At 44.4% G+C, this 288,358-nt stretch overlaps 10 protein-coding genes and 4 pseudogenes across 19 annotated transcripts; 8 read left to right on the top strand and 6 right to left on the bottom strand.

Moving 5' to 3' along the window:
* Positions 1 to 9,915: 9,915 nt before the first annotated feature.
* On the top strand, positions 9,916 to 10,679 carry LOC138093136 (synaptobrevin homolog YKT6-like; annotated as a pseudogene).
* Positions 10,680 to 19,374: 8,695 nt separating this feature from the next.
* On the top strand, positions 19,375 to 22,514 carry LOC138092134 (olfactory receptor 56B4-like; annotated as a pseudogene).
* A 16,939-nt stretch (positions 22,515 to 39,453) lies between these two features.
* Positions 39,454 to 40,419, top strand: OR56B4 (olfactory receptor family 56 subfamily B member 4). The gene has a single exon (XM_068989094.1). It carries the CDS (start codon positions 39,454 to 39,456, stop codon positions 40,417 to 40,419), a length of 966 nt encoding a protein of 321 aa, XP_068845195.1.
* Positions 40,420 to 52,870: 12,451 nt separating this feature from the next.
* LOC138092132 (olfactory receptor 52B2-like) lies at positions 52,871 to 53,979 on the bottom strand (annotated as a pseudogene).
* An 8,631-nt stretch (positions 53,980 to 62,610) lies between these two features.
* On the bottom strand, positions 62,611 to 63,579 carry OR52B2 (olfactory receptor family 52 subfamily B member 2). Its single transcript, XM_068989100.1, has one exon. The coding sequence runs from the start codon at positions 63,577 to 63,579 to the stop codon at positions 62,611 to 62,613; it is 969 nt and encodes a 322-aa protein (XP_068845201.1).
* Positions 63,580 to 81,588: 18,009 nt separating this feature from the next.
* OR52W1 (olfactory receptor family 52 subfamily W member 1) lies at positions 81,589 to 82,551 on the top strand. Its single transcript, XM_068987945.1, has one exon. The coding sequence runs from the start codon at positions 81,589 to 81,591 to the stop codon at positions 82,549 to 82,551; it is 963 nt and encodes a 320-aa protein (XP_068844046.1).
* A 5,157-nt stretch (positions 82,552 to 87,708) lies between these two features.
* C16H11orf42 (chromosome 16 C11orf42 homolog) lies at positions 87,709 to 91,511 on the top strand. Its single transcript, XM_068988148.1, has 3 exons — positions 87,709 to 87,780; positions 90,317 to 91,115; positions 91,381 to 91,511. The coding sequence occupies exons 1-3, from the start codon at positions 87,709 to 87,711 to the stop codon at positions 91,509 to 91,511; spliced, it is 1,002 nt and encodes a 333-aa protein (XP_068844249.1).
* A 357-nt stretch (positions 91,512 to 91,868) lies between these two features.
* FHIP1B (FHF complex subunit HOOK interacting protein 1B) lies at positions 91,869 to 117,711 on the bottom strand. 3 transcript variants are annotated; one of them, XM_068988487.1, is made up of 12 exons: positions 117,662 to 117,711; positions 105,392 to 105,720; positions 104,624 to 105,262; positions 104,111 to 104,269; positions 103,822 to 103,908; positions 103,448 to 103,615; positions 99,595 to 99,674; positions 99,182 to 99,387; positions 98,009 to 98,788; positions 95,361 to 95,539; positions 95,039 to 95,201; positions 91,869 to 92,353 (listed from the first exon to the last, which is right to left on the bottom strand). In XM_068988487.1, exons 2-12 carry the CDS (start codon positions 105,527 to 105,529, stop codon positions 91,989 to 91,991), a joined length of 2,964 nt encoding a protein of 987 aa, XP_068844588.1. In that variant the 5' UTR covers positions 105,530 to 105,720; positions 117,662 to 117,711; the 3' UTR covers positions 91,869 to 91,988. The 3 variants fall into 3 exon arrangements, with proteins under 3 accessions (XP_068844588.1, XP_068844589.1, XP_068844590.1); XM_068988488.1 differs by having other exon boundaries at positions 99,224 to 99,387; XM_068988489.1 differs by lacking the exon at positions 91,869 to 92,353 and having other exon boundaries at positions 95,071 to 95,201; positions 95,338 to 95,539.
* Positions 117,712 to 122,128: 4,417 nt separating this feature from the next.
* Positions 122,129 to 126,966, top strand: CNGA4 (cyclic nucleotide gated channel subunit alpha 4). Its single transcript, XM_068989353.1, has 6 exons — positions 122,129 to 122,190; positions 122,322 to 122,423; positions 122,622 to 122,728; positions 123,028 to 123,673; positions 124,449 to 124,798; positions 126,506 to 126,966. Exons 1-6 carry the CDS (start codon positions 122,129 to 122,131, stop codon positions 126,964 to 126,966), a joined length of 1,728 nt encoding a protein of 575 aa, XP_068845454.1.
* A 15,944-nt stretch (positions 126,967 to 142,910) lies between these two features.
* CCKBR (cholecystokinin B receptor) lies at positions 142,911 to 153,085 on the top strand. Of its 3 annotated transcripts, none has more exons than XM_068989248.1 (5): positions 142,911 to 143,061; positions 151,331 to 151,582; positions 151,734 to 151,983; positions 152,266 to 152,423; positions 152,547 to 153,085. In XM_068989248.1, exons 1-5 carry the CDS (start codon positions 142,911 to 142,913, stop codon positions 153,083 to 153,085), a joined length of 1,350 nt encoding a protein of 449 aa, XP_068845349.1. The 3 variants fall into 3 exon arrangements, with proteins under 3 accessions (XP_068845349.1, XP_068845347.1, XP_068845350.1); XM_068989246.1 differs by having other exon boundaries at positions 152,266 to 152,438; XM_068989249.1 differs by lacking the exon at positions 151,331 to 151,582.
* A 10,357-nt stretch (positions 153,086 to 163,442) lies between these two features.
* LOC138092131 (TBC1 domain family member 12-like) lies at positions 163,443 to 200,291 on the bottom strand (annotated as a pseudogene).
* A 2,402-nt stretch (positions 200,292 to 202,693) lies between these two features.
* On the bottom strand, positions 202,694 to 204,533 carry CAVIN3 (caveolae associated protein 3). Its single transcript, XM_068989013.1, has 2 exons — positions 203,933 to 204,533; positions 202,694 to 203,355 (listed from the first exon to the last, which is right to left on the bottom strand). Exons 1-2 carry the CDS (start codon positions 204,314 to 204,316, stop codon positions 202,963 to 202,965), a joined length of 777 nt encoding a protein of 258 aa, XP_068845114.1. The 5' UTR covers positions 204,317 to 204,533; the 3' UTR covers positions 202,694 to 202,962.
* Positions 204,534 to 260,113: 55,580 nt separating this feature from the next.
* Positions 260,114 to 264,561, top strand: SMPD1 (sphingomyelin phosphodiesterase 1). Of its 3 annotated transcripts, none has more exons than XM_068988532.1 (6): positions 260,114 to 260,534; positions 261,450 to 262,222; positions 262,756 to 262,927; positions 263,234 to 263,310; positions 263,518 to 263,663; positions 263,816 to 264,561. In XM_068988532.1, exons 1-6 carry the CDS (start codon positions 260,235 to 260,237, stop codon positions 264,223 to 264,225), a joined length of 1,878 nt encoding a protein of 625 aa, XP_068844633.1. In that variant the 5' UTR covers positions 260,114 to 260,234; the 3' UTR covers positions 264,226 to 264,561. The 3 variants fall into 3 exon arrangements, with proteins under 3 accessions (XP_068844633.1, XP_068844635.1, XP_068844634.1); XM_068988534.1 differs by having other exon boundaries at positions 263,796 to 263,975; XM_068988533.1 differs by lacking the exon at positions 262,756 to 262,927 and having other exon boundaries at positions 261,450 to 262,262.
* A 320-nt stretch (positions 264,562 to 264,881) lies between these two features.
* On the bottom strand, positions 264,882 to 287,464 carry APBB1 (amyloid beta precursor protein binding family B member 1). Of its 4 annotated transcripts, XM_068988276.1 has the most exons (15): positions 287,408 to 287,464; positions 279,559 to 280,290; positions 273,444 to 273,619; positions 273,289 to 273,345; positions 273,120 to 273,205; positions 272,961 to 273,024; positions 272,389 to 272,538; positions 271,902 to 272,029; positions 271,792 to 271,797; positions 271,399 to 271,513; positions 271,171 to 271,255; positions 270,689 to 270,772; positions 265,692 to 265,807; positions 265,371 to 265,547; positions 264,882 to 265,288 (listed from the first exon to the last, which is right to left on the bottom strand). In XM_068988276.1, the coding sequence occupies exons 2-15, from the start codon at positions 280,274 to 280,276 to the stop codon at positions 265,121 to 265,123; spliced, it is 2,130 nt and encodes a 709-aa protein (XP_068844377.1). In that variant the 5' UTR covers positions 280,277 to 280,290; positions 287,408 to 287,464; the 3' UTR covers positions 264,882 to 265,120. The 4 variants fall into 4 exon arrangements, with proteins under 4 accessions (XP_068844377.1, XP_068844374.1, XP_068844376.1 ...); XM_068988273.1 differs by lacking the exon at positions 271,792 to 271,797; XM_068988275.1 differs by lacking the exons at positions 271,792 to 271,797; positions 287,408 to 287,464 and adding an exon at positions 287,040 to 287,128.
* Between the last annotated feature and the right edge of the window lie 894 nt (positions 287,465 to 288,358).

The raw sequence follows: 288,358 nt of genomic DNA, 5'->3' as shown, positions 1-288,358 counted from the left end.
ACAAGGACATGCAGGGACCTGGGCCCAGGGTCTGAGAGGGTTTTGGAGCATAAGAGTGATTCACATTCCAAGCAGAGACATTGCAGCTGGGTTCCTCTCATACTTTCAGTGGCAGCAGAAGGAGTCTCTTAACATGACGGAAAGGAGCAGAAGTTAGCCCAGGAGCATAGTTCAGAAAAGAAGGAACATTTATGCATTAACATACAATATTTGTTTTTCTCTTTCTGATTTACTCAATTCTGTATAACAGACTCAAGGTCTATCCACATCTCTACAGTTGACCCAATTTCATTCCTTTTTATGCCTGAGTAATATTACATTGTATACATATCACTGATTCACTTCATCATAAAGCAGAAACTAACACTACATTGTAAAGCAATTATACTACAATTTTTAAAAGGAAATTAAAATAAGAAGGAACAGTGCAGCTTTAAAATGACCAAGAACATTTTGCTTTTCTCTCCAAGAGAAATTACATGACTGTTGCCGATACCTTCAACCATAGCTGCTAAGGAGACTATGTGATAACAGCAGAAGGCATAAGGGCTTGGAAGATACGGAGATTTGAGTGGACCTGTAGTCACTCAAATTCCTGTAGTTTGGAAGAAACACTGGACCAGAAGTCAAGATCCTGGTTCAAGGTACTATTTCTGCCATATGTCTGCTGTGTGACTTAAGCAAAACATCTAACCATTTTCAAGGCTTAGTGTCCTCACATGTGAAATGAACATACTAAAACCTATCTCACAAGATCATTATGAGAATCCAATGACATACAATATGTGAAAATTCCTTATCAAATGCTAAAAACAAGTCATTTTATTGTCACTGAATTACAAGAAGTAAATGATGCATTAGGAGTTATCTGATTAAGAGCAACAGAAACTTTGGCAATACAGAGGCAATGCATTTGATTTGACAAAAGATGATAGGTTCCAAAAAAAAAAAAGGTACTTTCATCTCATATGTGGATGTTGTTTAGTAGTAACCCAGAGCCCAGTCAAAAATACTATATCCTCCCAGATAATGCTCCCTTTCTCCCTCCCAACACACATTGTTTCCCTCAGCATCCCGAGAATATGGTGCTGTGAGGGAAGGAGTGTTGGAAGGTGTCAAGAAATGTGGCTTTGATCACCTGAGCACCTGCTTCAGATTATCCAAAAAGTTGCCCAACCTTAAGCCTCAACCCACTTTGTGGAATGAAACAGTGTCTTCAGGACTGTGTAGGAAATAATTAAATCTAATGGCCCAACTATCCCCTCAGGACCCAGCAAATGTCCCTCATTATAAACCTTATGCCTCAAGGGAACGTCTAACTCAGTAAGCTCGACTCTTTTATTTCCATCAGGGAAATAGTAAAGATTAAGAATCCTAGAGCTAGAGGATTCCTGGAGGCAGATGTAGGGGCCTCCATAAATGTTTCCGTAAGGTTCGCCTTGCAGGCTTCAAGGAGGAGCCAACCTATAAATAACTTACTATTGAGCCAGAACCAGCAGGATGTTTGCCTGCTTTGGAGGAAGTAATTCTCACACACCCAATTCCCCCCGCTTGTATATGACACAATGTGAAAGTGTTAGTCAATCAGTCCTGCCCAACTCTTTGTGACCCCATGGACTATAACCTTCCAGGTTCCTCTGTCCATGAGATTTTCCAAGAAAGAATACTGGAGTGGTAGCCATTCCCTTTTCCAAAGGATCTTCCTAACCCAGAGATCAAACCTGGGTCTCTCACATTGCTGGCAGATTCTTTACCACATAAGGCACCAGAGAAGCCCATATACAACACAAAAGGTCTAGATAGATCTATGATGATGTACACATCATCAATATTGGTGATATTTCCCCCTTTTCCCTACTGTTATCAATACAATGCATTTTTACCCCCAGACAGCCTATCAGATTATTCAGATCTGGGAAGCTTCGGGAAAAAATTAAGTTGTAGATGTAGCCTATTCGAATCTCTCTTCCTTGGGCCTACCCTTAAATATTACTCACCAAAGAGGTGCACTGACCTACAAGGAATGAGAAGTTAAGCTACCAGTCAGGTCCCAAGAACAGAGTATTTAATGGGTACCTTTTCAGGCACTGCCTATAGGGTTCCAAAGTGAAACTCCCACCACCCAGATACCAATTAGTACTCTGCTCCCTCTTCAAACAAAGGTCTAACAAGGTCTCTTCTTATTACTGAGTCCTCAAGGAACAGCCCCAATGGGGAATATTTTGAACATCATACTCCAGGGTGCCATGTCAAGAAAGGGCTAAGGGCCTGCAACCAGAAGCAAGGAGAGACATCCTGTGATGGGAAATGGGACCACCTAATTTGATCACCAAGCAACCTGATTTAGGGAAGGTAAGAGGAGGGCAGGGAGATGGGGAGGGACAACACCAGGACCAGCTACAATATTACCTATATAACCCCATGACATAGGTGTAACTATGAGAGGAAGAATGGATTAATAGGTGACAGTGTTTATAAAATGAGAGAATCTGGCCATGGAATAAGGCTGGAGAAAATGCCAAATGCCTCCTGTACTAGATTTCAAAATGGTAGACACAAGGGCAGGCCAAGTCCTGTAGGTATTGCCATCCATATCTTATCTCACCTTAGTGAGATTACCTTCAGTACTGTCTCTTCTTAACCAATTTCTCTACACTTGACTCAACTCAGTCACTAAAATCCCTCCTTAAAGTGGTGCCAGATTAATCTATGAGAGAATATTCAAGAGAATAGAGGATCTGGACATTGCATTGGATTGAGAAGGATTGGAAAAACTGAGTGTGTACATAAAAGGATATGTGTGGTGGTATGCATGAGTCTTCATGGATTCTTCAAATCCAGTAAGAAAAAAAGTATTTGTATTTTGAAGAAAAGAAGTTTTTTTGTTTTTTTGTTTTTTTGTTTTTTTTTTTATGAAGCCAAAGGAAAAATAAGAACAAATACATGAAAATTTGTAGTTTGGGACTTGGCCAGATTTGTATGTCTTCAGAAGGATAATCCTTAATTAGAAAGATAAAAGTTAACACAAGTTATATTAAAAGAGAATAGCACAATTTGACTGGAAATGGTCATTGCCCAGAATCAGTTCCTCCATTTAGGAAAGCCATGTTCTAAGGGTACTAACCCAGTTCCAGAGGGAAGAAGACACGGTAGGTGTCATTTTAGGTAGAGCCAAGATTATGAACACTAACGTGAAGCACTCAACTTTCTGACATTGAAGCCAAGCTTGGTAACAATGAGCTTAGGACAGATCATTGTATCTTAGAGGATGCTAGGATATCTCTGAAACTTCAGGATATTGGTTTTATAAGGTAGAAAATATCAGGTCACAACCTCAACGGAGGAGGAATGAGTAGGCAGGAGCAATACAAAGGTCAATCGAGTGGAAATGAAGGAGAGGATGAGTAACTGAAACAAGAACTTAAGACTCAGAAAATAGAGAAGTTGGGGGTTCCGTGGCAGGCCAGTGGTAGGGATTTCACGCTTTCACTGCTAAGGGTACAGGTTCAACCCCTGGTCAGGGAACTAAAAGCCTCCAAGCCATGTGCCCTTTGGCCCCCAAAAAAGAAAACTATTAAAACTAAAACTGTACTAATCTAAAACATTAGATTAATATAAACATGGGCCATCTAACTGAAATCCTCAAACCCTCATCTAAATTCAGAAATTGGGTAAAATATCAAGAGATCAGGACAAGACCAAATCTCCAAGAGCATTCAAGAGGATTTGGATCAATAATCTGGATCAATAAAAGTATTTCTTGAGCTCCTCTTATGGGTTGCGAAAGAAAGAAAGAAATATGGAGTTTTAGAGTCAGGTGAAAGATACACATTAAGCTAAAGCAAAGCATCACCAAAGGCAAGCAGAAGTACAAGCAAAGATTTCTGTGGCCACACCTTGGAGAGATGGAAATACCTTGGGGAGACAGAATCTAATTATGCCTGTGGGAATCAAGGAAGGATATACTAATGAAACAATATTAAGAGGAAAGTTGAAAAGTGAGAATAGAATATTTCAGGATCAGACATTAACATTAAAGACACCAAAATCACTAAAGTATGGAATTCTTGATGAATAGCCAAAAACTGAAAATTGAAGGATTAGTGGAGAGGAATGAGATTTAAGAGGGAGGTTGGATCCAGGAGACAACAGGTCTTAAGTGCTCTTCCGAATAACACTACATGTTAAATATGAGCTCAAGGAAGACAACGAACAAGGGAGTTGTTTAAGCAGAACAGTGATGATAATAAATTAATGACTTAGCAGATTTCTTACATATATTCTGGGCATGAGAAGAAAGACATGATATCTGAATGAGTAAGAATTAGTGAAATCCAAGAAGAAATCCGTGGCAATGAAATAAAAAGGAGGAAATTGGATCAAGTCTTTACTGATAAATATTGTCAATTAACAAATAGACAATAATCCTGTGCAAATTTTTAGAAAATAGGGAAGGAGGGAACACGTTCCTACTCATTTTATGAGGTCAGTATTAACTGATAACAAATTAGAGACTTACAAAACAGGAAAATCCAGGCCAATAACCCTCATGAACAGAGATATAAAAATCCTTTACAAATGGTTAGCAAATCAAACTCAACAATATATAAAAATGATGATGAGTAGATGGGGCTTGATGATTCTGTGAAAGTGCTGCACTCAATATGCCAGCAAATTTGGAAAACTCAGCAGTGGCCACAGGACTGGAAAAGGTCAGTTTTCATTCCAATCCCAAAGAAAAGTAATGCCAAAGAATGTTCAAACTACTGCACAAATGCTAGTAAAGTAATGCTCAAAATTCTCCAAGCCAGGCTTCAACAGTATGTGAACCGTGAACTTCCAGATGTTCAAGCTGGATTTAGACAAGGCAGAAGAACCAGAAATCAAGTTGCCAACATCCACTGGATCATCGAAAAAGCACGAAAGTTCCAGAAAACCATCTATTTCTGCTTCATTGACTATGCCAAAGCCTTTGTCTGTGTGGATCACAACAAACTGTGGACAATTCTGAAAGAGATGGGAATACCAGACCATCTGACCTGCCTCTTGAGAAACATGTATGCAGGCTAAGGAGCAACAGTTAGAACTGGACATAGAACAACAGACTGGTTCCAAATAGGGAAAGGAGTACATCAAGGCTATATATTGTTACCATGCGTATTTAACTTATATGCAGAGTCGAAAGTGAAAGTGAAGTCGCTCAGTCGTGTCCGACTCTTTGTGACCCCATGGACTGTAGCCTATCAGGCTCCTCGATCCATGGGATTTTCCAGGCAAGAGTGCTGGAGTGGATTGCCATTTCCTTCTCCAGGGGATCTTCCCAACCCAGGAATTGAACCCGGGTCTCCCGCATTGCAATCAGACACTTTACCATCTGAGCCACCAGGGAAGCCAGAGTACATCATGAGAAACGCTGGACTGGATGAAACACAAGCTGGAATCAAGATTGCCTGGAGAAATATCAATAACCTCAGATATGCAGATGACACCACCCTTACGGCAGAAAACGAAGAAGAACTTAAGAGCCTCTTGATGAAAGTGAAAGAGGAGAATGAAAAAGTTGGCTTAAAGCTCAACATTCAGAATACTAAGATCATGGCATCTGATCCCATCACTTCATAGAAAATAGGTGGGAAAACAGTGGAAACAGTGAGAGATTTTATTTGGGGAGGCTCTAAAATCATTGCTCTAAAATGACTGCAGCCATGAAATTAAAAGACACTTGCTCCTTGAAAGAAAAGTTATGGCCAATCTAGACAGCATATTAAAAAGCAGAGATATTACTTTGCTGACAAAGGTCCATCTAGTCAAAGCTGTGGTTTTTCCAGTAGTCATGTATGGATGTGAGAGTTGGACTATAAAGAAAGCTGAGCACCGAAGAATTTATGCTTTTGAACTGTGGTGTTGGAGAAGACTCTTGAGAGTCCTTTGAACTGCAAGGAGATCCAACCAATCCATCCTAAAGGAAATCAGTCCTGAATATTCATTGGAAGGACTGATGTTGAAGCTGAAACTCCAATATTTTGGCCACCTGCTGTGAAGAACTGACTCACTGGAAAAGACTCTGATGCTGGGAAAGATTGAAAGCAGGAGAAGGGGAGGACAGAGGATGAGATGGTTGGATGGCATCACTGACTCAATGGACGTGAGTTTGAGTAAACTCTGGGTGTTGGTGACCGGACAGGGAGGCCTAGTGTGCTGCAGTCCATGGGGTTGCAAAGATTCAAGACAAGACTGAGCGACTGAAATGAACTGAACTGAACTGAAATGAGGCTTACCCAAGAATGAAAGATAGTTTAACATTCAAAAAAGTTGATTTAATTCATCAAATTAACAAAATAAATGATGAAAAACACATACAAAATAAAATAAAATCTTAGCATTTCTGGGGAAAAAAGTAAAATGATTATGACTTGAATACAACATGACTGTAAGTAGAAAAACCTACGATCTGTACTATTAAGTAAATCTAGCAAGGTCATTTGATAAAGTCAATACAAAATTGATTTTCTGCACTTGTACACAGTATTAATAACTATGAAAAACTGGAAAATTAGATTCATAAAATCATTAAGTATGATGACATCAAAATACATAATATACTCAGGATTTAATTTGATAGACTATATCTGAGTCTTTGCACTGAAAATTAGAAAACATAGCTGGGAGAAATTATAGATTTAAGTTAATGAAGAGAAATGCTATGTTCATGCATTGGAGAACTCAATATGACTAAGGTGTCTAGTCTCCCAAATTGATCTATAAATGTGATGCAATTTCAATGAAAATCCCAGAAGGTTTTTTGTTTGTAAAAATTGGACAACTTGGTCTCAAACTTATCTGAAATGCAAAGACCCAACAGAATAAAAATAATTTCGAAAACAATTCAGAAGTTATCAAAGTTGGAGGACTTATTTCAAGACATTTTAAATCTACAATATCAAGACAGTGTAATATTAACATAAGGGATAGTTTAATAGCTCAATGGAACAAAAAAGAGAGTTCAGAATACACACACACACATATATATAAATAATCAGATGATTTTTTTTTTTAACTAACGTGCAAGGTACTTGATGGGAAAGGGATAAACTTTTCAATAAGGAGTATTGAAACAACTGGATATTCATATACAAAATATAAACTTCCTCCATGGAGACCAAGTAGAAATGGAAGACACAGACCACCCAGATAAATGGCAAGGATAATAAGCAGGGGGATTTACTTGGGAGGCTTGTCTTGGGCACCCACAAGATGAGTCAATCTCCACACCACCAGTCAGAATCTTAGGAGGCTTTTTTTGTTTTGTTTTGTTTTGTTTAATTTTAAAATCTTTAATTCTTACATGCGTTCCCAAACATGATCCCCCCTCCCACCTCCCTCCCCATAACATCTCTCTGGGTCATCCGCATGCACCAGCCCCAAGCATGCTGTATCCTGCGTCAGACATAGACTGGTGATTCGATTCTTACATGATAGTATACATGTTAGAATGCCATTCTCCCAAACCATCCCACCCTCTCCCTCTCCCTCTGAGTCCAAAAGTCCATTATACACATCTGTGTCTTTTTTCCTGTCTTGCATACAGGGTCGTCATTGCCATCTTTCTAAATTCCATATATATGTGTTAGTATACTGTACTGGTGTTTTTCTTTCTGGCTTACTTCACTCTGTATAATCGGCTCCAGTTTCATCCATCTCATCAGAACTGATTCAAATGAATTCTTTTTAATGGCTGAGTAATACTCCATTGTGTATATGTACCAAAGCTTTCTTATCCATTCATCTGCTGATGGACATCTAGGTTGTTTCCATGTCCTGGCTATTATAAACAGTGCTGCGATGAACATTGGGGTACATGTGTCTCTTTCAATTCTGGTTTCCTCAGTGTGTATGCCCAGCAGTGGGATTGTTGGGTCATAAGGTAGTTCTATTTGCAATTTTTTAAGGAATCTCCACACTGTTCTCCATAGTGGCTGTACTAGTTTGCATTCCCACCAACAGTGTAGGAGGGTTCCCTTTTCTCCACACCCTCTCCAGCATTTACTGCTTGCAGATTTTTGGATTGCAGCCATTCTGACTGGTGTGAAGTGGTACCTCATTGTGGTTTTGATTTGCATTTCTCTAATAATGAGTGATGTTGAGCATCTTTTCATGTGTTTGTTAGCCATCCATATGTCTTCTTTGGAGAAATGTCTATTCAGTTCTTTGGCCCATTTTTTGATTGGGTCGTTTATTTTTCTGGAATTGAGCTGCATAAGTTGCTTGTATATTTTTGAGATGAGTTGTTTGTCAGTTGCTTCATTTTCTATTATTTTCTCCCATTCAGAAGGCTGTCTTTTCACCTTGCATATATTTTCCTTTGTTGTGCAGAAGCTTTTAATTTTAATGAGATCCCATTTGTTTATTTTTGCTTTTATTTCCAGAATTCTGGGAGGTGGATCATAGAGGATCCTGCTGTGATTTATGTCAGAGAGTGTTTTGCCTATGTTCTCCTCTAGGAGTTTTATAGTTTCTGGACTTACATTTAGATCTTTAATCCATTTTGAGCTTATTTTTGTGTGCGGTGTTAGAAAGTGATCTAGTTTCATTCTTTTACAAGTGGTTGACCAGTTTTCCCAGCACCACTTGTTAAAGAGATTGTCTTTACTCCATTGTATATTCTTGCCTCGTTTGTCAAAGATAAGGTGTCCATATGTGTGTGGATTTATCTCTGGGCTTTCTATTTTGTTCCATTGATCTATATGTCTGTCTTTGTGCCAGTACCATACTGTTTTGATGACTGTGGCTTTGTAGTAGAGCCTGAAGTCAGGCAAGTTTATTCCTCCAGTTCCATTCTTATTTCTCAAGATTGCTTTGGCAATTCGAGGTTTTTTGTATTTCCATACAAATCTTGAGATTATTTGTTCTAGTTCTGTGAAAAATATGGCTGGTAGCTTGATAGGGATTGCATTGAATTTGTAAATTGCTTTGGGTAGTATACTCATTTTCACTATATTGATTCTTCCGATCCATGAACATGGTATATTTCTCCATCTATTAGTGTCCTCTTTGATTTCTTTCATCAGTGTTTTATAGTTTATAGAGAGATCTTAAATTGATTCACTCAGATGGTCTCAACAACACATGACTCTCTCTTCAGCTGCATCCTTGATAATGGGTCTGGCTATGGGAATGGTGGGTGGTACACCCATTTCAAGCACAGGAAGGGAGTGAGGATCCTGATTGCCCAGGTCTAGCTCAGGAATCAATCAGCAGCCACATCCTCTGAATGAGGTAATCCAAAAATCTTAAGACAATGTAAAAGTTAAAATTATGAATTTTCTAGGAAAAAAAATAGGATATAATTTTTGCAACTTTATGTTAAGCAAAAATTTCTTCAATAGGACACAAAATGTATTTTATTTTAAACTATAGTTTACTAGTTTTATTTTATAATTTTATAGTTTTATTTTAAGCTGTAAAATAAAAATTGATTCCCTGGTGGCTCAGACAGTAAAGAAACCACCTACAATGTGGGAGACCTGGGTTCAGTTCCAGGTTTTGGAAGATCCCCTGGAGGAGGGCATGACAACCCACTCCAGTATTCTTGCCTGGAGAATCCCATGGACAGAGGAGCCTAGTGGGTTGCAGTCCATGGGGTTGCAAAGAGTCAGACATGACTGAGTGACTAATCACAGCACAGCATAGTTCATTAGTTTTATTTTATAATTTTATTTCAAACTATAAAATAAAAATTGATATATTAGAATTTACCAAAATTTTTAAATTTTCTCATTAGAAGATACCACTTAGAAATAAAAGACAGAAGGAACCAGGTGGCTGACCCATCGGCCCCTTGAGGGGCGGCACCATGCTGCTCCCTGTGAGCCCAGGCCGCCGCCAGGTGGGTGGCCAGCCCCAGGGCAAGGTGCCATGAAGCTGTATAGCCTAAGTGTCTGTACAAAGGTGAGTCCAAGGCAGTGCTGCTCAAAGCCACATATGATGTGTCCTCTTTCAGCTTCTTCCAGAGGTCCAGGGTTTAGGAATTCACCACCTTCACAAGCCAACTGATTGTGGTGGTGGTGGTGGTGGTGGTGGTGGTGGTGGTGGTGGTTTAGTTGCTAAGTCATGTCTGACTCTTGCAACCCCATGGACTGTAGCCTGTCAGGCTCTTCTGTCCATGGGATTCTCCAGGCAAGAACACTGGACTGGGTTGTCATTTCCTTCTCCAGAGGATCCTGATTGTGGAGTGCTCTGCAGAAGGTAGCCAAGCTTCTGTGGAACAAGAATATCTGTGCCATGTCTTCGTCAGAAATGACAGTCTTGCAGAAGTGGTCATTGCTGACAGTGAACATCCATCCTGGGGGTCTTTTACCTTGCTAGAGAAGGTACTAGACGAATTCTCCAAGCAGGTCCACAGGACAGACTGGCCAGTTGGATCCCGTGATATTATCCAGTACACAGGCCTGGACGGTCACCTCAGTAGACACCAGAACCCCGGAGAAGCTGACTCCATGACTACAGTGCAGGCTGAACTGGATGAGACCAAGATCATCCTGCACAACACCATGGAGTCTTTATTAGCACGAGGCGGGAAGCTCGATGACCTGGTGTCCAAATCCAAAGTGCTGGGAATACAGTCAAAAGTCTTCTATAAAATGGCCAGGAAATAAAACTCGTCCTGTGCAACCATGTGATGACCGCCGTCAGAGCCTCTGCGCTGGCACATCACCGTCATTCACATCAGAACCGCACCCCCATCCCCCACCCCAGGAAGCAGAGCCACTTCGCAACGACCCTAGTGGGACAGACTCAACTTCCACTTTGGAGCTCCTGGGAGGAACCGAAGGGTGGAAGGCACCTAGGGGTGGAGAACGTTCAAATTCACATGCCTAGTTATTTTTGAAAAGATAACTTGAGGCTGGTAAAAGTGTGTTTTGGGGCCAAATGGAACCATAAAGCTCAGTGACTCTGCAAAATAAATAAAAATAAAAGGTAAGTTGCAGACTTGGTGAATATATTTGCACTGCATGGGTCTGAGAAAGGATTTGAATCCAGATTATGTAAAGAAATTATACAGAGAAGTAATAAGACAGCTCAAAAACAATAAAAATATTTGAACACTTTTCAAAGGAAGATTTATGGATAGCCAACAAGTTCAGAAGCATATTAAAAGATGTTCAATATCATTAGTCATTGAAGAAATGCAAATTAAAACCATAATAACTTACAATGATAGCCATATTAGGATGGCTAAAATTAACACTGACCATACCAAGTGCTGGAGAAGGAAATGGCAACACACTCCAGTACTCCTGCCTGGAAAATTCCATGGGTGCAGGAGCCTGGTAGGCTACAGTCCATAGGGTCGCAAAGAGTCTGACATGACTGAGTAACTTCACTTTCTTTCTTTCTATAGTTTCTTTTGGAGAAGGAAATGACAACCCACTCCAGTGTTCTTGCCTGGAGAATCCCATGGACAGAGGGGCCTGATGCACTACAGTCTATGGGGTTGCAAAGAGTCAGACACAACTAAGCAACTAACACACACACACATACCAAGTGCTGATGAGGATGCAAAGCAACTGGAACTCTCAAATTGCTGGTAACAATGTAGAATGGTAGAACCACTTTGGAAAACAATTTGGTAGATGCATTTTAATAAAATTAAACATATGCTTATCACATAACCTGGCAACTCCATGCCTGAATTTATTAAAATTTTTATTGGGGTATAATTGAGCTTGGGCAAACTCCAGGAGATGGTGAGGGACAGGGAAGCCTGGAGTGGGGTCCATGGGTTCCATGGGGTCACAAAGAGTTGGCCATAACTTGGTGACCAAACAACATAAGTGATTTCCAACTTGTCTTAATTTCAGGTGTACAGCAGAGTGAATATGTTATATATACATATATATCCACTTATTTTTATATCCTAATGTTCCATATAGGACATTACAGAGTATTGCATAAAGTTCCCTGTGCTATACCATAGGTCCTTATTAGTTATTCATTTATATACAGTAGTTTGCTTGTGTCAATCCCAATCTTTCAATTTATCCCTCCCAACCCCTCCCAGGTAACTGTAAGTTTATTTTTTACATTTGTAACTCTATTTCTGTTTTGTAGATAAGTTCACTTGTAGCCTTTTTTAGAGTCCACACTTAAGTGATTCATATGACATTTGTCTTTCTCTGACTTACTTCACTCAGTATGACAATTTCTAAGTCCATCCAAGTCACTGCAAATGGCATTATTTTGTTCTCTTTATGGCTAAGTAATATCCCATTGTATATATGCACCACATCTTCTTTATCCATTCATCTGTCAAAGGATATTTAAGTTGCTTCCATGTCTTGGCTTTTGTAAATAGTATTGCAATGAACACTGGAGTGTCCATGCCTAAATATTTACTAAACAGAAATGAAAAATTTTAGGTAAAAAAAAATCCAGTTTTATTAATCATTTCCTTTACATTTAGTCCTTTTTTATGAGCTATTTAAGAAATTTTTATTTACCCCAAGGTTATGAATATATTCTTATATGCTATCATTTAGAGCTTTTACTGTTTTTAACCTTTCACATTTATTCTCAAAATGACTTTTATGTGGCTAGGGATCAAGGTTCACTTTTGCCTGTGGACAGCCTATAGACCTTCTACCTTTTAGAAAAAAGACTGCCCTTTGCCACACTGCTTTGTGTTCATATACATGTAGGTTTATCTTTCAGCTCTCTCTTCTTTTTAATAATCTTTTTTTTTCTTTTTCCTGTACTACACTGTGTTAATTATTATAGCCTTATAATATATACTGCTTATAAAGCTTAAGTTCATCAATCTGATTCTTCCTCTTTAGGTATTTTTATAACAAATATGTGGGAAAGTATCAATTTGTAAGATTAGGTTGAGTGCCATATCAAAATACCCATGATATCCATGGAAATTCTTGTCTCTGGCTTTCCAGTGTCATATATATGCGCTGGTTTGTCAACAGCCTCTCATATCCTTGTGTCATGTGGAGAAAGATGTTACTCTATCCCCTCTAGAGCTCTGAGTCAGTTGACTGAGGCCCTCTCACACCTGCATCACAATCTACTTCTCCGTTTACCCAATCTTTCCTTCTCCCTGCTTTTCCATGGGTTCTGATCCCCAATAAACTTCTGGTACCCTTGATTGTTTCGTTGTCTACTTCCCACGAATCAAATCTGAGTCCCTTTGCAGTCCACCTGAAACTATCACAAGTTAATTGGCTACACACCAATGCAAAATAAAAAGTTTTTAAAATCTGATACATTTTGGTTTAGTAGGAAGATTGGAGAATATAAATCTCACGTAGATTTAAAAGAAAATGAGAGGTAAGGAACTGGGAGCTACACATTGAGAGAAGTGCTTTAGGAATTTGTGGAAGAAAGAAAAGAGAGGGAGCAGATTTAGGACAAGAGTGCCGGGTGGGAGAAAGTTGAGATCAGGAGGTATATTAGTCAAAGTCCTAACAGGAAACAGATGATACATGCAAAAGGAAAGATTGAAGAGAGTATAATGAAGAGAACAGTCAAAATACATGGGAAGAGTTAAAAATAATAATAATAATAAAGCAGGGGTGGCAAAATACACCAGGGCTGGTAACATCAAAGACATTACCCTCCCTAGGCTGGACAGCAATGGAGAGCTCACTATTGGAAGAGTCATCAAGGGAATCACCTCATGGGAGCAGTGGCCTTAGGAGAGGCCCCAGGCACTACAGAACAGTGAGTGGACTTGTAAGGGGTCCCCCAACTTATCCTTCTTGCTGCCTCTGATCAACTGCCAGTGCTTCCTATTAGCCAAACCTAACAACATCCAGAGACAACAGACTTTACCCTCTCTGGGTACAGAGCAAGGTGTAAAGTGGGTCTGGGGGTGGGGGAATCAGGTAGAATGTATTTAGAAGAGGAAGTATAAATATGCTCTTATATGGGACAGATAACCCATGAGAAAAGACATAGTAAAACATAAAACAGAGAGAATACATCTGCTGGAAAATGGTCCCTATGGAGGGTGAAGAAAATTGTGTCTTGTGGGAGGGGCAGGCCTTGATGGAGTCACACAGATGGAAAAACACTCTCTAAACCTTCATCAGCAGAGATGAGTACTAATAGTGCTTCCCAAGGGACTGAGGCCTGAGTACTTCTCTTCCCTGAGATGAATTTGATATGCTCCTAAGACTGTTGAAGGCCTTTCCAGGCTGCAGTGAGAAAACATCAAGTTTTGATGCACACAGGAAAAAAGATTAGAGAGAGCTTCTTGGAGGACCAAGGGAGTAACATAAAGGGTCCAGGGCACCTCCAAGTTCCAATCTATGCAACAACCCAGATGCCAGGGGAGAGGAAAGGATGTACTCTTTACAGCAAAAGTAAGAGTGTAGCCAAGAGAATAGAAACCATAAAGAAGGCTGAACTGCGAAGAACTGCTTCTTTCGAACTGAGGTGCTGGAGAAGACTCTTGAGAGTTCCTTGAACAGCAAGGAGATCAAACCAGTCAATCCTAAAGGAAATCAACCCTGAATATTCATCAGAAGAACTGATGCTGAAGCTGAAGTTCCAGTACTTTGGCCACCTGATTCGAAGAGCTGACTCACTGGGATGGTTGGATGGCATCACTGACTCAATGGACATGAGTTTGAGCAATCTCCGAGAGATAGTAAAGGACAGGGAAGCCTGGAGTGCTGCAGTCCATGGGGTCACAAAGGGTCGAACATGATGAGCAACTGAAAAACAGCAACAGAAGGCGGTTCCATATGCAGAGAATCTCTCCAAGACCTCCTAGCAGGGAGTGACCGGGAGACCGAGGTGAGAGGAGGAGGCTCATTTCCTGCCCTGTGTGCCCTGTGTGTTCTGGTTGCCCAGCCTCTTTCTTCCTTCCCTGTCAGTGTTCTCACTTTGTTTCCTTACTGTGATCACTGCAATTCTGGCCCTCTTTTCTGTCAAAAACAAGTGAGAAAAGTGTACATATTAGAAAGAACAGAAACCCCTACCGGAGGAAAGAGTCCCAGAACCGCTGCCTCTTGGAGCCTGACACAGAGGAGCCATGTAGTAAATGCTGAAAGGATGGTGAATGCAGGACAACATTCTGTTTAAATTACAGATCCAAGAGCCTGAACAGAGATAGTGACTTAATTCACTCATTTCTGATTTTAAAAAACCAAATCAAGAATTAGAAATAGACATAAAATCACCAAACCAGTTAAGACTGTTTATCTGAAAAGCATTCAAATATCAATAACCTCAGATATGCAGATGATACCACTCTTATGTCAGAAAGTGAAGAACTAAAGAGCCTCTTGATGAAAGTGAAAGAGGAGGGTGAAAAAGTTGGCTTAAAACTCACCATTCAGAAAACTAAAATCATGGCACCTGCTCTCATCAATTCAAGTGAAATAGATGGGGAAACAATGGAAACAGGGACAAATTTTATTTTCTTGGGCTGCAAAATCACTGCAGATGGTGACTGCAGCCATGAAATTAAAAGACACTTGCTCCCTGGGAGAAAAGTTATGACCAACCTAGACAGCATATTAAAAAGCAGAGACATTACTTTGCCAACAAAGGTCCATTTAGTCAAAGCTAAGGTTTTTCCAGTAATCATGTATGAATGTAAGATTTGGACCATAAAGAAAGCTGAGTGCCAAAGAACTGATGCTTTTGAACTGTGGTGTTGGAGAAGACTCTTGAGAGTCCCTTGGACTGCAAGGAGATCCAACCAGTCAATCCTGAAGGAAATCAGTCCTGAATATTCATTGGAAGGACTGATGCTGAAGCTGAAACTCCAATACTTTGGCCACCTGATGCAAAGAACTGACTCATTGGAGAAGACCCTGATGCTGGGAAAGATTGAAGATGGGAGGAGGAAGGGATGACATAGGATGAGATGATGGATGGCATCACTGACTCAATGGTCATGAGTTTGAGCAAGCTCGAACTTGCTTGTTGGTGATGGACAGGGAAGCCTGGCGTGCTGCAGTCCATGGGGTCACAAAGGGTTGGACGTGACTGAGTGACTGAACTGAACTGAATGGATTCACCAGCACCACACTGAGGAGAGCTCCAGGAACATACTATTTAAAGTTCAGACCTAGACAAGGATGTTCACCATCAGTGTTTCTTTATATTGTTTAGAAAATTATAAAGATTTTTAAAAGATGCCAAATATAAATAAGAGCTTATATTAGTTAAAGTTATCCCAGTGAAATTTTAGCAATGCATCTTCCTGCCAAAAAAAAAAAAAATGATAAATACCGAGGAGAATCTCCTAAATAATTAGCTTTGAAAAGCAGTAGTGTAAAATAGTTATGTTTTGTGAAATGTTTTAGAAAGCAATAATGATCCAAAGGTTTTTAAGATAATAATAGCTAATTTGGAAAGATAAACAGATAAAAGAGAAATATAAGGTAAAAAATTCTAAAACTATTTATGACATTTATGATAGAAATTTCCATTAAATTTCTGAATGGAAAGAATCATTGAGATAAAGATAATCAGTTCTTCCATATTACTCTGTATGTTTCAATTTAATACAATCAGTCTTTTTTTAATTGAAAAAATTATCCAAAATTATTAGTAAAACCCTACTCTAAAGTGAAAGTGAAGTCGTTCAGTCATGCCTGACTCTTTGCGACCCCACGGAGAGTAGCCTGTACCAAGCTCCTCCGTCCATGGGATTTTCCAGGCAAGAGTACTGGAGTGGGTTGCCATTTATCATTTGGTAAATATACTAATTCAATTAGTATTGGCATTAAAAACAGAAAACTGACTGGTCATGCAATGATCCTTGAATATATGTTTGAATTTATTATTTGACCCAAAAAAACACATTGCAATAAATGGGAATGTTTATTTACTGAACAGTGCTGCAACAATGAGTTAGCTATCTGTTGTTCAGTCACTGTCATGTCTGACTCTTTGTGACCCCATGGACTGCAACATTCCAAGCTTCCCTGTCTTTCACCATCTCCCAGAGCTTGCTCAAACTCATGTCCGTTGAGTCAGTAATGCCATCTGACTAACTCATCCTCTGTTGTCCCCTTCTCCTCCCTCCTTCAATCTTTCCTTGTGTCAGGGTCTTTTCTAATGAGTCAGCTCTTCGCATCAGGTGGCCAAAGTATTAGAGCTTCAGCTTCAACCTCAGTCCTTCCAATGAATATTCAGGACTGATTTGCTTTATGGTCCAAAAGGACATTTTGGAAACTCAGCTTTCTTTATGGCCTAAATCTTACATTCATACATGACTACTGGAAAAACCATAGCTTTGACTAGATGGACCTTTGTCGACAAAGTAATGTCTCTGCTTTTTAATATGCTGTCTAGGTTGGTCATAACTTTTCTCCTAAGGAGCAAGCATCTTTTAATTTCATGGCTGCAGTTACCATCTGCAGTAATTTTGTAACCCCCAAAAATAAAGTCTGTCACTGTTTCTACTGTTTCCCCATCTATTTGCCGTGAAGTGATGGGACCAGATGCCATGATTTTAGTTTTCTGAATGTTGAGTTTTAAGCCAACTTTTTCACTCTCTTCTTTCACTTTCATCAAGAGGCTCTTTAGTTCTTCTTTGCTTTCTGCCATAAGGGTGGTGTCATCTGCATATCTGAGGTTATTGATATTTCTCCTGGCAATCTTGATTCCAGCTTATGTTTCATCCAGCCCAGCGTTTCTCATGATGTACCCTGCATCATGATGCAGATGGGTTGTACATAAAGCCATATACATAAAGGATGGGCTGTACATAAAGCCAAAATAGAAAATTACCTAAAGTAAGTAAATGGGGGGAAAAGATCTTTTAAAATGTTAAAGTTAAAAAACAGGCAAAGTTCACAAAACAGTGATGAAAAAGGTAAACCAAAATTATAATATCTATTTTTACTTATTCTAATAATAAAGATTTTTTAATTGAAAATTTTAATTATGGCATGGATGTGGTGATATAGACACTCATAAGCAAATTCTGGATGTGTAAAGTACTATTGTATATCTATGAAGCAACATTTCAGTGTCTGTCAAAAATAAAAAGCCGATATTGTCATAAAGGGGTAAAAAAACCTCTTTGAAAGACAGTTTAGCAATTATTTTTTTTGGTCCATTTCACCCAGTAATGTGGAAATTATGGATAAACTTACATATATGCTTAAATATATATGAACAGTAATTTTATTGGATCATGTTTTACCATAGGAAATACTGGGAAAAAATTGAATGTCTTTCAAAAGTTCTTATTAAGATATCGGACATTTACGTGGTACAAAATCATGCAACTTAGCAATGGGGCATATCTATAACATGATATGGAGTGGTCTCTGAGACACTTTAAAAAAAAAAAAGAACATGAAACAAAAAGAAGAGGATGATTAGTATGCTAACATTTGTTCTTCTCTTTTATGGGAAAATATATATAAAAACTAAAGGTGCAAAAACTATCTCTAGAAAGATTCCCCAAGAACTGGTATTACTGGCTGCCTCTGGTGAAAGAGAAGGGATTTGGGAGGCCCAAACACAGGAGTCTTACTTTCCATTGTTTTACTTTTTAATGTTATTTGATTTTTTTTTTTACTATCTGAATGTGTAACACTAAGAATATAAAAATACTATTAAAAGTAAAATTTTAAGATGTCTATGCCCTTTCCCAGGTAACTCAGTAGTAAAGAATCTGCCTGCCAATGCAGGAACCACAGAAGACTAGGGTTCCATCCCCGGGTTGGGAAGATCTCCTGGAGGAGGAAATGGCAACCCACTCCAGCATTCTTGACTGGAAAAACCTATGGACAGAGGCTGCAGCCCATGGGGTTGCAAAGAGTCAGACACAACTGAGTCACTGAGCACACACACATGATATGCTCTTTGTACATATCACCTTTGTATCATTTCTTAAATTCTACTCAAAGGAAATAATCTGAAAAGTAAAATACTGCTGAGTAATATATGAAAGAGCCAAATATAGAAATACAGAAATTGAGATTTCACATGGCTTTTAATACTTAAATTCATGGTTCATTCATTCATCCATGCAATAAATTTTTACTGCCTATTTTATGTCTTAGAGCATACTACTAAGAGACAAAGGCAAGATACAAAATTATTTTATAAGATATAAATTTCTTAAATATAAAGCAAAAAATGGGGGTAAAACAAATATTAATATTTGTTATCTGTTAGATAACAGATAACTGGTTATTGTTGATATATTTGGCCATGTAGACATACAAGTAGTGATGACAAATAGGTATTCAAATATTTCTGTTTAGAATCAACTTGGGCTTTCTTTATTGCTCTTCTGTGGAATATTTCCCAGAGCCAAAAAAAAAGTTGAAGGTCATGCATGAATAAAAGAAACTGTGTCATTGATGGCAGTCCCTGATCAGGACTCGAATGGGTGAATTTAACTCAGATGACCATTACATCTACTACTGCGGGCAGGTATCCCTCAGAAGAAATGGAGTAGCCATCATGGTGAACAAAAGAGTCCAAAATGCAGTACTTGGATGCAATCTCAAAAACGACAGAATGATCTCTGTTCCTCTCCAAGGCAAACCATTCAATATCACAGTTATCCAAGTCTATGCCCCAACCAGTAACGCTGAAGAAGCTGAAGTTGAACGGTTTTATGAAGACCTACAGGACATACCAAGGGAACATTTCATGCAAAGATAGGCTCGATAAAGGACAGAAATGGTCTGGACCTAACAGAAGCAGAAGATATTAAGAAGAGGTGGCAAGAATACACGGAAGAACTGTACAAAAAAGATCTTCATGACCAAGATAATCACGATGATGTGATCACTAATCTAGAGCCAGATATCTTGGAATGTGAAGTCAAGTGGGCCTTAGAAAGCATCACTATGAACAAAGCTAGTGGAGGTGATGAAATTCCAGTTGAGCTGTTTCAAATCCTAAAAGATGATGGTGTGAAAGTGCTGCACTCAATATGCCAGCAAATTTGGAAAACTCAGCAGTGGCCACAGGACTGGAAAAGGGCAGTTTTCATTCCAATCCCAAAGAAAGGCAATGCCAAAGAATGCTCAAACTACCACACAATTGCACTCATCTCAGACGCTAGTAAAGTAATGCTCAAAATTCTCCAAGCCAGGCTTCAGCAATACGTGAACCATGAAATCCCTGATGTTCAAGCTGGTTTTAGAAAAGGCAGAAGAACCAGAGATCAAATTGCCAACATCCACTGGATCATGGAAAAAGCAAGAGAGTTCCAGAAAAACATCTATTTCTGCTTTATTGACTATGCCAAAGCCTTTGACTGTGTGGATCACAATAAACTGTGGACGATTCTGAAAGAGATGGGAATACCAGACCACCTGACCTGCCTCTTGAGAAATCTGTATGCAGATCAAGAAGCAACAGTTAGAACTGGACATGGAACAACAGACTGGTTCCAAATAGGAAAAGGAGTACGTCAAGGCTGTATATTGTCACCCTGCTTATTTAACTTCTATGCAGAGTACATCATGAGAAACGCTGGACTGGAAGAAACACAAGCTGGAATCAAGATTGCCGGGAGAAATATCAATAACCTCAGATATGCAGATGACACCACCCTGATGGCAGAAAGTGAAGAGGAACTAAAAAGCCTCTTGATGAAAGTGAAAGAGGAAAGCGAAAAAGTTGGCTTAAAGCTCAACATTCAGAAAATGAAGATCATGGCATCTTGTCCCATCACTTCATGGGAAATAGATGGGGAAACAGTGGAAACAGTGTCAGACTTTGTGTTTTGGGGCTCCAAAATCACTACAGATGGTGACTGCAGCCATGAAATTAAAAGACACTTACTCCTTGGAAGAAAAGTTATGACCAACCTAGATAGTATATTCAAAAGTAGAGACATTACTTTGCTGACTAAGGTCCGTCTAGTCAAGGCTATGTTTTTTCCTGCGGTCATGTATGGATGTGAGAGTTGGACTGTGAAGAAGGCTGAGCGCCAAAGAATTGATGCTTTTGAACTGTGGTGTTGGAGAAGACTCTTGATAGTCCCTTGGACTGCAAGGAGATCCAACCAGGCCATTCTGAAGGAGATCAGCCCTGGGATTTCTTTGGAGAGAATGATGCTGAAGCTGAAACTCCAATACTTTGGCCACCTCATGCAAAGAGTTGACTCATTGGAAAAGAGTCTGATGCTGGGAGGGATTGGGGGCAGGAGGAGAAGGGGACGACAGAGGATGAGATGGCTGGATGGCATCACGGACTCGATGGACATGAGTCTGAGTGAATTCCGGGAGATGGTGATGGACAGGGAGGCCTGGCGTGCTGCGATTCATGGGGTCGCAAAGAGTCAGACACGACTGAGCGACTGAACTGAACTGAACTGATCAGGACCCTCTGCTGAACTTTCAAATGCAACCTCTTTCTTATTTCAGTTTATGGAGAGCCACCAAGAATAGCATCACTGACTCATTGGACCTGAGTTTGAGCAAGCTCCAGGAGATGGTGAAGGACAGGGAAACTGGCATACTGCACAGTTCATGGGTTTGCAAAGAGTCAGATACGACTGAGTGACTGAACAACAGCCAAGAATAGGGCACCTATCCCATAGATATTTCTACCAGTGTTACCAACAGTTTCAGCCTCCAGATTTCCCAGTTCATCTTGATGGGGCCCCCAAGCACTCGTGATTGGCAGCACTGGCTCTCCCTGCCCCTTGCTATGCTCTACTTTTTAGTCCTTGGTACCAATCTCCTCATCACGATCACCATCCAACATGAGCTCTCACTGCATGAGTCCATGTAACTTTTTCTCTGCATATTGACAGCTGTGGACATTAACCTGGATACCAGCATCATGCCTAAGATTTTGGCTATCTTCTGGTTTGATGCCAAGGCCATTCACCTCCCTAAGTGTTTTGCTCAGATCTGTGCCATCAAATAATTTCTGCTTCATTTGCATGGAATCTACTATCTTCCTCTGCATGGCAATGGACAGATATGCACCATCTCTCACCCCCTTCAATACCTCTCCATAGTCACTAAAAAGTTTTTGGTCAAAGCCACAGGGTTCATGGCGTTCAGGAAGAGCCTGTTGACCATTTCAGTGCCTATACTGGCTGTCCAGAGACGTTAATATTCCAGGAATGAAACTGACCACTGCCTATGCCTAACTTGGGGGTTGCCAACCCGGCTTGTGATGACATCATTGTGAAAAAATTTTACCGACTGATCTTAGCATGGACCCTGACAGGGAGTGACATAGCTCTGGTTTTTTCTTCCCGTACTTTAATCCTTGATTCTGTGCTGAGACTGATATCACCAGAAGTAATGTCAAAAGCTCTGAGCACCTGTAGCGCCCACATCATCCTCATCCTCTTCTTCTACACAGGTGTCATTGTGCTATCTGACATACACCTTGCAGATAAAAAAGCTTCCTATTTTCCCTGTACTCCTCAGTGTGCTACACAACATCGTCCCTCTGCACTCAACCCCGTGATCTATGCACTTAGGATGCATGAGCTCAGACTGAGCATCCAGAGGCTGCTTGGGCTGCATGAAAACGAGTCGACCATTTAACTCCAGTTTACTTCATTTTATTTTTTTAATTTCATTTTTGTCACACCAGGTCTTTGTTGCTTCACACAGGCTTTCTCTAGTTGCTGTGAGAGGAGGCTATTCTTCATTGCCCTGCACAGGCTTCTCATTGCCATGGCTTCTGTTGCTGTGGAGCACCAGCTCTAGGTGTACGGTCCTCAGTAGTTGTGGCACATGGGCTCATTAGCTGTGGCGTGTGGGCCCTTGAGCTTGAGCCTAGAAGTTGTAGCATGGGGGCTTAGTTGTTGCACTACCAAGGAAGTCCAACTCCAGTTTTAGAATGCTATTAAGGTGTTAGGTAAGGACAGAAATTTTAGCTCTCAATACACCTGGGTTGTAATCTGCCTTTATCTCTTACTAGGAACAAAATGGGCAGTAAAATCATGAACACTTGTCAGTCTCACTAATCAAAATACACATAGGAAAGTTATGATAAAATTTCCTATTAATGTAAAATAAGAATAGAAAAAATGTAATGTCCCTGACAGCTGATGCCACCCTGAGATTGATACTCTTTTTAATTTATTTTTAATTGGAAGATAATTGCTTTACAACATGAATCAGCCAGAAGTATACATATGTCCCTTTGCTCTTGAGCCTCCCTCCCTCCTCCCACCCCATCCCACCCTTGTAAGTTGTCACAGAGCACCTGGTTGAGCCCCCTATGTTATACAACAACTCCCCACTAGCTATCTATTTTACCCGTGGTAATACATATGTTTCAGTGCTACTCTCTCAATTCTTCCCTCGCCTCCTTCCCCCGCTATGTCCACATGCTGTCCTCTACGTCTGTGTGAGACTGATCCTCCTATACAGTGAGTAAACTGTAGACTGATAAAAATATACCAAAAACAAATTTGACAAAATCTATCAAATGTTCATGAATGTTCAAATTTGTTTATTCATAACTCTATTTTTATAAAAAAATATCCAGAGGAAATAGTTTAAATGTAAGCAAAAATTTATTCATGAGAAGTTTGTTGTAACATTACTGTTCATAGAAAATGGAGTCTTTAAAAATGTTTATATAAATTTACTTGAACTGTTAGATATTTGTGTTTTTCCTATGTAATTTTCATAACAAGAAAAATTTTAAGTATATGTTTATTAAGAAGGGACAGAGAAAAGTTTTGTACCAGAAAACCTCAATAGCATCAATAATAAGAATTATTCTTAATTAATGGATAATAAGTGTTAAGTACTTCTTATAGGCCAGAAAACTGAGACATACATGTTAGATATTACATTTATGTATACATATATATCATTTGATTTAATACAATGACCCTATGAGGCTGGTACAATATTATTCTCAATTTACAGCTAAGGGAACTGGGGCACTGGGAGTAGGGATATAAAACTTGCCTCTGCCAGTAGTTTTCAAGTGTGAGAGCTGGGATTCAAGATATTGGAAGTTTGATTGCATAACCTTCACACTGTTCTCCCTCTTAGTCTTGCTGTGTTCCAGAATTTCTGCGTGATTTTGAGCAACTTATGAAACCTTACAATGCTTCAGTTCTTTAACTTAAAAGTCATAATAATCAGAAGTTTTAGTTCTCAATAGACCTCGGTTGTAATCTGCCTTTGTCTCTTACCAGGAAAAAAATGCTAGAAATCACAGCATGCTGTGACAATCAGACAATCAAGGGATAATAAAGAAAATGCTTTGAGATATGATACACACATGGAGAAAAAATGGTTGAATTGTGTAGCAAAATTTTCTTCCTAGGAAAGGAAGACAATGGCCCCAGAAATGCCTTAGAAAAGTAGCTCCAAATAACCAATTATTTAAATCTAATTTTATTTTTTGAACATCTAACAAAAATGCACACTTTCACATTCAAGAACTCTGATCCTTGATCATTCTGTATGCTCTCTGTGTTTAGTACAGAACTCCGTACAAGTGTGTGTGTGTACTCACTCAGTTGTGTCCAATTCTTTGTGACCCCATGGACCATAGCCCACCAGGCTCCTCTGTCCATGAGATTTTCCCAGAAAGAATACTAGAATGGGTTGCCATTTCCTCTGCTAGATTCTTAATAAAGACTTTATCCATGATGCAGTGATTCAGAGAAGCATAACACAGTCTGCTGAATCATTTGTATCAAAGAAAATCCCTAGACCACAGTCTGGAAAAAGACCTCAGGAAGTATGCATATGAGTCCACCTCGGAAAACAGCCTCTTGGAAGACAGCACTGGGCTTGAAACAACGTCAGAAACCGTGAGCTCAGCCCACCAGGGAACTAGCTGCTGGGCAGCACAGCAGACCTGCAGGCAGTCAGCCCACCATCTGAGACAGGCCATCCTAAGAGTTACGCCTAGAAACCTACCCAAGAACAAAGGCTACGAACTTCCTCCAAAAGGAATTCCTGCTTCACTATTGTTGGACAGTGGCCACTGATTCAGATCGAAAGCAATTCTACACAATGTGAGTCTATGTGTAGCAGCCCAGATTGCAGACCATTGCCAACAACTGCTGTGGTGATGTGTCTCTCAACTCTTTTAAAAATACATGAACATCCAATATGCAACCTAGAGTCTGGGCAAAATTTCTGACACAACAGAAAGATCAGAGCAGTTAATTATGCTCTCTGCACTCTGCACCATGAATATAAAAAGGTGTGCCTTCTGTTTAATCTTCATAAACTGTGTCTGAAGTTCAGGCATGTAATAAACATTCCTCTGTCATGTTTATTACATTTACTCATTTGTTTTGCTTTATATAAATATAATACTGTCACACTACTTTATTTTTAATTGCTTATTTATCTTTTCTCATGCATTTATTTTCATATCCAGTTGATATTTTAATTTGGGCCTGTCTTTTCAAAACAGCATTAGCTGCATCTTTATTATTTAACCTATTCTGAGAGACTTACCATTTAAGTAGGGAGATTCAACCTAGCCACATTTATCATAATTCCATATTTGTGGTTGCCTTTGTCATCATTTATTTTCATTACGTTTTCTCTTTTTTTTTTTTTTTACTTCTGACTTTTGCTGAATTGATCCATTTCATGAGTGAAAATCACTCAGTCATGTCCAAATCTGGCAACCCCATGGACTCTACAATCCATGGAATTCTCCAGGTCAGAATACTGGAGAAGGTAGCCTTTCCCTTCTCCAGGGGATCTTCCCAACCCAGGGATCGAACACAGACCTTCCGCATTGCAGGGGGATTCTTTACCATCTGAGCCGCAAGGGAAGCCCAAGAATACTGGAGTGGGTAGCCTATCCCTTCTCCAGCGGATCTTCCCGACCCAGGAATCAAACCATGGTCTCCTACATGGCAGGCAGATTCTATACCAACTGAGCTATCAGGGAGGATCTCCCTATATATCTATTTATTTGACTTAGAAGTTTTATCAAATACATCTGTTTGACTGGCTACTATACTCATAACTTTAGGGACACTTTCAACTTTCTATTTTTGTATTATTCCAAATTATATGGTAGTGATTCAGTATTTTTCTTTCTAATACTAAGCTCAAGATAAGAATGTAAAGCATTTTTCTGTCTCTTTTATTCCCTATCAAGCTTCTCACTGGGTATGACATGCAAAGATGACTGCAAAGTCTCCATCCCTCAGACTTTTTTGGAATGTAACCAGGAAATTCCCCACTGAGAAGTTGAATCTAATTACTGCCCACCACCTTGAGCTGGCCTTAGTGAATCACTTACAGCTAATAGACTGTGACAGAAGTCCTGGCCAGGAAAACACATCCAGCATCCACCTGTGCCTCTTGTAATGTTTGGTCCCTAGATGATGCTCCCACTAAAAATCCTGCGATCATGCAAAAAGAAGTCTAAACCACATGACAAGGCCATGGGTAGCTGTTCCAGTCAGCAACCTCAGCTGAGCCCAGCTTTGAAACTGTGTCAGTCCAGGAGCCAAGCCTGTCGAGTGATTCCAACCCTGGGAATTTGATCACCCCCAGCTATTTGAGGCCCCTGAGCTGAGGTTTCAGAAACATGGGGTAGAAAGAAAACCTCTCCACTACACTGTTCTTGAATTCTTGACCCACAGAATCTGAGAGTGATAAAATGGGTATTGTTTTATACTCTGTGCTTGTACAAAGCATAAATAACTGGAACACTGAATTTGCTGAAATCATTTGGAATTTTAGTCTCAAGTCATTGTTAATGATTAATGTAAAACATATCTCTTCTATATAAAAAGTATTTTAGAGCTTTTAGTATAGCTCACAATTACATTAAGAAAATTTATTTTTGTTTCACTGTGAAGCTTTACCAAATTCACTGTTTATAATTTTTTGTATACATTTCCCCAATATATCATTCTCTGTCCAATAAAGAGAGGGAAGCCATATAACCTGAACAGGAAATATTAAATAAAAAGAATTATCAACTATAACAAGGAACTGGAAAATCAAGGGATTGCCTAGAAAGCAGAGAGAACTCTAAAGATTATATAAATAGCAGATATAGGAGCAGCCACTGCCACTAGAGGTGAAATGGATTCTCCAAAGGAAGAGCTCCACTGGGCTGAGATCCAGTCCTTGTTGGAGAGGGTACAGGATGGCACACTGAATGGGAAAGTTGCTGTGACGTTGTGCCAGCAGAACTTGCTAGAAATCCAACTTGCAGGGTGCCAGAGAAAACTGTTCACAAGGAGGTATATTACCAGAGGCATTCTGCTACAAAACCATAACAGGGAGCTTCTAGGAGGGGCTGCTGGCTACCACGTGCTGCATAAGCTGTAGTGGAGTAGTTAATTAGGCTCAGCAAAGCCTGTGGGCACTTAATCACACAAAGATGACTGAATCTCAGTAGGAGAGCTCTGCGGCATTTTAACTAACCTAGGCTCCATCTCTCCTTCTGTGACTCGGTGACATTCCTGAAAAGAGCAGCCTGGGCTCATAGTCCTGGAAGGAGTAGAGCAGACCTTGTTGTCAAAGAATTGTTGTCATTTTTTAACCCAGCTGGTGGCTCCCTGAAAGACAAAAACAATGTGTCTTTGTTTCAGGTAACTCAGAACTCTCCCCAAATAAAGTAGAGGTTATAAAGATATAGTAGAGGTTACTTGAGGGCATTTGGCAAAAATATTTAAACACAAGTGTGTTAGCCTCTGTGATCTGGAAAGGAATGACAGTCAAAGCAAACCATGGACACACCAAATGCTTGGGAAGAAAGGCTGAGGAGTGAGATGTCTTGGCAAATAACAGCTTTGAAAAGCTCCCACATATTCCTGGGGACCTAGAAGACCATAAGCATTCCCAGGGCTAGGGGCATAATAGAAAGACCAAGATAAAAAGAGAAAAGACTCAAATTACAAAATTAAGTATGAACATGGGAACATGACTACCAAGCTCACAAAAAGGAAAAGGATTAAAAGAGAATAAAAAATTGCATGCCAGCAAATTTGATAACCTACATTAAAGGGAAAAATTTCTAGAAACATACAAACTACCAAAACTGGCTTAACAAGATATCTAAAATATAAACAGACTTATAACAAGTAAAAAGGTTGACTCAGTAATCAAAAAGCTTCCAACAAGAAAAGCCCAATGCCAGACAGCTTCACTGATGAACTCTCTCAAATGTTTAAAGATTTAACACAGAGCCTTCCTAAATTATTCCAAAAAATAAAGGATAATAGAATACTTTGTGGGCTCCCCAGGCAGCACTAGTGGTCAAGAACTCACCTGCCAATGCAGGAGATGTAAGAGACTAAGTTTCAATCCCTGGGTTGAGAAGATCCCCCAGAGGAAGTCATGGCAGCCCACACCAGTATTCTTCCCTGGAGAATCCCATGGACAGAAGAGCCTGGTGGGCTACAGTCCATGGGGTCTCAAAGAGTCAGACACCACTGAAGTGACTTAGCATAGCACAGCACACACAGAATACTTCTAAACTCATTCTATGAGACCAGAATTACCATCATCATACTTTTAAATTCCTTAAGACTTCTCCCATATGCCTCTTCTCAATATTTATTCACACATTTGACAAACATTTATCAAACATCTACTAAGTGTTGGGAACTAATCTAAGTGCTGGATTGAGAGCAGTGAACAAAAACAGCAAAAAGCATTCTCTCGGGGAGCTTACAGTTTACTACAAGAAAAAGAAAAGAAAAACAAACAAATGACTTACAATATGCATGTCATGAGATGCTATGTGGCATGGAGATAAATTTAAAGCAGAGAATTATATAGAGTTGGAGTTGCTAATTTAGATAGAATGATCAGAGAATACATTTCTCATTTAAAGAGCACTTTATCTGAATACAAACTCAGCATCACTCTTTTATTCCAATCCATAAAAGTACAAGATAGTGCTGTAGAAGGATGTTCACTCATCTTCTGCAAGAATTCCAAAATTACAACTTGCTGCTGAACAACCATCACCATCACCACCATAAAAAGATACCCCACATCCAAGGGCAAAGGAGAAGCCCCAGTAAGATGGTAGGAAGGGCAAAATTGCATTTAGAATCAAACCCCATACCTGCCAGATATGCTTGGAGGGCTCAAACAAAACCTTGTGTGCACCCGGAGAACCCATTGAGACTATCAGTCCTGCCTTTGAATGTCTGAGTGTCTCCTGCGGAGGTATGGGTCAGCAGTGGCCTACCACAGGGGCAAGGGCTCTGGATGCAGCAGACCTGGGAATGGCATAAGCTCTCTTGGAGGAGGTTGCCATTAACCCCACCATAGAACCACCAGAAATTACACAGGGCTGGGGAAACAGACTCTTGGAGGGCACAAACAAAACCTTCTGGGCACCATGACCCAGGAGAAAGGAGTGGTGACCCCACAAGAGACTGACCCAGACCTGCCTGTGAGTGTACAAGAGTCTCTGGTGGAGGCATGGGTCGGTGGTGGCCTGCTGCAGGGTTGGGGGCACTGAGTGTGGCAGGGCATGCACAGGACCTTTTGAAGGAGGTCACCATTATCTTCATTACCTCCACCATAATTTGGTCTCAGGTGAAACAACAGGGAGGGAACCCAGCCCCACCCATCAACAGAAAATTGGATTAAAATTTAATTCCATTCTGATGGGCCACATGACCCCACCCATCAGAACAAGATCCAGTTTCCTGTTCAGTCAGTCTCTACCATAAGAAAGCTTCCATAAGCCTCCTATCCTTATCCATCAGAGGGCAGACAAAATGAAAATCACAACCACAGAAAACTAACCAAACGGATCACATGGACCACAACCTTGTCTAACTCAGTGAAACTATGAGTCATGCCATGTTCAGTTCAGTTCAGTTGCTCAGTCGTGTCTGACTCTTTGTGACCCCATGAATCGCAGCATGCCAGGCCTCCCTGTCCATCACCAATTCCCAGAGTTCACTCAAACTCACATCCATCGAGTCAGTGATGCCATCCAGCCATATCATCCTCTGTCGTCCCCTTCTCCTCCTGTCCCCAATCCCTCCCAGCATCTGAGTCTTTTCCAATGAGTCAATTCTTCGCATGAGGTGGCCAAAGTACTGGAGTTTCAGCTTTAGCATCATTCCTTCCAAAGAAATCCCAGGGCTGATCTCCTTCAGAATGGATTGGTTGGATCTCCTTGCAGTCCAAGAGACTCTCAAGAGTCTTCTCCAACACCACAGTTCAAAAGCATCAATTCTTTGGCACTCAGGTTTCTTCACAGTCCAACTCTCACACCAATACATGACCACAGGAAAAACCATAGCCTTGACTAGACGGACCTTATTAGGCAAAGTAATGTCTCTGCTTTTGAATATGCTATCTAGGTTGGTCGTAACTTTCCTTCCAAGGAGTAAGCGTCTTTTAATTTCATGGCTGCAGTCACCATCTGCAGTGATTTTTGAGCCCCCCAAAATAAAGTCTGACACTGTTTCCACTGTTTCCCCATCTATTTGCCATGAAGTGATGGGACCAGATGCCATGATCTTCGTTTTTTGAATGTTGAGCTTTAAGCCATGTAGGCCCACCCAAGACGGACAGGTCATGGTGGAGAGTTCTAACAAAACGTGGTCCACTGGAAAAGGAAATGGCAAGCCACTTCAGTATTCTTGTCTTGGGAACAGCATGAACAGTATGAAAAGGCAAAAAGATAGGACACTGAAAGATGAACTCCCAGGTGCCCAATATACTACTGGAGAACAGTGGAGAAATAACTCCATAAAGAATGAAGAGACAGAGCCAAAGCAAAAACAGCACCCAGCTGTGGATGTGACTGGTTTTGGAAGTTAAGTCTGATGCTGTAAAGAATAATATTGTATAAGAACTTGGAACGTTAGGTCCACAAATTAAGGCAAATTGGATTTGGACATTTTAGGAATCAGTGAACTAAAATGGAATGGGTGAATTTAACTCAAATGACCATTATAGCTACTACTGTGGACAAAATTCCCTTAGAAGAAATGGAGTAGCCCTCATAGTCAACAAGAGTCTGAAATGCAGTACTTGGATGCAGTCTCAAAAACAACAGAATGATCTCTGTTTGTTTCCAAGGCAAACCATTCAATATCACGGTGATCCAAGTCTATGCCCCAACCAGTAATGCTGAAGAAGCTGAACTTAAATGGTTCTATGAACTCCTATAAGACCTTCTAGAACTAACACCCAACAAAGATGTCCTTTTCATTAGAGGTGACTGGAATGCAAAAGTAGGAAGTCAAGAGATACCTGGAGTAACAGGCAAATTTGGCCTTGGAGTACAAAATGAAGCAGGGCAAAGGCTAATAGAGTTTTGCCAAGAGAACACACTGGTCATAGCAAACACCCTCTTCCAACAACACAAAAGAAGACTCAACACATGGACATCACCAGACGGTCAATACCAAAATCAGATTGATTACATTCTTTGCAGCCGAAGATGGAGAAGTTTCATACAGTCAGCAAAAACAATACCAGGAGCTGACTGTGGCACAGATCATGAACTTATTGCCAAATTTAGACTTAAATTGAAGAGAGTAGGGAAAACTACTAGACCGTTCAGGTATGAGGTATATCATATCCCTTACAATTATACAGTGGAAGTGACAAATTGATTCAAGGGATTAGATCTGATAGAGTGTCTGAAGAACTATGGACAGAGGTTCATTACATTGTACAGGAGGCAGTGATCAAGACCATCCACAAGAAAAAGAAATGCAAAAAGGCAAAATGGTTGCCTGAGGAGGGCTTACAAATAGCTGAGAAAAGAAAGAAGCTAAAGGCAAAGGAGAAAAGGAAAGATATACCCATTTGAATACAGAATTCCAAAGAATAGCAAGGAGAGATAACAAAGCCTTCCTCGGTGATCAATGCAAAGGAATAGAGAAAAACAATAGAATGGGAAAGACAAGAGACATCTTCAAGAAAATTAGAGGTACCAAGGGAATACTTCATGTAAAGATGGGCATATTAAAGGACAGAAATCATATGGACCTAACAGAAGCAGAAGATATTAAGAAGAGGTGGCAAGAATACACAGAAAAACTTTACAAAAAAGATCTTCATGATCCAGATAACCACAGTGGTGTGATCACTCACCTAGAGCCAGACATCTTGAAATGCGAAATCAACTGGGCCTTGCGAAGCATCACTATGAACAAAGCTGGTGGAGGGGATGGAATTCCAGCTGAGCTATTTCAAATCTTAAAAGATGATGCTGTGAAAGTGATTTACTCAATATGCCAGAAAATTTGGAAAACTCAACAGTGGCCATAAGACTAGAAAAGGTCAGTTTTCATTCCAATCTCAAAGAAAGGCAATGCCAAAGTATGATCAAACTACCACACAACTGCACTCTTCTCACACAGTGCAAAGTAATGCTCAAAATTCTCCAAGCCAGGCTTCAACAGTATATGAATCGTGAACTTCCAGATGTTCAAGCTGGATTTAGAAAAGGCAGAGGAACCAGAGATCAAATTTCCAAGTCTGTTGAATTATCCAAAAAGCAAGAGAATTCCAGAAAAACATCTACTTCTGCTTTATTGACTATGCCAAAGCCTTTGACTGTGTGGATCACAATAAACTGTGAAAAATTCTCCAAGAGATGGGAATTCCAGACCACCTTACCTGCCTCCTAATAAGCTGTATGCAGGACAAGAGACAACAGTTAGAACTGGACACGGAATAACAGACTGGTTCCAAATCAGGAAAGGAGTGTGTCAAGGCTGTATATTGTCACCCTGCTTATTTAACTTATATGCAGAATACATCACGCAAAATGCCAGGCTGGATAATGCACAAGCTGGAATAAAGATTGCCAGAAGAAACGTCAATAACCTCAGATACACAGATGACACGATGCTTATGGCAGAAAGTGAAGAAGAGCTGAAGAGCCTCTTGATGAAAGTGAAAGAGAAGAGTGAAAAATTTGGCTTAAAACTCAACATTCAGAAAACTAAGATCATGGCTCTAGTCCCATCACATCATGGCAAACAATGGAAAACAGGGAGAGACTTTATTTTGGGGGGGCTCCAAAATCACTGCAGATGATGACTGCAGTCATGAAATTAAAAGATGCTTGCTCCTTGGAAGAGAAGCTATAACAAACCTAGATAGCATATTTAAAAGCAGAGACATTACTTTGCCAACAAGGGTCCATCTAGTCAAAGGTATGGTTTTTCCAATAGTCATGTATGGATGTGAGAGTTGGACCAAAAAGAAAGCTAAGCACTGAAGAATTGATGCTTTTGAACTGTGGTGTGGAGAAGACTCTTGAGAGTCCCTTGGATTGCAAAGAGATCAAACCAGTCCATCCTAAAGGAAATCAGCCCTGAATATTATTGGAAGGACTGATGCTGTAGCTGAAACTCTGATACTTTGGCCACCTGATGCGAAGAACTGACTCATTTGAAAAGATCTGGATGCTAGGAAAGACTGAAGATGGGAGGAAAAGGGGATGACAGAGGATGAGATGGTTGGATGGCATCACCCACTCGATGGAGAGGAGTTTGAGTAAATTCCAGGAGTTGGTGGCAGACAGGGAAGCCTGGCATCGCATGGTGTAGTCCATGGGGTTGCAAAGAGTCTGACATGGCTGAGAGACTGAACTGAACTGAGTTGAAATGTACAATGTTCTGAAGGACAATAAAGGCAAGTGGACCCAATGGGAGGAACTTATCAATTCAGAAGAATAAAGAAGTTTCAGGTAAAATTCAGGTCTAAAAATTATGCCAAATTTTTGGCAATTGAGGTCATTAATAAGAGAAATTTCTATGTGATATTGAAAAATTAAATTGCGGTAAGGTGAGATGCATATAGGATGTGAGAATAGGGCAGTGACACAAAGGGGTTACTCATGTTTATGAAACAGGAAATGGGGAGGGATCTGTGGAAAGGGTATGGAGTAAAGATACATTTTGATATGGGGAGACTTCAAAACTTTCTCTAATGAAGAGCACTATTCATCACAAAAGGGTGAAGTAATCCCTCAGGATTCTGAGCTGAAAAGTTGTCCATCTGGTGGACTGCCCTGGGACTAGAGTTGAAACTACTCCCAGACATTAAGTGGCTGACCTCTAAGAGCCCTTGGGTTCTATTCCTACCACAATGTAAAACAAAAGATCCTGAAGTGCCAGCGGATCCAGGGAAACTCGAAGCGTGGACGGTGTAGGTGAGGAAAACTTATTTGTTTATTAATATAAGATTAGATTAGGGAGAAATAGTGTAGTAGGAAAATTAAGTGGAGAAAGAAGGCTGAATAATTTGGCTTACGGGGAAGGCCAATAAATTTCCAGACAAAGAGCTTGCACCATCTACATTGGGCCACCGGTGCCCACTTGAATATCGAAGGGTGCCCCGCCTCAGGCTCCCTTTAGCGCGGGTCTTAAAAGCCAGGGCAAGTAAGTAGACATGGTGAGCTGCCCCGCTCCAGATGGGAATTCAGCCTGAAATTAGAGTAAAGAGGAGAGGGAGAAAAAGAGAGAGAGAGAGACACGAGGGGAGCCAGATTCCCAAGAAACTAGGCCGAGAGACTAGTCCGAGAAACTGGTCCATCCTTTATTGTTCAGAAGGCTTTTTATACTTTTGATAATACACAGAGATCAATGGGTAACACAAAGTTATGCAGCGTTAGCAGCCCAGATTCTTATCAAAACCAGGCTTTTCTCTCTGCATACCTAGTTGTATACACAAGTCTTAGGTGATTTACATTATCTTCTAGCCAAAAAGGGCCAATTAACATTTTACAGCCTTTTTTCTGATAAGGGTTTGTTAACTAGAAGACTTATTTGTGTTGATCTTCCCAAAGTCTGGTGCCACTCTCAGAAAGCACTAAATAAAGTTACATTCTTACATAGCAAAGATACAGTGACTTATAACAAGTAAAAGGAGTACAGTGATTTATAACAAAAGAAAAGTAATTAACTCAAAAGTCTAGTGTTGCTAACATCAAAACTACTATATATCTTTTTCTACATCCCAATTACATTGATTAACATCTTCCCAAGTGCCTAAAAGATAAATAACATGGAGGCCTGGCAGCAATCATTGAGTCAACAGTGAAAACCTGTCACCAATATGATTTTTAGCTCTTTAGAAAAGGCTCTGTATCTTTCAGATGCTTTTAAGCTTTGCACCTCTCACGGTTGGGGGGCTGTAAGCAATTCACAAGCTGTAAGAGGTCCAGGGGAACCTGTTAGGCAAGCTAGAGAGCTATCAGAGGGGTTTAACTGAAACATCCCTTTCAAATGCAGAAGACTAAAGCCCTGATCTGAATTTTTCCGAGAATATCAGAAGAGCAAAGTACAAAAGCTGGCAGATTTTTGGTTTTGGGGGGTACATGCTCAGGAAATTCCAAGGGGACACCCTGAAGCCTGATCACGTCCTTGCGTTTTGTCAGGCTTCCTTCCTCATGACCTTGTCATGGGCGGGATTCCTCACGCTGGCTTCTGGCACTGAAGGATGCTTGAAATACAGTAGGGAGAGCCTAGAAAGCAGCACACCAGGATTAGACATCTCAGGGATCAAATTTATTCAAAAACTCCAAACTCTGGGCATGGCCAGTGAGGACAGGAATCTGTTCTGAATAACAAAAGGCCAAACACAAGCAACTGAAGCAAGGAGAGCAGGAGCATCTACAGAAGGCATTGCAGCCTGAGAAGCTCTCCAGAGCTCCTTCTGAAACTGAGCAAACCAATGAATGTATGACCTGCATTCTGGGTAAGGGGACGGATGAATCCTGCGTTCTCATAATTCTGTCCTGGTCTCTGACTTTGATTATATAATTTATCTATGGCCTCCATAGTTAGTTCTTCTTGTTCGATTTTTCACGTTTAGTTCCTTCCTTTTCCCAGGCTCTCCACATTTTTAGGGACGATGGTCCATAATTTAGGAAACAGGAGAGAAATGACACTGAGTTCTAAAATTGCCAGTGAATAAATAATAAACAGAGGGGTCTAAAATAAAACTTCTATATTCAAGATTCTCAGAACAAAAAGGAACTTCAAAGAAAAGACTATTTTATTACATCCAAAAAAAAGAAAGACATATAACTTTTAAAGTCACATTCAAGCTGAATTCCTATTAAAATCTGACCCAAAAAACTGAAGTTTTCCATCATACTTATTTCACATTAATAATGAATTTCCAACCATTTCTTTGAGATATGAAGCAAAAATTAAGATGAATTAATATCCATAAAAAGAGAAAATAACAAGGTATGTAATCAACTTTTTGCTTTATCTAGAACATCAGAAAAAGAATATCGCTGTTAAGAATTGACAACAGTTTAGAAAGATGGCTAATACACAAGATAAAAATAAAACAAATATAACTTCAACATATAATAAATCCAAAATATACTTTATCTGCAATCATTAATTGGTGGATGTCATACAGACACTCATAAAATGTTTTAAAGATGGCACAACTTTAGCACAATGGATGAATGAAAAAGGAAATTAAAGAGAACAATATAATTACACTGAAAATAATAAAGTCAATGAATTTCCATCAGTCATAAATAAACATTGGAATACATAATACAAAAAAAGTCATATTCATTTAAAACATCCCAAAATACTATGTCATAATAAGAATGGTACAGAAGAACAAAAAAAAAAAAAAACTTTTTGGACTGGGTCTGAGATAGGTTCATCTTTTATTCAGTTCTTCTTTGTGGGCACTTGTGAAAGAGTAAAGGACCGGTGACTCATTGACAAGGACGCCAGACAAGATATCTAAGGCCATCAGGCCATTATCCTTCCTCTGATCACCTTAATATAGTATATCTTTCACATCGTTGTTTCTCAAAGTGTACATCAGTGGGTTCAGCATGGGTGTTACTGTCCCATACAACACTGCAATGATATTTTCCTCATCTTGGGAAGATTGAGAGTGTAGGCACATATACATTAAGATTTGACAAATGCAGACAAAAATAATACTTACGAATGAGAAAACTTGATAGCATAAGGATGTGAACTTTTTGTCAAAATTAATCTACAAATTTAACATAATTCCAACTAAAACTACTATTTTAGAACTCAACATGGGAATTCTAAGGTTAATCTGGAAAATAAACACATGAAAAAGATTTTGAAATTAAAGAGAATAAGTAATAAGAGAATATAATTCTATTGTATATTAAATATATTATAAAACTAAAACTTTTAATTCCGTTTCATATTGGCACAAAATTAACCATAAAAAATAGAAATAGTTGATTGCCCAGGTAAAATTTATGCATATAAAAGTTTATTATGTGACAAAGAAGGCATAATAGTCACTTGAAGAGAAATATAGAAGACATTTCTAATAATTATTAGAAATTGACTTATTTAAATACTTCTCATTAACAGTAAAATTAACTCCATGTACATAAGTTAAGACACAGAACCAGAAAGTCAACCATTAAAAGATGGAAAGTCATAAGAGGTGATTTGGTCAAAATTTTGAGTAAAGAATAATTTCTTGTAATTGTTTCCTGTTTGTAAAATGGAATGCTTTGAGAATTTTATGAAAGCTACATGGCCCCTTCCCCCAGAATAATGCAAACATAGACAAAAATTTTTTCATATGAATTTAGGAAATTTACAGTTTCTGATAGATACCTTCCAAAAATTTTTGGTGAAAGAGTTCTAATTAAGCTGAAACACACATAGAAAAAAAAAAAAAGAAAATAATATAAGTATCAAAATAGAATACATACATATACACGTAAAGCCAAACAAAAGCTAGTGAAAATGTTATAAAAAATATGAAAACTTTTAGTGGCCATTGATAATTTATAAAATTTTATAAATTTTTTAAGACTTAAAATGCTTTTAAAGCGTTCTCCAATTAGGAAATTTATCTGTACTATATTAAGAAAAAGCACAGAATAAAGGATTCTACTTATGTGAAACTTCATCTGTATAAAAAGATTGCAAAGAAAAATGCTGAAAATTAAATGTTGTTAACTGTTAAACATCGTTACCTTCGTTGAGATTTTGATTTATAGTTACTTGCATTTAAAGTTATTTTTTAGCTTCTTTGTTTTCTAAAAGTGAAACTGCATTGTTTTTCTTCATCAATTTCATGGGAAATATACATTTATTATAATCTCTAAATGGCATGGTCATTCATTCCTCACATAGATGGTGAAGGATAGAGCCTTGATCTTTCTCTTAATGCCATCAAATGAATCAAAGACAGAGATGTGGAAAGGAAATATTGACACCTAAATATTTGACAAGGTAAGGTAGTATTCACAGATAAAGCTAGCAAAAAGAATCTAAGATATTAATGGATTCCAAAAGCTTAATGTCCATGTACAATTTTTGGTGCAAACACTTGAGTATATTATACAACAATTCAAGAATGAACAAAATCAAGAATGTCAGAACAAGGAAGATCAAGTATTAAAGGACCAATAACAAGACATGAAATTACTTAAACAAAAAAGTCTAAATATGTGCAGTAAATGCCTTCCATATTTCCTACCAATACCACACAAAAATCTGGAAGTAGGTGGAAGTTTTTTGGTAATTTTCTCTCTTTATATATTTTATTAATAAAATTGATGATTTAAAAATATTCCTTTAACAGACTCACAGATATAAAAAACAGACTAGGGGTTACCAGTGGTGGAGTGGGGGGCCAATGTAGGGATTTTGGGAAGTGAGAGGTATAAACCACTGTGTGTAAAATAGGCTCAAGGATGTATTGTACAATATGGGGAATACAGCCAATATTTTGTAATAACTGTAAGTAGAAAGTAACCTTTTTAAATTGTATTAAAAATAAAATTTTAAATTAATAAATTTTTTAAATAAAAATATTGCTTTAAGTATATTTTTAACATTACTTTCATAATCAAAACAGGAACAAATGGTATTCCTAAAGGGTATTGAACTTTCGGATATGATTTGATGAAAAGGGTGGTGAAATTAAATGCAAAAGGTTAAAATTTTGCTGAAGCTTATTAGTGTTTTCAATATATGATTCTTATCTAGACTGATCATTTAAGTGCTGTATTCTCTATGCATGTGTGAATAGCAACAGCTATTTGATGAAGATTAAACGAGATGGGTTTTGTCAGAAATAATTTGTCAGCTTCAGGTGCTGTTTAGAGAAAAGCAAGGTTCTCATTGTGGCTTATTCTCTTTCTTAAGATCTCCAAGAATAGGAAAACACTTCTGCCCTTAAACTTTACCTCCTGAAAGTTTGGATTCTTTACATATGCATATGTGTTCTGCTGTGTGTTCGTAACCCCCACATATTAAAAATAACTATTCAAAATTTCAAGAAAACAAAGCCATAAATCTTCACTTTTATTCTGCTAAAAGCTTTATCTTAGAATCTGTTTTGGCTCTTTCATTGTTCTTATCTGAACTTTTTCCAAGGGTCTCAAGCAAGTTGAGACATGTTATGCTAAAAAGAACTGAGTCATTGGTGAATCTTATATCCCTCTACATGAATTTTGACCCTCAACTGGGCTAACTGCAGCCTATTCTTGTTTTCCCTTAATTCACAGATAAATGTTGAGAAGAAGACATCCCATGACATGGATACTACCCTAAGTATAACCAATGGCTCAAGGTTTCAAGTGACTGAATTTGTCCTGATGGGGTTTCCAGGCATTCACAGCTGGCAACACTGGCTCTCCCTGCCCCTGGCTCTACTCTACCTCTTAGCTCTTGGTGCCAATCTCCTCATCTTGATCACCATCCATCATGAGTCTACCTTACACCAGCCCATGTATTACCTCCTTGGTATCTTGGCTGTGGTGGACATTGGCCTGGCTACTACCATCATGCCCAAAATCCTGGCCATTTTCTGGTTTAATGCCAAGACCATCAGTCTCTCTGAGTGCTTTGCTCAGATGTATGCCATCAACTTTTTCATGGGCATGGAGTCAGGCATCTTCCTCTGCATGGCTGTGGATAGGTATGTAGCCATTTGCTATCCCCTTCAGTACTCTTCCATAGTCACTGAGACTTTTGTGATCAAAGTCACACTGTCCATGATGCTCAGGAATGGCCTACTGATCATCCCAGTGCCTGTGCTTGCTGCCCAGAGACACTACTGCTCCAGGAATGAGATTGACCACTGCCTATGCTCTAACTTGGGGGTCACCAGTCTGGCCTGTGATGACATCACTATTAATAGATTTTACCATTTGGCCTTGGCCTGGTTTATGGTTGGGAGTGACATGGGTCTGGTCTTTGCTTCCTACATGTTGATTATTCGCTCAGTGCTGAGGTTGAACTCTGCTGAAGCAACATCTAAGGCCCTGAGTACCTGCAGCTCTCATCTCATCCTCATTCTCTTTTTCTACACCGCTATTATTGTAGTATCTGTCACCCATCTGGCAGGAAGAAAGTTTCCCATCATCCCTGTTCTTCTCAACGTGCTGCATAGTGTCATCCCCCCAGCCCTTAACCCTATGGTGTATGCCCTTAGGACCCAGGAGCTGAGAGTGGGCTTCCAAAGGTTGTTTGGTCTGGGTGAGAATATGTCTAGGAAGTGAGCCAGCTTTAAATAGCAGAAAGTTATCATTGGTATTGAAAATGCACAGGCTTTGGAGCCCAGTCTTTCTGGGACAAAATTTTAATATCGCAATTAGTAGGATCATCAATTCAAATTAATTCACCTGTTTTGCATAGTACATACTATGTGCAAGGCACTGTTCTAGACATTTCACAAATATTAACTCATTTAATTCCCAGAACAACCCTGTGAAGCAAGACCCATTGTTATTTACACATTTTGCAGATGAGGCAAGAAAGTTGAGAAACTTTCCTAAGGTCAAATAGGAAGGAAGTTGTAGAGTGAGGTTGGAACCCAAGCAAAACTTAGGCTATGAATATTCAAAGAATTGAATCATCTTACTTTGACAGAGTGAGTTAAACAGAAAGGCTTTATTGTATCTATGGACAAGGCTTATCTATGAACCATCTGCTTTCACCTGTTTTTTCACAGTGATCCCATACACCCCGAGCAGAAGTATTGCAGCTGATAAAAAGTAGTGTACAAATGCATGGGTCAAACTGCCTGTTTTTCTTTCCATATGGTGCTTGGACTAAGTCCCTGAGATCCTTTAACATTTCAGGGAGGGAAAAATAAATCCCAAAAGGACTACTGGAATTTCTTCTAATCTTACCATCCAAGAGATTGGATTTGCATTCTACCAACAGGCTGATAAGGATAACTCAGACAAATCCTCCCAGGTAGAATAAGGGTAGAGAGAGAATGGAAAACTAACAAATTAGTAAAGACTACGGGGCTAAGATCCGAGTGTCAAAGAAAACTCAGACAGATTTCTTTTCTGTTCCAACATATAAAAAGAACTTAAGTTGCCACTCCCATCCTTATATTAAGATGAACCTGAACAAACTAAAAATCAACTGTTTTTCTGGACCCATCAGAGAACTGAAGTCACAGAACCAACCAACAACCTGGAGTCAGAGAAATATACCCCACTCCAGGTAGGATATGTCTCTAGTAAAGTCTTTTCCCCTGGAGAGGAGGCCTCTAACATGGAGCATGCTCTGGGCTTATTTCACAATCCATTCTTGGATCTTCACTATACGAATCTGCTAGAATTGCTGGATTTAAAGTGCGGAGCCTCCCTAAGACTACAGCTTCAAGTGTTTCTCATTTTCATGCTAGTCCACACACATCCTCCAGGATTTGTCTAAATTACCTTTGAAGTTTCCTACCGGTTGATGGCTCCAGTAGCTTCTGCTCCTATTAGCCAGGTTCTCTGTATTCTCTATCTTTACCTGTCCCCCTAAATTTGGGGGTAGAAGTTACCCTGCAATGTCAGTTCTCTGATGAGTCCAAGAAAAGTTACTGAATTTCCTTTTTTTCAGCTTTTTGTTGTTGTTGTTGTTGTAAGGATAGGAGTGATGATAAAAAGCTCTTTACAGGTCAGAAGTTCTAGTATTGGATTATAACTAAAGTACAAAATAAATATCCATGACTCCATTCTGATATAAATAAATGATCCAATAAACAAATATGTAAGGGAGAATAGACAAACCTCTTAAGCAGAAAAATTCTAAATAATATATGTAGATACACTCAGAAGGCAATGGCAACCCACTCCAGTACTCTTCCCTGGAAAATCCCATGGAGGGAGGAGCCTGGTAGGCTGCAGTCCATGGAGTCACGAAGAGTTGGACATGACTGAGCGAATTCACTTTCACTTTTCACTTTCATGCATTGGAGAAGGAAATGGCAACCCACTCCAGTGTTCTTGCCTGGAGAATCCCAGGGATGGCGGAGCCTGGTGGGCTGCCATCTATGGGGTCGCACAGAGTTGGACACGACTGAAGCAATTTAGCAGCAGTAGCAGTAGATACACCACCTTCAAGTAGGTGAAGTATAATTCCTTATTTCTTAAGTGCATAGTGATATCTTCCCGGAAGTCTGCCTTGGCTGCAAGTAGAAAAAGGAAAATACAACAAAAACATGTATTTGAATGCCTAAATTTCATAGATTTGTATACCCTCTTCTTCAATATGCTGTCAGTTAGCTGAATGTTAGCAATTTCTTGAATTAAACTGACCTTCCCCAACTGCAGATTCCCTGCAGATATAGGACCTTTAAAAATGGGGTTACCACATGGTTGAGAGCCATAGAAACACATGGTTTAGAGACTAGGAGACAGAAAAGGACTGAGCTCTATTCAACATTTTTTTTCATTAACTGCTCAGATTAAGACACTTAAGAGTGTCCTCCAACTCTGGAGAGTGAGTGAAGAGTAAACAGAAGTGTTATGGCAAAGGACTGGCCAGCACATGGCACAGAACATCAAGGAGAGAGATGTGCCTCCTTAACTTTAGGTAACAAACTATTAGGATTGTGTTTGGCTGTATATGAGACAATAGATAATAGTGGCCAACCAAACTGGAGCTTATTTTTCTCATCACACACATATACACACCACAGTCAGGCAGTTCAGAATTATTAAAGCAGCACTGTTGTACCATGCTGGGAAATGTTGAAGGCAAAAAGAGAAGGGGACGGCAGAGGAAGAAATAGTTAGATAGCATCACCAACTCAATGAACATGATTTTGAGCAAATTCCAAGAGATAGTGAGAGACAGATAAGCTTGGAGTGCTGCAGTCCATGAAGTTGCAAAGTGTCAGATATGACTTAGCGGCTAAACAACAGCAACAATTTTGACATGAAGGAATCAGGCTCTTGCAACTTTCTGCTCCGTCATTCTAAATTATAGATACCTTACTCCACATTCATCCCCACATTCCAGACAAAAAGGAAGTTATTTTAAAGGGAGTCTTGACAGAATTTTACTCTTACCTGGTTGGCCAGAAATGAGTCTGTTGTTCAGATATGATTGCAAGAAAGACTCAAAAGTTAAGCCTTTTACATTCCCAGCCTCTGTGATGATGGAATGCTATAGAAAGTTGGGTTTGAATACGTTCTGAATGTACTAACTTCTGAAAACAGAAAATATACATCACATTCTTTCCATGCAATATTTTCAGAAATGTGTAACATAATTTGCCATGAAGAAGGTCTCAAAGATTCCAGAGTAAATAAGTTCCAAAGATTTCTGAATCTACATGACAAATTCAGCATTCACAGCAGCCTCCTCCTTCCACTCTAAAACTTAGTAATACTGACAAGATAGTCAATAGTAAGTCGATCTATAACATGATACAAAACAAATGCAGAGCCATTTTAAAAAGAGAAAATGTAAAGAAACTCCAAAAGAAGAAAGACATCTATAAAAGAATTATCGGAAAGAATGGAAACCCAAAAGGCGCATGGAAAAGGACTGCTACAAACATAATACTGATTGTCAGATTCAGAAATATCTAATTCTAAAAGAGTGGGGAGGGGGGCAGCATGAGAAAATCAACTTGCTGATTAATGGGTAGCAGAGTAGGAGCAGGTAGGCAGGACAGCCTTTTGCACATACACTGTTAGACCAAGAAGTGAGCCAAAAGTCAGGCAAGAGGGGTAAGTGTTCCAGAATAGTGGTGACTGGGTCAGAAAATAGGACAGTGACCCAAATGGATGCAAATATTCATGCCCCATGAGACATGGAAAAGAAGCTTAACCGTAAATCTACCCCTGGCACACCCCATATCTCCCCAACAACAGGTTGCATTAAACAAATAGCACAGCATTCTGAGATTGCCAACTAGAAAGAAAAGCAATTAGCCAAATGACCAAGATGGCTTGGTCTAAACTTTAGACAGATTTCTTCCCTGTTAGCGTCTAGCCTCCCTATTCTTAGGACATTTGCTTGAGAAAACTTGTAAATTCTTTCTCTACCCTTTTGCCATATAAATAAACCTTCTGTCAATCTTTTCTCAGTTTTACAACCTAAAAATAAATGTCTTTCTCAAGACCTGGGAACTTTCTCCTAAAATATAAACATCAAAGGAGATAGCACCCTATCTCTCATCCTCTATGGAACCTGACTTCCAAGAGCAGCAATTAGCGAGCACAGATGGCCTAATCACAGACAAAAGCCTTTGCAATCTCAGGAATAACTCCATATGCTTGACAAACCCTACTAATCAACCTCTCCCTAAGGTCCTCTAGTACTTTCCCGCTAGCACAGCCCAGGGCTGAAATCCATTTCTCCTGACACCTACCCCAGCCCAACTCCACCTTCTGTTTTAGTAGAACTGAGTATCTAGACGTGGTCTGTGTTTTCTCCCCCACTGCTGGCAATAGTATCAAATAAAATCAACTTCCATTTGCTCATCCTGTTCAGTGCAATTTTTCTTTACTACCAAATACAAAATTTTTGAGGAAAATCAACATGAAAGAGTGACATAAATGTTTACAAACATAACTCAAACCAGAAAAGATAAAATAAATTCAACAACATCAACCCAAAAAAGAACCTCCTCTAAAGGTAACCTTCTCTATGCCAGCTCTCTACTTCAGCAATCCAGTCACTCAACCCTTCACAGCTAGAGGTGGTGACATGTGCTGTTACTTACGAGCCCTAGATAACTGCATTTAGGATCACTTAGGATCTTGTACTGACCACATCCTTCTAAATAGTCCCTTTGTAAGCAATTTGAGAAATAGTACAAAATTTTTGAGCCTCCCTGATAGCTCAGTTAGTAAAGAATCCACCTGTGGTGTAGGAGACCCTGGTTAGATTCCTGGATCAGGAAGATCCCTGCAGAGGGGGTAGGTTACCCACTCCAGTATTCTTGGGCTTCCCTGTGGCTCAGCTGGTAAAGAATCCTCCTGCAATGCGGGAGACCTGGGTTCCATTTCTGCATTGGGATGATCCTCTGGAGAAGGGAAAGGCTACCCACGCCAGTATCCTAGCCTGGAGAATTCCATGGACTATATAGTCCATGGGGTCTCAAAGAGTCAGACACGACTGCGTGACTTTCACTTGTAAGTAATTTGAGAAATAGTTAAGTTTTGCCAAGAATGTGGAGAAAAGGGGATACCTGTATACTGTTGGCGGAAATGAAAGTTTGTCCAGCCATTATGGAAAACAGTATGGGTTTCCTCAAAAAATTAAAAATAGAACAAATGTATCATCCAACAAGTCCACTCTTAGTATTTATCCAAAGAAGAATAAAAATACTAATTTGAAAAGAAACCTGTACCCCCATGTGCACTGCAGCTTAGAAGATAATAGGCAGATCCTGAGGATAGAGAAATGAGACTGGAAAGTCCCACGGAAAGACCTAGGGATAAATATGTGGAACAGAGTTGTTTTAAGTTGACAGTCATTTACTGAGGTGCATGATATGGGAGAGAGGAAGTCTGTTGACAGAGGAGAAAGTGATTACATACTTTCAGTTCTGCTGTGTCACTTGGTTTGAACATACAAATATGTCCCAAAACCAATGATACGTTTTGAAACAATTTGAGCATAACTGAATTTCACATTTGCCCTTGGGCAATTTTGTACTCTAGTAACACAGGTTGAATGGAGAAAGCTGCATCAAGCTGAAAACAAACTACATTAGAAGTACACAAAACACACACACTCAGCACACACTCCAAATATCTACCAGCTACCTCCATTCACTTCACAACTTTCCATTTGATTTCAGGTAGTTATTTATACCACTTCAAAATAACTCACAAGCTGCAATCTGTTTACCTACTTCCACAAACTCCATGTCTTTTTCAAAGTATTGTATTCTTTGTAGTATTTGTATTGTTCTTAATCATTTAACATGTGTAAAACTCTGGTACTGTTTATATCTTTTCTCTCTCTTTTTTTTACATGCCATTGACAAAGTTTTTGCATACTGTGCTCCTAACTCCATTCTTCCATAAGTCCTATGGATTTCATGTGGGATTTGCATAGCATGGTGATTTTTAAGACTTTATAATGTAACATGTGTCACATTATAACAAAACTGACTTTACTTGCTAGAATGAGTGGGGAGAAACCCAACTGTGGATAGAAGGGAGAACACATCTTTTTTTTTTTCCAGCCATACAGGACCTTAGGATCAAACCTATGCCCCTTGAGGTGGACGCTCAGATCCCTAACTTCTGGACAGCCAGGAAATTCCTGAGAACACAGCTTATACCTACAATTCACCCTGGCAGAACTGTTCATCTGGTGGTACTGCCTCCCAAGATTAGGTTTGAAAGGGATGGTTCACAGATAACCAAGATAAACCCCCAAAGTCACCAAGGGTCCCTCTTGCTGGAGTAAAACAATAACCTGACTCAAGCAGGGAGCCAGGGAGGCTCAGTGCAAGATCAGGTCATTTCACAGCCGTGATATAGACCCCAAACCCCAGGAGTGGTAGGGAGGGGGATAGATTTGCACTGAGCCACAAACATCTAAACAGAGGCAGCAGCAGCCATGGGCGGAAGCAGCCCTGAAGGACACACCAACCTGATGACAGCTTCACGGTGCTTCACGGTACCTCTGCAGTAGTAAGGAAATCAGCCAATACCAAGACACTGGGAGGGGAATAAGGGAGGCAGCCCACCCCGCTAGGATTCTGTCCTGGACTATACTCTGGCTCACTATCCTTGGATTTCTCAACTTGCCTGTCTTTATCTTTCATTAGTCTCTTCACTTGTGCAAGGGTTAAAAGCTGTATCTGGAACAAGACCAGGGAAATGAGGCCAAGCTCTAACAGTCCTTGTTGAAAATGGTGAGGCCATCCAGCCAGAGGACTATGCAAAGAAAAACTTCTCAGCTATCACAGGGTCAGGCACAACTAGAGAGCCTGTGCACAATGAAAAATCCTAAGAACTGATGCAGCCAAATAAATAAATGGTTTTTTTAATAATATAAATGAAAATAAATACAAGAGGTAGTTCCTGCCTAAGTAGAACTATACATATTGTTTTCAATAAGAAGAATTTATATTTAAAAGTTGCACATATGGAATATAACTGAAATGCCCATCAGTTGATGAATGGATAAACAAAACAAGGCATATCCATATATTGAAATATTATTCAGCAACAAAAAAGAATGAAGTACTGACACTATGTTACATGATACAACACTTATGAACCTTAAAAACACTATGCTACTGTTTATAATAGCCAGGACATGGAAGCAACCTAGATGTCCATCAGTAGACGAATGGATAAGAAAGCTGTGGTACATATACACAATGGAGTATTACTCAGCCATTAAAAAGAATACATTTGAACCCGTTCTAATGAGGTGGATGAAACTGGAGCCGATTATACAGAGTGAAGTAAGCCAGAAAGAAAAACACCAATACAGTATACTAACACATATATATGGAATTTAGAAAGATGGTAATGATGACCCTGTATGCGAGACAGCAAAAGAGACAAAGATGTATAGAACAGACTTTTGGACTCTGTGGGAGAGAGAGAGGGTGGGATGATTTGGGAGAATGGCATTGAAACACGTATACTATCATGTAAGAAACAAATTGCCAGTCTACGTGTGATACAGGATACAGGATGCTTGGGGCTGGTGCACTGGGATGACCCAGAGAGAAGATAAGGGAGAGAGGTGGGAGGGGGGTTCAGGATTGGGAATTCATGTACACCCGTGGTGGATTCATGTCAATGTATGGCAAAACCAATACAGTATTGTAAAGTAAAATAAAAAATAAAAAAAAAACCACTATGCTAATTAAAAGAGCCAGACATAAAAGGTCATATATTGTATAATTCCATATATATGAAATGTGCTTAATAGACAAAGCCATAGAGACAGAAAGCAGGCTAGTGTCTGTTGGTGGCTGGGATGCTGGGGGAATGATGGTAATTGCTAATGGGTAACAGATTCCTTTTTGTGAAGATAAAAGTGTTCTGGAATTAGATAGTGGGTGATAGCTGCACAACTGTGAATATACTAAAAACTATTGAACTGTATGCTTTAAAGGGTAAATTTATAGCACATGAATTAAGCAATTATTTTTTTTAATGTTGCCAAATGCTTGTCTAACAGTGAAAGCCACAGATTTTCATTCAGCGTAGTAAAAAAACGATTGTGTATGGCAAGAATGTAACAAATTCTTCTGTGGCTTGACAAAGGCTGACCTCCCTCACCATATATGGAGCCAATTTGTATTGAAAACACAAAGCTTCCTGGAAGAAAGGTAATGAGACCACCTGCCCCAAAATGTCTTCATTTTGTAGTTTAATATAATATAACCTTCCCTGATGAGTGGATGAAGATGATCTCAACAGAGTCTAGACCTATCTGCATCTTTTTGTCATGAATTTTTTTTAATTAAACTATAGTTGATTTACAATATTTGTTTCAAGTGTTTTGCCACACAGATAAAAAACAGATGACAAATGGAGAGGGTTAGTTCCCATACTTCATATCCTTCAGTTTAATTCAGTTCAGTCGCTCAGTCATGTCCGACACTTTGCAACCCCATGAACCACACCACACCAGGCCTCCCCGTCCATCACCAACTCCCGGGGTTTACCCAAACTCATGTCCATTGAGTCGGTGATACCATCCAACCATCTCATCCTCTGTCATCCCTTTTTTCTCCTGCCCCTCCATCTTTCCCAGCATCAGGGTCATTTCAAATGAGTCAGCTCTTCACATCAGGTGGCCAAAGTATTGGAGTTTCAGCTTCAACATCAGTCCTTCCAATGAACACCCAGGACTGGTCTCCTTTAGGATGGACTGGTTGGATCTCCTTGCAGTCCAAGGGACTCTCAAGAGTCTTCTCCAACAACACAGTTCAAAAGCATCACTTCTTCTCCGCTCAGCTTTCTTTATAGTCACATCCATACATGACCACTGGGGAAAAACCATATCCTTGACTAGACTTCATATCCTTACCCTTCTTAGTTTCTTAGTCTTTCTTCAATCTGGTAAGATAGTAAGCTCCAATTTTGCTTACTATTGGAGTAAACTCCAGTTTTACTTACAACCTCTGTTCTATCTTGATTAACTGCAATGCAAAACACAGAACAGTGTCTTTGCAATTTATCTAACCTCCCTCTTTTTTCTCTCGTTTGTACACTGGGAACAACCCTATTACCATCTATAACTGGGATGTTGATGAAGTTGAAAGAGAATAGAAGAAAATGTACACTGAATGTGCATCCTTCCAGGCTTCTCTGTCCATGAGGTTTTCCATGCAAGAATACGGGAGTGGGTAGCCATTCCTTCTCCAGGGGATCTTTCCCACCCAGGGATCGAACCTGGGTCTCCTGAATTACAGGCAGATTCTTTACCAGCTGAGCTACCAGGGAAGCACGTACAGTCCATAAAGGAGTAATATTTTAAATTTTTGCAATAAAATTCAAATCTTGGGCAAATAATTCCAAGTGCCTTTGGTGCGAGGGGTGGGGGGTTCTAAATGAATTTTTACTGTTTTTCTCTCTCCAGCAAACCTGGGTAAAAGTCAGTGTCTAGCACAGAACTCTGAACTCCAGCACTGCCTAATAAATTCTATGTGAATGACTCAAAGGACAATAGATTTAGTGTCTTTCTTGATATATACATAAAAAAAAAATTCTGGACTATGTACTGAGGACAGGCTTCATGAGGCTTGTGGATTAATTCACACATGGGTAGCATCAGCTCCTTGGAAGACAGATTCTCCACTGCTGTGGAGCAGTGGTAGGAATCATTAGGTGACCACTCAGAATATGTAGTTTAATGTAGAGCAGGACATGAAAGCAGAAAACCTCAAGTAATCAGCCCTTAAACCAGGATGGGTAGACTTGAGAGCTGTGTTTAAAGATAGTTGTGTAAAGAGAAGTTGAACTCTTTTCCAACAAGTCATGCTGACTCTTCCACCAATGATCAGCAATCTCAGACTCCAAAGTGTAGGAGGAGAAGAGAAGTAATCACTGACGAGGCTTCCAGATTAACCCAATTGCTTTCAAGTATCCATCTGGAGGGGCATAAGAATAATTTTAATACTCTATATAGAGTACTTGGCAGCTTAAGAATTGCCCCAAACACAATCTCATTTATCTTCATTAAATCCTGTTAAGTTAAATCTGCTTTTCATTATTCAAAAATTATGAAAATCAGTGACTATATTAGTAAGCATGCAACTTCAAATTTATTTGACACAATAAAACATTACTTGCCATTCACACAGAAAAGGAAAAAATGATAATATTGTCAGCTGAATGACTACTGATACCTATCCTCCAAGTGTTTTTTTCCAGGCTTCAGTTCAGTCGCTCAGTTGTGTCTGACTCTTTGTGACCCCATGAATTGCAGCACGCCAGGCCTCCCTGTTCAACACCAACTCCGAAGTTCACTCAAACTCACATCCATCAGGTCAGTGATGCCATCCAGCCATCTCATCCTCTGTCGTCCCCTTCTCCTCCTGCCCCCAATCCCTCCCAGCATCAAAGTCTTTTCCAATGAGTCAACTCTTCGCATGAGGTGGACAAAGTACTGGAGTTTCAGCTTTAGCATCATTCCTTCCAAAGAAATCCCAGGGCTGATCCCCTTCAGAATGGACTGGTTGGACCTCCTTGCAGTCCAAGGGACTCTCAAGAGTCTTCTCCAACACCACAGTTCAAAAGCATCAATTCTTCGGTGCTAAGTTTCTTCACAGTCCAACTCTCACATCCATACATGACTACTGGAAAAACCACAGCCTTGACTAGACAGACTTTCGTTGGCAAAGTAATGTCTGTTTTTCAATATGCTATCTAGGTTGGTCATAATTTCCTTCCAAGGAGTAAGCATCTTTTAATTTCATGGCTGCAGTCACCATCTGCAGTGATTTTGGAGCCCAGAAACATAAAGTCTGACACTGTTTTCACTGTTTCCCCATCTATTTACCATGAAATGATGGGACCAGATGCCATGATCTTCATTTTCTGAATGCTGAGCTTTAAGCCAACTTTTTCACTCTCCTCTTTCACTTTCATCAAGAGGCTTTTTAGTTCCTCTTCGCTTTCTGCCATCAGGGTGGTGTCATCTGCATATCTGAGGTCATTGATATTTCTCCCAGCAATCTTGATTCCAGCTTGTGCTTCTTCCAACCCAGCATTTCTCATGATGTACTCTGCATATAAGTTAAATAAGCAGGGTGACAATATACAGCCTTGACGTACTCCTTTTCCTATTTGGAACCAGTCTGTTGTTCCATGTCCAGTTCTAACTGTTGCTTTAGTTGACATGTAACATGTGTAAGTTTAAAATGTACAATATGCTGACTTGATACTTTCATATATTTCAAAATGATCACCACCATAGTATCACTAACACCTCTACCCCATCATATGATTATCATTTTGTGTGTGTGATAAGAATATTTAAGATCTACTCTCTAAGCAGTTCTCAAGTGTATTATACAGCATTATTAGCTATAATTATCATATTGTACATTAGATCCCCAGAACTTAATTGTCTTAAGACTGTAAGTTTGTAGACTTCAACCAACATTTTTCCATTTCTCCCACTTCCTAGACACTGGTAATCACAATTCCATTGTTCCTGTGAGTTTGGTTTATTTAGATTCCACATGTAAGCTTTATAGTATGTGTCTTTGTGTCTGACTTCTTTCACTCTGAAGTGAAGTGAAGTGAAGTGAAGTCGCTCAGTCATGTCCGACTCTTTGCGCCCCGTGGACTGTAGTCCACCAGGCTCCTCCGTCCATGGGATTCTCCAGGCAAGAATACTGGAGTGGGTTGCCATTTCCTTCTCCAGGGGATCTTCCCGACTCAGGGATGGAACCCAGGTCTCCCACATTGCAGGCAGACGCTTTAACCTCTGCACCACCAGGGAAGCCCTCTTTCACTCTAATGCTTCATATTTCATATTTATTCATATTTCATTCTGTGGTCAATGGACATTTAGGTTGTTTCCACGTCTTGGCTATGGTAAGCAGTGCTGCAATGAACATGAGGCTGCATGTATCCTTTCAAATCATGTTTTTCTGTAGATATATGCCTAGGAGTCAGATTACAGGGTTGTATGGTAGCTGTATTCTTAGTTTTTAAAGGAACCTCCATATCCCAACAGTGTAATTTTTAAAACACTCTTTTATATTCATTACATAATTTTATTTGTAAAATAAACTTGTGGTTATGATGGCAGTGGTGCTGGAGGTGATGATGTTCTTGGAAGGTAAGCAGGAGGCAGAGGAGCCTCTGGAAACACTGGAAACCTCATATATATGAAATCTAAAACATCTTCCTCAGGCAACAAACTTCAAGTTAAAACTATAGCTAACATTGAGAGTCCACTAAATGATAAGCAACGTACCATGTTGTTTACAATTTAATTTAAGCTAATTTAAGTTAACAGATTTAATTTAAGCCTTAGAGCCTAGGCACAACATTTCATTTCACAGGTTAGGACTAAATTTCCAAAAAGTGAGACTCTACCCATGGTCAAAAATTCAGAAAGTACGGGAGCCAGGATTTTAATCCAGATGCATTTTTATTCCAGAGCCCGTGTGCATTCTTCTGCAATACACTATAGCATCTAAATTTGGGAACTTGGTAAGTTCTCTTTTTTCCTGTTGCTTTCAAAACTGTAAAGGAGCCATGAGCTTTGTCAAGACTTCCCCACAATAGATAGCATGTAAACCACACTGTCCCTGATTTTCTTGGTCTTTGCTCCATAGATGATGGGATTAAGCATGGGGGGAATTAATACATAAAGATTTGCCAGAAGGATATGGATATTGAGGGGGGGGCAGAATATTCTTGCTAAAGTGATAGGTCAGGAAAGTGAAAAAGGATGGGATGAAAAAGAGGAGAATAAATCCACTGTGGGAACCACAAGTATTGACAGCCTTGTGCCAGGCATCCTGGGAAGGAAGTCTAAACATGGCTTGGAGGATCAAAGTGTAGGAAATACCAATGAGCACAACATCTACCAAAACTGATGCCACTGGCACTGAGAAACCATACCCGATGTTGACGGTGATGCCAGCACAGGCCAGTTTGGCTACCCCAATGAGTTCACAGTATGAGTGGGGGATGACGTTGGTTCAACAGTATGGCAGCCTCTTCAGCAAGAATATGATAGGGAAAATGGCCCCAGGGTTCCGTCCCCAGATTGCCAGGGTCATTTTTATGATCACTGTAAGAGTTGAGATGAGATGGTTGGATGGCGTCACTGACTCAATGGAAATGAGTTTGAGCAAGCTCTGGGAGTTGGTGATGGACAGGGAAGCCTGACGTGCTGCAGTCCATGGGGTCGCAAAGAGTCAGACACGACTGAGCAACTGAACTGAACTGAGGAGTTAAGATGGCTGTGTACCTCAAAGGAGTACAAATGGCCATGTAGCAGTGAAATGCCGTGGCCAGAAGGATTCCTGACTCAGTTACAAAGGCAAAGTGGATGAGAAACATCTGAGTGATGCAGGCATCAAAGGCAATGTTCCCAGCATGGAACCAGAAGATAGCAAGAGCCTTGGGCACAGTGGTGGTGGACAGCAGGATGTCAGTGCCAGCCAGCATGGATAGGAAGACATACATAGGTTGATGGAGAGTGCATTCATTGAGGACGACAAGGATGAGGGCTCCATTCCCCAAGACTGCAGTCATGTACATCAGGCAGAAGGGGATGGAGAGCCAGGTGTGGTAGTTCTCCAGTCCTGGTATGCCAAGTAGGACAAACGCAGTGAAGTGGAAGGTGGTGAGGTTAGCACCAAACATGCCTGCTTTTGGAGTCTCTCCATGAAGACCACAGAAATTAGGAGTCATTGAGCAGAAGCAGCCATAATTTTCACTAAAGTTGAATGTTAGATAATGAAATCAATCACTAATGCCTTGACTTAGCATATATAATGTTAGGCTTTCACTTTCTAGCCTAGCACTGCAAACATAAATATAGACATAGGTTCCTGATCACAACTCAGAAATGTCTAGAATATAGATGTAACTTACCATTCTCACTTACATGCTTCTACTCAGGCTTTGGCCATCCTTCACCCATTCTGTTGCGATAGCTTCATAAGTAGTCTAGTCTCCTCCTCTCCTAGCTTTCCAACCTCAACCTCTCCACAGCCATCAGCTGTACTGCAGCCTGGGTGGTATGCTCAAAACAAAACAAAAAATCTTTCTATGTTTCCTATTATAACCCTTACATAATTATATACACATGCATATACATATGTGAATGTGAATGTCAAGTCGCTCAGTCGTGTCCGACTCTTTGCGACCCCATGGACTGTAGCCTACCAGGCTCCTCTGTCCATGGGATTTTCCAGGCAATAGTACTGGAGTGGATTGCCATTTCCTTCTCCAAAGGGTCTTCCCAACCCAAGGATTGAACCTAGGTCTCACGCATTGTAGACAGACCCTTTACCATCTGAGCCAGCAGGGAAGTCACATATACATATAAGTATATGTATGTGTGTATATATATATATGAAAGTGAAAGTGAAAGTCACTTAGTTGTGTATGACTCTTTGTAACCCCATGGACTATACAGCCCATGGAATTCTCCAGGACAGAATACTAGAGACTAGAGTGGGTAGCCATTCCCTTCTCCAGGGGATCTTCCCAATGCAGACATTGAACTCAGGTCTCCCACACTGCAGGTGGATCTATATCTTCTTCATGACTCAGTAGTGAGAGAGAACTTGATGTCATAGTGATCAAGCTTGCTTCTCCTTACAGATGTTTTTCTGAGGCTGCCTCCAGAGCCTCAGTGTTTTGGGTCATCAGAAAATGGGTGATGTCTGGATCTTGTGTGTGTGTGTGTGTGTGTGTGTGTGTGTGTGTGTGTGTGTGTGTGTGTGCTGTGGACTCCTTTCAGTACTGCTTTCTTGGCCTTCAAAGCCTTTGCTTTGGCTTCAGTTTTGGGAGGGGCAGAGGCTTCCTTCTTCGCCTTTGGGCCCATTTTTGTGAAAAGCTATATAACGATTAGCATGCAAAGCCTTCCACAATCCCACTGTTACTCTCTTCTCTAGCTTCAGTCCCCTTTAGGCACTCTGCTGCTGCTGCTAAGCCACGTCAGTCATGTCCGACTCTGCGCGACCCCATAGACGGCAGCCCACCAGGCTCCCCCATCTCTGGGATTCTCCAGGCAAGAACACTGGAGTGGGTTGCCATTTCCTTCTCCAATGCATGAAAGTGAAAAGTGAAGTGAAGTCACGTCCGACTCTTCGCGACCTCTTGGGCTGCAGCCCGCCAGGCTCCTCCATCCACGGGGAGTCTCCAGGCAAGAGTACCGGAGTGGGACGCCAGTGCCTTCTAGCACAGCTGAATTAGACCATAATCCATTCTCACACAAAATCTGAGTTTTCGAATCTTTATAGCTTTTCTCAAGCAAAGTTTAAATATTTATCATCTGGAAAGCCTTCCTCAAGTTCAGATTCTGATTTTTTTCCCCAACTTTCTGATTAACAAAGAGCAAGTTTTTCACATCTCAAAAATGTAGCCTTATCTGTGAAATGAACTATTCATTCTTATTTTGCAAGGATTAAATTAAATACTTTCAGTAAACTGCCTAATATAGTGCCTGGCATAGAAAAACTAAACACTAGTTACTGTTATTGACTGAATGAGTACCGCTTAATAAAAAGACTGCTTAAAAAGAAATGCCTATATTTGGAATTTAAAAAGTGATAAAGTTGGAACTTTCTGGTGGTCAAATGGTTAAAACTCCACCCTTCCACTGCAGGGGGAACGTGTTCTATCCCTGGTCAGGGAACTAAAATCTTGCACACAGGAGAAGCCAAAGGGAGTGGAGGGAAGATGATAAAGTAGCATTTTAACTTAGTAAAGAAAGGAAGACCTACTCATTTAATGGTATTGGGCTGTTGGGCTACGTTATTGTTGTTAAGGAAATAAAATCAGTTCCCATCTCAGTAAAAAATAGAAACTCCAAATAAATTAAAGATGCACTTGTTTTAAAAACTACAAAAATGTTAAAAATTAAAATTAAGATATTAAGAGAAAAATTAGAAGAAAATGTTTGGGAGGTTGGAAAGTTCTTCCTGAGATAATAAAATCGTATTTCACAAGCAGTAACAATTGAACAATTTAATTATGTAAAAATATAGTCAAACAAAAATAAAAATCCTAGGGAAAAAAGTTGCAAAGCATGTAATATACTAAAAGTTAACATGTTTAAATACCAAAGTGCTAGTCGTTCAGTTGTGTCCAACTCTTTGTGAACCCACGAACTGAAGTCTGCCAGGATACTCTGTCCATGGGATTTCCAAGGCATGAATTCTGGAGTGGGTTGTCATTTCCTTCTCCAGGTGATCTTCCTGACCCAGAGATCAAACCCAGATCTCCTACATTGGAGGCATATTCTTTACCATCTGAGCCACCAGGGAAACCCATGAATACTAAAAGTTGGCATAAATGAATAAGAAAAAATAGGAAATGTGCAAAGAATAAAAACAGGCAATTCACACTACAAGAAAAACAAATGGCCAGTATATATATGAACAAATGTTCAAAGGTAAAGAAATGAAAATCAGTATCATATTAAAATTCAATAGTTTTATATCAATTGGACAACATAAAAATAAATGATCAGACCCCAGTGCTGGTGATACCACATGAAAACCTATAGATATATCTATAGGAATATTAATTGCTACACTGTGGCAATAGTAAAAAAAATTTTACAACTTCCATGTTCATCAATAGGACAATAAATAAATAATGGTACACTTGCTACAGTGAAATGTCTTGTTTCCACTTTTTGAAAAGGAGTAGAATTGATGCTTTCAAATTGTGGTGCTAAAGAAGATTCTTGAGAATCCCTTGGACTACAAGGAGATCAAACAAGTCCATCCTAAACAAAATTAATCCTGAATATTCTTTGGAAGGACTGATGCTGAAGCTGAAGGTCCAGTACTTTGGCAACTTGATGCAAAGAGCTGACTCATTTAAAAAAAAAAAAAAAAAATCCTGATGCTGAAAAAGATAGAGGGCAGGAGGAGAAGGGGGCAACAGAGGATGAGATATTTAGATAGCATCACAGACTCAATGCACATGAGTTTGTATAAACTTCAGGAGATAGTGAAGGATAGGGAAGCCTGGCATGCTTCAGTCCACGGGATCACAAAAAGAGTCATACACAACTTAGTGACTGAACAACAAAAATTAACCATGCATATAGTTAAGTGAAAAAGCAAATTGAAGATTAAAATGCATAAGATTTTTTTATTGCATTTATTAATAACACACTTTACACTATAATTAAGATAAAATCAAACCCCAGTTTGGCTTGAGCAAGCACAAAAGGAAATGTCTGTTCCTGAAATTGAAAAATATGTTTCTAGTATCATATTTATAAAGATTCAAGACATCATCCAGGGTTCCATTTCTTTATGACTCTCTGCTTTGCCCTCCAGATGTTGACTCTCCTAGGGCCAGGATTAAGGTGAGGTTCAGTACAAGTAAGGTGCACTGAGCCACACCGGAACCCAAGACAAAAGGAAAAATGGGAGCCCCTATGTAGAGCTGACCTTCGAACAATGCAGGCATTAGGTGCACTAACCTACCAAATGGTAGAAAATCTGTATGTAACTTTACAGTGGACCCTCCCTATTGGAGAAGGAAATGGCAAGTGGAGGCACTTACCTTGGGTGCAAAATTTAAAAGGGTAGCCAAAAATCAGTAAGCTAGATAAATACTTTAATACAATCTTTTTTAATTTTTATTTTAGTACATTAAATTTACTCATAAAAACATTCTAGAAACGTACAATTTTTCCTTTATCACCACGTCTAATAAAATATAAAAACACCCAAAAGAGACTGCTTGACACTTACATTCAAAATCAAATTAGCAGAACATTAAATATTTACAAAACTATATCATTAAAAATATTTATAAAGTTACATACAATTTCGTAGAATTGACGTAAAGTGAAAAGTGAAAGTGAAAATCACTCATTTGTATATGACCCTTCTGTGACCCCATGGACTGCAGCCTGCCAGGCTCCTCTGTCAATGGAATTCCCCAGGCAAGAATACTGGAGTGGGTCTTCCTGACCCAGGGATTAAACCCAGGTCTCCCTCATTGCAGGCAGATTCTCTACTGTCTGAGCTTCCAGAGAAGCTCTGGGAAGCCCTCAAGTTACTTGAAATTTCATAGAATGGCATAAAAGAATGGCTCAAAAGTGGGAGAATTTTCCTTTATTCCTAAAAAGGAACTATGACCAATAGAAGCTGTGAAGATTCTCAAGCACATGAGGTCTTCAGTTTTAGTACCAAGCCTGTCTTTGTGCATCTAAGAACTGTACCCTGAGAAGGGCTTCTTGCAACACCAGGATGGACTGGGTGGTGTTCTCCTCCCACCAATAATTGTGTAGAAACATTGACATTTGGCCTCAGCCAGCACAGTATAAAGTCTGCAAGTGTTTTAAAGATAAGCACTTTGATTCAGAATCTCATGACTTTTCTGTAATTAAGCAATTCAGAACCCATGACTTTAATTTTTTTAATCAAAATTATATGAACTATCACAATGAACAAAATAGCAGAATTTTAAATAAAGATCAGACTGATAACGCTGTACTGAACCACACTGGAACCCAAGACAAAAGAAAAATGGGAGTCCCTACATAGAGTTGACCTTTGAACAATGCAAGCATTAGATGCACCAACCTACCAAATAGTAGAAAATCTGTATGTAACTTTACAGTGGACCCTCCCTATTGGAGAAGGAAATGGTAACCCGCTCCAGCATTCTTGCCTGGAGAATCCCATTGGCAGAGGAGCTTGAGGGGCTATAGTCCATGGGGTCGCAAAAGAGTCAGACACAACTTAGCAACTAAACAACATCCGTGGATTCAACCAACCATGGATGGTTTTGTATTGCAGTATTTACTGTTGAAAAAAAATCTGCATATGAGTGGACCTGTGCAGTACAAACTGTGTGCTTTTCAGGACCACCTGTACATGTTTTCTGTGGTTTTAATGGTTAAATGTTTCCACAATTTTATTTTGAAAAATATTATTTGAGTTTCTTCTATTGTGGGCTTCCCTGGTGGTTCAGATGGTAAAGAGTCTGCCTGTAATGCAGGAGACCCAGGTTCAAATCCTGAGTTGGGATGATCCCCTGGAGAAGGGAATGGATACACTCCAGTATTCTTGTCTGGAGAACTCCAGGGACAGAGGAGTCTGGTAGGCTACAGTTAAAACCAGTAAAACTGTAACATTCTAGTTTTCACATAAATATTTCAACTTACACTAAGTTGTGAGTTTTACTATACATGCTTTTCAATGTTCCCCTATTTTTTATACCTCTGTAATATTCTGGGGAGGGGGGCGGAGGTGGCGGAATTAGCTGTAGTCCCAGCACCATGTAGCAAAAATGTCTGCAGCAGTTCAATATGTCAAGATATACACACTTCTGAACAGTGTATATTTATACTACTTTATACAGAGGGCCTGAGAAGACAGTGTCTGGATCAACAGTTTATTGGATTTTATTCCAGGAAAACCTAAAAATCCCATGAGACAAACATTTATTCCCTTCTCAAAAAACTTACCCCAGTTTCACGCATGCTTCCCCAACACATGAAAGGAGATGCCAGAGGCAGACTGTGGAGTGAAATAGGACAGTATTTATACCTCAGCTGCAGGAATCCCTTAGGCAAGGAAAGAATTTCTACCCTACTAAGTCTTCAGGGAGCATCTCATTTAATTGGCCAAAGCAGATCCCCTTCGAACTAGTCTCCAGAGGTCACTGACCAGAGAGGGTGGGTAATCAATTCCTAGCTACAGCAGTCTGTCCAAACTCCACCTGCTAACAATTCCATTTCTCTGGCTAACATACAGACACAGCATGGACTAGTGGACACTAATTGCTGCTAGTCAGTACACAGAATGTTAAAGCTCTGCCTATATTACTGAATCTCAGTGAACATAGAAACCTGTGGGTATATAGAAGAAATAGTAGGTCAGGAGGAGCTAAGCAGTGTGTGTGTGTATGTGTCCAAATGATTCTCAGTCAAAAAATTAGATACTACTTAACAATGAAATGTCCAAAGGTCAAAGACCTCACCAACATTTTAAATCAATCAATCCATTAATATACACATTGACCTCTATGCCAGATTCAATAACCATAGTAATGAATGAGACAAATTCTCTGTCCTCACAGAACTCAAGTTCTCGTGGTTTCATAGAGTGATTAATAATGAGCTGAAACCATAAATATCATTGCTGTGAGACCCAGAGAACAAGATGATCACCTCTGAGTTGGGGGAGATTGGCAAAGACTTCAAAGAGGAGTTAACATTAGGGCTCTACCATCTGCCAGCTGTGCGATCTTGATTATTTATCCTAGCTGAGCTTTTAGTGCCCCATGTATAAAACAGAGGTAGCAACAGTACTATCTCATGAGGTTGTCTGAGGATTAAATGATTTAATGCAGCAGAGCACTTAACATGGTTCCTAGCATACAATGATCTCCTACTAAACATTAGCTTTGTTATAATTATTATTATCATTAATATTACTATATTATGTATTAATGTACGACTACATGGTGATGTGTTTTGAGGTAATGATAGAAAAGTCAATCAGGGCTAGCTTACTCTGTGGTCCTATGACTTCCAAATTATGGCTGATCAAACACTAGGTTACTTTACCAGTGTAAATTGATGTGCTAACAAGAAGTTATATAAACATGGATACAAATATCTATGGTCACAAATGTGTGGGAAAGGCTGAAAACTCTAGCCCTCTCTTGGATAGCCATGTGCATGACTCACGGTGTCAGCAGTTTTCATGCTTATTTGACTATGAAAATTTTCTATAAAACATCCATTATGATACCTATTATTTCTACAGAATATTCTGTGGAAAACACATCTATAAGTAATGAAGACTGTATTTGACATAAAGTAGTATGATTGGCCATGCTTTTTAGAATGCTTAACTTTGGGTCAATTTATAGTTTAGGTTACAGTGTAAAAGATTAAAAACATTGAAATCAATTTAAAAACTAATGCAATATCTAATGTTAAAGATGATAAGGGATATAAGTAATGGATAGAAACAGTGTTAAAAAGAAACCTAACAATACTGATAGCCTTAGTGAACTATTTCTCAGATACTTATTACTATGACCTAAAAATAAGTGCTGTATATATGGTTTATTTCATTTAATCTTCTCAAGAACCCCACAAGTTTCTCTTTCTACTCTCATTTTACAGACTTAAAAACTGGGGACTAAAAACATTGAATAAATTTCACAAGTTCACACAGCTGGAAAATGATGGGGACAGGACTGGAATCATGATACAACTCCAAAAACTTCCCAGATATCTATTTAGTAGTAGAATCAATATCAGTAACAACCAATTCTTGGGGAGCAGGCTAGAGAGGAAGAAGCTGAGTAACTCCCCAGGGTTTCCAGCTCAATGAAGTTGATACAATTATCATAATCTAGTTTCTAAGAAAAGGAATGATAAGAAAAGCTACCATGAGTGGTAGTTCTATATCCTGGAGATGATACCCAGTTGATAGGTGGATTTTTATGTATCTGAAACTCAAATGAGAATTCTAGGAAGGAGAGAGAGATGGGGGACCCATTAGCACAGTCTGTGGTTGAGGAAATGAGTAATGTGGTTGAGGAAATGAGTATTTCAGAAAATGCCTTTTCTGAAAAAGCATGAAAGAATTAGAGTCAACATCGGTAACTTCAAGAAACTACTCCAGTTTTGCCAACCTGGCCAGGAACAATGAGCTATAATTCCTAATATTGAGGTTAGTCAGAAGCCAAGTATAAGAGAATATCAAGAGTACCCTGTTTCCTCCACCCTTGTTATTCCCTGGTCTCTGAGATATGGCAAAGGTGTGACAAGTAAGAAGAACTGTGCTGTGTCAGCAGCTTATTTGTCTCTAAGACTCCAAACTACCTTTGCGAGGAGACGGTTTAGCAATCACTGGGTCTGTGGACTAATTTAGCTGATCATTCAGTGCGTAATAGAGATGCACTTCTTAATTTTGAGGAGGTAAATGTGCTGTCATCCATTTTTCAAACATTTATTATGTTCCAGGCATTTTGTGAAGTACTGAGCATACAAATATGAATGACACACACTCTTCTGATTTCAAAGACTTTACAGTCAAGTAGTGGTACAAATAAAAGTCCATAATAACTCAGTACATACATTTTGGGATCTGCACAAGATTCAATAGATGTACAGAGATAGGAGGCTTGGAGTGTCTGAAAAACCCAGGAGGAAGATGAAGAAAAAGGAAGAGAGAGAGGAAGGGAAGGAAAAGCTCTCTCAGTCCAGGAAATCTCTGTGCTTCACACCTAGTTTCCTTGGTAAAGCTGGGAGTGAGGAGTCAAAGGAAACCATTAGCCCAGAGAGGAAGCAGAGCACCAAGCCATAATATCAAAGAACCGGTGGACTACCCCGTCCCGGATCTGCTTAGTCTTTACACCATAGACAATGGGGTTGAGCATTGGGGGCACCACCACATAAAGATTGGCTAACAGGATATGGACATGTCGAGGTATGTTACGTCCAAAGCGGTGGGTCAACAATGTAAAGAAGGAGGGGACATAAAACATGAGGATGACACAGAGGTGGGAACCACAGGTGCTGAGGGCCTTGTGCCGAGCATCCTGGGAGGGCAAACGAAACACTGCTCGGAGGATCAGTGAGTATGACACCGTGATGAGGATCACGTCCAAGATGACCATGACAATGGGCACTGAGAAGCCGTACCAGATGTTAATGGTGATGTCAGCACAGGCCAAGCGGGCCACTCCAATATGCTCACAGTAGGAGTGCGGGATGATATTGGTCCGGCAGAAAGGCAGTCGATGCAGCAAGAAGATCACTGGGAAGATGATGCAGAAACTTCGGGTAACAATGGCCACAGCAATTCTTCCCACCACAGGCCATGTTAGCGTTGTCTTATAATGCAGGGGGATACAGATGGCCACAAACCGGTCAAAGGCCATGGCTAATAGGATGGCTGACTCCCCCACAAACATCATGTGGACAAAGAAAACTTGGGTGACACAGGCATCAAAGGCAATGTCATGAGCATGGAGCCAAAAGATGGCTAGGGCCTTGGGGACAGTAGTGGTGGACAGCAGGATGTCCGTGATGGCCAGCATGCAGAGGAAGAAGTACATGGGCTCATGAAGGTTACGCTCAGTGATGATGACCGCTATCAGGATACTGTTGCCCAAAACTGCAGTGATATACATGAGGCCGAAGGGTATTGACAGCCAAACATGATAAGCCTCCAACCCAGGGATGCCCAGTAGGACAAAAACTGCAGGGTGGAAGAGGGTGAAGTTGGTGTGAGTCATGATGTACTTCAGGATCACCTCTATAATGACAGAAGCGGGTGAGTGTGCTGAAAGACATAGAAACAGAAAGCACCTCTGAGTACATCAGAGATCACAAAAGATAGCAGTGGTTTCTGAACCATGGGACTCTGCAGGGGAATGTTCTCCTAGACAACGCTCAGTTGGGTGTAGAAGTGACTTCTGACCCTTGGTGCTTGATTTGCAGGGACAGCTTCTGTGGCGATCACTCTTTAAGAATCAATAGAGGCTTCACCCTGCATCCAGCCACTCTGCTTCCAAACTGGTCACATCCTACCTTTCTGACCTCATTCTACCATTTCCACCCAAGCAGCATTTGCCCTCTTACCTGTGTTGTACTTTTTTTTCCCCACAAGATTTTGTTCCTTCTGTGTTAACCTGAATTTCCCTTCCCTTTCCTCTCTGCTTACTCAAATTTTAACCTTAAAATACTTTCTTAAAACATATCACTTTGTAATGGCCCATGTTCATAACAATACATTTCCTTCCTGAACACCTATTAGCTAAACTATATTTAACTTGATTATATTTAATCACATTAAACTTATCTGGCTATTACTTTGAACATTTCACATGAAATTTGCCTAATATCCTGGCACTCATGGAAATGGAGCCGCAAGTGGCAATTCAGAAGGAGTCTGAAAAATATATTCCTTCATTCTGACCCAAATTAAAACTTTCCCTAAAGGCTGTGAGGAGCGGAGCAGTTGGTGAAATTGAGAGGGGTTCATATTCATTGCTTGCTCTTCCCCAAAATGATTCCATAAAAGTTGTGTTTAAATCTCCTTATCCTTAAGAGCGCCCAAGGAAAAGTATTCTGAGTACAGGAAATCAATACACACCTCTCTGGCTCCGCTAATAGAGCCCTCCTTTTCATCCCACTTGTTCTTTCACTCTCAAAAAATTCAGATTTCCCTTTGGTTAAGAAAATTTAAGCGAAGGGCTTTCTTTGCCTTCACTCCTCCCACCACTCAGGTAAGATTTATTTTCTTCTGAAGCTGTGGACTGTCAGCTCTTAGGATTAGGGAAGGAATGAGTGATTTAAAATCCGGAAGGGAATAGAGGAAAGAGACCATAGAGAGAATAAGGGAAGAATTGGGGGTATGGTATACTATTAATAGATGGACCTACTGATAATGGCATTCAGATGGTCCCAGAGAGGAGGGCATCTGAAGGAATGAAAGCCCCAGTTTATGAGTCCATCCCCCTACCTCTGTGTAGATGCACTTGCTCAGAGCATAATGGGCTGTGGAGAGGATGCAATGGGACTCCCGCTGGGCATAGGGAAGGGACCAGGGCCAGACTCAAACAAGTAAGGGCCTCAGAGGAGTTAATAATTTGACATCCTTCCAGCCCAGTATATTTTAGACACTCATTTGACTTCTATTCAGAGGAGAGGCTTAGCTTTCCAGGGATAAGCACAGAGATGAAGGGCCACTGGTAGCACTGCTCTGCCTGTACTCTGAAGCATCAGCCCCAAATTTATATAAACAAAAGCCCCACCAGAAAGGCTGAAGAGGGAGGGAATATATATATATATTTAGTTATTTATTCATGTTGTCACATAGCAGAAATTAACACAACATTGTAAAGCAATTATCTTTCAATTTAAAAAAAATAAAAGTAAAAAAGCCCCACTAGAAAACAAATTCATTTTCCTTAGAAAGAAATTTACTGAAAATTTTTCTCACCACTTCTCCCAACCCTACTAGTTGTTAACATATACCTTCTCAATAAACGATACCTGATATATGACCTCATAACAACCTGGGCTCTCTGCCTATAATTCTAATAATGTCTTATGACCTCAGTAGTGAGACACCAAATTCAAGACTGGAAGAGGGACTGTGAGGCCTGGTTGGCTGTTTATGAGGTTCTGGAAAAGGCGTCTGCCTGTGTGAAGAAGGATTTTCATTTCATTCAGTGCCTTCCCAGGGCTCCATCTCATCTCTGCTGAGGGTTCTAAGCAGGAGAGTTTTAGACATTTAGGAAAGAGTCAGAGATCACAAGGCACAAGGCACACATCAAAGTCTCACAGTGAGAACCTGCCCAAGCCCTAAGAGAGTATCCAGATGCAGATGAGCAAGAAAAAAGAACAGCAGAGATGAGGCAAGGAGCCACGGTGAGTGGGAGAGAATATGATACGTACGTGAGGACCCTGACTTCTGGAGCCAAATTCTGGGTTAATTTCCCAGTTCTTCCCTAACTAACTTGATGATCTTAGGCAAGCCACTTTACTTCTGCACGTTTCCATTTTCTCATTTGCAAGATGTGGATAACAATGAACTTTATGAGGTGAAAAGTGAAAGTTTTAGTCACTCACTCATATCCTACGCTTTGCAATCCCATGGACTGTAGCCTGCCAGCCTCTTCTGTCCATGGAATTCTCCAGGCAAGAGTACTGGAATGGGTAGCCGTTCCCTTCTACAGGGGATCTTGCTGACCCAGGGATCAAAACTGAGTCTCCTGCATTGCAGGCCAATTCTTTATCATCTGAGCCACCAGGGAAGCCCTTATGAGGTAATTAAGAGGATTATATGAGTTAATTCATATAAAGTGCTCAGAACAGTAGATCATTATCATTTATAAATCTGTTTGGCCATCATCCTATTGTATTATTTTCACTAAGCAAAACACATTAATGCATATTCAGCACTATTAAATCATCTAAATATAACCAAAGGAAGTTTCTTTTCTAGGGATAAAGAAGAGGGGAAGGGATGAGAGAAGTGCCCAAGGAGAGAAAAAAGAAAACCTATCTCTCAGACAGTGTCTCAGAACCAAGACCTGGGGGATTTCTCTGGCAGTCCAGTGGTTAAGACTCCACACTTCTGCTGCAGGGGATGAGGGTTCACTCTCTAGCCAGTGAAGTTCCACATGCCCCTCAGTTCAGCAAAAAAAAAAAAAGAAAAAGATCTGAGGACTGGGGTGGTACACCAGGAAAGTCCACAGTGATGGACTTGGCTGGGTCAGAACTGCCTGCTAGGCTTCCCTCAAGTACTTTGAAAAACATATATCTGTCAAAGCAAAAACAGAGATTATCTCCATTATTTACAGAATCCCCAGGGATATGGCAGAGTGATGAGCATCAGAGCTTCAGCTCCAGGACCGAATAGAACTAGGAGTGGGAATCATAGGGAAGATTCAGTCCAGGCAGGAGAAGTGAAGCCACTTCTTCCCTGCAGCCCGTGACCAGACTCTGCTCTCTCTCTTTCTTCCTAGTGTCGTCTTTTCTTCCTGTGAGTCCCACCCAACTCTATTTTTTAGTTATGCCTACTCTCTCTCTAAGGGGTTATATAAAAGCCTTTCATGTCTTTATGCATCTTTATTTTGGAAGATTCTTCTAACTCTCATAACAACATACTAAAATGCACCCACAAACCACATCAGATATAACTGCTAGATAAATGTACAGGAGTTGAGTCAATTACTTTTTGCCTAGTTGTATTATCTAGACATTTATTTAAACAAGTATTAATTTTATTTTGCCATTTTTCTGGGGCATGTGTTTCAGATCTCACATGCTTTTCACCGCTCTCAGGTTCTTTAAAGTGCACAGGGTCTAAACACTGAAGCCATGTCTCTAACAGATAGAATAGCCTTCTCCCTTCTACTCTAGATTATAAGGCTGGCCTCTGTGTGCAGGACAGTATATGGAAGCATAGCTGGGGGATGTGTCACAAGAAATTTGTTTCTAATAATACATAAAGCACGAACATTTATAAATGGCTCACCCTTTTAATAAATTAGAGCAAATTCAGATTTATACCTCTAATAGCCTCACTCTTCTTGCTCAAGTGCACTGAAAGCTGACATGTAAAATGCTTCATAATCTAAAGCCAGTGTTATTTATGCTGCAGAGGCACTGATATGCCCTTACTTCACTAACATATCTTTAATAGAGATTCATGTTTTTTTAATAAATAAACATCTCAAGAAAAATGTCCCACTATCCCATTTGTTTCACTCCTCATAAGCATTTTGAGGATTTTGTCAACATTTAAGTAATCATACGGTGGTGTATCATATGTAAATATCACAATAGTCTTATGATGTGATGGCAAAAACAAGGAAGACCCCAGTTCCAAGACACAACCTCTTCTCCCAATTTCTGTATCCATTCTTTAGAATGTAGGATGGCAGAATGAATGAAGATTTTTCTGCTTTATACACATCTGACACCCAGATTACCCAATAAAGTTTCCTTAAGAGTCCTCCTTACTTTGGGATTTGGGAGTTCATAGTACTAAGCACAGCAACTGGTTTAGTGGAACTTAGGAGACATTTGAATAAATGGACCATGGAATTAGTCAGTTAACCTTTCACCAGTAACTTTGGTTGTTTTTCCAAGGTGGTGCTCAAAATCTGAGCCATTTTCATGAACAGCCCCACTTATATCCCCTGTCCTGGTACATTCTGATCCTGACTGCTCTATGAACTGCCTTCAAAACTTTCAAGTCTCTCTTCTCCCATATTCTTCTGGTGCTTTTCCTGGCCACTTTCTGCATTCACATTCCTAACCAGTGCACCTCCTTGTCCCACTGACATCTCCCCCAGCACTCCCGACCATGAGCTCTGTCATGCTGCAGTCTCTCTCTCATCCTTTATCTCACTGACCTCTTTTCTTCTACACACCCATCTCCTCTCTCCCAATTCATTTGTGTCCTTTACTGATACTCCTAAATATGCACATAAACATACTCTCCTGCCAATCCCTCCCCCTACCACTCTCAATGAAACTCACCTACAATATCACAGTATCTGGTGAAGAACTGAGAAAGTAGCAGAGAACAACTGAAAACCTTGCTTGCTCTGAGAGAAGAGGAATGAGATGAAAAGAGAAAGTTGGAGCTTGACCATGTTAGCATGAGGGGTGTCACTAGTCCTGCTCTGTACAGGGTGCCTATATTTGGAGACACCACATACTTCTTTCTTCTGGTGGCAGGTGTTAGAGTCACCCCTGGGATCAGTTCTCCTTCAATCAACAAAGCAAAGGAAAAATGAAAACCCTTCCTCTCATGCCAAGAGGGAGCAATAATTCTAGAGATAATTATTAGCTCCAAAGTACATACAAAGTATTTGAAGACACAGCATAAGAGCAGTGACAGAAATCCCAGCAATAAAAATAACAGCTAATGACTGTTGAGCCCTTACTAAATCCCTGCCAAATATGGTGTTAGGGTTTAATACAAATTACCACATTTAATTCTCAGAACAACCCACTGAGATAAAGCATGATTCTTATATCTATCTGGTAGATGAGAAAACAGAGGCTTGGAGAGACTAAGTATCTGATAAGAAGAGAAGAAAAAACTTCACTCGGGTGAACATTTCAAAGTATTCAGACTCAGTCTAGAAATATTGATTAAGGGAGCTGAGAGGTAGAATTTTGGAGCCACCCTGAAGGGTCAATCACTTAAGAAAAAAAGAGACAGAATAAATGAAAGTTTGATTAAAATTTTTACACCATTAAAGGCAAATTTTACTTTGTGTGAGCACTTAACTAAAGTACTCTAACACTGTTGGGAGCAGAGTAATTCTTCCCAGCTATCTTGTAAATTTTGGAGCAAATATGTTGCTAGGAACCCTATAAGGGAAAAAAGAAAAAACCGCAAACCCATGCTTCAGGTTTTTATCCAAGTGAAATAAAAACATAAATTCACAAAGCCTCATACAAAAAAGCTATGCTCATAGGAGCTTTACTCAGTAACCAAAAACTGGAAACAATCCAGATGTTTATCAAAAGAAGACTGGATAAGCAAATTGTGATATATTCATATAATGGCACACAATTCAGCAATTGAAATGAAAAAACCACTAAAACAGATGGAAAAAGATATTCCAAGCAAATGAAAATCAGAATAAAACTGGAATAGCTATACTTATATCAGACAAAATAGACTTTAAAATAAAGACTGTTACAAGAGACAAAGAGGACACTACATAATGAAAAAGGGTTAATTTCAAGAAGATATAACAATCATATATGCATCCAACATAGGAGCACCTTAATATATAAGGCAAATTCTAACAGTCATAAAAGGAGAAATTGACAGAAATACAATAATAGTGGGAGACTTTAAAACCCCACTGTCAGCAATGGACAGATCATCCAGACAAAAGATCAATAAGAAAACATATGTCTTCAATGGCACATTAGACCAGATATACTTAATTGATATTTGTACAGCACTCCATACAAAAGCAGCAGAATACACATTCTTCTCAAGTGTGCATGCAATATTCTCCAGGATTGATCACATGCTGAACCAAAAAGCAAGTCTCAGTAAACTTAAGAAAACTGAAACCATGTCAAACACCTTTTCTGACCACAACACCATGAGATTAGAAATCAACTACAAGAAAAAAAAAAAAAAAACCTAAAAAATGCAGACATGTAGAGATTAAACAATATGCTACCTAACAACCAATAATCATTGAAGAAATCAAACTGGAAATTGAAAAATATCCCTTCTGAGAGAAGAGGAATGTGAAGAAAAGAGGAAGCTGGAGCTTGACCATGTTGGCATGAGGAGGTATCACTAGTCCTGCTCTGAAAAGGGTGTTTATATTTAGAGACTGGAGACACCACGTGCTTCCTTCTTCTGGAGGCAGATGTTAGAGGCATCCTAACTCTAACATTTTCTTCATAGAGACAAATAATAATGAAAGCACATCAATCTAAAACCTATGGGATGTGGCAAAAGCAATTTTAAGAGGGAAGTTTATAGCAATACAATCTTACAGCAGGAAGTAAGAGAAATCACAAATAAACACCCTATGTTTACACCCTATGTTTCTAAGCTTACACCTAAGGCAGCTAGAAACAGAAGAACAAACAAAGCCCAAAGTTAGCAGAAGGAAAGAAATCATAAATACCAGAGCAGAAATAGATGAAATAGAATAAATAAAACAATAGAAAAGATCAATGCAACTAAAAACTGGTTCTTTGAAAAGATAAACAAAATTGATAAAACGTTAGCCAGAGCCATCAAGAAAAAAAAAGGGGGGGTGGGGGAGGGCTCAAATCAACATGGTTAGAAATGAAAAAGAAGTTACAATGGACACCACAGAAATACGAAGAATCGTAGGAGACTATTACAAGCAACGATGGGCTTCCCAGGCGGCACAGTGGTACAGAATCTGCCTGACAGTGCAGGAGCTGCAACAGATGCAGGTTCAATCCTTGCATCAGAAAGATCCCCTGGAGTAGGAAATGGCAACCCACTCCAGTAATCTTGCCTGTAAAATTCTATGGACAGAGGAGCCGAGGGCTACAGTCCATGGGGTTGCAAAGAGTCAGACACCACTGAGAAACTAAGCATGCACGCCTACCCATGTGTGCAAATATATGCCAATAAAATGGAAGAAATGGACAAATTCTTAGAAAGATACACTCTTGCAAGACTGAAACCAGAAAAAATAGAAAACATGAGCAGACTAATCACAAGTACTGAAATCAAAACTGTGATTTAAAAACTCCCAACAAATAAAAGTCCAGGACCAGAGAGCTTCACAGGCAAATTCTCTCAAACATTTAGAGAAGAATTAACACCTATTCTTCTGAAACTATCCCCCAAAATTGCCAAGAAATGAATACTCCCAGACTCTTTCTATGAGGTCACTATCACTCTGATACCAAAATCAGACAAAGATATCACCAAAAAAGTTCCAGTCCAGTTATCACTGATAAACATAGACAAAAAAATCCTCAACAAAATAGTAGCAATCCAAATCCAACAGAATTAAAAGGATCATGTACCATTATCAAGTGGAATCTAACCCAGAGATGCAAGAATTTTTCAATATCCACAAATCAGTCAGTGTGATATACCACATCAACAAATTGAACAGTAAAAACCATGTGATCATCTCAATAGATGCAGAAAAACTTTTGACAAAATTCAACACCCATTTATGATTTTTAAAAAAAACTTTCTAGAAAATGGGCATAGAGGGAATGTACCTCAACATAATAAAGGCCATATGTGACAAAGCAGCAGTCAACATCATATTTAATGATGAAAAGCTGAAAGCACTTCCTCTTAGATCTACAAACAGTAAACACTAGAGAGGGTATGAAGAAAAGGAAACCCTCCTACACTGTTGGTGGGAATGTAAACTGGTACAGCCTTTATAGAGAACAGTATGAGTATTCCTTTAGGAACTAAATACAGAGCCATGATGTGTGTATGCCGAGTCACTTCAGTCGTGTCCAACTCTGTATGACCCTATGGGCCACAGCCTGCCAGGCTCCTCTGTCCACGGATTCTCCAGGCAAGAATACTGGAATGGGTTGCCCGGCCCTCCTCCACGGGATCTTCCTGACCAAGGGGTCAAACTTGCATCCGTATGTCTCCTGCATTGACAGGGAGGGTCTTTATCACTAGCGCCACCTGGGAAGCCCAGAGCTACCATACAATCCAGCAATCTCAATCCTGGGCATATATCCAGCGAAAAACTAAAAACTTGGTTTGAAAGGATACATGCACCCCAATGCTCATTGCAGCCCTGTTTAAAATAGCCATGATATGGAAGATATCTTTTCCAAGATATCAGTTCCAAGATATGGAATTTAAATATCCACTCACAGATGAATGGATAAAGAAGATGTGGTACACATATACTATAGAATATTGTTATTGCTGTTGTTTACTTGCTAAGTTATGTCTGACTCTTTTGCAACCCCATGAACTATAGCCCACTGGGCTTCTCTGTCCATGGGATTTCCCAGGCAAGAATACTGGAGTGGGTTGCCATTTCAAAAATCTTCCTGACCCAGCGATCAAACCTGCATTTCCTTCATTGGCAGGCGGATTCTTTACTATTGAGCCACCAGGAGAGACCACATTAGATGACTCAGCCATTAAGAAGAATGAAATAATGCCATTTGCAGCAACATGGATAGACCTAGAGAGAGTAATACTAAGTGAAGTAACTCAGACAGAGAAAGGCAAATGTTGTATGATATCATTTATATTTGGAATCTAAAAAATGACACAAATGAACTTATTTAAAACACAGAAACAGACTCACAGACTTAGAGAACAAATTTATGGTTACCATGGGGGAAGAATCAGGGGAGGGATTGGGAGTTTGGAATTGACATGTACACACTGCTTTATTTAAAACAGATAACCAACCAGGACCTACTGTTTAGCACAGGAAACGCTGCCCAATATTCAGGCATAACCTAGATGAGAAAAGATTTTGGAAAAGAACACGCACATGTATTGGTATAACTGGATCACTTGCTGCACACCTGAAACTAGCACAAAATTGTTAATCAGCTATGCTCCAGTGTAAATGTTTTTGAAAACTGTTGAAACATACAACACAGGTTAAACTCAGGGTCATTATGTTGCATGGAAGAGACCAGATACAAAAGGCTATATATTGCATGATTCCATTTTCATGAGGTCCCACATAGATAAAAACCAGCCCACTGTGATAAAAATCAGAATAATGATTGCCTCTAGGGTAGGAGGCTCCAGTACTTTGGCCACCAAGAGTTGACTCATTGGAAAAGACTCTGATGCTGGGAGGGATTGGGGGCAGGAGGAAAAGGGGACGACAGAGGATGAGATGGCTGGATGGCATCACCGACTCGATGGACGTGAGTTTGAATGAACTCCGGGAGTTGGTGATGGACAGGGAGGCCTGCCGGGTTGCGATTCATGGGGTCGCAAAAAGTCGGACACGACTGAGCAACTGAACTGAACTGAAATGAACTGAGGGTAGGAGGAACCAGAAGGCACTTCCTCTGGTAAAAACATTCTCTATATTGAGGGAAGTGTGGGTTACATGGGTGTCTACATATGTTAGAAGAAAGATTTTTTTGGAGCATCAAGAGGGAATAAAGAATAATGAAAAAACAGGAATGTGTGTAAATGTTTCTTCCCATGAGTTTTTTATATCACATGCAATGATTAAAACAAAAGTGATTACACCATCTGACACTCAAGAAAATAATATTTTAAAACAGGAAGAGTAAAGGGACCTAAATGGAATGAAGGTTTTACCACTAAAAATGGCAAAATGTTGTTGCCAGTGGACTATGAATTATTGTCCACAATAATTTTTAATAGAGCAACCACAAAGAAAACTATACAAAGCCATATACTCAAAAAGTAAATCATGAGAAAATCCTAAAAATGTTCAAGCAATCCACAGAAAGGCAAGAAAACAGAAGCAGAGGACTGAGACAGAGAAACAAACAGAAAGCAAATAATAAAATATCAGACTTAAGTCCCATCTCATTAATAACTACCTGAACTGTAAATGGTCTAAACACACAAGCTAAAAAACAGAGATCAGCAAAGTGGACTAACCAAAAGAAAAGCGAATTATATTCTGTTTACAAGAAATTAACTTAATATTCAATGACATAGTTGGTTGAAAATAAAAGGAAAAAATATACATATTATGCAAACATTCATTAAAAAAAAAAACCGGAGTGGCTTATATTAATAGCCGATAAAGTAGACTACAACGAGTTTCCCAGGTGGCTCAGTGGTAAAGTCTCTGGCTGCCATTACAGGAGATGCAGGAGATGATGGTTCAATCCCTAGGTCAGGAACATACCCTGGAGCAGGAAATAGCAACACACTGGAAAATTCCATGGACAGAGGAACCTGGCAGGCTGGAGTCCAAGGGGTCGCAAAGAGTCAGATGCAACTGAGCAATTGAGCACACATGCATGCACAATGCAAAAATATTGCTAGTGACAAGATGACATATTACATAACAATAAAAGTATCAGTTAGCCAGGAAAATATAATGATCCCAAGTATGTACACACCAAACAACAGAGCCTCAAAACACATTAAGCATAAAGTGAGAAATGGAAAGAAAAATAGACAAATCATGATTACAGTTTAGGACTCTAACAGCCCCCTCAGTATTGAAGTTCCGTCTCTACAACTGATAAAACTACTAGACAGATTATGAACAAGGAGATAGGAGAAGTGACCGGCACAAATAAGATCTGACTGACATATGTAGAAGACCGCCCAACAAGAGACCAAACTTTCATTTAATCAAGCATCCATGACAAATGACCAAGATAGCCATTATTATGAACCATAAAACAAAACTTAGCAAATTTTTTTCCAGTTTTATGGAGAAATAATCGACATACGCAACACGAAAGCACATTGCATAAGGCAAACAGCCTGATGATTTGATTTACATACATTGTGAAATGATTATCAAATAGGTTTGAGTAACATACATCTTCTCATACAGATACAATAAAAAGAAAAAAAAGGGAAAAAATTTCTCCCTGTGATTAGAACTCATAGAATTTACTCTCAACTTTCCTATATATCATACAGTTGTATTACCTGTGGTCATCATGTTTTACATTTCATCCCCAGGACTAACTTATATCTAAAAATTTGTAACTTTTGACCATCTTCCTCCAATTTCTCCTCCCCCCACCCTCCACCTCAGGTAACCAAAAGTCTGATCTCTTTTCCTATGAGTTTGGGGAATATTTTCTTTCTTCTTTGGATTGCTATTTTTTCTTTAGATTCCACATATAAGTGAGATCATATAGTCTTTGTCTTTCTCTGAGTCATTTCACTTAGCATTATGGCAGAAAGTGAAGAGGAACTAAAAAGCCTCTTGATGACAGTGAAAGTGGAGAGTGAAAAAGTTGGCTTAAAGCTCAACATTCAGAAAACTAAGATCATGGAATCTGGTCCCATCACTTCATGGGAAATAGATGGGGAAACAGTGGAAACAGCGTCAGACTTTATTTTTGGGGGCTCCAAAATCACAGCAGATGGTGACTGTAGCCATGAAATCAAAAGATGCTTACTCCTTGGAAGAAAAGTTATGACCAACCTAGATAGCATATTCAAAAGCAGAGACATTACTTTGCCAACTAAGGTCCATCTAGTCAAGGCTATGGTTTTTCCAGTAGTCCTATATGGATGTGAGAGTTGGACTGTGAAGAAGGCTGAGCACCGAAGAATTGATGCTTTTGAACTGTGGTGTTGGAGAAAACTCCTGAGAGTCCCTTGGACTGCAAGGAGATCCAACCAGTCCATTCTGAAGGGGATCAGCCCTGGGATTTCTTTGGAAGGAATGATGCTAAAGCTGAAGCTCCAGTACTTTGGCCACCTCATGAGGAGAGCTGACTCATTGGAAAAGACTCTGATGCTGGGAGGGATTGGGGGCAGGAGGAGAAGGGGACAACAGAGGATGAGATGGCTGGATGGCATCACGGACTTGATGGACATGAGTCTAAGTGAACTCCGGGAGATGGTGATGGACAGGGAGGCATGGGGTCGCAAAGAGTTGGACACGACTGAGCGACTGAACTGAACTGAATCCCTTCAAAGCCATCCATGTTACTACAAATGGTAGGATTTCCTCGTTTTTATGGCTGAATAATATTCCAGTGTGTGTATCTGACAACTTTATCCATTCATTCATCAACAGGCATTTAAGTTATTTCCTTGTGTTGGCTACTGTAAATAATGCTGCAGTGAACATGAGGGTATATATATATAACAGTCTGTTATTCCATGTTCAGTTCTAACTGTTGCTTCTTGACCTGCATACAGATTTCTCAGGAGCCAGGTAAGGTGGTCTGGTATGCCCATCTCTTGAAGAATTTCCCACAGTTTGTTGTGACCCACACAGTCAAAAGCTTTGGCATATTCAATAAAGCAGAAGTAGATCTTTTTCTGGAAGTCTCTTGCTTTGTCAATGAACCAACAGATGTTGGCAATTTGATCTCTGGTGCCTCTGCCTTTTCTAAATCCAGCTTGAACATCTAGAAGTTCATGGTTCGCATACTGTTGAAGCCTGGCTTGGAGAATTTTGAACATTACTTTGCTAACTTTTGAGATGAGTGCAACTGTGTTGTAGTTTGAATATTCTTTGGCATTGCCTTTCTTTGGGATTGGAATGAAAACTGATCTTTTCCAGTCCTATGGCCACTGCTGAGTAGTCCAAATTTGCTGGCATATTGAATAAAGCATTTTCACAGCATCATCTTTTAGGATTTGAAATAGCTCAACTGGAATTCCATCACCTCCACGAGCTTTGTTCATAGTGATGCTTCCTAAGGCCCACTTGACTTCACATTCCAGGATGTCTGGCTCTAGGTGAGTGATCACACCATTGTGGTTACCTGGGTCATGAAGATCTTTTCTGCGTAGTTCTTCTGTGTATTCTTGCCACCTTTTCTTTTTATCTTCTGCTTGTTAGGTCCGTGCCATTTCTAGCCTTTATTGTGTCCATCTTTGCATGAAATGTTTCTTTTGGTATCTCTATTTTCTTGACGAGATTTCTAGTCTTTCCCATTCTACTGTTTTCCTCTATTTCTTTGCATTGATCATCAAGGAAAGCTTTCTTATCTCTCCTTGCTCTTCTTTGGAACTCTGCATTCCAATGGGTCTATCTTTCCTTTTCTCCTTTGCCTTTAGCTTCTCTTCTTTTCTCAGCTATTTGTAAGGCCTCCTCAGACAACCACTTTGCCTTTTTGCATTTCTTTTTCTTGGGGATGGCCTCCTGTACAATGTCCCGAATCTCCATCCATAGTTCTTCAGGCACTCTGTCTATCAGATCTAATCCCTTGAATCTATTTGTCACTTCCACAGTATTATCATGAGGGATTTAATTTAGGTCATACCTTTATGTATGCATGTATGTATGATTTAGGTCATACCTGTATGTGTGTATGTATGTATGATTTAGGTCATACCTGTATGTGTGTATGTATGTATGATTCACATTGTTGGACAGCAGAAACACAACATTGTAAACAAATTATACTACAATTAAAAAATAAAGAAAATGTCAATGTATGGCAAAACCAATACAATACTGTAAAGTAATTAGCCTCCAATTAAAATAAATAAATTTATATTTTAAAAAATTTTAATGAAAAATAATAACAGTATGATATTGGCAGAAAAGTAGACAAATAGATCAATGGAACAGAATTGAGAGCCTAGGAATAAACCCAAGTATATACAGTCAACTAATATTTGACAAGGAAGCTAAGAATACTCAGTGGAAAAAAGACAGCTTCCCCCTACCTAGCTATTTTACACATGGTAGTGTATACATGTCTATACTACTCTCTCAATTCTTCCCACCCTCTCTTTCCCCAGTGTGTCCACTGTTTTGGTAACTATAGAGTATAGTTTTATGATCTTCTTTCTCGGGATGTCTTTGGTTAGTCAAGGTCTTTGTGTTTCCTTATAAATTTTAAGAGGTTTTTTCTACTACTGTAAAAAATATGCTATAGGAATCTTGATAGAGATTGCATTGAATCTATAGATGACTTTTGGTAGTAATGACATTTTAATAAAATTAATTCTTCCAATCCATGAACACATTCCCCATTTATCTGTCTTGTTCAATTTCTTTCATCAATGTCTTCTATCAATAGCTTTTAGAATAGAGATATTTCATCTTCTTAGTCAAATTTTTTCCCTATTTTATTGTTTTTGATGCTATTGTAAATGAGATCAATTTCTTTTATTTCTTTTTCATAAAATTTGTCATTAGTACAAAATGCTATTGATTTTTGGAAGTTAATTTTGTATCCTGCAAGTTTATTGAATTCATTGATCAGTTCTAACAGCTTTTTTATTGTTTTCAGGATTTTCTATATGTAAAAATCATGTCATCTAAAAATAGAGACCATTTTGCTTCTTCCGTTCCACTTCAGATGCCTTTTATTTCTTTTTCTTGCCTTCTTGTTGTAGCCAGGACTTCTAGCACTATGTTGAAAATGGGTGCTGAGAGTGGCTGACAGTGGTGAAACTGTCTTGTTTCAATTTTAGAGGACAAGTTTTCAACCTTTCACCATTGAGTACAGTGAAAAGTTGATATGAGCTTGTCATATATGGCCTTTTTATGAGATATATTCCTTCTATGCCTAATTTTTTATGAGTTTTTATCATAAGAGGATGCTGAATTTTGTCATGCTTTTTCTGCTTCTATTGAGATGGTCATGTGATTTGTTTTTCATTTTATTAACATGATGTATCACATTGCTTCATGTTTATGCTGAATCACCCTTGAATCCCAGGGAAAATCCTATACTTGATCCCGGTTTATGATCCTTTTAATGTATTGTTGAATTTGTTGCTAATATTTTATTGAGGATTTTTGCATTTATGTTCAATTGACCTGTAATTCTCTTTTTGTGCCTGTGATATCTTTGTCTGGTTTTGACATCAGAGTGGTGTTTGCCTCATAGAATGAGTTAAGAAGCCTTCCTTATCCTGCAAGATTTTGGAATAGTTTAAAACCAATATAGTATTGTAAAGTAAAATAAAGTAAAAATAAAAATTTTTAAATAAATAAAATAAAAATAAATTTGATTTGCTGTACTTTATTGAGAATATTTGCATTCATATTTATCAGGGATACTGGCCTATACTTTTCTTTACTAGTAGTGTCCTTTTCTGATTTTGTTATCAGAATGCTGGTCTTATGAAATGAGTTTGGGAGTTGTCCCTCCTCTTAAACTTTTTTGAAAGAGTTTAAGAAGGCCTGGGTTAATTCTTATTTAAAATATTTGGCAAAAATTTACTAGTGAAACCATCCAGTCCTGGACTTTTCTTCATTGGTAGAATTTTGATTACTGATTCAATCTCCTTACTAGTAATTGATCTATTCAGATTTTCTATTTTTTCCTGATCCAGTCTTGAATTATAAGTTATGCTTCTAAGAATGTTTCCATTTCTTCTAGGTTGTTCAGTTTGTTGGTAGAGTTCATTCACAGTAGCCTCTCATAATTCTTAGAATTTCTGTGGTATCCATGCTAATATCTCCTTTCTATTTATAATTTTATTGATTTGATCTCTTTTTTGTTTCCCTTGGTGAGTCTAGCTAAGGATTTATTAATTTATCTTTTCAAAGAACTAACTGGTTAATATTTTCTATTTTCCTGTTCATGTCTTTCTGCTCTAATCTTTTCTTTCTTCTGGTAACTTAGGGCTCAGTTTGTTCTTTTTCCAGTTCCTGAAGGGGGAGAGTGAGGTTGTTTAAATGGACTCTTTCTTGCTTTTTAATGTAGGCATTTATTGCTGATATTCCCCCTTAGAACCGCTTTGGCTCATCCCACAAGTTCTCTTCCATCCTAACCGTTTAACATATGTAAAACACCACTACCATTTGTACTAGGTTCACATTCTTTCTCAGATGTTTTTCTGATGAAGATTTTAATGTTATGTCCCTACTCCTATTTTTTCCCATAGTCCCTGTGATTTTGTTATTTTATCTTATATACTGTGGTGATTGTTAGAATATGTCTCATCATAGCAGAAAGAATTTTACTCAGTGGACTTGTGATGGATGGTGAATCTTTTTCATTTCCATGGATACTGAAGGCTTCTGAAACTGTAGGCACCACTGTTAGTCAGCAGATGCTGTCTGGATGGCCATTTGGGACCAGCAGTTTTGTCCCACAATTAAGAGCAATAAATATTTATTTATTGACAATAACTACCAGATATTATGATAAGTGGTGGTTATATTGAGGCTAATAAGCAGCACCCCTCTTTCAGTCCAGTGGAGGAAAGAGAGACAAGTAATTACAATAGAGGGGAACTGATGCTATTAAAGAATAAAGAAAGCAAGGTCTTCTCTCTCCAGACATCAGTGAGTCAGCAAAGACCTCCGAGAAAGTTTCCTCTAACCCAGATCTATCAATGCCAAAAGTCAGTCTCTTTCATCATTGTCCCCATCTCTGCCTCTTTACACTACTTCCTGAGTTACCCAGGCTATCAGACGCAGAACAAGGAAGAGTTAATATGGCCCAGGTGGGAGGGGTAAGGGCCCTGAGGGAAGCAGGTTGAACAGTCACATAAAGGGCCCCACAGGCAGCAGTCAAGAAGAGAAGCTGCAAATACATGGTGCTTAGGACCTTTCCTCAGTCAAGTCTTCTGGGGCTTTTTTCCTCCTTCATTTATCCATCCAACATTTATTAAGTTTCTGCTGTGGGCTGGGTTCTGGGAGAAACTGGTTCTACTCACCGTGCCTCCTCCAACACCAGAGATACTTCTTCCTCCTCTGGCTGCTAGTGTGTTGAGTGCCATTTCCTCCCCTCTGTCACCTGCTCTGCCTCTGGCACCCCAGGAATGAGACTCAGTTCTGGAATGTGACCCCCCTTCTGGAATGTGAAGAAGGAAAGGAGACGAGAAGTTCCTTTCTTTGCTGCCATCTCTCTTTCTCCGTTGCTTCCCACGTCAATTCTCCGTTGCTTGCCCAGCGTCAACTCTCTAGCCCGTGTTCAAGTCCATTACTTCAGCATGGAGTGAAGAAAAACAGAAGAACTCCACACCCCAAAAGCCCACCAGGTTTTCTCCTATCATATCAGCCTCCCTACTTTGCTCCAGGCCCCTTCTGCCTCCTCCTCCTGTTTCTCCCTTTCTCTCTGCTCTTTTCCTTTCTTCCTGGAGGGCTGGTGCCCAGAATGTTAAAGCTGGGCAACACATAAGATCACTGTGCCCACCCCTGCTGTAGAGCTGAGGAAGCTGGGCCCAGGAGTTCTGCCTAAGATATAGTCAGGAACAGGACCTGCCTGAGGCCTGATCGCCACCCAGCACTGGCTTTCTCTCCCTCTGCAGAGACTGAGACTGACTCTACTTGGACTCTAAGGAAGAAAAAATTCATCTCAGCTCCACTCTCAGCTGAGCCCCAACTGGAAGGCTCCAGCTATTCTAGCACTGCAGCAGTGACACCCCCACTTCACTTCCACTGTCCCCCTTGGTTCCCCCAATGCTCATGGACTTTCAGGCAAAAGGATTCTTCCACCCTAGCTAGAGTTGTGACCCTGGTTATCCAAGGTTATATCCATATAACCCCAAAGTTTATACCACTGCCTCCCAGCCCTGCACGACTCCTACACATATATGGATGGATCTGTGCCACTGTGACACCCCCAAAATCTCTCCCTTTGTCCTTTACCCATCATGAGTCATGCTTCCATGAGCCCAAAACCTCTGACCCCACAGGATGACAGAAGCTCCACAGCCCAACTCTACTTTCTCACACCCAACCTTCTTTGTACTGACTGGCATCCCAGGGCTAGCGGGTGTGCAGGCCTGGCTGACCCTGGTCTTTGGGCCCATGTATCTGCTTTCCCTGCTGGGCAATGGAGCACTGCTGGCAGTGGTGCAGACAGACTCCACCCTGCATCAGCCCATGTTTCTGCTCCTGGCCACCCTGGCAGCCACAGATCTGAGCTTAGCCACATCTATAGCTCCAGGGCTGCTGGCTGTGCTGTGGCTCGGGCCCCGGCCTGTGCCATACACTGCCTGCCTGGTCCAGATGTTCTTTGTTCACACACTGACGGCCATGGAATCTGGTGTACTGTTGGCCATGGCCTGTGACCGTGCTGCAGCAGTAGGGCGTCCATTGCACTACCCCATCCTAGTCACCAAAGCCCGTGTGGGGTATGCAGCCCTGGCACTGGTCCTAAAAGCTGTGGCGATTGTTGTGCCTTTCCCTCTGCTGGTTGCACGATTTGAGCACTTCCGAGCCCAGACCATACACCACGTCTACTGTGCACACATGGCGGTGGTAGAGCTGGTGGTGGGTGACACAGGAGCCAACAACTTGTATGGGCTGGTGCTTTCATTGGCTGTGTCTGGTATAGATATTCTAGGCATCACGGGCTCCTATGGGCTCATCGCCCACGCTGTGCTGCAGCTGCCTACCCGGGAAGCCCGTGCCAAGGCCTTTGGAACATGCAGTTCCCACATCTGTGTCATTCTAGCCTTCTATGTGCCTGGTCTCTTCTCCTACCTCACACACCGCTTTGGTCGTCACACCGTCCCCAAGCCTGTGCACATCCTTCTCTCTAACATCTATTTGCTGCTGCCACCTGCCCTTAACCCTCTCATCTATGGGGCCCGCACAAAGCAGATTAGGGACCGGCTCCTAGAAATCTTCACATTCAAGAAAAGCCAGTTCTAATGGGCAATGAAAACAAGGGAGCCTGAGGGTGGGAGAGAGGGGACATTCAGAGGAGTCTGGGGTCTGGAGGTGTGGTGTCATCTTTGTCCCATGGTCTGCATATGACTGTGACAACCACTCAACAGATATTTGCTGTGAAGTCTCAGTATACCAGTGGCATCTGTAGACTGGTCTAGCCATGCATCCTGCTTGGGAGGAGACAGGAGATGGGCAACCATGTTGCCATGCAGAGGAGATAAGGAAAGGTGCCAGGGAATAATCCTGGGATCACAATACACATGATTTAACTTAAAACCACCCTCCTCCTTCTCCTGCAACTCTACTCCATCATTTTAACCTAAGTCTGTCCACGTTCCTACACCAAAGCTTCTCTACAGATCCTGGACCCAGGGGTCTGGAAAGAGTGACATGGCCTCTGAAAGCAAGGGCATCTGTCTGGGATTATAGCCCTCCCTCTATTCCTGGAGCCTGACTCTGTTTTCAGTCTATCCTTCAGGAAGGAGTTAAGCAGGCTTATTCCCCACTTTCTGATAATTGGGATAAGGTGCCCTGGATTCCCAAATTTTTCCAAGACCCTGATCCTGAAGACATTCTCAGTTCAGAGAACCTTCTTGGTCTCTATTATGTAAACCATTATTCCCCCTACCCTCACTGCTCTGCCGAAGTCTCAGATATTGATGACCAGAACTTCTCTCCCTGGGCCTATAGCATCTGGGGTCAGGGCTTCGGCTGAAAGAAATTTTGATAGCCCAGAAAAATCACTGTAACCACTTCACCTGTTTGCCAGAGATCATTATCTTCTCTTACCAACATGCCTTTTGTGCATCCTCAAACAAGAATATAGAATTCTCAAATAAAATTCTCATCAGCACCCCCATTTGTCCTGGCCAGCATCATGAGAAGCACACAATGTTGGTGCAATATGATGAAATAGGAATATTTCACACTGCTGTGGCTGCCAGAGAACAGAGATATTAAACAGGAAGTGTTGTGGTGTTGCCTAACATGGGATTCACTTTCTGTTAAAAAAAACCTCCAAACTGCAAGGACCTTGCACAGAAAGATCTTTGAGGCCAGCATTAAGTCTGGGTGCGTGGTCAGTCATGTGTCCAGTTGTGTTCAACTCTGCAACCCCAGGCACTCTAGCCCATCAGGCTCTTCTGTCCATGGGCTTTCCCAGGCAAGAATACTGGAGTGGGTTACCATTTCCTCCCCCAGGGGATCTTCCCTACCCATCTCCTGCACTGCAGGAGGCTTCTTTTACTGCTGAGTCACCAGGGAAGCCCGGCATTAAGTCTAGAATGAGTATATTCTCACATAAAAGGTAGGGAGACAGTTACGCAGTCAGAGAAAGCTGCGGGCTGCACAGCCAGACCTAAGCTCTCCGGGAAAATTAACAGTGGGTACTGGAGTTAATCACGAAGACCTGAACCAGGAGCAATCAGACCACTCAGCACAGGCAGCTGGACTGAGCACCATTGGATGCCACACAGGGGGCTGCAGATCTGAAGAAAAGCAAGGGATGCCATCTCCAGGTCCTCATCAACAACTAACTACAGGGAGAGCCCAGAAGCTGTGTGATTTTCAGAGTGTTGTCACACTGAAGCCAAGTGAACAAGGAGCAAATCCAGTTTTTCTCAGCCCAAGTGTGGACTCAGTCTTTCTCAAAGCTAACCTTTTTCATGAAGTTCTGAGGTAAAAAACCATCCAGGCAATGATTTTGCAGATAACTTTGATAAAATTCTAACCCTAATGGGTCATCGGTCTTTTAAGATGTACACATCTTTCTCTTAGTGAAACCTCCTCAAAAAATCTATACTGACAAAATAATGAGATGTGAACAAACATGTATGCAGTAAGATATTTATTACAACATTATAAAGAAATATAAAGAAATGTGTGACAGTCCTGTGTCACACACACACACGCGCACATGCGCACACACACACACACACACACACCTTCCCCCTCTGGTACATGAAAAGGGAAATCATATGCAGCCAATGTTCAAAAGCAATGAATCCTGTTCCCCACCCACCACAGGAAGCCTCTCTTCTAAGGCACCTTCACTCTGTGGTTGTGCACAACTCCCAAGGCAGCTGAGTCCAAAGCCATACATTGTCCACTGTAAGTCAAAAAGTCCACCCCCTTGGACATTTGTATTTTGTTTTGGATTGAGATTGCATACATACCTACCACGTGGTGTGTTTAGAAGGCTTTTCTGGCACGCTTACTCCTCCACAACAACCTGAGAACAATTATAAGCTCATAATCCCTTATCTATAGTTTCAAAATAAAAAAAAATCTCTGAAGAAACAATAGTTTGTTCATAACTTTGACCCAAAATCTGGCCTGACCCGTCACGATCATATTTATAATATTTATCTCACTTAGTGTGAATATTCATATATTTAGCTACAGAAACATTGATAGATTTGATTACAGTAGGGCACTGCCCTGAATCTCACTGGGGTATTCCTTTACATATCATAAAGGCACTATATTCCCTTTCTAAAATCTGAATCATCCTGAATTCCAAAACATACCCATCCCAAAAGATTTCAAATAACGGACTAGGGACCTGTAGGATTATCCCTGTAGCCCAAGAGAAGTGAAGAGACCTGTTAGGACTCTTTGTCACTCTAAAGTCTTTGCTACCAACACCATGCTATACCACCCTAGAAGTTCTTGCAGAAAGCAGCACTGTTCTCTGGTAACAGCCCCCACCTGTTTGTTCCCCTCATGCTCTCCATTCTGGTCACTCCTTAAATACGCTGATGAGCTGTGCCCCTTTCCCAAGGGAGACCACAGAAGGTGCTACATTGGTGGAAAAACCTATGAACAGGATATGGCCCAAACAGCCCAGTCCTTGGGCTCATCAACTCCACCTAGAACTCAGCTGTCATCTCTTTTCCTTCAACTATTTTCAGTCTCAGATTCTATGTGCCAAAAGGAAAGACAGATTTACTTAGGGTAGGACAATAAGGGATTAGGGAGTCTGGAGAATCATGGTAATCAGACAGCAAGAGAGAGAAGACAGAGGTGTAGGACTCTGGCCAAGGAGTTGAAATGTATCCAATTTCCCCTCTGAGCCCCCGCTATGAACAAAAATCTGAAAAGAGAGCCTCATCTGATTTCACCAACAGCACATCACCCCTGCACCTGCTTCATCCGCCTGCTTCTCAATCTGGATCCCCCCCCAGGAGACAGGTGTGCATTACTTCCTGCCTCTGTCTCCCAGCAGCTCTCTGTCTCTGTCCCTCTGCATCTGTCTCCTTGCACTGATGGCCAGCCTTCCCCCAAGCATCTTGTCCTTGTCTGCTCTCTACCTCTGTCCACCTCACTCAGAATTCCTTTCTAAGAGAAAAGAGGTGCCAACTATACCTTACGAGGTGACCTCTCCTCATCAGCCATAACTAAAAACGTGCCAAAGGGGCATCAGAAGGAAGAGACTTGGCTTCACGTAACAAGAAACTTGGGATTTCTGGTCTGGTCTACTGCACCTCTTCTCCCATGCTACCCGTCTCCTTTTCTCCACGCCACATTGTACTTAGACCTGCACACAGCTCTCCCAACACTCTCAGGTGAGCAGAAGGAACATGTTGATCTCTCCCTTCACCAAAAAAGAACTACTGGTTAATGGTTAAAGCTGGAGTCAGGGAGGTGTGGATCTGAATCTCAGATCCTCCAATAACTCACTGTATGCCTTGCACTAAATTTATTTAACCTCTCTGAGCCTATTAATTCACCCATAAAATGGAAATGACGCTATCTACTTCAAGGATTACTAAAAGGATTCACTAAGATAATTCATTTGAAGTGTCTGGAATAGTCTCTAACACAATTTTAACAAAGATTTGAATACTAATTCTTCTCCTGGACCATGGAGCATGCTCAGTCAAAACTTTGCTCAAAGACCTGATATCCTAGCTCTGTCTAGGGTAGACAGAAGGTCGGAAGCTAGACCGACCCTCTCCTGTGGCCAGTCACTGCTCCTCTAGGAAACTTTTCCTGGCAACACTCTCTCCCACCATGGTAGGACCCTTCCCAGTGCCCCATACTCATATCTCCTTAGCCAGCTCAGACAGTGGCCAACTTTGTGGGGTAACCCTACATGCTGGGGAGGGATAGGGGAGGATGCACCCCACATGCCAGGGGTCTTCGCAGGCACAGAGGAGTGGAGTGGGAAAGTAGCTACTAGAAAGACTCTCTAGAGTGATTCTTCTCCAGGGGAAAAAAAACCACTCTTCTTCAGCAAAACACCAGGTTGAGATTTTGGGGCAGAGACACAAGTGAAAACCAAAGATTAGGGCCATAAAGAGCATCCACCAGATATAAAGCAGCCTAGGAAAGGGAACAGAGGATGAAGAAAATTTTTCTTAAGTTTACCTGGGAAATTCTGGCTTCCTGAAAATTCTCTCCAGTTACTAAGGCAACACTACCCCAATTCAATTCTTATCCTCCACTCTGTCATGCTCAGCTTGGCACCCTCCTACACACAGCTGGTTTTTATTGCAATTGTAACCCACTCATTAATAATGGGTTTCAACCTAGGCTGCACATTAGAATTGCCTGGGAGCTTTTAGAATTCCTGATGCCCAGGCATATTCCTGACCAATTAAATCAAAATCCTTGGGCATAGGATCCAGGTACTAGTAATTTCTAAAGCTTTCGGTTAGTTCCAAAGTACAGCCAAGGTTCAGAACCACTGCTTTGTTCTCAGTTTAAGTCCTGATCTGCGCTTCTCCCATGTCTTTCAAGACCCCAATCCAACCTCACAAAGAAGTCATTTGCAACTGACAACAGAGCATTGCAAATTGCTTTAAGGAGGAAAGACTTGATCCTGTTTCCTTAAAGAATTCAGACCAAGAACTATACACACACACATAAACACATCCTAATGGATACCTGAATCTTCCTCCCCAACTAAAGCAGGAGAATGAATGGGTTGACTAAAAAGTATGCACTCAGGTTGTGGGTACAGTGGGGTTATGAAAGTGATTGCCCTCTCCCCACCCAAGGCCCCAACACCCAGCAGGATCTCTATGACCTCATGCTGCAGTAGGTCAGAGTCCGGCACCTGGGGCCTCACCTCCCTGGGCAGCTTGGGGTTCCTGCAGCAGCCACTGCCCTACCTAACCCCTCCCACACCCCATCATGTTGGTTGGTACCCCCCACCTGCTGACACTGGATGAAGCTGATGCCACCTGGACTCTCATCAAAGATAAGGTAAGAAAAGAGGGCAAAAGAGGAAACAACACAATGTAACCTACATAGGTCTCAGCAGCTTGTAAGTAAGAAGAGGTTGGAAGGGTGAAGACAATAACAACTAATATCTACTCAGTGCTGTCTCCTGTGTGAGGTGCTGCACTAAGTGTCCAATTTGATTACAACTGCAAAAATAGTAAGAAAGCTTCCTTGAAAGACAATGGATGGGGAGCTATGAGAGTAGGGAGGTGTTATGTTGGGGACAGACTCAGAAGGTCAGGAAGGCTTCCTGGAGTAACATTCTAGCTCTACAAGTAGAAGTTATTCACAGGGAGGGAAGAGGAATACCTGGCACATAAAGAGTGCATAAGAAACACCTAAATGGGAGGAAGGGGGGCGGGAGTGAGTGAACAGTGTACTAACTAAAGGTAGAATATGTGCAAAAGCCAAGGAAGGGAAAAGAAAAATGTGTACTAGTGAACTGCAAATAGTCCTCTGGAACAGAGTTCAAAGAAGTAGTATGAAAATGAGGAAGAAGAGGTACAGGGGCTAATGGTGAAAGGCCTTTTACATTTTCTAAAGAACCTGAACTTTACCTTTGACCTCTTCACAGATATTCCCTCCAGTTTAACTTCCACAGAATGAGAAACTTGGGTTTTAAACCAAAATATACAGATTTTCAGAAGCAGGCAGATTTCAGCTCTATCTGAGTTGCCAGTATCCAAAAAACCACACCAAATTTAGATGGCCACTAATTTCTGAGATTAGAGAATTTAGGGATCAATTCTGGTCATGTTATCTGAATTAAAGTGAATCTGAAACACTTGCAGAAGGCAACTCACCAAGTTTAAAACAATCATCTTGAAGTCCCCAGTAAACTCAAAGCAGCCTTAATGGCACGTAACTCCCATTTAAAATGGAGTACTTGCTCACCACAGAGGTCAGCTTCCCAGGCAGAAAGAGAAGAGTCAAGGTCCTCCCAAGAATGAGAGCAACTAGTCTCAGCAATGGGAAAGGATGGTCCTGATCAGTTGGGGTGAAGTAAATGAGCTTTTTAACTATCAGAAAGCTACACCTCCTCTGAGAATCAGAAAAACTCCCTGTCCTATTTAAATGGAAAATTTTCAGGAAAGTCAGGGTAGAGACATACAGGAAAAAATCACTGGTGATAACGTTACAAATTCAAGGAGTAGGACACATTTGAGTGACCTGGTTTCCTCTCTCCAGAACTGCTGAGTTAGTGGGCACTCGTAGGACATCTCACTAAACAGGATGTGGCTCAAGGGCTCCTTATTCAGAATTCAAACCACCAAGGTACCTCCAGGAAGATAATCTTCCACCATCACTTTCATGGGCTGCCCCTGGAAGAGGCTAAATTTGCAGGAGTCTAAGTCCTCAGAACTTCCACCCAGAAGTGCAGTGGAAGCAAGCAGTGGTCTCAAATGGTGACTCTGCCAAGAACACACTCACCCTAGCACAGAGCTGAGCACTTTAGGATAACATTGGGGCCCTCAGGGTAAGAATAAGGGCCTAATAAATTTTCATGGCAAAAACCAAGCACAAGAAGGCCCAAACCAAGAGGAACTGTGATCCGTAAAAGCGTGTTGAACTAGTATTACAAACATGAGGCCTCAAAGCCACACAAGAACTATCCTTCAGCTCAGGCAGAAGGTGTATACTAAGGGGTTATAGACATAGTATAATAAGCATGGACTTCCAAACCTATTTGTGTATCCACTCTTGGTTAATAACAGCATGCATCTAACCAATCACCTAAGAATAATCGTTGAAGATGCCTTTTCCCTCACCCCTTAAGTGACCAAGTCCTACTAATTGTATAATGTAAGTATCTTCCCCCAGGGTTTTACTTCAAGGCCTTACCATGTCTTGCCTGGAATTTTACTATGCTCTTTTCTCTGTTTTCTCTATTTTATGCCTTCTTAGACAAAATTAACTTTCTAAAATGCCTGCTTGAATCGTGCCCCTCCTAACCAGAGCTCTTCAAGTGGCTTCCCACTGTCCTCAGGATAAAATTCCCATCAGTTAGCACACACATAAGGCCTTGAATAATTAAGCTCCTGTATCCTTGTCCCTCTCCATACCCTACACTTAATATGAAATTATATGTTCCTGACTATGCCCCTCTTAGTTTGTAATTTCAAGTTTTTTCACTGGCTGTTCCCTCTGCCTGGACTGACCATTCTCTTAGCTTACTAATTCCCTCAAAGCTTAAGTATTACCACCTAGAAACTATCTTTGATCCTCTTCAATCAAAGACAAAGGCTGTCAAATTATCTGTTCTGCAGTTTGCTCTCTGAGTTGTTTTAGGACAAAGACAAAGTCTCTTGCATCGAGCAGAGTCTGGCACACAGCAGACTTTCAGGCTTTGCTATAGGGAAGAACTGGGAGACAAGCAAGAAGCACCATACTTTGAGCACACTGTGGAGTGTAAAGAACACTGACAGAGGGAGGGTCCATCTAGAGCAGGCTACCAGGTTAACTAACTCCTAACCTGGCCCCTAACTCAGTCCCTGACCTATATACTGACTGCCCGCAGGTTATCGAGGAGCGCTTTGGGCCCAATGTAGTGGCAGTACCTTTTCTGTCTGATGCAGCGTGCTATGACCTACTGGGTGTTTTAGTGAAACAGTCCCGCCCAGCCCACAGCCGCCTGGCTCTGCCAGGTCGGCAGGGCCGGCGGGCACTACAACCGGTGGGGCTGCTACCAAACCTCCTGGAACAGGCAGGTTCTGAGGGTGCCTTCGCCCACTGCACTCGAGAATACTCACCAAACAGCCGAGCAGAGATAACCTATGAAGAAATGCGACTGCTGGATGGGCAGCCCTGCCGTATCCGCTTACACATGGGGGGTCTACGCAAGAAGATGGCCTTCCTGCTGCTGCCACCAGGGCAGGTGAGCCTACAGCAGTCTCTTCCCTGGCTCCGAAGCACCCACAGCATCTACATCATCTACCAGGTCTTCTCCTGTTCCTGGCTACAGCTGGGGCTGCTGCCAACAGCCCATGAGCCCCAGCTGCTCCGGTTACAACGGTCACTGCCTATTGCCTTCTCCTGCCTCAAGTTTTCACTGCAACCCAAGGGAGTGCTGGGACCACAGAAGCCCCTGATCAAAGACCCACTGCCCCAAGGGGCCAGCTGGGCCAGACCCAACCTCAGCATCATGCCACCTCCAGCCCCTACATCAGCCTCTGAGGATATCCCTGAAGCTGCTGATGTGCCCCCACCTGTCCCAGCCCCACCTACGCCACCTCCCCAGGAAGGGCCAGAGGGCAGACCAACCAGATTCTCCTACAAGGGCCGAAACCCCTTCCGAAGGGGCCCCCAGATGCTGTCAGGTACTGCTAGAGGAAATGAAGATGAGAGGGCTGGGATACGGTGGAGGGAAAGTGCATGGGGAGTATAGCCCAGGAATGTGTGGGCCACATGTAACTCCACACTGGACCCTGGTCAAGGGGATGGAGTAAGGGAGCCAGGGGAGGGTGAGACGGAAGCATGGTCCTGGTGAGGGGGTGGGTACAGCACAGAAGACCAGAGGGAGGGCTCAGGGAGGCAGAAAGACCAGGGCACGAGTCAAGCTGTGACTATCCCCAACCCTGGCAGAGAACTGGCTCTTCAGCCCCCGCAGCCCCCCACCAGGAGCCCAGGGTGGGGGCCCCGGGGACCCCGACCGGCACTCCATGTCCCTGCCCCTGCTGCAGGGCCTATCCTCGGAGTTCGACAGCGACGAATGAAGCTGAGGCGAAAGATGCAGGGGGCGAGGCCCCCAAGATCTGACATAGGGGTACTGGTCCCCAATAAACATCAACTGCTGCGCCCCCAAACATTCTGGGCCCATGCTGCTTCTTCCTGTGGGGGTCTGGAGGAGGAGTCCCAGCTTTTTTCCCTAGGCTTCCCACCCCTCACCCTCTAAAGGCCTAAGTACCTTGAAACCTTGGCATCATGTCCTCACCAGAGAGAACACACCCTGACCACTTCCCCATCTATTTACAACTTTCTTGGGGCCCCAGCCCCACAGATAAAGGGTGGAAAAGAAAAATGAGCACAGAATAGAGATTTCCCTTTTATACATATTGCAACAAGTTCTCCAGAAAACATTCATCAGAAATAAATTAAAAAGTCCTCTTGCCACTGCCTCCAAACATAAAAAGGAGCCTACACCCTGGCCCCAGCCCAGGCCACTCAAGGCCCTGATTGTCCATGGAAGAAAGTTAAGGATTGAGGGGCCCGAAGCCTGAGACAGGAGGGCCAGACCCCTCCTCGGAAGTATCCAACAAGAAAGGCGAGGTGACAGCATGTGCCTGGGAGATGGCAGCCAACTCCTTGAGAAACTCAGGGAAAATGACTGCACAGTAGACAGCATTCTTGACTCGCAGAGCCTCACCTTGGCGCTCAGGGGCCCCACCCCGGGCGGGTAGGACCGGCGTCGAAGCCCCAGGGGAGCCCCCACCTAGGCCAAGTCCTGCGCCACCGTCTCTCCCAGGCTGGAGAACCATCTGTGCCGCCTGCCGAGCCCTGGTTGGACTATGGGCATGCCGCAGGAGTAGCTCCCCCAAGGACGGCCTCCGGCTCTTCACTGGGAACAAACAGGAGTGTCGGGAAGGTTGCTGAGGTCAGGCAGAATCCCTTGGCCTGGGAGAGGAGAGTTCCCCACCTCACCCTACCCCCACTCCCAGGTTCATAAACTTCTCAACTAGGACTCTTAACACCTAAGTGCTGCCTGCTCAGCCTCCTTGCCTCTATCCAGCATCCCACCAGTCAACCATCATGCTCAGTCAACCCTTCACACACTTCACTCCCAGACAGGACCCCCCCCTTCTCCAGGTCCCTTTACCTTGAGGGGTTCTCTTACTGCTCCTCCCTTTCCAATCACTATTCTAGATCACTAAGCTCTTTCTCCCCCGTCTGTAACATGCCCTTACTTCCTGCTGCCCAGCACCCTCCTGTACTAGAGTCAAACACTTCCCCTTTCCCCCTGCTCATCTATGACACCTCAGCCACAGCCTCTGCTCCTTCAATACCCACAGGGGCTATATATGCAATCAGAGTTCAGTGACTTTATCAGATCTGTCACACACTGCTGTCCCTCCAAGATCTACTCTCCTGAGCCACCACTTGGCCTTCCACCAATTCCTCTCCTATAACCACCAAAGCTACCCTCCCACTGGCTGTGGCCAGAAAACTACATGTCAGTTCAAATGAACCACTGAAAATACTGCCTTCTTTCCTCTAATTTCCTGCCGACACTGCTGGCCCTGGATGTATTCTTGTCCCTGTCCAAGACCTAGGGCCTAGACTCTGGAGATCTAGTCTCCAGATCATGATATCATTCCCATCCTCTCCCTCTCATACTGGCGACAGAGATACACTGAACAGATACATTAAATGTGGCTTTTAGAGTCCATCATAACCAGGTTCACACACTTCCTCCCACCTCTTCTAGAGACTCTTTGGCATCCACATCTATCTGCTCCCCCTGGAACCCTCCAGGCTCTTATGCTTCTGTAGCCCCTTCTGCCTTATTTTGTTCTCCTTGATGTTTTCATCCCTGGCCTAATCCCCCATCCCCAATTCTCCTCTAATTTGGGCTCCACCAACTTTCTATTTTACTGCCCTATCACATTGCATTTCAGTAACTTGTTCTCATGTCTTCTCCTCAAGCATTAATCTGTGAGTTTAAGGGCTTGCAGTGTCTTATTTACCTCTATATCCCTGGACCCCTCCACAGTGAACATAGTACCAGGACTGTGGAAGCAAGATTACTTCCTGGCACTACACCATTAGGAAATCATGCTAAGAAACTTCAACTGGGCCTTCACAGCTATATAATAACCCTCCTGGTACTCTTCCCAACCTAAACACTTTCCTCCGAAAGCCCTCATCTCACCTCTGCTTTCTTGCTCAGCGTGTTATTCTGCTTCCTACTTTGATTAGCAAATAAAGGATGACTTCAATTCCCTAAAATTTCCTCTGCATCTCAAAACTCCACTGGTACATATCATTTCCTCCTTTGAAAGGGGAAAAAAAATTTCCCTGGTACTCTGGATCCTACTTACTTCCACCACCTTTGGGACCTTGCTCCCTCAGTTATGACAATCCTCTAGTCCCCATCTAGATTATCAGCTTTTTGAAAGTAAAGATCTCATCTTCTACCTCCATGAGTCCCCTGTACCAAAGACATCACCACATGGCAAGCACTCAGACGTACTGTGTGCTAGGTCACTTCAATCATGTCCAACTCTTTGCAACTCTATGAACTGTAGCCCACCAGGCTCCTCTGTCCAAGAGATTCTCCAGGCAGGAATACTGGAGTAGATTGCCATACCTCCTTCAGGGGATCTTTCTGACCCACGGATCAAACTTGCATGTCTTATGCCCCCTGCATTGGCAGGCAGGTTCTTTACCACTAGCACCACCTGGGAAGCTCAAGCACTCAGATACTTGCTGATAAAAGATCTAAATTTAAAACATCATATATAACTCTTCCTTCTTCCTTATACCTCACAACTACTCACCAAACTCTGCCAATACTTCCTTCCCACTTCCACCTTATCAAATTCTTCCTATTTCTACTATTCTAATTCAAGCCTCACAGGTCACATCTGCATTATGGCAGATGCTTCCTGATTGTTCTTCTGACTCCATCTTCTCCTAACTCCTATGTACCTAGCACATGAACTTACATACTTATCTCTCCACTCCCACATATAGAACCTCCAATTGGTATCTCATTGCCTAAAAATTTACAACTTCCACCCATCCCAACTTCTACTCTGAGAACCTTCTGCTGTGACGAAATCTTCCCAGCCTTACTACTAACTGTTCCACCACCTTCCAAATTCCCTGCTCCAGCTAAACAGTTCGCTAAACAGTTCATGCTATCTCCTGAACAAATAATAGTCATCCCACTCCTTTGCCACCCAAGTCCTACCCGTCTCTCAAGACCCGTGTCAAATGTCATATCCTTTACCAAGCTTTAACAATATTGCAACCTAAGGAAAAAAAAAAATCTCAACCTGGAAACTATTCTGTCCCCTTGCCCGTCCCCAGCTTCTAGAGTTTTTGCTGGTACTGTTGATTTGGTTCTCAGTGGACACAACTATTTTTCCTCTGACCAGAAACTTGAAGACAAAATCAAGATTCCACTCTTTGCAACTCTCCAGTTCCCTCCACAAGGCTTCAACCTTAATAAGAATTCAATTAACCTGAGCTAGTTAGTTGCCTAGGGAGGATGGGGAGGCGGTGGCAGGGTAGACCTCACCTAGGGAATCAGATCGGCGGGGAGCAGGTCCTGCTGCAGGGCCCTCGGTCCAGTCCAACTTGCCACGGGCAATGAGGTACTTCTTGGCTTTGGATAGCAGTGCTGGGAAGTCCTCCTGGGAGGCTGCAAAGCTCTCAATCTTATTCTTCACAGAGCCCAGCACCTATGAAGCACAACTTTATGACATTTCTGGGTGGCTGCAGACTGACACAGTCCTTTCTAGCCCCACCGGGCCTGCTCCCAGCACCCCCAGGGCCACTCCAGCTGTGGGCCTGGCCCACTGTGGAGCCTGGACGCACCCATGCACGCATGCATCGCACACCTGCAGCAGGGACTTGACACTGGGCTGGAAGACCATGTTGGTGTTGAGCAGGAAAGAGCGGAGCAGGGGCTGGGGGTGACAGGCCAGCTGGGCCACCAGCCCCGTCAGCAGGAAGTTGACATAGACGGAGTTCTGCAGCATATTCTCGAGTTTGGCAAAGAGCACAGCCATGAAGGGGCCTGGGGAGGTGGGCACAAGGATATAAGGCCTGAACATAGTGCACATCACACACATTCCTCCCCAAAACAAGATCCCCCACTAGGTGAAAGTTATTTGTATTTCAGACTCTGGGAATGTTTAAATATCCTGTGAACACCTGTTCTGGACAAGATAAAATGGCAGATACCACATGGACCCACAAGAGGGCCAGATGCCAGCTTTATACACATTCTAGCTGAAGAGACAGACCACAGGCTCTGGAATTAGACAGACTTGATGAAATTTGAGTTCTACCATTTACTAGTAAAATTACTAGATGAATCAAAACTCTCCAAGCACAGTTTCCTACTTGTTAAAATAAGAAAAACATCCACATCACAAGGTTATTAAGAGGATCAAAGAGAGACTGATACACAGCATTTAAGTCAAAATCTCGCAAATTTTAAGTATTCAATAATAACTATAAGCTATATGATATTTCTCAGTTTTTTAAAAAGTTCACCCAAGAGAACAACTGAAGAAAGAACAAGTAAGTGATTAGAACCAAAAGAAGAAATCAAGTTACACAACAAGACAGAGAATAACACTAGACCTGAAGTCAGAAATAAAGCCACAAGAAAGCATAATGAAGGCAAAGAAGGTGACTATATTGATCAACTTAAAAGGAGAGAAATCTTTGGAGAACCAAAGAAATAATCAGGTCTGTTCAAGAACTGGGAACGAAAATGGTTAAGACAGAATCTGCAGGGAAAAAAGAGCTTAGTTCAGGGCCAGAGAAAACTGATCCAGGACAGACTCTTCGGTGGAAAAGAGACTACCAGAAGGGATTAGAATGACCTTCTAGAAGAATTGGCCTCAACTGAGCCAGATCACCCACACTAGTGCAGTAGAACCATCACAGTCTGTCTGGTCAGGGATTTGTGGGGGAAAGGGACTGTGCCTATGAACTGCCCTAGGAATTAAGCCAGGAGAACAATGAAGGGCAAAAAACACTGAATCCTGAAAAAGATCCTAGAACAGTCTTCACTCCACACACACATGACTAGCCTTAGCTCTAAATCAACTCTTGGTTTAGCAAGGTCCTAAGATACCCCTTGTCATCTCCAGGGGACTTTTTTGCAAGACAAAAAGCTCAGATGAATTTATGAAGAAGAAAAAAGACAGAGAGCTTCAGTTAACACTTCAAGAAAGTGGTAAAACCTGCACACCACCTTCTAGTGACATAGAAAAGGAAAGAGCAAAGCAGAGGCTAAGTAAATGAATACACCTATTCTCTGTAGTCTGCAAGAGTTGTTAGTACTCCAGAGCAAAAGGCCTAATGATGTACAAGCAGCATGGCAGTATACCCCGGGCCCAGTTCAAACATGTACTGACTGTACCGATCAAGGCACAATAACCTGACTACAAACAACAAGACGACATGTGGTGCCTTGGCCAACTATTATCTGCCCTGTGCCCAAGATAATAATCCTAAACTACCACAGGCTGAGTTCTCACAATATACCAGCATCACAGTAACTGATTTACATGCATCAAAGACATACAAGGGACACTAACTCAAGGAATGTCTAGTCCAAATCACCACACAGCTTCCCAGAAGTGTCTCCCCAACAACCCCCAGGATGGTATGTAGAGGAGGGACAAGAGCCAGGTGCAGGCTGGGCTGGGTAAAGCAGGGTCAAACAAAAACAAAGTGCAGTTAGCCCAGCCACTCAGGCCAGGTCTAACCCCAGGGTCTTTGGAAGAAACCGAAAGAACTTAACTGAGGGGGTCAAGGCCAGCATTGTCATTTTCCCTGATAGCGGTGTGTCATTGATCTAATTTACCCAGATAGAGTTATTTCACTCTGTCTGCTGCAATTCTTACCACTAACCATAAACCCCTAGAAAGGCTTACCAAGCAGTCAGAGCAAAGTACAAGGATAGGGAATAGGAACAACTTGAAACTGAGCCCTTCTCTAAAGAGGCTGGGAGAAAGGAGGCCAGGGCTGAAGAAGGAAACTACATCAGAGAGCTGACTGTGGGCCACAGAAGAGCTGACAGGAGACCCACACCCAGACAGATACACTGGTGGGAACAGCATGGAACAGCATGATTTACAGGTGCCTCACAAACAGGACAGCACATGTCTTCCACATGGTTCAGATGTATCGCTGTGATTTACCAGGAAACACCAAACACAAAATATCCTGATCACACATCCCAGGAAACCGCCAGACTGAGGAAGAGCTGGAACATGCACATAGGACAGACATATAAGGCTTAGACAAAAGTCAATACTCAAACCAGCACAAGCATGGAAGATGTACAGACAGACACAGACACACAAGTATGACATGATATGTATCTGAAGGGGACCCAAGCAAAATGGAAGAGGAGCTAGGCAAGTACACAGGAATGACATGGCCAAGAAGTCTCAGAAACTAGCACAAACAGGTCGAGAACATGCAAAGAGTACACAAAGGAGAAGACCTAGGCTAAGTAGCTTACCAGTGAAGGGCTGGCTTGGCAGCTGGTTGAGAGTCCGCAAAGGGCTGCTGAGGAAGGGGCCAGGGGGCTCAGGGGAACAGGTGAAGCTCTCGTAGGCCTCCTCCTCCTCAAGAGGTAGTGAAGGCTCTAGAGGGGGCTCAGAGCCAGCACCCCCATTGCTCAATGCCACCTCCAGCTCCCGAAGCTCCTGCCCAAAGCCCTCTAGTCCTGCCATGCCCTCAGAGGTGTCCTCTAGTGGTTCCCCAGCTCCCTCCTTTGGCACTCGACGAACCTTCTTGGTCCCCTCAGGCCATGGTCCTGGCAGCCCATTGAGCTGGGGAGGGGGCAGGCGGCCAAGGCTTTCCCGTGCACCCCCAGCCAGCCCCCCACTCCCCGGCTCTTCCTCCTCCCCTTCCCCTGCATTGTCCCTGCCCTCCTCAGGCAGTAGGCTGCGTTTCTTAGTCCGGGAGCCAACAGGACTGGGCTCAGGAGGGGGCCGCTCGCCATCATAGGGGGCAGACCAGGTACGGCAGGCTTGGACACAGCGGTCCACACCACGGCGCGCCTCACGCAGATACTCCAGGTAATTGTCTTCCAGCTCACCAGGCTCCTCCACAGGGCTGGGCCGGCGGCCAGGGCTGGAGGCTGGGGATGTAGCAAGCCCTGGTGAGCGAGGGGCTGGGGCTGGGGACTCGGAGCCACCCAGGCTCTGCTGTCGCAGGAAGAAGGCTAGACGAGATGGTGTGGAGGGCCGGGGTACTGTCACCACAGAAGAGGAGTCAACACTTGGGCTTCCAGGGCCTGCCAAGGGGAACAAACATAAGAGGCATCAAAGAGACAGAGGTGCAGGAGGAGGGATGACACACCATGGGTAACTACAAGAGAAGGCAACAGAGCAGCAGAAATGTGACTGATTCAGACAGCTGACTCTCCACCACTCAAATTAAGCATTTCCTCATTCAACACCCAACCCCCAACACCATCACCACGAAAACAACAGAAACAAAAGAGCATGACCAGAGTGAAAAAAAGGACAGCTCTGCTCAGAAGCTACACTTCTCTGGTAGAGTTAATGGTCCACCCTCCAACACCTCTCACCAACTTCCCTAAAGACGGAATGCCACTCACAGCCACCTCCCTCCTTCCACCCCGGCCCCGCCTTCTTGCTAGGCTCCCCCAGGACCCAGGCCATACCCGTTGTGTCCTCCCTTCTCCCTGCCTCTCTGCTAGGCCCACCTCGTGCCCACGAGGCATGCTCTGGACGAGGTGGGCTGGAGGCACGGTGCCGACAACAGCGTGGGATTAGGGAGAGAAACTTGTCTGCGGCTCGTCCATACAGGTCCACATCACGCACAGCCGGCTTCTGGCTCAGCATCACATGGTTACACGGGACAAGATACCTAGGAAAGACAGCAGAAAAGAAAGGATAGATCAGAAAGGAAGGACAGGGTTTGGGAGAACATCAGTGGAACTACATGGCTAGGCCAGGTTTCAAGAGGACACGCACAAGCAACCCCCATGCAACCCATCACCCCAGCAGTGCACAAGGCACCGACAGCCCTGAAGGCTCAGGATCAGCCGTCCCTCAGCCCTGCCCCGACAGCTACCTGAGAACCAGCTGCAGCAGGACATCCTCACAGCTGAGGTTCAGAAGGGTCCTGAAGAGACTCAAAGACACCATGCAGAGCTGGGGGGACGGGGAAGATAAGTCACTGTAAGAGCTCTCAGCCCTCCAAGATGTTTAACAAATGGGAACCGCCCCCCACAACCTGAGGCCCAACCAACCACTCCTAAAACAACAATGGCACAGGGTCTGGCATGTAACAATCATTCAAATATTAAATAAATAATTACACTACCTTTGTGGTCAAGACCTCATTATTTATAGATAGGAACAAACCGTGTGCCAGATTTAATGCATTTCTATAGACCACATACTTGTCATCAAACTCTGGCTATATATACCTGGCAACAGAGATTCTAGCAACACTTAAATGGAAGGAATACCCATGAAGAGACCCCAGGAAATACTGGGACTGACTGAATGTCTAACAGGAGACAACACAACATGATAACTATGTGAATGCCAGTCAGCAGACTGTAGCAGCGTAGTAACTGAATGCCTACCAGCAAGAAACCAGAGGGAACCTGGAAGAATCCCAGCTGGGAAGTGGGTGGAGCTGTGAACATGGAGTGTGAGTCACCTCTCCAACACCAGTGTCTCTCGGAGAAGGTAGGATAAAGAAAAGTTCAAGGGCAGCTGACAGGAAAAGGAAAAAATAGGTGGGTCCAGAACAAGGGAAATCCTTTGTTTTAGAAAAGCAATAAGGGTGGTTCACCTCCAGCTAGGCAAAGACAGCAGACACATGTAAGTTCTCCCTTCCCCTGCTGAATCCCCAAGCGCTGTCTCCATACTTCCCTTATGACAAGTATAACTTGAGCTCCTCGAAGACAAATACTGGGTATTAGTCTAGGGCACTACCTTCACAGTCTAGGTGTTCATCATTTACCAAATGACTGAGGGGAAGTTAAAAGCCAGTCACGGTGGGAAAGAGATAAGATAGCAGTTCACATTTTAGTCAGCATGGATATTTACCCTAAATGACCATCTTAACTAGCACTCAGACTCATTAAAACATGAGTTTTAATGAAAACACTCAGACTCATTAAAGATTGTGTGGTAGGTAGAAAAATGGCCCCTCAAAGATGTACAGATCCTAATCTCCAGACCTTTTTACCTTACATGGCAGAAGGGACTTTACAGGCAAGATTAAGGTTATTAAGGAATTTAAATTGAGGAGAGTAGCCTGGATTATCCAGAGGGGCCCAATTAAATCACGAGTCTTTAAAAGCAAAGAATATTTTCTAGTTGGGTCAAAAAGAGATTTGAACCGTGAGAGGGACTCCATCCACCACTGATGGTTTTGAAGGTGGAAGGAGTCATAAGTCAAGGATTTAGCTGGTCTCTAGAAGCTGGGAATGGTTCCCAGCTGACAGCCAGCAAGAAAATAGTAATCTCAGTCCTTTAACTACAATTAAGTAAATATGACCAAGGACTAAAATGATCAAGGAAATGGATTTTCTCCTGGGGCCTCCAGAAAAGACGCAGCCCCACTGACATTTTGATTTTAGTAGGGTAAGGTCAGAATCAGATACATGACCTACAGAATGGTAAGGTAATAAATTTGTGTTGTTTTAAGCCACTATGTTTGTGATAGTTTGTTATGATAACAATAGGAAATTAATACAGATACTCAGGTACTCAGACTAGCTAGCCAGCATTATTCACCTTAAGCCATGAAAGCCAGGCTATAGTGGTTACAAAGTCAGACCAATAGGATCAATCTTAAAAGGGCCAAACAGAGGAAAGGGAAAGCACCTGCATGTTTAACATGGGAATCCTGAAATCAGAATAGATTTGGTTCCTCCAAGAACAGACAGCCAAGAATAAATACCCAAAGACCACGAAAGCCTCCTGAAACCAGAGGACCAAATGGAATACTAACAGAAATATGTGCTAAAGACACTGAGGGAGAATCAAAGAAGTTAGGGTAAGATTAAGACAAAAACAAGATGGACAAAGCCCAGCACAAGGAAAAAAAAAAAATCAACCCTAGGAAGGAAATCAACATTCTCAAAACATGAACAGGACATTCTATGAGACCAAATAGATTTAAGACAATGGTTGAAATTCAGCATAATTAGAAATAAAACTTTTTCAATATCTTTGTAAAATTAAAGCTTTGGCAACTATTTCCTACTGGTTTATGCCAATAATTCTTAAGCTAAGGCATGTATCATACTTACATTTTGGAGTATTATAAAAGTTCACATGCCTTGGGCCTATTTCCAAAGAATGTAACTCAGGAGACCGAAGGCAGAGCTTAGAATGTTGTTGTAGTTATTGTCATTTTCAAATTTTAGGGTATACACTTGGTTCAGAAACTCTGGTCAAATCAGAGTCAGTCTAAAAATCTCACACATACCCTAAACTTAGCTACTCAAGAGAATGTCAAGTATACAAAACATAGCTATCCAGAAATCTTACCTACCTCAAACCCTACTACCAGGTATTTCAGTGAACTGGAACAACTTTCCAGAACCCTTAGTGATCCAAGAACTTCTATTTCAAACACAAAGACCCAGAGAACTTCAATTATTTGTAATAAAAGAAGGAAATAAAAATGGTGATAGAGCCAAAATAAATGCCATAAAGTGCATGGCTAAACAAAAGCTTTATTTCCCCCAGAAGGACAGTAGGTCTTTACTACTTAGAAATAATTTACTCCTATTTTATATGTATTTCTACTGGTTAAAATCTAACCTCCTTACCATGGTCTACAAAGCCATGCACCCACCTCTCCCTCCTTTCTTCCCCATGCTCACTACACCTCCAATCACACTGGTCTTTTATCTCCTCAAATACATTTCATTTCTTCTCCCCTACTTGTGTCCTTTGCAAGCACTGCTCCCTCTGCCTAGACTGTTCTTCCGCTTGCTCTTTAGTAGGCTAGGTCCCTCATGACCTTTAGGTCTCAGTTCAATGTCATCTCCTCTGAGAGGTTTTTTGATTACCCTACTGGCTTAGATGGTAAAGAATCCACCTGCCAAAGCATTTTCAAATTTTAATCCTGGGTTTGATCCCTGGGTCAGGAAGATACCCTGGAAAAGGGAATGGCAACTCACTCCAATATTCTTGCCTAGAGGATTTCAGGGAGAGAGGGCCTGGCAGGCTACAGTCCATGAGGTCACAAAGACTTGGACACAACTGAGTGACTATCACTTTCACTCTCTGTTTTCTAAGCAGCCTGTTTTTTATAAAAATGACCTCAACTTTCAATTATTTCAGTTATGTGTTTGCTTATCTACCTCCTCTATGAAGGAAGCTCCATGAAGTCAGCAACCACTGCTTACCATTATATCCTCAGTACCAGAGACCAGTATAGTGAACACAGTGAACATTCAATCAAAACCTTCAAGAGGAAGGAATGTTACTAAGTAGGTGGGCAGATGGGTGCCCCAAGTAACAGCAGTTCAGATACAGCAAATTCAAAAGGAAGAACAGGTAAACACACTAGTTATAAAGCAGGCTCAAAGCCTGAAGAGGTGACCTCGAGTCACCCACAACAAGCCACAGAGCACTACACAGCTGAAGAGAATCTCAGGTCAATGTCATATTACAAGTGCTGCACAATGGCAAAACCTATAGCCATGAGTAGCCAAAGTCATTCAGAAAATATAACTATCCTATGTAGATCCAGATATTACAAAAGCAGGGAAGCACGTTGAAAATGTCCCCGAAATAGTTAAAAGTTTAATACTAGAAAGAAAATGCCACCTAACTTTGAAGTGATTACTGCAGGCAAAGGTCAAAGAAGGGCAGGAACACCCTCCCAGAACAAAGGTTGGAGAGAGGAGATGGCTCACCCAGGTAAGCCAGGACAGAGGTAGGAGCCATACCCGGGAGTTGCTGCCAATACGGGCAACAAGGGTGTCAAGGATGGTGTGGGTGTCATGCCGGTGTAACAGCAGGAATCGCAGGAAGGTACGGAGCAAGGCGGGCTCTGAAATACTCCGTAGGAAAAGTTCCAGATAGGCGGTACTGGCGATCATCTCCTCCACAGAGGTCTGAACGAAGGGAAGGTAAAGTTTGGAAATTTAGGGTTTCTCCACACATACACAAAGCCATTTTCCCTAAGTTCTAAGGAGGTATCAGGAGCAGACAGGGAAAAAGGGAGGAGTACCCTGCCCACTGCCACCCACACTGGTCTTGGGATTGAGGTAACCACTCCTCAGCCTAATCCCTTAATCTGCCTTGCCACCATGACTCTCACCTTGTGCAGGGCAGGGCCCATGACTGGCACCAGGAACCCATTATGAATATAATCAACCAGCTGCTTTTGCACCAGAGGATGAGCCACCTGTATGGGTACAAAAGAGAGGACAGAGCATTTTGAAGGGGGGCTACTGTCAGAAAGGGAGCAAAATGTTAGCATATATATATATATATATGCACCCTCCCCTCAAGCTGAAAGAAAATCAGAACTCCAGAGATTACACCTTCTCCCACCCCATTTCCCCCGAATGAGCAAGGGCCAGAGCTCCTGGGAACCCCAGTCCCACCTGAATGACTGCATTGCAGAACTCTAGAGAACTCATGAAGAGCGCAAGAGCTGGCACTCCAAGCCAGTCCTCCCGTCGCAGGCAGTGCCAATCATCCCCTGGAACTTCAATCTTTCGGGGCAGTGACGAGTACAGGGCACTCAGCCCTGTGGCCAGCACCTGGGGGCCATCCCCAAGGACAGGTTACCAAAGACACAGACAATATAAAAAAATGGCAACAGGGAACTATTAACCCAGAGTTTTTATGGGAGCAGGGATAAAAGCTATCACCAAGCAGATATTTAGTTACCCAAGGTGCCAAGACATCACCTGGGAACACTGGCCCATGAAAAGCCTTCATACTTGCCTTATCCACATAAGCCCAAGTTTCATCCCCACTCCAATTCCAGGTGTTGCATTCAAACCCAGGGGGCTACTTGCTAAAGGAGAGGGCCCCGGTGCATAGCCCCTCCACACCTCCTAAACAGGAAGGTGCCTACACCATACCCTACACCCATCCCAGGAGGTGCTGACCGGGCAGAAGTAAGAGTGATCTGCGATGTAGCGGCCCACAGTGGGACTTCCAGCTGATAGAGCCATGAGCAGGAGTAGGGCGTCGCGGGCCTGCTGGCCCAGGGTGCCCTCTCGATGGACAAAAGGGACAAGGCGAGAAAAGAGGAGAAGACGGGGAGCAGCTCCAGGTTCAGGAGGTGGCTGCAGGAAGAACTCGAGCAATGAAGGCTCCCGGGCCAGACACACGCACAGCTGGCTGAGAAGTAGCACCAGGCCTTCATCCAGTGCTGGGCTACTGGGCACAGGGCGGCCACAGGCATCCAGCAGGATCAGTAGAGCCTCACGAACTGGACCATGCCGCAAGAGGGGCTGGCGAGCTTCGCTCACTAGCATCTCAAAGAGTTTCAGTTGCTCAGCCCGCCGTTCCTCAACCCCATCCCCAAGCTCATCCCATTGAAGCTGCCATGTCAACACACGGGTTAGCAGATCCTCACGCAGAGCAAACTCAAGCAGGGGCCCAGGAGCTGTGGGGACCAAGGGCACTGCACGATCCTCTGCCAGGAGTGTCAGCATCTGGTAAGTATGGTTGCGTACGGCACTGAGATCATCAGCACCCCCAGGAGCTCCCCGAGGGCCTTGCCGTTCCAGGATTCGCACCACCTGGGGAATCAGGACAGATAAGAAAAGGAATCTAAGATAAGGTGACTAGATGACAAGGTGAGAGAACACAGAAATTTAGAGGGACTCAGGCAGGTAGCAGACTAGGCCCTCTGGCATATAGTCTCCTACCTGGGACCAGTGATTCTTGAAGACCATGAGGCAAGTCTCAGGGTCAGCCATGACAGGGGTCTGCAGACTGGCCCCTTGTGGTACACGGTGCCCAGGGCCCCGGGAGGCCAGTCTGCTCAGCCAGTTCATCCTCTCCATGAGGCAGGCTGGGCAGGGCCAGCGGCCAGAGAGTCACACTCTGAGAACTTGCCAGCTGGAGGTTTTCTCCACTTGTGTCTCTAGTCTGCTTCATCCGGTCTGTAGGAGCCAACAGCTGTCCATGGAGCCAGAAGATGCACCAGGCTGGAATAGTGAGCCCAGAGGTCACTGCCCAATCCAGACCTACAAATCTAATTCAAAGAGAAAGAACAGAGAGGTTAACAGAAGTTTGCCTCTTTCTACCATCCACCAGGAAGAACTCAGAACCACCACTGCACTGAAAACCACACACACAATCAGTACTTTAAATTCAACACATGTAAAACAGAACTCATTCCAACCCCAAACCTGTGTTACTTTCCCAGCCTTCTCCACCTTAATAAATGATAGCAATATTCACCTACTTGCTCAGGTCAAATACCTGGGCATCATCCTTCTTTCTTCTTGTTATTACCTCCAATATCCAGTTCATCAGCCTATAATCTATACCCTCCAAACATGCCTCACTATTGCAATAGCTTCCAATCTGGTCTTCATGCCTCGTCTTAGCCCTCTGAGAATCTATTCCCCACAGAGCAACCAGAGTTTTAAAACATGAATTATATTACATCTCTCCTCTGCTGAAAACCTTCCAATGATTCCCTATCACACTGGTAATAACCCAAGTCCTTTACCTTGGCCTCTAGGGCACTATCTAATCTAATCTGTGTAACTTCCTACATGCCCCTTCTCACTCATACTTTACTCACAGGAGCCTTTCTTGAACACTAGCTCTTTCCTCTGTCTGGAATGCACTTTTCCTGATCTTCACATTGTTCACATCACTCAGTTCTTTCCAAATGCAATTTCCTCAAAGAGGACTTACTTAACAATTCTATCAAAACTGCATTTTCCCACCTTCACTCTCTAGCTTTCTAATCCCCCTTTCTTCTGCACAACGTCTTTATTTTCTGAAAATATTTATTTGTCTATTCATTTATTTATCTTCCCTACTACAACGTAAGCTCACTGAGGACAAGATTTCTCTGTTGCATCCCCAGTACCTAGAGATCAATAAATTTTTTGCTGAATGTATAGATGCTCAAGTGAATGAATGAATAAATAAATGAATGAACAAACAATGAACTATCAGGAAATCCAGTCTAGATCTGACTCTAGCCCTCTGGGACTTCTGAGGAAGAAACCTTTTTCTATTACAGGTCCCTCCCTAGAAGCCCACCCAGTAGGAAATACACAAACAGATCTTCAACTTGCTGAATTATCATTAAGAGGTAAAAATTCAGAACCAATCAAAAAAGCAAAAGAATTTTAATTCTAGAAAAAAAACACAAGGATACACTCCCATAAACACACATATACCCACTCCTGTCAGATTCATTCACCATTCACTCCTTGGGACATGACACAACACCCTCATTAGAGACGGTGTTGTTCGGTCACTAAGTCGTGTCCGACTTTTTGTGACCCCATGGACTGCAGCATGCCATGCTTCCCTGTTTTTCACTATTTCCCGAAGTTTTCTCAAACTCAAGTCCACTGAGTTGGTGATGCCATCCAACTATCTCATCCTCTGCCACCACATCCATACAAGACTACTGGAAAAACCATAGCTTTGACAAGAAAGACCTTTGTTAGCAAAGTAATGTCTCTGTTTCTTAATATGCTGTCTAGGTCGGTCAGTTTTTCTTCCAAGTAGCAAGAATCTTTTAATTTTGTGACTGCAGTCACAGTCTGCAATGATTTTGGAGTCCAAGAACATAAAATCTGCCACTGCTTCCACTTTCTCACCATCTATTTCGCCATGAAGTGATGGGACTGGATGCCTTAATCTTAGTTTCTTGAATGTTGAGTTTTAAGCCAGCTTTTTCACTCTCCTCTTTCACCCTTATCAAAAGGCTCTTTAGTTCCTCCTCAGTTCAGTTCAGTTCAGTCGCTCAGTCGTGTCCGACTCTTTGCGACCCCATGAATCGCAGCCCGCCAGGCCTCCCTGTCCATCACCATCTCCCAGAGTTCACTCAGACTCACGTCCATCGAGTCCGTGATGCCATCCAGCCATCTCATCCCGTTGTCCCCTTCTCCTCCTGCCCCCAATCCCTTCCAGCATCTGAGTCCTTTCCAACGAGTCAACTCTTCGCATGAGGTGGCCAAAGTACTGGGGAGTTTCAGCTTTAGCATCATTCCTTCCAAAGAAATCCCAGGGTTGATCTCCTTCAGAATGGACTGGTTGGATCTCCTTGCAGTCCAAGGGACTCTCAAGAGTCTTCTCCAACACCATAGTTCAAAAGCATCAATTCTTTGGCGCTCAGCCTTCTTCACAGTCCAACTCTCACATCCATACATGACCACAGGGAAAACCATAGCCTTGACTAGACGGACCTTAGTCAGCAAAGTAATGTCTCTGCTCTTGAATATACTATCTAGGTTGGTCATAACTTTTCTTCCAAGGAGTAAGCGTCTTTTAATTTCATGGCTGCAGTCACCATCTGCAGTGATTTTGGAGCCCAAAAAAATAAAGTCTGACACTGTTTCTGTTTCCCCATCTACTTCCCATGAAGTGATGGGACCAGATGCCACGATCTTAGTTTTCTGAAGGCTGAGCTTTAAGCCAACTTCTTCGCTTTCCTCTTTCACTTTCATCAAGAGGCTTTTTAGTTCCTCTTCACTTTCTGCCATAAGGGTGGTGTCATCTGCATATCTGAGGTGATTGATATTTCTCCCAGCAATCTTGATTCCAGCTTGTGTTTCTTCCAGTCCAGCGGTTTTCATGATGTACTCTGCATGTAAGTTAAAAAAGCAGGGTGACAATATACAACCTTGACGTACTCCTTTTCCTATTTGGAACCAGTCTGTTGTTCCATGTCCAGTTCTAACTGTTGCTTCCTGACTTGCATTTCGGCCATTAGAGTGGAATCATCTGCATATCTGAGGTTGTTGATATTCCTCCCAGCAGTCTTGACTCCTGCTTGTGATTCATCCAGCCTCATCATATTTTGTATGATATACTCTGCATATATAAGTTAAATAAGCACGGTAACAATATACAGTCTTGACATACTCCTTTCCCATTTTTGAACAAGGCCATTATTCCATGTCCAGTTCTAACTGTTGCTTCTTGACCTGCATACAAGTGTCTCAGGAGGCAGGTAAGGTGGTCTGGTATTCTTATCTGTTGAAGAATTTTCCAGTTTGTTGTGATCCACACTGTAAAAGGCTTCAGCATAGTCAATGAAGCAGAAGTAGACATTTTTCTGGAATTCCCTTGCTTTTTCTAAGATCCAACGGATGTTCACAATTTGATCTTTGGTTTCTCTGCCATATCTAAATCCAGCTTATACATCTGAAGTTTTCGGTTCACATGTACTGTTGAAGTCTAGCTTGAAGGATTTTGAGCGTTATTTTGCTAGCATGTGAAATGTGTATAGTATATGGTAGTTTGAATTTGACATTGCCTCTCTTTGAGATTGGAATGAAAACTGACCTTTTCCAGTCCTGTGGCCACTGCCGAGTTTTTCAAATCTGCTGGCATACTGAGTACAACACTTTAACAGCATCACCTTTCAGGATTTTAAATACCTCAGCTGGAATTCCATCACTTCCACTAGCTTTGTTCGTAGTAACACTTCCTAAGGTCTACTTGACTGCACACTCCAGGATGTCTGGCTCTGGGTGAGTGACCATACCATCGTGGTAAACATCTGTTGGCCTCAGCCATGGCTCACAGTTCCTTCCTCATCACATCTACCACCGTCCAAGCAGTAATGGCTCTCAACAATACCTCCCAAGTATAAAAACTTCAGAGGAAAAAAACCATCCACAACTTCCTCGTTATATTCAACAAGGCCTAAAGGAACCCAGAGACGTGCCAACAGACCCATACTTTGCCCTCCAGTTACATTAACCACCATCTCCTTCTACCCAGATACAGTCTCTCACCACTATCTGCTCACAACTAAAAGGCAGCAACTCTGCTTGCTTAAGCAAACTTTCTTGAGAACAAAAGATAAGTCTTTTTTTTTTTTTTCCCAAAAGACACAATGGGAAGAGCCAGTCCTAAAGAGCAGGCAGGGCCCACTCATTGATTAATTCAGTGTACATCATACCAGTACTGGGGTACTGTGCTAAGGAAGCACTGGAAATACAAAGATGGATAAAAACAGTTGGGAGAGCATAAACAAAAACTTCAATAATATTATAAAGAGGTATTTACAAAAATGTCATGAGGGCACTAAGGAAAGAAACTAAATCTGCCTGGAAACTATAAGAGGATTCCAGAAAAGAGGTGATACCTGATGTAAAACTTTAACAATGAGATACTGGTCACAAAGAGAGCAGGGCAAAAAGTCTTCTTCATATTAAAAACATTATGTACAAAAGTACAGCACTGTGAAAGAACACAGTAAATTTAAAGAACAGCTGCACGTTTGGTATGGCTTAAACACAGACTATTTAGAGAAGAAAGGACAATGTTAAGTTAAAAGGTAAACATGGGTGAAGGTTATAAATATCACTGAATATCATGCTGAGGAGTTTTATTTATGAACACCCTGGAATAAAGGAGCTTTTTAAACAAGAAAATGGTAGGATCAAATTTGCCTTTAAAACTATGTCAGCTAGCAGTACAAGGTAGAGTAGAGAGAGACCAATGGCAGTAGACAATTTTTAAGAATCTGTTTAATGGTCCATTTTAAAAAAGGAATGCATGAACTAAAGTCGTAAGAGCAGAATTAGAAAAGGTAAATCTGAGATTCACCTCTATGTCCCACAGCATGTCCCATGTGATAATGAAAGTGTTTACACCTGTAATATCTGTCACTAATAGCAAACTCCTTGATGAAAGAGACCATATCATTCATTCTTCTTTGAAATTCCAATGCCAACATAGTAACACAGTAAATTCAAAAACATTTGTGGAACAAGATGCTGAATTTAAAAATTATAATAGCTAGCACATATTGAGCACTTATATGTGCCAGTCTCCATTCTAAGCACTGCATGTTATTGCTCATTTAAGCCTAATAAAAACCATAGATGTATTATTATCTCCATTTTACACACAAGGAAATCAAAGCCTCAGTTCAGTTCAGTTCAGTCGCTGAGTCGTGTCCAACTCTTTGCGACCCCATGAATCGCAGCACGCCAGGCCTTCCTGTCCATCACCAACTCCCAGAGTTCACTCAGACTCACATCCATCCAGTTGGTAAGTGGCAAGAATGGGATGCAAATGCAGATAATCAGCCTCCAGATTTAACTTAACCATGAAGTAGAAGTAATAAGATCTACCAAATGAATGGAGGATGACAGAAAACCCTAATATGAAGTATACGAGTCTGAGTAAAAGGTAATTCCACAAACAGACTAGGAACCTGCAACAAAGGAACTGTTTTAGAAGAGAATGGGTACAGTTTTGGACATGTTAAGTTTTTAGACACCAATAAGATATCCACGATGTCCAGAAAGCAAGAAGAAATTATACTCAAGCTCAAGAGTAAAATCACGACTAGAGCTATAAATCCAGGAGTCACCACCTTATATGTAGTGGATGAAGCTAAGTAAGGGGATGGAATCATCCAAAGAGACCAGTAATCACAAAAGGAGCCAAGGGTGACATCCTGGGGAATCCCAGGATTTAAAAAAGCAAAGGAGGAGTCTTTAAAAAAGACTAGTGAAGGTAGCCAGAAATGGAAGGAGAAATCCCAGAAATAACCAAAATCAAGAAATCAAGGAAAGGAAGTTTCGGGAAACTGGAGGTTGTCCATAGTGCACAGTCTACAGAGAGATAAAATAATGAAAACTAAAAATAGTCAGTTGATTTTAGCCGGTCAGATGGGGAGACTCAAGGGCAGTTGTCAAGTGAGGAAAAGAAGTCTGAACAAAGTAACAGGTTGTAGATAAATCAGAAGGTGAAACTGACCAAAAAAACAACAAGTATAGTACTAGTCTGAGAAAAAGAAGTACACCACTTTCTCTGAGAAAGGAAGAAAACAGTAAAAGATAAAGGATGGGTGCCACTTCAGGTAAATCTGAAAACGAAAAGAGGAAAGCTAGTATCTAATACCACCCCCTACCCAACTACTCTTCCCTCCCTCGCTTACCCAAGAGAATCGGGATGAGGGAGAGAGCAGAGGGGAGAAAACGGGAGTGCCACAGAATGGATACTCAGTCTTCCCCACATGGTTTCCTATAAACCATCAAACACAACCACACTGACTGTGGACCACCAGCACGGATGCACTAGAAAAAGTACTTAAGCGTCTGTCCTAGTATTTAGGATCCCAAGTAGTCATGGGCTGGAGAAGGCAAAGCCAGCAAGTGCGATTCCTGGGAAGAAATCGCCCCTGTTCCTAGACCTGTCACTTGTCACATTCTTAGCCCCGGGATACTGCATCATCCTTTGTCAGTTTCCTTAAACTCTGCCCATACCTTTGTATATATTTACAAGCTGTTTGTTAGTCTTTGGAATTAGGTTCTGGAAGCTGGAAGCAGTTTAGTTTTGGACACATTAAAACCTTACTTTGCTGAGACTGGTTGCTTGGCCCTTCTTCAGCTCCCCTGGGGATTCGGTGTGAGGTGATGAGGATGGAAGTGTCAGAGTAGGTTAGATCTCTCCTTTCTGTCAGGGATGACAGCCCATTTATCATTAAATTCTTTCCAAACCTAATTTGTGCCATCTGCTACCTTCAAGGACCCTGACTGATAAAACAGTACTACTGGTTACAGAATGTTTCCTCAGACATACCTCATCTGAGGTATGAAAACGAATAGAGGTCCTTAAGGTCCAGCAAGAATAACACAAAGCAGTAAATAAAGCATGAACTCTGGAGTCCCTCAAATAAAGGTTTGAATCTCAACCATTTTCCCACTGCATGACCTTAAATAAATCACACATCAGAGCCTGTTTGTTTCCTCATCTACAAATTCCTGATAAAATATATACTGTTACTGTTTTAAGATTTAAATAAGATAACCTATGTAGAAATCCAGGTGCTCTATAAATGACATTTTCCTTCCCATTTCCGTCTCTTGATCCTGTCTGACCAAGGTGCCCTCATCTCTGACAGAAAGGAGAGATCTAACCTATTCTGACACTTCCATCCTCACCACCTCACACCGAATCCCCAGGGGAGCTGAAGAAGGACCAAGCAACCAGTCTCAACAAAGAAAGGTTTTAATGTGTCCAAACTAAACTGCCTCCAGCTTCCAGAACCTAATTCCAAAGACTAACAAACAGCTTCTACCTTGTGATGTACCTGGGGCACCACTTCTGTTCCATTGCTTGACTAACATAGGGCACTACTCACAGACAAAAGGGGAACTGGTCTCCAGCACTTTCCCTCCCAACTCCACCCCCATTTATTTTCAAAGACCTCAAAGAGAAGAACCACACTTAAATCAGTATCTCAGAACTCAAAAGCTAACACTTAACCTGGACCCTCTTCACCTACTTCAAAAGCCTAAAAGAAAGACAAGTTCAGTGTTCCTGTCACCTATATAAGACTCCCTCACTCTCTGTTAATCCTGAAAAGTTCAGAACAAGACAAAGAAGAGAATGGAATCATTACCCTATGACTGTGCCCTTTCCTCCCATAGCAAAGTCTACAAAAAAGGAGACCTCTCTTCCCAAATTCACCTACAAGCTCAGTCACAGGGAAAAAAGGAGCTGATCTTTCAGACCTCCCAAATGGCCACAGCCAAGCACTCACCATAGGGCCCCAAATTCAGACTTATAGGCACACTCAGCAAGGGTGTCCACCAACAGTAGGAACAAGGCAGGAAGTGGCTCAGCCTCACTTAAGAACCTTTGCCCTGGGTGAGGCAAAGAGAGGGAGAGAGCTGGGGGCAGGGATACACCTGTAACACCTACAGCTAACAGAGGGAGACCAAACAACCTTCTAAGAACAGGTCAGTGAAGTTCTAAGGCTTCTCATCCCCTTACAAAGGTTCTTCCTAGGCTCTGCCTCTTATTGACCTAAGAGGCAGCAATGTGCTGTTACCCTAGATGCTTAAAGTGGGAAGATCTGATTAAAACCTCATAGGAATACAAAAGGAAAAAACAAACAAACCCCACCTCATAAGAGCCTGCAATCTAGAGCTCAGATTACACATACCCTCTCTGCTTGTCTATCGCTCAGCCTATACCTATTAAACAAATGGGATATCAGTGTATAGTCCCAACTCACTCCTCCTCTCCCCAGTACCACCTCTGCTTCTTGCAGACATCCCCCCACCTGACTCCAGCAGAGCCCTCATAACTCAAAATGTAAACTCTATCACATGTTGACTCCCCTTACCAAAGTAAATCCCATGTTGCACATGGCTTTCTCCACCCTCTTGTGGGAGAGGGTGACAAAAGGCAAAGAGGAGGTACAACTGAACCAGATCCTAATGGATGAGGAAAGTTCACTGGGCAGAGAAGAAAAGGCATTCCTAGAAGAGAAAGGAGAAATTACAAAGATTTCAAGGCTCAAAAAAGTACCATGTTTGCTAGGGAGCTGTGAACAATTTATTCAAGCTAGAACAGAGTCGAGAGTGGCAGGAGATGAGGCTAGACATGAGTCGAGGCCAAATGATGCCATATTAAGGAATTTGGATGTTATCCTACAGAAGACAAAGAGCCAAAATTTTTAAGTGTAAGAGCTCCATGATTAAATTTGTATTTTTAGAAAGATCACTCCAGGGACGGATTAGAAAAGAGCAAGTCTGATATATATACTATGTATAAAATAGATAACTAATGAGAATCTACTCTATGGCACAGGGAACTCTCCTTACTGCTCTATGGTGACCTAAATGGAAAGGAAATTCAAAAAAGAGGGGATTTATGTATGGCTGATTCATTTTGCTGTACAGGAGAAACTGACACAGCAGTGTAAAGCAACTATATTCCAGTAAAAAAATAAATAAAAAAAAATTAAAATTAAATGACAAAAAAAAAAGGTCTGAAGGCAGGAAACTATCAGTCGGAAAAGTCCAGATAAGAGACGAGAAGGAAGTAAACTAAAGCTTTAACTGTGAAGCTATAACAGAAAAGACGAAGCAAACAGAATATAAAAGGAAATGTATTAAGATTTTAGTGATGGACTACATAGAGGGGGTGAAGGAGCAGAAAGATGGAAGATGACACTGAAGTCCTTGCCTGGACTGCTATATACCATATGGTACAAAAGAAGACATTCAAAGCAAAAACAGTGAGTCCTGTTTGGAACATGTTAACTATGATACCTGTGAAGATATACAGGAGATCACTGAGTAAATATGACCGGAACATAGAAACTAAGACTAGATACAGAGAAGTAATCATCTAACTATGATATATTTTTACATTTCACATTCTCTCTCTAAATTGAAATTATCTTTCCATGTGTCCACCTCTCCCAATCAGATTAAAAATTCCCTGAGACTTCAGAGGACTACATCTTATTTACTGACATCCTGTTATCTCATAAAATGTGAACATCATAAGGGCAGACTATATGCTGAAGTATCTGCTGAACGAATAAATGAATGAATTTGTCCTCCCAGCACTTAGCAGAGTGCTGGCACACAGCAGAGGTGGAATAAATGGCTACACACAGCACTCCAAACATGTGTCTATCTCTACATCATCATCCTCATCTATGTTTCATTTTCTCAGATCTATCACTCAGCTATATATCATAAAGCAAAATCCACTACACTTAAAGCACTACAATTCAACAGAGATTCAGTATACCAAACAGTAAGCTTACCAACCTAGTGCTTTCTCCAGACAATCAAGAATGCACAGTCCCTAAGAACCCTCTGACATATGACTTGACTAACCTACTATTATCACAATGTGACCCAGGTATTATGGACAACTGTTCCTGTTTTTGCCACATTATTAAACAAAACCTTCAAACCTATGTCACCCTCAAAGTCTCTTTAACCTCTTTTGGAAACATATCAACTACAAATCATTTAAAAAATATATTTTGCCAGTATAATGTCCTCCATGTCATCACAACTCTTCTTATAAATCACATGCCTTTTATTCCACATCACCTTCGCTCTATGTTACAAACTTTATTCTACCCCAAGTCACTCTCATGAGACCAAATCTGGAATCCAGACTTTGCCACTTTATCACTGTGATCTCTGGCTCCCCAGTTTGATTCTCCACCTATAAAATAAGAATTCCTGCCCTTACATACTTCACACGGAAACTATATAATTCCAGCAAAACCTGAGATCACTATGCAATCCATATCAGACAGTAATTCTGAGGAAGCATGTGCAGCATGCTTCCTCAACATAATACAGCAGCCACACCATCATCCCTCTAAGTTTCTGAATTTCATGACCCAGTAGAAATAGATTTTAAAGTTTTTAAAATAGGATCATTACTTTTTATTTTGACAAATAGATCAGTTTTTTTAAAACCCATCACTTACTGTCACCACTATTTCATCAGTGAGTGAGCACTTTAACACCAGAATAGGAATGATAATCTAAGAATAAGTTTATCTTTACAGAAAACTCATGTTCCATGTTTTCTTTCTCTCCTTCCACCTTGAATAGATGAAAACTTTACCATGGACTGGCACTGTTTTTGACCCAACGTTTAGGAATCACTGCCCTAAAACTCTTTCATTATACATGTAAGTTTTACAGGGTTCTGTCTAGGTAAGATTGCCAAGGGTTCCACTACCATGAAAATCTGCTAGGTCTTCAGAGAGAAGCAATGAAAACATACCACAGAACGGCTGTTTCTAAGGCTCAGATTCTTGAACAGAATGGGGACTTGGGCTGCTCCTAATTCTCAGAGAATGGTCTGTTTAGGGAAGGTGAACCTCTTCCTGAGGTTGGGAAGGTATCTGCTCTGTGGCAGACTGTCAGTAGAGAGGGAATTTTAATAGTGTGGAAGTGGCAATTATCTGACTGCCAACCCAGCTTTCTACAACATTCAAATTTTTCATGTGCACGTGTGTTGGCCAGGAACATGGGACCTGTAAAATGCTAATAAAGTGAACCAATTAACATGTCGGGAAGGGAGGAATGATTTCAAAGGGATAAGACAAAAACTTCTGAGGGTGGTAGAAATGTTCAGGATCTTGAAAATGGTGATGGTTTCACAGATGTAAACACATGTCAGAACTCATCAAACGTACATTTTAAATATGAATAGTTTACTGTACATAAATTAGTTTTAACTTAACTGTAAGTCATCCTATTTGGAAGTCTAAATACAGCGTTGTAGGTAATAAGCCATATTATTTTCATGAAAGTAGAATTAGCAACTTTAAGCAGCTAGTCCGATATAGAAAGCAACCGTCAAAGCCCCACAGCTCAGCACAGATAAGGAGCAGTAGTGGAGTAAGGTTGCCTAGAATCAGGTGAAGAGGAAACAAACATAGGCAGTCATAGGCAAAAAAATCTCTGTGAGAGGGAACATCGCCAAGTCTTCAGTCCCAAGGAATAACTTGAGGAAATGAGGAATTCCAACGATGACTCTGTTAAAGAAAGTCTCAAAAATGATTTTCATTACCATTGTTACTATTGTCCATGACATCTTCATGTTTCGATCCTCCAAAATATGTAGAGCCTATGAAGCAGAAGAGCGAAGTGCACATTTCCACCCAAGCTATCCTACTCAACCTAAAACTATCGCTCTCACTGGGCAGCACACTCCATTCAGAATCGACCTCTCATCTTTATCTAGGTCTCACAATCCTCGTTTCTCCCTCCATGCCCTGCCCTCAGCTCCCTCCTGATTCACCAGCTGTCGGCATGTTCCCGCCTTAGCCCTCTCTATTCTCCCTCCCAGCACAGGCCTCAACCCCTCCTCACTCTGGTCCAGCCAGGGCTGTCCCTCACTCCTGCCCACAGGAGCCCCAGCTCCTCACTAAACCGTGTTCACAAGTCCCTTTCACTTGGCCCCTCAGGAAGCATCCCGGTCCTTCATACACCCCAGCTCCATACTTGCCCACTCACCCGAGGCTCTAATCTTGCTCCCCTACCTTAGACACTCACACCCGGCCCCTCACCACGTTCCAGCCCCTCACCCTGTACCCTCACAAGGAGGGCAGTCACCAAACTCGGTGCCGTTATTCCCCAGTCCCTCATCCCCTCTCGCGCCTCTCCGGGCCCTCTGGCCCTTAGTTAGTGTTCACTCACAGAACCCCGACCCTGTCCAGGCCCGATTGCCACCGCGGTGCTAGGTGAGTTCAGGCCGCCATCGCTCCTCAGGCGCACCAGCCGCGCCCCGCCCCGCGCCACACGCAACTCGCGCCCCCGCGCACCACACGTAACCGCCCAGCGACGCACCGCTGGGCAGCGGCGTGCCAGCTCATTGGCTGGACCGGGCCAAAGCCAGAGCGTCGATGCTTGTTTCCTGGCAACGGCCGAGCGCAGAGGCGGGGTCGCCGACGGCATTCCGAGCAAGGAATACCGCCTCTTCCCCCCAGGTTCCGCCCCCTCGCACTTGCAAACCCCGCCCTTCTGAAGGACTCCCGCGTGTCACAGGGGAAGACCTCTGGGGAGGAGGAGGCCCACCGGGTGGGGGCGGAGCCTGAGGAGGAAAGGTCAAGCCAGAGGGCAGAAGGCGGGACCTAAAGAGCGACGTGACTAAAAGAGGCAGGGAAAAGCCGGAGGGCGGGGCTTAGGACAGAGATCCGGATGAAAGAGCGACTAACATGGTAGGGGCGGGGTCACAGGTCCTAAAGGAGCTTACAGAGGAAGAGGAGGCGTGGAGGGGGTGGAGCTAACACTGGGAGGTAGGTCTAAGGGGAGGAGTTAGCAGGTGAGCTAGACCTGCGGAAAAGCAGAGCCTTAGAGAAGGCAGAGAGCGAGTGGTCTAGCTCATTTCTTGCACCACCTGCGGGAACGGCTTGGATAGGACCCAGGCGATGACCGCCCTTCGTTGGCTCGCCAACACCTACTGCCTTGTGATACCTTGAGCACTAACGTTTTCAGTCTCTCAAGGAACATGGAGTAAGCTCCTCCTTTTCAGGCAGAATTCCAGATCAATTATAACCAGTCTCTTCCCTTCAGGATCTCAGCCTTTATAGACAATTGCAATGTAGTGTAGTTGCCATCAAGGAGCAGTACTCCTCACACACAAGTCTTATGAGTGTTTAGAGAATGAGGGGAAAGAAGAGCGAAGGGGCCTAGGAAAGCCGTCTAGGAGAAGATGATGTCTGAGCAGTCTTTAGAAACAAGCAAGAGTAAGACAGAAATGAAAGTTTCAGATAAGGTCTGCAGTTTAGTTGCAAGTATTGCATCAATGTTAATTCCCTGGATTTGATCACTGTGCTCTAGTTAAGATGATAACAGGGGAACACGAGTAAGGAGTTTACAAGGACTTTCTGTCCTATTTTTGCAACTTTTTTGTAAGCCTAAAATTAGTTCAAAAGAAAAAGTATTTAAAAAGAAAAAGTAATGGAAGTTTCAGCAGAAAGGATCAGCACATAACACAAGGCAAGAAAAAATGGAGGACATGTGGGAGGTACTCTGAAAACTATCCTGGAGCCTAGGGAACATGCAGAAGAAACACTGTGAGATGAGGTCAAAGACATGGACAAAGCTTTGTAGACCATGTTAAGGAGTTTAGATTTTCATCCTTGGGATAATACAGAACCATAAAAAATGTTATGATCAGATTGATAAGATCCAAATTGGAATATTAAGGACGTAGAAAAAATGGATACGTGGTTATTAGGTCAGCAGGGCTTGATGACTGGATGAATATGAGAGAAAGTAAGAGGAAAGATTAAAAACTGGAGTGATTTGCCATTTCCTTCTCCAAGGGATCTTTCCAACCCATGGATCCAATCTGCATCTCCTGCATTGGCAGGCAGGTTCCTTACCACTGAGCCACCTGGGAAGCAAATACAAGCACAGGAAAAACTAAATGATAGGATTAAGAGTCAGGTTGGTGATCACCCTTGGAGAAACGCTGCCTAGAAGAGGGCAGAGTGGGGCTCTTGATGTGAGTGCCTGTTATATGACTGTGTTCACTCTATGGAATTCATCAAGCTGTGTACTTAGGAAATATGTACTTTTCTATATGTATGGTCTAGTTACTATGCGCTGAATGCATAAGTCACTTCAGTCATGTCTGACTCTTTGCAACACTATGGACTGTAGCCCTCCAGGCTCCTCTGTCCATGGGATTCTAAAGGCAAAAACACTGGAGTGGGTTGCCATGCCCTCCTCCAGGGGATCTTCCTGACCCAGGAATCAAACCCTCATCTCCTGGGACTCCTGCACTGCAGGTGGATTCTTTGCCACTGAGCCACCAGGAAAGTCCTCTGGTTACTATGCTGTATAACAAATCATCCCAAACTTAGTAGGGTAAAACAACAGTCATTTTATTATGCTCACAGATTCTGGGAATTTGAATAAGACAGGGCAGGAATGGCTTATCTCTGTTCCCTGATGCCTGGGACCTCATCTAGAAAATTCAGACACGTGGGGGTGACTTGAGGCTGCTGACTGAAATAATCTGGAGGCTTCTTCACTCACATGTCTGATGCCTGAGACAACTGGGATAACTTGAAGGCTGAGCTCAGCTGGAACTGTCAAAGTACAGGCACATGACTGTTCCTGTGGCTTAAGCTTCTCACAACATGGCAGCCCGGTTGTAAGAGGCAGCATCCTGAGAGAGCTTCTGGACAGTGACTGTTCTAAGAAAACCAGAAGGAAGCTGCCTGGCCTTTTATGATCTAGTCTCAGAAGCCACACAACATCACTCCTGCTTTACTCTATTGACTGAAACAGTCACAAAGGAGTATCAGAGAATTTTTGAAAATTTTTTAAAACTGTCACAATATTATACAATTGTAATAGTAACAATACTAGTGCTAAGTGTTTTGGCTGAAAGGCCAGTGATAGGGATCATAAGAGAAAGAACAGATAGGGAAGATAATGAGCTCAGTTAAAAGACCAAATGGGCTACAGGTAACTGTGCAATATCTGAGTGGGGACATCCTGTGAACACTTAGTGGTATAGATTGGTCTGGAGCTCAAAGAGAGTTACTGGGAGTCATTAGATGGGAAAGGAGATCCTGTGGGTGACCCAGATTGACCAAAGAGAGTTGGGAGGATAGAAAGAGAGTCCATCAGCATCCAGGAAAACTCACCAAAACAGGAGGGATAGGCAGAGGGGCTTATGAAAGAGACTAAGAAGAAATAAACAGAAAACCAAGAAATTATGGTATCAATATGAGTCATGGGAAAAGCAGTTTTCAAGAAAATAAAATATACTGTTGTAGACTATAGATGTTTCTTCGAAGACACTCTCTGAAAACACAAATCTAACCATATCACTTAACTGTGCAAAACATTTCATGCATTCTCCATTGCTTTTAGATAAGCTATTAGCTTTATAGCATGGCTGACAAAGCTCTCCCTGAGCTGTCGCCTGTCAACCATTCAGCCTCATCTTTCAGCACTAGCCTCTCAGATTCGCTACAAAAACCAACTGATGTTCCCCTAGTCACCTATGCTTTTTGAAATCTCTGTGCCTTTCCATGCTCTTTGCACTTTGCCTGTAGCACTCTTCACTCTTCCATCTCTACGCTTAACTAACTCCTATTCATCCTACAGAACCCAGTTTCAACTGGAACCTTTCCTATGCACTGTAATAACTCTCTGTGTACCCACCTAATTGAGTACTCATCAGACTAATATATAACTGCCTATCTACCTGCCGCTTCCCCCTACTAGACTTCGAGTTTATGGAGCACAAGGAATGTGTTTCATTCATCTTTCATCTCCAATACTTTGCATAATTTTGATGTGGCACAGAGCAGGTGTTTTGATTATGACTTTTTGAGAAAGATGATATTAGTGAAAGGGACATCAAGCTGAGGGAGAATTTTCAGGATTTTTTTAAAATTTTTTCTGGTATGGGAGGTTTAAGCCTGTTCACAGAAAGAGAAAACTGAAAGAGGTTAAGGATTTAGAAAACACAGGAAATAACTGGTGAGATCAGGCACAAGAGGTAACAGGAGGGGGATGAGGACCAAAATGCCACAGGATGGCCCCCATCACACTCATGCAGCAGGAAGGATGTAGACAAGGGTGCAAGTAATGGAGCCAGAGCTCACATTGATATGACAGGCATTCTCTGTCCCTGGAGACTAGGTCAGCACCTGATACCTGACACACCTGCCAGTACATGGATGTTAAAAGAATAAAAAATGAGGTTCAAGCTGGGAACTTGCACAAGGTAAAACAGAATGAATTCCTAAACCTACACAGGCAACCAAGTCTCCCCACTAGAAAGCCCTTATGTAGCTCAGCTTTGAGGAAGGTGGAGGGAGACAAGGTTTAGCCTTACCTCTGAGGCATACACCCCCACCATCTCCAAGGACCTCATTAGAGATGTTTAGTTGGGTAGGTGTAAACCTGGGCCCTAGGAGACAGGGTGGAGCGCTGGAGCCACACGGCTTCCACCCTTTCAGTAGCGTCTGGCTCTGGTGGCGTTGCTAAGAGCTTCAGAAGCCAAAGAGGGAGGAATTGCAGCTGGAGACCAAGGGCAGCTTCTTCCGGACAGGCAGGCCCTAGCCCCCACTTCCTGAAACCACCTGCAGGCAGAAGCCCTGGATATCACAGCCCCAGGCAGCAGGCCACAGAACCATGAGCCAGGACAGCAAAGTGAAGACGACAGCGTCCAGCCCTCCTGTCCTGACCAAGGCCAGGTGAGAAATCCTGGTCCCCCAGGTCTATCTGTCTGCCTCACCAGATGGAGCCTGATCCCTCCCTGCTGCCGCTGGTGGCAAGGGCAACAGCGAGCCATGGATAAATGAAACCCGACTTCTCTTGCCCACAGGAAGTCTCCGCCAGTCCTGGACCCATCTGGGGATTACTATTACTGGTGGCTGAACACAATGGTCTTCCCAGTAATGTATAACCTCATCATCGTGGTGTGCAGGTTTGGCGCTATGGAAAGGGCCCTAAGCAGAGACCAGGGATAAAGAGTGGGGCCCAGGAAGAGGGCGAACCCTTGCTTGGGGCTGTTGTGGGGGCGGAGCCAATGCAAGGGCCCAGGTTTAGTGCTCAGCCGCTTGGGGACAATACCTCACACACAGAGGGATCCCTTAAGCCAATCCCCTCTGTCCCTACCATGCAGAGCCTGTTTCCCTGACTTGCAGCACGGTTATCTGGTGGCCTGGTTAGTGATGGACTACACGAGTGACCTGTTCTACCTCCTGGACATCGTGGTGCGCTTCCACACTGGTCAGTGAGTCTCAGGACTGACCTTCCTTCCACGTTCCCTTCCTAAGGAGAGCCTCTTAGTAACAAGAAAGTGACCCCCTCCCTCATAGCACTGTCACATGTCTCTGTGTTTACAATACCCCAGTCCTCACCCCAGAAACCCTGGAGCAGGGTTAGGCCCAACCCCATCCTGGCCCTGTAACTGTCTTCCTGTGCTGCCCTGGGCTACCCACCCTCAACCTCATTACTGGAGCAGGAAGGTGCCCCGACTCCACCCCATACCTGACCCCACCCATGGCTGAGCCCCCTTCCCCCACCAGGATTCTTAGAACAGGGCATCCTGGTGGTGGACAAAGGTAGGATCTCGAGTCGCTACGTTCGCACTTGGAGCTTCTTCTTGGACCTGGTTTCCCTGTTGCCCACGGATGTTGCCTACGTGAGTCTGGGTCCACACACCCCCACGCTGAGGCTAAATCGCTTTCTGCGAGCACCCCGCCTTTTTGAGGCCTTTGACCGCATGGAGACCCGCACAGCTTACCCGAACGCCTTCCGCATCGCCAAGCTGATGCTTTACATTTTTGTGGTCATCCATTGGAACAGCTGCCTCTACTTTGCCCTGTCCCGGTACCTGGGCTTTGGGCGTGACATCTGGGTGTACCCCGACCCCGCGCAGCCTGGCTTTGAGCGGCTGCGGCGCCAGTACCTCTACAGCTTTTACTTCTCCACGCTGATCCTGACCACCGTGGGCGACACACCGCTGCCAGCCCGGGAGGAGGAGTACCTCTTCATGGTGGGCGACTTCCTGCTGGCCGTCATGGGTTTCGCCACCATCATGGGTAGCATGAGCTCTGTCATCTACAACATGAACACAGCAGATGCAGCCTTCTACCCAGACCACGCACTGGTGAAGAAGTACATGAAGCTGAATCATGTCAACCGCCGGCTGGAGCGGAGAGTCATTGACTGGTGAGGATGCTGGGGTTCCAGACCAGGACAGGGAGAGGTGTGTAGGATAGACTCTGAGGAAGGTAACTGGGTTCTTACTGCCTGGTGGGTCAAGCAGGGCACTGAGGATATGGTATATTCATTGGAGGGTTCACTGGGTGGAACTTGGAAAAGGATGTCCTCCATTAACTGGGTATGGACTTAAGGAGAGGGGTTGGGTAAGAGACTGACAGGGAGATGAACTCATACACAAGGAAAGCTAACCCAGAACCCGGAAATGGAAACTGCCACCACCTGGTGGGACTCAGAAGGTCCTGGAAGGTGTAAGAGGTAAAAGCAATACTCCTCAGGGGATGACCAACAACAAGATGGTTGACTATGTCATGGAGTCCATACTGTAGGGTGAACAAAGGGAAGTGTCACCAAGTTAGGGACATAGAACAGAAGACCTCTAAAGAAGATGGGGCTTGGTGACTGAAGTAGTCACCATTTTTAGTGGAATGGTACAAGACATCATGGAATGGTGGGTGGGTAAAGCCTGATGGGAATTAAGGGTCTATCCACTGTATAAAGGCTTCCAGGCCCTGGATGAGAGAGAAGAGGTCAAAATATGTCTATGACCAGGAGATAGTGGACTAAAGATATTTATCAACCAACTGTCAAGTATTCCCATGACCCTTGTCAGACCTCAGTGTGGTTGGGTTCTTGGCTGAAGCTGAGCTGAGAACCCTGATGGAAAATGCAGAGGGAGGCATGTAAGGGACCTGGTGAGGACTGCCACTACCATCCTCCCCAGGTACCAGCACCTGCAGATCAACAAGAAGATGACCAATGAGGTAGCCATCTTACAGCACTTGCCCGAGCGGTTGCGGGCAGAAGTGGCCATGTCTGTGCACCTGCCTACCCTGAGGCGGGTACAGATCTTCCAAAACTGTGAGGCCAGCCTGCTGGAGGAGCTGGTGCTGAAGCTGCAGCCCCAGACCTACTCGCCGGGTGAATATGTCTGCCGCAAAGGGGACATTGGCCGAGAGATGTACATCATCCGAGAGGGTCAGCTGGCCGTGGTGGCCGACGATGGTGTCACCCAGTATGCTGTGCTTGGTGCAGGGCTCTACTTTGGGGAGATCAGCATCATCAACATCAAAGGTGGGCACCTCAGCATTTGTTCTGGAAACCGGGCTAGGGGAGGGGAAGGGGGACAGCAAAACCCTGGGCTGAGACCAGATGGTACTTCAGGGCCCACAGATTAAGGACAGCTGGCCCTTGACTGAGTCACTAGAGGGCTCAAGAGAGAGGCAGGACACAGAGGGTCTCTTCCCTGAGAAGAGGCTGAGTCAATGTTGGGTCTTTGGAAGAGAGAGTAGACTTGCTCTGTGAGTATTCACCCAAAGCACCAACAAATCAGTGGAAAGTGCAAGATAATAACAATTAGTAATAATAATGGCTAATACTCTCTACATGCTTACTACATGCCCTGTTCAAAGTTCTTCATGTGTACCAATTCATTTAATTCTCACAGCAGTTCTATAAAGTAGATACTATTATTCACATTTTAAAGGTAAGGAAATTGGAACACAGAGAGTTTGGAGAACTTGGCCAAGGTAACATGGGTGATAAGTACACACACTTGAAGTCAATATGAGAAACAACTTTCTCATAGCCAAATAGAAAGGAAGGTAGAAGGAATGAACTCCTGTTTACTCCATCAACTCCAGTCCAGGCCAGGTGCTGTACACTGCTGGCTCATTTATTCTTCTTATCAGCCTGTGAAGGAGGACAGCACAGGTAAAGACACCAAGGCCACAGGAGATGGGAAAAACTTAAAAGGGGTAAGCACACTGTCACTGACTAAGACTAGAATGTGCTCTCAGCCCGGGGATCCCATTCTCCAGTTATCTTAAAGGTCTCACGCATGTCATCCAAGGACTCCCTCAAGCCCCATATCTGGTATGCAGTTGGCCACTATCTACCTGACTTAGGACAAATCACTTCCCTCTTTTAGGCCTCAATTTCCTCACCTACCCAAGAGAGGTGATATTCAAAACCCATAGCGTTATTTCTAAGAATTAAATGAGCTGTATGGGTGAGGCACCCAGTGCAGGGCCTGGCACGTGGCAAGAGTTCAACAAATGGTGGCTCCCTTGCCCTTTCTAAGGTCCTTTTAGCTCTGAGACTTCGCAGCATTCAGAACCTATCTTCCCACCAGCCACCCACCATTAGCTTTTTAAAATGCAAATGATACCATACAGTTCCCCTGCTAAAAATAGTTCAACAGTTTCTGTCCTTTAGCTAAGGTCTAGACTCCTTGCCAGGGCTGCGGGCCTTGGCCTCGCTCTCTCCATCTCTCCCCATCTCCTCACGCTGCACTCTGGCCTCTCTGTCCTGCCTGCTGTATTCTGTAACCACCCAACTCTCCTACCTCCTTCCCTCTGCTCATGCTCCTCCCGCTACCTAGTTGCCCTTCCCTCCTCCCCTAGTTACCTCCCACTCAGTCTAGGCATCAGTTCCTCCAGGCTTCCCTGAATTCTCTGCCTTGAAGCTTGTCTGGGGCTCTTTGCCTGTCTTCCCACAGTACCAGATGCTCGTCTACACTGCATTGACTGTGCTGTTTGGTAACTATTCCATCAAATGTCTATTTCCTCTAGACTGAACTCTTGGAGGCAGGTCACTGATACTCACTCAGCACAGGGCCTAGTCCCCACCCAGTACATTACAGAATGAAAGAATTAATGAGGCAGAAAGAGAGGCTCAGAAGCACAAATGTGGAGGTGGGGGTCCTGGTTCAGATGGGAAATACCCCCTCACACCCACCCTGACTAACTGTCCTCCCACCTGTCTGCTCCTGGGCCACAGGGAACATGTCTGGGAATCGCCGTACAGCCAATATCAAGAGTCTAGGTTATTCGGACCTGTTCTGCCTGAGCAAGGAGGACCTGCGGGAAGTGCTGAGCGAGTACCCGCAGGCCCAGGCTATTATGGAGGAAAAGGGCCGTGAGATCCTGCTCAAAATGAACAAGTTGGATGTAAATGCGGAGGCAGCCGAGATCGCCCTACAAGAAGCCACGGAGGCCCGGCTGCGGGGCCTGGACCAGCAACTTGACGATCTGCAAACCAAGTTCGCTCGACTCCTGGCTGAGCTGGAGTCCAGTGCACTCAAGATCGCCTATCGCATCGAGCGGCTGGAGTGGCAGACGCGGGAGTGGCCAATGCCTGAGGAACTCGTGGAGGCTGATGACGAGGGCGAACCTGGGGAGGGAACGTCCAAAGATGGAGAGGGCAGAGCTGGCCAGGAGGGACCTCCAGGCCTAGAGTGACCCCATGTCTATCCCCAGGACTCTCACCCACCAAGTGAATCCAGAGTTGTAGGGAAATCCGCCTGCAGAGACTCCGCCATCCTGTCTGCTGGGTTACAGAGATGGACGTGAACAGGCTCTGTAGATGTACCACCTAGAGATGCAGGAGTGTAGCATACATTCAACCTCTGCTCACCGAAACTATACACACGCACGCACGCACGCACACCTATTTGCACATATGCACAGTGACCAGGAGACTGTGAAATCCATATAAAATGCTCTGGAGTTCCCCTTCTCAGAGCACACATCTTTCTCACCTACATAAGTCTTATACCCACACCATATATGTACATTCAGTCTCACACCTCATAAATACACATATACTGAGAGTCACACATCAATACACACAGATGCCCTTCGTGGATCTGGACACAGTTGTGAACACACAAAAGCACATCTATAGCCCTCTTGTTCCAAGGTATCTTTTAAATGCTCCTTCACATGGGAGGTTCACAAGTGTACCCTGCAAACAGCAGTTCAATAAAGTATTTGCTTCCTCACTAAGCCTTTATGGGGTTGATGGAAAAAAAACAAAGCCAATGTGAGCCAGCTAGGATAAATTCTGTCTGAATTCTGGGTTATAGGGGCAAGGGGCACAGGCTGTGTAGTAGCTAGTGGGTTGACTTCAAAGAGATGGGAGGACTGATGAATGAAGAATCATTGTGCCACAGTATAGCAAGCTTATGTATCACACTGCTGTAAGTATGCACATGTTTTCATAGACACAGTCACATATACACCCTGACCATTGCATCTCACAGCAGGGTTTGTATCCTCAACCTCATGAGCCCTGAGGAGTTCGATCTTGCTTAGTAAGCCAGAGTAAATACCTGCTCCTTTTTCCTTCCTTCAAGTTCAGCCCTGAAACCTAGGACCAGGGATACCTTACCCTCAGAACTGATTCCAAGGGGAGAATAGTTTCCAGGACTGTAAACCTGGCCCTATCCTACCATCATGGTTCTCAGAGCTGGCCTTGGTCCTGGCAGAAATCCAGTCCTCCTTCTCTGTACAGCATTCCAAGATATAGGGTGGAGAATGGAGGCTCAGTAGAGCAGAGTATCATGATTTGGGACAACTGGAGATGAGTGTTTGGGGAGTTCTGGGGAAACTTTGACATACTTAGAATAAGGTCTGTAGGTTTGGGGCAGAAGAGCTGTTATGGGGTCTGTGGAGCAGAGTCAAATGTCATCTCTGAATCATATTCACCCTTGCCATAATTTTAGCTCCTCCAGGGCCTTGCCAGTCTTTCGGTGTGAGCTGTGCCAAGCAGTACTTTAAAATGTGCTTGGGATTTAATTTGCCAACATTAAACTGATAAATTTATATTACATTGACTGAGTGATGACATACTCAGAGATCAATGCCACTGAAAGAAGATTGATTACTTACAGTCCCCAACAGGAAGAGGGCACACTATGCCATACAGGACCACACAGGGAAGCACTAGGGTTGCTCAGGAGGCAGAAAGGAGCAAGAAGAAAATATGGGTAAAAAGTTTTTATTTCTATAGTGGTAGCAAGTTTTTAGGTGAGGACATCTCCTATCAGGTAGGAAGCAAAACCCAATTTTGGGCTTTGTGGTTGAAAGGTTCGTAATATGACTTTTTAAGCACCCACAAAAGTCAGACCACAGGGGAAATGTAAACAACATGGGTCATTAATTTTTTCATGATTGCAGGATGCTGAATCATCAGTTACAGAATATCAAGAATGATCATTATAAGTGGTACAAGAATGTAGGGTAGGGCCTCCAGGGCTCTGAGGGCAGGATGTGCTGATGTGTTGTCATGGAGACAGTCCCAGAGTTGCTGGTGTCCTGTATGCCAACCAACCCTTTGGTCACGATACAGGTGACACAGAGGGGCTCAGACACGAAGGACTTGAAACGAAATTTCTTCCAATAGCCACGGAAACTGAGGCTGAGGCTGGAGCCGAGGTGTCAGGAGAGAGTATGAGAGTCAGCACTTTCGATCATTCTAAAATCTGTAGTTATTTTGTGATATCCTCCTCACAAATTATGAGAACCATAGGGCTGGCATGGGGTCTCTTGATTATTGCTGGGTCCTCAGAGCTAAAACCATGCCAGGTTTTAGGTACCTAAATATTTATTTGGCAAACAGAGATGAGAGTTGAAGCAAAGATCCAATTTTGGAGGAACATGTGTCAATTTCTCAAGAGGTTTTCCTGCCATCTCTGCCCTCCAGTCATGTTGAGCTAGAATGGGTAATGAAGGCCACTTTGGTGGTCTCTGATGGATTCAGGGTGCTAAAAATAAGCTTTTCATTTATAATGTACACACCTGTCCCAAGAGAAGGCTCTCCTAGAACAGGTGGCTTCTGCCACCCGGTAGAATTCTAAGCACAAGGAGGGTGATAACTGGCCATCTTGCCTATCCTAGAAGCAGGAACAAAAATCTGGAGTCAGCTGTGCATCTTGTTGTCTCTGATTTTCCAGGATGGGAAGATGGTGGAGCCACCATACCACAAGACATCTTGAATAACCATGTTGAGGTCCTCTAGTTGCAGTCTAACACCCCTCCTGTGTGGGAAACAGCATTTTGACAATTTGGGAACAAGCTGGATAGAGTTGGGCCAAGATGGGCAGCAGGAAACACAATTTTAAGTTCCTGGAATCACAACAACAAAACAACAAAAAAATAATCTTTTAGTCCAAAGAGTATTATTTACTGTGTGTCAATTGCTAGGCTAAGCATTTATCTATGTGGCAGGAAACTTCACAGAGGTATTCATTTGGATTTTGTTCATTTTATCCCTCCTCCCATCATGAAAAAGTACCTAAAGTTTTGTATCCCCTAGACTGAAAGCTTTTCAAATTGCAGTGTCAAAATAGACATGTTCAGAAACTCTCTGCCCTGGCTTTTGTTTATAAAAACAGGGCTCCCAAGAGGGAAGAGACATATGTATACTTAGGACTGATTCATCTTGATGTTTGCCATAAACCAACAAAATTCTGTAAAGCAATCATTCTTCAATTTAAAATAAATAAATTTTAAAATAACAAAGCAGAACAATTATAACAATACACTATAATTGAAAAAGAAAAAAAAACAGGGCTGCAAGGTTTTCACAAAAAATTCACCTAAAGGGTGAATTGTGCCCAACTGTCTGTGAGGGCTTAGAGCTGAAGAAGCAGAAGCTTCTGTACTTCTGAGGAAGGCGATTCTCTAAGACTAAGCAAAGAAATGGGATTCTTGAACATTATATTAGTTTTCTTTTATTGAAGTAACATAGTGCCACAAATTTAATAGCTTAAAACAGTACTCATTAATTATCTCACAATTCTGAGTCAGAAATCTGAGCACAGTGTGGCTCAACTGGGTCCTCCGGCTCAACTGGGCCTCCCAAAACCAAAATCAAGGTGTCAGTTGGGCTGGGCTGTTATCTGAAGTCTGTGGGAAGAGTCTGCTTCCAAGATCATTCAGGTTATTCGAAGAATTCAGTGTCTTTGGTCGTGGAACTGAGATCTTTGTTTCCTCGACACATGGTCCCTTTATCTTCAGGCCACTAGAAGCATGTTAAGTCTTTCTCATTCTCCAACTCCTGCTTCTCTTATAAGACTGAGAGAGACCTCTGCTTTTTCAGTTCATATGATTAGATTAGGCTCACCCAGATAATCCAAAATAATCTCCATATTTTAATCAAGGTCAGCAGGTTATTAACCTTAATTATATCTGTAAAGTCCCTTTTCGCCATAATCACAGAAATAACACCAGAGGGCAAAGATAATGGGAGCCAAAATTCTACCTATCACAGGGTTTCTGGGAAGGAAAGCAGCCTGGACCACACTTTCAGCCCAGGCTTAGAAGGAACCCTAAGGATCAAATCTCTGGAAACTGCAGAAAGATCAATTTGCCCCAGGGTGTACTGGAGTCTCAAAGCAGCATCCACTAGGGGGAGCACGGGCTTGAGTGAATGAGATGCACACCTGCATTACCAACATGGTCTGACCGCAACACAGCCTCCTGGTCTCCAGATACTCTGTCCAACATAAAATCCACAGATACGTTTATCAGACCCTAAATTTGGAGGACGAGAGAGTGGAAAGAAAGTCACAAAACACAGGGAGATTAAATCTTTCAGTAAGATAGGTGGTTAAACGTTTAGATGACAATTGTCTATTTTAGAGAATTAAGGAAAAATCCAATTTTTTATACATAGTTATGACACTAGTGGTAAAGAATCCACCTGCCAATGCAGGAGACTTGGGAGACACGAGTTTGATCCCTGGGTGGGGAAGATTCCTTGGAGGAGGAAATGGCAATGCACTCCAGTATTCTTGCCAGGAGACTCTCATGGACAGCAGAGTCTGGCAGGTTACAGTCCATAGGGTCATAAAGAGTCAAACATGACTGTCTGAGAAAAAATGCAATAATTTGCAACAGTTATGTGTAAATTATCTCATTTTGTTCTTATAGCAATATTAGGAAACTTACATTGCTTTATGTTAATTTTTCCAAATAGGAAACTGAAGCCCACAGAGCAGCTAAAAAAATTACATAGGATTTTGTAAAGTTGGACTTACCCAGTGACCCAGCAGTAAAGAATCTGCCTGTAATGCAGGAGAATTGCAGGACACACAAGTTCGATCCCCGGATCAAGAAGATCCCCTGGAGAAGGAAATGGCAACCCACTCTAGTATTCTTGCCTGGGAAATCCCATGGATGGAGAAGCATGGCAGGCTACAGTCCACGAGTCACAAAAAGTCAGACACAACTTAGTGACTAAGCAACAGCAACAAAATTGTAAAGCTGTTTATGCCAGGTCCTTGGCTAAGTGTATTGTCTCAGCTAATCATTATAACTATGAGAAACATGCTATTATTTCCCCATTTTGAAATGAGGAAACAAAGGCTCTGGGAGATTAGGTAATTTGTCCAGTGTCACAGGGCTCCTAAGTCACATGGAATGAAACCTAGGTTTGTCTGTTTCTTCTAGGGAGTTAAGAAATGGAACTGCCTCAGCTTGAGGCCAAGGCCAGGCAAGCTCCTTCTCTTCTTGAGAACGACTGTTGCAGGCCATAAAGGTGGTAACCAGGTAGTAACCAAGGGAGAAGGAGCTAGTCATGGTGCAGAGCAGCACCTGTGAATCACCAGCAAGCCAGTGTGCTGAAGTTTGATCTCAAGGCTATATACCTAGGCAAGGGACCACCCACTGTTGTGGAGAAAAGCTGTTAGTTCCAGCTCTCTGCCCTCATGCATGCAGCTGTGGGAGGAGTTAGGGAGTCACCACCAGATTCCTTCAGGAGTTTCAAAACTGGGCCCTCCTGCTGAGAGCTCAGCTGCTTCTGGCTTAGCTCTTCCCACCCCACCTCCATCCCCACCTTTGTAGGACCCATTTCCCTCACTGGGTCACTAACCTCAGAACACCTTGACCTGGCTAAGACTTGAGATGTACATTCCTCCTCAGTGTTCCCAATTAGCCATTTCCCCACAGGAATTTCTTCAGCCCACCCTGCTTTACCTTCTTCTTGCTCAGGGTTTGACTGCTAATGGCAAAGACAGATGGAAATAAAGTAGCCAGCTTGGGAGGAAATCAGATTCACAGGGAGTCTGGCCATCCAATCCAGGGATGATCTGGTGCAAACACTAGGAGCCAAGAGCAGGACAGGTGGGTGGATCCCAGCTTGCGGGTGAAGCTAGGGTTTGACTGACGCTTGGATCAGAGGTAGATGATCAAGCTGGGTTGAAACTTGGGTCAGGGCATAGCCCAAGTCAGTGCAGGTATTAGGTTGGCCTAAAAGCACAAAAATAAGAGTTTGGGGTCAAAATGTGCTGATAGCCAATCAGAGTCAGATGGCAGTTCTGAACTATCACTTAGTAGCTGGGGGACTCAGCCTCCTACAAAATTGAAAGGAAATTGAAAGAAATGCTTGGAGAATTAAAATGTAAATGAGATTATGAATGTAAACTATCGGTGCCTGACAGAAAGCAACTGCTTAATAATGAATAATAGCTAAGACCATTATTCTTACCTCTCTAGCAGGTAAGAATGGGAGCAGGCAATGGCAAGCCACTCCGGTACTCTTGCCTGGAAAATCCCATGGACAGAGGAGCCTAGCAGGCTGCAGTTCATGGGGCCACTAAGAGTCAGACGCGAGTGACTTCACTTTCACTTTTCACTTTCATGCATTGGAGAAGGAAATGGCAACCCACTCCAGTGTTCTTGCCTGGAGAATCCCAGGGACAGGGGATCCTGGTGGGCTGCCGTCTATGGGGTCGCACAGAGTCGGCCACGACTGAAGCGACTTAGCAGCAGCAGCAGGTAAGAATATGCCTTTGAGGGCCCTGGGGCTCATGGGTTGTGCGCCCCTCCTTGGCCTTGGGCCTAGAGGCTGTGCTGGCAATGCTAAATCTGGCCAGCAGAGGGCGAAGTACTTTCTTTCTCTCGCCTCCCAGCTCCCTCCCAGCTCCCTCCCAGCTCCCTCCCAGCTCCCTCCCAGCTCCCTCCCAGCTCCCTCCCAGCTCCCTCCCAGCTCCCTCCCAGCTCCCTCCCAGGCCTCAGGAGTGCTTTCCTTGCACAGCAGGGAGAATTACCCAAGGAGAAATGGAATCTTAAAATCCGGGTCTTGACTGATTTAAGAAAAACCTTACTGAAATTTTCTAGCGAAGACAGCAGTGGTGCGGCTGAGAGACATTACTGAGGAAGTTATGCTAAATCAGAGCCCAAGGTATGAATACCTGTTGAGGGCAGCACATGGAAAAGCTGGGGTCATTCAGGACTGCCCTCACCCACAGTTTGAAAACTCTTGTGCTTTTCACCCAGAATGCATGGACCCTCTCTGTGTCTGGCACTGCCTTTCCATTTTCAGTACCTTGGCTTGTTGTCCTCAGCCTTGCCCTCCACCAGCAGGTCTCACAGGGCCCCAGAGGCACAAATGTATACCTAGAAGCCTTCTCTCTGTTTAACCTCCTGGGTGAGCCTTCCTATGGCCCTTTTAGCCCTCAAGTAAGGCCCTGACCTGGGGTCTCCAGACCCCTGTAGCCTACCTGTGAGAGCCCACATCTGAAGCCACATGTAACCTTCCAGTGGGAGCCAGTCCCCAGTATATGCTCTGCTCCCCACAGCACAAGCCCCAGGCTCTGGAAGGCTGGTCCTTCCCTTGGTTTCCTTCCTCTGCCCAACATCCCTACATGCTCTGGCTCTTGCCCATCTGTCTTCTCAGCTCCATTGCCTCTTTGTTTAATCATGCCAAGAGAAGGACCTTCAGTGTGGGCAGGGAGTGTGTGGGCAGGAGCTCAGCAGAGAGGCATATCTGCGCATCACAGAAATGTAGAGAAAAGAAGGCCTTGAAAGGTGAGAGGAGGAGGCAACCCACACAGTCACAGGGGAGAGACTAAGCCACTGGGCCAGCAGGCTCCCCAAGGAGTAAATGGCTGGTTTCCTTCCTAGCTCTCCATCCCAGCTGCACGTGTGTCAGGGTCAGGGCTGTGGAGGCAGAGTGTGTTCATGACCGCCGTGTGTGAACACTGGGCTCCCCGGGGAAAGTGTTGATGTTTTGTGGACCTTCAGGCTACCTGGAATAGCTCTACCTTATCAAGCAGGTTATTTGGCTATGCATTCGACACTATGTGCTTTTCTCTTTCATTCTCTCCCTTGCATATTTACTGATGTATTGCCTATTTAAACATTCCCCTCTTATCTCGACTGTGATATAGAATATTGAAAGAAGGATCATGTGCCCACCTTGGGCAGTAGCATGGGTGGCTCAAACTTCCCCAAGGCAAAAGTAAATTGTTCTAAGCCACAAGAGTCAAGCAAGGTGGACCAGCATCCCCTGCAAGGGACACACGCGCGCATGTGTGCGCGCACACACACACATACACACACACACACACACACACACACACACACACACACGGGCAGGCAGGCACCAAAAAACAGAACACTGACAACCTTGACAGGACAAGGCCTGAGTCAGAAAGGGAGCTTCCCTGAGGACTGAATCTGGCCCTGTTTAAGGGCCTCCTGCAATTGCCTTCTTGATCTAGCTTTCTGGCTTGTTCTGAAATAAGGGTCCAGGTCTCTGTCCTCTGTCTACTCATATTGACTCTGAAGTTCTCCTTTTGCTGTGATCTAACGTTCCCCTGTTTCCTGGCCCTCAGCAATCTCACGTTCTCTCCAAATGCTGGCTTAATCCCTGGCACAGATGGAATCTCCTGATTTGAGAAATGAGGTTTGACTCCCCTTCATGTTGCATTTTCATCTCTCCTCCTTCTTCCTCCGCTCATGGTAGGTCCCTCCTCCCCCGTGAAAAAAAAGTGAAAGCATCAGTCACTCAGTCATGTCCAACTCTTTGAGACCCCATAGACTGTAGCCCACCAGGTTCCTCTGCCCATGAAATTCTCCAGGCAAAAATATTGGACTGGGTAACCATTTCCTTCTCCAGAGGATCTTTCCAACCTAGGGATCAAACCCAGGTCTCCTGCAATGCAGGCAAGTTCTTTACCACTGAACCACCAGATAACCCCACTAGTATCTATGACTTTTTCCTCTTTACAAACCATCTTCTTGAAACAATTTACACCCACAAACTCCTGATCTTCACCTCCCATTACCCATCTGCACTTGGTTAGAGGGGAGAAAATGAGCAAGGTACATAGGTGTTGAACAATATGGAAGGCACCACAAAATTATAAGCAACTCAAGGTTCCTTAAGCATAAGAAAATGGAAAAGAAATGAGAGTAGTGTGGGGAGTGGTTTGAGAAACTGTTGGAGAAAAGGACAGATGCTAGACACTTGGAATACAGACAAGCAAAAGGGTGATTACAAGACATGTTAATTGTGGGACTACTGTGGTGGTCCAGTGGTTAAGAAGCTGCTTGCCAATGCAGGGGACACGAGTTGGATCCCTGGTCCAGGAACTAAGATCCCACATGCAGCAGGGCAATTAAGCCCATGTGCCGGTACTACTGAGGTGGTGCTCTAGAGCCCATGTGCCCCAACTACTGAAGCCCACTCACCCTAGAACCTGTTCTCTGCCACAAGAGAAGCCATAGAGAGTAGACCCCACTTACCACAACTAGAGTAAGCCTGCATGCAGCAACAAAGACCCAACACAACCGAAAATAAAATAAATAAATTTTTAAAAGACATGTAATTGTGAGAATTACCATAATGAATGAGAGATACAGGTATTACTGAAGTCCATAGGTTAAGAGGCACCTAATCCAGATGTGTGGGGTTAAGGAACACTTCCCAGAGGACTTTCAGCTTCCGTAACTCCTTTTCCAAGATTAGCAAACTCTCATATCCTCAATTTCTTTGAACACTCTCTCAATTGCCCTGTTAAATAAAGCAGTCACTGCATGACTGAAGGTGGCTTATCCACACCCACAGTCACCTGCAAGAAAGGGCAACGAGGAAGAGAGAATCCACTCCTTTCTTTTAAGAACTTGATCTGAAAGCTGTATTTAAGGCTTCCATCCACAACCTCTGTCCAGAATGTAGTCATAAAGCCACACTTAACTACAAAAATCTAGGAAACATACTTATAATGTGGTTGCCATGACATTTTCATCTATATACTTGTAATCTGGTTGCCATGACATTTTCTTCTAAAATTATTCTTTTCTACTAGCTTTTTACAATTGAGTCTCTGCTGCTACTGCTAAGTCACTTCAGTCGTGTCTGACTCTGTGCAACCCCATAGATGGCAGCCCATCAGGCTCCCCCGTCCCTAGGATTCTCCAGGCATGAACACTGGAGTGGGTTGCCATTTCCTTCTCCAATGCATAAAAGTGAAAAGTGAAAGTGAAGTCACTCAGTTGTGTCCGACCCTCAGTGACCCCATGGACCACAGCTTTCCAGGCTCCTCTGTCCATGGGATTTTCCAGGCAAGAGTACTGGAGTGGGGTGTCATTGCCTTCTCCGAACTGAGTCTCTGCTTACATCGAAAGGTAGAACCCTCCACACGTACACTGGGTTCCATACTTCCCTGCCTTTTCTCAAGAAGCTTGCATTAGTGTCTCTATTTCTCTCTGCCTCTGTTTCTGTCTCTGTCTTTCTCTCTCCTTCAGTCTTTTCTACACATTGCAGTAATTTTATCTGCCACTAAAAAAGTTCTAGTTCTTCCATCTTTAAAATCTTTAATTCCACACCCCCTCCAGTTACTACCCTTTTTCTTTTCCTTAATAACTACTATTCAAAAGGACTTGTCTAAAGTCACCTGCTCTACTTTCTTCCATCACATTCAGTGTTCAGTACATCAGATCCATCTTTTGTCTCTAGTGAAAAGTAAAAGTCGCTCAGTTATGTCTGACTCTTTGTGACCCCACGGCCAGAATACTGGAGAGGGTAACCTTCCCCTTTTCCAGGGGACCTTCCCAACCCAGGGATCGAACCTAGGTCTCCCACGTTGCAGATTCTTTACCAACTGAGCCACAAAGGAAGCCCAGGAATATTGGAGTGGTTAGCCTATCCCTTCTCCAGGGGATCTTGCCAGGACAGGAATCAAAGCAGGGTCTCCTGCAGTGCAGGCAGATTCTATACAAACTGAGCTATCAGGGAAGCTCTAGGACCTCACCAAAATGGCTCTTTCTGTGGCCAAGGCTCTCCAGGTCCTTGAATTCTGAGTACATTTCTCATCCTCGTTATCTTGGTCCAGAAGCAGCATTTGAATGCATTCAGTGTGTCTCTTTTTGCTTTTATGATGCCTTTCTCCCCTTGTTCTCCCCTCACCCCTCTAAATGCTCCTTCTTGGGCTCTTTTGCCGGTTGATCTTTCTCTATCCAGCCTTCAAATAATGGTCTTTTCCAGACTTCTCATCTGGTCCTCATTTCTCCTTATTCAACATACTTTCATTAATTCTATGGTTTGCATTAATTCCTACAACCTATGTATTCAGCTTTCTACTGGAATTCCTACCTATGTGTCTAAAAGGCATCTGAAACTATACTTGTCCAAAGTGGACCAGATTCCCTAGTGGGAACTTCTGTCTGATAGCTATTACTTTCTCTATGAAGTCAGGGGCTGTGTTATTTGTTGTGAGTAAAAGTGTGTGTGGGGGGGGGTGGGTGTGGGTGTGGGTGTGGGTGTGGGTGTGTACAGGCACTCACCAGAGTTAGAGATGCAATAAGAGAATTTATGAATCAAGAAAATTTGAAAAAACAGTTTGTAAAATGAGAAGACAGTGACCAGAGAAACAATAAAAAATTTACTCTTTCTGGGAAGCAGCATACTAGGAGCACCTGAATTCTGATTTCCCAACTCCCTGATTTCCCAATTCCTCCCTGGAATTGTGGCTTTTTTTCACCTAGTAGTTTTGTGGCTTTGGGTAAGTTACTGAAACTCTTTCTCAGTCATTTTTTTTTTCATTTAAAATGATAATCAATAATATTGTGCTCAGATTTGTAGGTTTTTTTTTGAGGATTAAAGACAATATGCTTGGAACAGTAGGTGATTATCAAAGTTTCACCAGAAATATTATTCATTTTAAATTTCATCCTTCTCTGTCACTTTCCACAAACAAATGGCCTTTAAATTCTGTCTCTCAATCAGCCTTGCAAGGCAGGAGACACGGGTTCGATCCCTGATCAGGGAACTGAAATTGTACATGTCCAGAGACCGCTAAGCAGGCACACAGCAACCACTGAGCCTGCGCGCCACAGCCTCACTGAGCCTGCGCGCCACTGCTGGAGAGCCCCTTTGCCGCAGCGAAAGATCCCGCCTAATGCCACAAAGATGCAAGGATGCAGCCAAATAAATAAACATTTAATAAATAAATAAATTCTGTCCCTCTTCCTTCTAAGTATCTCTCAGAGCCATCTTCACTACTTCCATGACTTCAGTTCAAACCACTGTCGATTCTTCCCTGAATTATTGTCATGGATCCCCACCTGATCCCACTCCTAAAGTTGCTCTCCACACCAGTTGCTACTGCAATCTTTCCAAGGTTTTCTAAATCTTAACAAATTTCCAGTGCCCTCACTCCTTCCTTGCATGGCTTGCAAGAGTCTGCATTTGCTATCTCCTGAGATGAGAGGTGTGTTACTTTCTAGGGCTACAGTAACAAATTATCATGAAATTGGTAGCTTAAAAACATCCATTTATTAGCTCACAGACAGTAAAGCTGGGTTCTTCGCGCAGAGTGGTTATCACCAGGCAGAACTCAGAGTGTCAGTCAGACTTAATTCTCTTCTGGAGACTCTGGGGGAAAATCTGCTTTCAGGTTCATTCTTGTCATTAGCAGGATCCAATTTCTGTGGTTGTAGGACTGTGGCCACTCTTTTCTTGCTGGCTGTCAGCCAGAGATGGCTCTCAACTAGAGGCCATTCTCAGGTGCTTGTATGCCCTCCTCCATCCTCAAGCTAACTACAGCCACCCCCATTTCTTGCCTCATTGCCCCCTCCATTTTCAACCCAGCTACCCTCTATCAAATCTGTTCTTCACATCTCTTTGACTTCCTCTTCTGCTGCCAACCAGAGAAAACTTGTGGCTTTTGAAGGGATTCATATGGTAAGGACAAACTGGATAATCTATCATAAGGTCAACTGATTAGCATTGTTAATTATATTCACAAAAATCCCTTTTGCCCATGTACCATAATCTTAGGAGTAATGTCTTGTCACATTCACAAGTTCCACCCACACCCAAGGGAAGACAATCATACAAGAGGGACAGTCATTAGGAATCATCTTGCAATTCTGCCCACCCAAGAAGGAAAGCAGGGAGAAACACCCCTGAGAAATGCTGAGATCCTGAGCTGAGATCAGAAGGATGAGTAGAAGTTAACTGGGTAAGGAAGGAAATCTTCCAGAGAGAATGTGCAAAAGACATGTAACTAAAAGACATATATCTGAAAACTGAACTAAGAGAAGGCCAGTGACTTCAGTGGAGAGAACAAGAACCACAGTGATTTGAAACAAGGTAGTTAGAGAGGTCAGTAGTAGTCAGGCCATGCAAACTTCATCAGTTCAGTTCAGTTCACTCAGTAGTGTCCAATTCTTTGCAGTCCCATGGACTGCAGCACGCCAGGCTTCCCTGTCCATCGCCAACTCCCTTACTCAATCATGTAAGGGAACTTATTCAATCTCATGTCCATCGAGTCGGTGATGTCATCCAACCATCTCATCCTCTATCATCCCCTTTTCCTCCCGCCTTCAATCTTTCCCAGCATCAAGGTCTTTTCAAACGATTCACTTCTTCGCAGCAGGTGGCCAAAGTATTGGAGTTTCAGCTTCAGCATCAGACATTCCAATGAATATTGAGAACTGATTTCTTTTAGGACTGGCTGGTTGGATCTCCTTGCAGTCCAAGACTTCATAGACTCTATTACAATGCTTTGTCTATTCCCAGAGCAGAAGTCCAAAGAATGGCATAATCAGATTTGTATTCCAAACATAGAATTCTGGTTAAAGGTGGAGGGTGGATATAAAAAGGCATCCATTAAAATGTGGACAACTTAGGAAGCTGGGAGAGTAGTACAAGAAACAATGGGCAATGAGTGGAGATACAGCATAATGATTCAAGGAACACTCAGTAGCTAAAATCAACAGCACTCTGTGATTGATTGAACATGGGAGAGAAGCTGTTATGTTCCCCCAGGAAGCAGGCTGTAAGACAGAGATTACTGTGGAGGATGTTTACTAAGGAGTGCTCTCGGAGTCAACACCTGTGTGAGAAAGAGGATGAACGTGGGATCAGGGAAAGGGAGAAGCTGAGCAGCCCAACAGAGACCTCAGTCAACCCAGTCAACTCAGTCGATGAGGAGCTGGGAACATATTTAAAAGTTGCCCTCTATCGGAGTGAGGGAAGTCAATCTTTGTATCTTTCTGCTGATCAGTCATTGACTGTAGGATGCCTCAGAAAGGGAACCTGACCTTGAATGAGCTAGCTTTCTTCAGCTCAGGCAACTCTTGAAGGGACCGACAGTTGAGGGCTATCTTCCAGTGAAAAGGGAGACTAAATCCTTCTTTTTTTTTTTTTTTTTTTTTTTTTGAGCAGAAATCTGGGCTTTTCATCACAACCTTCACCATAGGGGTGCAGGAGCATAAGGGAGTAAGGCATTCAAGATGATCTGTAAATTTCTGATCTGTGCATCTTGATGGATGCACTTATGGCCGTATGTTGTCATCACAGGTTTACCTGTCATTTTCCCCTACTAGCTTGGGAAACTGGCACAGACTGTATTGGACAGCTAGTATACAGCCCTATACCTGGCGCATTGCTGAATAAGTGAATGCCAGTCTATTTCTCCTATTTCCACTCCCCTCCCCCTACATTGCCTTTGCTTCCCTGCCCCCACACCCTACCTTCATCCAATATGGGAAAAGTTCAGCAGGTTATCTGAGCCCTCACCTGTGCTGGAGCTGAACAAACAGCAAATCGGGCTGCTATGGTGGGGAAGGCAGGCAGTGCCAGGAGAAGGGGGGTTGGGTTGACGACATTCCCTCTGACCTCAGGCTTAAATCCTCTTTCAATATCTTTAGCCTCTATATACTCAGTGCTAGCTGGATTCGGTCCTCTTCAAAAGACTGACTGGATAAGTCTCTGAATTCCCCATAAACTCAGACCTCGCCCTCAGTCTAATGTTCTCTTTGACTGGTAACTCCCACCTCTGACAGCTACTGCTGTCAGGCCAGAGAATGAAATTCCCAGTTGGTCGAAGTTTCTTTGGAGTGAAGAAGAATGACGTGGAACAGGGGGAAAACATTAGTGGAGGCAAGTCCTACCCAAGTAGCTGAGCCCACAGCAGTCCTGCGCATGCCCCCTTCAGCTGTGTTCCCTCCCCAGTGCTCCCGTTCCAGCCCCCAACCACCCTCCCCCCCCCCGCCCCACCGTGGGAACCTGACGCCCTACGCCGGCTGCTACACCTGCGCTGAGAACAAACAGGGAGTTTCAGTGCGTCGGGTGAGGGTGGGCGCTGCCTGGAGACCACAGAGAAAGCCCGCCGCCTCCTCCCGGGTTAAGCCTGCGCTGTGCTGGGAACCGAACCATACCCCACCTTCACCCCACCTCACTCCTGTTTATCCTGGGGAGTTCTCGCCGCTACCCCGGCCGCCCCTCGATCCCCAAGTCACTCTTCCTCCAGGCAGCCCTTTTCCCCAGCGGGGCGGGAATGCTGCCCCATTCCCATCGTTGCCCGCTGGGGAGGGTTCCTTGGGCGCTTTGCGTGGAAGCCTGTGTGTTGGGCCTGATGTAGGAGGTGAGGGTGCGACGAACAGATGCAGGGGCTGCCCCTGCCCCGAGGCGAAGAGCTGCAGGGAACGACCAGCGACGGTGTCACGGTCACTGCGGCCACTGCGGCATAGTAGGGTACCGTGGCGCTTCCCGCGGGCTAAGGCGTCTGCGCCGCAGCCAGTGATCCCCGCGTCTCGGTGGCCACCTCCTGGTTCCCCGACCCACCAGGAAAAGATGCTAAACCCCGAGGCAGCCGCACCCTACCCTGTCCCTCTTAACGCTGCCTTCTTACCCAGCCTCCCTCCTCGCAACCTCTCCATCCACTACTAACCTCTCCCCAAACCTCGCCAACACACACAGATACACACGCTCCCGAGAATTCCCCGGAACCGGGACGCTGGTGAAGGGGACTGGGCGGGAAGGAAATCTCTCAGAGAAGAAGGGAGAAATCTAAGGGGTGGGGTGCGGACAGGCCCCCCGGACGGGAGGCAGGACAGCCCCCGGGAGAGGGGCGGAGGGGCGCGGGTAAGTCAGGAGCAGGAGAGCGGGGCGGAGAGTCACCTGGCTGGACAGAGGCGGTCCCGAGCTTGGGAGGGAGGCGAGCAGAGGCGGGGCGCGCAGAGGAGGAGCGGAGGGACAGGGGCCAAGGTTGGGGGCGGGAACCAGGCGGGGCGCGAGCCTCAGTCGGAATCGCGGCGGGAGCAGGTGGAGCCGCAGCGGGAGCTCGCCCGGGCGAGCGCTGGGAGGCGGCGGCTGAGCCGTGGCCATGGAGCTGCTGAAGCCAAACCGGAGCGTGCTGGGATCCGGACCCGGGCCGGGGGCTTCCCTGTGCCGCCCGGGGGGCCCCCTCCTCAACGGCAGCGGCACCGGCAACCTCAGCTGTGAGCCCCCACGCATCCGCGGAGCCGGGACACGAGGTGGGTGCCTCCCTAAGCCCCTTCCGCGAGCTCCTTCTCACTGCACCCCACAGCACTCACGGAGGCCCCCATAGCCTCCTCAAACGCCCACACCATCCCTTCATAGTACTCCCTCCGTCCCCAGACAGCTCCCCTGACAATATCTGTCCTCCACGGCTCATAAAACTCCATCACAGCTTCACACTACCTGGTCACAGTCCCCTCACACCCTGGTCGCCTCGCCACCCCCAGAGCTCTTGGTCACCCCCAAAACGCATGACCTTCACTAACACACAGCCCACTGCTAGACAGAGACAGTGGGAACGCAGGGACCTCCTCTGGCCAATCCCTTCCAAGTCTCTTCTTTCCTCTTGCAGTCAGTTCAGGCAGCCTCAATGGGAAAGGAAAGGAAGGAAGAAAGGCAAGACTGGGGGGATGAAGGGGGCTGGCTGCGGGCAGAGGCGGTCTGGAAGACCTGAATGGGAAGTTACAGTCAATTACAAACAATTACAGTCTCCTGTGTTGCCCGCCCCAACCCCTTGCCTTCCCCAAGAGATCCCCTAACCTGAATTAGGCTGGATGTTGAGTTGCGGGCTGATCTCCTTTGCCCTCTTCCTCAAATCTCCTTGCCTCCCAAGCTGGAGTTCTCAAGGCTCTATACCCTCTCTCTTTTGGTGTCTCCAAGTAATGTCTCTAGGTCCCTTCCAAGCCCCCTCTCCAACCTGCCTTTCCTTAGGTTTCACCCTTCTAGAGCCTGGCTGCCCCATTCATCACCCCTCCCCTTGGGCCACCTTTCCCTCCCACCCCCAGGCTGCTCTCACTCACCCAGTCCCTGAAATGACTTTCACTCCTCCCTTCACTCAACATCTACATTTTCTTGATGACCCAGCTCCAGTCACATTTTCCCCTTCCCATACCTTTTCTTTCCTTAAGTGGTTACTAGACAGCTGCTAGTATAGTCCCTAGGCTAGGTGCCAGACACACAGGACTAAACTAGAGCCAGTCTGGACTCGCATCTTCAATGCAGGAAAGAGACAAAAACCAATGGGAGAAACCACAGTCAGCATTTAGAATTCCCATAAGAGGGACCAAATTGTGGGCACCCAAAGGAGATGAGATCTGAAAACTTCACAGAGGGAACCTTGAAGCTGGAGTTCAGGAGGCAGAAAAGTAATAAGTGGGATTCCAGGAGAGGGAACAGCATTAAGCAGAAGGAAATTATTCCAAGCTCTAGAAGGGAAAGTGGGACTAAACTGTAATTGAAGGATTTATTTACCTCCATAAAATATCAAATGCTTTCTCAGCTCGCTGTTATACACTCTCTCATTCTTACACTTGGATACTTTCACTCAACAAATATTTATTGAATCAGAGATTGTGCTAGGCACTAGGGACAGGAGTAAAACAAAACTGACACGGATCTTATTTCAAGGAGCTCACAGTTCAGTCGGAGAGACAGACAAGTAAGCAGGGATTTGCCAGACAACAAGGGACGTGCCTTGAGAGGGATGTGGGAACACAGATGAGGAGCACCTCTAGCCTAGCTTAGCCTTGGGAATCAAATTTGGCCTTCTGAGGAGGTAAAGGGTAAATTGAAAAAAAAATTAAAATGCTGAGGGAAGTACTCTGTGACAACCTAGAGGAGTGGGAGGGGTGGGAGATGGGAGGGAAGTTCAAGAAGGAGGGGACATATTGTATACATGTGGCTGATTCATGTTGATTCATGGCAGAAAACAGCACAATACTGTGAAGCAATTATCCTCCAATGAAAAATTAAAGAAGAAAAAACCTGAGGGAAAGTCAGCCAGATGAAGGGGCACAAAAGGCAAAAATCATCTCAAGCAGAGGAACAGTGTGTATAAACACCCAGAGTTTAAACCCATGGCACTTTCGTCCAGTGTATCACAGTTTCTGAGTGCCTGGAACATGTACCGTAAGAGAGGAATGGTGACCACTCAGGATGAAGACCAGCCTAGAGAGATGCCAGAAAAATGTGTGGAACTGTCTAAGGAGTATGGATTTTATCCCAAGGTCAATGGGAACTGCTGGAAGGTGAAGTAGTGCTGCCAGGATTAGTTCTGTAGTAAAGAGGGTGGATTGGAGGACAAGAGATGGGCAGAGGGGCATCCCTTTGAAGGCTATTGTGTTACACTGGCCCTGGTGAAAGAGGATACTGGCTTAGGCTGAGCTACTGGCGGTGGAGATGGAGAGAACTGGATGGATTGGAGAGATACTTCAGGAAGTGAAACCCACAGAACTTGATGATTTATTAGAAACGGAGAGGGAAGAAGAGGTCAAGGGGCGACATCTAGGTTTCTGGCTTAGACAACTGGGTAGTTGTGCTGTATATTGAGGATAATAAGGAAGCAGAAACATTTGAAAGAGGAGATTATCCATTCAATTTGGAACCCACTGAGTTTAAATGCCAGTGAAATATCCAGGTGGAGTTGCCCAGTAAGCTGTTGAATCCAAGGATCTGGGTGGTACAAGCTGGAAAGGAAGATTTGAAAGGTTTTTGTTTGTCTACAGGAGGTAATGAAAGCCATGAAACTAGATTAAATCATGCAAAGATTGTGTCAGATTAAAAAAAAAATAGAGGTCCTGGGATAAGACCTTGAGGAAGACCAAGTTTTAAAAGCCAAGCAGAAGAAGAGGAGTCCATGAAGGAGATCTAGACGAAACCATTAGAGAGACAAGAAGGCAAGGAAGAAAAAAAAAAGGAAAATTTCAAATAGAATATCACATGCTGCCAATATAAGTCAGATAAGGTCAGAATAGCATCCTTTGGATTCAATGGAAAAGACAGCTTAGGAGGAGCTGTGGGGTTAGGGTTAGGGTGTTATTACTGACTACAGTCGGTTGAAGTTTGGGCCATGGAGAAGGGGTTATGAGAAGTGAACCAAGGCATGCAGATAAAAGCTTCCATATGTTTTGAAGAGAGAGAGAGAGACAAAGAAAAAACAGGATAGTTCTAGAAATAACATGAGGTTGAGGAAGTGTGTGTGTGTGTGTGTGTGTGTGTACATGCACGTGCACATATAGTTTGTCTTTTGAATGTGTACGTGTTGCAGAGAAAAAAACAGTTTTTAAATGTTGATGGGGAATGGGCCTAGAGAGAGGGAGGCTGAGTGCAGAAGACAGAGGGGCTAGTTGATAGAGGAAGGGACCTTGAGCAAGCAGAATGTGCAGTGATTCAGAGCCCAAGCCATCTAGATGCTGCTGCCCACACACACCTGCATGTGATACCCGCAGTCAGAGACTGTCAGCCACACTCACTCAGCTATTACCCCTACAGACACATCTCACCCAGGCTCACCCAGTGTTACGAGGAGAAACGTGGCTGTTACGCACATTATTCTGATATAATCCACATACACTTAAATGTTTCCAGTGTTCACTCAGAAACTGCACACAGAATGGACTTGTGGACACAGAGGCTAAGGAGAGGGTGGGACAAATTGCGAGAATAGCATTGAGATATATGCATTACCATTTGCAAAACAGATAGCTAGTGGGAGGCTACGGTATAGCCCAGGGAGCTCAGCTCAGTGCTCTGTGATGACCTAGACAGGCCGAAGGAGGAGGGGTGGGAGGGAGGCTCCAGGGGGAGAGGACATGCATATACACACAGCTAATGCATGTTGCTGTACAGCAGAAACCAACAAAGCCTTGTAAAGCAATTACACTGCAATTTACAAAATAAATAAAATGGGGAAAAAAGAAGGTACCCACAGAAAAACAGACGCCACCCACACTTACTTTAATATTGCCCATTGTCATTTCGATGTTACTCATCCATCAAATACACATGCTTTCATTTTTTTTTATTATCCACATATAATCAAATACTACTCATGCTTACTTAAGGAACCCATCTCCAGGTATCACCTATAAAGTCTACCTATATATAGATATATTACCTATATATCTATTACCTAGATACAACTCTTACATATTCAGATAATACCTGCAAAGACTCAGATACTACCTGTGGTCATTCAGACGCTGTTATTTTACTCAATCAGGTTAACATCCTAATCTGTTAACATTTAATATGTACACTCACTTAAATATTGCCCACATACACTTTCATATTACTTCTGCTCAGTCATCTAGGACCACCATCAGCTGGATATTTCCCTCATTCACATACAGACCTCTGAATGTAACCCACGCTTCCTGTAGATGTTACCTACAAAACAAGGTGTTATCTGTAGACCCTCGCTTACTCAAATGTTACAACACTTCCTCAGATATTACCTAAACTTAAAAGTAACCCACACTCAATCAGATATTACCTATAGACACATAGCTGTTACCCTTCTCCAGATATTGCACACAGAAATATGTGTTAATCTCACCCACCCAGATATCATCTCTAATACTCAAGTATTCCCAAGGCTTACTCTGCTCCCATTCACAATCAGCTGGATGATATCCATGCTCACTACAGAAGCACGGGTACTACTTTGATGTCCGTGTGATGCGTAACCAAATCCAACACACCAGTGAACAGCAAGATCTGAGGCGTCAGCAGCTTCACTGTTCTGTGGAATCATTTCTTAGAAAAGCCTGTTCTTGTCTTATGTGAAATCATCTGGATTTTTGTACCCACACTTGTCTACCCTCATCTGGACGGAACAAACGCAGATGCTCTAGACACCAGAAGCAGAACTGAACTGTTCCAGTCTTCCGAGTCCCCTGGTCTGACTTCTGATCTGCTCGCGTGGTACAGTGGTAAAGAAGCCACCTGCCAATGTAGAAGACATAAGAGACTCGGGTTCAATCCCTGGGTCAGGAAGATCCTCTGGATGAGGGCGTGGCAACCCACTCCAGTGTTCTTGCCTGGAGAATCCCATGGACAGAGGAGCCTGGTGGCCTACAGTCCATAGGGTCACAAAGAGTCCCACATGACTGAGCAATTTAGCACACACTCATCCCCAGCAGAATGACACCCACAGGTAGACTGTCAAGGCACTGATGGCTGTACCCCAGATGAATGAATGAGAAGTGTGCTTTTCACAACTTAGAGTGCCATCCAGATTTAGGTGTGGTTATTGAATCAAGAACTAGTAGAAAGGGAGCTCCTGGTGGTCCAGCGGTTAGGACTCAGTGCTGTCACTGCTGGGGCTCCACAGTGCAGCCAAAAAAAAGAAAAATCTAGTTGAATAGAAACATCCAGAGGACAGAGGAGGATGTGAGAGAGATGATAGGACTAGAGAGATATGGGATGGGAGGAGAGGAGAGGAGAAGGGCGTAGAGGGGCAGTGGACTGAAAGGAGACATAAAAAAATGCAAGATAGACCACCTGTTCTATATTCTTGGGTCCAAGGACCTGTCTGACAGAGATCCCCCCTCCCAAATGTTCTTTATTTCCCCCTATACACACACACACACACACCTCAAATTATCACACATAAGCAAACCTTCCATAAGCCTCCCCTGCAGAGAGGGAGCCCAGCTTCTAAATGAGACATAGAGAGTTTGTGTATAATAGTAAAAGTAACACATCCCAAATCACAGCCTGTTATTGACCCCTTCCCCTGTACCACCTAAAAGATTCTCCAACATGGGTCTCCAAAGAAACACAGGCAGTGAGGCAGCAAGGAGAGTGCATGCTGGAGCTTTAGAAGCACAGAGATGAAGGATGAATGAGGAGAAACAGAGCAGATGCATTTATTTGGACAGTGACAGAGATCCAGTTAAGATTCATTAGCAAGCAGGTGTTAACGCCTCCTGTGCAGGAAGCATTATGCCAAATGCTAGGGACATGCTGAAGAACAAGATGGGCATTGCCCCTGCCCTCAAGAATTCATAGTCCAGTGGCAGAGGCAGAACATGACCATAATAATAGGGTAAGAAATGCCAGGGTAGAGTATGACAGAGAAGTGAGGGAGCAGCAGGAGACAAAGCGTTTTGGAAATGTAGAGACAAGATTCTGTTCCGATTCGGCTCCTTACTTGCCGTGTGCTCTGAGGAAGTAATGTCATTCCTGGACTCAGTGAAGGTACTGTACCGCTTAGTCGCTCAGTCGTGTCTGACTTTTTGCGACCCCATGGACTCTAGCCTGCCAGGTTCCTCTGAGCATGGGATTTTTCAGTCAAGAATACTGGAGTGCGTTGCCATTTCCTTCTCCAGGGAATCTTCCCAACCCAGGAATCGAACCCACATCTCCTGTGTCTCCTGCATTGCAGACATTTCAGTTAGGAGGTTTCTTGTAAATAGCACTTCCTTGAAGTCTACAACTTCTGGATAAGTACATAACTACTGATATGGGGAAAAAAACAGTTTACTTTGGGAGTTAAGGCGAAAGTCAGCCAATGTACGGGGCTATGGAGAGTGATGCAGCTCTGGGCCGTTCCCTCCCCCAACCTGGTAGGCTCTGTCCCTGCCCTCTTTCCTTCCAACCTCCAGTCTCCCTCACACCGAGGCCATGGGCACAGGTGACTGGGTCCAGTTTAATTCAATTCAGTTTTGTCTTGGTTGTGATATGGCAGCCCAGTGATGAATCGTTCCCCCCAACAGGCAATGACACAAGTGAACGGGGTCAGCCCTTTGTCCTGACCAGCAGTGCTACGTGTCCTTCCTGTGAGCTCCCAGAGCATTCTGTCATTCTTCAACCTCACTTCTTATCACACTGTGTGACAGATATCTATTTATACGTCTGAGTTTCCCTCTAGACTTCTAGAATGTGAGCTCTCAGATGAGAGCTCTCGGAGCATTTGTCATGTTCATCTCTTTGTCCCCAGTGCCTAGTATAAAGATAGTCCTCTGAAATGCTTGTGGAGTGAGAGGGAATGTTTATAGATAATTAAAATACAAGGCAGAAAGTAAAGGCCGTTCTAACAGGTGTGTAGGAAACATGCATGGGTCAGAAGAAGGGGAGGTTAGCTCCAAATAAGGTGCCCAGAGAGGCCTTATAGAGGAGGGAGCAGTCAGTCCGAGTCTTGAAAGACAATAGTAAGTAGGAGTTCACTAGATAACAGAAAACAAGTTTATTATTAAGAGTCCTTCCCTGGTGGCTCAGACAGTAAAGCACCTGCCTATAATGCGGGAGACCCGGTTTCAATCCCTGGGTGGGGAAGATCCCCTGGAGAAGGAAATGGCAACCCACTCCAGTATTCTTGCCTGGAAAATCCTATGGACGAAGGAGCCTGGTAGGCTACAGTCCATGGGGTCCCAAAAAGTCAGACATGACTGAGCGACTTCACTTTCACTTTCAGTGGGGGGAGGAGGGTATTAATAGTGGTAGGGGCGCAGTGAAAGAGCAGTTTAGGTTGATAAACCAATGTGAGCAGAGGAGAGTCATGAGTGCACCTGATGCCTCCCAGAAACTGAGTCATCTGGTGGCTTAAATGAGTGCATTGGCAGGGATGAGGTGAGAGGAGGAAAAGGCCAGTTCTGGGAGAATCTTGATGACAAGATGAAGACAGTTGAGAGTAGGTAAAGGGTCTTTTTGCTTGTTTATTTAGTGATTATTGTTGCTTTTTAAGACAATAAAGACATGATCAGACCTGTGTCTCAAAGATAGCAGTCAACAGGGTTGAATGCTACCAGGAGGTCATCAAGTAGAATAGGCTGAGAAAGGACCTTTGGATTTGGTAGTTAAAGCTTAGTAACCATGAAAAGAAGTGTAATGAACACTTATGAACAGTAATGGGGAAGAGGTCACTGAATTGTAATAGATTGAGGAGTGGATGAAAAGATGCAAATAATCTCTTCAAAAAGTGTGGCTGCAAAGAGAAGGAAGGATTTGGAGCAAACCTTGAGAACAGACAGGGTTTCTTAAGGAAGGGTAGAGTTAGGCCACTTTAACTAGGCTTCTAGAGGTTAAACGGAGAAGGCAATGGCACCCTTCCAGTACTCTTGCCTGGAAAATCCCATGGACAGTGGAGCCTGGTAGGGGGTCTCGAAGAGTCAGACACGACTGAGCGACTTCACTTTCACTTTTCACTTTCATGCATTGGAGAATGAAGTGGCAACCCACTCCAGTATTCTTGCCTGGAGAATCCCAGGGATGGGGGAGCCTGGTGGGCTGCCGTCTATGGGGTCGCACAGAGTCGGACACGACTGAAGCGACTTAGCAGCAGCAGCAGAGGTTAAAATGGTAACAGATTCAAGTTCACCATTTACTGAGTGGGTCCTGGGCCAGTGGGGGAGGGGGAGGATTTGAGAAGCAGGGGATCTGGCTGGGTAGTAGGGCTTGAAAAGTTGGGAATAAGTGAGACTGGATAGCCCAGCTGAGTGGGGGCCAGAACCCCTCCTGCCACCTCACCTCTTTCCTACCCAGAATTGGAGCTGGCCATTAGGGTCACCCTCTACGCTGTGATCTTTCTGATGAGTGTTGGAGGAAATGTGCTCATCATTGTGGTCTTGGGGCTGAGCCGCCGTCTGAGGACCGTCACCAATGCCTTTCTGCTCTCACTGGCAGTCAGCGACCTCCTGCTGGCTGTGGCTTGCATGCCCTTCACCCTCCTGCCCAATCTCATGGGCACATTTATCTTCGGCACAGTCGTCTGCAAGGCGGTTTCCTACTTCATGGGTAGGTAAACAATCGCCCTGACTCCCTTGGCCCTCTCCTCTCCTAAAGTCCTTGCCGCATGTAGGGGTCTGTCTTCACCTGGAGTGTGGAAGTCACACTGGGGAGTGTGTAGTGCAAGTTCCCTAGGTAACCCTTTCCTCTTCCCTCTTAGGGGTGTCTGTGAGCGTGTCCACGCTAAGCCTCGTGGCCATCGCCCTGGAGCGGTACAGCGCCATCTGCCGACCACTGCAAGCGCGCGTGTGGCAGACACGCTCCCACGCGGCTCGTGTAATCGTAGCCACGTGGATGCTGTCCGGACTGCTCATGGTGCCCTATCCAGTGTACACTGCCGTGCAGCCAGCAGGGCCTCGTGTCTTGCAATGCATGCACCGGTGGCCCAGTGCGCGGGTCCGCCAAACCTGGTGAGGGTGCCCATTACCCATTCCTGAGAATTCCCTTTTCTCATCTTCATCACTCACAAGCATTACCCAGAATCTTGCTCCAACAATTATCACGACCCACCGCCCTGGGATCCCCATTCGGGGCTCCTCCCCAGTTCTCTAGCCCTTCCCAGCTGTACCCCTAATCCTACTTCTACCTCTGGGACGTGGTCACCAGCCCTAGAAACACAGTTCTTCAGTCTTCCTCCATCAGTGATTATAGCTGGACAGGGACCCACTGACTGGTCTGCGCTCTGTCTCCAGGTCGGTACTGCTGCTCCTGCTCTTGTTTTTCGTGCCCGGGGTGGTTATGGCGGTGGCCTACGGGCTTATCTCCCGTGAGCTCTACTTAGGGCTTCGCTTTGACGGTGACAGTGACAGCGAGAGCCAGAGCCGGGTCGGAAGTCAGGGAGGGCTGCCCGGTGGCACCGGACAAGGTGTGTGAAATCCAGGAGGGGGCGGGACTTTGGGAAGGGGCGGGACATAAAGTGGGTGGGGCGGAAATGTGTGCGATTTGGAGGATTCAGCCCACGGTCTGTGCTCAGGTCCTGCCCAGGCGAACGGACGTTGCCGGTCTGAGACCCGACTGGCGGGTGAGGACGGCGACGGCTGTTATGTGCAGCTTCCGCGCTCCCGGCCTGCACTGGAGATGTCTGCGCTGACCGCGCCCACACCTGGCCCAGGATCCGGCACCCGGCCTGCCCAGGCCAAGCTGCTGGCTAAGAAGCGCGTGGTGCGGATGTTACTGGTGATCGTTGTGCTTTTTTTCCTGTGTTGGTTGCCGGTGTACAGCGCCAACACGTGGCGCGCCTTCGACGGCCCCGGCGCACATCGTGCCCTTTCGGGAGCGCCCATCTCCTTCATCCACTTGCTAAGCTACGCCTCTGCCTGTGTCAACCCCCTGGTCTACTGCTTCATGCACCGTCGCTTTCGCCAGGCCTGCCTTGACACCTGCACCCGCTGCTGTCCTCGGCCTCCGCGGGCTCGCCCCAGACCTCTGCCGGACGAGGACCCTCCCACTCCGTCCATTGCCTCACTGTCCAGGCTGAGCTATACCACCATCAGCACGCTGGGGCCTGGCTGAGGGGTGGAGCGGGAGCGGGGCTGAGGCAGGACAGACGGATTCCTACCAGCTCAGCCCCGTCCAAACACACAAGAGACGCAGACCAGCTGACACGAGAGACTGACTAACCCCAATGGCCAGGAAAGGGTGGCTTACCTGATACTAAGAAAACAAACCAGACCCTCACACAGAAAAGGAGGCACTCAGTGAGGGACTGAGCCTGGCACACAGAGCCAGGGCACTGACCTTGGACAGACCCAGCGTCCCTAGCCATGGACTGTCTCCACACTGCGGAAACCGACAGGGGCTGACCTGCCTCTCACGCGTACAGCAGGGGCATTGAATCTTTCAGGGCTCTGGAGCCTGGCACAGAAATGACTCCTGAGATGCTCCACTGTGCCCATAGTTTGACCTCACAGTGCCCTTCCCCAATCAGTGCTGCAAACACCAACCTGCCTAATCTCACACTCCCCGGACCAACGAGCTGTTTTGCACTAAGAAGTCCCTTCATTCCTTTCCAGTTAAATAATCCCTCACCGGACTTTTTCAAGAAATAATAAATGACTTGGTTTCCCCCTCAATTTCCTTTTTGGACTTTTCTGGGGCACATGAGGGGGCACGGGATTTGGGAGACTTCTCTGTCAGGTCCCTCCCCCTGCTGCTCACTCCTGTGCATGACCCCCTGCCAAAAAGCCCATGGTCTAAGTCTAGATGAGGCCGTGTGAATTCCCTCTAAGTGGTCAACCTGGACCCACCTCACACCACAGTCATGAAGCTGGGAATGAGGATGGGGTGGGATACGCATGACGCACCATCATTCCTAAGCACATTGTCCTAAAGTGGTCCCCTTGTTAGGGTACTGTATTAATAGATGCTTATTAAAATTTTAATGAAAAAAGGAAGCACTGTATGATAAGACTCAGTTTATTCAGTGTGTATTTGTAATAATATGGGGTCAGAACATAACAGATATACAGAATTAAAGAGTTGGGCCTTTTAATGTACTGTTACCTGTGGAAGCACCTTTTACTGGCCAGCAACAAGGAGAGGTGCGGTGGGAAAGGAGGTAGGGGGCTGAACCTGAATGAAAGTCCCGGAAATCAGTCTCCCTGTTGACTCTAAGACTGATCCAGCCCCAGAGAGAGGCAGAGACAGCCAATCACTCCTCCACACATACAGTGACAAACCAGGAAGAACAGATGATCTCACTGAGGGAACGCACAGAAATAGACGGAGGTGTGGTATGCTAGAAGAGGGCTCCTTGACACTTCATCTTGTAACAGGTAGAGAAACTGCGACCCAGCACAAGAAAGAAAGCGGCTCAAGATCATACAAGAAATTAAAGCAAGACAGAAATAATCTTATTGAAGTAGACACTGAGCTGGAGGTGGAAGAGAAGCCAGACCCTCTGGTGTCGATCCAAACTTTGTGAGCCTGGAGCTTATAAAATTGGGTGTCCCTTTTTTAAGGGAAAAAAAAAATACAAAATTACAGCTACAAAATTGCTAGGACACTGACCAGGGTCTTGGAAGAGATCGCTGCAAGAGAGGATCCCTGAGATGTAAGCTCCATTAGCTTCACAGCCAATAATACCTCTAAAATCCACCCACTAACGACATTGAACAAACACTGGATGAAGTGAAGGGCAGTGAGAAAGGAGAGTGGTCTGTTTACCAGTTCTGAGCTGCTCCTATCCATCCTCTCTGCAGGGCTCTCGGCTGCAAGAGGCAGGAGGAAGGAAGAAAAGGAGGGAGAAGGCGTTCCAAGCTGTCAACTAAGACAGTACTGGTTAAAAATAGAATCCCAGCTGGTCGGAGTTGTGGAAAGCAAGATATTGGGCCTTGCTCACTCATGCCAGCTTTTCCAGGGGGTGGGAGTAGGTTTGCTCACAGCCTTCACGGCACTCCCTGATCCTCATTCCCACCATCCTTTATGAAGGAGATAACAGCCTTGAAGAGGGTCCCCCACTGTCAGTCCCTCCAGCTTGGGCCCGGGTTCCTAATGTCCATCAGATGGTGATGGGGAGCTCAGTAAGGGAGGGCTGATACTCATAGCTCATGAGCTCATGGAGAGCTCATACTCCAAGCCTCTAAGCCTGGAATGTGAGCTCAAGTATGGTGGTCCAGGGCTACCCTAGAACCTAGCACATAGGCACAGCCTGAATAATGCCATTTCCCACACTGTGCAATCTTCTCTTCTACAGAATACTTACACATCCGTCACCCTGTGCCCTATCTAGTTACCCGATGTGGAATTTGGGGTCCTTCCTTCTATTTCCCATCTCTGGAAATCTGACAAAACATTTCAGGTACAAATTGTAATATCACTGTCTCCATGAAATCCTGCTTGGTCATCCTCACAAAGCTTGTCTGCTCCTAGAGTACTTACTGCTTTCTCTCTTCTAGCACCCTTATTTATGTTCCAGCCTGATTTCCCATCCTGGGCAGGGAACAGAATGATGTCATGGGAAGATGACTGAGCCTGGGCCTAGAAGGTGGAGTGATGGATGGAGTAGGGGTGAAATCCAATGCTTCTTGATTCTGTGTGACAGAAGTTTATATATACTAATTTATCTCATTCTCAAAACTCTTCTCCAGAACATTTCTCTTCATTTGACAGAAGAGGAAAGTGAAGCTGAGAAAGCTTAAGGGAGTTACATGAGGCCCTGCAGCTAGAAGGGAGACAGGAACTGAGCTCAGGTTGCCTCTAAAGCTTTGTTTCCTTCCATTATGCTGTTTTGCCTTCCTTCAAACCTTGAAGATCTGGGTACCAGTGGTCCTCCTTTTAAAAGTTGTGTGATTTTGTGCAACTTATCTCAATGAATCTCAGTCTCACCTGTAAAATGCGAAGAATTACATTATCTTCTGCAATATTATGATTTATAAGGAATATATATTAATGTATATATCTAGTCAATCTTTGTCCTATTCCTGGCACAGAGCTCCTTAGAATTTCCTAAGTGTTGAGAGCCCATGATGCTGGGAGGGACTGGGGGCAGGAGGAGAAGGGGACGACAGAGGATGAGATGGCTGGATGGCATCACTGACTCAATGGACGTGAGTCTGAGTGAACTCCAGAAGTTGGTGATGGACAGGGAGGCCTGACGTGATGCAATTCATGGGGTCGCAAAGAGTCGGACACGACTGACTGAACTGAACTAAACTGAACTGAGAGCCCATAAGGTGTCTTTTATTATGTTAATGTAGTCACTTTTGGAAAATCCCTAGGTCACCTAAGGATGGAAGCTGGTTTGTCAGAGAAACTAACAGAAATCAACAAAGTAATCAGAGTCTGAGTCAATACAGGAGATGAAGGTTTAATCCCTGGGTTGAGAAGATCCCCTGGAGAAGGAAATGGCAACCCACTCCAGTATTCTTGTCTGGGAAATCCCATGGACAGAGGAACCTGGCAGGCTATAGTTCATGGTGTCACAAAGAGTTGAACACGACTTAGTTACTGTGCATGCACTCACAAAATTCAGACCCACTCCCTGACCCCCGAGGAAGGAAAAGCGTCCAGAGATTGAGATCAGTCACTAAAAGCCAACAATTTAATCAGCTGTGCCGATGTAAGAAGCTTCCATAAAATCTCAAAAGGACAGGGACTGACAGGTTGGGGAACACAGGGAGATTTGGGGAGAGTGTCTCATTGGCAGAGGAGCTCTGTGCCCCTTCTCATGTATCTTGCCCTATGCATCTCATCCATTGGCTGTTCCTGAGTCATATCCCTTTATAATAAACCAATATCTAGTAAGTAAAATGTTTCTCTGAGTTCTAGGAACTGCTCTAGCAAAGTAATGGAACCCAAGTCAAGGGTGGGGAAATCTCCAATCTATAACTAGCTGGCCAGAGCACAAGTGATAAATTGGGTCTGGACAGGGGTGGGGCTTGAGGGGGTAGTCTTGTAGGATTGAGCTCTTAATCTGTGGGATCTGACACTATCTCCAAGTAGATAATATCTGAATTGGGTTGATTAAAGGACACCCGGTTGGTATGAGGGCATTGCTTGGTGGTGCGGTAAAAAATGCACATTATAATTGGCATCAGAATCATAATCCACTTTGGTATTTTGAGAATTAAGAAAAGAATGCTCAAAAGTGCTTATGGGGGAATTCCCTGGTGGTCCAGTGGTTAGGACTCAGTGCTTCCACTGGTTTCACTGCCTGAGTTCAATCCTTGGTGGAGGAACCAAGATCCCAGTCAGTGCTTGTAATTGTAGAGATACATATCATAAGGAAGGTTACATTGAAATTGTTTCCAGACCAGGATGAAGGATTTATACCTGGAAACACAGCCCTCTGCAGATAGAAAACCACCCCTAAAAGAGGGGGACAGAACCCAGAATCCAAGAGGAGAATCAGAGTCTGCTAAGAGATGTTGTTAGGAAGTGGTGGAGTTAGAATCTGAACCCAGGTCTTCTTGACTCCAAAATCCATACTCTTTCACTATACATCCTGACTCTAACCTCCCAGAGGGAACATTCAGCCTGGGGAGATGGGAGAAATTGGAACCAATCAGGTCTCTTCTCAGGACTCCAAGTAGAAAAACAGGTAAGTCTATAGCTCTACAGACTTGGATCCTTCAGTTCAGTTCAGTTCAGTCGCTCAGTCATGTCCGACTCTTTGCAAACCCATGAATCACAGCACGCCAGGCCTTCCTGTCCATCACCGACTCCTGGAGTTCACCCAAACTCATGTGCATCAAGTCGGTGATGCCATCCAGCCATCTCATCCTCTGTCATCCCCTTCTCCTCCTGCCCCCAGTTCCTCCCAACATCAGGGTCTTTCGAATGAATCAACTCTTCGCGTGAGGTGGCCAAAGTACTGGAGTTTCAGCCTCAGCATCAGCCCTTCCAAAGAACTCCCAGGACTGATCTCCTTTAGGATGGACTGGTTGGATCTCCTTGCAGTCCAAGGGACTCTCAAAGTCTTCTCCAACACCATAGTTCAAAAGCATCAATTCTTCAGTGCTCAGCCTTCTTTATAGTCCAACTCTCACATCTATACATGACCATTGGAAAAACCATAGCTTTGAATAGATGGACCTTTGTTGGCAAAGTAATATCTCTGCTTTTGAATATGCTGTCTAGGTTGGCCATAACTTTTCTTCCGAGGAGTAAGCATCTTTTAATTTCATGGCCGCAGTCACCATCTGCAGTGATTTTGGAGCCCCCTAAAATAAAGTCTGACACTGTTTCCACTGTTTCCCCGTCTATTTGCCATGAAGTGATGGGACCAGATGCCATGATCTTAGTTTTCTGAATGTTGAGCTTGAAGCCAACTTTTTCACTCTCCTAGTTCATTTTCATCAAGAGGCTTTTTTTGTTTTTGGATCCTTCAGAAGCCCCAGTTCTAGCATCTCCATGCCTGGAAGGAAGCCACCACAGAGAGGCCAGTTCCACAAAAATTGAGGATGGCAGTTGTGCTAGAAATCTCATCCCCCTCAAACCTTCCAAGAAGGCAGGTTTCCAGCTAAGTCTCAGATATGGGGACAAATCAGAAAAGAGACAGTCTCACAGTGAACAGGCACAGAGGGCCTTGTGCCAGACAACTCAAGCCAGAGCCTTGGACAACCATATACTCTGGTTTCTCAGGTCTGATTAGTGGAAAGCAAGGGATGCTTTAAGGAAAAACTGTTCCTTCAAGTTATCTCTGGGAGAGGAGAGGTGAGAGGGAAGAAAAGCAAATGGAAAGGGTGGAGAAGAAAGCAGGCCCCATCTGAGGTCAAAGCTTTGGGCTGGGATATAATGCCTATAGGTGGGGCCATGCTGGAAGTGGCGGCCCTTATTGCAGATTCTAACTGTGGTTCTCTGTCTGCTTCCTGTTCTCTGAATCTCATTTACTGTCCCCCAACCTTACGGGGCACTTGTTCAGTCAGATGCTTGGTCCGTTGCTAGCACCAGACATGAAGATTAACACCTCCCTTTTGGTAGGGCTCAGTCTTTTGGAAACAATTCTAGCCCAGCCATGTATCCACATCTTGAGAAAGGAAATAGTTAACCAAACAGGCACATTGTCTTAATCAAATTAAGCACTTTGTCTTAGTAAAACAGTCTGGGGCTCCAGAATACTCGCCTGACAGGTAAGTAGTAAGAGATAAGACATGCAAGGGCTCTTGAAGAAATTACATTTATTTAAATGGTAAGGCTGGTTTGAGTAAATTTCCCAGGGTGAAACAAATGGGCTTCAAGCAATGAGGGAAAAGCAGAACACAGGACATTACCTGACAGGATACAAGATTCCATCTAAGTGTCAGGGAACAGGGCTAACACTGCACGTGGGCAAGGAAAGGCAGGTGCAAAGACCCGACCTGGACAGGGACAGAGCATTCCAGGTGGGACTCAATCTATAGGCGGGGGGTGGGGGGGGGGGCGGATCTCTTTTTTGCCTTAAACCAGAGATAATCCCTTGATCCTTCTAAATTTAGGCATATGGGCTTCCCAGATGGCTCCGTGGTAAAGAATCCACCTGCCAATGCAGGAAACATGGGTTTGATCCCTGGGTCAAGAAGATCCTCTGGAATAAGAAATGTCAAACCACTCCAATATTCTTGACTGGGAAATTCCATGGACAGAGGAGCCTGGCAGGCTACAGTCCATGGAGTCACAAAGAGTCAGACATGACTGAGTGACTGAGCTCAAGCACACACGTACAATCCTCCAGGAAGTAACAAGCAGAAATTCAGGAAATTTAAAGGCCAGCCCCTGGGCTGCCTAGATGTGGGGATCTGTAGTTCATCCCAGACAAGAGAAGAGTATAGGGTGGCTGAGGCAGGAAGCCTGGCTTTAAGTGCACTGAGAGAGGGAGAGGGCCCTCACATTGTCAGAGAACAGCTGCACCCACCAACTTGAAATGGTGATGCAGGTCAAACCAGAATTAGGCAGCAAAACTGGGGATCTGGCCAAAGGAGACCAATACGCAGCTCCAGGGTAAAGAGCTAACAACAGTTACCTGGTCTGAAAACCGATCTCACTGGAAGGATCTGGTACCCAGTATGCCCCAATGCCGTTAACTATGGATTGACTAGCTCTGACTGGTTACTTTCTATTTCTGAGCCTCACTTTCCCTCATCTGTTGGTATCCCTCACTTGGAAATATTTCATGACTTGCTATGTAGTTGTGAAGGCAACGTGAGCTGGAGCAGCTGTCTCCCAAGGAAACACACAAGCTCAGGAAGATTATTCGACACCCTAGCATTGAGAGCATGCTGGCAGCCACTGCCATAAGTAATCCAAAATAAAAATAATACTGAATCATAACATCATGTAATAAAGTCCAATAAACTGCCTTTCCCATGAGGAGTACTTTAGAGTCTTTTTTTTTTAATCTCAAACACTGATTTACTTATTTAATATTTTTATTAGTTATATATACACATAGTTCAAAGGGAATTCCTAGGTTGGTCAGTGGTAAAGAACCCACCTGCCAATGCAGGAGATTCAGGAGATGCGGCGTCGATCCCTGGGTCGAGAAGAGCCTCTGGAGGAGGAAATGGCAACCCTGTCCAGTATTCTTGCCAGAAAAATCCCATGGACAGAGGAGCCTGGTGGACCTTAGTCTATGGTGTCACAAAAAGTCAGACACGACTGAGGACACATACACATATAGTTTAAAGAATCATGTATTCTACAATATCAAGACAAACAGCAGTCCTCAGACCTCTAACTTGATCATTTCCCCTCCTACAGAGGGAATTACTTTCAAATCTCTTATCCATTTTTTCCTAGTATTTATTACCATGTCTTTTAATAACATGCTAATATTACTTCTGGTTCTTCTGTTTGGCAGTATTATCTATTGGCCACTCTCCAAGGAAGATGAGGGTTTAACTCTCATTTCCACCAAACAGACGCACACACTCCTATATCCCCTTTTCACCCAATAAAATAATAAGATGTCACTGCCGTTGTTTAGTCACTGAGTTGTGTCCACCTCTGTGCGAGCCTAAGGACTATAGCCTACCAGGCTCCTCTGCAATTTTCCAGGCAAGAACACTGGAGTGGCTTGCCATTTCTTTCTCCAAAATAATAGCATAATTTTTGTTATTGTGACATCCAAGCACCAAAGTGATCCCCAGTGATATTCACCTCCTTGTATTCCGACTCTTTGTAGTCCTGTTTCACTTCACAGGGCTGTGTACATAACCAACAAAATACCAGAGTGTTTAATAAAGATAGGATCCCACTCTGCACTTGTACAACGTGGCCTAACTCACTTCACCTTAATCCATCCCTGTTGAATTTTGTCTTAAACATTTTGATGTTTTTGTTCATTGTGGATTTTTTTGCATAAAGTTTAACATTTTTAATATTGCACAAAGTATTTTTAATGTTGATCATTTAATTTTTGATGCTGTTTTAAGTCTTTCACCCAAAATAAGAAAGCATCTTAGTCTTGGCCCTAACATATCCTAATAGCTTCTTAAGAAAGAATGCATGGAAAGTAAACTTTTGGAAAGTAATCTTTATGTCTGAAAGTGTTAGTTTCTCAGTCACATCCAACTCTTTGTAACCCCTATGGACTGTAGCCTACCAGGCTCTTCTGTGTGTGGAATTCTTCAGGCAAGAATACAGGAGTGGGTAACCGTTCCCTTCTCCAGGGGATCTTCCTGGCCCAGGGATTGAACCCTGCTCTCCTGCATTGCAGCAGATTCTTTACCATCTGAGCCACAGGGAAGTCTTTGTCTATATATGCGTAATTCACCCTCACACTGGACTCCTAGTTTGGCCAGATATAGAAGTCCAGGTTGGGAATTTTTTAACCTATATTTTGAAGATATTCTTTTGAAGACCAGAGTCATTTGACTTCTGATCCTTTGCTCTACAATAGTGGCTATCGATTTTGGAATTTGGAGTTGTACAGGTCCATCCTGCTCACAGTAGGGCAGGATTTAGTTTAACAGTGGAGGACTGATAGCTGATTGGAAGTCTGAGCAGTGGATGGAGCTTGTCTTCTGGGAGCTTCTTTATAAGGTGATATGGTTAAGCTGTTTTGTTGGAATCTCCAGATGTTAAGACCTTCAGTTCTCTCTTCACTGGCTGGGGAGATGTCCTAGAGAACTTCTCCAATTCCCTGGAGAAAATAAAGACCTGGTTTCCAGCATTTGGACAGCCAGTGGGAAAAGACTTTGGCATGGGGGTAGTATTGATGGGGCATTTACTGTGCATATGGATACTTAAGATTGTTTTATGGTATCCCTGCCTTCAAGCGTGCCTGAAGGGCCTTCAATTTTATCTTCTCAGACAGATCTCCTGTCTTCTGCCAATGAGAAGAACAGTAGAGAGTTAGCTAAGGGATCTAGAAATCTTTTTTTTTTCAACAGCTTTAAACCAATCTTCTTTTATTCCCCGCCCCCTAAACTTCCAGAAATATCTTGAACCACCAATTTCCTAGGCCTTTGGAGGGTTCTGCCATTTAATTGTGGCAGTTCTTTGGTTTCCCCTAAGTCTTATATCTGCTTACTTAGGTTAACTAAGTCATTAGACACCTATCCATCTATTTTTCAGTTTCCAAGATTTTCTCATAATCTCTTTTTTCTCACCTTCTCTGAAGATTTATACCTAAAAAAAAAAAAAAAAAAAGTCCCTTTAAACCCAGTTAAGGGATCAGACAAACCTCAGTATGGTGTCAGAGGAGAAACAGAGCATAAGAGACGGAGACACATTATTCATAGATGAAGAAATCCAATTCCCTAACTTTCTCTCACTTTCAGGAAATCCCTTTTTTTAGATGGGTTTTCAAAGAGAGCAACCTTTTATGCCTTTGTTCAAAATATAATCTTTCCCCGAAAGTGCCCTGCATGCCTGCATGCTCAGCCGCTCAGTCCTGTCCAACTCTTTGCAACCCCATGGACTGTAGCCCACCAGGCTTCTTGGTCCATGAGATTCTCCAGGCAAGAATACAGCAATGGGCAGCCATTTCCTCCTCCAGGAGATCTTCAAAACCCAGGGATCAAACCTGAGTCTCCTGCACCTCCTGCATTTACCACTGAGCCACCCGGGAAGTAGCCTAGATCTCTGCTGAGTTTTCTATTGAGCTTTAGGAGGTCAGTTTCAGCCTTTAAAGGACAAATACTGCTAGTGCTTGTGCAAATACAATTTCAATTCAGTGAATTCCTTGAAAAATCATTTTAATTACAGCAGTTATAATTTAACAATTACAAAAACGATTATTATAAAATCAGTTATTTTATAGAGAGTGCACAAACAAGAAGGACACTCCCTCCCATGAACGGGTATTGGGTTGAGCTTGTGTGGTCTTTGCCAGGTCTTGTTACCTCCCCGCAAGTCATCTCAAGGGCAGGTTCTGAAGGAGAGACCAACCCAAGCCAGTTCTGGAGGAGATGCAGACAACGTGAGGTGTGCCCAAGGGAGGGGTGGTTCATGCGCCAGGCCCTGCTACACAGGACACGCAAAACTTGAGGTTCAGGTTGATACCAACCTGTAAGTCACCTCGATACGGTGGGCCCCAGGAAAAATCGGGAAAATTGGATCCGCTTATTTCTCCGCGGCTCACGTGGAGCCGGGGAGCTCCTGCCAGTTTTGAACTTGCAACCTGAACCACGCACAGGAGACGGCTAAGGCCATTGAGAACCCGAGCCACGCACAAGAAACGTCTGAAGCCGTTGAGAACCTGAGCCACGCACAGGAAACGGCTAAGGCAGAACGGCTGGAATGAGAGGAGGGAGAGAGGCTGGTGCGCAGAGGTGCCGCTGGCAGCAATGGGCTTTCGGGACAGGGAGGCCACAGAAAAGATGTACAAAGAAAAGCGGCTTGGTCAGAAGGAGGGGGAGCGGCTGGGGAGACTGATGAGTGGAGGAGGTAATGAAAAGAAGGGACCAGGATGAGAGGGAGGGGCTGCTTGAGAGAGTGATCAATGGGGAGAGGAAATAGATGGGCAAGAAGAAGAAAGAAATAGAGGGTAGGAACTTATCTTGCGGACGAGAGACTTAAGAGGAGAGCCAGTGTGCTCACTTAGTCCAGCAAGAAGGGACCCTCACCATGGACAGGAAGAATGCCTGCTGTTGTGAAGCCCAGTAGTTGTCTGGGTAAGCCTTAATTCTCACGTTTGATGACTGGCTGGCCTCCCACCCAGCAGAAGTTGGAAGACACTGCCGTAACCGTTGGGCTGGGTTTTCACTGTTGTGATCTGACAAAATGCCAGTATTTAATAATCCTGCTTCATAGTCACATAATCCTTAATTAACCCTTTCAGAGTACTTTCTCTTGTTCTAATATGGTAATGTCTTGAGATGACTGCATTATCCCCATTTTACAGGCAAAGATGTTAAAACAGAAATGACTTGCTCAGAATCACAAATCAGCTAAATTATTCAGCAGAAAGAGATTAGTTGTGATATTATTGAAGCCAGTATCTGCCAGTGTGGAATGAAATAACTAGAGTAGGATGTGACTTAGTGATAAGAGGTAACACAGAACTAGTGACCTGAAGCCACAAAAAGATGTCTCCAGATTCAAAACCCATCTTCTCCAGAAAGACCAATGCTCCTGACCCTGGGCCTCAGGCCTCCTGGTTCCTCTGCAGCATCTCTGAGCATCCTCTGGGTGGGGCCCGCTATCAGGCATATCTTTACCCAGAGTAATAGTTTAGAAACTAGGGCCTGTCTCAGTCTTTTTAGTCTGCTGTAACGATGTCATAGACTGGGTGCTCATACACAACAGGTATCTATTTTTTACAGTTCTGGAGGCTGAGAAGTCCAAGACCAAGGTGCTAGCAGGTTTGGCATCTGGTGAGAGCCTGACTCCTAGATGGCCATCTTTACGCTGTAACTTCACAAGGTGGACGGAGCACTGGCGCTTCCTTGGGCTTCTTTTATAAGGGCATGAATCCCATTTATGAGGGTTCTGCTCAGATGATCTAACCAACCCAAAAGTCCTCAAAACGTAATGTCATCACCTCGGGGGGTAGGTTTCAGCATATGAATTTGGGGGTAATACAGACATTTAGACCACAGCAGAACCAAAAAGGACGCCATGGTTAGGAGGTGTTGGATATGCTCAGGTGAAACTGTTGTCCTTTGCTCTTCAGGAGTGGGGCAGTGCTACAGCCTACTCTCTGGTCTTCCAGACTGGCTTACCTGCCCTCCCTTATTGTGTCAGAAGATGTTTAAATTTTCTTCTTATTGGTGTGCAGGATCCATATAACTTAGGTGTTCATCTAATCTATTGATGCTGAACCCAAGGGAAGACTAACGGACTTTGGAATGGTGAGTAGGAGCCAGCTACCAGAAGGTCTAGAGGAAAGAACTTTCCAGGCATACAGGAGGGAAAGACTCCAGGAAAGTAATGACCTTTAGTGAGTTCAGGAAATAGAGGTCCCACAAGGCTGAGGAAAGTGGCATGAAATGAAGTTAGAGTGAAAGGCAGAGGTCCAACCACAATTGTAGGGGTGATTGGCAGGACTTGAAGGCTGGGAATAAAAGTCTGGGCAGGGCTGGGCTATCCGAAGAGATAGAAATGTTTCCTTAGAGACCTCAATTTACTCCTGCAGAATAGCAGAGGAGTTAAAACAAAGCAATGTAGTCCCGCCTAACTGAGCTTCCTACGTGAAGATGACATAGCATGAACGAGAGGAAACACAGACCAACAGTGTGCAACACAGAAAGCCAGAGACCTAAGGACCCTCGAGAAGAGCCACACCAACCTCCCAACCCAGAAAATAAGTATTTGAGAGGATATTAAAGCCACAAAGTCCCTTTTAAGTGACTTCCATCTGAGGACTCTGCAGGGTGTCTACCACTAAGGATGAGGATACAGCTTCCCATTGTCCTCTCTGCAGAAAAATGGAAATCTTTTAAATTGTCACTGGTAGTACATAGAAGTTTATTACTCACTAGTTCAGGGCTTGTCAAACCCTTTCTCTATATATAGGGTTTTAACTGATTATCTGATGGTGGGTAGGGTGGTAATGGAACCTTAAGATTCCACTAAAGTGTAAAAAATACTGCAGTGTAACACCACCACAAAGTCCTAATGAGCTTCTATTCAACCCTATTTTACTTGGGTGAAAATGATAATATAAAACTCTTAAATGATTATTTTTAAAGGGCTTATTTTTCAATTATTTAGATATCTGGAGTTATTTTGGAGTTATCCAATTATTGAGTTTCCGCGTGTTGCCACCTTTCACCAAGCCACTACTGTCTCTCACCTGGATAGTTGTAATATCAGACTAATTTGTCTTTTTCACTTCATGTTTGAATCCTTGCAGGCTGCCCCTGAGTAATCTGAGTGAATCTCCTGCACACTAAATTAGGACTTCTTTTTCCTAGTAATGGCAAGCTAGGTTATTTGGATCAACCCTCTGGCTGAAAATAACTTGAAAGAGGAAAACTGAACAAAATATAAGAAACATTTTCTTAAGATCAATGAAGAGATGATAAAACAGTAAGAATCAAGCTAAAATGTGAAGATTTAAGAGGGGTAAAAGGGTATGGGAGCTTCTTTCACCCTGAAGGTATGCATATTCCCCCAAATTAGAATGTTAGTGTCATGGGTCCCAGTATACAGAAATCAAAGCCAGGGGCTGCAAAGTGGGGAGTCTGATGGAGATTCAGGTAAACAGGCTCTAAGGGGTCCCCCTAAGTGTAGGAGAAGGGGCCTATCTGACTTTAACCAAGAGCTTATGGCAAAGTGAGAGAATGTCACTCTCATGGCACTTATGTTATAAAAGTCTGTCTTGTGAGTAGACAAATGGCGAGGAGCTTAGGGCAGCTTTGAGCAAGAAATTAGAGCCACAGATTTAAGAAATCCTATGAATTGCGATAAAAAAGAACCAACACCTAAAGTTGTCATAATGAAATTATTTAAAAACCAAAGAAAAGGGCCAAAGCTTAAATCTGGTTAGAGAAAAGGGTAAATTATGTTTAAGGAAGGTACATTGTACCTGGGAGACAATAAATATTTGCTAAATGAATAAACAATCTATTTGGGAGATTTTCTGCTTATTAGCTCTACGACCTGTATCATTTGATCTCTTTGAAACTCAGTCTCCTCACCTCCAAAATGTAGACAATAAAACCTACTTTATAGGGGAAATCATCAGGGTTAATTTAATAATTCATTATACGTAGAACACCTAATAATTCCTAGTATATTTTAGATGTTCCTATTCTGGGCTGATTTTCTCCCAAATTTGAGTTTGGGGTCTGTTCTATGCAAATTTACTAATTCAGATCTCCAGTTCAGGCCTTCTTCAGTTCCAAATACCCACCTCGAACTGCTTCTATATCTAAAACATATTTCCTTCCTTCCCTTTTAAAGGGCTGAAGAAAAACAAGTCCTATTGCAGTAACACCTGTTCGGCCACAGGATGAAAAAGGTAAATGAGCAAACATCTAACTTAGGGAGCACCTGCTAATTCTCTGACCTAAATTATATTCTGTGGTACTTTCTGAATTTCTGTCATGATAACAATTACCTGGGGGCAGTTTTAGTAATATAATTTTTGGTTCTCTTTGCCTGGACAATACAATTTTTTTAGGTCTAAGGTAAAATCACAGAATCTGACTTTTTAACAAGCACCTAAGTGACTCTCACCTTCATAAAACAGTGGGAATAATGCCTAGGGAGTGAAGATTACAATATTGGCCAAGCCACTGATTAACAGGAGTGAACAAATACTTCCTGATAGAGGAGAGAGAGAAGAACAAAAGGCTGGCTCTGTGAAGGTGGATGCAACAGGGCCTGTGTCTAGACAGGTTCACCAGTTTTCCAGAAGACATAGGGGTACATGAAATACCTTATGGCAGACAGACCCTACTCGGGTTGAATGGGGAAACAAAGTAGGGTCTTTGATTGTGGGGACCTAGGAAAGCTTTGTGAAGGAAGTACAATCTGAGTTAGACTACTCTCTAGAGTTTATCCAAATGACTATAAAAAGGAATTTCCGGGAAGAGAAATAGTTTTAAACAAAGTTGGTTCTAGAAAGAGCAAGAAAACTGAGCTATTCCTTCACCTTCAAGGGAATGCCTGTGCTCAAAGGGTCGAAGGTATAAAGGACTAGGTGGAACTGAGTGGACAGTTTAAAGATGCAAAAAAACGGGATGGATTAGGAAACAGACTGGGTGAGAAGAGATTAGGAGCCCCTGAGAGAGAAAGTCCAAGTTCCTTTCCTGCCTCAGGACCCCTATTCCCCACACCTTCAGGGGTCAGTTTCTGATTCCATAACTGACTGGAAGATCTGGAAACTTTGGACCCCAAATGCCAGAACTCCCACTAATCTACCCCAATAATGTGTTGAGATCCTGATTCCCTCCTGAGACTTCAAATTCTTCCCTGCTTGCCCTGAACCCAGCCTACCTATCTAGCATCATTTGTTCAAAAGTTCTGCTTGTTCTTGCATCAGGACCACTTTCTTTTTTTCATCAGCAATTTCCTCTGCCCCAGAATATTTTTCTCCTCCTCTTCACTTAACTCCTTTTATTTGTCAGGTCTCTGTTTATATAGTTCTCATTCAGACAAGCCTTTTCCTACTTAGTCTAAATTATCCTCCACCTTTTATCTCTAACACATGCTTAAAATTTTTCTTTATAGCACTTGTCAGTATTTCAGATTACATACTTATTTGTGTTTGTGGCTCTCTCCCTTCACACAATAAACTCCATGAACCCCGTCTGTTTCCCTCACCACTCTTGACTTGGTACCTAACTTGGGGCAATCTTTCACCATTAATATTTGTTTACAAAAGAGGGGATTGTGACCTTAATAACTATTAGCCTGAGGCTTTGGCACGTCCCCTACTATAAGATCCTATGCATTCTCAAGATCCTAATGCCTTTCCTTCTCTTGTGCCTGGATTCATATTCTGATGTCAATATTCAGTAGTTGTAGTCCACTGTTTACATTGTCTATGCTGTTTAAATCTCAGTTTCCCTTTCCTATAAAACTGAGATAATTTCTACTATGTAGAGTCATGAGGAGGATTATGGAAGAATCCGTGTAAAACATCTCACAGAGTTACCTGAAAAATAATGATTGATAATGGTTAGCTGCCATTATTGTTGCTGCTAACAGCTAATCACCTCCAAGATGCAAACCATGGGGTTTTTCCCATAAGAAAGTTCTCCTTTTATTAATATCTATAAAGAGATCTTATAAATAACATTATATATATATATACATATATATATATAAGATCTTATAAATTAACAAACAGAAAAATAGATGAAGGTTATAAACATGCAAATTCACAAAAAATTCCAAAAATTTTAATACATGTTATCACAGTAGAGACAGAAGGAGAGAAAGGAACATAGTCTGGCTCTCAGATACTGCTTACACCTCCCCTCTTACAGCTTTTCCCCCTACCATTGGAAAAGAAGGAAACCCAATTGCCTCCTCCCTTGAAGGGATGGTGACGCCATGTCACCTTCTGCTTCTCCGGTTGACACAGCCTGGCATGATGCCCCCATGAGCACTGGCCACACCTCTGCTTCTTTACAGGGTGCCTTGTTCTTTGCCTCTTAGCATCCCCCTTAAAAATTCCCTCACCAGAGATGTATCTCTGGGGATTGCCAGGGACAACTCATGCATGCCCCCCATGAACTCTCCCATGTGGCTCCTGCCATCGTCGTCCCCCCGACCCCAGAGCATTCCCACTGTGCAAGCACGCTGCTGTCAGCTGCTGCCAGGGTTTCACTTCCCAGGACACATGATGTTTTCCTCGAACTGTGAGGAGGATGCCCAACTCCCGACTCTGTGTCACATGGTTAAGATGAGTAGGATGATACCATTCTCATAAGGGGATTCTGCAGTGGACTCCCCTGAAGACTTTCAGTTGCTAAAAAATCTAAAAGGCCTCCCCTGGAAGTGGTCCCAGAGCATGACCTGGGGAGATTATTGGACTTAATCTTCCATTCTACCTTCATTCCATGATATCCTCTTTACTGTTTTTCAATTTATTCCCTTCTTAAAGTATGATTCAGCAAGGTGAACATCCCCCAGGAGGTTGTTAGAAATGAAGAATCTCAGGCCCTTCTGAATCAGATCCTGCATTTTATAGCAAGACTCCCAAGTAATGACTATACACATTAAAGTTTAAGAAATTCTGATGAATGGGACACAATTTTTGAATTCTCTCACTTGACTTACTTAGATCCAAGTTCATTTTTCGCCCCCATAGGTCTGTTTCTTCTTTTTTACATGCCCTGTTACTAGCTAGAGGTACTTAGGTAGTCGGCCCATGGGGTCTACCACAGTAGTTCTGTAGGGATTCCATGAGAGCAGACTCACATCTGTTCATTGTAGATTCCCTAATAATTAAAGAGAAATAACCCAACTCAGTATGATAGGTTATCACAGAGAGATAAAGGGTAGATTTTGAAGGAATGTTGAAGTCATCTGCCCCTATAACTCTATAATACCCTCTGTTTTAAGATATTTCAATACATTACGGAGGCAGGGGAATGATTATGATGGACCAACTTTGTTAGCAAATGTATGCATTCACTATGTAGAAATAAACAGCACAGATTACATTGAAATTGTACATGTAGATGATAATGTTGTTCAGTCACCAAGTCGTGTCTGACTCTTTGCAACCCAGTGAACTGCAGCATGCCAGGTTTCCCTGTCCCTCACCATCTCCCAGGGTTTGCCCAGGTTCTTATCCCTTGATTTGGTGATGCCATACAACTGTCTCATGCTCTGTCGTCCCCTTTTCCTCCTGTCCTCAATCTTTCCCAGCATCAGAGTCTTTTCCAATGAGTCAGCTCTTCGCATCAGATGGCCAAAGTATTGGAACTTCAGCGTCAGCACTTGCAATGAGCATTCAGGGTTGATTTCCTCTAACAGTGACTGGTTTTATCTCCTTGCTGTCCAAGGGACTCTCAAGATTCTTCTCCAGCACCACAGTTTGAGAGCATCAATTCTTCGGCCTTCTGCCGTCTTTCTGGTCCACCTGTCACATCCATACGTGACTACTGGAAAGACTGTAGCCTTGACTATACAGACCTTTGTTGGCAAAGTGATGTCTTTTCTTTCTATTTAACACACTGTCTAGTTTTGTCATAACTTTCCTGCCAAGAAGCAATCACTGTCTAATTTCATGACTGCAGTCACCATCCACAGTGATTTTAGAGCCACTGCTCCCACCTTTTCCCCTTCTATTTGCCATGAAGTGACAGGACCAGATGCCATGATCTTAGTTTTTTTTAATATTGAGTTTTAAGCCCGCTTTTTCATTCTCTTCTTTCACCCTCAACAAGAGACTCTTTAGTTCCTCTTCAGTTTCTGCCATTGAAGTGGTATCATCCACATATCTGAGGTTATTGATATTTCTTCTGGCAGTCTTTATTCCATCTAGCCTGGCATTTCGCATGATATGCTCTGGGTATAAGTTAAGCAAGGTGACAATAAACTGCCTTGTTGTACTCTTTTCTCAAACTGGAACCAGTCAGTTGTTTCATACAAATTTCTAACCGTTGCTTCTTGACCCACATACAGGTTTCTCAGGCCAAAGGTAAAATGGTCTGGTGTCCCCATCTCTTTAAGAGTTTTCTATAATTTATTATGATCCACGCCATCAAAGGCTTTAGTGTAGTCAATGAAACAGAGGTAGATGTTTTTCTGGAATTCCCTTGTTTTCCCTATGATCCAGCAAGCGTTGGCAACTCTGGTTCCTCTGCCTTTTCTAAACCCAGCTTGAACATCTGGAATTTCTTGGTTCACATAATGCTGAAGCCTAGCTTGAAGGATTTTGAGCTTAACCTTTCTAGCATGGGAGATGAGTGCAATTGTCTAGTAGTCTGAACATTCTTTAGTACTGCACTTCTTGGGAATTGGGATGAAGATTGATCTTTTCCAGTCCTGTGGCCACGGGTGGGTTTTCCAAATTTGCTGACATTGAGTGCAGCACTTTAATAGCATCATCTTTTAGGATTTTAAATAGCTCTGCTGAAATTTCATCACCTCCACTCACTTTATTAGCATATAGATGATCCTTGAAGGTAATTATTTCCTCATCCCACGATTTGTATCAAAGATCAGTTTGAGGACATTACTGCTCTCAGCAGAGGTTGAAAATGGCTCTAGCTGGTGTCCACCTGCTACTCCAAGGCGGAAGGTCTCTAAAATTCACCCAAAGTTTCTTTGGCACACTCCTTCAGATGGAAGTCCATGAAATATATGGAACTGCCTTGTGAGTGAGGATTTTAGAATTTACTGCGACCTCCTCGTGGTTTGATTTCCCCGTGGTTTTGAATGAGTCACCACTGATTCTTTTTTCCTGCTCTAATTTTTCTTTAAGCAGCCTTTAGCTCTAGAACTTTCTGTTTGATGAATCCCATGGAATATTCAATATAAGAAGCCAATGCTGGAAGACCCTTAAAAAAAGCATCCTATCCTGTTAGCGTTTTCCTGCTTGTCTGCTTGTTTCTTTGTGGTTGACAGGTTTCTCAGAATCTGCAAGGTCTCTTATCCTGGGGATGGTTCTACAGGGGAAAGTCCTGTAGAACCATTTTAGGGGGATAGTGGTTGGCTTATTAGAAGCTGGGAAAGAGGCTGTCTTCTTTGGAGCAAACTTGTACAGCCATTATGTGGAAAGGGTAGCGTCTGATAGGATGTGCTCTGAAAGCAACTTTAATTTTTTTCCTGCCCCCTCTGCTCAGAGGCTAATTTCTTCCTTGTCTGTGGATGAAATCTTAAGTGGGTCCCTGTAGCTCTTCCAGACACTCATAGAAAAATATTTAAGTCCCTCCAGTCAATTTTAGTCATAAAATAGCCTCATTTCAGTCATTGAAATGTCCAGTCCCATGTAACTCTGAACTTTATTTAAGACAAATATTTCCCATTTCTCTGCTTCCCCAGCGCTGATTCAGGCTGGAAGCATGAAGTGAGGAGAGGAAGGTAGGGGCCCACAGGGGCAGGGGAGGCACAACTGTCTTTGTTTTCCCACCTAAGGCTTCTGCTCCTCCAAACCCACTCCCTCTATGACTCGGGTCCAACAGGGCTTGGGGATGGAGGCGGAAGGAGTGAGAGGAGGAAAGGCCCTACTTTAGGGAAACTGTAACACTTAGTGGCGCTGGTGCCGGCCTAGGATTTTGATGGATATTCACTATGGACTCCTCTTACTAGGCAGTTTCATGCGGCCCTTGGAAATGGGTCTGCTGAAACACTGGACCTCCTGTGCTGGCCACCTGTTCCACTGACTTCTGCATCTGATTTGAAATCTCTGTTGCCTAGTAGCAAGCCCACTTAGGTGGGGTCTCCTTGGAAACAACCCTCAGGCTCATTCTCTCCCTTCCCCTATTTGGTCCACTCGAAGCCGCCACTTCTGCTCTGAGTTTAATGGTTTATGCACTCCTCCTCATCCTAGCACCTGACTCCAGCCACAGCCATCCACCTTTAATCCTCCCGGGTATGGGTCAGACACCAGTTGTTTTGGTCCACTCAGTTTTAAGGGAACTGATTTTTCAAAGCCCTTTCTCGTGAGATTTGAGATAAAAAGGTGTGCAGCCTTGGGTAAGTGAAGAAGGTAGGAGGGAGAATGCTACAGGGCATCAACTGTTTTTCCAAAATGTCTTTTCTTTTACCTCAAATCTTGAGGACTTGAGGGGTGAGTGTTTCTCTAAAGGTCACAAAGCTATCTAACTTGATATTGTTCAGTCACTTCACTTACGTCTGACTCTTTACAACCCGATGGACTGCAGCATGCCAGACTTCCCTGTCATTCACCATCTCCTGGAACTTGCTCAACCTCATGTCCATTGTGTCAGTGATGCCATCCACCCATCGCATCCTCTGTCCTCTCCAACTACCTCCTCCTTTGCCTGTCCATGAAAGTGGTCTCAAAACCCACTTTGAAGTAAGGGGACTTGCCACCTACTCCTTTTTTCTTTGCTTTTGGGCCTCAGCTGCATCAGAAGCAGAGGAGAACCCATTTTAGCATGATGTCCTGTTTTCTAACTCCACTATGCACAAGGAAGTTGCCTTTTAGAGCCCTCAGAGGAGAAAGCATCTCCTACCATTTTTTTGAGCACTATTTTAGATGTATAAGTGACAGACTACACCCTTCTTTCTTTTTGGTTTTTTTTTTTTTTTTTCAGTTTTTTACAGTATATTTTTGGAGCGTACTTTTTTCACTATCTCTCTCTTTTTTCTTTTTTTTAACAATTTAGAAATGAGATTAAGTGATTCACCATGACTGAGTCAAAAGAATTTTTACAGAGAAGCAGGGGAGTCCTGCTGTTTTTTTCTTGTTGAAAGTAGTTTAAGGCAACTGCTTTTAGATTTCTGAATGTTTTCTTTTTATATTGGAAACTGAAGTTAGGGAAGTTTTAAACAAGTTAAAGTGTGTTTTTTAAAAAAAAAAAAATTTAACCTGTAGTTTTTCACATCAGGGTTTTAGAAACATGAGAAGAAGGTTGTGTTTTTTGTTTTTGTTTTTTGTCCCACTGTATGTAGCCTGGGTGGTGATATTGCAAGTGGTATATGGAGTGTCTCAACTGATTGAATACTGTGGGATATTTCGGGTTGGAGAAGGGTTGTAAACATAATCTCAGAGCAATAAGATGGAACCTTGAGAGTAACTGGATTACAGACAAGTCCAGTAGGACCATATCTTCATAGTTTTGGAAGGAGTGACATCTGCATCTCAACCTTAATGATAACCTTATGTAGGGAAAAAAACTTCAGTATGTATTGTCTATGTACACTCTTCCCATTATCTGATTCTGACACTCTTGAAGCTGTCTTGCTCCTTGAAGCTGTAGACAATAGCAGTGCAAAACACCTCCCTAACCCCAAACCCCACCCCGCAAAGAACTCAATTTGGGTTCCGTTTGCACGTGCATTTTAATGTTCCTAATCAGTAAAGGTGCCTGTTCTTTGGGTTCTCATTATCCTTTTAATACATATTTATATGTGTAGTAGAATCATACTTTATCAGTTTTGGAAATGGCCTTTTAACAGTTTTGGGGGTCCTCCATTAAAATGCATAATGCATTCATCTGACAGAGCCAGGTAAACCTCACCACCAAAGATGTGGTTACGCTCAGGCATATCTCTTCTTGACTCTCAGAGGGGAATCCAAAGTGACAAGGCATCATTGCTATTTTTCTGATTTAATTTTCCTCTCTACAAATTTTGTGTTTTGGTTTTGGTTCTCTTTATAGCCAATACTCATTAGTGGCAGCAGTGACAGAGAATTTGGTGTTTGACCGTTTGGTGATCTCTATAAATGGACTAACGAGTTATAGAGATCTGTGCTCTGCTGGGTGAAAGGTGATAGAGAATTTATACTGTTAGTCATTTTTGTTTGCCTATTTTGAGCCCAAATCTATTGAGCCCATTGCCCTTTGAGAAGGAGAATGACCCCTTCACACCAGGATTGGTAAGATTTTACTCATGACCTGTGACTGAAATTTTAGAAAGCAAGCTATAAGCCCTCTTTATCTGTGTGTCTGTAGTTTAGAAAAACCTTTATCCCTCACTCTGAAAGTATAATATTTTCACACTTGCTGAGGGCATTAATAAATTTGATTATAAAGTCTCATGTTAATTGAGTTCTTTTCGGATTGGCTGATAGAGATAAGTGAAAGTAAAAGTCTCTCAATCGTGTCCAACCTCTTTGCGACCCCATGGACTATACAGTCCAAGAATTATCCAGGCCAGAATACTGGAGTGGGTTGCCTTTCCCTTCTCCAGGGTATCTTCCCAACCCAGGGATCGAACACAGGTCTCCCACGTTGCAGGCAGATTTTTTACCAGAAGAGCCACCAGGGAAGACAGATAGAGATAAATAAGAGCTTAAATTAGGCAAATATTCCTTAAATTTTCAGAAAGTGGTGAAAATGAACTTCTAAATATTTAAATGTGTTGCACTAACAAAGCCCACTCAATAATATCTTTAAAATTCCAGTTTATGAATATAAGGAAATCTTTGGAAAATGAGTAGTTTAGCATTTGGGGTTTAAGAAAAACAGCTATATTTTCTCTAATTTATTGATGTTATGTATAATTCCTAACAGTATTCTACTTGTATATGTTTTTTCTAAACTTATACAGTTTATTAAGTCAGATTAGTTAGCATAACTCATAATGTTTAAGATTGTGAAAAATGAAAATTGTGTTTCACTAATCAAATTATTATTCTGAAAATCTTTTATTTCACAGTAATTATTCTGAAAAGAACTTTTATTTCAACAGTAATTTTGTTTTGCAGTATGTCACCTTGAAGATAATTTCCGAGAGTTTTAGGTAGCTTAAAACCTTGAACTGATACTAAAATTAAGTAATGGGTAGTTACTGCATACCAAGGTCATTCTTAAGTAAGATAGAATACTGGACATTGATTACTAAGCATAATTTTAAGTTTAAATACTTTTGTGTCTTATATTTATATGCTGTAGACAGACTGTATCTTTGAGTCTGTTAATGCAGCCTCTGGGATCTAATGCCTGATTATCTGAGGTGGACCTGATATAATAATAATAGAAATAAAGTACACAATCAATGTAATGTGCTTGAATCATCCCAAAGCCACCCCCTACCCCCCAGCCATGGAAAAATTTGTCTTATGTGAAACTGGTCCCTGGTGCCAAGAAGGTTGGGGACCACTGTAAATGAATATATTCATTTTTGCCACTTTGATAAGTTGTACTGTAAGGGATATATGTGGCTATGGAAAGTTGTATTATATGTATCCATGAACCCTGCTGCTCTATTTAAAGGCTAAAATGTTGGTATGTGGGACTTTCCTGGTGGTCCAGTAGTTAAGACTCCATGCTTACACTGGAGGGGGCACAGGTTCAATTCCTGGTTGGAGAAATAAGATATCACATGTGATATAGTCAAAAAATAAAATAAAAAGCTGGTATTTGACATAGTTCACAATTATCCACCTTATCCCTCCCCTTCAACCTCAGTTTTCTTTGAAATGGAAGTTTACTTTGGTTAAAACTTTAAATTTATGTTAGTGGTTGATACTATATTGAGAAGTAATAGAGAAATACAACTGCATATGTGCTCCTGTTTATCGAGGAAAAAAAAAGAGTAGTGTTATCCTAAAACAATGGGTCTCAAGGGTTTATATGTATGATTTGTTTTGTCTCCAAAACCCCTTGGCACTGTTGAAACATCCTGAGGATGTTGGGGGGTGGGGAGGTGGGGGGTGGTTAGGGGTTGTGTCAGTAGTCATTGTCAGTAGTTACCATATTGGAAACTGAATTGAGAAATGTTGATAATTCTTATTTATTGAGTCATTTGAAAATAGCAGCAATGACTTTTTTGCATGTTAATAACATCTTCATATTTTGAAATTCATTCTCACATTATAGATGCCCTGAGATGGGTCCTATGTCAGTTTGTTTCAAAATATAAAAGAACACAATAAAGGGCAAAGCTTGTAAATAATCTACTATTTTAACCAGTTTTAAGTGTACATTAAGGTATATTCACATTGTCATGCAACTGTCACCACCATCCATCTCCAGAAATTTTTCAAATTCCCAAGCCAAAACTTCATACCTGTTAAATAATTAACTTCCCGTCCTCACCATCTCCCAACCCTTAGAAATCACTAAATTTTATTTGCCTTGGTTGATAATACCTGAGTCTGAAAAGTTATGAAATGTGTTAAAATTTCACCAGAGTTTGCTCATTGTTAATGGTCTTGTTTCCATGTTACTTCTCATTGCCTTTGCCTCCAATATGGAAAGTTCTTTTTATCTATATACTTTGCCTAGATAGCAAAGCATTCTGTCTTACAGTACATTAATTGTATCATTTTCTTGATTATTTTAAAAAAGCAAAATTTCCTCACTTAGAAAAAAAACTAAGATTCTTTACAATTGTGTTACATTTGTGCTTATCTTTAGATGTTTTATTATCACCTTCAAATCATATTTGAAGAAAAACAACATTAATTTCTGAGGCCCCCATGATGCTATCTTAAGACTTTAAATCTCCTGACAACGTTTGATTTTTGCCTCCCTGAACCTATCTTTGATATTTCTAAGTGGGTCTCTCAAACCCCAAAAGATTTTTTCCTTAACTTATGAAAGAGGGATGTTGTTTCTAAATAATTAGGTTTTATTTATGTTGCTATTTATGAGTTTCATGGAAAGATTTGTCAAATCAGAAAAAATGCTTAGCTTTCCCCAGGTTAAATTTGTATAAGTAAAATTTTATTGCTGTAACTATCTTGGGACTTGAATGATGTTGAGACTTGGTTGATATTTGTTTATCTTCATCCCAAGGATGCTTTGCATGATGTTAGGCAACAGCAAAATAGTGTTACTAATCATAATTTTAGTTATTTAAAATGTTTACTTGGTTTTAATCTTTCTCCTTTAATGTGAAACCTGAGTCTTCTAAACCAGTGGTTTTCATTTGGGGATAAATATCAGACTTAGCTATGTTGCCATTTGTTTAGTCGCTAAGTTGTGTCTGACTCTTTGTGACCCCATGGATTGTAGCCCACCAGGTTCCTCTGTCCATGAAATTTCCCAGGCTAGAATACTGGAGTGGATTGCCATTTCCTTCTCCAGGCAATGGAGACTAATCTGTAGAGTTTTTTTTAAATATAAATGTTTAGAACCTACTCTGAATCTCTTAACTTGATATTCTTGATATATTATTGGTATATTTTAGTGTATTATGGATATAATGAGTAGGGAATTTTGCATATCTCAAGAATTTTTCCTCTGTAACAAGTATGTTCATTCATTTTTATAAATTGGTTGCAAAATTCAATATCTTCTTTGAAAATAGCCTTAATCATTATGTACATAGACATTTTGTCATAGCTTTATGTGTTTATTTATTTGGGTTAGCATTTTTTTGCATGACACAGAAACAACTAAATTTCCTTGTCAGTTACTTCTTGCTTGATATAAACTCTCTCCATCAATTACCATAGTCATTTTAAGTCTGGCATCTACAGATAGTTTTTGTATTACTTGTAAGCTCCCCTGAAGGCTCTGCAGTCAGCTGCAGGGGCCAGATCACATCTTTGACAAAGATGCATGGTCCCCAGAGTCCAAGGAAAAGAACTGTACCAGTTACTTCAAACTACTGACACTTCAATGAATAATAGAGCTTGGGTACAGGCTTCTGATGTCATCACTTAAACAACTTTAAGACTGTCCTGAAGAGGAAAGACCATGCTAATGGTCTAAATTAGGATCTATGGAACTCTTTTTAGTAAGAAGCAGATGGGTTCATGATACTGCTAACCCAAGACCCAGCAGGACAAGAAATGATTACATAGAATGGATGAACTAATGAGAGTTGATTGTAGCTATTTGTTTGGAATATTGTTGATATTGTTTTAATGTTCTAATTTTCTGGATACATAAGATACATTTCTTATTAACTTATTTATAATCCATAACAATTTAGTAAAATTTGATTTTGTAAACTGAATGAAACATCTTTAGATGATGTTTTATTCTCCCTACTTGACTCCCCTTCCAAATTCAGAAACTTTTATTAAATAATCTTACTTTTAAATGATAACATAGTTATTTGCAAAGGTTCAGTAAGAATCTACCCTCCTTTTTACTAAATATAATTGGAAACATCGTTATGTGACAGAGGCTTTTTCTGGAATGTTATATTTGAAAATGACGCTTATTTAGTTGGGTATGATAAGCCACTATCTCTTTTCCCCAAAACTATTTTAAAATGTTATTGCATTCAAATGTTACCCAAAATTATGGAGTATGAACTAACCATTTACATTTTTTCTTTTGTAAAATGGCTCTCCCTACAAAATACCTTTTTAAAATAATATTGTCAATAGGTTTTCATTTCTGTTGCTTCAGACACAAAATTCAAAATCAGCAGTTTTCCATCTCTCACTTCTTTTGAACTGCGCCAACTTTCTCCATGCTGCTTACATGGGAAACAAAATACTGTTATAAAAAATGCTTCTTTATGTTTCAATTGGTCTGTTAATTATGAAGATTAGCTGTTCAAAGCAGTACTGTTATTTTGTCTCCTTCTTCAATATCCTTCATATTTAACCCAAAGACCTAAGTCCATTAGTTGGTGCTTTTCTGCATCTGAGTGGCTGCAATACAGCTGAACAGTTTTTCCAGTGTAAGATTCTCTGCCAGTTTATTTAGAAACTGTGTTATGTGAATAAAGTCTATCTGAAGGAAAATGTCTTCATATTACTGGAGGATTCTTATCCCACTTCTAAATAAAAATTCCTCCCCATCTCTGCAAAACACATCCTGGACTGGACTGGCCAGATCAAGCACAAGAGTGATTTGTGATACCGTGTGAAGATCTAATCTGTCAAGTGTATGTCTAGAGTGAAACCATAAGACTACTTAATATGAAGAAAAAGAGTAAAGAGACTGCCCTCAAAGAATACTTCAAATGTTCCAAAATATATCAACATCTGGCTGCAATCCACACAGAAAAAGGCCAACTGGAGTGACTTACACATGAGATTTCCAATGAAAGCATCTACTGCTTCCAAACTGAGAATGAACACTACCATAATGAAGGACATCCCTCGGACATAACCGACATCAGGTCTGCAGTATGAATATCCTCCTGCTGCTAAGTCACTTCAGTCGTGTCCGACTGACTGTGTGACCCCGTAGACGGCAGCCCACCAGGCTCCCCTGTCCCTGGGATTCTCCAGGCAAGAACACTGGAGTGGATTGCCATTTCCTTCTCCAATGCATGAAAGTGAAAAGTGAAAGGGAAGTCGCTCAGTCGTGTCCAACTCTTCGCGACCCCATGGATCGCAGCCTACCAGGCTCCTCCGTCCGTGGGATTTTCCAGGCAAGAGTACTGGAGTGGAGTGCCATCGCCTTCTCTGGAATATCCTCCTAAGACACTATACTATATAAAACATCATGATATGGACCATCCACCTGAAAGAGGTAGAAGGATGGAAAGGCATACAATAATTGAGCTTAATTCCAGACCAGCATCTGGACCATCAACAGATACACATTCTATATCCTAGAAAAGTATATATTTCGATAGAACTTGTTTCGCTGAAGCTTTACCACCATCTCTTTCCTCTGGGGGGGAATATTGCATAAATTCAGGAGTGATATTCATTTCACTTAATACAAGGAGAGTCCAGGCTTTACCATGAACACTAGGGGGCAATCCCTGCACCTTAATTCTCCAACCTTTCTCCTAACTATGAATTGCTTCCCAGCCTGGCAGTATTTCACTGGTCCAAATTACCATTGCATTTGAAATACTTTTTCTTAAATCTTTTTTTTTTAACATGCTGCTTTGCTTTCTCAATTTAAGGCTCAGCTCAGAGGTCCCATGTTCTTTTCACTGAGGTTAAAGTTTCTTCCACAGATTTGGCAGGAAGAGTTTCTTGGAGTAGCCAAAGATTTCAATGGGACACAAAAGCAATCATCAGTCATATGATGGTCCATACTGGAGAATCAGGATGGAGGTAGAAGGTGACTCGAATTCAGACTTCTTAGTCTTAAAAACTGAAGCAGTGATTTACAAGCCTCCCTGTTCATCCGTGCTTTGTTCCTGCTGAATGGCTTTTGGATTTTCGGGAGGGACTTTATCAAATAATTTCCAAACAGGAGCATCGTGGACAGCTGATCCGAGCACCTGTTAATCCTATTTGGAAAAGGTTTCAGAGAATCAGGGGCAGATAGAGGGACTGTTTGGAAGAAGAGTGAGAGAATCAAACCCTCTAACTCCCAGCTGCTTCAGGTCCGTGGTTTTTGGTGTCTGCAGCCACCAGACAGCTCCTTTGCAGAAGACTGGCTGCTCATACTAGCAGTGACCTTGTCACCAGGCCCCTCCAAGTGGGCACGACCCCAGGGACAAAGGAAGAAGATCTCAGGGAAGTAAGATTGACTTCCTGGCTGACAATTGCTAACTATTGCTGACAATGCTTTCCTGGTACCTCGCTTACAGGGTCCAGCTGGTAAGGAAGGTCACTTCCATGACAGGAGCCTAGAGATGTTTTGAAGACTTTGAGAGGAGAAGTCACCACAATGTATCATAAGTCCTACAGATGAAACCTGGTGGATAGTTTCTTGGGCATGGCTTCCTAGCCTCAGAACAGCAAGTAATAGAGGCTTTTAAAATTCCAACCTGAGATTCCTTATGGAAACCTCCAGCAGAGTAAACTTAAAAGAAGGCCTTTGTGGTAACATTCTTGCTGTACCTCTGTAAATAATCAGGCCATATCTAATAAGGCCACATTCATTTTGTGATCAGGATTCTTTGAGATTCTTTTTGATCAAAAGTGGGGAGACTGTAGGGAAAAAATGTGCATAAATGGAAAAATAAGTGTTTATTCTAAAGCACACCTGAGTTGTCTGATTCTGATTCTGTAAACTGTAGATAACTGATAGCAATGCCAGATAATTCTTGTCTATTGACATGCAAACAAATTCTGTTTCTAGAGAGAAACAGTCAAAAAATCAGTTTTGGCTCTATTTGTACATTTCCATATTCCTGACTTTTAACTGTGTCTGTGCTTGGTAATCTCCTTTGACCTGGTTGTATCACTTTTGTTTTCTATGAATGAGTTAAATAAAATCTTCAACTCATTTTTATTCTTTCATCTGTATAAGAGCCATGATTTTACCTGCATTTAAAAATGATCTTTTAATGCGTACTTGGAATTAAACCACCCTTTAATGGTTGATCATGTATGCCCTGAGCTTTTGCTTCAGCCCCAGAGGGCCTTAGAGAGCAACTTTTCTTAATTTCCATTTTTGTGTATGTGTTTCATATATTAGCAGTGCATGCATGCTCAGTCATTTCAGACATGTCCAACTTTTTGTGATCCCATGGACTGCAGCCCACCAGCCTCCTCTGTCCATGGAATTCTTCAGGCAAGAATACTGGAGTGGGTTGTCGTGCCCTCCTCCAGGGGATCTTCCCAACTCAGGGATCAAGTCCACAACTCTTACATCTGCTGCACTAGCAGGCAGGTTCTTTACCACTAGCACCACCTGGGAGGTGAGGTGAGGGGAAGTCGCTCAGTCGTGTCTGACTCTTTGCGACCCCATGGACTGTAACCTACTAGGCTTCTCTGTCCATGGGATTCTCCAGGCAAGAATACTGGAGTGGATTGCCATTTCCTTCTCCAGGGGATCTTCCTGACCCAGGGATCGAACCCAGGTCTCCCGCATTGGAGGCAGACGCTTTACCCTCTGAGCCTCCAGGGAGAAGTACATGCATATAATCTGCAAATATGTACTGAGGTTGCAGGTCCAACTTTTTCCTCCCAGAATGTGCAATCAAGATTAGAATAGTAGGATACATCATGAAAACATCTTGCTACATCGTGTCCTCACCAATTTGGTTTTGGGAAGGTATGACTGTTTTGCTCCTTTATCCCACAGTTCATCCAGAAGAAGCATGCCAACTTTCCTGGTTATATTCCTGAGACTTTGTCCTCTGAAATTAGGGCCTTTATTTTGCTCAATTCTCTATTTCTGATACCTCGAAATGTGCTTGGAACATAGTAAACACTAAATATTTAATGACTTTTACAGTGGTTTAACTCAATATCCTATGTTTAACGATCATTCCTCCTCTGTACTGGCCTTTCTGGCTTAGATATTGGAAACCTCATAACACTGATGTAGATGAACATATTCACTTCAGAGTTATATGGAACTTTCCTTGAAACACGGGACCTCATAAATCTCATTAGTCCCATACCCTTTGATCAGAGCTGTATTCAGTTCTCTTAGGGTGACCAACTGTCCCAACTTAACTGAAACTGAAGGTTTCCTGAGATAGGAGACTTTAGGTATTAAAACAGAGACAGTCCTGAGCAGATCAGGATGGGTTGGTCACCCCAGTTCCAGTGGGTACCTGCTAAAGACTGTTACTTTTTCTCTACAATAAGCTATACATGAGCAGTAGCACATGAACATCAGCTTTCTATGGATTCTAGAAAATAGATTTGTTGATCAATTTTCAGTACTCTACACAGTAGTGCTTGGTCTTGTTCACAAAAGGATGTGACGTGAAAGTCGCTCACTTGAAAAAGTCGTGTCCAGCTCTTTGCCACCCCATGGACTATACAGTCCATTGAATTCTCCAGGCCAGAATACTGGAAATGGGTAGGGTAGCCCTTCCCTTCTCCAGGGGATCTTCCCAATCCAGGGATCAAACCCAGGTCTCCAGCATTGCAGGTGGATTCTTTACCAGCTGAGCCACAGGGGAAGCGCTCACAAGAGGATAGTGACTTATGAAGACGTGATGGTAACGTATCCTCTCCCCAGACCATGAAATGAAGTGTGGGTTAGCTGCATATTTATAACCACCCCCCAGCATAGTAGCAACCCAAGCCTCCAGAGGCAGTGGATAAATGATGTAGCCAAAAAAATACCCAAAGCTGGAGATATTACTTCTTGGCAATTTTTGTTCTTCTTTTTCGTAACTGGGCCACCCAAATGAGCCACATACAGGAAGTCAGAGGCTGTCCTCATGGTGAGATCTGACCGAAGGTCCACTGTGATGTTGCGCAAGGGTGACGTTTCACAGGGTTGTGGCCTCCTACAGCCATAGCAGGGTGGGAGAGAACAACCACTGAATTCAGAGACCACTCTAGTTTTTTTGATCATGGCAAAACCATCCAGGAAGTGCCTGACAAGACCCTTGCCCTCCAGGCAGGCATGGCTTGTTAGATAACCCCTCAATTGTGAGCTAAATAGCACAATCTTTGTACAAAGAGCAGCAGCAATGAAGGGGGTGATAGAAGCAGCTCTTTTTCTGGTGAGAAGTAAAGCTTATACAGAGCCATAAGGATGGACAGCAGAAAAACCACTGAAAGGAGTGTCTTATTTTATTCTCCTCATCTGCCCTGGTCTGTCTTGTTGAGAGCTGGCCAAGGACCCACATATGCTGACTCAGAGCCATGTTAAAAAATATAAGCAGTATCCTATTATTCACTAGAAAGGCATTGGCTTCTGGCAGCTTCTAAGAAGGTTAAAGAATCCAGAAAGTAGCTGATTAAGGTTTTGCCCTATATGCTTAACAGCTTCCCACCCTAGGTCACATGTTAGCCATCCCCCAACCCCTACCCTGGACAACTGAAGTCCACAGGATATGTGTGGGTTCGTTACCTGATCAGAAAAACATTTTATTAATCTTCCATTCACCACCATTCATTCTAAGAGACCCTATAACGTTGACAACACACCTGCAACAAACTTTGAATGACTTTCATATTTTGATGTGCTGGGTAAGTTCAGGTGCCGTCTCGCCACCATGAGAACAATTATTTGTTTGACCCCTCTCCAACCCACCAGAGCCAAATGTAATATCCTGGATACATTTTACTTCAAGTTCTATTTTAGAGTTTCTGGGTACCCTTCTGATCATTTTGGGGAATGTTAAAAACAAAATTCAAGGAAATATTCAGTAGCCCCAATATGATCCATAACATTTTTCCAGCACATATTGCTTTCCAGAAAGTGATCTACCTCCAGACAACCTTCACTGGGGTCCCAGATACATTTCCCTATTTTCCTTTCTCAGAAGTTCTCTATGTTCCCTCCGCTGGGTCCTGACTGAGCTGGACAATCCAGCACAATGGACAGTGACTTAGCTGCCTTGACAGGCTGTGCAGGTAGCTTTGACACAGTGACTATGGTTGTGGGAAGCATAACTCTCAAGTGGGAATGCTTCTGTCTTAAAACTCTGCTTGTTATTTTCAGGCAAACTGCTGACAAGCCTGGTCAGCATCCATTGACCTGAATACCCTTTTCTACATCATTAAGTACCTTATAACAAAGGCACAAACAGATGTCCTGATAATGGGTGCTAGTGTTTCTGCAAAAGAATAAAATTTCCCCCAAGTCCCTATGAAAATGCTTCCACACACACCTGTGTTGTTCCTTTGTTTTTTTTTTTTTTAATATAATGTCTTTGGTGGGGCAAAGGGGTTACCCTAAATTTACTTTGCAACTTTTTCCATCATCCACCACAGGCACAGACATATAGATTACAGAGTCTTCACAGCTGCCAGAGCTGGTTCTGTATTACTGGATGTCAGGCTGAGTAAGAGGTTCATTTTGACTTGATAGTAAAAACTGTCCAATTAATGCTTCAACACAGTCTCATATTGAGTGCTATGGAGGAAGAGCCATAATGCAAGTTAATTACTAGCTAAGGAAAAAAGAGTCTTCCTCTACCAAACAATTTATCTGAATTAAAATGTATCTCATTACAGTGTTTTTATGAATTCTAGGGGGCTTCCCTGGTGGCTCAGAGGTTAAAGCGTCTGCCTGCAATGCGGGAGACCTGGGTTCGATCCCTGGGTCGGGAAGATCCCCTGGAGAAGGAAATGGCAACCCACTCCAGTATTCTTGCCTGGAGAATCCCATGGACGGTGAATTCTAGGCAATGCCTTCTCTCTGAGTCAGTAATAAACTTAAATCTCCACCACTGCACACTTCATCATGTGCCAGGAGTATATTTTTCATCCACTTCTTCATTGTAGCTGAGTAAAGAACAGCCTACGTAAGGTTAACAGTAGGGATCAATCAACTGTGAGGTTTAGCAACCTCAGCACTATTGACATTTTGAACAAGTTATTAATAATTCTTTGGTTGGGGAAGCTGTCCTCTGCTTTGTTAGATGTTTGGCAGCATCACTGAGCTCTGTGTACTAGATGCCAGTCATGATACTTAAAGATGTCTCCAGCCATTGCCAAATGTCCCCTGGGAGCAAAATCACCTCCAGTTGAGAACCACTGGTCTAGAGGAAAGACTGTGATTTACCTAGTTTGGATAGAATGCTTTGGCCTGAGGCCAGGAGCCAGGGATCAGGAAATTAGCGCATAACTAGGTGGATCTGTATGGCTGCTCCTTTAAGGGGTGCTGGGAAATCCATCCACTAGGCATCCAACACATTGCAGAGATTCCATCTAGAGTTTGGCTTCTGTGGCTTTGTTTTTTGTTGACGAAGTTAAACTTTTTTTCACTTTTGTCTGTTGGTATTGAGATTTCTTGTCTTCTTTTGCAAGCATTCTTCTGTTTTCAGGTGTTTCTGTTAGCCTTGCAGTTTTAGTATTCTGTCATCTTCCAATAAGCCTTATGGTGATTTTTGTTTAATCTAGATCAGTCCAGTTCAGTCGCTCAGTCGTGTCCGACTCTTCGCTACCCCATGGACACCAGGCCTCCCTGTCCATCACCAACTCCCGGAGTTTACTCAAACTCATGTCTGTTGGGTCAGTGATGCCATCCAACCATCTCATCTTCTGTCGTCCCCTTCTCCTCCCGCCTTCAATCTTTCCCAGCATCAAGGTCTTTTCAAATGAGTCAGCTCTTCGCATCAGGTGGCCAAAGTATTGGAGTTTCAGTTTCAGCATCAGTCTTTCCAATGAATATTCAGGACTGATTTCCTTCAGAATGGACTGGTTGGATCTCATTGCAGTCCACGGGACTGTCAAGAGTCTTCTCCCACACCACAGTTCAAAAGCATCAGTTCTTCGGTGCTCAGCTTTCTTTATAGTCCAAATCTCACATCCATACATGACTACTGGAAAAACCATAGCTTTGATTAGACAGACCTTTGTTGGCAACGTAATGTCTCTGCTTTTTAATCTAGATCAGAATTCCAGTTTTCCTATTCAGTTTCCTTTTATTAGTATAACCTGTCAACTTCCAGGCAAACACATGGGTCTTAATGTGTCTGTCCTCTTGGGGAGAAAAAAGAGAGTGAGACACAATGATCATAACCAAATACCATCAGCTTACTTGCTTATATATCCTAGAAGTCTAGGGCCACATAAGTGGCTAAACAGCACAGACTTAGAGGAGCAACCCCCTTACCCATCACTAGGTTTAGTGTATTTAACAGTTTGTTGAAAATCACTGACCACGAGTCTATTTTAAGTGTTCTGTTAAGTCCCCCAGACCACTGACCTGGAGACGAGATCAAGATCCCAATCCTTCCCTCGAGAGAAAAGTTGTACTGAGTATTGGTGGGACCAAAGAGAAACACTGTAACACAGTACCTTCCTTCTGAAAGAAGAATAGTTGAAAGATCTGAGCTTCCATGGATATGTGAGAGCAGTGAAATTCACTCTTAGGAAACCTTACCTTGGTTGGAACAAGAGCAAGGTTTAACTCTATAACGAAATATTGGAGCATTGGCAATGGATGGCAGGGTAGGAGACAGCTTGAGGAGCAGAGGTTCCAGGAAAGTAAGCCAATGAAGCTGTATGGTGATAACAGTATGACAGCAGTCATCCTAGAGTTGTGTGCAGTTAAGAACTTGTGTTGGGGGACTTCCCTGGTGGTCTGATGGCAGGACTCTGTGCTCCCAATGCAGGGGAACCTGGGTTCGATCCCTGGTCAGGGGACTAGATTCCATATGACCTGGTGCAGCCAAATAAACAATTATCTTTTAAAATAACCTAAAAGGGAAAGGAAATTGCTATTTTTAAAAAAAGAACTTGTGTCTGTCAAAGTGCAGAAGCTGTATCTATTGGTGCTTAGTAGCAAATACATCATAGGAATCAGACTCCAACTAAGATGGAGGCATAGACATCTACCAACAAACAGGGAGTTATGAAAAGGGGATGATAACCCCTGTCTGTTTTGAATGGGCTTGTGGTAATCTATTTCCATCACTGACTGGTGATATAGGAGGAAGCAAGTGCTCAGGAGATAAGTCTTTATGGTTCAGTGAGGAAGCATCAGTCTCATTTCTCTGATCTAAAGCATGCTGTTGGAAAGAGTTTCTTGGCACAGGGTAAGAAGAGAGGGAAACTAAGCAAATAATTATGTACCAAGGCCCCAAGTGTTTTTCCCTGGAGGAGGGCATGGCAACCCACTCCAGTATTCTTGCCTGGAGAATCCCCATGGACAGAGACTAGCGGGCTACAGTTCATGGGGTCACAGAGTCAGAAATGACTAAGCAACTAAGTACACAGCAAGTGTTTTTATGACTTCTAAGTGAACAAGTAGTATCGTGAAGGACCAAAAGATAAATTCAGTGCACCCCTGCCCTCAAGGAACTTACAGTGCAGTGGGGAAGGGAATAATTGCACAAATAGACTACAGCAAATATACAAGAATGCTACCTTGGCTAAGAGGAAGAGGAGGTCATGCATTTTGGGGAAAATCAAGATAGTGTTTTGACCTACCGAGTATATCAAATAGATTGAAGTAGGAACATTTAAGAGATGATTTCAGGGGCTCAAATCAGAGGCAATGGGACTGTAAATGAGGATAATAGCACTGAAATGGAAATGAGGGACTAGAATTATGAAATGTTGCATAACTAGCTTCTTCAAGATTTAACTAATATACATATGGGAGATTATTGAAAGGGAGGAGACAAACTGTTTGAGCATTGGGAATTGGGAATGGAAATACAGTTGACAGAAGCAAGGCGGGGGGCAAAGAAAATGAGGTGGAAGATGGCAAGTGTACTTTCTGAGATGCTGTTTATACACCGTATACAGAGGTTAGTGATTATATACAGTGTGGCCATCTTGTCTGATTTTTCCCCAGAGGAGACTTCTGTCTTTTCATTCTGTCTGTTCAGCCATATCCTTGGTTTGTAGATACTCTGTGCAACATAAGTATTTATGCCTTGAAAACCAGTTCTTAGGATCCATGCCATCGTCACCCACCTCCCCAATGTCACCTCTTTATTTAGCTTTTGAGGAGAAGGCAATGGCAACCCACTCCAGTACTCTTGCCTGGAAAATCCCATGGGCGGAGGAACCTGGAAGGCTGCAGTCCATAGGGTCGCGAATAGTTGAACACGACTGAGTGACTTCACCTTCACTTTTCACTTTCATGCGTTGGAGAAGGAAATGGCAACCCACTCCAGTGTTCTTGCCTGGAGAATCCCTATGGGTCGCACAGAGTCGGACACGACTGAAGCGACTCAGCAGCAGCAGCAGCAGCTCCCTATGAGTAATTCGACACTTGCAGTTTAATTATCCTGTCTGTGCTGATGAGATGGAGAGGAGCCTGCCCAGCTGGAATGTAGGAGTGCTCCATTATTAAAGCTCTGTCAAGGGAGCAAGGACTGCCTGCAGACACTTGAGCTCTAACCAGAGATTGTCTATCTTTTTTTTTCCCCCCTTGGCTTCTCAGCACAATCTGAAAATACCTTATTTGGGTGCTGGAAAAATAAATTAACAGTCTCAAGACACCATTCCCTATAAATCAAATGAGGCACTCACTTAACTGAGTCTCTTCAACTCTTCTCTGAATTCTCCACATGTCAGCATAGAACTGTTTCAGTCTTCCTACCTCAACTTTACACTCATAAATTTCTTTCTCATTTCTGACAGGTTTTATTTACTTGCAACTTCATTGTATTGTTGTTTAACATTTTAAAATTTTACTTTTTTCTATTTGCCGAAGTAATATGTGCTCATTGCAAAAATTACTTGATTTGGTAACTAAGAAAAAAGGTTAAAGAAAAAAATATGGAACTATCCTCTCAATCACTATTAACATTTTAGCCTAGGCTTTTTCTTCTTATGCATATTTTAATTTTAAAACATAACTGGGTAGTACAGCTAAGATAAGATGCAGCCAAATAAATATTTTAAAAATGAATTTTAAAAATAAAACATAGCTGGAATCCTACTGTGCTAAAATAGTATTATTTTCTGATATTTTAACCATTATATTTTGATAATTTTCTAATGTAATTAAAATTATCTTATCATTTTTGATACCTGCTTGAATTTTCATAATTGTAGATGTTATATTTTTCTTTGTGTAAATCTCCTATGCTGAGAGCTTAACTCCTTATAACAAAAATTTCCTGGGCTATGTATATGCCTATAGTCACAAGAAAAAAAAGCCAATTTTTTGTTTGTTTTTCAATGTTCAAAAGTCAATGTATTTTATACTTTTTGTTGCAATGGTAAATGGGACTGTTACCTTAAATTCTCTTTCTGATCAGTTATTGTTATTTCTGTATAGGAATGAAAGTGATTTCTGTGATTAATTTTGTATCCTGCAAATTTACCAAATACATTGATTATCTCTAGCAGTTTTCTGGTGGCATCTTTAGGATTTTCTAAAAAATTACATGATTCTGAATTCAAGATTTTTGCTTATACTTCTGCTGTGAAATATATATACAGTTTAAGAAATATAAAATGTTATTTTGACATTTATATAAATATAAAAGTATGTATATATAAAAGTATTAATATATATGTTTAAAAGAAAAAGAAAGCTATTTTATTTATAGCCTAAGGGCTTCTGAGTTTGGTAGAGTTTTCCCTTTCTTATCAACAAAATTAATACATATTTATAAACCCAAATAGTTGGAAAAGTAAAAATATAAAAAACTTAAGTTTATGTTTTTCCATTCCACTATCAAAAATAAAATAGTTTTCTATGGCATATATGTTATACATTTTATGTACTTAAATTTTTCAATGGAATTACACAATTTGTATTATTCTACATTTGCTCTACAACTTAATATTAATGACACCTTTCCACATAGTTGCATATTCCATATTTAGATATTTTTTCTTCTTTTATTACATTAGCTAGAACTCTCAGAATAATACTGAATAATAACAATCATACTGGACTTCATTGTCTAGACACATGAAAGGCCTTTTCAATTAATATGCTCAATACATATCACCTGTTTACTGGGCAGAAAGGAGGATGCTTTGGTTGTAGAGAACAATTTTTCACTCTTCGCAAATGTATTTTATGCCTGCCACAGTTTTCACTGTGACCTCTGTTGAGTCTGAGGAAAGGAATGTCATCCAGGAGCTGGGGGCAGGAGAGGGTATTCAGACCTTGAAATTGTGTGAGAACATTTCCAAAACATGTTTGCTCTAAAAGATGCCTTCTAAGTAAATGTTTGAAATAGTTAATTGGGAACATGAAATTTCCATTCATAAATAGGAGAAACTCCTACTTGAAACATTTCTTGAAGAGCATATTTTGACCAGAATGAATGTGTGAGTTATATGTGTGAGAAGTTGAGAAATTGTAAATTTTATCAGTTCTTAAATGTGTGATTTGCCTGTGAAAACATTTTTTTACTATCAGCTTTGTGGATTCCAAAATGATCCATGGTTCTCAAGTATACTGAAGGAAGATGGACTCTATTCAGAGAAAGTAAAAATGCCATCAGCAGTTAAATCATGTCTAAAACCATGACTTTTTTGTCCAGAATAGTTTCTTCATGAATTTTCTCTTTCAGGATAAGTATGATATTGATAGACTGAAACAGGCAACAAATCAGAGAGAAAAATAAAGATACTTAAAACAATTTATACCCAAATAATTACTGAGAAGTTTCTCCCATACATAAATTCCACAGAGAGAGACAAGGATGAATGAGGTCTTTTCAGCTAGTTAAAACTTCTTTGCACTTCCATTGCAGGGGACACAGATTTGAACCTGGTTACAGGACTAATATCCCATTTGAGGCATACAGCCAGAAATAAAAATCAAACAAAAATTCTACCTAGAAACTGCTGCTTCAGAATCAGGAACCAGAGGGAATCTATTGCAACCCCTATTTCAGTAAAATTCCGATATGAGTTTTCTTGAATTAATTTGTACGATTTCTAAGTTTTCAGTATTCTCAGTGATTTGTTTTAAATCTAAAAATATAGTAGTAAAAGTATATAGTATATTAATAATAAAACTGCAAGATGTGTTACCTCTAGATTTGGGCATTTCCTTATTTGATGTTGTTAATTAAAATAGGAAAAAGTCATTTATGAATTCTATAACAGAAGAGCCTGGCTGGCTACAGTCCATGGGTTTGCAAAGAGTTGGACATAACTGAGCATGCACACAAATCATCTTAAAGATGATCATATGTTTTACCTCTGTCAAAATCAAGAAAATTACTATAGTTAAATATATTTGAGGGATGTGGAAATGGTATATTTTAATCTATGCAAAGAGTCGGTTATTTTATGAAAGCTGAAATGACTGAAGTTGCTAATGACTAAAGTTTTCTAAATGTTCTCTATTTGCTTTTAAATAAAAAAGTCATAATGTCTCATGCCTTGATATTTGGAGAACTAAATATAAATGATAATATTGGATAAAAGCAGAAATATTAATATCTTTTGTAAACTGATTTTGTGAAAATTAGCTGGATATCCAGACATTATTCTATACAAACTTTCTCATTTATGCTTTCAGAAATGTAATTTCATTTTTAGTATGAATTGATTGTGATTTAATGTTAAATTATTTTAGTTCTAACTTGACATTCCTAATTGGTTTTGGAAACTTACAAAATATAACACTGAAGTAGAAATATATGTGTACGTTAGTATATGTATATATATATGTAATATACAAGTGTGTATGTGTGTGTGTTCATAAGTATGTGAGTATAAATATCAATGAGCTTCCCTGATGGCTCAGCTGTAAAGAATCCACCTGCAATGCAGGAGACTCAGGAGATAAGGTTTCGATCCCTGAGTGGGGAAGAGTCCCTGGAGAAGGAACTGGCAACCCACTCCAGTAGTCTTGCCTGGGAAATCCCATAAACAGAGGAACCTGGCAGGCTACAGTCCAGGGGTCACAACTTAGTTGTACACAACTTAGCAACTAAGCAACAACAAAGACATCGACAGAGAAGTCTCCAAAGGTCTGCCTAGAAACTGGAATTCAACCCAGGTAAATATTTAAATGTTTTAAAATTTCTGTGTGTGCATGAAAGAAGTTGTGACTCTACGAGAAATTTAAGTCTATACTTTTTAATCCCCCAATATTGTAAAAGCTAGACAATTTTAAATAAAACTCTTTAAAGAGTTTGTTTTATCCATGAGTTACTATTTTGTATTAGTTGGATGAGAATGCTGTATGAGAAACTAGATATTCTGCTTCATGATCCTCATGTTTCCTTGGATGAAGTTATAGTTTTCTTTAATTTTCAGAGATATTCATGTTACATTCAGATGATTCAAACACCCTGTTTATATTCTATAAAATCAGTTTCAGGTTTCTTAAACGATCATGTAAGAAGAGAAATGATGTCCGTTTGTTACATGATGCCCCACATTTGTGCTGTCTCTATATTTTTCTTCTCATCATCTTGGAAAAAATCCTAAAGTAGGAAAGAGAACATAAATGCAGACTCTGTCCATCTTTGATGAAACTAGGAAACAACCGGAAGTCCAAACCACAAATAGGAAGTGCCACCAATAACAGCGAGGATCAAAGCAAGGATGATCACAACTGCAGACCACAGAGACGCACAGGCACAGAGCGGGCGGAACACACCCTGAATGGGCACGCCTGGAAGTTCAGAAGAAACATAATTTAGCTTGTAGCAATGAGGACAGTCTATGGGCTACAGACCTGAGCGTCCTTGAAACAAGTGCGATGTTTATGCGAGTAGAATTTGCAAAGTTGACCAAGAAATCAAACAGACCACCACCCTGCAGCAAGTAATTTCAGGAAGCAGAAGGAAACCTCTGCACTGTTAATTGCTAAAAAAGAGAGAGAAAGTTACACTGAAAACTCTGTGTCATAAGGTGAAATCCTGCTAGTCTGGATCATTGCCCTGACTCAGTCACCAAGTAGAGAACTCCTCCAACTGTAGTCCAGAAGAAATCACCTCTTTCAGGGATAAACAATAGTTTTAAAAATTGTACAAAAATTAAGTATAGTTGCTCTAAGAAAAGAGGAGACACATGTACACCCACGTCTGATTCATGTCAATGTATGGCAAAAACCTCTACAATATTGTAAAGTAATTAGCTTCCAATTAAAGTAAATAAATAAATTTTTTTAAAAGAGAAAACAGGAGAAAAAAAACTAGAAAATTAAGTAGCCGATGACAGGGGCTCCTTCCTCCATTAAAAATAATTTTTCCCCTCCAATTTTATTGGGATGTAATTAACTTACAGCACTGTGTATGTTTAATGTGTGCAGCATAATAATTTGGCATTCATACATCATGAAACAGTTATCACAATAAATTTAGTAAACATCCATCATCTCATATAGATACATTAAAGAAATAGAAAAAAATTTTTTTCCTTTGTGATGAGAACTTATAGGATTTACTCTCTTAACAACTTTGATCTGTGAAACACAGCAGTCTTAATTATATTGATCATTTTGTACATAACATCCCTAGTACTTACTAACTTGTAACTACAAGTTGGTACCTTTTGACCACCTTCACCCAATTCCCCTACCCCCACCCTCCTGCATCTGATAACCAGTTTTTTAATTATATTTTACAACTACATTATATAATTAATATATTAATATTACATATTAAAACATTTCTATCAAGGACCTATTGTATAGCACAGGGAACTCTGCTCAGTATTATCTAACAATCTAAAATGGAAAAGAGTTTGAAAAAGAATAGATACATGTATATATATATATATATATATAATTGAATCATTTTGCTGTACACCTGAAACTATCACAACATTGGTAATCAACTATACTACAATATAAAATAAACAGTTTAAAAAAGTTTCTTTTACCTAAAATTTCTTTTTTTTTTTTTCTTCTGATTTTAAAAAAGCAAAGCTTTGTTATGGGCCCAGAAAGGACTGTGGGCCCCAGGCACTGTCTCTCCCAAGCCATAAGTCGGCCTGGGAGGACGCAACAGAGCTCCACGGAAAGACAGCAAACAAGGGGTAGCTGTGAGCCAGCTCCTTGCAGGCAGGTTCTTATTCATTCTTGTGTCCTGATACCTCACTCGAATAAATTTGCTTATTCTCCAAATATTCAGCACCTGCTCTATGACAGGTCCTGTGCCAAGTGCTGAGGCTTCAAGGATAAGACGCTGCCCTTGCCCTCCATGTTGGTTCCGGAGCCAATGAGTTTGTATCTATTAGGAATCCTTCAGCTGCAGGGAAGAATTAAATATAATGAAAAAACTAAAACTGGAGTTAAGCAAAAAGCATATTTATTAGTTCACAGAAATGAAAATGTCAATGGTAAAAGCTGGTTTCAGCATTGACTGAATTTAAGGATCAAGTGACCATAACCAAACTATATTGAAAGTTAAGCTCTCATATGCCTGGCACAATTCTGAGCCTTTTACATGTATCTTCCCATTTAACTCACAAGAAATCTCAAGAGGAAAGTGCAACAATCAACTTCTCTCTGGTTCTTTGTTTTATCTTCTCAAATTGTTCTAGTGGCTCCAAATTGATTAGTTATTTATGAGAGAAAAATTCTCAGGTTATTAATAAAGAATCTGCTGAACTTGGTGATTCATTCATTTTCCACATGCTCATTCATTCGTTTGATATTGTACTAGGTGATGGGGATGGAGGGTGTGTTACAAAGACAGAAATGCTGCCCTCACGGAACTTATACTAAACTGAAAATTGTAATAAAGATGGGGATTTGGGGGCCAAGATCAGGTCTTTGGTTGTGACACTTTCTAAGGTGTGGGAGAATCATGACTTTTGAGAAAAGGGCACAGTTTTGGATGTGTTCATTCTGTTACATCAATTAAATACTCAAATGATTTTCGTAAAATTATATATCAGTTCAGTTCAATTCAGTCACTCAGTCGTGTCCAACTCTTTGTGATCCCATGAACCGGAGCATCCCAGCCCTCCCTGTCCATCACCAACTCCCAGAGATCACCCAAACCCATGTCCATCGAGTCAGTGATGCCATCCAACCATCTCATCCTCTGTCGCCCCCTTCTCCTCCTGCCCTCAATCTTTCCCAGCATCAGGGTCTTTTCAAATGAATCAGCTCTTCGCATCAGGTGGCCAAAGTATTGGAGTTTCAGCTTCAACATCAGTCCTTCCAATGAACCCCCAGGACTGATCTCCTTTAGGATGGATCTGCTGCTGCTGCTGCTAAGTCGCTTCAGTCGTGTCCAACTCTGTGTGACCCCATAGATGGCAGCCCACCAGGCTCCCCTGTCCCTGGGATTCTCCAAGCAAGAACACTGGAGTGGGTTGCCATTTCCTTCTCCAATACATGAAAGTGAAAAGTGAAAGTGAGGTCACTCAGTCGTGTCTGACTCTTAGCGACCCCATGGACTGCAGCCTACCAGGCTCCTCCGTCCATGGAATTTTCCAGGCAAGAGCACTAGAGTGGGTTAGGATGGATCAGGTCATTCTAAAAAGCCACTTGAGGGACTTCTCTTGTGATCCAGGGGTTGACTCCTTGCCTCCACTGCAGGGGGTACTGGGTTCAAGCCCTGGTCAGGGAACTAAGATTCTACATGCCAGTGGTGCAGCCAAAAAAATAAAAAGTCACTTGCAAAAATTACATAATAAGAAATGTAATACAACAGGATGGAAAAAATAAAAGAGGAAATCAGGTTGAAATAAAGATGATTTCTCCCTGATATGCCTCCACTGTAATTATTGCCACCCTACTGGATAAGGGATTAGATGCCCTATTTCTGTGCTCCTATAGCACCTAATATTGCTCCTATCATAGTGTTTATTGAAAACTTTATTAAAATTTTCAGTTTAGGGTAAGCTCTATGAGGGCAGCATTCATTTCTGTGTAACACACCATCCATCCCCATCGCCTGGCACAATATGAAATGAGTAAATGAGTATGTGGAAAAGTTTATTTAGTACTCGTAACAGACCTAGAAAAAGAATTGCCCTTCACCAGCAATTAAGTTCAACAGTCTGACTATGAAGACCATACTTTTTCGATGTACCTTGCCACCTCTCTATTTAAAATTGATATGAAAGAACTAAAACAATTTCCAAAAGAATGGCCAAGATTGCACGGAATGTATCACAAGAAATGACTAAATAAAATAGCAACACCTGTTCTGAGGAAAGGATGGTGGGAGAAATCCTAGGTAAGTCAGTCCTGAGTGTCCTGCTGGAGTCTGACTCCCAGGACACGCACATCACAGAAATAAAGGAATTCTGATGTACAGATGTTGCAGAAGTGAGGGCAACTGCCGCATATGGGAAACCATAAAGACATATTGTGATCTTAGTGTGAATTTTCCTGTCAGTTAAAATTTTCCAAAATTAGATTTGCCTAAGAGGCAGTGAGTTCCTTGTCACTGGACTTTTTAGCTAGCTAGCTTAGCTTAGCTAGCTAAGGACAAGTTGCAAGATGGTAAAAGATGTTTGAGCATTGGAAATGCAGGTGGATTCAACGGCTTTCGAGTTCCCTTCAATGCTGAAGTTAATATATGATTCAACTCTCAATGAAGAGAAGCCAAAAGGATCTCTGGTGCTTAACAAGGAAGACACTTCCTATCAGGAATGTAGATAGTCTTTCCCATGTAAGAGGAATATCACAGCAAAAAAACAAGCATGCAGGTTGGATAATCCCGCTCGTTATCATCATCGTGTTTTCATATTTTATTTCCTTACGTTAAGATCTCACTTCAGTTTCCCATGTAGACCTACTAACAGGATGGAAAATACTCTGACTAGATAGCTAGATTATCATAGTTCACTTACCAGTTTGACTTCTCAGAGAAATGAATCCAGCCCTCAATTTAATCAGTGTTTTCTGAGTTTGGTAATTGCAGACAAATCCCTATCAGCCTAACCATGCTGGAACGCATAATAGATTTGTACTTCTGATCTTAAAAATCAAGAACCAGCCTCTGAATTTTGGTAATCCACTAGTGTGCCTCCCTCCTGGATAAAGCAGCCACCTAAAAGCCACATATACTGGATGACAAGTTGGTTCTGTGTCAGTGTCTCCATTAACTTTGGCTTCAGTTCAGTTCAGTTCAGTCGCTCAGTCATGTCCAACTCTTTGCGACCCCGTGGACTGCAGCATGCCAGGCCTCCCAGTCCATCACCAACTCCCAGAGTTTACCCAAACTCATGTCCATTGAGTCAGTGATGCCAACAAACCATCTCATCCTCTCTTGTCCCCTTCTCCTCCTGCCTTCAATCCTTCCCAGCATCAGGATATTTTCAAATGAGTCAGCTTTTCACATCAGGTGGCCTAAGTATTGGAGTTTCAGCCTCAGCATCAGTCCTTCCAATGAACACTCAGGATTGATCTCCTTTAGGATGGATGGGTTGGATCTCCTTGCAGTCCAAGGGACTCTCAAGAGTCTTCTCCAACACCATAGTTCAAAAGCATCAATTCTTTGGCTCTCAGCTTTCTTTATAGTCCAACTCTCACATCCATACATGACCACAGGAAAAACCATAGCCTTGACTAGACGGACCTTTGTTAGCAAAGTAATGTCCCTGCTTTTGTATATACTGTCTAGGTTGGTCATAACTTTTCTTCCAAGGAGAAAGCGTCTTTTAATTTCGTGGCTGCAGTCACCATCTGCAGTCATTTTGGAGCCCCCCAAAAATAAAGTCTGCCACTGTTTCCACTGTTTCCCCATCTATTTGTCATGAAGTGATGGGACTGGATGCCATGATCCTAGTTTTCTGAATGTTGAGCTTTAAGCCAACTTTTTCACTCTCCTCTTTCACTTTCATCAAGAGGCTCTTCAGTTCTTCTTTGCTTTCTGCCATAAGGGTGGTGTCATCTGCATATCTGAGGTGATTGATATTTCTCCCGGCAATCTTGATTCCAGCTTATGCTTCATCCAGCCCAGTGTTTCGTGATGTGCTCTGCATATAAGCTAAATAAGCAGGGTGACAATATACAGCCTTGATGTACTCCTTTTCCTATTTGGAACCAGTTTCTTGTTCCATGTCCAGTTCTAACTGTTGCTTCCTGACCTGCATAAGATTTCTCAAGAGGCAGGTCATATAGTCTGGTATTCCAGTATTACTAATAATAACGATAGCAGTAACATGGAATATGTAAAGTCACAAGAAAAACTATTGAGAACTTTTAATTTGATTTTTATTATTTGCTGCATTAGAAGCACCAGGAAAGAACATAAAGTAACATCCCTCCCACCAAAGTTAGCCAAGTCTTTGGGTTCCTAGGGATCAGCGTCCAGAATCTCTGAGACTTTAGGTGCCTCTGATAAGCTATTGAGATATTTTGTGTGAGAAATGTGCATTTGCGCTTTTAATTTTGTGTGTGAGTTGAAATGGGGGAAAATTGGATTTCCAAGGATTTGGAAATGGAACAAGAATTTATTTTTCTTTGAGGATAGAGAACTGACCCTGTTCAGACCAGCCCCTCAGTAACAGCAGAACATTGAAAGGAGTGGCAGCCGAGAAGCTAACATAATCTGGTCACTAAGGCTTTTCCGGAAGCCTGCAAGAGGAGCCCTGAAATTTTCCAGAGGAAATCGAGCTACTGCAGTCACCCTCCATTGAAGGACCCCTAGTTTATAGAGCACCGAGTTGAATGGGCAGACCTCTGGGCTGTAGGATGAGGCGCTGGTACCCCAACAGCGGCATCGTGTGGTCACAAGGAGCAATAGCAACAGAGATATACAATCAGAGACCCTGAGATGGTGTGAACCCTCTGGTATAATTGCGGATCTAAGGAAGTGGCTGCTGCTGCTGGGACTGCTAAGTCGCTTCAGTCATGTCCGACTCTGTGAGACCCCATAGACGGCAGCCCACCAGGTTCCCCCGCCCTGGGATTCTCCAGGCAGGAAGGGGAGAAGCCCTAAAGTGACTGAAAACAACTTCCCACCAATTGTAGCAGGTAAGGATTTGGACTCTTCTAACTGAATCCACAGAAATTCATTTAAAACTTCATTTAAAACATCACTGTTGAACTCTGGTCCTACTTTAAGTCCCCAACATTCTCATTTAAAGGACACATCCTCCGCAATCATCTGTATCCTTACTGTTTTCTTCAGCTCCCATAATCAGGAGGCCCTTATAGTTCATGTTTACTTGTTTTTATCTGACTTGTAAGTTTGTTTTATTGTCTACTTCCTCCTACTAGAATTTAAGCCCAAGAAAGCAGAGATCTTGTTTTTCTAGTGTGCCACTATATCCCCAGCTCTTAAAATAGTGCCCGGCAGACACTCAGAGTTCAGTAAATACTTGTCAAATGTATGAACAAATAAATTATATACCTGAAACAAACTGTGTTCCAGGCACTGTGCTAGGCATTTACATCATTTAACCCTCGCCTCAGCCTTACAGGAGCTATCATTATCCCTTTTCGTAGCTGAGGGAACTAGGATCCCAAACCATTAACCACTGAGCTCTACGCCCCTCACCATTCCTGTTTCCCATCCTTCTGTTTACCTTTTCCAAGAACATCCTCTACTTCTCCTCCTTCAGGTAAGGATGTGCCCCTTCCCCCTTTCCTCTCAAAATAACCTGTGTATAACTATCACTGCACTTACATCAGTCACTATATGTCTGTATCTCCTTTAACTCTGAGATCCTTGAAGGCCTCAGAAGAGATTGTCATCTCAGCATTCACAAAAGGTACTATAGGGTCTGGAACATAATAGGAACTCAAAATATTTTTATACAGCAATGACTGAATGAATGGGTAGATGACCATGCTCCCATCCCAAGCCAACGCTTTCCCACTTTTCTTCTTCTGTGATGCTCATGAGGGCCTATTGTGCCCCAACCATAGCATTAGGTATGGAAGATACTGAAATGAATAAAACAGTCTCTACTGCAAAGGGGCCACAGTCTAGTGGATTTGGCGGGAGGTGGGGGTGAGGGGTGGGGGGGGAGTAGTAATGACAATCACAGTTAGTGCAGTTAGTACTGAAGTGTGCAAGTGGTGTTTGGGAGCAAGGAAGAGAAGCATCTGGCCCTAAAACAGGGTCCCTTGATGACTTTTGTAGGACAGTAGAGATGAGAGTGAGAGCACACAGCTCATCGTGATTCAGGAACGAAGGGAAGTAGCAAGAGGTGAGGCTACAAAAATGAGCAGGTGCCAGCTCATGAAGGGGCTTGAAGGTAACATTCAAATGAACTTGGATTTTATTCTGAAGCTGATAGAGAATCACTGAAGCGTCTGAAACAGGAGGGTGATATGATCAGATTAGCAGTTCATGTAACGATCAGATGAAAAACAAAGCCTGACATAGAGCAGCAACAATGGGTTTTAAGGGAGAACAGGTCAGAGTTATCAGTAGGATAACTCTTTCTGTGTGGTAGGGGAAGGAAAGAGAGGAGGAGCCAGTGAAGACTCCCAGGTTTCTGTGTGGATGATGCCATTCACTGGTAAAGAAAATGCAGGAGGAGGAGCGGTTTTGAATGATACATAGTAAGTGCTCAATAAATAGCTGTGGAATTGAACTTAATTAAAAGGTAGAAGACAGACTGCTTCTTTTGGACACATTGGGAGTTTGGATTCCTTTTCCAATGCATCTCAAGACAGTGGTCTAGGGTGTATGTAGCTGATAGAAGAGGCCTGCCAGGGAGTGGTTTCTGGGTTTGTATTTTCCATGTGAGATCTTAGTTCCCTGATTAGGGATTGAACCGTGGTGCCCTGCATTGGGAACACAGAGCCTCAACCACTGGACCAGCAGGGAAGTCCCAGGGGTGAGTATTAATGAAAGAATATCCAGATTGAGAAGAGGGCTAAAAACAGAGTCCTGGAAGGCCCAACTTTTAAGAGGTGGTAGAGGAAGAAGTGACTAAGAGGAAAACCACAAGTTGGCATTTGCTGAGTGCCTAAAAGCAAGGGACTGTACTAGATGCTGGGGGCTAAAAATCACACTTGTCTGTCCCTACAAGGAAACTGCTGAAGGAGCAAGTGGCCAGAAGGACACTTCTATGTGCCACTGAGGTAGAGCCCAGGATTCAGTGGAAATGAGAAACCACACAATGATCTGTTTGAAAATGAAGTCACATTCCAGGTTCCAACGTCTGTCTTTATTTCTTGCACCACCTTTCTCCCACCCCTTCACATGGAGTCCGGATTAGGTGACATGACTTTTATTGATGGTGAGTGTAAACAGGTGTGAGCAGCTGCTCTTTTAGAGGACACAGGGTGCTGGGCTAGAGAAGCCGGGAAGGGAGGGCCAGCGCTGGGCTGTGGATGCAGGATTCACTCCTTATTTGGGCGGGAATGCTGCATTCTGAGAGAAAGATTTATTTGGGGACTAGCATTAGGCACAGGGGAGGCAGGCAGCACGGGCCATCAGGCCGCACTCTCTACTTGGAGCACAGCCGCCGCTTCAGCAGGTCTCCCGGGATCCTCCTCGGTGTCCTGCGGAGGTTCTGGCTCCAGCTTGGACTCCAGCGCAGGCTGGGCTTCCGGCTGGCCCTCAGCACTCCGGCCCAGCCCAAGGCGAGGTGGCTTAACAGGCGTGGGTGTTGGCGCAGCATGGCCTTTGCGGCCTGAAAGGGCCCTTCGCAGGCTCTGTACCTTCTCCAACCCGGTGCGCCTCAGCCTCCGTGCCCTGGACTCCACGGGCTCCTCCTCGTCTGAGCTCTCTTCAGCTTCGGCTTCGGGCTGCTGTGGGCCAAGTTCCACCGGGCCTAAGAGCTCCGGCGCCTTCTGGAAGGCCTTGGCTGGGATTTCAGCCTCCTCCTGCAAGTGAAGGACACAGAACTGGCCCTGGCAGCCCCCTCTCGGGAGCCTGAGCCCCCCATCTCAGTTACACCAGGGAGACCCGCCCCACCCTCGGCCTCCGCAGCCCAGAGGGGAAAGGCTAGGCAGGCGTGGGAACGTAGGGAGCCGGCTGGAGGGACGTGGGGACAACTAGGACAGGCGAACTGTGCAGAAGTCTGCGGGGCCCCTTTAGAGGCGTGAGGCAGGATGGTGGCCTCAGGGGCAAGAACAGCTGGAGGCTGCGACCTGTCTCAGGATGCACTTCCATCACCGTTACTTTCATTCAGGGATGGGCTGGTACTTGGAGGAACTTCTGCGGACGTGGCCTGAGCGAGAGCTGGGCGGCCGTTCATTGGCCAGGCTGCCTTCAGGGGCGTGAGGGAAGGCTGGGGCTGGGCAGTGGGAAGTGGGTGCGGCCATGGAAGTGGGTTCCCCGAGAAGGGAAGAGGGTGGGGTCAGGAATGTGGGTGCGGCAGGCGGATGGGAGGGGGAGCCCCAGAGGGTGGCCCGCAGGCGGGAAAAGGCCCCGGATCCGGGGACGCCTGAGGTCACTAACCTTGAAGAGCAGAACGTGGAGCTTCCCGCGCGCCACCAGCAGCCCGTGGTTGGCCTCCAGCCGCTGCACCTGGGCGGCGCGGCGCACGGCGCGCTCCTGGGCGGCATCCGCGTGCGAGCCCACGCGCTCCGCCTTGGCCAGCAGCTGCGCCAGCGTGTTGCTCGTGGTATCGTGGCTGCGACTCAGCGCGCCCAGGTTGCTCTGGATGCGGCGCACGGAGCCCGCCAGGCCGCCCTGCCTCTGAGCCAGGCCCCCCTGCCGCTCGCGCAGCGTCTCCAGCATGGTGGCCAGCTTCTCCAGCAGGGTCACCACCGTGACGGCGTGCACCGGGCCCCCGGCCGGCGCTCCGGGCACAGGCCCCGACTCCAGAGCGCTCTCCCCCATGATCCCTGACCGCCCTGCCTGGCTCCTGCTGAAGCCGCCGGCCGCGTTCTGCGCTGGGGCCGCCTTCCCCGGCTCCTCCCCAGCTTTGGCCGTGACTCAGGCAGGCGGAGTTGGCCTTCCCCGGCTGCGGCAGGGGGGAGGGCAGAGGGCGGGATGTCGGCGGTGGGGTCCTTCGGAAGCGCGCCCCCCCTCTGCCGCCCTGCCCGGGGCCCCGCGGGGAAGCAGGTTGGCCTGGAATCCGCCCCACCCAGCCCGACTAACTCTCATCAGGAGTTTGAGTTCCCTTCCTCCACTCCCAGTTCCCTGGTGTGCCTCTTTCTGGAAAGTACTCTCTCCCCAGTGCAAAGGGCAAGCCTTGGAACATGTTGTTGTATGCATCGTGTGGGCAGAGAAACTATGTCAGAAGGCAAATGTGTGACCAAAGGGCCTCCGCAGCCCCCTGCCCTCGGCCTCCCGCGCCTCAGAGGGCTGTGTTTGCACCCTAGGCTCTTGGCTGTTTCGATATAGACCGAAGACTGGGCTCGAGGTCTCACTTTGGGACCCAGCAGGCCACGTAGACAGAGGAGAGGCGGAGCGGGTGGGGAGGCATCCCCTGGTATTTTCCTAGTAGTCATCACCAGGGTTTGGCCACAGGCCTCATTTCCTGCTTCTCTAGTTCGATGGGTAGCATTACCCTATTTTCTTTCTTCTAGGTCTCCTTCCTCGCTTTCGTTGAGCCCCTGAGGGCCTAGCTCCTGCACCTCAAACTTGGAGGGCAGGCAGGACACCTCTTCCTGTGAAACCTTTCAAAGGATTAGAGTAGTTTCTGGTATTTATGCTTTTCTTCTCCTAGAGGTTGGTTGTTGGCTCCCACCTGATGTTTTTTTAATTTTCTCTGGAAATAGGTGAGAATGTCTGTTGAGAGTGAGGATTTTAAATTGCTGCCTGGAGGTGGGAGAGAGTGAGCATAGAGGATCCAGTTAATGATGCCGGTGGTTAATTTGTTACCTCACCACTGTGGAAAACCCCATGCCGCCTCTCTAGTGATACCTGGTAAGCTGACAGTAGGCACAGAAGTCCAGGCAGTTCACTGATCCTATCACCTCTGTCCTTCCTCTCCTCATCCGGTCTGTGAGGGTCACTTGACTGTGGCAGAAACTGTCACTCGTGGGATGGTTACATGAGCCTGCAAGGACCTGAGGTCTGGTTTACACAGAAGGACAGCAGATGAGTGAAATTATTATTTCCAGAAATCCGGTGATGCTAAGTTGGAGACCATATTCTACAGATTCTCCACGAAGCCTGACCCTTCTGCTCCTTGGGAACCTGAAGGAATCACCGTCTCCTTCAGTGGATTTATATTTGCTCAGAGAGATCCATCAGGATGTGCCAGTTAAGAATACTTTCAAATTATGGCAACAGAGAACCCAATTTAAACAGTTCTTAAACTTAGGAAATCCAACCCAAACATAATTGGAAACGACCATGGTAGACAGAGTGATGATTAAGTGTGGGTCAGTCACAGCTCTCTCAACTATGCCCTCCAGGTGTCAGCTGCATTCCAGGCTGGGAGCAGGGTGGTTACAGCAGTTCCAGACCTCATATCTCTGCATAAAATTAAGAGAAAAGAGGGAACTGTCTGAAAATGTAGGACATTTATTTCCCAGAACCCTTCAGAATTTTTCCACTTGCTTTCCACTGAGTTAAATGGCCATTCCAGAACCAAAGTGTATGGCTATATCTTGGTGGGTTTACACCTGAGTTCCTTAACCCATCATTGATAAGAGAGCTGATAATTACCTTTTGACAATTTAGGCCCACTCTTAGAGCAGGGTAGGGTCAGTTTCCCTAGGAGCATATGGGTGGTGTGGGCAGAAAAGTGATTATCTATGTAAAAAATCTGAGTATTGCTGCGGATAGTCGATCAAAAATGTCTGCTATGGGAAGCCTATGAAAGAATCACCATCCTCAAGGAATGGTACTAAAGAAGTCCAGTGCATTTGGAAACAAGAACTATGTGGATAGATATTTTTCAAAGGCCTGCTGAATTCCCCTTTGGGTATATAGAACAAAGAAAACCTTAAAATTTAGCAATAAAGCCATCGATGATTTTGCTGGTGTTTCCAAAACTTCAAGCATAATAGCCATATAAACTAGTAGAAATTAGTGGATTTTGGAAAAGAGAAGCCCATGAGGTGCATAAAAATAACTTGGGGGCAACCCAGAAGAAAGCCTTGAGTCAACAAAGTCCAGATTGATAGAAATTATAGTGGGATGGCCTTGATCATACACTATCCAAGAAAAGGCCATATTGCAGTTTCCAAGAAAAGGCCATATTGCTGTTTCCAAGAAAGATAGAAGGAAAGAGAGCAGAATGATAAATCATAATGATAAAAGCTACAGAATGATGCCCTCTAAGGCAGTGCAACCTGATCTTAGTTAAAGATTTCTATTCTCTTAAGTCAGGGATGTGATTGGGACCCACTCCCTCCAACTCCTTGATCTGGGTGTGAAAAATAGAAACCAATTGGTACGGGTTTGTCATGTCCCCAAAAACTGTAAGTTCAAGCCCTAACCTTTGATACCTGTGAATATGTTCTTATTTGGAAATAAGATCTTTGCAGATGTAATAAGATCATAGTGTACTAAAGTAGGGTGGACCCTTATTCCAACATAACTAGTGTCATTACAAGAAGGAAAGGGTCAGACACGGAAAACACCATATGACAAGGGAGGCAGAGAGTGGAGTCACGCTGCCACAAGCCCAGGAATGCCTGAAGTGTCCAGGAGCTGAAAGAGGTGAGAAAGGATACTCCCCTAAAGCTTTGGAGGAAGCATGGCCCTGCCAACACCTTGATTTCAGACTTCTAGCCTCTTTTTCCATTGTTTTAAGCCACAGTTTGTGGTAATTTGTTTTGATAACCCTGGGAAACATACACATTACATGATCACCATCAGTATCACAATAACCTCTTACCCAGGATGCACCCCCACCCTCCACCCTGGTTAATTCTCTCAGAGTATGACGTTCTCTGTAGGAAGAGTTAATAGAACCTGAGGACTCCTTGTAGAATGTAGACAATCTAATTAACATTTGCCCAGATATAACGAGTCTACAAATATCAGTGGAATGCTCTGGTGCTTGAGTAAAGAAATGCTTTAAAAATTAAAACAAAGTATTGCCAGCCCTGCTTCTCAAGGATTCCTTTTATACATTAGCTTGTCCCTTTCCCAGAACATACATTACTGAATACTCTAAGGGTTGGCTTTATGTAAGAAAAAAAAAAAAATCACTCTATGTTCATAAGGGCTGGATCTGCCTGAAATATATCTGGCTAGTGCAGATTGACTCAAGGGGTTGGTTGCCCCCAACCCCTGCCTGTATCTGCTGTGGTTACTTTTTCCTTGAGAGGAAGCCTAAGGAAACCTCTGAAAGATCAGGTTACAGTGCCTTAGATGGTATCATTCTGCAGCCTTGTGGAGCCAGATGCTCCACTATATGATGCTGCAAAGATGCCCTGAAACAAAAGTGGCAGGAACACTACAGTTCTTAACATCGTACTTGAAGAGTTAGGGATGTGCAATCAGATCCAGGGACCAACCAGCCACAGGGTATCTGGCTGATGGATGGGGACTTCCTGGAGCAGTAGTACTTAAGTCCATGACAGGTAGTGAAATGTGTGTGATACCTCCCATCACATCAAAGAACAGCAACTAATGGGAGTGTTTGAGCTTTAGCCTCTGAGTTTGGGCCACCCTGGGATTCTTATACACTCCACATCTTGGGTTGTCCAAAAGGCCACATACTTTGAATCAGGTGCAGAAGAGACTCAATGACTGACCCTAGGCAAGCTGGGTCAGCTCTACCCCTTGGAAAGAGGAGACTTGAGGTCTCTGTGATTTCTGCCCCTCCCATCAAGATGATTTGGGGAGAAATGAGGAGAATGGCAGATTCTAAAGGAAAAACATTTAGGATTCTAAACTAAGGGAATGCTTCTAGCAGCTGAGAATTATACTGCTTTTGAAAGATAATTGCTGCCTTACTAGTAGATGTGAGTAGAGAGATTCACCAAAGGCTGCTAGATTATTTTGTTCATTGTCTCATGTAGCAATGCAGCCTAACAGTTTTTGATTATGTGATGCAAAAAAAAATCTGGAAAAGGATGAGACATGGTTGTGTGAGTTTATTGTACAAGGAATACCCTTGACCCTGAGCCTCACTTTCAACTGCTAAACAGGAACATCTTCCAGGAACTTAACCTTTGAATCAAAAGTAACAACATGCATAGTAGTTTGTATCTGATAAGCAATAAAGAATTACTATATAGCACAGGAAGGTAACTATATTCAGTATCTTATAATAATCTATAATGGGAAATAATCCAAATATATAGATAGAGAGAGAGAGACTTCCCAGTTGATGCAGGGGTAAAGAATCTGCCTGCCAATACAGGAGACATGGGTTCAATGCCTGGGTTTGGAAGATCCCTGGAGTAGGAAATAGCAACCCAATACAGTAGTCTTGCCTGGGAAATTCCATGGACAGAGGAGCCTGGCAGGCTGCAGTCCTTGAGGTCACAAAGAGTCTGATATGACTGAGTAACTGAGCACAGCACAGCACACACACACGCATATAAAACTGAATCACTTTGCTGTACACCTAAAACTAACACAACGTTGTAAATCAATTGTACTTCAATACAAAAGTAAAGTAATAACGTGCAGCATGAGCAGAACCACCCACTCAACAGGGAATGAGCCTCAGTGGACAGGCACTACCTTCCACCCTTTGTCACAGACATCCTGTCTACGGAAGGGGTAAGGCCATTGCACACAATGAGGGAGCTCTGTGCTGCTGGCAATGAAAAGAGCTATAAGTTTGGAGCAACAGGAAATGAGAACCAGTAATCAAAATAACCAGAAATCAAAATAACCAAATGGGTGGGAGATCCTGGAATGATGCCTTATGGCCAAGAGGTTTGGGGATAGCTTTCATGACAAGAATCAAGTTGTTTGAATCCATCAAACCACTGTTTTTCACCCATATTTTAGAAGGTTGAATAGCTTCCAAAAAAAGATACGTCCAAGTCCTAACCCCAGGACCTGTGAATGTGGCCTTATTTGGAAATAGGGCAAATGTAATTAAGGATATTGAAATGTGATCATCCAAGGTTTAGGAAAACGAAAGAAAGTGAAGTCACTCAGTCATGTACAACTTGTAGTGACCCCATGGACTGCAGCCTACCAGGCTTCTCCATCCATGGGATTTTCCAGGCAAGAGTACTGGAGTGGATTGCCATTTCCTTCTCCAGGGGATCTTCCTGACCCAGGCATCAAACCCGGGTCTCCCACATTGTAGACAGACGCTTTACCATCTGAGCCACCGGGGAAGTCAGGGTGAGTCTTAAATCGAGTGACTAGTGCCCTTAGAGGAAGAGGAGAAAACTCAGAGATACAGAAAAGAAGGCCACGTGAAGACTGAGACAGAGTGGAGGGCAGCTCCAAACTCAGGAACACCAAAGGTTGCCAGCAGCCACCAAAAGGTAGGAGAGGAGTGTGAAATGGCTTCTCCCTCAGGGCCTTCCAAGGGTGTGTGGTCCTAGCCAACACTGATTTTGTATTTCTACCCTCTAGAACTGTGAGGAAATACATTTCCGTTGTTTTAAGCCACTAATTGTATAGTAATTTGATATGGCAGCCCTAGGAAATTATTACACATATAAACACCTACCAGAAGGATTAGAAACACAGACATACCAAAAAACAAAACAAAAAAACAAGCAGTTTTGAGACTTCCCTGGTGATCCTGGGGCTAATTCTCTGCCCCCAGTGCAGATGGCCCAGGTTTGATCCCTGGTTGAGGGTGAAGATCCCACATGCTCTGGGGCAACTTAAGCCCAAGTCACAACTAAGATTCAGCACAGCCAATATTAATTAACTGATTAACTAAAAAATTCAGCTCACCTCCTCCTAAAAAAAGTTTTAACAACCAAGTAAATCAATCAATATGCCACGGGGGACATCCGAGAATCCTGCATCTGAGATGAGGCCACCAAGGAACGCAGAACTTTGGAATGTGCAATTGTTGTCAGGGCGTAGGAGTAGATCTCCTCCTGCGAAAACATCCTGGGATGCTCAAAAGGCAAAAAGCCTGGAAGTGACTGAATAGACTCTATTGAACCTCTTTCTGTAATCCGAGGAATTTAGTGGAGTCCCACAGGGGGAAGCCTCGCCTAGATTTGAGCTTGCATTCCTTAGCAAATCACTCAGAAACCCCTGCGGGCCTCTATTTTGAGCTAATATGGCGTTCCCCTGATCTAGGAGCCTGTTTTACCATCCACATGATAAAGGACAGGGCAGATCACTAGGGACTGGCATGCCCTGCATCTCAGAGGCAGTCCCATGGACTGAGAGGTAGAATGGGGCATTGAAGATGGGCTCAGCCAAGATGCCATGGGCAGCAATTCCAGCCTGATGGTGACTTACAGGAAATCGTATACAGCTGGAGTCCTGCAGCTATTTTCATCTTAGTACAAGCATTCCTCTGTGTCTCTGGGGCTGCGTCCAAGGAGGGAGAAGTCATTACGAGCCATCCAGTATTTGCCATAACCAGGAAATATTGACTCATAAAATTTAGCACTGTGTTAGGTGGATGGTGTTTACTTAGGAGATTTTGTTTGATGAATAACTATCATTTGCATCATTTGTGTGGGCTTCCCTGGTGGCTCAGACAGTAAAGAGTTGGCCTGCAATGCGGGAGACCTGGGTTTGATCCCTGAGTCAGGAAGATCCCCTAGAGAAGGAAATGGTAACCCACTCCATAATTCTTGCCTGTAAAATCCCATGGACGGAGGAGCCTGGCAGGCTACAGTCCATGGGGTTGCAAAGATTCGGCAACTGAGCAACTTCACTATCCCAAGTATGGTGTCAAAAGAAGAAATAGCTGGGAATTCCCTGGTGGTCTAGTGGTTAGGACTTGGTCCTCTTACTGCCAGGGACCCAGGTTCGGTCACTGGTCAGGGAGCTAAGATCTTGCAAGCCTCCCGCTGCCCAAAAAATAGGGAGGGAGAGAGTTGATAATTCAATTAGGTGAATAGAAGAAACCGGCCTACGCTGGGCAAAGAATTGCACTGGCTCATCTGTCTCCTCCCACTTTAAGGCAAATGGCATGGTTGAGCAATGTTGCACAACACAAAGCAACCTATTGACTATTTCTTATCCTATTTGGATTCAGTGGATCTTAGAACTGGAAGAGAAAGCTCTCAGAAACAGACCATAGGGAATTCCCTGGTGGTCCAGTGGTTACGGCTCAGCACTTTCACTGTCGGGTCCTGTGTTCAATCCCTGGTTGGAGAACTAAGAACTCACATGCTGCACAGTGCAGTCAGGAAAAAAAAAAAAAAAACAGAACCAGAACATATGTATAATAATCCATTCGCTAAACCAGTCTGGTATGACAGTTGAGAGGCTTTGAAAAAAGATGTCTTATAGGTCTGCAAGTTTACCCATTTAATCCAAGGACGAGAATGATCCTTGAGACTGGCAGAATGGTCCCTGAGACTGATACCCTAGCTTTTTGAGATCAAACCCCATCCAGTTAAGTATGATGGTATCACAGTACCTCCACGGAGTCCCCTGGGTATAATTAATGTTGCAGAATCAATCTACTACCAGCTTTTCAACTTGCTGGTTTGACAGAGCTGCAGCTTAACCACAAGTCCTTCTTCTTCTTGGGAACTGGATGGAAGAGGTATTAATTGACATAAGCAGAGCATATGGTTCAGAATTTTTTTCTGTCACCGAGTTCCATCGAAGCCATACAATGAATGGGCCAGAGAGCAATGAGCAAGGCACTCCTGCCCCACGAGACTTAGAGGATTGCTTCAGGGCCTGCATCAGGGGAAAGAGACCAAGGAGCTGGGAGAGGAGTTGATCTTGGAATCATGTTCCCTGCAAAGCAGCTTCAGTCAAAGTCAGTTTGCTTCGGACGCTAATGTAGAAGAGGGGGATGTAGGAGGGAGCCAGAGCCATCCTACTGATGTTGGCTAAAGATTTATGTCAAAGAAGAAGAAAGCAAGAATTAGTAAAAAAGGAAAGAGAATAAAAACAAATATTTACATATATATACTTCCATAGTTGGAAAATGTGTACAAGATATTAAGGAAACCATATATTACATGGTTTCCACTAGAATGGGAAAATTTATGAGAACAGATAATGTAATGTGTGGATCCCTGCTATACTTATGAAGGTTGTACAATTACAATGTGAATCTTCAAAGAAAGAATGGAAACTGCTCTTTGCACTTCAGTTAGGAATTGAAGCATCCTCAGGAAATCAGATTTGAGCGCCACCTGGGAAAGCCTGGTACAAGCGGTTGTGACCCAAAACCCAATTTCCTAAATTTGTCTAAGGACATCTTTAGCCCTACACTGTACAGTATGATAGCCACCAGGCACATATAGATGCTTAAAGTTTTAATTAAAATTAAATAAAATTAAAATTTAGTCCTCAATCACACAACTCATATTTCAAGAGCTTCAGTTCAGTTCAGTTCAGTCACTCAGTCCTGTCTGACTCTTTGCGACCCCATGGACTGCAGCACGCCAAGCTTCCCTGTCCATCACCAACCCCTGGAGCTTGCTCAAACTTATGTTCATCGAGTTGGTGATGCCATCCAACCATCTCATCCTCTGTTATCCCCTTCTCCTCCTGCCTTCAATCTTTCCCAGCATCAGGATCTTTTCCAATGAGTCAGTTCTTCCCATCAAGTCAGTTCTTCCCAAGCCAAAGTATTGGATCAGCTTCAGCATCAGACCTTCCAATGAATATTCAGGACTGGTTTCCTTTAAGGTTGACTGCTTTGATCTCCTTGCAGTCCAAGGGACTCTCAAGAGTCTTCAATAAGACTTTCAAGAGTTTAACAGTCACTATTGGAAAGTGGTTACCACAATGGACCCCATGCCTCTAAGTTAATACTACTCCATGGGGTGAGTGTGGGGTCCCAAATGTTACTAATGACAACCCCATGGGTTTCTCTGAAAGGTGAGACAAAGAAAGGCACGTCACCTGAAAGGCACATCTTGAACAAGAAATGATCAGTATGAATGAACTTACTTACAGAGCAATTCGTGGAGAAGTGATTTCTTCTGTCAGCTCTGGGACCGTTTAAAATTGGTAGATGAGGACACAGGAGAGTGGTTTCTGAAATGGGCGCATGCTAGCTACAAGACCTGGACCAGCAGTCTCAAAAATATAGACCTTCCAACATGATTTACCTTGATTATGGGAATTATAGTTATTGACTTTACCCTTTGAGGGGAAGTGGTACAAAAATCAAGTCTGCCAAAGTAACAAGATTGCCTTCTGTCTGTGCGGCGAAACCAACTAGGATGTTCACTGTAAGCCTGCCTCGCCCTGGAAAGGGAGGTAAGAATAGTGAGAAAGATGGTGGGGCTTACTTTGTAGCATGTGATTTTGAATAAAAAAATAAACATACCCTGCACTTGCTTTCAACAGATATTTTAGTTCTTAGTTTTGATGACAAGAGTCCAATAACAGAAGAGTGTTGAAATACAAAAGGGCCCGATACAAATTTGTTGATTGAAAAAAAGATTGTTTGCTTTTCTAAACAAGGTAAACCACCAATAATAAGTGGATCACATTTGCAATGAGAACCTTAGGAGTAAACACATTTAATAAGAGTTAAGCCTCTGCTTCTGATATACCAACTTTGGGAGAGAATCAAGGGTAGGAGTAGGGGAAACACAAGCGTGCACGGCCTGGTCACAGGCAGGGCTACAGTGCTTGGAGGGCTGAACCCTGCTGGCCTGTTTAATGGATGCTCCTTGACTTTCCCTGAAGCCAACACAATGGGTCCAAGAGAAGTCACCATCACATTCATTTCCAGATGTGCCCACTCTTAAAGAGTCTTCAGACCATGAGGGTATTCTGGCAACAAAATTTGAGAAAAGACAGGAATGACTGCACTGCTATGCCTTGTGTCTAATCCGTCTTCTGTAAATAACCCTCTGTTTAGGATCTCCACAGGCCTTGATATGTTTTATCTATACAAGTGAGTGGGTGGGAGATAAGGGAACAAAAATAAGCTTTTTCTGTGGCTGAACTATTTAGGCTTGCCTGTGATCTGGGGCTAGGTTTAAGACTTCAGCCTCTATAATATGTCCCAAGAGGCTGAAGCCATAGTGTTTTGGTTGAAACCAAAAGCAACTGTGACAGGGAAAGCCTACAGCTTACTGATATAGTGCACAAAGCTTGTGGGACCTGAATCTTGGGGAAGGTGCGGTGCAGAAAGACCTCTCAACTATCCCACGTGGGCTGTCTCTCAGAAAGTAGCCCCTGCTACTTAGTCCCTGACTGAAGCTTACATTCTCCAAATCAGGGACTCCCTCTCTCAAACTTTGTGTCAATCTGGGACTATTAGAATGAGAAGGGAAAAAAAAAACACAGAGAAGATTTTAAATGCCAAATATTAATATTATGAGAAAGAGAGTAGAGGGGAGTAGGTTAAGACTAGAAGCAAAATCTCAGAAAATAGATTGGGTTAGACATATACAAAATAATATAAAGTTAAGCTAAATTTAAATTCAAGTAAAGACACAATGCACATTGGATAGGACAGTGACAACTGAGTTTAAGAAGTAAAGCTTGTCTTTATTTTGTCTGTCCTCTATAACTCGTGTCACGTTGCCCATGCTTTTAACCAATACCTACACAGGTCAGGATTTACCAGGGTTTCTGACCCAAACTCTCATAACAGAAAAATCTGAACCTTTGGTGAACTAGCCTTGAATTGTGCCAATGTTTGGCTCAAATGGTAAAGAATCTGCCTGCAGTGCAGGAGACCTGGGTTCCATCCTTGGGTCTGGAAGATCCCCTGGAGAAGGGAATGGCTGCCCACTCCAATATTCTTGCCTGGGGAATTTCATGGGCAGAGAAGCCTAGCAGGCTGCAGTGCATGAGTTTGCAAAGAGCCAGACATGACTGAGCTACTAACGCTTTTACTTTTCACTTTCATTAACCTTTACCACATAACATGGCAGAATGAGGCATCACGCTAGAGGTCCCTCACATTCTCTCCATATTTCTCCAGGCCTCTATTATACTCCACTCCTACTCAGGCATCACTTTTTTGCAGCAAACAAAAACTCACTCAAGCTGGCTTCTTGTTGTTGTTTAGTTGCTAAAGCGTGTCTGATTCTTTTGCCCACCAGGCTCCTCTGTCCTTGGAATTTTCCAGACAAGAATACTAGAGGGAGTTACCATTTCCTTTTCCAGGGGATCTTCCCGACCCAGAGATCGAACCCACATCTCCTGCATTGGCAGGCAGATTCTTTACCACTGAGCCACCTGGGAAGCCCCCTCAAGCTGTTTAGGCCTCACCAAACTGGTCTTCCCAGGATAAGCAGATCTTCACCATTCGGCATCATGCAGCGATGCTGGGAACAACATCCACATTCCACTGAGGTCTATTGCTTGCAAACCTACCTGCCAGCATCCGTTTCTCTTCTAGACAAGTATTGGTTGGTTACAAGGAACAAAAACTATCTCGGTTAACTTAAGTGAAGGTGGCTTTATTAAGGAAGAATTGGCAGCTACCCCAGCCTCCAAAGTAGACTGCTGAAACAATTTATTGAGTCTGGAGCTCTTCCTGAATTAACAAAAGGGAGGAGCCATTAAAGGATAATACGGTTTATTTATTATTTCAATAGCTTCTCAGGAGGAGCAGGAAAGAAACCAGACCTCTTTTATGCACAATAATGGGGCCCGGTAACTCGGAAAAAGGCGAGACGCCCTTCTAATTGAGGAAATATATCCTTTTTTAATATGGGTTTGGATTGTACTCTCTAAAAATTGATGTCTGTTCCTGGGAGCGGTGGATGAGCTTGTATAACAATTCTATTAATCAAGTGAACTGACATGATTTCCACGCACATGTGTAAGAATATTGAAAAGGAAATCCAGCCAGGAAGAGCTAAATCCACGACTACCACATGCTTGGAGGCTCTTCACCTTCCTCCCCCACTGCCATCTCCACTCTTGTGCACACAATTCTGAAAGACTTGAGGGGACAATAGGTGCCCTTCTGGCTAAAGTTCCGAGGACCTGCCTCCAATTGGCACACTCAGATTTGGGACTTCGGGGTCGGATAAGAGTGGTGAATTCAGAGAGAGAGAAAGAGATCCAAGAGAGACAGCCTGGGACCTCGGACCTGAGACCCTTTGCTGCAATGCTTGCACCTGGACAAACATCCTCTGGAGCAACACAATACGAAGAAATGATAAGGGACTAAACTAACTGCATCTGTGTGCAGTGGGGCAAATTATGAACAATAAGGTGTAAAAAGACCAAACCCGCCCCTTCTGAGGTGCCAGAGCAGAAGCAGGGTACTGCCCACAATCCATGCATACAGCAGCACCAGAGTTGGGGGTACCCTCCAAGCCACCTCTCATCTGCCCCTATCCTCACCCCATGTAAGGAACCAGCCCCGCTCAGGGAGCAAGCGAGGGAAACTGTTACTTGCTTTTACTCTTGCTGCACCACAAGTCCCAATAAAACCTTGCTTGAATTCCTCATCTGGCCCCTTATCAATTTCTATTGATTAAAGAATCCAAGGACCTAAGTGGGTAACTCAAGAAGTGAGATCCCTTCCTGTGATGGGAAGTTGGTGGTTTTGAATAAAACTAATTTTCAAAGGAGGCGCATGGAGAAGGGGAGGTTCACGTCTAGAAGCCAGGGAGCTTGTGAAGGACTCAGATCTGTAGGGATCATCCCTCCCTCTGAGAATAAAGGTCTACCTTGGGAGAGTTGTATCCTGCTCTCTTTGACTTTGAACTTCCTTCTGAAATTGCTTTATCTCTTCAGTGAAGAACCTGCATATCCACTCAGGCTGTTGGTAACTTTGGAGAGATGAGAGAGAGAGAACAGTAAGGGGAAGAAAGATCTGCCCAACCTCTGACTAATGGAAGGAAACATTGAACGGGGTACAGTGTGGCACTCTTGGCAGTGACAGACCAAATGGAGAGCAGGGAAAAAACACCCTTATTGACAAGATAGCGCTGCAGAGGTAACAAACTCCAGAGGCCATAAGACCGAAGCTTTGGGGTCTTCATATAGGTTAGAAGATGCTGCCCTATAGAAGAGGAAGTAAATGAGGCGTCCAAAGTGACTAGGCTTCAGCTGGTTACAATTAGGTCTAAGCTGGGGGCTTCCCTGGCAGCTCAGTGGTAAAGAATCTGCCTTCCAATGCAGGAAACTCAGGTCCAATCTCTGGGTCAGGAAGATCCCCTGGAGAAGAAAATGGCAACCCGCTCCAGTATTCTTGTCTGGAAAACTCCATGGACAGAGGAGTTGGTGGGCTACAGTCCATGGGGTCACAAAGAGTCAAACAGGACTTAGTGACTAAACAGCAACAATTAGTTCTAAACCCATTCAAGTCCAAAGTTCTATAGGCTTTGATACACTGCTATCACACTCAGTCACTCAGGGGCCTACGTTCCTTCTTGCTATCTCGATTCTTTCACACGAATCTGGATGTCAAGCACAGCCCTTTCATCAACTTTCACTAAGAAAACTGAAAACTTCTCCTTTCAAGAGATATGTACTCTGAAGAGTACTTTGGAGAGTTGGTCCTGGAGAGTGTCACAGCAGTGTCACGGACTCTTCCTCCCACACCCTTCCTCCCCTTTCTCTCCACAGTGACCAGCAAAGGCTGTCCCTGTCCCCTGCAGAGGTGTTGCCCATACTCAGACCCCTTGGCTTCTGAGCTTCTACCTCCAAGGAGCTTGTTATGAAAGTTCGTCCAAAATATTAGTGTTTTCTTCAGCAAGTCCAGTGAACATAATTCCCTCCATCTCACAAACATAGGGTCAAGTGACCATCTCCCAGCATCTAAGGACAAGAAAAACCTGAGGGCCTGGAACAAGGAGGTCAGAGAGCCAGGTTTCACCCTCTAATTCTCAAAAGTTTCCTGACCGCTCAGCTCTACCCCCGTCCACGTGCCTGCGCCACGCTGCTTCCCTGGATGCTGGCTCTCTGCCTTCTTGTCAGCGATGCACAGGGTGAGAAAAAGGCCATCTCAACCCAGCTCAAGTGCCTTCTGTGAAATATTGCAGTCATTGCGTCTTAGTTGAATTTCCTGAGCGCTAAGGGAATGAGCATCTAACCAGTAGCCTTAGGTCAGGCCCAATAAGCTGCTGCCCAGCAGTGCAGGAATGAGATGAATGTGGTAAACAAAGCCACAGGATCTGTGGGCCGGGCAGGCACAGCAGCTTGTCTGATAGAAGTGGGGCAAGTCTATGTATCCTTGATGGTTGTTGTAGAGTTTAGGGGCACCGATAAATAATAACCCTCCGTTCTCTGCCAAAGTTCTGAATTAATTGAGAAATGATGCAAAAGAGCAAGGCTAATGAGAGATCAAGATAACAATAGCACTGCCGAGGAAGCTGATACTGGCAAAGGTGGCTGTATCATTTAGTAGCGATCAGCTTCTTGATCCTGAACTCCAGGATTAGGAAAACTAACCTACCCACTCTGGGCAAGAAAATGATAGCTCTCCCTCTCCCTGACTCGGTCTCCCACCCCTATCCAGGGATGATCTCTTCTAATTTTACTTCATAGGAGGAGGAAAGCATAGTGTGTGTCCCCTGGGGAGCCTGGCTGAAGAGAGAGGTGTTGTGTGGACCATGCCCGACTCATTCCTCCCAAATTTACCAGAGAAGTGACCCCGCCGCCACAGAAGGATCAAGTCAAAAGACAAATCTGAATCTGATCAAATCTCCAGGTCTAACTATCAATTCGCCAGCAATAACTGAGGCCGGAAAACATCTCTAAAGATAACAGAGCAACTCATGCATACTGTGGGATGTTCTACAAGATAAATGACCCAAGTTCCACAGCCAACAAATTTCAAAGAAAAATAAAAAGTGATGGAAGGAAAATAATATAGATTAAAAGACATCTAAGAAACCTATAAACTAATATTAATGATTGGGTTTTATTTGGGTTCTGATTCCAAAAAGAAGTTGAAAGAAATTATGTGATAACTTGGAAAATTTGATTGTTAATTGAATATTCAATAATATTAATGAAATAAGTTTTGAGTATCATAATGGTATTGTGCTTTTTTTTTCAAGTGTCTTTAATTCCCATACAGTTGAAGGTACTGTAGTCAAAAGATGGTAGAGGTGAATCAGAATGTTCCTGCTTAACAAACTCAGCAGATAAATTGATAACGTCAATAAAATACTTCTGGCACACAAAAAAAGTAAATTATAATTTTATCTCTAATTTGTTCATTCTGTGATATCTCTCTTTCTCCCTCTTTCTCATTTTGAGGAGAGAAATTACCTCTTAATAGTTTCCTAAGTTTGGACCCTTTTAGAAGGAGTCATTCCAGTCATCTCTGAAATCTAGACTTTTTTTAACCTTGCTAAAATTATCTAGGACATAGTCACTGTTTCTGAGCTAGTAACATACACCTCACTGTGTTCTGGTATCCTCTCTAAAAGCATTTAGATCTAGATGCTTCTTCTTTTCCTCTTTTTATTCATCCATTTCAGTCATCCCAGGTAAGAGGAAGTCAGTCCCTCCATAACTCCCTTTCTTGGATGAAGTCATTTCAAAACAACACTTTTGAATCATATTCGAAGCAGACTGTCTGTACTGATGAATGATACAGCTAATAACTAATTGTTCTGCACCCTTTTCCCACCTAAAAGGCTCACATACACAAGGACTCTCTATTCTCCGTGACTGAAGGCTTGCGCAGTTCCTCCAGTTCGTTAAGTCTCTGCAGCCCGTCAGCATCTCTGTTGCCCTCACATGGCCCAGGCACATATGCTAAGTTTAATACCTGAGTAGTTCAAGGATGAACTGTAACACACTACACCCAAAGCTCTCACTTTTGCTGTGGTTGTGTCTCTCCTAAGAGCAATGTGACCAACCTGTGCTTGTCAGATCCTGTGTAGCAGGCACCTGCCAAGACCGGTGTCAACTGAGCCACTCCCTGCTAAGTGCACCACCACCACCACCACCTCCCAAGGTCATGTCTGGCTAAGCCCTGTCGTTGTGAATGTTGAGGTCACCTATATGACCTTTAACAGAAGCTTTTTGGCTGAAGGAAGGAAAGACCCATCCTCTGTACCCTTATGGCTAACCCATAGCCCTGTCTCTATAAAAACAGATCCTCACCTGTGGATCAAATTCTGAGACCTGTGATGACCCACCAAGGAGAAAATCCTACATATCTGACACTTAAAACCTGATGTTTCCTGCCCAGTTACAAAGTTAAAAAAACTCCATCAGACAAAAACCAGCCACATGGCTCAGTACGAGGGTCCACAAACCATCGCAGCCATAAACACATGTTTACTAAAGTCCAGACCTAAGCTACGGAGAAGGCAATGGCACCCCACTCCAGTGCTCTTGCCTGGAAAATCCCAGGGACAGGAGAGCCTGGTAGGCTGCAGTCCATGGGGTCGCTGAGAGTTGGACACGACTCAGTGATTTCGCTTTCACGCATTGGAGAAGGAGGTGGCGGCCCACTCCAGTGTTCTTGCCTGGAGAATCCCAGGGACGGCGGAGCCTAGTGGGCTGCCGTCTATGGGGTCGCACAGAGTCGGACACGACTGAAGCGACCTAGCAGCAGTAGCAGCAGCAGACCTAAGCTACAGACCCTGGCCTCACCAAAGCCTCTTCACATGTTAGTTGGGTCCCCAAATTCTACTCCCTGTTTATTTCTTAAGGCTCCTGGTTCAGTGAATCAGATGTTGAAGTTCTGTGGATCCTCAATAAATAGGCCCTTGTTTCCTTGCCCTGAGTTCAAGGCCAATTACAAAGTAGAAGTCAATATTACTTTTTATTACTTTGATAAAGTTAAAATTGAAGAAGGGGGCTCACATTATTGGATAAATGAGCTTTCCAATAGTGAACCCCAGACATAGAGGCTTCCCCCGTCATAGATCATGCTAGAAGTCTCCCCACTGGGACAAGTCCCTTTAAAACATCCTACAGAATGCATGCTTCTGTGGGTGACCTAACTCCCAAAAGGAGAAATGCAGATGCTGAACTAATGTTCAGTTCGTTCTTGTCAAATTTGTCAGTCCACTAAGTTGTTAACTTCTCTTCTGGGGAGAGAGGCCAAGAGTATTACTCTGGAGAATCTCCCACCGTATAAAATAAACCATCAAGAGTGGGGGAAAGCACTTTTCTCCAATAAGAGTCATGATTAATCATCTTAAATGACACCAGGATACCTTTTTGTCTGCTTTCTGCTGTGTGTTATGAGAAATGTGAGTGACTAGTTTCCAATCTAGTGCAACCATTACAATCCCTTAATGGAAATGGTCTTGATTTGGGTAGTAAAAGAGTCCTGGTGTCAGGAAGCCAACATTTGGAGAATGATTATTAAAGTATAATGATGAGTAATGACATTCCCATCACCAGGCAGTGGGAAGGATGGGTTTCCTCCTGCCCATTTCTGCCTCGTGGCTGCATTCTGCACAGAGCCTTCTGCAAATAAGCCTTGAGCCTTCTCATCCTCTTTCAACAGGTCCTGGGTGGGACTTGAAGGAGGGTGGCATGAGCTTCATTCATTTTAATGACTACATAGTATTTCATCACATTGTCTTGAACCAATTCTCCATTCCTGGTATTTTTGTTGTTACAAAATAGCTGCAATGAATATCCTTAGGTAGGGCCCTGATCCCAGGGAGCTTGTAGTGGAAAAGACCAGACTATAATAATAAGTAGTCACTAATTATGAAAATAATTAATTACAATTGTGATAAATGCTATGAAACAAAAGTACTAGATGTAGTGACAATATATTATATGAAGACCTAACCTCCTGGCATTGAGGGTTAGTTACAAAGTGTTGCCCTAAGGAAGTGACATTTCAAGCTGGCACTTGAAGAATGAGTATGAGTTGGTCATGCAGGGGGGCTGGAGATAGGTACATGTGACAGGTACAATGTGTGTTTGAGGTCTCTGGGTGGGGTATACAGCACCAGGGCACCACATATACAAGTGAATACAGGCCAGAAAGAGATGCCCTTTAAAAAAGAAAGGGTGGCCAGCAAGAAAGCAAGCTGCCAGCAGCCCTGTCTCCTGGATCTTTAGAATGGGGGATGGAAGGGCTGAGGGCATCAGGGACTGAATGGCCAAGAACTTTGGGCACAGCTGTGAAATGCTTCGTTGTTGTTCAGTCGCTAAGTCTTGTCTGACTCTTTGCGACCACATAAACTGCAGAATGTGAGGCTTCCCTGTCCTTCACTATCTCTCGGAGTTTGCTCAAACTCATGTCCGATGTGTTGATGATGCCATCTAACCATCTCAACCTCTGTTGCCCTTTCTCCTGCCCTTAATCTTTCCCAGCATCAAGGTCTTTTCCAATGAGTAGGCTCTTCTCATCAGGTGGCCTCAGTACTGGAGCTTCAGCATCAGTCCTTCCATTGAGTATTCAGGGTTGATTTCCTTTAGGATTGACTGGTTTGATCTTGTGAAATGCTTGGGCTTTGTTTTATCCTATACACATTAAAGAGCTATTGAAAGGTGTTGAGGAAGGATTTTCTAAAGCTCAGTCTGGTGGCCACATGGAGCGTGGTCTGGGAGGGATAAAGCTGAAGATAAGAAAACCAAGTAGGGGACAGAACTACCTGTGTGACCTTTCGCAGGTCACGTAGCCTCTCTGAGTTATAGTTTCTTCAGCTGAAAATGCAGGTAATAATTTCTACCGTATAGAGTTCTGTTATGATTAGTGATATACACTACCATAAATGTTAAATACTTAGTAAATACCAGCATTTACTGTTTTCCAAAATTCTTTATTCTCCTTATCTTTCACATCTACTTTGGCACAAAATCCTATTAATCTTCCCTCCTAAATACCCCCCAAATCTATGTTTTTCTCCCTATCTCCCTCCATAACTCTCATAAATTCTAATTTGGCTACCAAAATGGGTTCCTGAAGGCAATCTGTGCCTCCTCTAACCCCTCCCCTCACACCTTGGCTACCAGAGTAAACAGAAACCTGAATGCATCACCTGCCTACTTGAAAACCCTCCTGATTCTTCATGCATTAAAGGATCATGAACGAATCTCTAAATATGGATTACAAGGTTCCTAGTGATCTTCCTCATATGTACCTGTCATTTCTACTCACCATCCTGCCAGCCCACCCCACCCTACTCCCTATACCCTAGACATTTGGGCTGCACGATCCCTCAGCACCCAACCTGTGTCATTCACCTCACATCTCTCTTTTTGGGGAGTAAGTCAATTTCATGCCACACAACATGCAGGATCTTCGTTCCCAGACCAGGCATCCACCCCATATCCCCGGTAGCGGAAGGGCTAACCACTGAACCACCAGGAAATTCCCATCACCCCACATCTTTACTCACACTTTTGCTCCTGTCCCAAGACACCATCCCTTATTGCCACAAACCCCAGCCCCTATTCTGAGACACTATTTCAATGTCACCTCTTCCTTCTCTCATATTCACAACCTCCCCAAGTTCTATATTCATTCCTTCCCTGAACTCCCATATGACTGTCTACAGCCGTGTGTTACAGTCCTTGTCACATTTATATTAGGGCTGCCCAGGTGATTCTGTGGTAAAGAATCCACCTGCAAATGCAGAAGACGTGGGTTCAATCCCTGGGTCAGGAAGATCCCCTGGAGGAAGAAATAGCAACCCACTTCAGCTCATGGACAGAAGAGGCTGGCAGGCTACATGCAGTCCATGGGGTCGCAAAGAGTTGGACACGACTGAGCAACTAAGCACACACATTTATATTAATTTAATATGTTTATATTAACTTTTCACCTCCAAGGCTATGGATTTCTCAACAACAGTGGCCCTTTTTAACCACCCTCGTACCCTCAGTGCCTAGCATACATTCTTTATGTATTGGGCTACACTCGCTGAGCAAGTGAATCCACGAATGAATCAAACATAAAAGTCATTCTATGTTTGGAACCACTTGGTTTGGGGCTTACAGGACTCAGCCTCTAGGTGGCCTCTGTTTTGGGGGTCTCCTTTGGCCATCAAAACTTGGTTCCTCCCTGCCTCCAGGGAGTCTAGGGAGGAAAGGGGCAACTAATCTCTTCTCGCTCCCATGTGTCACCCGCTTGCACCTGGACCCCACCTTGGGACCCATGCCTGCAGTCCCCTCTTCATGTGAAGCTGCAGTGCCATCTACTGGTGACTGGAAGACCTGCATGTCAGGCTGAAGAAGGAAAGAAGGCGTTAAGGGCCCCTACGGTTTAATCTGGATATGGAATCTCAGCTATTGAACCCCACACTGGGCAGGTTTGTCTACCTATGTGAGCCCAGACTTGATGGAGGTAGCCTTTTATTTATATTTCTCACTGACCAAAAACTCTCAGGCATGTCTCGGTGGTAAGAGCCCTTTCTTCAAACATTGAAACTGGTACCCCCACACTCAGTCCTCCCAGAAGCTAGTACCCCTAACTCCGGAACACAAAATCCCTCCCTGGTCCTCTCAGGGAGAAAACCTCTCACTTGGACCCACTGACAACACTCAAGAGTTTGTGACCAGAGCCTCTTCTTCAGGTGTTGGTGACCAGATGCCTCTGCCAAGCCCTCAGTAAACAGGGCCATTGAGTCAGATGTCTCAGAGATGGGGACCTTTCCTCAGGTCCTCAGTGAGCAGAGCCCAGACTCAGCACGGTCAGTGACCATGACCCTCCCCGAGATCCCTCTGTTATCAGAGCTCTTGTCTCTGTTTCCTTAGCAGCCAGACCCCTCTCTCAGCCCCTCAGTAAGCCAAGGCCCCTCATTCAGATCTCTCCAATTTTCACTCAGATCTCAGTGGCTGGGCCCCTCCCTTGGATTCTTCAACAGACCCACAAGAAAGACCTTATGGCATTACTAAAACAAAAACAAAACAAAAACTTTATTTTAAAGAATTCAACATATATGCAGAAAACCATCAATGGGACCATCATGGGATAAAAACTGAACTGTAGTGACCTTTGCACTTATTTTGTGGTTTAACTGTTTTTACAGTGAATGACATGTGAAGACCAATCATAATTTTTAAGACGTTTAGACCTTTAACTTTCTTGATCAGCCCCACGCCCTTAGGTGCCCAGGGCCCACTCTCAGGCCTTTGTGGTTGAAGGGGCTTAATTAAGGTCTGATGACATAGCAAGAGCTCAGTGGGTCCCTTAAGGTCATTCATCCACCTTCTGCTTCCCTCTGGTCCCTGGAGAAGCTGCCAAAGCCTCTTGTCTCCAGGACTTCTGCCTCCTGCATTCCCTGGGCCCCTTCTTCAGACCAGGGCCACAGCTGAGCCCAAGTCTCAGGAGAAGGTGTGGGCCTGCTGGACTAATTGGTGCAGCCCCAAGGACTGTCCCCCAAAAGGCCAACTTTGGCCACCCTCACCCCAGCCCACCTGTATCAGGAGTGATTAGCAATAATCCTCTTTGAAATGTTGCTGCCACACACTAATCCACGTGAGCCATGTAACAAACAAACCAACTTCCACTTTGACTCCAAACCCTCTGAGAACACAGCTTAGGGTCCAAAGTAAATACAATTATGGGAGAAACTGGTGGGTAGGAAATTGTGTCTCAAATTCCCACTCTCGTTCTCAGCCCTCCCAGAGCCATTTATCCCCTCTATTTTGACCCAAGCTGGGCTCCCCTGCCCTTAGCCAGGATACCCATGGGATTCCTGTAAGCATTAACCAATGCTTTGGTCTCCAGCTGCCCCAAGGCCTGCTTTTCCCTTTCACAAACAGAGACTTCAGCATCTAAGGCTTACTTTCAGAGAAACAAAATCATCCCCTGCTTATCAAAGTCATAACTGGTCATTCATTCAGTCTACTAATTCCTGTATTCACTCATTCGTTTATTTATTCTCACCACACATCTTTATTAAAATATGCTGTGTATTGGGTTCTGTGATAGATGCCGGGGATTGAATAGTGAATTAAATAGAGCCTCTGACCTTGTGGAATTTACCTCCAAATGGGAGATACAGATGTTAGACAAACTTCATGGTTAGTTACTTAAAAATCACTTCCATGCTGCAAAAGAGATGGGCCTAATTTGACCTAGGCCTGTACTACAGTCTCTGGGTGACATAAAAGTGGATAAGACATAAATTACTGTCAAAGAATCAAAATTTAGATGCAGAGCCAACTTAGAACTCTTATTGAGGAGAAGAGAAAGTTGGACAAATCTCTCACTCTAAATAAAGCTCTCGAGAATATCTCAAAGACTGCTGATGACTGGAAAAAATTGAGACTTTTTTTTTCCTCACTTATCTTTGGATAAAGGAGCCAAAGAAGCAGGACCAAGATGGCAGGCCTGTCAGGCTAGATGAGCACAAACAGGTCATCAGGAAAGCAAACTCAGTTCAGGAAATGTAGCAGCAAAGCAAAAACCTAAGAGACAGGAATTGAAGGAGGGCGGGTTTTTTAGAATCAGAGCAAGATGCAGACTGACTTTGCAGCAAAAGGGGTTGATTCACTCATTCACGCAATTTCTGTCCACTGATCAATGTCCAGCACTGTGCTGGGCCCTAAGGATACAGCTACTAGCGCATAAGTTTAGTTGGGAAAATAGACATACAACTAAACACAATAATTGTTCTCAAAATATATGCAGGAGACTTAGTGGTGACCACTACTAAGGTCACCCCTATAATAATAATGTCACCCCCACTAATTTGGGAAAGGAAGAGGCAGCATCATAGCCAGCACTCAGGAATGGCTTCTCCAAGGCCTGTGCTACGTGTGCAGCAGAGAGCAGTGGGCAATCACTAACACACCAACAGTCGTGCCAATTTCAAAGCATCATATCGCATGGAGATGTAATGGTTATTTTTTCCATTGGCTTTCATTTCCTGCAAAAATCTTCCCGGGTTTAGACAAAATTGGGTTCGACCTTTGAGAGCGTGTGTGAATATGGATGACATCCATCTCTTGTGGTGGGCGGAGAAATGATTGAGAATGGCTGTGGCATGCAACTGAGGATGAATCACGTTCTTAGACCAGAAAGGGAGCTGAGTGGGAGGCCGAGCAGAAGGGAGCTGCAAGTATGAATCTGGGTTTTTCAGCCTGGAGGCAGCAAAGCTGTCAGGAGACCTCTCCAGCGGGGAAGGAATCAAGGTTCTCAGATCTAATCAGGTCTGGAACTTGGAGAGGAAGCCAGCCCACAGGCTCAGAAAGTCTAGCTGGAGGGGAGGGTCTCCTTACTGTGGGAGTTGCTTGCTCTGCTTAGAAATGTAACTATTGGTGAACTATTCATATGTTCAACTTCTTCTCTTTCTCTCAGTTCTTCAGAAAAACTTTCAGAAATGCCAGCTATATATGTGCTTCCTCCAATGAATATGTATTGCTTGCTTAATTTTTTAAAGATATTTATTAAAAGTCATAGAAAAAGCTCTAAAGTGAAAATGCCAGTTTGAGGTGTGTTTCAGAGCAGTGAATGACACCTTTGTTCACATTCCCAGGAGAGTTGTGAAAAACGAACAGTTTAACCCAGGTTGGGTGTTGGGGGCAAGGGTAGACAGGCAGCTGTTTTTTTTAAATAGCTATTCATTTATTCATTCATTCGTTTGGCTGTGCCAGGTCTTAGCTGTGGCATGGTCAGGCATCCCCTCACCAGACATCCCCTAACCAGGGATCAGACCTGGACCCCCTGTATTGGGAGCACAGTCTTAGCCACCGGGCCCCCAGGGAAGTCCCAGGCAGCTGATTTTTCAGTCAGAAAACTCCAAGGTTGCTGTGGTGGATGAGATGGGGAAAGTTGGGGTCCTTGGCCATCTCCCTAAGCCCACAACCACAGAATTCTCCCCTGAGAACATCCCTCTGCTAGGCCTGCCTGAGTTTCCGTGGTGGTTTGTTTGAGTAAAGTCCTTTCCGTTACTGATGGATAACAGTGGTCAGACACTAAGGAGATTGTCCAGTTCTCAGCCTCAAAAACCCTGCAAAGTCAGAGGGGAGCCAGGAGAACCTAGTGAGCAGGAAATGCCTGCCAAGAGTATGCCATCTCCTCTCCATCTCCATGAAGTCCACATCCTCAAACAAGCTCACACTCCACCTCACCAGCGAAATCTCCCCAGCTCTGCAGACCACCACGGACCTCTGCCTCCTGGGGTTATCTTTCTTTATTAAGACTGAGCATCATTGCATGTCTTTCCTTTTTGGAAAAACATCTGGTCACATACTCTATTTATTCACTGGGGCCTCTGTGTATACTTTTAAAATCAGTTTATGAAAGTTCTTGCTGCAGCTGACTGCAAATATTTCCCCAGTGTGTTTGCCTTTTGACTTGGGTTACCTTTTATTTTTTTAACTTGTAGAAGTTTAAAATACTTCGATAATCATCAGTTAACCTTTCCCTTTATGACTGCTTCTATTGCTTCTAAGATGGAAAATTCACTCTTTCCAGAGACTTGATAAATAGGTTGGTGTTTCCGAAGTTTTTAAAGCTCTTTAGTCCATCTGGAAAGTTCTGGGTGTACAATGTGAGGAAAAGATATAGATTATTTTTCTCTGATGCTAGCCAATTTTTCCAGACCATGTACAATATAAATTTCTGCCTTTACCAATAATTTTTTATTCCAACTTTATGGTATATCGAATTCATTTCTACCAGGGCCATCTTTTCTTCCAGGCAATCTATTTGGTTCCAAACAATGATACTTTGTCACTTGATGGTACATTCTGTACACTCTGTTAACTATGCTCAAAGTTGTTTAAAGGAAGAAATCACATATTTTCCTCCCAAATTATTCATTCAACAAATATTTATAAAATGTCAAATACACTTTTTGGTACTAGAAATAGAGCAGAGAATAAGGTAGGATCAAGTTTCTGCCATTATTTACTTGTGATTGATTAAGCACTGATGATCAAAAGAAAGTGTTGAGTGGCAAGCTGTGCTTCTCAGAGGTGATGAAGGGAAGGGCTCTGGAGGCTTCCTTTGAGACCTGAGGGATAAGCGGGCACTAATACAAAGAGGAGGAGGCTGGAGAATCTGCAATGAGATGGGACCTAGGCCAGGCAACCCCTCCTAGAACCTTGACTCCAGCTTCCAAGAGGAAAAGAAACAGGTGAAGATAGGGAAATCAAAGATTCTAGCTGGGCTGTCATGAGCAGGAGAGGGGAGCTCCTGTTCCATGCCAGGTATCATGACAATACTTTCATACGATTCTTCTTTCATCCTCGGACTCCTCCTTGAGCTGATGTGTTCTTTATCCCACTGCATACATGGGAGACTAAGGCCTGGGGTGTTTACATTACTCACTTGCTGAAAGCCTGGATCACAACAAGGTCAGGATGAAGGGAGGCCCTGGAACATGAATCTCTTTCTCTGGGTTTCCTTCTCCTTGGCTGGGGGAACCTTGTCGTCCCTGCCCCTTTGTGTGTCTTAGAGACCTATCATGAAATCCTAGATCTAAGTCGTCCTCAAACTATGCTGGGTCCTCAGATTGGCAGGGGCCTAGGTCAGCCCTTGGGATCTCTGAGCCCCTACACAACGTTGTCTTTTCAAGTCCTAAGTTCACTGCCCAGACACTGGTAGAGCTCAATAAGCTAAAATACTCATCAGAACCAGAGGGTTGTTGCCAATATTCACTCCGAAGTTCAAAACAGCGTGCACAAATGCAGGATCACAGCTTTCCTGGGTATCTTTTGAGACTTCTTTCCCCCCAAATTTCCCATTCCTATTTGTTCCACACAAGTCATGCCCAGGCCCACCCATCTGGTTGCCATCTTTCCTTCCTCCGTGCCCTGTGCTCCAGTTGTTCACGTCAGTTGCCTCCACCCTCTCACTCCCCTGATGCATCACAATAAAGACAGCAACTATTCTTTATACCTGGGGCTTCCCAGGTGGTGCTAGTGGTAAAGAACCATCTGGCAATGCAGGAGATGCAAGAGATGTAGGCTCAATCCTTGGGTCAGGAAGATCTCCTGGAGGAGAGCATGGCAACCCACTCCAGTATTCCTGCCTGGGTAATCCCATGGACAGAGGAGCCTGGTGGGCTATGGTCCATAGGGTCGCAATAGACACTACTGAAGTGACTCAGCACGCATGCACACACATTCCTCGAGGAGTGCTACTCGAGGAGTGGCCAACACCCCAGTGCCAGCCCACAGATTGTTACCAGTCCATGATGAGATTCAGACTAAATGCTTGGACAGGGAACTCTGCTCAATGTTATGTGGCAGCCTGGTTGGGAGAGGAATTTGGAGAAGAATGGATACGTGAATATGTATGCCTGAGCCCCTCTGCTGTACCTGAGAGCATCAAACTGTTAATTAGCCATGTTCTAATATAAAAGAAAAAGTTAAAAAAAAGAGAGAGAGAGAGAAAAGAGCAAGTGCTTAGAAACCTAGCAATTTGACGGAGTAATTATAGGTCATTCGAACCTAATCATAACAAGTGTACTAAATGCACTGGATTGGATCCTGGAACAGAAAGAGTACATTAGCCAGAAAACTGCTGAACTCCAGAGAGAGTCCAAAGCTTAGTTACGGTGCAATGTAAATGTGTTAGTTTTCACAAATACGCTTCGGTTATCTAAGATGTTAGCACTGGGGAATCTGAGTGAGGTCTAGACAGCAAGTCGCTCTATTCTCTCTGCAACTTTTCTGTAAATCTACAATTATTCCAAAATAAAATGTCTTTATTTTAATACGGGCTTATATTTTACATGGTTTTTTTTTTTTCTTTTCCAGCTCCTTTATTCCTTTAACACCTTAACAAAAGATTCTCCAAAGTTAAAATAAAGCTTTGAAAAATATAGTTTCATATTATTTACATGACATATGAGTATGGATGCCAATATCCCACAGGCATTATGTCAGAGATAGAGTGGGAAGGCATAATGTAACTCACTTTGCATGGCTTTCTTCTATTTCATTTTTCTAGCAATATAACTGTACTTTACAAAAGGGTCAGTTTGCAGTGGATTCAAAAGGGAAATTTGAAAAATGGAAGTGGTCTTCTACCACAGATAGTTGGTGAAGCACTGCTTCAGACATTCTGTATCCTCCTCAGCACTTGTCACCATGATAGTTACAGATGCTAATCATGAATTCCTGGAGATCACAGCCAGACTCACAGGTGCAGGTTTTGAAACCAGTTTCTGCACTGAGTAAAGTCACAGCCCAGGGCCCTGACATCACTCAAATCCAGGCACATTTCAGAGTTTGGTCATGTACCCCATATGTCACAGCTCAGGTGTCACATTGCAGATACTGCCACACCTCAGGGCCAAGCACGGGCTGTGACAGGACCTTGGGAAGTGCCAGTGTATAAAGACTGATGGCTCAGGCCCCAGATTGTTCTATGCCTGAAGGGTGACAGGGCCCTGGGATACGCCTTTATCTGTAAGATGGCAAAGCCCTGCTCTGTGACTGTATCTGGGGTATAACAAGGCCCTGGAGTGCGACACGGTTCTGGAAGGTGACCAGGCCCTGTGAGGTATGGTATCAATGAGTTCTGGGCTCTGACAAGTTCTGACCATGACAAGGTGCAGACTCTATTTCTGTCTGGGTTTCACAGGACACCAAATGCCCTAGGAAACAACCTCTCTAGTGTTCAGTTGGAGAGTAGAGTTTTTTCTGAGCTCTGGAGCTGTTGGTCAAGCCTGTCCTGGCACCTGTACGAAACAGACCCAGAACTCCTAACCCACAGCACAGAATCTCAGCTTCCAGGGAATATGCCTTGGGCCATCACCCCAGGGAGGCTGGCCAGAGTTCACCTGACTCCCCGCCTCCTCCACTCACACCCCCGCAGCTCAAGCTGGTGGAGGAGGCTGCACCTGAGCCTGTCTCCCCTGAGCATCTCCCCTGAGCTTCTCCCCCCACCCCCCCCCCACCCCCTGCAAGGAATGCCTGCACGAGGCCCCAAGAAGGCTGAGTTCAGGCCACACATGAGGCCACAGTGCCATCTGCTGGCTGTTGTGAGCCATGCTGGACAGGTCAGGAACATGCTGGACAGATTAGGGGCATCTGGAAACCTCTCCCATGACCTCAGCTCAGGATTAATAGATGGGCCTCTCCCTTAAGCCCCCAGTGACCAGGACCCCTCACTCAGACTTTAGTAATCTGTGGCTCCCTGCCCAGGTCATTTAGTGGCCATAGCACCAGTACAAATCCTCAGGGATCAGGCCCCTCACTCAGCCCCCAATCCTGCCCCCCCGCAGTGACCAGGGCCTCCTTCTCAGGCCCCATAATGACCAGAAAACTTCACTTGGGCCTCAGTGGTCAGAACCCTTCACTCAAGCCCCATAGTTACTAGAGCCTCCCTCTCAGTCCACTTAATGACCAGGACCTACAGCTTATGACTCCCAGAGGCCAGGGACCCTCAATCAAGTCCCAGTGACCAGGGCATCTCAGTGACCTTGAGTCCACTTATTCAGGGCCCTCTGCCCCGCAGTAACTAGAGACCCTTACTCAGAGCCCAGTGGGCATATACTACTATTACTACGCTTCAGTCGAGTCTGCCTCTGAGTGACCCTATGGACTCTAGCCCACCAGGCTCCTCTGTCCATGGGATTCTCCAGACAAGAATACTGGAGTGGGTTGCCATGCCCTCCTCCAGGGGAATCTTCCAGTGGGGATACAGAGTGGTATTGGGGGGCTCTTGGCCCCCCACGTGCCAAGCCTGTCCCGTCCGGTTCCCTCATCTACCTTCCCCCTCCCACTAGTCTCCAGAGAGGCTGAGCCAGAAGCCTCTGGTCACCAGGGCTTCCATCTTGTTCTGCCTGCGCTCCGGGACCCTGCTTCAGACATGGCCACGGCCGTGCCCAGGTCTCACGAGGACAGTAAGCTTTGCTGAGGCATTTGATCCCATCCCAGAAACCCTGACCTGAGAAGACCAGATTCTGTCCACAGCGGGGCAGCCCACTTTCCCCCACCAGGGGCTCAGAGCTGCTCGCTCTCCAACACTAGGTCACTCTCCATGTTCTCTCACCCCGTCTCCCTCACAAACAGGGCCTCTGTCCCATCGCAGTCCTGCACACAGGGCTGAGCACTCCTCAGACCCAGCCTCCCACCAGGCCTGACACCCACCCCAGGCCCTGGTGTCACTGGGCCCTCCCAGACTCCTGGACAGAAATATCATAGAAATGAGTAGCACTTCCACAAGATTCTTAGCAAGCAGTTTTTTTTACTAAACTAGATCGCTTGGGCACCAGGAAAACATGATGGGGGAAAAAAGTGCCAGCTCCTCAAGTTGAAGGGGCAAGTTGCCTTTACAATGAAAGAGAAGGTTTGGGGACTTCTCTGGTGGTCCAATGGTTAAGACATTACCTTTCAGTGCAGGAAGCGTGGGTTCAATCCCTGGTCAGGGAGCTAAGATTCCACATGTCTCAAGGCCAAAAACTCAAAACATAAAACAGAAGCAATATTGTAACAAATTCAATAAAGACTTTTAAAAAGGTTCACATTAAAAAAAATTTTTTTTTAATTTTTTTTCTAAAAAAAGGAAGATTTGTCTTGTGACCACCGATAATTTCCAGAAATTGTTCATTTTTTAAAATCAGCAGCAGGGGACTCAACGGAGACTTTTGGGAATAAGGAGTGCTTTTGTGAGGGGAAAGAATCGTATGAGCATTTTCTGCAAAGAGCACAGGAAAGATAAGGTTAAAATTGATAGTTGAGCTTCTTGTCTTGTGGCAACAAGGTAGACTAGTGTAACAGAGATAAAGTTAATCTTTTACTCCTGCAAGCCTGGCTTTTGTCTCTGGGGCACCAGCCCCCAGGGCCTTTGTTCTTTAGCTCATCAGGCCTGTTTTGCCCAAAGTTGTTCCCCAATTCTTTCTCGAAATGGCCGTACCTCTGTCTTCCTGTCTCTCCCCATTTCCCTTCCAGACCCCAGCACAATTCAGGCCCTCCTCTCCTCAGTCCTCATACTACTCAAGTCCATATATTTATTCAAACAAACATTAAAGGCGCTTCTACACGGGATCACATGAGGAGGGGTTAGGGAGCTGGTGTGCGGTGGACCGCAGCACAGAAGAGGCATTTGGGCTGAGATTTGAAGCGCACGTAGGAGTTTGCCTAAAGGTCAAAGAACATGAAGGAATTTGAGGAAGGAGCTGCAGGTACAAATGCATAGAAAGGGCGGGGGGTGTTCTGAGTTCTCCACAGTCCTGTAGCTGAGCACAAAGTGAAAACAGGCAGAAGGGAGGAGAAAGACTGGGAGAGAACAGCCAGTGGGAAACCTGGGGTTGGGGGCAGGGGTGGAAGTGGGGCCACTTGTTAGGATAGCTTGAATAAATCTGACCAAGAGATGGTAGTGGCTTTGGCTGACAGAGGAGCTGCAGAGGTACTTAGCTGCAGCAGGTTTTAGGACAGACTTTGGAGGAGAAATAGACAGGACTTGGTGATGAATAAAAGTTAGAGATGAAGGGAGATAAGCCAAAGATGACTCAAGTTTCTTCTTCAAAATAAATAATGAAGACTGGAGCACAGCCAAATACAGGAAACAAGATCAGAAGTTCCATCTTAGACATAGTTAGAGATGTCTGAGCTCAGCAGCAGAAACTGGATACGTAAATCTGGAATCATCACCAGAGAAAAACTGCGTGAGGCTGAAGATGTGGCAGAGATCCCCTGGCCCTCAGGGGAAGCTGGACTGTCTTGCACCAGGTCAGGTTGACCCAAAGAAGAACCCCAAATAGGCAGCAGATCTTCCTCACTTTGTGGACAGCTCAGTTCCCCGTATCTTCATTGTTTTCTTGATCGGAAGTGAATCTCTGCTTTCTAATTTGGCCTTGGTTGTTGTTATTGTTGCTGTTCAGTAGCTAAGTGATGTCCAATTCTTTGTGACCCCATGGACTGCAGCACACCAGGCTCCTCTGTCCTTCACTATCTCCTGGAGCTTGCTCAGACTCATGTCAATTGAGTCGATGATGCCATGCAACCATCTTATCCTCTGCCCCCCCTACTCCCTTTGCCCTCAATCTTTCCTAGCATCAGGGTCTTTAGACAATGACCTTTAGATTTCTACAAACAAGGTCCCTGCCCCAACCCCACGACTCGGGGGATCCCTGCTTTGGAGGGCCTTGCCCGAAGTTTGCTGTCTCCTCTGGTGACTGAGGCTGGCTGCAGCCAACAGCACTGCCCCTTTGGGTCACCCCAAACCTGTATCAGGATCCGTGTGTGCCACAATCCCTATTTTCTTCCTTCAGAAGAAAGCACAGGATTTTTCTAAAATGAATCCTGGGGTATGAAAGATTTTTCTAGGTAGGTCACAAAAATCATACCGTGAAAGAAAAGATTAAAGTTTTCACAATGTAAAACAGAAACTCTGTATTGCAAAAAACCACTGTAAGCAAAAGAAAAAAGACAAAAAAATCAAACTGGAAAAAATGGAAACTCTTATTGGTGACAAAGGCTTTATTTCTCCAATATAGAAGAAGTTCTGAGAAATTAATAATAGCAATACTAACAGAATAGTAGTAATAATCAACCCAACAGGAAAATGGGCAAAGGAAAATGTTCAGATAAAAGAATATACACCTGGCCCTAAATACAAAAGGATGCTCAATTTTACTCATAAAAATACAAAGTACAAATTAAAACAACTCTGAAATATTTTTTATTCAATCAGATTAGCAAAAGTAAGGTTTTGTTATGGTGAAATTGTTAAAAGATGGACAGTCCCAGATATTTGTTTTTATGTTTGAAGACGATCTCTGGAAAGGTAACAAAGAAATTGGTAATAATGTTTGCCTCTGGGAAAGAGAACAGAATAGGAGGAAGATTTATTTTTTTAAATTCTGGATCCTTTTGTCCCTTTTGAATTTTTAACTATGTGAACGTGTTACCTTTTTAAAAAATTAATAAAAATTATTTTAATTAATAAAAAATACAGAGACTCACCTGGTGGTTCAGTGCTCACAATGCAGGGGGCCCAGGTTCGATCCCTGGTCAGGGAAATATATCCCACATGTCGCAAATGAAGATCCCTCATGCCACGATGAAGATCGAAGATGCTGCATGCCACAGCTAAGATCCAGCACAGTCAAATAGATAGATAAGTGAATATCTTTAAAAATATAAGTTGGAGTAAATACATACAGTCACTGTCTGAGTCCAAATCTAGGTTTGCAAACTTGCGTGGAGCGTGCTGCCCCTCTGCTTAAGTGTGTTGGTCCCTCAGTCGTGTCCAGCTCCTTGTGAATCCATGGGCTGTAGCCCACCGGGCTCCTCTGTCCATGGGGTTCTCGAAGCAAGAATACTGGAGTGGGTTGCCATTTCCTTCTCCAGGGGAACTTCCCAACCCAGGGATCAAACCCAGGTCTCCCACATTGTGGGCAGATTCTTTACCCTCTGAGCCACCAGGGAAGCAAGCATCGTGGCGCCTCTGCTTGGTCTATCCAAATCCCGTAAGACCCAGTTCAGGTACTGCTTTCCTCTGAAGTCTTTTTTTTTTTTAACCACTCCAAGTGGCGAATGGGATCTTAGTTCTCGATCAGAGATCAAACCCTCGTCCCCTGCGTCCACAACCCTTTTTTGGTCACTTAGCCCACATTGACCTCCCCCTCCCCTGCACACAGTGACCTTATTTTACAGTCTGGATCAGGTAAGTACAAGTAGTTAAAGTAAACACAGAAAGCTTGAATTCTTATCTAAACTCAAGCTCTCAAATTCAAAAATTCAGACCATTCTCTGAGGTTATGTGGGCCAGACACTGTGCAGGTGGGTGAGTGCAGAGGGAGTGTCCAGATAAGTTTAATCAGACCTGGCATGGAAGCGCTCCGGAGCCCTGTTCTCGCCTTCCTTGGCCTGCAGCCAAGCTAGATTCCCCCAGCCTCCTTGTCCCTCTTACTGCCAAGGAAATCTGGGCAGTAAAGGTTGGTACTGTTTCCAGACTTGGTGCATGCATACCACTTCCAAGCCTGGATCCTCTGCGTGATCCTCTCCCCTGCCCCCACCTCCACCCTTCCACCCCTTCCCATCCCATTTGACGTCTGGATTTCAGCATCTACAGCAACTTCAGGAGTCATGAGTTGAATATGATTGAACCTCTGTCTAACTGGGTCCACCTGACTTCTCTTTTACCACAGACTCACACCAGACAATGACAACCTGCATTAAGTCACTGATATTTTAGGACTGTTTCTTAAAGCACATAGTGTTACTTATCCTGACTAATATACAAGGACAGAAATGGAGTGATGTTAGTCCTATAAACCCCCAATTGTCCTGCAACATCACTGTGCTTCCTGAATCAAAAGCTTCTGTGCTGTTCCGCAGCACTATGTTTTTTAACTTTCCTCAAATCATTGACTTCCCATCCACATGCTCTTTATTTATGTCTTCATACTACAGTGATAGAAATCTGCCTGGCCAAGGAGAGAGAGCCAAAGCACCATTCTTAAGCTAAGGAATCAGACAGACATTGAGAAGAAAGGTATGGATACCAAAGGGGAAGGGCTCCCCTGGTGGCTCAGTGCTAAAGAATCCACCTGCCAATGTAGGAGACGCAGGTTCAGTCTCTGAGTCAGGAAGATACCCTGCAAAAGAAAATGGCAACCCACTCCAGTATTCTTGCCTGGAGAATCCCATGGACAGAGACGCCTGATGGGCTACAGTTCATGGGGTCACAAAAGAGTCGGACATGACTGAGTAAGTAAACAACAGCCCAGGGGGAAAGGAGGGGATGGGATGAATTGGGAGACTGGGATTGACATATGTACACTGCTGCTGCTGCTGCTGCTGCTAAGTCGCTTCATTCGTGTCCAGCTCTGTGTGACCCCATAGACGGCAGCCCACAAGGCTCTCCCGTCCCTGGGATTCTCCAGGCAAGAACACTGGAGTGGGTTGCCATTTCCTTCTCCAATGCATGAAAATGAAAAGTGAAAGTGAAGTCGCTCAGTCGTGTCCAACTCTTAGCGACCCCATGGACTGCAGCCTACCAGGCTCCTCCGTCCATGGGATTTTCCAGGCAAGAGTACTGGAGTGGGGTGCCATTGCCTTCTCCATATATACACTACTATGCATAAAATAGATAACTGATGAGAACCTGCTCTATAGCACAGGGAACTCTACTCAGCGTTCTGTGGTGACCTAAATGGGAAGGAAATCCAAAGAAGAGGGGATATATGTATACATATAGCTGATTCACTTTGCTATTCACTGTGTTAGCAGAAACTAATGCAACATTGTAAAGCAACTCTGTGTGTGTGTGTCCTAAGCAGCTTCAGTCGTGTCCGACTCTTTGCCACCTTATGGACCATAGCCCACCAGGCTCCTCTGTCCATAGGATTCTTCTGGTAAGAATACTGGAGTGGTTGCCATGTCCTTCTCCAGGGGATCTTCCAGATCCAGGGATGGAATCTGCATCTCTCTCTTAAGTCTCCTACACTGGCAGTCAGGCTCTTTACTAGTGCCACCTGAGAAGCCCAAAGCAACTATACTTTTATTAAAAAAAAAAAAAATTTTTTTAAGATTGTAGAGCCCAGCTCTAGAATGTGATTTTGCAATCCCCTCCAGGTTTTGTATGTTAAATTTCTGAATGAAGCAAACAAAAATTAGAACTCCACCATTTTGCATCCAAAGAAATGGTGAGAGGAATAAACTGGATTTCAACAGAAAGAACATCACAGGCCTGACAAGTTCTAGAAGGTCACCTGAGCTATCCACACTGCACAGCTGCCCAGGTCTGGGCAAGCAGCCAGCTCTGTACTGAAGTGGGGCCCACAGGCTTTTGGCCACAGCGACTCCCAAGTATCTTTGTGTGAATCATATGTTAAGGTGTCTGCTTTAACACAGGCAAGTTAAAGCAGGAAGCCTGCTTTTAGCTGGAGTTCTGCAGCAGGTAAAAAGCAAAAGAAAGTCAATTATTGGCTGCTAGGAACCTCTCAGTGTCACAGGGAGGAATAGATAGAAGATATTTTTTTAAAGAAAAAACTGATAAGGAAGAAAACAGGAAACAGTTTACTACCTTCTTGGCTTGGATTCAAGAAAGACAAGAAAGATAAGGTAAAAACCAAGAGGTAAAGTTCTGAGGCAGGCAGGCAAAATACCCTGTTATGGGATGTGTCCTTACATTAGACAGTGGACTTTCTTATATTTCTAGGTGACAGAGGCTGAAATTAACTGCCTTGCTCAAGAGAAAGTGTCCGCTGCCACCCCTCAAGGCAAAAAGCAACTGTACTGAAGGTTGGTTTTGTCAGAATTTGGTGGTCTAGGGAGAAATAGCATAAAGCCAGGAAGTGTGAAAGTGAAAGTGTCCAACTCATTGTGATCCCATTGACTGTAGTTCACCAGGCTTCCCTGTCCAAAGGATTCTCCAGGCAAGAATACTGGAGTGGGTAGCCATTCCCTTCTCCAGGGGATCTTCCCAACCCAGGGATCAAACCCAGGTCTCCGGATTGCAGGCAGATTCCCTGTCTGAGCCACCAGGGAACCCCCCATAAAGCCAACAAGGTGATCCTAGAGGAGGGAAAGACAGGGGACCAAGTGTCAAAATAAGATCTAAAGTTTTTAGTTCTATTTGAAGCTGGGAGCAGAACCATGATTTTGCTATCAGCCCAGGTTACTTTTCTCACATCTTTAAGCCTCCTCTGATGCTAGGCTGGATTAGCAAGTAGCTTGTAAAACCAAGATCCTTTGAGCCCTCAGGTAAAATCAGAATATGGGTGAGGAGCACGTGACACCTTGTGTTTGTAGATCTTTCTGTTCAGCCCGCTTCTTGTGCAAGAACAAGAAGTCAAAGTCGTGAGGGCTTGGGAAGGAGTGAGAGGAGAAGTGACAGCAAAGAACTGAGAAGGATCAGACAAGGAGGGGAGAAAGGAGGAAAGTGAAAACTGAGGTGACGGAGAAACAGAGAGAAGATAGTCCTTGAAGACAGAGGGCTCAAATATTACCAATTATGGGACTTCCTTAGCAGTTTAGTGGTTAAGACTCCGTGCTCCCAATGCAAGGGACATGAGTTCAATCCCTGGTCAAGGTACTAAGATCCCACACATCATGCAGCCAAAAAAAAAAAAAAAAAAGTGTCCAATTCTGCTGGCAGATCCAGAAAAGAAGGACTGAAAAGTATCCATTAGATCTGTTAATGTGGAGGTCATATGTACCTTAACTGTTTTGGTAGACTGGAAAACCCCATGGATGGAGGAGCCTGGTGGGCTGCAGTCCATGGGGTCACTAAGAGTCGGACACGACTGAGCAACTTTCCTTTCGCTTTTCACTTTCATGCATTGGAGAAGGAAATGGCAACCCACTCCAGTGTTCTTGCCTGGAGAATCCCAGGGACGGAGGAGCTTGGTGGGAGGCCGTCTATGGGGTCATGCAGAGTTGGACACAACTGAAGCGACTTAGCAGATGGGGTCAAAATGATACTGGAGTGTCTTAAAGGACAAATAAGTGAGAAAGTGGAGACAGCATGCATGGTGAGGTCTCTTGAGATGCTCCCTGTTTAAGAAATCAGAATAAGGATGGCCGGAGAACAGGTTAGGTCCAGAGAGGGACTGTGTTTGTTTTGTCTTGGTTTGCTTCATTTTAATTTTTGAAGATGGGCATGTCAGTTGGGCTTTCAGGTTGAGTAGAAGGAGTTGAAGATGTTAGAGAGGGAATGAAACAGAGACCCCCTAAAACCTAGTTCCTCTGCCGAGTTTATGATTAACCTCTCTATCCAAAATGTTATTCCTTTTCTTGTCCAACACTTGTTTCTGCAAGATTGAGGAGAATCAAAGAAAAAGGAGGATTGACAGCGAGCTAGACACTGTGGGGACCTCCCAGGCATAAAATCCTTTCTGTGTTCCCCATTTCTTATTTGTAGAAAGCAGACTTTAGCCTCCTAGACCTTCCAAAGGAGAGATTCAAGCAGTTACTAATTAGGAGAGTGAGGGGATGCAGAAAAAACAGTAGTGCAGCGGGGCTTGGTCCTGGCTGCTCTTCAGAGGGTGTGCATAGCAACCTGATGTGCATCTCTGAGTTCATCGGGAGGAATAAGCGCCCCTGCACCCAAGGGAGGATGGTAACTTCAGGTTGAGCTCAAGCTCATGGACTCCAGATGGTTGGAACCAGAAGTCTGATGACTGAGATTCCTGGAACACCACCCAGTTACTTCACACCACTCAACCAGGGGAGGGTTACACACCCTGCAGCTTTTCCCCCAAATTTTGCCTATAATAACTTCCTCTTGGGACGTCCCTGTGGTCCGGTGGCTAAGACACCACACTTCTAATACAGGGGGCCCAGGTTCAATCCCTGGTCAGAGAAATAGATCCCATGCCACAACTAAATATCTAAATAAATAGATAGAGAAATAAGTAAATAAAAATTCTTCCCTGACAACCATGAGGAGTTCAGGCTTTTTGCACATGAACCATGGTTCTCCTTGCTTAGCCCTTACAATAAACCTTTCTATGCTCTAAAATCCAACATTTCAATTTGTTTTGCCTCACAGTTTGTCTGGAACATAAACCTGGGTTCAAAAACAGGAAGAGCATGAGAGTGTGGCTGAAACAGTTGTTGTCCTCCGAACCACTCTCCCATAGTCTGTGGTGGTTAAATCTATAGATAGGATGAGATTTCAGTTCGGTTCAGTCACTCAGTCGTGTCCAATTCTTTGCAACCCCATGGACTGTAGCACACCAGGCTTCCCTGTCCGTCATCAACTCCCGGAGCTTGTTCAAACTCATGTCCATCAAGTCAGTGATGCCATCCAACCATCTCAACCTCTGTCATCCTCTTCTTCTCCTGCTTTTAGTCTTTCCCAGCATCAGGGTCTCTCTGTGAAGAACACATCGGGGGGCAAAGTATTAGAGTCTCAGCTTCAGCCTATTCAGGGTTGATTTCCTTCAGGGCTGATTTCCTTTAGGGTTGACTCGTTGGATCTCCTTACAGTCCAAGGGACTCTCAAGAGTCTTTTCCCACACCACAATTCAAAAGCATCAATTCTCTGATGCTCAGCTTTCTTTATAGTCCAACTCTCACATCCATACATGACCACTGGAAAAACCATAGCCTTGACTAGACAGACCTTTGTTGGCAAAGTAATGTCTCTGCTTTTTAATATGCTATCTAGGTTGGTCATAGCTTTTCTTCCAAGGGGCAAGCATCTTTTAATTTCATGGCTGCAGTCACCATCCGCAATGATTCTGGAGCCCAAGAAAATAAAGTCTGTCACTGTTTCCATTGTTTTCCCAATTATTTTACATGAAATGGTCAGACCAGATACCATGATCTTAGTTTTCTGAATGTTGAGTTTTAAGCCAACATTTTCACTCTCCTCTTTCAATTTCATCAAGAGGTTCTTAGTTCTTCTTTGCTTTCTGCCATAAGGGTGGTGTCATCTCTGTAACTGAAGTGAAGTGAAGTGAAGTAGCTCAGTCATGTCCAACTCTTTGCAACCCCATGGACTGTAGCCTATCAGGTTCCTCCATCCATGGGATTTTCCAGGCAAGAGTGCTGGAGTGGGTTGCCATTTCCTTCTCCAGGGGATCTTCCCAACCCAGGAATCGAATGCAGGTCTCCCACATTGCAGGCAGACGCTTTACCGTCTGAGCCACTACGGAATCTGAGGTTACTGATATTTCTCCCAACAATCTTTATTCCAGCTTGTGCTTCATCCAGTCCAGCATTTCACATGATGTACTCTGCATGTAAGTTAAATAAGCAAGGTGACATTATACAACCTTGAAGTACTCCTTTCCCTATTTGGAACCAGTCTGCTGTTTCATGTCCAGTTCTAACTGTTGCTTCTTGACCTGCATACAGATTTCTCAGGAGGCAGATAAGGTGGTCTGGTATTCCCATCTCTTTAAGAATTTTCCACAGTTTGTTGTGATCTACACAGTCAAAGGTCTTGGCATAGTCGATAAAGCTGAAGTAGATGTTTTTCTGGAACTCTCTTGCTTTTACAATCATCCAATGGATGTTGGTAATTTGATCCCTGGTTCAAAAGCCTCCAAACCATAAAAAAAAAAAAAAGCACTGGCCTTTGGTAGAAGGAGAAACACTTCCTCTCTTCAGAACTGGGCTCTATCACTTGCTTGCTGTATGATCTTAAGGTTAAGTTCCTTAACCTCTCTGCACCCAAGTTTCATCATCTCTAAAATGGTATAAAAGTAGATGCACACAGTAAGTGTTGTGTAAATATTTGCTGTGGTTGTTAGGACACAACAGAAGGGAGAGGGAGAGGATGGCTACAGATGTGAGTAGACCTCATTTGTTATATCAAAAACAAGGGTATTTCCTAGTGACTGCTCCTAAATTATTTGTTAAATAGAAGGCAAAATTCTCAAATGCAACTTTGTGGTATGGGGGCAGAGGAATCAGAGATATGAGAAGATTAAAGTCCACAAACAATACATTCTGGAGAGGATGTGGAAAAAGGGGAACTCTCCTGTACTGTCGGTAGGAATATAAGTGGGTTCAGCCACTATGGAGAATAGTATAGAGTTTCCTCAGAAAAGTAAAAATAGAGTTACTGTATGATCCAGCAATCCCACTCCTGGGCATATATCCAGACAAAACTGTAATTTATAAAGATATTAATACATGCACCCTTATGTTCATAGCAGTATGATTCACATAGCCAAGACATGGAAACAACCTAAATTCCCATCAACAGATGAATGGATAAAGAAGACATGGTGCATAGACACAATGGAATACCACTAAGCCATAAAAAGAATGAAATAATGGCATTTGCAGCAACATGGATGACACAGAGATAATCATACTCAGTGAAATAAGTCCGAAAGAGAAAGACAAATACCATATGCTATCACTTATGTGTGGAATCTAAAGTGTGATTCAAATGCCTTATAAGACAAAAACAGATTCATAGACATAGAAACCAAACTTATAGTTACCAAAGAGGAAAACAGGGGAGATGGACAAACTAGGAATTTGGGATTAGCAAATACAAACTACTATATATTAAATAGATAAACAAGGACCTACTATATAGCACAGAAAATATATTGAACTATATTCAAAATCATAGTATATTGAACTATATTCAAAATCTTGTAATAACCTATATGAAAAAGAATATACATGTAACTGAATCATTTTGCTGTACACCAGAATCTAACACAATATTGTTAAATCAACCATACTTAAATTTTTTAAAAAAGATTAACAAAGTTTGAAACAATTATTATAGAAAAATTAGGACAACCCAGCTAGAGAAAAGCAGAAAAATTGCCAGGCAGCACTGACAGCTCATGTGAAGCTTCAGATTATGGATTTATCATCATATATATCTTCTCACCTATAGAATTTTCTGTAACAATTTCAGCCACTAGGATTCGGCATTAGCACAGCCAGATGAAAATGACAGAGGAAAGAGGAGCAAGGGAGCTGCGGGTATCTGTGGAGAATCACTGTAGTGTTAGATCACAGAATATGATATAGAAAGGATGTGAAGCCAGGACAGGTGGATAAAAGGGAGAAAAATAATGACAGATTTTAAGGTACTGGTGAAGTCAGAGAGCCATTGCACTGGTGGGGATGGGGAGGAGGGTGCATCCAGCCTCTCCACTCACGTGCACATGTCTTCACAACTATACCTGTTGATTTTCTAGGTAAATTCCTGTTTTCTGGCTGGAAAGTGCCACCAGTGCTTTGCTTCTATGGATAGTAGAGATGCTAATAAATGTAAATGACTCACTGGTTGTGGAGTGGATTCCACCCCTATTCAACCCCACACCGGTACAGGATGATCCCTCTGACATCGAACTCCACCCATGGTGTCAAAGGCCTGATCACATGCTTCAGTGGAGTTCAAAATATCTCCATCGGGCAATGTGTTTTCGGTGCAGTACTGTCTCAGGACACTCACAGGTAACCTTCATCATTAATAGCAAGTGCACACAGTGAAGAGAGAGCCTCCTCCCAGGAACGACTGGGGGATCATCAGTCAACATTGGTGACGTAGGGTCATCATGTGACTGCTGACAGGCGGTCCAAAGGAAACCAAATAATAATAGTTTATTCATTAAGCAAAATCAAGGACCTATGGTTCCTCCTCAGGTGCTATAGATAGTATTCTGAGTCATAACCTGTGAGCTGTCTTGTAGATACAGAAATCCCCACCAGGTGGAAGAAGCTAACTACAAGATGACAATCTGAGGCCAATTCCAGAGACTTGGCCTCAAGGAAGTGGGAACAAACTGAGCCTGGAACTGAAGACTAACTGTACCTAAGACAATCAAGATAATGCTAGTCAGACCATCAGTGACCAATTTCAGACCATCGATGACCAATTTCAGATCATCAATGACCAATTTCTAGGTGACTGTCAGAGCTGACTGTGCTGTTTCTGCTTGTAGCCCCTTCCCTCTGTCTATAAAAGCTCTTGCCCACTGGTTGTTGGTGGGAGAGAGTCAGCTTTTGGACAGAAGTCTGCCCCCTCTCACAACAGTTTGCAGGCATCCAAAATAAAGCAAACTTTCCTGTCCACCAACCTTGCCTCTTTATTGTCTTTTGAGCAATGAGCAGCTGGACCCCACTTTCAGTCACAAACTCAGTGGAGTACAGTCAAGTCTCTGCTTTCTTTCCAACCACAGCCTTCAAACATGCTGCCCTGAATGCCCTTTCACACCACCCTTCCCATGATGTCTCAAGTAGATCTCATAGAGTTCTGGTTATCTTCAGATAGAAAAAGTCTCACATTGGCAACTTAAACTCACTTTGATGTATTAAAATGATTCTGTTCTGCCTAAATCAAAATCCAAAACATTTCCAATTCAGAGCTTTCCTCATTAACCTCGCACTTCCAGCTCAGGCCAGTTCTGTGGCCTGGGAACTTATAGTGATGTAAGGAGGCATGAATAGCTCTTTCCTTTTCCATCAGCCTGCTTCACCTCTTGCTGGCTCCTCCAGAGTCCACAGAGTGTGTTTGGGCATGAGTTTTTTCATGTAGCATTAGCCTGTTATAACTGAGCTCTTCATATCTTCTGCATAGATATCTGGCTCTCTCCTGGGGACATTTGCAGATTGCAGAGGCCCAGTAGGGATATCAACCTTGTACTGTTCCCTGGCCTAGGATGTGGGGGGAAAAGCAGGCAGGAAGTAGACTATCCAGATAATGCTCTGAGTCCTCATCTCAGTTCCTGTTCACAGTCCACAGTCTCTTAATGCCAGTACCAAGTACCCCTTTGGACAAGGCTCCTTCACATTTCATTCTCTCCCACGGCATCCACTTGACTTCATGACAACGAGCTATGAGCATGCAGACTCCTGCACTGCTGCCTCCTCCTTACTCTAACATTGAGGGTCACTCAGCCAGCCTCCCTGCTTGAAAAGCAAAGCTGGAAAGAAGGCAGCAGACTGTCACAATCGAGCTCTTCCGAGGACTCTCTCACCATACTTTGCCCTGGTAACTTCACTGGGATTGCCCTGGCTATATATGTTTCTGCAACTCTCCCAAGCCTTCCTCTCCGAGAAAGGTACCAGGTTCCCAATCATTCTGAGTGGTTTTCTTGGAACATCTCCCCCGCACCCACCCTGCATCTGATAGCACTGGCGCCTTATGCTTTAACTTTCATAGAATTTCAGACTACTTTTATATAGGCTGAAAGTGGATATTAGGGTAAGAGTCAAAAGATCTGTTCAGGTAACTTTTAAGTAATCCTTTGGGTACGTGTATTTTCTCAGGCTAGGGCATTTGTCAAAATACTGAGATATCACAAGTCCCTTTCAACTTTCTGTTACCCACGCAGACACACATCCACATATTATGACAGAAACATTCTACCATCACTCAGAGAAGCAGTCATGATTCTCTCCAGAGAAAGGCTCAAGAGTGTGGGGTAGGAAAAAAGCATCCTTTTTTTAAAAAGTACACCCATTAAAGTACCTGAAAACAATTTTTAATGTGTGTTCATATTACTTTTTCAGTTTTTAAAAAACTGGGCTTTAAAAACATAGAAATCTTCTCTATTCACGCTTTAATCTCCAAGACAGCCTCTGAAACACCTTACCGGGGTATGGTCCCTACACTGCTGTAACAGAAAAGTGTGGGTGGTATTACACAAAGCCAAGCAATGGCTTTGTTAGAGCAACTTCTCAAATAAGCTAATTTTAGGGAAGGGTTAAAGTTTTATTTCAAGGGATCTAAGCTTCCAAGAAACCAGGTTTAAAATTTTTTTTTCCTTTGGAGCAAAAAGAAGAATATTGATAAAATTATTAGATAAGGTGCAAGAAAAAATATGTTTGATTAAAAATCATTTGGCTTATCACAAGACTAATGGGCAACTGAGACAGTTAAATTCTAACTTTCTAAAAGGGACTGTCAATCAGATCAATCTGACCAAACAACAAAGTTCATTCCCATTTAGTCTATCCAGGTGGTTCGACTTGGTTATCAACCAAGGTTTTAGATCATTTGTCTTTTTTTTTCAGTTTTATTGAGATATAACTGAAATATAGCTCTGTGTAAGTTTAAGATGTACAGCATAATGACTTGACTTACATATGCTGTGAAATGATTACCAAAATAAGTTTAGTTAACATCATTCATCTAAAAGAGATACCAAAAAAGAGAAATTTAAAAAAAACATTGTTTTTTCTCCTTGCAGTGAGAACTCTTAGGATCTACTCTTTTAACAACTTCCAAATATCCCAGACAGCAGTGTTAGCTACACTCATCATGCTGTACATGACATCCTCAGTACTTTATTTTAAGGAAGTTTGTACCTTTTGACCTGAATTTCCAGTCTTGCTTATCAAGAAGGTTGGTTGTTTCTCCTTAAATTCTTTGTCATTCTGCTCATCTCTACACTGTCAACATTCTCCTCCACACCCCAGTCCCAGTCCCCCTCCTTTCTGGGAAACAGATGAACAGTGAGTGCCATTCCAGGAAGTGGGGACAAAGTGGTGGAACTGAAGCTTCCCCAGCGACCACACTTTGCTCTAGTAGGGCAAGCATCCGGTGATTGTCTCAGGTTGGGTGTCTGATGGGTGTGTTATGGGAGGAGCATGGGGAGGGGTGCCCAGTGAGTGCTGGAGTGGCTGAGCCGAAACTTGAAGGATAGCTGCTAGAAAGACAGATGAGGAAGCAGGCAGTACAGCCCAGGACCCGTGGACCTCAGTTCCTAGCTGACAGAGATCACAGGGACTTTGAAATCCCTTCCCTTTCTCTCCTCCTCCTCCCCCTCCAAGAGTCTGAAGTACACCACCTTCAGCCTCGGAGAAAGCTGTATCTCTTTTCTTGTCCCAGCCTGACGTTTTCACATGTGCTCCATCTGCTGGTCTCCCAAGCCAGAAACCCTGGTGTCTTCGACTATTCACTGTTTTCACTTGTTTCCTTGTGGCTCTGAGGTGGCTACTTGGATGGTGTCAAGAGTCCTCTCCCCACAGCCTTCAGTTATTTCTTTTGAGGCCACTTTCCAAATATCTCTTCTCTATATATGCTCCGAGGAACACCCAGCTTCAATCCCACTTTTCAAAATTCATCGTCTCTAACTTGATCTATCACCATTATTTATTTTCCAATTATTTATTTACTTACAAAGTATTTGGGGTGTGGGCTTTCTCACAAAGCAAGTTGGGAGCTTCTGTTGCTGTGCCATGCGAGCTCAGTAGTTGCAGCCCACTTGGGCTTAGATTCTCTGAGGCATATGGGATTGTCCACGGGCGTGTGGGATTGTCCCGGACCAGGGGTCAAAACCACGTCTTTTGCATTGGCAGGCAGACTCTCAACACTGGACCACCCCGGAAGTCCTCCTATCACCGTTCTTTACCAGCTGATTTCCCTGGCCCTACCTCATTGCATCTCCACACTCCCATTAAAATATCCTTTAAGGACTCAGTTGTTTAGATGGTAACAAAATTCTTCAAGATCTCCTCCCTGCCCACCCATCTCTTTTCAAACTTCATCTACTCTTCATCTAAACTTTTGAAAAATTTCTCCTTGTTATATAATATTTCATACTTTTGGTCTTTTTGTTATACTCTCACTTCTAATTGATTTAAGCAACCGTGGTGAGTACTGGGGATATGTATTGTTTCAGTGGCTCAGTCATGTCGAGATCTTTATAACCCCATGGCCTGTATAGCCTGCCAGGCTCCTTTGCTCATGGAATTCTCCAGGCAAAGCTACTGGAGTAGGTTGCCATTCCCTTCTCCAGGGGATCTTCCTGACCCAGGGGTCAAACCCAGGTCTCCCACATTGCAGGCAGATTCTTAACCATCTGAGACACCAGGGAAGCCCACAAAATCAGACACAGTCCCCGCCCTCATGAAGCTTACAGTCTACAGGAGAAGACAGACATGAATCAAAAAAGCACATAAATAAACATAAAATTTTAGCTGTAATGGAACCTATGGTAGCGGAAAAAGAAAAGAAGGAGAGAAAGGAGAGGGAAGAGAAGGAAAAGAGAAAAAATAGACTAGGAAAAATGTCCCCAAGGAAATCACAATTCAGCTAAAGAATGAGGTGAAGTTAATTAAGTGAAAGGAGAGAGAAGATCCTTTTAGGCGGAAAGAACAGCACAGCTGTTCTCAGCTCAGCTGAGAAAGCTGAGAGCATGTTGTGTAAGCTCTGAAACGTTAGTGCATCTCAAGCACTGAGAAGAAAGGGGAAACCACTTGCCAATTGTGTCCTCCCGGCAAAACACTCTTATTTCAAGGCTGACATCTTCTGGAAAAAAAACAGTTCTCAGCCCCACCAACCCTTACTGTCTAGTCAACAGGAATCCACCACCTCTTCCTTTGACCTCTACGGGACCATGAAGTTTCACTGAAATATCTTTCTTGTAAGGCTTGTGGTTCCATGTCTGTTTCTTCCCACAGACCCATGAGCTGTCTGACGGAGATGCTGATGCTCTAGTCATCTCTGTGTTTCATGGTTCCTGGCAGTGTTTATTACCTTAATGACTGGCTGGCTGGATAAATGAAGGAACAGAATTAATAACAAATATACCCGTTCCTTTGAGGATTAACACTAACCTCCTTAACGTGATCCTCCCAGTCCCGCTGGTGCCAGCCATGCTCAGCTCTTGGCGCTCTCCAACTCCAACTCCCTCTCAGGGCTGCCATCTGCTCTCTCAGTCTCCAAAGCTGCCCAGCCCTCTCCCGCCAGAGGACTATGCAAGAGATTCCCTGTGGGGGGGCATAGGGCCTCCTACATCTAGGCAAACAAGTTTCTTCCTCCATGAGAGCCCTCAATTGCAGGTCGCTCTCCTCCGTGCTCCCACGACTCCTCTCAGCAGCTGAAGCGCTCATGCGATTGATTACAATTGCTCAGTTACTAACACTAACACCGTCGGTCCTCCCTGTCTGCAAGTTGGACATTCATGGATTCAATCAACTGAGAGGTTGGTTGAATCCACAGATGACAAATCTGAGGAGAGAAGGACCAACTGTACTCTTTGTGGGATGCCACTTTAAATAAGGGATTTTAAGCATCTGTGGATTTTGGGTTCTACCGAACCAATCCCCCACGGATACCAGCAGACGATAGTATAACAATATATAAAATGTTTTAATTATATTTTTCTTAGATGCAGAATTTATCCCTCTCCTTTCAGAGGAGAATTGTTTGTATTGAATGAATCCTTTGATGAGAAGTTCATGGGTGGGGAGATTGAGGCCCCAGGAAGCTGCTTGAATAACAATAGATGACTGTACAGAAAGGCTTTTCTAGGGAGGCTGAATTCAATGAGGGTTTTGTTTTGACAAATCAGTGTGTGTGTGTGTGTGTGAGTGTGTGTGTGTGTATGTGTGTGTGTGTGTTTCGAGTGAATGAATGTATGACTGCCTGACAATAAAAGGAGCTGTTACTGTCTGTTAAATAAATGCTACCTATATCTCAGTGGAGGCGGGCATTTGTTTCCCACATTCTTTCTTTACCTCACTGCAACCAGAGTTCTTTTCCCCTGACTGTGGACACAGTAAATGGGGCGTGGGAAGCTGGGGAGGACAGGAATCAGATCTCATTAAATTACATCAAGGATCACCAGTATAAATGGCAGATGCAGACACTACATATTGTTCTAACTACTCTTTATCTCTAGTTTATTTAGTACTGACAAAACTAGACAACATATTAAAATGCAGAGACATCACTTTGCCAACAAAGGTCCATCTAGTCAAAGCTATGGTTTTTCCAGTAGTCATGTATGGATGTGAGAGTTGGACCATAAAGAAGGTTGAGCGCCTAAGAATTGATGCTTTCAAACTGTGGTGTTGGAGAAGACTCTAAGGAGTCCCTTGGACTGCAAGGAGATCAAACCAATCAATCCTGAAGGAAATCAGTCCTGAATATTCATTGGAAGGACTGATGCTGAAGCTGAAACTCCAATACTTCAGCCACCTGATGTGAAGAGCTGTCTCATTAGAAAAGACCCTGATGCTGGGAAGGATTGAAGGCAGGAGAAGAAGGGGTCGACAGTGGATGAGATGGTTGGATGGCATCACTGACTCGATGGACATGAGTTTGAGCGAGCTCCAGGAGTTGGTGATGGACAGGGAAGCCTGGTGTGCTGCAGTCCGTGGGGTCGCAAAAAGTCGGACACGACTGAGCAACCGAACAACAATGCTTTATCTCATTGAATCTTTACCAAAATTCTGTACTCTTATTTCCATGTCGCACAGGAAGGAAGAAATGGAAGTTTAGAAGGTGACATACTTTTCAGGTTCATACAGTTAATGAGTGGCAGACCCAGGATTCTAACTCAGGAAACTGATTCTAAAACCCATCCCTTAGCCACTGCTCTGCCCTGCAGGGGTCTGTGCACACCTAGTTGGAACTGCTGTCAGAAGATGCCATTTGTTCAGGGTCTCTTGTACTTTCTAGAAATTCCACAAGAGGGAGCCCTTTCCCCATCAGTTCTTGGTTGCTGACAAATAACAGATTTAATTTCCAGTTTCACAGTTAGCCCAAGAGTTGACTAGTCATCTGTACAGAATTTGAATAGGTTTCCTAACACAATGGCACATAGGTACCCCAAATGGGAACAGACTCCCCAAATTAACTAGGAAGTTTACAGTCCCAACCCATATTATCCCTCTGCCAATCACTGTTCCAAACTGGAACCCCAACTACCCTAGTGGTCAGTGAATCTACCTAAGGCAGGGGACATGGGTTAGATTCCTGATCAGGGAAGATCTCACATGCCAGGGGCCGGTGGGGGTGGGGGTGGGGGCAGCACAGACTAGGCCTGTGCACCGTAACTACTGAGCGAGTGCCCCAGAGCCTGTGCTCCACAGTGAAAAGCCCATGCACCTCATCTAGAGAGTTGTCCCTGCTCACTGCAACTAGAGGAAGCTTGCACGCAGCCAAAAGGCACAGCACCGCCAAAAATACATAAATACATACTATTTTTAAAAAACAACTTAAAATTCTCAACTCAAATCCTGATCACAGGAACAAGGGGAAGCAGGATGGAAGGGGCAATTTCCCGGCAGTCCAGTGGTTAGGGCTCTGTGCTTTCATTGCAGAGAGTACAGACTCAATCCCTGGTTGGGGAGCTAAGATCCTATAAGCTGTGCAGCGTGATCATAAATAAATAAAGGGAGATAGGATAGCTGTTACCAAAGGAGACATAGGGGGATGCATTTGGCACCAGCTGATTCATTTGGGAGCCTCTTGATACTCCCCTGCTTTGCTCTGTTTTGATGGTCATGAAAAGTGCAGCAGCTCTGACTTAGGACAGCACGGATACCGGGCTCAGATTCCTGAAGGGAAAAGTCTGGGTCACACCATCAGGTAAGCCACTGAAATCAACAGAGGTGCTAGCTAGGGGTGAAGGAAATCGAGAAAGTATAGAAGAGGAAAATGATGGGTATCAGTTGCTGTTCTGGGATCAGCTACTGGGATTTCCCCAAATGAAGCAAGTCCCTCACCCTATTTCAGAACAACTCTGAAGGGTCATCTCAGCTTAAAAACTCCCATGAAATCCACTGAAGCCTCTATGCAGACAGCATCACAGTTCAACTTGTCCCTCTGCCCAATGCTGCTACCTTCCCTTTCTTTCCACAGAGCATCTCCTAATAAGCCTCTTGCATTACGTTTGTTTGTTTGTTTGTTTCATTTTTGTTTTTGCCATGGGATCTTCTTTCCCCCACCAGGGACTCAACCCAGGCCTGCAACAGTGAAAGGGCAGAGTCTTAACCCCGGGATGACCAGGGAATTCCCAAATCTCTTGCATGTTAATCTCTTTCTCTAAATTTGATTTCTGGAGAACAATGTCATCCATATCAGGGGAAGAGAGGTTTTTGACCACTCATCCATAAGAATAAGGATGTTAAATATGTAGCAAGTGATGGTTCTATCAAGAGCAACAATATATGTGAAATCACTGTGAAAAAGGGGACTGGGCAAATGAAAAAGGAGGGAGTGATCAAACATGATGTTATTAAGGAGATGAGACACAAGTGAAAGATAAGACTGTCAACTGAAAGAAAAACACACAATGTAAATTTGTGAGTTAAGTTTAATTGGGGATCTTTCTGAGGACTAAAGATCCTCTTGATGAAAGTGAAAGAGTGAAAAAAGTTGGCTTAAAACTCAACATTCAGAAAACTAAGATCATGGCATCCGGTGCAATTACTTCATGGCAAATAGATGGGGAAACAATGGAAACAGTGAGAGACTTTGTTTTTTTGAGCTCCAAAATCACTGCAGATGGTGACTGCAGCCATGAAATTAAAAGACAGTTGCTCCTTGGAAGAAAGGCTATGACCAACCTGGACAAGGTATTAAAAAGCAGAGACATTACTTTGCCAGCAAAGGTCCATCTAGTCAAGGATATGGTTTTTCCAGTAGTCATGTATGGATGTGAGAGTTGGACTATAAAGAAAGCTGAGCACCGAAGAATTAATGCTTATGAACTGTGGTGTGGGAGAATACTCTTGAGAGTCCCTTGGACTGCAAGGAGATCCAGCCAGTCTAACCTAAAGGAATTCACTGAATATTCACTGAAAGGACTGATGCTGAAGCTGAAACTCCAATACTTTGGCCATCTGATGCGCAGAACTGACTCACAGGAAAAGACCCTGATGCTGGGAAAGATTGAAGGCAAGAGGAGACGGGGAAGACAGAGGATGAGATGGTTGGATGGCATCACTGATTCGATGGACATGAGTCTGAGTAAGCTCCAGGAGTTGGTGATGGACAGGGAAGCCTGGTGTGCTGCAGTCCATGGGATCGCAAAGAGTCAGACATGGCTGAGTGACTGAACTGACTAAACTGAGAGCTATAGTGCAGGAGTCAGCATCTCAGATAGTTCTGAGGACCTGCTCCAAAGAGGTTAGGGAGGAACAAGAATATATATGAGTTTTGTGCTGGGAAAACAAACATTTGGCTGAACATCAAAAAGTTGTTGCTAATTACAAAGAACAGGTATTTCAAGTTATTTTAGTTCTTTTTCATGTATGGGAAGAGGCAAGAATCTGGACTCATTGAAATTATTCTTTAGATATGCATCTTAACTATATAGGCAACTGCAGTACATGAACCTTATAGATCTGGTTCTGATATATAACATTTTTTGCTTACAAGACCTTAGAAAATAAGGTCTTGGAGAACAGATAGAATGTGAGCCCTAAGGGTCATCAGTGTCCTCTGTAAGTAAGGACAGAGACTCAGAGCAGAAACAGGTAAGGACAAATGGGGTTACTTGAACTCCCTTTCTTGATAACCATCTAAAGATATCCACCCTGTTGGGATGAGTCCCCTTGATTTCTCATCCACATCTCCTCATTCTCTTGTTAATTAATATAATGTTTTTATTAGCATCTGTAAGATGAATGAAAAGGGAAGACAACAGATCAAATAAGATTTCTTGGACTGGTGATTGATTATGTAGCAGTAAAGTTACAGGGGGCATCAATGCAACCGTGGTGTCCACGCAAAAGGAGCCTGCTTAACCATAGCATTTACCATGTCCTGGGTACTGGGCATAGTCAGTGTGAAGCAGGACATGGATGGGCTGCTGGCTGAATAACTTATCTTCTGTGGACAGAAACTCCATGAAAACAGGATGATGGAGGAGTCTGGGCCCTGCCCAGATAAGAGATAAAAGACCACATATTCCTCATTCTTGAAGTCAAGGAGACCTCCCTGACTACATATGCACAGAAAGGCTCCTTGGAGGTCAAAAAGGGAGGGGACGTCACTTCATAGTAAGTAATGTCAAATGCCTATAAGTCTCTTTACTAGAATCCATCTTGGCTAAGAGATGAACAGGCACATATGGGAGACTCCTGAGGTAAACCAAATACAGACTCAGAACCAGTCAAATCAAAATGACTGCAAAGGAAACCCAGAAGAAACGCCCCATAACAGTGATTCAAACTACCACGAGGGTGCAACTCAGAGACTCTCTCTCTCCGAGTCCTCCCATGTGTCTGTCCTCATGTACTGTACTTTTTCCCCCCTAATAAATACTTTACTGGTTTCACTACTTTCCATTTTTGTGGGAATTCTTTTCTGCAAAGCTGAAGAGCCAGGGCCTTGTCACTGATCACTGGTCTAATGTTTGGGATTCAGTGCTCTTACCACTGCGACCCGACCTCAATCTCTGGCTGGGTACCAAAACCCCACTTTAAGCTGCTGCAGGCCAAAGTCACTCAAGAACAGGGGAGTGAATATCCTGGTCACCATAAAATCCATTCCTCATGGCCTGCACGTGAGGCAGATCAGCTTCTTTATCTGCAGTGTTCCACGTGACATTTAATGGGGGTTGCTGAATAGTTAACCTTACCAAGGTAAACAGACCTTACAGTGGCTTTTATCCAATCCAGCAGGCTGGCCATTTCCTCAGGAACAACTTATTGTGCGTCTGGATCCTGTATAACCACTGGTGATTGTTCCATAGTAAGCTATAGGTCCTACATCAACCTAAACATGATCTTCCATTCTGTAGCATTAAAAGAAATATTATCCCCAAATTAGTCGTTCTCACAATGCATTTCAGTGAAGGCTATTTAAGAAGTTGATGATACTAATCTATAAAATAAAACAATTCCTTCACATTATATCCCCTGGTTTTAGTAGTTTCTTGGTTTTGTCTTCTCCCAACACAGACTGTCTTCTTGGTGACCAGAGTCTTACTCTCTGTTGTCCCCACATAGTATTTTCCCTTTGCTGGTGGCTTTGGGGCTAGTAGCCAAAGCTCAAGCCAATCAAGGTCCAATCCAGCACTCTCTCTTATTTCATTTTAGCTACTACTACAGATATCAATAACCAAGAGATTGCGTAGTTTGCTTTTTTCTCACTAGTTTCCATTTCCTCGAGATTGTAGTGAACAATGCTCCAGGAGTTGGCTCTATCTCTAAATTCTATTGGTAAAATTTACCTTTGGTAATTGACTACAGCACAGCTGCTGTTTCATACCATGGGTGACTGTGTGGCCACCCAGAAATCTAAGGTTCCTCGTCCCCTGCTCTTCCATTCTATCTCTTCCTGGATCACAAGATTCCATGAGCTAGGGCCAAGCTAGCAAATTGTATTTCTGACACCAATTCTGGAAGAGTTTTCTCTGACACCAACCAATTCTCCAACACCAACTAATTTTACAACAATTCAACTAAATTATGATACTATCTACCTGGAGTTAGGATCAGATCCCACAAATTAAACGGGTCAGTCCCACAAGATTGTCCCCACTCCAGACGTTAAGGAAACACTGACTGAAACCACCTGCCCTGGCCAGGCAATGTAGCAGCCACTTGCGTGAGTTATCTTAAGAGGAGGTCCTGGTAAGGCGCGCAGAACTAACAAGCTACCACCAATTAGAAGAATTCAAGAAAGGTCAAAGGGAGAAAAGAGACTCCAGTCCAAATGTCCTACCAATCTTGGCTGAGGGATGCACTTGCCACCAGGAAAGACCCTGAGTGAGAATGCCTGGCCAGTTACCATGAGGTGGCAGGCCACGTGGCAGAGCATTTCTCCTGCGTTCCCTTATCCTGCTGCTCTCCACCTAGGCACCCCTTCCCACCCCTTCTTGCTTTGTCAGTACCTGTGTTTCCTCCAACAATTCTTTTCAGAGTGTTAGACAAGAGCCCACTCTCAGGTCCTGTACGAAGTTCCCCTTCCTGCAACATACCCAGTCACAATGTTACCAGAGAACTCAGTTCAGCTCTTTGTGGGTGTCAAGTCAAGAGATGCAAAGGAGACAGAGATTAGGAGAAATAAAAAAAACGTATTACTTGTAACAAGTAAGATGAACATCAGGAATCATTCCCAAAGTAGTATCTCCCTAAACAGCAAAATTGGGGAAGTTTTAAGCTAAGGATGCATACACATACAAGAAGGGGCTTGAGCAGGAGAATTCTGCAGAGAATAGAAGCAGAACTTGACAGAGTTCCAACTTCAGTTGACTGAAGTCCCAAGGGTCAGAAAAAGTCAGCAGCAGCATCCTTTAGGTTCCAGTTGATCTAGGAATTGGGTACTCACTCAGAGAAAGGGTTTAAATTCTGAAAAACAGCTCAAGTAAGTGCTTCAGGCTAACATTTACCATTGAAACAGAACTGGGAGTCTTTGCAACTGATTTATTACCCTTACTTTGGTTACTTCTCTTGAAAAGTCTTGTTCTTTATTTTCCCTTAAGATCTTTATTGGAGGCTTCCCAGGTGGTTCAGCAGGTTAAGAATCCGCCTGTCAATGCAGGAGACACGCAGTCAATCCCTGGGTCAAGAAGATCCCCTGGAGAAGGAAATGGCAATCCACCCCCGTATTCTTGCCTGGAGAATCCCCATGGACAGAGGAGCCTCGTGGACTGCAGTCCATGGGGTCACAAACAGCTGGACACGACGGAGCACACAGTATAAGAACTGTCCAAGGGCAGACGCTGCGTCAGACTAGACCACAAAATGGCTTAGGCCTGAAAAGGCTTCTCTTATGTCTGAAAGCTATATTTGCTTCTTTCCTTCTGGGGACCCCCTTCCCTACCTGCTTACAAAACTTCTCAGATTGCCACTTATACTTATGACCAACCAGCTGTGAATTCTAGGGTTCTATGACCCTCTACTCAGTTTGATAATTTGCTAGAACAGTTTCCAGAACTCAGAAACACACCTTCTTACACGTTCTGATTAATACTGAGGGTACAATTGAGGAATGGCCAAATGAAAGAGACGCATAGGGCAAAGCACGGGAGGCGGACTGCCACAGAACTTCCATGCCCTCTGCAGGCATACCACCTTCTCAACACCTCAATTGTTCACCAACCCAGAAGTGCTCTGAGAGTTTTTATAGAGCTCAATCCCCAGCCTTCTTCCCCAACCTGGAGACTGAGAGTGAGACCAAAACATCTCACTCTGATCACTAGTTCTTCCCAGGGATCAGCCCCATCCTGAGGCTATTTAGGCGCCCCACCTTAATTCACCTATTAACATAAATTTGGGTGTGATTGAAAGGGGCTTGTAAAAATAACAAAAGACACTCCTATCAGAAAATTCAAAAGATTTCAGGAGCTCTGTGCCAGAAACAGGAGACAAAACTAAATATATTTCCTATTATACTATAATTACTCTATCTGATACGATGCTCATAGACATTGGAGGCAAGGGTCACTTGGAAAAAAATTCTCAAGACTTCACTGGTGGTACAGTGGATAGGAATCCACCTGCTAATGCAGGGGACACGTGTTTGATCCCTGGTCCAGAAGGATTCCATGTGCAGCGGAGCAACTGGGCTGGAGTGCCACAACTACCGAGCCTACTTTCTAGAGTCCGTGAGCCCAAACTACTGAATCTGTGTGCTGCAGCTACTGAAGCTGGTGGGCCTAGAGCCTGAGCATCACATCAAAGAGTAGCAGCACAACCAAATATAAAAATAAATGAATTCTTTTGTTTTTTAAAGAAAAATTTCTCAAAGGGAAGAACTGACAGGAACCTGATAGTTCTGTGGATCTGGAGAAGCACTGAGATACAGTTCAGTTTTAATCACTATTCTGCCACTTAACTACCCTGTGCCTCAGTTTTCCCATCTGTAAAATGGAGATAATAACAGTATTATACTAACTTTTTAGAGTTGTTGTTAGAACTGAGGATTAGTCATTATAAAATGCTTGTTTCAGTGCCTGGGACATCCTACAGCACTCGACAAATGATAGCTTTCACCATCAAGGATACAGGAAGGTGGAAGACCCAAGTTCTAATTCATGTTCCTGGCTGTATGGTCTTTAATCGGTTCTTCGTCACAGGTTGTCGTGTCTTTCTGAGCTACTTCATTTAGTATAGTAATCTCTAGATGCATCCATGTTACTGAAAATGAGTTGGCCACAACTGAGCGACTGAACTCAACTAGCCACTTTACCATCTGAGCCTCCGTTTCCTCAAACATAATGAAGGCATGGGTAAGCCTAGGGTCCCTTCCACTTACAGAAGTCTGAGATACCACGACTAAAGGCAGGGCGACGACTCACGGGTGCAGAGACCAGTGGCAGAACATAGGAAATTGAGGTTTGGCACCTTCTGGGCGGAGAGTAACAGACACAGTGTAAGCATCCCTGCCTCGCTGCGCTCCCCGCCACCACCACCAGCTCTTGCCCACTCCGCTTCGAGTTTAAAGCCCAGTGGGCCTGGCAGTTAGCTATTCCAGGAATTCGAGTGAGAGGAGTTGCCTAAGGGGCCTCGGAGGAGCCTCTCACCAGCCACACTAGATGGGCGCCAGCAAGGGCCGGGCGGCGACAGCGGCCCCCAGCCGCAGTCCAGGCGGGGGTGAGGTCTCGGGCGCGAGCCTGGGCAGGTCCCAGGCGCGCCCCGCCCACTCCGCGTCCACTCCGCCTCCCTAGCTGCGCCCTGGCTTCCAGCCACCGCGATCAGCTGCTGCGGAACCCAGAAAGAGGAAGGGGCGGAGCTGCTCTGTGGCTTTTCTCCGAGCAGTCAGCCGACTGCGCGGGGGGTAATCGGTGTCCCTGGCACCGCCTGGAATCCCGAGAGCCTACTGAGGCCTACACCAGCCGGGGCCGGGCGGGCGAACCAGCCTGGTCTAGGAAGCTGGGCGATGCCCCGCCATGGAGTGTCTCCCGGCCAGGGCCGCCCCAGGTCGGGCGGGGAGCAGGCATCGGACAGGTCCTTCGGGGCCCCCTGTCTGAGGCTCCTGTGGTTGGGCTTGGCACTTGCGCTGGCACTGCCCAGCTCCCTGGTCCTCTGGTCCCCTGCGGAGGCCCACCCTCTTCCTGCCCAAGGCCATCCCGCCAAGTTCATTCGCGTAGCGCCCCAGCTCCAGGAGGCCTTTGGCTGGTGGAACCTCACCTGCCCAACCTGCAAAGGACTATTCACCGCCATCGACTTCGGGCTGAGGGTGAGCGCTACAGGGGCTGCTGGGAGACAGGCCAGAAAAGTGCGGCTGCGGGTAGGGGCTGGGGCTAAGGCCGGGGCTCTGGGGTTTCCAAGAGCATCCCTAATGGAGAGGCTGTCTTCCACAAGACTTTGCTGAATTTGCTGTTCTTTGGCTGCACATCACCACCACCACGTCCACTGTGACCTTGTGAAGTAAGGAAACAGTGCAAGTTAAATGCTGGGTACTGCGCTAGCCCTTTTACACAGGTTAAATGTCGCCTGTTAGGTGGCTTCATTACTGTTATCTCTGCTTTATAAATGAATAGAGGCCCCAGAGCTGAAGTCACCTGTAGGAGGGCCAACAGCTGGTGAGGGCAGGACTCCCAGCTTGGTGCGCCTGACTGAATCCCCTCCACCTTACCATGGCTGGGGCTAGCTACTACCCAAAAGGGAACCTGATTAAAGAATATCCAGAGATGTGGGACTAGTTGGGTCGGAGGTGCCTTGACGGTCCCTCATGGGGTTATGATGAACACTGGTTGGTTGGGGGGGGGGGTGGTCGGAGGGTGGGGGACGGGGTGGAAGGTTTCCTTGGGGAATCAAGGCCCTATCCTCACGTGTGTCCCCAAATCCTGGTCAGTCTGTCATTCTGCCCAGTCCAAATTTCAGGGCACTCAGCAGACAGTGTCTGAGAAAGTCAGCGGGGGCAGCAAAGGCCTAAACTGCCACTGAGCTTAAAAGGAAGTACTGGCCTCGTGCTGCTTGAGTCACAGGGCAATGTCTGTGGGAGACAGGTGTGAACTGATATCTCTTCGCCATGGTGGAGTCTATCCCAGCCCCACTGTGGGTATGGAAGCCCAAAGGGTCTTTCATATCCAGGGTGGCCTGGTCCCTGATCTCTGTCTCTGACTCCTCACCACTGATTTTCCCATGGCAGAATCAGGCCAGTGTGGCCTGGGTGGGCTCCGTGGCCATCAAGCTGTGCATGCTGCTGAAGATTGCGCCGCCTGCCGTGTGCCAGTCAGCTGTCCACCTCTTCGAGAACGACATGGTGGAGGTGTGGACACGCTCAGTGCTGAGCCCGTCGGAGGCCTGTGGTCTGCTGCTGGGCTCTTCCTGTGGGCACTGGGACATCTTCTCCTCTTGGAATATTTCTCTGCCGGCCGTGCCAAAGCCGCCCCCCCAGCCGCCCAAGCCCCCAGCCCCAGGCTCCCCTGTCAGCCGCGTCCTCTTCCTCACTGATTTGCACTGGGATCACGACTACCTGGAAGGCACAGACCCCAACTGTGAGAACCCACTGTGTTGCCGCCAGGATTCGGGCCCACCGCCTGCCTCCCAGCCCGGTGCTGGGTACTGGGGCGAGTATAGCAAGTGTGACCTGCCTCTGCGAACCCTGGAGAGCCTGTTGAGTGGGCTGGGCCCCGCCGGCCCTTTTGATATGGTGTACTGGACAGGAGACATCCCTGCTCACAACGTCTGGCAGCAGTCTCGTCAGGACCAGCTGCGGGCGCTGACCACCGTCACAGCCCTTGTGAAGAAGTTCTTGGGGCCCGTGCCGGTGTACCCTGCCGTGGGCAACCACGAGAGCACACCCGTCAACGGCTTCCCTCCCCCCTTCATAAAGGGCAACCAGTCTTCCCACTGGCTCTATGAGGCGATGGCCGAGGCGTGGCAGCCCTGGCTGCCGGCTGAAGCCCTTCGCACCCTCAGGTATTTGAGACCCACGGAAACCCAAGGAGGGAGGAGAAAGGTGGATGAGCGAAGGGAGTGGGGAGCTGGCATTACGCGTGAGTGCTCTGCCTGAGCCCTCAGCTCGCTTCACTCCCCTCCCAGGCTGACCCCACTTTCCACTTCCACCCTTATCTCCAGGCACCCTCCTTCACAGGGCTAGTGCCACTGTGTTTGCTCATGTTGGCCCTCTCTAAGATGCCTTCTCCCTTTAACATCCCAATTTTTCCAGCTCACCTAGGTAGGCCGGGGCTCTCTTCTCTCTGGACGACCTTTGCTTCCTGTTCTAGCCCACTTTCTCTCTCCTCTGAGCTCCTAGAGCCTTTAGTCCTCTGAGCCACTCTCCAGTCCCGTGGGCCCTCTAGTCAGTGCTGTCTGACCTTCAGCCAGAATGTGAGCATGAAGGTAGGGATCATCCTGGGTGCCTCTTTCCTTCACACAGGTTCCTTGCACAGGACTAGGCACAGAGGGCCAAGACTCCGAGTGCGTGCTGACCCATGTTCACTTTGTTTCAGAATTGGGGGGTTCTATGCCCTTTCCCCACGCCCTGGCCTCCGCCTCATCTCTCTCAACATGAATTTCTGTTCCCGTGAGAACTTCTGGCTCTTGATCAACTCCACAGACCCTGCTGGACAGCTCCAGTGGCTGGTGGGGGAGCTTCAGGCCGCTGAGGACCGGGGAGACAAAGTGAGAGGGTGGTGGGAGCTCAGCCCGTGGGCAGGGGCCAGGTGTGGGAGGAAAGAGCAGGCCCTTCCTGAGCAGACTCCTATCTGGTGCTGGAGCACTTGTAGGCAGAGAAGCTCTATTTTTCTGCACTCACAACAGTGTTCCCTGGGGATTCAGCTCAACTGTCACTCTTAGAAAGTCCTTTCACTTGCTCCCCCTCTCTGGCCATGAATGCCAGCCCTTGTTGAAGACATGAACACCTGCCATCCTAGCTAGTGCTACCTGGACCCCTCTTCTCCTGAAAACCTTCCTTAACCCTCCCCACAGGTGCACATAATTGGCCACATTCCCCCAGGGCACTGCCTGAAGAGCTGGAGCTGGAATTATTACAGAATTGTGGAAAGGTAGGAGGGAGATGAGTTACAGGCCTGAGTGGTTTTCGAGTCTAAGGGTCAGAAATTCCCTTGGGCATCTCACCATCCCCCACTGCCCCCATGGGGTGGGGAGGCTACGTCCTTGAACTGGATGAACAAAGAAAGCACCCTGTCCTCCTCGGATCCTCTTCTCCCCTCACTGGAATCTTCTGAATGTGACTCGTGTCTTCTGGCCAGGTATGAGAACACCTTGGCCGGTCAGTTCTTTGGTCACACCCACGTGGATGAGTTTGAGGTCTTCTATGACGAAGAGACCCTCAGCCGGCCGCTGTCTGTAGCCTTCCTGGCGCCCAGTGCCACCACCTACATCGGCCTTAATCCTGGTGAGTGGGGCGGAAGCAAATTGTTGGGGTGAAGGAGGTGGTTGAGAGAGAGGAAGGCGAGCCGGAGCCAGGGCCACCCAGGGGATAAGCTGCGCCTCCCTGCTGGAGTGGCCTTGCCCGCTCCGTGTCCAGTCAGCCCTCCCTCCTTGCAGGGTACCGTGTCTACCAAATAGACGGCAACTATTCCGGGAGCTCTCACGTGGTCCTGGACCATGAGACCTACATCCTGAACCTGACGGAGGCGAACGAGCCCGGAGCCACGCCACACTGGCACCTCCTCTATAGGGCTCGGGAAACCTATGGGCTGCCCAATGCGCTGCCCACCGCCTGGCACGACCTGGTGTACCGCATGTGGAGGGACACACAGCTTTTCCAGACCTTCTGGTTTCTCTACCATAAGGGCCACCCGCCCTCGGAGCCCTGCGGCACACCCTGCCGCCTCGCTACCCTGTGTGCCCAGCTCTCCGCCCGCTCAGACAGCCCTGCTCTGTGTCGCCACCTGGTGCCGGATGCAAGCCTCCCCAATGTCCAGAGCCTGTGGTCAAGGCCACTGCTGTGCTGACACCCCTGGGGCTCAGAAGTGGGAAAGAGCTTGTCGTAGGAAAGGCGTGAAAACTCCAGAGGGCCACTGTGAGGAGAACGTCTGGTGGAAGGGCCCATCTCTGGTGGTCCATGCACACCTCGAAAACAAGACCTCCTTTCCTGGAGCTGGTTTAGCAAAATATGGGAGGGGGGTTGGCTGCTCTGAGGCTGCTGTCCTTTTGTGGCCATGGAGCAGAGGTCTAAGTTGGCACTGACCTGGGCAGACCAGACAGAAGTTGTCACCCCAGGCCTGTACTGGTCAGCCAGGAACCCTGTACGGCTGCTGCTGCCTGGTTGCCAGGCTGTTCAAATAAATACAAGGGACTTGGACTCGAGACCCTGCTGCAACTGTCCCAATTTCTTTTTTTGAGGCAGGGAGGGCAAGGGGGCCCCAGGAACAAAATCCTAACGGAAGGAGGAGGGTTCTTGGAGTGATGGTGTGTTGCGGGCGCAAGAAAGCACACAGCTCAGCAGGGCAGACTTTATTAGTGATATCAGTACAGCAGAGGTACCCACAGGGCAGAGGAGAGAGGACCCATGCCTGGACCCGGCCCCCCGCTTCTGCCCCAGCAGGATCCTATGAAGATGGAGCCTGGCCTCGACCAGTTCCTCCTGCTTCACCTGAAACGTGGGGATGGAGAGCTGGGGCTGGCCTTGCTTCCTCTTTCTGCTCCTCTTCTCTCAATCCAATATTGTCACTTGCAGAATTAGATCTCCCTTCCCAGCCCCCAGGTGAGGAACCCCAGCTACTGGGGAGGGCAACTCTGGTGGGGGGGGACCTGAAGTCTAATAATAGCCTGCAGGGCCCCTCCCCACCCCGCACCCTTGAGTTCCTTGGGGCCCAACGCAAGCAGGTGGAGGGAGCACGGACGGCTTCAGGGGGTGTGGGCCCCCAGCCGTTTAGGCTTGAGGGAGCCCCACAGCGACTGAACGCCTCGGCGGACGGTCCACCCCACACGCCGGGCAACAGACTCGGCTGGGGGCGCTGGGAGGCAGGAGGTGGAGGCCTGGGAGCGGGCATCCAGACACTTCTGGTAGCGGAGCTGCAAAGGCAGGAGGCGCAGTCATGCCGCAGCCTGCCCCAAGTGGGCTGGGCGCCACCGCTCCACCACCCTCCCCACTCACCATGCACGCAGCCTGCACGGCCTCCGAGAGGCTGGCAGCATTGGGCTCGCACCAGAACATGTGGCAGCAGAAGGAGGCTGGGCCGGCAGCCATGATGAATGCAAACGTGTGGACGTCTCTGCCCACGGCCAGGAAGGACAGGAAGCGCACCCGGCACTCCCCCAGCACTGCCTCCGTCTGCGGGGAGGGGCACCAGTTGGAAAGGGATGGCCGGACCCTCTTCCACTGGGTGAGTCCATCTTCCTGGAGGCCCTTCCCCTCATTCCCAGTCTTGCCCTCCACAGCAGGGCCCTGCCATACCTTCTCCACCCAGGTCTTTACCTGCTGGTGCAAGATGGTGAGAGTGGCAGGGGCCACGCTGACGTGACTTGGGGTCCACTGCTCACGGCTACTGGAGGACAGGACGGATTCCAGGGCCCCATTTATCACATCTACCCCTGAAAGACAAGGACATGAACATGGCACTGCTGGTGGTGGACAGAGGACACCCCAGCTCTACGCTGGACTGTCCAGCTCTGCCCAGTCAAGCCCGGGGTCTCTGCCCCATCCCTACTTCACCTGCCCACGGCCCTGGACCATGCTGCATAGATACCCTTCTTTGGTGCACTCCTCCTTGGTTTCGGTGACCTGGCACTTTTCTAGTCTCTTCCATCTTGAATCCTAAGCTTGCTTTGCTTCACTGACTCTGTCTCTTCCTCCAGCCTTCTAAGCAGACTGACCCCCAAAGCTCTATCCTCCCCATACCTTGCTCTCCACATTCACACACGGCAGTGCTTCATACAACTCCTAAATCAGCCCCTATAGGCCAGTTCTCGCCAGTCCTTAAGACTCCAGGATGCAAGCTTTGCTTTTGGCCTTTTTTTTTTAATTTCCATTTGAGCAATGTTGTCTCATGTGTCACACCACATTATGACATTATAGTGCACTGTCATACACAATCTCACAACAGATCCCTTTATCACCATTTTACAGATAAGGAAACTGAAGCTTATATTGAGAAATCAGGTAATTGACCTTAGGTCACAATCGAGAAATGAGGATCTGAAGACAGGCAGTCCGATTCCAGAGCCTGGGTTCTCAGCCAGGCCTTTCCCCTGCCCCTTGTCTGTAGTCCTAGTCTCAGAACCAGAGGGGCTGTCAAAATCTTACTGCACTCAGTAATTTCTAATATTTATGCAAAAGCCAAGGAATCCAAGGTTCCTGGCTTTTAGATCAATCAACTTGCCCTTGTAACAATGTTTCCGTTAACTCCTAATGTTAACTGCCGTTAAACACTTCCACCCATGACATTTCCACCCATGCATCCGTGCATGCCACCGCCACTGGGACTCAGCAGAGAACCAGGGCAGCAGCATGGGGCATAGGTTCTGCTCCCTGCACTGCTCACGAGCTGGCTGTGTCATCTGTGTGTGGTTACAGTGACGACGTTAGAGTGACTGACGTCCATGCAGAAGCACGCACTGGTCCGCCCCCAGGCCCGCTTGCCCCTGTCAGTGCCTCTGGGCTCCCACTGGGAACCGAACTTGTGGACCCCTTGAGGGCAGAAAACACATCTTCCCCCAAAGTCCTCCCTCACCTTGGCCTTGCTCATCTTACCTCTGATTGGATCAAAGCCAAACTTCTCTCCTAAGCATGAAGTCCTCCAAAAACTGGCCTCATCTGACCTGTCAAGCTTCATATTTTACTGCTCCCTGAGCTTCAAATGATTTATGTAGCATTATCAACATCTAATCTTGGCAAATGCCCAGCAAGGCAGAAGGGAAACACAAAGTAAAAGAAGAGGATGCCCTCCAGGGACAGACTGTAACTGAGGGAAAGCCTCCCTCCAGAGGGCTCCTCCTCTCTTGACTGTCTGCGAAACTCCCAGTTCTCAGGGTTCACCTAGGCCCTCCTGTCTGGGAAGCCTTCCCTGCCACAGGCAGACAGGGTGCTGCTGAGACAACTCTTGGCACATCTTGTAACTGCTAGGAACTTCTTCACACTAGGCTATGGCCATTTCATGGACAGATATCAAGTTTCATTCTCTGTCCCCAGTCCTTGCACAGGGCTTACTGACTGAAGGAATTCCAGATGTCTGAGAAAGGCAAATGGGCAAATGTACCCAAACTGGTATAATAACCCAGCAACCCAGAAGCTACAGAAGGGTGATGACACAGGAGTGGGTGGGTGAGGGCAGCCCGCAGAGCGCTCAGATGTGAATGACACTGATGCCAGTCATGTGGATACCAGACATCAAAGTCAGACTGCCTAATAAGCAGATGGAGCTGTGGGGGTGGCACCTGGCCCCAGAGTGGGGAGGATCAGCATGGAGGCGGGGACAACAGTGGAACTAGGTGACCTGGAAAGACTCTGTCATATGTGGTGACAGCTCAGGACTGAAACCTACACCCTGACCCCAGCCCCAAACTCCCAACCCCCCTCATCCTTGTTGTTCAGTCGCTACGTCCTTCACAATCTCCTGGAGTTTGCTCAAACTGATGTCCGCTGAGCTGGTGATGCCATCCAACCATCTCGTCCTCTGTTGCCTCCTTCTCCTGCTGCCCTCAATCTTTCCCAGCATCAGGGTCTTTTCTAATGAGTAGATTCATTGCTTCAGGTCTCAACTGTAGCCTTCCAACATACTATATAATTTACTTATTGCCTGTCTATTCTGAATAGAATGCCAGCTACTTAAAGGCAGGAATCTTGGTTTAAAGGCAATTTTGTTCTTTAACATATACCAAGAATCTAGACCAGTGCCTGGCACAAATCAGGCACTGGGTAGTCATTTGTCGATGGATGGATGATTAATGAGTGAATACTGCAGCTTCAGGAGGGGCCAATGTTAAACTTGCGCAGGGTAAAAACGGAGCATAAATAAAGCATGATAAAGTGAGTTTAGGGACTACCGCGTGAAACTCTTGGCTTCAACAGGGCAGACCTTCTGAGCTGATGGACAGCAGAGGATCCATCCAGGGCTGCAGACAGTTCCTTGATTGTACTGAGAAGCTATGTGAATGGCAGGCAGATAGGGGAGTGATGCAATAACTGGAAGAGTCATGAACTTGAGGGTGAAAGGGAGGAGGAAACAGCACGAAGGGGAGGGCGGAGTCATGAGCCCTTCCTGCTCTCCCACGAGGACCTCCTCACCTCCGGCTCCACAGCTGTGGCAGTACCTCGGAATCCAGCCTACACCTCTCTGCAAATCCAGGCCTTCCTTCAACCCCAGCTCAATCCCCACCCTAAGAAGGGTTCCCTCACTGAATGTAATGGTGCTGATCATTAGTCAGCATGGTATAAAGGGAAGGACAGAGAACTGAAGATGACCAGGGTTAGAGTCCTCAGTCCACCATCTCCTGGACTCTCACCTGAGCATTCTTTTGTCTGTGTGTTTGTTTATCCATTCACCAAATACTGTTGAGTTCTTCCCAAGTGTCCCTTGGCATGACATCTGACCATTTCTTGAAGCCATCTCTTTTCCTCTGACCTCATACCTGCTCCTCCACTGTCCATTAAATGCTGGAGGGGCTCACAGCCAGGCCTAGCCTGATAACCCTTTTCACGGTGGCTGCCCACGTTCCAGGGTCAATCTTCTTCAGACTCATGGCTTTGATTACCTCTCTAACCCAATGATGCCCACACTTGTATCTCTAGCCCAGTCCTCTCCTCTGTGAATCCAGCTGCCAATTTGAGTTTGCTACTCACCTTCCCAAAGACACACCAAACTGAGCATGCCTAAAATTGAACTCAAATCTCCAAACCAAAACTGGCCTCTTCCAGTACCTAGTACCTTTAGAGAATGGCACCACTATCCAGTTAGTGCCAAAAGCCAGGAAGCCAGGGGTCAACCTTAAGGACTCTGTCCCTCACCCCACATCCAACCAAGGCATGTTGACTTTAATCATCTAAAAACCTCTCGAATCCACACACTCCTCTCCAGCCCCAGTACAGTGCAAGATACTCTCACTACCAGCCACAACTACTGCAAGGTCCTCCTGAGGCCCCCAGGTCCACCTCCACCTGCTGAACATCCTTCTCCATGGTATCACCTAGGTGCGAGCATGTGTGCTTAGTCTTATCCAACTCTGTGACCCCAAGGACTGTAGCCACCAGGCTCTTCAATCCATGGAATTTTCCAGGCAAGAATACTGGAGTGGGTTGCCATTTCCTTCTCCAGGGGATCTTCCTGACCCAGGGATCAAACCCATATCTCTTGCATCTCCCACCTTGGCTGGAGAGTTCTTTACCAGCTGAGCCACCAGGGAAGTCCTCAGAAAATGAAAATGATTATGACAAGTGCACTCCAGAAAACTCTCTGATAGCTTCTTAACACTTTAGGATGAAGAACAAATCATAAACACGGCCTATGAGGTTCCGCAGGGTCTGACCACTGCCGAGCTCCTAGCCTCACCTGGCACCGCTTTTCTCAATGACTTTGAAATACTAAAGTGTCTTTCATGATGGGTCCTCACACCCAATCTTCACTCTGCCTAGAGTGATCTTTCCCCATTTTATTCCTGTCTCCATCCCATTTGGGCACATTAGATCCTATTTATTTTTTGATCTCAGTTCAAATGTCACTTTCTCAAATCTTTTCTGACTTCCTAGACTAAATGAAGCTCCTCTGTTACATAGTTCCATGCATCTTGCTACCTTCTTTCAGTGAAATGACTCAAATTGTAATTACACATTTATTTGTGTGACTGATTTAATCCTCTTTTTTCCTACCGTAGTTTCCTATAACCTCCATGAAAGCAGGGCCGTGGCCAGGACCTGGTACATGGTAGCCCTCATAATTATTTGCTAAGTGAATGAACAAGTAAATAATAGGTACTATGAAAGTACTAGAAGTATCAGAGTGAACCTAATAGTCTCTACCCTCAGTTTCCTTAACTATAAAATGGATATCATCATAATCCAAAACTCACAGGATTCTCGAGAATTAAATGACATATACGGAAGTACTTTACCAACACAAAGCATGTTGACAAATATGCTCATTGCTTCCTTTCTAGATGATCACGGTCCATAGTTGGTGGTAATACCAAACACAGCTCCTGGCTGCTCCAGCGCTTTAGTCATCAAAGACCTACCTCCCAACCTAACCAAAGCTTTTCAAGAATGGGTCTCCCATATGCCTGGTTCACTGGTTCACACTCAGGGAAGCTAAGACCCAGAGTGAAGCTGGGACAGAGGTACAGAAGGTGGGATGCACTCTGAAGAGCCGGGTGACATCAAGCATGAGGAAGGTCTGGTGAAAGCGGTACTGGGAGGTGCAGGGTGGGGGAAGGGCTTTGAGATCAAGGTGGTGGTCCCTGGGTGGAAAAGGACACACATACCAACAGGTTTAGCAACAGGCACATTCCCCAGGTAATAGACTTGGAACTTTTGTACCAGTTCATTCTTAGGTGCTGGGAATTCCACTGCAGGAGGAAAGAAGAGGATCAATCACAGGGCAGCTCTTGCTTCTCCCCGTCCCCACCACCAGGGCATAAACTGAACACTGACTCAGCCAAGGCCCTACCTCCACCCCTCCCCTGCCTCTCTTTAACCAAAGTCCCTCCACTTATTTGACCCCAGGAATTGAGTCTCCATTTTTCTTTTTGTTTTTGGCCACTCTGCACGGCTTGCAGAATCTTAGTTTCCTGACCAGGGATCTAACTCACATCCCCCGCATTAGAAGTATGAACTTCTGGACGACCAGGTTAAGTGCTGAGTCTCCATTTTACTATCACTCTGCCCAGGAACTCGTGCCTCCTCTTGGGTCCCCTCAACGTTGCCAACAAAACTGACACAGACCTGGTGGGGTTGTGACACTGACCTTGGAAAGGGACGTCCACAAGTTTAGAGTGGTCCAGGGAGAGTCCGTTTACCAAGCAGCGGGCATTGCGCCTTTCGGCCATGATCTGAGAAAGGGAGGGGAAGGGGGAAGAGGGAGGGCGGGTCCGTCAGGGCTTCGCTGCCCTGGAGCGACCCCCACTCAAAGACCCCACCCACGTCCTTGTACAGCAAAGGTGGCAGCTACTCCAGGGTGCGAAGGGGGCCGTGCCTTAGAGCAGATCTCATGCAGGCTGGTGGCGATGTTCTTGGCGGGTGCCTCACAGCGAAACACGTGGCACTTGAGCATCTGGGTCAGCTTATCACGAGCTACGTAGGCAAAGTCCCTGTTGGGGGAGGGGCGCCTCAGTGTCTCCCAGTGCCTTCCAGTGCAGAGCCTCACTCCCGCCCACCCACGCCCTCCCCATCCGTCTGCCCTCGGGTCGCTGTACTGTGGACACTGCCTTCTGGCCGGAGGGTAGACAGGCAAGCATGCCGAGGTCGGGGAGGATGGGCGAGCACAGCGCGCAGGGAGGGGCGGGGCGGAGTAGGGAGACTTGGGCGCTTTGCTGCATCTGGTCCAGGGGTGGGGAGAGGAATGGTTGGGGTAGATTAGGCATAGTACCTCTCTCTGGGTCCGGCAGCACAAGAGAGGCAAACAACAGAGTTAGGGAGGAGGGCCTCGCTCTGACTGCTGGCTGAGCCCCCACCCCGGAGCCCCGGCCCTGCTCCCACCTTCCGCTGTCCCGCCCGACGCCCCACACGCGGATGCTGACGATGGGCTGGGCGTGCAGCAGGGCCTGACTGTGTGGCTCCACCAGCTTCAGCGTCTCATCCTCCAGCTGCAGCAGCAGGTCCTTTCCCTGCAGGCCCAAGAAGCAGATGCTCAGCGGTGCCCCAGCCGGGAAGGTGGCTGATATTTGCCACTTCCAGCTCGAGGGAGGTGAGCCACCTCTCTAGGGTCCTTTCTTTGGTGTGGGACCAGCCACCCTGCAGGCTTCAACTCTAGCAAAGCTCACACCTTTCATCTCCGACGTGACTCCTTTTATCAACCCCCTCGCTGTCAGGCAACCATCTCCCAATCAGGAGTCACACTTCCATCTCGCAGACTTGCCTGGTGGATCCGCACCCCCCTCCCTAGCCCTGGCAGAGGTGCAGCTTGGTTCACTCAGCTCTCCCAGTTTCTGCACTTCGCTGCCGCCCTACCACCCTGCCAGCTCACCTCGCCCCAGCCACCAGACATGGGGTCGTGTAGATTGTTTTTGTGGTAGGAGAGCTGACGGATGCAATTGTTGACTGCTACGCTGCTGCGGCCAGGGGCCAGCTCCTCCTCGGTCATCTCCACCCAGCCTAGGGAGCGAACGGCGAAACACTGCCAGACACAAAAGAGGGGGTGGGAGATAAGAGGGTCTAGTCTAAACCCAGAAGAGCCCCCAGCCAGGACACAGGGCACTCTGCTGAGACCAGAGGAGTTCCCGACTCAGAGCACAGCAGGTGGGAGGACGTAAGAGGCTCTACAAACAGGACAGAGTTGCAGGAGGACTGATGCTCTCAGAGGAGACCCCTGGGCAGGAAGCACCTGAGCCCAGCCAGGAGGGAACCCCTGCCAAGCAACAAGGCTGCCTGAGTTATAAACTGAAGTGCCTCCCACTCAGACACAAGGGTCTGTGCTGAGAGTGCAAGAGCTGAGGACCTGCGGAGCTGTACTGAGACCAGAGAGACCCCAGAACCTGACCCGAGGGCGCTCCTGTTCACGCGGTCCCAACCTGGGCACAGGCATCGCCTTGAACACACCTTGATCCCTGGGTTGGCATTCCGTGGGGGCAGCTTCTCCTCCTCTTGGGGCAATGGCTCTGGGCTGGAGGCAGATGTAACACTTGGTACAGGCCCCCGAAGAGGGAGCTGTCCCAAGGCCCCTTCCAGACAGACCCATCCCACTGCCAGCCCACTCACCTGAGGCTCTGAGCTGGGAAAGGCAACATCCCCTCCTCGGGGTCCTTCAGCCCCAAATCCATCGGGGCCTCCTCACTGGGCTCGTCCTGAGGAAGGGGAGAGAGAAATCAGGACCCAAATGATGCCCCGTCTCCAGCTCCCCCATCGTGAAGGAGGTCCCCTCACTCACCTTCCAAAATTCTCCATCCTCAAAGCGTTCTCCATGAGTGAAGCCGGTCCAGGTGAGCTAGAAGCAGGAATGGGAGCAAGGAGTGGCTGGCTTATCTTGCTCCAGCAGCACCCCCCTCCACTCCAGGTCAGAACTATCAGGCCTGTGGGCTTCACCTGGGACTCCTCTCGGGGGCTGCTCCCCTGTGATGGTGAGGCCCGGCCCGGGGGCTCCCACTGAGTGGTCCCTGTTGGGATGTGCCAGTAGTAGGTCCCTGAGGTGTCCTGGACCCTCATCCATCCAGCCGGCAGGTCGGAATCCGTCTCGAAGGCGTTGGGGTTCCAAAAGGAATCTGCCGGGTGGGGGGGTGGTCTTGGTAAGGGTCTGCCTACCTAACAAGAGAATCGTGGGTGCTATGCCCAGTCCCCTCCCGAGACCCAGTGGTGGAGAAGGGGTGGGGGAAGGGCTCCAACACAAGATTCCCGCTTCCGCCTAGAGCCTGAAGTCTGGAGTCACAGCATGGGGGGCCCACCAGCAAGGGACGTGACTCATGTCTCCTCCTGGGCCCTGCTCCCGGCTAATGTGGCCACACAGAGGGAAGAAGGGGGGCAGAGAGAAGGCAAGGAGGTTGAGTGACCCCAAATGACCTGTCATACATATCCGTATCTCAAGTGGACACACTTACCCTTTACACACACATGCACACAGTCACACAACATATACAAGCCCTACTACACACCTGTGTAGCCCCCACAAACACAAGGGTGTGCACGCACAGGAGACACCTACACGGATAGCAGGTATTGCGTTCATGTGCAGGGACAAACACACACACACCAACTCCATCCATCCACTAATGCAGCCACCATCCACAAAGGTGTGTGCACACACATGTATAGTCTAGCTCCTGCCACACACATGTGCAGACCACATCCACAATGCCAACACATGTGTGGGTACCACACCCACAGTGAATGCACAGACACGCAACATATGTCAACCTCTGCCACATGTGTGAAGATACCACAGACACTCACACCTTGACCCTTGCCACACACACGTGCAGACATTTCATGCACATGTGCACACCACACACCTGTGACATGCCCTCCCCTCTCCAAGCAGAGCCACACTGTTCCAGCCCCGCAGCCCAGCTCACGCCTCCAGCAGGTCCATGCTCCCTGCCAGCCCGCCCCACATGGTGCCCAGGTACATGCCGCCCCTCACCTGGGCTACTGTCCTGCAGGAGGATGGCCAGGAAAAAGTCCTGGGAGACCATGGCACTCCTTCCCAGCCCCTCCTGCTCCACCCTGCCTCCTCACAGCCCCTCCAGCCTGGCCAGCTGGGCTCACAGCCTGGTGCTGGGCTGCAGAGAGAAGCTCATCCCGCCCACTTCTCACCAGGCCAGAGCGCCTGCCAGGCAGGATCCTCCCCTACCTGGAGCTCACCAAGGAGGGGCCAGGACCACAGGGAAGGGAACCCCCTTGGAGTGGGGATGGAGGGTGCAGCTCGTGAGACCCCAGCCTTCCCTGCTCACATCTCTTCTTTCTGATCCTAGATCCCCTCCCCCAATCCTGAATCTCCATCCCACCCCCCGCAGCGGTCACCTCAGTGCCACAGTCAAGCCCAGCCTTAGGGACGACAGGAGGCTCAGCCTCGTGGGAACACCCCAGCCACCTGGGGCCCTGCAAAGCCTAGAGCTCTCCGTGCAAACAGGGTGTGGCTTCCAGGCTCCCAGGGATCCCACCCCTGCCCAGAATCTGCCAAGCAGTTCAAGCGAAGGGTGGGCTTCAGGGGCTGGGCCCCAGCAAGCTTGAGGCTGGGCTTGGGGCTTCCCAGCACCAACCCCCCTCACCTGCCAGGGCCCAGCTAGGCTGCAGCGTCTCCTCGGCAACCGCAGCACCAGGACCGGCTGGGAGCGCCCAGACTGCTGACGTGCTTCCCGTTACCAGGGAAACCAGGAATCCGGACTGGTCCAAGAGGCAGCACTGAGGGACAGGCAGTCAGTCCCCAGACCCAGGCTGCTGGGCAACTAGGCAAGGAGGGCTGGAAGTGGGCGTGGCTACACCGAGGTGACTGTGTACCTGATGCGAGAGTCACTTTGGCAAGGTACCTCGCCACCCTCAGCTTCCAATGAAGTGGCCTCACAGAGGAGGGGCTCTTCTTGCCCATCCAGCCTCCAGGTACCCGTTACTGCCTCCTTCCCCCCAGCCACCTCTCCCCTCAGGCCCCAGGGAGTTAGAAAGCCTGCGTTTCCCTGGGGACCCTCCACCGTCTTCAGGGCTTTCCCCCCAAACCTTCCAGGAACACCACACCCAGGACAGCTGTGTCCCCCAGAGCCACACCCTTCTTCCTGAAGGGTCATATACCCCTGAATCTGAGGACCAGGTCACCATCTCCTGACTGAGTCACACACACCAATCCATCTGCCATCCCTGTCAGTCGGCACCTTCCTGCCTCAAAGAGCTTCATCCTTCCGATCTGTCCTGGAGGGGCCGCTCTCCCCCCGCACCATCTGGGAGGCCCTTCTGGAGCTTGGCACATCTTCCTCCGAGCACAGCCCCACCCCAGCCCTTGCTTCCACAAGCACACATTTATTTAGAAATGCATACTTTCTCCTGCGCCAATTCATTCAAGCGCTCCCCCCACGCACTCAAAGGTTCAGGCCTCCTTGGCTAAGCCGGATGCAGTCACCTGCTCTCTCTTTCCCCAGCCCTACTCACTCCCGAAGTCCAGCTAGGTCACTGCAACAGCCTCCCAAGTTGGTCTCCCTCTTCCTGTTTAGCCCTTTCCAATCTGAGCTGCATGCTACAGCCCCAAATGCTAACAACCTTCTCTCCAGTTGCATACTCTAATTGTTTTCTCTTTGCCCCCAGGACAGAACCCAATTTCTCCACAAGGTTTGTAGGACCTTAGGAGCCCCTATTCGCCTGCCTCTCCGCCTTACCTCTGACCACTCCCCTCACCCCTGGTCTCTCTCCCTGCTTCTCTCTCTCTCATGCCCCTAATCCTCTCTGATCCCAGCCTACATTCCCTCAAACTTCACCTGGCACCACCTACTGGGCATCAGTGTAAAGATCCCTTCTCAAAACTGACCCACCCCTGGGTCTATTACCTGCTCTTCCTGCACCTCCGCAACCCCAGGGCTCAAACTACCTATTTACTGCTATCAAAATACTAGACTTGAGTGCTATGAGGGCAGGAATCTCTATCATTTGTAGTATGTATTCTCAGCATTTAGGACAAGACCTGGCACTGAGTATGAACCCAACACAGGTAGGAAGTTCATTTATTCATCATTCGCTCATCATTCATGCATCCATCCATTCATTCATTCATATACTTCCGCATTCAATTAACAACCTTGTGGAGATCCTAGGCTGGGAAGGAGAAAATAACGTTTGCTCAATTCTACCACATTCCTACCGGAGACCAGACCTCCTCTGTGGTCTCCCTGGTCATAGCAACAGTCATAAGAGAGTAGGCAGTGACGCAGCCTATCCCGAGATTCTCGATTTCCACTGCCTCCAGCAAACCTTGATCCTTGCCCATCCTCTCACCACACCAGCTCCCTCGCTGAGGTCACTGCCCGCACCCGGCAGACTCTTCCCAGCTCTTGAGCAGTTCTGTCCTCCCACTCTCGGAAGGCTCATAGGAGTGACCACCACAGAGACCATCCAGGGGCCCCAGAGCAACCAGGCTCTCCGTTGTTTGGTCCCTGATTGACACACCCTGAGGCAGAGGTTGCAAACGAGCCGTCTGCAGGCCGGTGTAAGCCTCAGATAGATTTTGTTTGGCCTGTGTGGTACTTTTTTAAAAAACAGACTTGGTTGCTAACATTTAGAAATTGGGATGTTTCACATCGATATCTAGTTTTCAGTTTCCCTTGAAGAACTGGCTCCACTGAGACTACATTTCCCCACACCTAACCCTATGAGTAACCCGCTGGAGTGGAGTAGCAGCCGTTCCTATAAAGGGGATCTGGGCAATGATCACTGACGGTCGCTAACATCCCTCTAAAGACAGGCAATTAGACTTTGTCTTTGGTAGAAGTACTCAATACCACCTGTGAAGTGTCCTTTCAAACAAAATACAAACAAAAACAAAAACTCTGAATTTAATGAAGGGAATTTACAGGAAATCCAGGGGAAGTGGAACTTGTTCAAATCCAGAAAATGGAAAGCCCAGGGAAGACAACACAGTGGCTTCAATTAAAACAACAACAAAACTTTGAGCAAAATAGAGATAGAGGGATAAGGTACAGATCAAAAGAAACTCTGAGACATACCAACCATCAAAAGGTCTGTTCCTATTTGGATACTGATGAAATGAATCAAATTTTAGAAGGACAGGAGCACATTCATTAGACAACTGGGAAATGTAAACACTGACTAGATATTCAGTGATACTGAGGAAGTACTGTTAAATTTCGGTGGACATGTTTTTAGTAGTTTGGATTTTTTTTGGCGGGGGTGGGGGGCAGGCAGGAGCATGCATGTAGGATCTTAGTTCCCAACTAGGGGTGGAAACTGTGCCCCCTGCAATGGAAACACAGAGTCTTAACCACTGCACCACCAGAGAAGTCCCTGGATTTTTAAAAAGTGTTTTCTATTTTAGACATGCACGAGTTGGGAGACTTCTCTGGTGGTCCAGTGGTCAAGAATCCACCAGCCAATGCAGGGGACACAGGTTCTATCCCTGGTCTGAGAAGATTCCACATGCCACAGGGCAACTACGCCCATGTGCCACAACTACTAAAGCCCGAGCATTTTAGAGCCCGTGCTCCATAACAAAAGAGCCACAGCAATGAGAAGATGGAGCACCATAACCAGAGAGTAGCCCCCACTTGCCTCAACTAGAGAGAGCTCACCGCAACAGCTAAGACCAAGTGCAGCCAAAAGTCAATCAATCAAGATTAAAAAAAGAAGAAAAGAAATGCATGAGTGAACATTTACAGGCGTGTTTGCTTCAAAACAGCCTAGGCTGGGGCCCAGGAGTAGTAGGTGGGGGTATGGATGCAACAAGGGTAGCCATGTGTTGATAATTGTTGAAACTGGGTCATGGGGAGGTCAGGTTCATTATTCTGTTATTTTCGTATATGTCTGAAAAGGTCCATAGTAAGTTTTTTGAAAGGGGATGGCATGCTGCCCTTCACTCATCTGAACTGCCTGCTCCCTGCCAAGGCTCCCCAGTCTGGGTCTGGGTAAGGTGGCTGCTGCCTGGAGTGGGAAGAGTCTTTCCTCACACTACCATCCAGCACAGGCTTGCGGCTGCAGCCCATTATCTCTGTCCTTTGCTCTCAGCTCTATCTGCATCTCCATGTGACACTAGCAAATGCAGAGATTCAACTTCTTTAAATGGGGCCCACTGAAGGATCAGTCCTTGGATAGATATCAATCCTAATATCTACCCCCCATCCCAACAAACCATCCTCTTCTTCCTTTGTTTCCTTTTAGTCAATATCCTCTTCCTAACAAAACATTACTCTTGCAACATCCAGTGTGGTGCTCTGTACATAACACTCCAATCCTTCCAAATAGACCTCTGTGGGGAGCTGCTGTCTGTTCAAAACTGCCTAGAGGGCACCTAGGTTTGTCCGGCTGTATGCATCAGTGATAGCATAAGGGCCCAGAGCTCAGGTCTGCACTTGGACCTGGTTTCGATCTCAGTTCTACTGTGATCTCAGACTGTGGGTGACCTTGAAAGTGGAAGTCGCTCGGCCGTGTCCGTCGCTTTGCGACTCGTGGACTGTAGCCTGCCAAGCTCCTCTGTCTATGGAATTCTCCAGGCCAGAATACTAGAGTGGGTAGCCATTCCCTTCTCCAGGGAATCTTCCCAACCCAGGGATGCAACCCAGGTCTCCCGCATTGCAGGAGGATTCTTTACCGTCTGAACCACCAGGGAAGCCCATGGGTGACCTTGGGAGAGGACTAAATCTCTCCAGGCCCATTTTTTGTCACCTGTACTATGGACATACTAATGATATCTATCTCCCATTGGCATGCAGATTTAATACCATAAAACTGAGCAGAGAGCCAGTACTTGGTAAGTGCCTCATAAACAGATCAGTCCATCATCCATTGGGGGTGTGTGATGGAAAGGTCTATCCACTTGTTCAAGCACTCTCAGTATGAAGACATCTCTTTCCGGAAAAGCAGGGCATGGCCTGCTGAGGACTAAGGACACGGGCTTGGTGACCCCCGCCCAGGCGGATACCGGCCTCTGTATGGAGGGACCCACCTTCTGCCCTCTCTCCCTCCCACGTTCCCCATGTCAAGCTGCACAAGATACCTGTGTCCTCCGGGGAGCCATAAGAGGGGCTGCCCTGGGATAAGGTGGCCCAGCTCGAGTCCTCATCGCTGGCTGCGCTATTCCGCATGCCAAACAGGAGGCTGGCGCTCTTGCTGTGCTCTCGGGGGCCGTCTGCCAGGGCCTGGGGCCCCGGGGGCACCTCCGCGCTCTCCAGGGGCTCCGGCAGCCCTGGGGGAGAAGATAAGTCCTCTTCCTCTTCCTCCTCCTCTTCCTCATCATCCTCCTCGGCCTCGCCTGCCGCCTTCTCCTCTCCCTCGTCCGGGCCCTGCTCTTGGGTGCTGATGATCAGGCCGGGTCCTCGCGGCCCTCTGTTGGCCGCATTGTGGGCGGAGAGCTCCAGCTCAGAGTACAGGTGCATCAGGCCTTTGGGGCCCAGGGGTGCCATCTCGGGTTCCTGGCTGGCCTCCTCAGCCAGGGTCAAGGTCACATTGCGGTTCTGGTCGCGGTGGGCTGTGGCGGCCCGCCGGAGCTGGTTCTGGCCCTCCTTTAGCCACTTGGCGTTGGCAGGGCCTGGCTCGGGCCCACCACCCTCCCCCATGGCGCTGCGCAGATCCTTGGGTCCCACGGCGGTGGCCTGCAGCTTGGCGTTGAGCAGCTGGTTGTGGGCAGCGTGCAGGGGCAGGGGCAGGCTCAGTGCGGGGCCTCCGTGGCTGTTGGCATTAATGGCCGACTGGCTCAGGGATGATGGAACAGACATGGCCTCAGCAAATCCTGCAAGTGGGGAGAGGAGACCATGCTGAGCCTCCATGTCAGCATAGCAACACCCCTGCTTCAGCCCCAGGCCTGTGCCCTGCACCTCCTCACCTCCCTTCACTCAGTAGGCCAGCACATACCACTGTGTCCTGTGAGCTGTTATCCCAGGAGAGTAACTGGGCTCCACTCTCCGCCATCACCACCACACCCACTCAACCACCACCACCACCTGCACCAGCCAGGCCAAGGCCAGGTCCACCCCATCCCCAACCCCCAGCCCCGAGCTGCCAGGAAGAGCAGAGCTAGCCCCTGCTTTGCCCTCGCTCCCAGTGGCAGGGACTCCATAACAATGGTTCTCTGTGCATCCCCACCCCCAACTCATCCAACTGGGGCTTACTGTACCAGGAGTGTGGCTGGTGAGGAACCAGCTCCTGTGTTCTAGACACTGGACACTGCCTGCTCCCTGCCTCTTGCCACACCGCTACCCACAGCCCCAAGACTGTGAGCTCCCCTGGCTCTGGTGCCCTCATCATGAATCACTGGGCCCAGTTGGCCCCCAAGTCCACCCTGTACGAGGGACCGGGAAGATGAGAGAATGAACTGCAAACCAAGCCCCCAGGGCAAGATGCTGAGCCCTCAGGTCACAAAACAAGGGTCTTGAGCTCCAATTCATGGCTCCTTTGACCAGGTGAAGCTGCATTTTGGTGACTGTTTCTACCAAGTATCTCACCTCGGGTACCAGTTCCTCTGCCAGCACCTATAGTGCTTCTGGGTCACTGTAGGTGCCTTTGATCTGGACCCCCAGCTCCTGAGGTCTTTGCCTAAATGTCACCTTTTCAGGGATGCCTTCCCTAAATACCCTAATACTGTAGGCCACCATGCCCCCTCCCAGCCGTTCCCAAACTCTCCCCAGCACCAGTACCATCTAACAAGCTAATTTATTGTTTACTTGGTTTAATGACTGCCTTCTCATGGCTATAATTTGAGTTCCATGGTGGTGAGGATTTTGCCTTTTTTTATTCAATGCAGTATGCCTACAGCTTAGCTCAGTGCTGACACAAAGCAAGAACTCAATAAATACTTGTTGAATCAATGTATGAATCTGCCCTCCCATCTCCCCTGGCCCCATTGAGCATCCCCTCTGCCAGTTTCAGAAAACACACAGTGGTCCTATTACTGTGTGTCAGCCACTGCTCACGGTGCCCTAACCAAACTCCACTTGCCCTCCCGGTGAGGGGCTCACCTGTTCCACAGTGACAGTCCACCCCTCCTGACCCCCTGAACCCCCTCCTGCATCCTCAGAAGCCCTTTGTGGATCACCTTCTCCACCTATCAGGCTTCCCAGCCCATCACCCTAATGATTGATCCCACCCTCAGAGCCCCATTCCACCCTCCCCATCTCCCTGACCTTCCACTGGAAGCTTCTCCCCTTCTATGACCCCCAGTATAATGTGCTCACTCCCTGGATGCCCCCTCACAATTTGTTCTCCCTCACCAAACTACTCAATTTTCTCACATCCTGACCCTCTTAGACAGCCCCTACCACACTCTCCTCCCCTCCCTGATAGCCTGACTCAGAGTTCTCTCTTCCTACCTGACCTCCCCCAATAGGCAACTGACCCCAGTTTGCCCCCAACGCACACCTTCCTCTCTGATGCTCACTGCACAGTTCTTTCTCCTCAATTTCTCACCTGAGCGCTCTCTAGCTCCCTGTTCACCCTGAGCTCTTTGTCTCCCCGAACCCACAGCCTCAGTTCTTTCCGCCTCCTTGGCAGAGCTCTCAACCCTGAACCGGCTGCAGGGAGGTGTTTAGGCTGCCGGGCAAGGCTTGGCCATCTCCCGGGTGCAGTGCTCCACTTGAGAGGTGGGTGCCATAGCTCACCTCTCCGTCATTTCTAGCTCCTCAGACCCTAGCACGATGCCATGCACACATCTGTGAAAGAAATGAAAAACGGTTCCTGTCCACGTGTCTACCTCCCACGTAACTGACTGCTGGTCTGCTCAGTATGGCCTCCCCTGGGCGATGAGAAATCTCGTGGCCACTGGCACCAACAAGAAAAATAAACGGCTCTGCCTCTACCCAGAACCACAGTAATCTTCCAAAAATGGAAACCAGACTGTGTCACTCTCCAGCTCAAAAAATTAGATGGCTCACCGCTGCCTTTAGGATAAAGTCTGCGCTCGTTAGCAGATCACCAAGAGCCTCCTTGAGCCAATTCCTGTGACCCCCTCGGACCCTCTCCCCATCCTGCCTCTTCCTCAGCTTATGCCCCAGCCACAGGAACTTGTCACACCCACCTAGCCCTGGCTCTTTGTTTACACTGATCTCTCTCTTGGAATCCTGTCTCCCTTTGTAAGGACCTCTGATCAGGTTTCAAAACTGGCTTAGCCATCGCAGCTCCTAAGCAGAAAGTCTTTCCTGTTTGGTCCCCTCTCCCCTCTTCACGTGCCCATTCCCTCCTCTGCGTCTCACCTTGCCCAGCACCACCGCATTCCAGTGGAACATCTAAGGCTGTGTCCTACTTCACACTCCATGACCAAAGAGAGCTGTGCGTCTGCAGAGTGGGCCCTTGGTCAGGATGGAGGGGTAAGAGGAACTAAGAACGAGGTAGCTCAGAACTAATTGGGAATAGACACTGAGACAGGCTTGTGTGGTCCCATGGACCGGGGAAGGAGAATCAGGGAGGGTGCTGGAGAATGCTGAAGGGTCCCTGAGAAGGAAGTAGTATGGGGTCCCAGGCAAGCAAGGTCTGAGATCTAGGCAAAAAGGAGGATGGTTGGCTTAAACTGACATCCTCACTCAAAGGCTGTTCCTCTGAGTTTCAGGAGATGAAGGACCCCATGACTGTGCCACACTGGGAACATCACAGGGATGATGGGCCCTTCTCTAAAACAGGAGTGTGTGGAGCCAGGTTTCTCAGTACTCGGGACCAACCTCCTTGACATCTGGAGGTGTGGTGTGAGAAGGGCACATGCCCTGTGAGGCTGGGACACTGAGGAATCAGGGTGACTTCAGGACACCCCTGCCCATCTGCTCACGGGGACAGAAAGCACTGGGGGAGGGAAGCGGGTGTTCTGCTGTGAGTGCTGAAGCCTGAGTGCCTGTCCCAAGAAAGTGCGGTCACCTTTACTTCATTTCTTAAGGTCAAAGAATGACCAGTTGCTCAGTATCTTCAAGAGGAGGCACAACCCAACCTCTCCCCTCCTACTGGTACTACTCACACCTGGGACCTCTCCAAGGATGGAAGGAGCCACACGGATTCTGGCTCAAGGCAGGGAGCAGGCAGGCTCCTCAGGGGAGGAACTAAGAGCGGCCACTAAACCTGAAGGGCCTGACAGGAGACCTCAGGGGTAGGGGATGAATCCTGCTCAAGGTCAATGGTTTTCTAGCCTGACTGCTTACTGTATGCCAGGCACTGTGTTAGGCATGGGGGGGAGAGAGATGAATAATAAAGAAATGGCTCTTCCTTGATGGAGCTCACAGTCTATCAAGAAACAGTCATTGAAGAGCTCATTACACTGCAGTATAATGGTAGTATCTAACCCTCTAAGCACTCTGTATTTGTTGCATAAATGATTGAGTATTACGATGGGAAAAGAACAGGGCACTGCTGCTGCTGCTGCTGCTGCTGCTAAGTCACTTCAGTCGTGTCCGACTCTGTGCGACCCCATAGACAGCAGCCCACCAGGCTCCTCTGTCCCTGGGATTCTCCAGGCAAGAATACTGGAGTGGGTTGCCATTTCCTTCTCCAACGCATGCATGCATGCTAAATTGCTTCAGTCATGTCTGACAGGATCCCAAGGTTTACTTTAGCCAAGACATCAGCGGAGACCTGCCTGAGACAAGAACACAGCTCTCCTTGGACCAACCCCTTCATCACCCTTCCCTCTCAGAGGATAATGCCTCCCTCCCTCACTCCTAATTCATTGAGGAAATGGGAGCCATCAGCCAGAGAACATCCTCAGGCCCCAAAACGTACTGACTCAGCATCTATTCATTTCTCTCCTTTTCTCCAAAACCAACTGCTTCACCTGTCATTTAAATTCTTCCTTTCATGCCTTTCTAGGAATTTTTTTTTAACCACTGTTGATTCATTTTTTCTTCCATGTAGTAAATAGCTCCTCAATAAGATCCACTATCTCCCAACTTAAACACAGAATCTTTCCCAACCTGACACCATGAACTTCTCAAAAGAGATGTCTTTACTCACAGCTGCCATTTCCTCACCTGGGTCTCACTCTTCAACTCTTTCCAGCCCTGCTTTCACTCCCAGCACACCTCAGTAACAGCTCCTTCCAAGGTCAACATGACCCCAGTGTCATTTACTCCAACAGACACTTGGGAGTCCTCATCCTGGTTGTACTTTCAGCAGCATCTGACACCATGGCCTCTCATCCAGCTTTCAGCCATGGCTTTCACGCACTGTATCTCCTGATTTTCTTCCTACACTCTCGATACTGTCTGATGCTTTCTTACACTCCTTTGCTGGCTCATCTTCCTCTGCTGGAGTTTCTCATGGCTTATTCTCATGCTGTTTTCTCATTCTCACCCAATATTCAATACAAGTGTTCATTCATGCCCATAACTTCAGTTGCCCCCTGCAAACGGATGATTTCCAAAAGTATACCTCCATTTCAGAACATTCATCTGAGCTCCAGACAAACACATTCAACTTTCTACTCAGTATCTCTAGCTGGATGTCTCAAGGGCCTCTCAAACCAACATACTCACTCATGTTTCTCTCCCACACCCTAACTGGTCCTCTTTCAGGATTCTGGCTCATGGAATAACATGACCATCCAACCTGTTCTATAAACCAGAAGTAGGAATTCCATCCTTGACACCACCTTCTCCGTCTCTCCCCGTATTCAATCTATCCCCAAGTACTGATGATCTTCTATCCAAGAAAAATTTCTGGATTTGATTGACATTCTACATCTACTACCATCAACAGTCCACACCAAGGACAAAGGCTTTATGATCAAAATTCTTAACATGGTCTAAATTGTCCAGCTCAGCCTGGCCTCTACCTTCCTTCCACGTTTGACACTTTGCTGTCCAGCATCACTGGTCTTCTTTTGATTCCTTAAAGACATCCTGTTCTCTCCTTCCATAAGGTGTTTACACACGATTCCCCTTCTGCCCAGAACTCCCTTTCCCTACCCTCCCAGCTTAACTCCTACTCATCCTTTACAGCTTAGTTCAAATGTCATGTTCTTAGCTTTCCTCAGTGCTCTCTCCCTACCCTCCAATACAGTTTAGCTTGTGCCCCTGTGTGTTCTCAAGACACCATTCACCTTTCCCTTCATGGTAATTATTATATTTGGAATTTTATCTTATCTGACTTTCCCCTTAGACTGTCAGCTCCATGGGAACAAGGGCATAGTGTATTTTGCTCATCATTAATCTTCAGCGCCGAACAGTACCTGGTATATACTAGGTGCTCAAAGCACACTTGTTGAATAAATACATGATTGAATAGTTTGGTTTTTTTTTTTTAGTAAAGAAAAATTATGTTAGAGTATTAACGGGAAGTAAGCAGGAGGGTATGTTATCAAAGCAATCAAGGAAAAAAGGGGGTGGGTGGCCTAGATTAAGTTTCGCAGCAGTGGGTGAGATGGAGTGAAATGAATGAATTTGAAAAATACTTAGGTAGTGGATGTGGCAGAACTTGCTGACATAAGATATAGGGTGAGAGACAGAGATTAATCTAGAATGTTGCCCAGGATTCCAGCTTGGGTAGCTGATTGGAAAGTATCCATTTCTGAGAGTTGAAATTTGGAGACTTGAGAGTGAATAAAATATGAGAAGAAAGTGCAGAATGAGAGAAGACAGTCTAGGAAAGAACCAAGAGTGTCACCAGCAACTAAAGAAATGGGAAGGAGGCAGCAAACTGAGAAGGAGCAGAAAAGGCTGCAGGAGAGAAACCCAGAAAATGTTTCAGGGAGAGCAGACACACACCACTAACACTAAGAAACGGCAAGGACATACAGGAAAAGCGTCCATTAGGTTTGGCCACATGGAAGTCTCCAGTGACCTTGGCTTGAGCAGTTTCCATAGGTGCCAGAGATGGAAGATGGAGTGAAGTGGTTTTAAGAATGAATGGGAAGCGAGGAAATAAAGATATCAAAGTGTAGACGAGGTTCTGGCTTTAAGGCATGTAGCCAATTGGGGCTCCGAGGGGCTGGGAAAGCAAGAAACACACAGGCAGGTTCAAAATAGATTCGAAATATCCTCTGAATCGACAATGGGAAAACTGCTCCTAATGAGTGCTCCAGCCAGCGCTAGGCCTCCAGGCTGAGCTGCGGCCAGCCGGCCCCGGGGCACACCCCTCGGTCGCCGAGGGCAACAGAATGCGGCTTGACAGATTTCAGGCCTGGGTCCCTGCAGGAATCCATGCGGCCTGTCGGCCCACCTCACCCCAGGTCCCCTTCCCAGTCCTTGACCACCCCTCCCCCATCCCCTTATTCCCTTCCCCCATCCCCCACCGCCCCCAGTTCCCCGATCCTTATTCTCGCTCCCTATTCATTCCGGAGGGGCAGCAGGTAAAGGTCGGGGAGGCAACGGCGTGAGGACCTTAGCAGAGTCGGACTTTGGAAGGAGGGGACAGGAGGGCGGTCGGAATACGCGGTGGGAGGGCCGCCCGCAGGGATGGGGCCTGGCCGGGGGACGCGGGCCGCCCCGGGGTTCGGGCTGCAGGATTCGGGGGCCGCTGGGGGCAGGGATCCGACAGCCCAGGTTGGGCCCCGTCAGGGGCAGCTCCTACCTGCGCGGGGAGGCCCCAGGCCCAGGTGGCGGAGGTGGCTCAGGCTGCGGGGCTCGGGCTCGGCGGCAGCTTCTCCATCACAACATCCCCCGCCCAGGAGCGCGCGGGCCGCGGGGCCGCGCCCGGAGCGGCGGAGGCGCGCGCGGGGCAGGGGTGGGGGAGGGGCGCCATCTTGGGCCCCTCGGCGGCCGAGCGGAGGGCGCCTCCCTACTGCGCCCTGCGGCCTCGAGGAGCCCCGCGCCCGCAGCCCCCTCGCCGGCCGCCATCCCTGCGCCCGGGTGGGTCCCCAGGTCCCAGAGGGCTGCCCCAGCATCCGCCGACCCCCGCCCAGCCCGGCACCACCCTCCACCAGGGGACCCCGGACTCACCCTGCGCGCCCCGCAGGGCCCTGGCCCCGCACCGCCGCGGGGCGACGCTCAGCCGAGGTTGGAGCGAGAACCGCGGTGGCGGTGCCCGGGCCGCGGCCGCGCGGGGAGGGGCTGGAGGAGGCCGCCTGCTCGGCTCTCGCGGCAACACTCCCTGACGTCCTGGTGGTAAGCGATGAGGACACAGCGTTGGTGATAATAATAGCTCGTATTTATTGACCGCTTTCACGGTGCCAGGCTCTGTGTTAAACCCTTTGTACGCATTCGTGCTCACACCAGCCCTGTGAAGTCGCTGCTCTGATTATCCTCAGTTTGCAGACAAGATGCTGAGGTTCAGAAAGGTAAAGCGACTTGTCTGCGGTCACAGGTAAGTGGGGGAAACAAACTGGAACCCAGATGTTTCTTCACACCCTACCCCTGCGGCTGGACATGAGACTGTGACACCAAGGCCTTGCAGACATGAAGAACGAATAGCTCCCTGCCAGAAATTCACAGGAGGGCAAGAAGAAGGGGAGAATGCAGATGAAAAGTGTGAAGGAAGGAATGGTGGCGCTCAACACTGCAGACTCCCTGGATAGTGGGGTAGTCCCCACTGGTCAGGTCAATGGCCCAGAGGCCATCAAAGCCAGTGAGAGGGAGTGTCACCATCCAGAAACCCTCCCCTAACTCATTCCTCTAAGGCAGAGGTTTGATTTATTGTACCTGCAAACTATTGAGCAACTGACTAAAGATGCCTTTGGGGTGCCTAAAACTAAAAATGTCCAAATCTAAACTCTGTCTCACCCTTTTTTTTTTTTAACCTTTTAAGAAGTTACACTGGGGTGAAAAAGAATTCTCTCCGGTACATGTATCTGAGAACACACAAACACACATGCCTGGATGCAGCCCCATTTCATCCATCCCAGTGAGTGGCATCATTGTCTACTGCTTGCCTAAGCCAGAAGTCTCAAGATC

The sequence above is a fragment of the Capricornis sumatraensis genome, chromosome 16 (genome assembly GCF_032405125.1).
Source record: "Capricornis sumatraensis isolate serow.1 chromosome 16, serow.2, whole genome shotgun sequence".
NCBI classification, from domain to species: Eukaryota; Metazoa; Chordata; class Mammalia; order Artiodactyla; family Bovidae; genus Capricornis; species Capricornis sumatraensis.
This window is presented reverse-complemented; position numbering and strand designations above follow the sequence as displayed.

Coding starts and splice junctions, on each gene's coding strand:
- CNGA4 (XM_068989353.1), top strand. CDS start 122,129: ATGAGCCAGGACAGCAAAGTGAAGACGACAGCGTCCAGCCCTCCTGTC. Junction 122,729..123,027: donor CGTGGTGCGCTTCCACACTG/GTCAGTGAGTCT, acceptor TTCCCCCACCAG/GATTCTTAGAACAGGGCATC. Junction 123,674..124,448: donor GAGCGGAGAGTCATTGACTG/GTGAGGATGCTG, acceptor CATCCTCCCCAG/GTACCAGCACCTGCAGATCA.
- OR52W1 (XM_068987945.1), top strand. CDS start 81,589: ATGACAGAAGCTCCACAGCCCAACTCTACTTTCTCACACCCAACCTTC.
- OR56B4 (XM_068989094.1), top strand. CDS start 39,454: ATGGATACTACCCTAAGTATAACCAATGGCTCAAGGTTTCAAGTGACT.
- CAVIN3 (XM_068989013.1), bottom strand. CDS start 204,316: ATGGGGGAGAGCGCTCTGGAGTCGGGGCCTGTGCCCGGAGCGCCGGCC. Junction 203,356..203,932: donor TCCACGTTCTGCTCTTCAAG/GTTAGTGACCTC, acceptor CTTCACTTGCAG/GAGGAGGCTGAAATCCCAGC.
- C16H11orf42 (XM_068988148.1), top strand. CDS start 87,709: ATGTTGGTTGGTACCCCCCACCTGCTGACACTGGATGAAGCTGATGCC. Junction 87,781..90,316: donor GGACTCTCATCAAAGATAAG/GTAAGAAAAGAG, acceptor GACTGCCCGCAG/GTTATCGAGGAGCGCTTTGG. Junction 91,116..91,380: donor GGGCCCCCAGATGCTGTCAG/GTACTGCTAGAG, acceptor CAACCCTGGCAG/AGAACTGGCTCTTCAGCCCC.
- OR52B2 (XM_068989100.1), bottom strand. CDS start 63,579: ATGACTCACACCAACTTCACCCTCTTCCACCCTGCAGTTTTTGTCCTA.
- FHIP1B (XM_068988487.1), bottom strand. CDS start 105,529: ATGGAGAGGATGAACTGGCTGAGCAGACTGGCCTCCCGGGGCCCTGGG. Junction 103,616..103,821: donor TGGGCCCTGCCCTGCACAAG/GTGAGAGTCATG, acceptor CCCTTCGTTCAG/ACCTCTGTGGAGGAGATGAT. Junction 95,202..95,360: donor GTGTCAAGTCCCTGCTGCAG/GTGTGCGATGCA, acceptor TGTGCTTCATAG/GTGCTGGGCTCTGTGAAGAA.
- CCKBR (XM_068989246.1), top strand. CDS start 142,911: ATGGAGCTGCTGAAGCCAAACCGGAGCGTGCTGGGATCCGGACCCGGG. Junction 151,583..151,733: donor GGCGGTTTCCTACTTCATGG/GTAGGTAAACAA, acceptor CTTCCCTCTTAG/GGGTGTCTGTGAGCGTGTCC. Junction 151,984..152,265: donor GCGCGGGTCCGCCAAACCTG/GTGAGGGTGCCC, acceptor CTCTGTCTCCAG/GTCGGTACTGCTGCTCCTGC.
- SMPD1 (XM_068988532.1), top strand. CDS start 260,235: ATGCCCCGCCATGGAGTGTCTCCCGGCCAGGGCCGCCCCAGGTCGGGC. Junction 262,928..263,233: donor CTGAGGACCGGGGAGACAAA/GTGAGAGGGTGG, acceptor CCCTCCCCACAG/GTGCACATAATTGGCCACAT. Junction 263,664..263,815: donor CTACATCGGCCTTAATCCTG/GTGAGTGGGGCG, acceptor CCCTCCTTGCAG/GGTACCGTGTCTACCAAATA.
- APBB1 (XM_068988276.1), bottom strand. CDS start 280,276: ATGTCTGTTCCATCATCCCTGAGCCAGTCGGCCATTAATGCCAACAGC. Junction 273,025..273,119: donor TTCCCAGCTCAGAGCCTCAG/GTGAGTGGGCTG, acceptor ATCTGCCTCCAG/CCCAGAGCCATTGCCCCAAG. Junction 265,808..270,688: donor GCCTGTTGCTAAACCTGTTG/GTATGTGTGTCC, acceptor CTTGTCTTTCAG/GGGTAGATGTGATAAATGGG.